The 277,575-nt window shown below is 40.1% G+C and overlaps 4 protein-coding genes across 9 annotated transcripts in view; 1 reads left to right on the forward strand and 3 right to left on the reverse strand.

Annotated features, from left to right (window-relative positions):
- Window positions 1–88,198: 88,198 nt before the first annotated feature.
- On the reverse strand, window positions 88,199–215,844 carry RPS6KC1 (ribosomal protein S6 kinase C1). Of its 4 annotated transcripts, none has more exons than XM_070734431.1 (16): window positions 215,496–215,844; window positions 202,035–202,070; window positions 192,368–192,488; window positions 183,245–183,360; window positions 179,806–179,899; window positions 178,820–178,870; window positions 174,637–174,999; window positions 159,695–159,816; window positions 152,372–152,464; window positions 135,253–135,300; window positions 131,981–132,113; window positions 122,262–123,812; window positions 121,901–121,990; window positions 99,835–99,917; window positions 97,773–97,868; window positions 88,199–90,190 (listed from the first exon to the last, which is right to left on the reverse strand). In XM_070734431.1, exons 1-16 carry the CDS (start codon window positions 215,577–215,579, stop codon window positions 90,080–90,082), a joined length of 3,192 nt encoding a protein of 1,063 aa, XP_070590532.1. In that variant the 5' UTR covers window positions 215,580–215,844; the 3' UTR covers window positions 88,199–90,079. The 4 variants fall into 4 exon arrangements, with proteins under 4 accessions (XP_070590532.1, XP_070590531.1, XP_070590533.1 ...); XM_070734430.1 differs by having other exon boundaries at window positions 215,475–215,844; XM_070734432.1 differs by lacking the exon at window positions 121,901–121,990 and having other exon boundaries at window positions 215,475–215,844.
- A 4,217-nt stretch (window positions 215,845–220,061) lies between these two features.
- On the reverse strand, window positions 220,062–221,615 carry KTI12 (KTI12 chromatin associated homolog). The gene has a single exon (XM_070741212.1). The coding sequence runs from the start codon at window positions 221,511–221,513 to the stop codon at window positions 220,746–220,748; it is 768 nt and encodes a 255-aa protein (XP_070597313.1). The 5' UTR covers window positions 221,514–221,615; the 3' UTR covers window positions 220,062–220,745.
- Window positions 221,616–222,035: 420 nt separating this feature from the next.
- Window positions 222,036–240,955, forward strand: ANGEL2 (angel homolog 2). The gene is made up of 9 exons (XM_070734436.1): window positions 222,036–222,511; window positions 226,583–226,989; window positions 228,744–229,000; window positions 229,904–229,973; window positions 233,610–234,031; window positions 235,882–236,008; window positions 237,726–237,789; window positions 239,023–239,186; window positions 240,548–240,955. Exons 2-9 carry the CDS (start codon window positions 226,590–226,592, stop codon window positions 240,697–240,699), a joined length of 1,656 nt encoding a protein of 551 aa, XP_070590537.1. The 5' UTR covers window positions 222,036–222,511; window positions 226,583–226,589; the 3' UTR covers window positions 240,700–240,955.
- An 11,880-nt stretch (window positions 240,956–252,835) lies between these two features.
- VASH2 (vasohibin 2) overlaps window positions 252,836–277,575 on the reverse strand; it is a 37,320-nt gene continuing 12,580 nt past the window's right edge. The window contains exons 4-8 of one of the 3 annotated variants that reach the window (XM_070734437.1): window positions 272,627–272,701; window positions 269,519–269,900; window positions 264,806–264,921; window positions 262,571–262,609; window positions 252,836–255,975 (exon numbers count right to left, since the gene is read on the reverse strand). In XM_070734437.1, coding sequence (XP_070590538.1) covers window positions 255,903–255,975; window positions 262,571–262,609; window positions 264,806–264,921; window positions 269,519–269,900; window positions 272,627–272,701 — 685 coding nt within the window. In that variant the 3' untranslated portion in view covers window positions 252,836–255,902. Of the gene's footprint in view, window positions 255,976–262,570; window positions 262,610–264,805; window positions 264,922–269,518; window positions 269,901–272,626; window positions 272,702–273,968; window positions 273,977–277,575 lie in introns of those variants that run through there. The other 2 variants (XM_070734439.1, XM_070734438.1) reach the window with 2 other exon arrangements.

Below are 277,575 nucleotides of genomic sequence, written 5' to 3' on the forward strand. Positions count from 1 at the left end.
ATGAGAATTTTTTGGGGGGGGGGACTTCTTTCTTGCTGAAAGAAAAGTCCCTAGGGGTCTGTTCCCGGGTCACCCTGACCCGGACCGAAAATTCTTCATTTGAAGTGCTTATGGTTTGGTCAATATGGAAACTTTTTTCACTTGGAAAGTAGTCTGAACATTTCTGCACACAATGATATGAAAATTGAACTGAAAAAAATTATGCATAATGGTTTATTTTGATTATAAAAGGCAGACCCCCCCCTTTATTTGTGAATTTTTTTTCAATTTATAGATAGTTTAGCTTGCAAAATGCATTCAATTTTACTAAAGTTTGTGTGGGATTGGTAGTTTGAACATTTCTGAACATAAGAAAAATATAAATGAACTGAAAGAAATGATGTTTATTGCTTTTTTAAAATCAGAAATAAGGCCTGCCCCCCCCCCCCCAGGCTACTTGCAACCATTTTCCTTTTAAAAAAAATTTAAGGCTTCAAATCTGAAATATTTTTAATATCTTAGGCATTCATTTACTCAATTTAACATTGCTGATCATCATAAAAATATTTGTGGTGGGTGGGTGGGGGGGCTAATTTTTTTCTGGGCAAAGAAAAAAATCACGTTGAGTCTGTTTCGGGTCGTATACGACCCGGACCAAAAAGAATTTTTCTAGGTACTTGAATTTGGTATTTTTGAAACCTTTTTTCACTGGGAAACATGTTTGAACATTTCTGAATGTAATGATATGAAAATTGAAATGAAAAAAATGAGGCTTATATTTTTATTTTGATCAAAAAGCCCCCCCCCCCATTTTTTCTGAATTTTGTGTCAATTTATATTTTTTTAGGCTACAAATCTCTAAGGAATTTCCCCCCAAAAGTTTTGATATACTAAATTGAATATTCCTGATCATAGGAAAAATAGAAATGAACTGAAAAAAATGATTCCTATTTGTTTATTTTGGCCACAAAAGGGCCACGACCACCCTCGGCCTTGTTGTGTGCCATTATTTTCACTTTTTATATATATTTGGCTAGAAATATTTGGAATATCCTTTTGAAAAGCAAGCACATGATAGCCAGACAACTACTTTTATGAAAGAAATCCATTTTACTAAAAACAAGTATGTAAGTTTGAAATTAACAGCATAATTTTTATATAAATTGAAATATGTAATATTATTGGAACAGTCAGCCTGATCCAGCCCAGGTCCAGAACAGGACCCGCCAAGCAATACTGTCTAGTTAACGGGACCTGGAAAAGGCTAACTCTGTGGAGCCTAACCAGTCACTGGGACTCATGTGGCAGAAGGTGGTCCCGCATGTAATCTGGTCCAATGCCAGGGCTTTGAATTCAACACTTTGAATTGTGTCAGGAAACCAATTGGCAGCCAATGCAGTCTGCGGAGTCCTGGAGAAACATGGGCATGCCTTGGAAGACATAAACTCAGTGATGGGCTCCTACGGGAACGGTCAGGAATGCAATTCCGGTAGCAAAATTTGGAGCTCCACCCCAGAGCATCCAATTTGCACTGAAAGATGTTGAAACAAAATGCATAAGCCACGCCCACAGTGTTGTAGTACAAATTTTGGTAGCCCATCACTGCATAAACTGCATTTTGCATGATTTGCAATTTCCTAACATTCTTCTTCAAAGATAGCCCCATGAAGAGAGCATTGCAATAGCCAAACCTCGAGGTGCTACGCTACTCCTCTGGAAAGGAATAAATTATCACAGTAAGGGGATAATAGAACAGAGACCTCTACAAAATTCCTTTTTATGATATTTATAGCAAAAACATTTTTAAAAAGAATGAAAGAATTGAACTGAGCTATGGACAACATGACATTTTTAGAAGGACATGAAGACTTGGTTCTCTCCCAAGGCTTACAGGCCAGTCCGTTTGAGTTCCAAAGAAGATGTACAGTACAAGTACTTTGTGTTTTTAAAGAGATGGTCTCAACTTTTTTGTGTTGGTGTGTTTAATATTGTTAGAGTAATATTTCTTCATTGCTTATTTGACCCCTATGACAATCATTATGTGATGTACCTCCTGATTCCTGACAAATCTATATTTTCTTTTATGTATACTGAGAGAATATGCACCAAGACAAATTCCTTGTGTGTCCAATCACACTTGGCCAATAAAGAATTCTATCTATCTTCTTCTATCTTGATGTTTTATATGGACTGTTGGCCAACAAGAGTGTTTTCAGATAAACAGACATCCTTATAAATTTGATTAAGAAAAAAAAAGAAACTATTTATCACTATCTCAGAATCAGCATCTAGGGAAAGGGATTAATATAAAATTACCTTTTGTAACTACTTAACATTTATTTTACTCCTAATTCCTCTAGTCAAGTACAGGAAGTTATTTAAGTGTGAGCCAAACAATACGTCTATGAGTGCCCTTTGCACTCATTGTTAAAATTAAGTTCGTTTTCAATTACTTTTTAAAAATCTATATAGTCATCCTATCTTCATCCAGCTGAAACTGCTAATATAACTTCCCCTTGTCTTACATGACAAATGGTCATCCTTCCAAAGTGGAAGTATGTTAGCCTCTTCTAGTTCTAACTTCCTGCATGAGAAGCCTCCAGTTTCCCATAAACAAGAATTAGTCATTGCTCATACACAGAATAAAGCTGTTTCCTTCTTTCCAACAAAAGCCTACAGTTTTAACAAGTTCTTGTCTTAGAAAAGCATAAGAAGATAGCAAGAAATTAAATATATATGCATATTTTTGCTGAACGGACCAGTTCTTCGCCTTTCTTTAATCACCACCTCTTTCCTAGCAGCTTCATATGCAGATTTTTCTTATCAATGATTTACTATTTACGGGACCGTCTCCTGCCACATACTTCCCAGAGGCCTATTGGATCACACAGAATTGGCCTTCTCTGGGTCCCGTCAACTAAACAATGTAGGTTGGCAGGACCGTGGGGGAAGGCCTTTTCTGTTGCCACCCCAGCTCTATGGAACCAGCTCCCCCCTGATGTTCACACTGCTCCTACTCTATTGGCTTTTTGAAAAGCTGTTAAGACCTAGCTTTGTCGACAGGCCTGGGGGCTGTGAACTCTAACATCAAACATGCCCAAATTATGTTTGGCTGGTATGTATGTATGTTAGATTGGTTTGGGGGTTTTTTATAATGGGTTTGTTAGGGTTATAGTGGGGTTTTAATCTACTGTTGATGTTCAACTTCTTTTTTATTATTGTACTACAGTATTGTATTGTTTTTTATTGTTGTATTCCTCCCTGAATCCTATGGGATGGGGCAGCATAGAAGTCGAATAAACTAATTACATTTTGCCTAGTTCTTTCTGAACATTTGTGAAATGTTCAAGCCATGACACAGTCAGCATTGGTCAAAGGTGTCAAACTTAGGCCCAGGAACCAGATTCAGCCCATGGGGTGCTTTGATCAGGCTCATGGGGCCAATCTGGATATAGCGAAGGTCTTGTCTATGGTGCCTCTGCCAGGGAAAATTGTTAAATGGAGCCCCATTTTTGCTGGCAGAGGGTTTTCTCTGCCGTTTTCTCTGGCAGAGTACTTGGGCTACCTCATGTGCCCCTGACACAAGTAACATCAAGATGACCATGCCTACCCTGGTCCCCTGAAGTCAAATGCAACCCAGATGCGACCTTCAATGAAATCGAGTTTGACACCCCTGATGTCGGTGATTTGATGCATAACAGCGGTTGATATGGAGCTGGTCACAGAATATCCACTAACCAGAAGGCAAATTATTAAGATTCATTTCTGCTATTTATGATTAACTTTGCATAATTTCATCTCCTCATCAATGGGCAGTTCCAGTGAAAGACAATAGAGTTTTAAAAAATATACTATGAAAATTAGAAGTAAGTCACATTTTTTTTAAAAAAAAATTGATGGGGAAATGTATTTATATCAGACATAATTTTGGCATTTAAAAGATATCTGCATTTCAAATGCACATCTTAAACACACGTTTTCATGGAAGCCTCCAATAGCCATCAAAAGTCTACATATTGTTCATGCCACAATTATGATCTCTTAATATTTTCCTGTTTTCTCATGTCCTGGTTCATTTCTATTCTGTTTAAAAAAAATTAAAAAAAAGTTTTCTAACTCACTATTCTTGTGACAAAAATAATGCCCAAACTTGTGGCACTTCAACTGCCCAGGATCAGATTGTTTTAAAGACTGCTTTCTAAAATGAAGTATGTTTAAGTTTTTATATTTTGTCAAGTGATTTTATTGTTCGTTGCTTTTATAATTCTTCAATGCATAGTTCTAAAGTTCTGGAGGCTAAAACATATAAAGAATGGTTGTAGTAACTGGGTATGTCTCGTTTAGTGAAAAGAAGCACTAGAGGTGACATAATGTTCCAATATATAAGAGGCTACCATAAAGAGGGAGTTTAATCTATTCTCCAAAGCACCTGAAGGCAAGACAAAAAGCAAAGGATGGAAACTTTTGTGAGTGGTCCACATCCGGCTCAGCTGGTCACACAGGACCAGGAGACGGAGGAATACTGGCATCGCAGGCCAGTGTTCTTGCCATCTGAGTCTGAGAGTGAGAGTGAAGGGGAATTGGAGACTGGGGAACCACCAGAGACTGTAGAACACCCAGTTAGGGTATTGTCTTTGAGGATCGTCTCTTAAATGCAAAGGTCAGAAGAATGAGAGCCAGACACGAATATCTCTCTAGAAGGGGGTCTAGGCATTGAATATCTCTATGGGACATTTGTTCACACCCTGGCAGTATATAAGACAGGCTGATGGGAATAGGGGGTGTGGAAAGACAATGTTCGGCATGGATGCCATTGTCTTGGAACTGAGAGCCATGTCTGTTTCTTTAGATTTTCCTTCCTGTGCTTTGCTGATGCCTTGAAAATTCCTTGGGATTATGTGTGAGTACTTTGTCAAAGCAGAAGAGACAATTAATGGGAGATTTATGACTCTATTCTGGCCAGCTTCCCAGACGGGGCCATCTTTATCTCCGGCTAATGAAGGAGATGCAGCCAAGATCATATTCCATTGATTTAACTCTTTTATTTCAGAACTTTGTTTGAAAAATTAGAGACTTTGCTTTTGAATCACAACACGAATGGGTCATTATTCCTAGTAATTAATTAGGCCAGACCAACAGAAACTAATCAAGGAGAGAACCATCCTAGCAATAAGGAGAAATTTCCTGAAAGTTAGAACAATGAGTCAGTGGAACTGATTGCCTCCAGAAGTTGTGGATGCTGGAAGTTTTTAAGAAGAGATTGGACAGCCATTTGTCTGCAACATTATAAGTGTCAGGCCAAAGCCATTTTATTGGGGAATTTAGGCCTGCCACACTTTATACTATTTCACTATGCATTTTCTATTGTGGAAAATGGAAAGGGAGATTGCATGAAACTGTTAGTTTGTAGCTAAATTCAGTCAAGGGTCCAGGTAGCATCAAAACTAAATCAGAGTCCAAGTCAAAGTATTATTCAAAGTTCCAATTTATTGCCGGAGTCATACTGGCACCTACCCTGGGAAACCGAAATCTGAGCTTCCCAGCCAGTTGAAAGTTCACATGCTTTGCCACCCACCCCTCCAAATTTGTCACATTGCCCACTGAGGTTGTGCCAGCATGGCAACTTCTCCTTTTGCTTCTGCCAAGGTGGTGGACATAGGATGGCCTTGAACCTCTCAAAAAAATGCTTTGTGGCTGCATCTGTTCCCCCATGAAAATCACCCCTGCCAAGTTCCCATAAACATCAGGCCTTCTACAGTAGTGTGGCAAGCCATTGATTTATCACTAACTTCTGCACTGGCTTGACAAATTATTTCTAGAAAGTGAAGGTCATCCTTTGCCTCTTCATTCTGCACCTGCACGAAAGGAGATGGGTGGACTCCGCCAGCATGGCAATAGAAGATTGGACAACATGATGGATTTATGGGTGTGGGGGCAAGGACTGTACTGGGTGGTTAAACCCAGAGGACTTCAGATTCGTGTTTCATCCAGATGTGCCAACATGACTCATTGGAACTTTGAGGAATCTTTTGCCTTGGACTCTGATCTAATTTTAGATGCTATTTGGAACCCTGACAATAGGGTTACCTGTCTGAACAGGGGGTTGGACTAGACAATCTCCAAGTTCCCTTCCAACATTCTGTATTCTTCAAGGAAACAGAACAACCTAATAATAAAGTGGTCGCATATTAAAAGACAATCTCAGTAAAAAAATAAATTAAATTTTATTTGACTGGGTACTTTGGGCATAATCAAAGGGGCTTATTGCAAACCTCTGTGGACCCATATTGTTAGTTGAGGGGGAACAGAATGTCATTGTTATAAGACCACAAATTTGGCAAGAGGACTCAGACAACTATAGAAACTATGTAGTCCTGATGGGGACCAAGCTTTCTGAGACAACCCAAGAAAGGGATCTTGGGGTTTTGGTGGACAGCTCAATGAAGATGTCAACCCAGTGAGCAGCAGCAGTTAAAAAAAAAGGAAATTCCATGTTCGGCATGATTAGAAAGGGGATTGAAAATAGGTTGGCAAGTGTTGTATTGCCTCTGTACAAATCAATGGTGAGACTACACTTGGAGTACTGTGTACAGTTCTGGTCACCGCACCCCAAGAAGGATATAATGGAACTGGAAAAAGGGCAAAAAAGGGCAACAAGAATGATCAAGGAAATGGAGCACCTCCCTTATGAAACCAGGTTGCAATGTCTTGGTCTCTTCAGCCTTGAAAGACAGCGTTTAAAAGGTGACTTGATTGAAGTGTATAAAATCATGCATGGGTTAGAAAAGGTGGATAGAGAAAAATTATTTTCTCTATCGCACAATACGAGGATGAGGGGGCACTCACTAAAACTCATAGGTAAGAAAGTTAGAACAAATCAAGGGAAATATTTCAAAAGGGTCATTGGTTTATGGAATTCACTTCCAGAAGAGGTCGTGACAGCTGTCAGCCTGGATAGCTTCAAGGCAGGATTAGACCAATTCATGGATGCTAAGTGTATCGGGGGTTATTGAAAGGGATGTCCAAGTGCCGCCTCTATGTTGCTTGAAGCAGGCAGGATTCCCTTGGGATCCCCATTTGTTGGGGGTCAAGGGAAAGGGAGGGTTTTGCCTTCTCTTTCTGCTCATGATCCCCATGTACAATTGGTGGGCCACTGTGTGACAAGAAATGCTGGACTCGATGGGCTTTGGACCCATTCAGCATGGCTTTTCTTATGTTCTTATGTTCTTAGTCCTACCATTAGTTGGGTTCTTCCAAGGATAGGTTCTAACCAGCAGTGGGCTACAAGCCGGAACGCTAAATTGTGCTCACCACTATGGCTCGTAAGTTCTTGCGGGATCAGCCCTATTTTGCTGCTGCACCTGTGGAGGTAGCAAAATCGTGCACGGAGCTGCAGGTAAAACCTCACTGAAACACGGGTGAAATTTTGCTACCTCCACAGGGGCAGCAGCAAAATTGCGCTGGTCCCGCAAGAACTTACAAGCCACCACAGCGAGCACAATTTAGCATTCTGGCTTGTAGCCCACCACTGGTTCTAACTTACCTTTCCTCTGATTCGCTTCCTCCCACGCCACAGTGGCTGCATGTGCATATCACATGTGCGCTCATGCGCAGGGCCATTTTTAAAAAAAAGCCAAAAACAAGATGACAGTACATGCGCAGTGCTGGGAACTTGGCTTTTGCACATGTGCAGAAGAAAAAATCACCAAAAAAATCCCCCCAATTTTTTTCACACACACACACCCCAAAAAAATTATGGCAGCATCAATGGACCAGCACCGACAGAACCGGCTACGTGACATCACCAGCGGTTTGCTCTCAGGTCTATAGAACCAGTACGAACCGTGAGGAACCCACCTCTGATTCTTCTATACCAGTTCCAGTGGCATTCACAAGGAAAGGTTGCAACAGGTAAAAGAGTGCAATCCAAATGTACTCCTTTGTACAAATAGTTCTTGGTTTATGACACCTTATTTTTTTTAAATGGTTTGGAATTATCACAACAGTGAACAAAAGTGATTTGTGACTCACCCTCAAAAGTACAACTGTTACACCATCTCTATGGTCATGTAATCATGATTTGGATGCTTGGCAACCAGCTTGCATTTATAATGGTCGCAGCACCCTGTGTCCACGTGATCACAATTTGCAACCTTCCCATCCAGTTTCCAACAAGTAAACCCAGTGGGAAGAACTAAATTCACTTAATTACCACATGATTTGTTCAACAATCATTCTGATTTGCTTAACAATCAATTGTAAAATCAGGTCCTGTGATAAATTGCTTAACAACTGCATTGCTTAACCAGGGCCGCCGATAGATGGGTATTACTGGGAGGGGAAATTGAATAATGGGGGGGGCGGCGCTTCTCCTGCTGAGCCCAGCTGCTGCGGCTGGAGGCGCGCCCGCTCTAGCGTTCCTTTCGGCTGGCCGCCGCCTGTGCAAAGTTTGGCTGTGAACTCGGAAGCGCCATCCCGCCGGCTGGCTGGCTAGCTGCTGCCTGGCCCCCTCCCTCCCGGAGGAGGGTCTCCCTCCGCACCACCAGCGGCGCTCCCCCCGCCAGCCAGCCAGCCAAGCCCCGCGCCCGCCGGAGCCGGCTCTGTTTGCAGGAGGTGGGGAGGGTCGGGCAGCCCGCCAAGGCCAGGAGGGGCGCCGCTGCCCCCCCCCTTCCCTCTCTCTGCCCGCCGCTGCGCCTCCTTGATGCCGAGAGGAAATTCCCCGGGCGGGGGAGGCCGGGGGGGCTCGGACCCGCCACGGAGCCAGGCCCCCTCTGCCCGAAAAGCCGCCGCGGAAGACCACGGAGAAGGCAAGCTAACTGAGGAGGGGGCTGGGGTGAGGGCGCCTCAGTGCAGCAACCTGAGCAGGCAAGAGGGAGCGGAAAGTAGGGCCTGGGCGGGGGTCTGACCCGTGGGCGCTGGGGGGGGGACATGGTCACCCCACCTGGATGTTTTAGGCCTGAAAACTAGAGAGTCTCTTTCGTCCCCGGGACCTTTGGGCAGGGCGGGGGGTTCCTACAGACACGGCTGAGGCCTTTGGGCTGGAAGGCCCCCCCCCCCGCAGCCCATGCCCTCCCCCCAGGTTTCCACGACCTGGTCAGGCGAAACTCTAAATTTTGCTGCCCAAACAGAAATTCGCTCGCCTGCACGGAGAGAGTGGGGAACTGTTCGGAAAGAGGCCCTTAAAGTGGGACAGAAGCGAGGCCCCCCTTTCTTGCCCTTCGAAGCCCTCGGTGGGACACTTCGGGTGGCCTGAGCCCCCCTGGCCGGTTTTGAAGCCCCCTCGGCCCCGCGCGGCGCCTGTCAGAGGAAGCTGCCCTGTCCCGGCCAGGATCCGGGGGCGGCGGAGGGCCCCGGGGGCGAGGTCGTCAGGGTTTGAGGGGCCCTAAAGCGCCTGGCAGATTGCCCAGCGGGTCTCGGACGCCACTCGGGAGCCACGGAGGCCCCTTTCTGCTCAAGGTCTGGGCCGCACGCTCTCCGCCCACAGCAGAAAAACAGAAAAAATAAGGGAGAGAGAAAGGAAGAGGAGAGATAGAAAGGGGGAGAGAGAAAAAGGGAGAGATAGAGAAGGAGAGAGAGAAAGAGAGAGATACAAAGAGAGTGAGTGAGAGAAGGAGAGATAAGAGAGAGAAATAAAGAGGGACAGAGAGAAATAAAGAGAGGGACAGAGAAAGAAAGAGATGGACAGAGAGAAAGAAAGAGAGGGACAGAGAGAAAGAAAGAGGGACAGAGAGAAAGAAAGAGAGGGACAGAGAGAAAGAAAGAGAGGGACAGAGAGAAAGAAAGAGAGGGACAGAGAGAAAGAAAGAGAGGGACAGAGAGAAAGAAAGAGGGACAGAGAGAAAGAAAGAGAAGAACAAAGAGAAAGAAAGAGAGGGACAGAGAAAGGGAGAGAGAAAGAGGGAGAGATAGAGAGTGAGTGAGAGAAAGAGAAGAGAGAGAGAAAGAAAGAGAGATGGGGGAGAGAAAGAGGGAAAGATAGAGAGGGAGAGAGAAAGGAAGAAGAGAGATAGAAAGGGAGAGAGAGAAAGGAGGAGACAGAGAGGGAGAGAGAAAGAGGGAGAGATAGAAAGAGAGTGAGTGAGAGAAAGAAGAGAGAGAAAGAGAGGACAGAGAGAAAGAGAGAGAGAGAATTAGAAAGACAGAAGGACAGAGAGAAAGGGAGAGAGAGAGAAAGAGAAGAATAAATATTAAATATTTTATTTGTTCCCATTTTGTTTTTTACTTTAAATAAGGTATGTGCAGTGTGCATAGGGATTTGTTCACACGTTTTTTTAATAGTCCGGCCCTCCAACAGTCTGAGGGACAGTGAACTGGCCCCCTGTGTAAAAAGTTTGGGGACCCCTGATCTACACTGTTCAAAAAAATAAAGGAAACACTTAAACAACACAATATAACTCCAAGTAAATCAAACTTCTGTGAAATCAAACTGTCCACTTAGGAAGCAACGCTGATTGACAACTTGGAGTTTATATTGTGTTGTTTAAGTGTTCCCTTCACTTTTTTTGAGCAGTGTACTTTGAAATTAACTTGGATACCACGGGCTCGTTCAGACCTGCGTTCACCGATGGGCGTAAAAACTAGATCGAAAAGGATATTGAGATGTGAAGCAATATGAAATTGTATTTGGGGGTTTTTTAACAGCTCCTATTTTAATACCACTGATAACTACACAACCCCCTGGATAATTAGAATAGAATAACAGTGGGAAGGCACCTTGGAGGTCTTCTAGTCCAACCCTCTGCTTAGACAGGAATCCTACACTACTTCAGACAGATGATTTTTTTTAAAAAAGTAGTTATTATGTAAACATTAAAAAAATAAGATAGTACATAATCTATCATTTTACAATATACTTATTTGTTTGTTTAAATTTTGTATTTGCATTTTATAAAACAAGCAACAAAACAACACAACATAACAAACACCACCCCCGTCCCTTTTGAACTGTTATCCTCACAGTTCCTTCTTTATATAGTTATACGGCCTGTAACATCAGCGGTTATTATGATTATTCTATAGTTCCAGTAAAACTAAGGTCAAGTTGTTGCTATCATAATCTTATGAATAAAGTTAATTCTGGGAACATCGGGTTTTATTTACAGCTATTTTCAGATGATTATCTAACATCTTCTTAAAAACTTTTAAAAAGTAGTTTTAAAATGGCGGGGGGGGCAGACACTTAGGCTGTATGGGGCCCCAAAATTCCTGATGGCGGCCCTGTGCTTAACAATCAAAATTTCAGTCTCAGTTGTGGTTCTAAGGTGAGGACTAGCTACATACATGTGGAGGGTTTACATACATATTGGAGAAGTGGGGCTTATATTGCAATATCGTGTCCACCATCTTGTCTGTAGATGCCACTGACTACTTTCTCCTTTATATGAAACCTGTGTGATAAATAGGACAAATTGCTTTCCACTATGGAACAACAAAATATTAAATTACTGTAACTGCCTTCTCCTGTGCTCTATCACTTCCTTCTTAAAAGTAAAACCAGCAAAATATAACCAAAAAATCCCTCAAAATGTGTTTAGATTTCCTCCAAAAAAAAACCCCTGACTAAAGAGTGAGAAGCATTCTGCTGAGGTACAATCTCGTCACTTTGCAAAATTTATCTAATGTAAGTTAATCAAGAGATACCAATGTACCTTTGAGAAGAAAAGGCAGTTTTGCAAAAGACTCTTCTTAGATAGAAGGTGTCAAAACAAAATTGAAAGTCATCCAAACGAACAGAATAAACACATTTTTTGCTTGAACTGGACCTGAACCAAAATCATTAGCTGTTAACCTGAGCTGATTACCTGTTCAGGATAAGTGTTAAACCACAAAACATGATTGATTAATCAGGAGTAGAATTAAAGCACATATACTATAATCAATAACTGGAAAGATGCATACATTTTGTTTCTGTTCTATATTTTGATAATGTTGGTCCAGTTAACACCAGTATTGGAATAGAAGTAAGATTCTCTTGTAAAACAAAACTTAGTTAGTTCATAAACATACAGCAGGTTTGTATAAAAGTTCTTTACTTTCTTTCCTTGCTTCTCCACCAGTTGCATCAGTCTGTTTTTTTACAATTAAATTAAACCTGACAAATAAAACAAGCATTTGTTTGTTAAGTATGTAGAAATTATATTTTCCTTTCAATTATTTGCAATAATAATTACTGACAATTGCAAGTTGTAAACGTGCTAGTTCACTCCCCTCCTTTCTTTGTTGAAATGATCATTAAAAATAGCAGTTTACCCACTATCACCCCTTACAAATATACAATGCCATACATTTAATGAACAATGAATAAGCCTCCTATAAAGTATTCAAGGTACAATCATGAAGGTAGCTATACAGCAATGAAATAAAAATATGAAATATAGATAATCCCCCCCAAAAAAAAAGATCTTTCCTTCCTGATAGGGAAAATTAAGAAACATAATTAAGAAAAGTTGGAACATTACAATATAAAAAGAAATGTAGTAATCATCCTATTCTCCCCTGGAAAAAGCCGCAGCCTGAATTTGGAAGTGCCAAAAGCTTTATTGTGTGCATTTCTTTTAAAACTGTCAGAGAATATGCATAATTCTTGGTTGAATTCTACCTGGCAAAGCCCCCGGGCCATTCCATACAATCACTGTCCAAGAAATCTGTCTGTAGACCTTTGAATGCATCACCAGCCAAAAAACGACCACAAAAACAGTATTAGAGATAATTCCTTTTCACACTGCATCTTTTTCCTTGGCAGGTAATTTAGGACAAGCCATTCTTTTCATACTTTCTTGGCATTCATCTTTGATATGAAGACATACTGTACTGTACAGTTAACGTTTTAGAGAGATACAATCAACTGGAATTTGTTCAGGTAGCAGGAAGTGAGAAAAATCAAACCTGCTTCATAGAAATTAAGGAAAGCTATAGATTACATTCCCCCCCCCCTCGGTGTTTGTAATACATTGCTACCTACACTATAACTGGATCTGAAAAATATATTATGGAACAGTCACAAACTGTGTTGGATTTTCAGATGTATCAAAGCTTAGAATTTACATCATTAAAGATTTCACAGCTCTGAAGGAAAAAAATCAGTACATCTATTCATATTCATGAAAACCAGGACAGTGTTTCTGTAAAACACAGAATGCTTATTTTCCTCTGAATGTTGTTTACAAGTTTTATTTATTTATTACTTTGAGCCTCTCATCAGCCCTGGTCTTGAAGCAGATGCAGAGCCCATAAACTGGCTGGACTGATTTCTGCGAGAATATTGTTGATGTCCTTGCCCAGTTAGGTCTCAGTAATAGTTGCCAGAACCTCCTGTTCATCCATCATCAGGTTATGAATAGATGAGATCTTGTTACAGAGAACTGTAACAAGTTGGTTAAGGCATCAGGGTAAAAAAAATCCGGAGATTGTAAGTTCTTGTCCCACCTTACACATGGAAACAGCTGGGATATCTTGGGTCAGGAAGGAGCCCTCCTTCAGAGTTATCTCCTCATTCTTCTGCATAAACAAATCTGGTGTTTAACATTAGCCCTTAAAGCCAGGTGAATCAACATCCAATCACAAGGTCCCCACAATAGAGCTGCTAAATCAGAAGAGGAGATTACAACTAGGTTGGAGATCCCCTTCCACACACTCACACATACACATACATACACACTCATGATCTGGATCCCCTTCTACACACTCACACATACACATACATACACACTCAACAAGTTGGCCCCAATATCTTCCAAGTTCTATGCTCCTCCAACCTGAATGTTAATCCAATGACACAACCTACATATTCACTACAAGCACCCTATGGTCCCAAGGTCAGTAATCTAAGACCAGCCTCACATATACACAAATAAAATATTGGTATAATTGATCTAAAATTATATGAGGGTCTGTCGAGAGAAGGAATATATTATAAACTGCCTTTCAAATTAGGAATGGCTCATTCATAACATTTCACATTTATTCCATCAGTTACACAAATATTCATTCTGAGCTTTTGTTTAATATCCACACTTTTGCGTTTTGTATATTAAAAATTCGTTTGATTGACGTATATCCCATCTTTATTTTGTACAATAAAGTCCTTCAGGATTGGGTGGCATGGAAGTCAAATAAATAAATAAATGAAGGAAGGAAGGAAGGAAGGAAGGAAGGAAGGAAGGAAGGAAGGAAGGAAGGGTGTATGATAATCACAATATAAAACAACAATAGAAACATAGAAACATAGAAGACTGATGGCAGAAAAAGATCTCATGGTCCATCTAGTCTGCCCTTATACTATTTCCTGTATTTTATCTTAGGATGGATATATGTTTATCCCAGGCATGTTTAAATTCAGTTACTGTGGATTTACCAACCACGTCTGCTGGAAGTTTGTTACAAGCATCTACTACTCTTTCAGTGAAATAATGTTTTCTCATGTTGCTTTTGATCTTTCCCCCAACTAACTGCAGATTGTGTCCCCTTGTTCTTGTGTTCACTTCCCTATTAAAAACACTTCCCTCCTGAACCTTATTTAACCCTTTAACATATTTAAATGTTTCGATCATGTCCCCCCTTTTCCTTCTGTCCTCCAGACTATACAGATTGAGTCCATGAAGTCTTTCCTGATACGTTTTATGCTTAAGACCTTCCACCATTCTTGTAGGCCATCTTTGGACCCGTTCAATTTTGTCAATATCTTTTTGTAGGTGAGGTCTCCAGAACTGAACACAGTATTCAAAATGTGGTCTCACCAGCGCTCTATATAAGGGGATCACAATCTCCCTCTTCCTGCTTGTTATGCCTCTAGCTATGCAGCCAAGCATCCTACTTGCTTTTCCTTCTGCCCGACCACACTGCTCACCCATTTTGAGACGGTCAGAAATCACTACCCCTAAATCCTTCTCTTCTGAAGTTTTTGCTAACACAGAATTGCCAATGCAATACTCAGATAGAAACATAGAAGTCTGACGGCAGAAAAAGACCCCATGGTCCATCTAGTCTGCCCTTATACTATTTTCTGTATTTTATCTTAGGATGGATATATGTTTATCCCAGGCATGTTTAAATTCAGTTACTGTGGATTTATCTACCACGTCTGCTGGAAGTTTGTTCCAAGGATCTACTACTCTTTCAGTAAAATAATATTTTCTCATGTTGCTTTTGATCTTTCCCCCAACTAACCTCAGATTGTGTCCCCTTGTTCTTGTGTTCACTTTCCTATTAAAAACACTTCCCTCCTGGACCTTATTTAACCCTTTAATATATTTAAATGTTTCGATCATGTCCCCCCTTTTCCTTCTGTCCTCCAGACTATACAGATTGAGTTCATTAAGTCTTTCCTGATACGTTTTATACTTAAGACCTTCCACCATTCTTGTAGCCCGTCTTTGGACCCGTTCAATTTTGTCAATATCTTTTTGTAGGTGAGGTCTCCAGAACTGAACACAGTATTCCAAATGTGGTCTCACCAGCATTCTATATAGCGTGATCATAATCTCCCTCTTCCTGCTTGTTATACCTCTAGCTATGCAGCCAAGCATCCTACTTGCTTTCCCTACTGCCTGACTGCACTGTTCACCCATTTTGAGACTGTCAGAAATCACTACGCCTAAATCCTTTTCTTTTGAAGTATTTGCTAACACAGAACTGCTAATACAATAGTCAGATTGAGGATTCCTTTTCCCCAAGTGCATTATTTTACATTTGGAAACATTAAACTGCAGTTTCCATTGCTTTGACCATTTATCTAGTAAAGCTAAATCATTTACCATATTGCCGACGCCTCCAGGAATATCAACCCTATTGCACACTTTAGAGTCATCGGCAAATAGGCAAACCTTCCCTACCAGACCTTCCCCTATGTCACTCACAAACATATTAAAAAGAATAGGACCCAGAACAGACCCTTGTGGCACACCGCTTGTAACCTGACTCTGCTCAGAATACTCGCCATTCACAACAACCCTCTGGTGTCTATGCTTCAGCCAGCTGCAAATCCATTGAACTATCCAGGGATTAAGTCCAATCTTCACTAATTTATCTATCAGCTCTTTATGTGGAACCGTATCAAAGGCTTTGCTGAAGTCCAGATAGGCAATATCCACAGCACCACCTTCATCCAACACCTTTGTGACATAGTCAAAGAAATCAATGAGATTAGTCTGACATGATTTGCCTTCAGTAAAGCCATGCTGATTTGGGTCCAATAATTTATTGTTTTTTAGGTGCTGATTTATCCTCTTTTTCAGTAGAGTCTCCATCATTTTAACGACAACTGACGTCAAGCTAACTGGCCTGTAGTTACCAGCTTCTTCTCTACTGCCCTTCTTGTGGATAGGCACAACACTTGCCATTCTCCAATCCTCAGGAACATCTCCTGTTAACAAGGATTGGTTAAACAAATCAGTCAGGGGGGTAGCAATGACAGATCTGAGTTCTTTAAGAACTCTGGGGTGGATGCCATCTGGACCCATTGCCTTATTTATCTTTAATCGTTCAAGTTCTTCTAAGACATCGGCTTCTAAGATCACTGGAGCTGAATCCGTACAGTTGGAGGCAATGCTATATCCCTCTATAGTATTATTTTGTAAGGTGTCTTTTGAGAAAACTGAACAGAAGTAGCTATTGAAATGGTCAGCGATCTCCTTATTCCCATTAATGCATGTATTTTTCCCGGTACTAAGCTTCGTGATGCCGCAGTTTTTCTTCTTCTTATCACTAATATATCTGAAGAAGGTTTTATCCCCCTTCTTTAGAGATTTGGCAATTTCTTCCTCTTTTGAGGCTTTAGCAGCATATATTATCTGTTTCGCCTCCTTCTGTCTCATTTTATACACCTCCCTATCAGCTATACTTCCAGACTCTTTATACCTCCTATAGGCAGCCTTTTTTTCATTGACTATAGTCCTTACATCATTGCTAAACCATAGCGGTTTCTTCTTCCTTTTACCTTTAGTTATTTGTCTTACATACAGTCCAGTGGCTTTTAAGATGGCCTTTTTAAATACAGTCCACTGGGTGCTCGCTCCTGCCATTTTATCCCTCCCCTTTAATTCATTATCTAAATATTCCCCCATTGCATTAAAATTTGTTTTTCTGAAATCCAATACTTTGGTTGCATTATAGGATTGCTCACAATGAGTTTTTACATCAAACCACAAACATAGATGGTCACTGCAACCTAAATTTTCTCCCACCTTGACATCTGAAACCCAATTCCCATTCGTAAAAACTAAATCTAGAATATTCTCCCCTCTAGTTGGTGTCTTAACTAGCTGTGCCAGAGCTGCTCCTGTAAAGGCCTCTACTATATTCTTACTTTTGCATGTAAGGGCACTGGGGATATTCCAGTCAACATCAGGCATGTTGAAATCACCCATAACCACAATATCTCCCTTTACTGCCATTTGGGTAATTTCATCCACCATCTTGTTGTCATATTCCTCAGATTGCCCTGGAGGCCTATAGATCACCCCAATTCTAATGACAGAACCGTCTTTATTTTGCATGCAAATCCAGAGGGTCTCTAGATCTTGACATGTATTTTGAATTAGTGTTGTTTTTAGAGTTTCTTTAACATAAATGGCTACTCCACCTCCCCTTCTCTCTATTCTATCCTTCCTATACAGTGTATATCCTGGTATGGATATTTCCCATTCATTAGAATCCTTAAACCATGTCTCAGTTATGGCAACCAGGTCCAAATTATCTCTAGATATTATGGCCATTAATTCACAGAGCTTGTTGCTCAAGCTTCGAGCATTCGTGCACATTACACGAAGAACATTATTTTCATTATTAGATTGAGGATTCCTTTTCCCCAAGTGCATTGTTTTACATTTGGAAACATTAAACTGCAGTTTCCAATCCTCCCCAAACAGCAATCTTGGGTGCTGAGAAAGGGCCACTGGCCCAATGTCAACCAGCCAGCTTCTATTCCTATAAGTGGACTACAATTCAGGTCTCTCGGTATCTACCCTAGCTCCTAAAATTTTAGAGGGACCAAGGAAATTGCACACTCCAAAAAAATCAGCATCATTTTCAATTCAATTGAAAATTCACACTGAATTAAGCCGCTATAGTGAAAATGTGAAAAAAGTGAAATTCTCTTCTGATTCTGCTCAAAATCAGTATTTTTTTTAAGTGATATACAAAAATATATTTTCCAATATAAAAATCATAAAGTGAAAGCTCAACAAAAAAATTACATCAATTCATTTGTTTTCAATCAGCTACTTTATTAGAGTGGTCAGTGGAAAAACAACAAACATCTATCTTGTTTCAATTAAATGACACCAAGCTGGCAGGAGTGGCCAACACCCCAGAGGATAGACACAGAATTCAAAAAGATCTAGACAGACTTGTACAGTGGGCCGAAATGAACAAAATGAAGTTCAATGTAGAGAAGAGTAAAATCCTGCACCTAGGCAAGAAAAACCCAAAACATGCAAACAAATTAGGTGAAACCACACTCACCATGAGTGACTGTGAAAGAGATCTTGGAGTCTTAGTGGATAACCAGCTAAACATGGGCCAGCAATGTGCAGCACCGTCTTAAAAAGCCAACACAATCCTAAGCTGCATGAACAGGGGGATACACTCCAAGACCAGAGAGGTAATAATACCACTCTATAAGGCCCTGGTCAGACCGCACCTGGAGTATTGCATCCAGTTCTGGTCACCACACTTCAAAAAAGATATAGAGACTCTAGAGAGGGTGCAGAAAAGAGCAACTAAAATGATAAAGGGACTAGAGACCAGGTCATATGAGGAAAGGTTGCTGGAACTGGGCACGGATAGTCTAGTAAAAAGAAGGGCTAGGGGGGACATGATAGCTGTATACAGGTACTTGAGGGGTTGCCACAGAGAGGAGGGGGACACACTGTTTTCCAGGGCACCAGAGGGCCGGACGAGGAACAACGGTTGGAAACTGACCAAGGAAAGATTCAACCTGGAGATAAGAAAGAATTTCCTGACAGTGAGAGCGATCAACCAGTGGAACGGCCTGCCAGCGGAGGTTGTGGATTCCCCAACTTTGGACACTTTCAAGAGGAGATTGGACTGCCATTTGGCTGGGGTGATGTAGGATTTCCTGCTCAGGCAGGGGGTTGAACTTGATTACCTGTAAGGTCCCTTTCAACTCTAATAATAAATAAAAGTCACTGTAACAAAGATAGTTTAAGAGTCTGCTTTAAAAGATATAAGAATAGTTCAAATTATATCTTCCGAAGAGGATTTCCACTATGGGTTCCACTATGCCACCAAAACGTTCCTGTCTTTCATCTCTGCCAGTTACCAATAGGCACATTAGCAGGCCTCCAGTCTTTATCTCTCACAAATTCATATACGCCAAGACTATGTTTCATCAGCTTGGTCCCATACCATATTTCACTTGAAGGATCATGAGGTGTGATAAATGTTAAATGGCTTAAACATTTAATTATTGCTAAGAAATTAACATTGCTTTCAAAAGCAACTCCTAATCTGGCTGAAAATAAGAGTAAACTATGTGTTGTCTTAATTCAGACACATTTGTAAATTAATAAAAGATACCTGAGGATCCATGTCTTTGCTTATGCTGGCAGGATCTTCCAAATTATAAGTTCAGTTTGCAGCTAGAGTACAAATATTCAGGGTTTGTGTATCAAAATCAGGCACCTTAAATTGTTTGCCACAGATACACAGACAGGCCATGAAAATGCTAAAACATTCCTGAAATCAGCCACTAATCAATATAATCTGTTTTATCTGAGACAAAATACAAAATTTGAAGAAACAACCCAGCATCAGAGCATTAAGTAAATATTTTCTAATATACTATGTGCTTATGATATGAGAATATGTTCATTTCAGACAAGCAATTGGTAAAGCCATGGACTGAATCCAACACACAGCTCTTCCATTCCCAGAATGGCCCTTGTCTGAGTTCCAGGAAAGATTGTACAAAATCTTTGTACTCTTGGATAGTCTAGAACAGGGGTAGGCAAAGTTGGCTCTTCTATGGCATGTGGGCTTCAACTCCCAGAATTCCTGAGCTAGCATGACTGGCTTGGGAATTCTGGGTGTTGAAGTCCACAGGTCATAGAAGAGCCAACTTTGCCTACCCCTGTTCTAGAACATATTGGACGCCCCTTAAAAACTGCAATTAAAAAAATACTAACAAGAATGATACACTTTAGAAACCTAAATTCACAATTTATGTTCTATAATCTAAATAACAAATAAACAAGATACCACTATGTGCGGAGTTCAAGGATGTTAATATTTCAGGTGGCAACTCAATCCCCCATCTCCTTCCTACATAGCTTTAGGGCAATTGTTCCATCAAATTATAAAAGGCCCAAGTTAGTCTTCTTTCAACTTGCTGGCTAAACCTGATTTACTGTATTGTAAAAGCTACCACAGAACATACAAGCACTACTGAATAATTTTATTGGCTGTCTATGTGCCTTTGCTCTTCTGCTTTCTTTATAACAAACCTGAACACGGTTAAGTATTGCCCATATATCACCATGAAGGGCACAACTATAATTTTTAAACACACCCAACCTAGTTAAATCAAAAACAACTTCCATTGAACTTAATGGAATTAAATCAATGTAAAATAGACACAAGCACCTTGTGTCCTAGAAGCCCCAGCAAATTGGTGTGCACTGGATAAATAAGCTGATATAGTGGAGTCTTTCTAACTGAGGTCGTCATTTTTTTTCTTTTTAAAAAAAAAGTTCTTCCAATTTTATGCCTCTGTTCTATCTGGTCTTCAGTCCTCATATGTCCCAAGTATACCTAACTGAGGAATATTCTCTAGGACCGTTAGAAGGACCATCATTTTCTTTTAAGTAAGTCAAAATACAAATATTTATTGATAGAATTGGGGCTTCAGGAATTCAAATTTCTGCAATATTGATCTGGTCTTCTTTGCTTTGGGATTAGGTCACATATCAATAGTTACTCATTATAATCATTAACAGTTATTCATTATAATCATCTTATGCAATTTTCAAGATATGAGATATTGTGTCTTGGAATGTCAACTGCTGGAGAACAAAATAAGATGATGTTATTGTACTCAGAGACCTTTGCTGTGCTTCCTAGAATTGGTTGACCACTAGGAAAGCAAGAGGTTAGATCAGACTAGCTCAAAACAAGATGAAAGCTTTTAGGATTAGTTATTATTAATTTTACTGCTTTTATTTTAACTTCTCTGTGAAGCCAGTCTACCCTTTCTTCAGATAAATATATTTATTCCAAGCAGTAAGGTGTTCACACTACAGGTGTTTTTGAGTATCTTGGGGTGGGGGGAATAATAATAAAGTTCATTGTTACCCTAACAATTTGCAAGAATATTTGAAGCAGACATTGAAGTTTTAGTCATATGCGTGGCAAGGGGGAGACGGGGAAAGAGGAAGTATTGTTAGGTTTTGTAATGTAAAAACATAAGTATGCTGTTATTTATGTAATTAGTTATTGCTTTCATTATGGGTACAGTCTTAATGGTTATAGTATTTATGTATAATTACCTTAATATTCACTGAAATTTCCAAGTAGCTCCCTAATTAACTGTCTCAAATATATAATTACATTGCATCTTTACGCAAGACTTGCCTAATTAATGTCGTTACACCACTTCTTTTGTGAATGTGCATTATTAAATTCTCTTTGCATCATTCTTTTGACTTCTTGTAATTCATGCTTTATAAAAAATCAAGGCCCTGAATTAGAAACCTTCCTGAGTAACCATCTCCAACCACAAGCACTGGATGACATCTTGCTTTGAACAAAGCAACAAACTTGGTGGGCCTCATTATCACTCTTGGGCTCAAAATGTTTTCTCAGGGAAATAACAGGCACCCCAGGTGGCATTATCATTCAACAAAAGCTGGAAAATGCAGGTATAGAGTGGGAAAGAGCTAGCTGATAGCAGTGACACCAAACTTTCTCAGACTAGAACTCATCTACAAAAACAAACTCACTTAGGGAATAATAAAATAGCTCCATTCTAGCAACAGGTTGAGTTGACTAGGCAACTACCCAGAAAAATGATACATAGATAAGAATATTTGAAAAGTCTTCACATATGCCTGGTTCAAGCATCTGCATGCTAAATGCAGTATTTTCCTATCTATTATGGCATCTCCAGTTTACTACAGTTAAATAACCTGGCTTAGCACAATGTGTTTATTCAGCCATTGAGTTACTATCTGATCAAGCCCAATATAATCAACAATAACTAGCAACAGTTCTGGATTATACTTAACATAGCAATAGCAATAGCATATAGACATCTATAGCTTCATGGTGCTTTTACAGCCCTCTCTAAGAGATTTACAGAATCAGCATATTGCCCCCAACAATCTGGGTCCCCATTTTACCCACCTTGGAAGGATGGAAGGCTGAGTCAATCTTGAGCCACTGTTGAGATTTGAACTGCTGAACTACAGCTAGCAATTAGCTAAAGTAGCCTGCAGTACTGCACTCTAACCACTGCACCACCCCAGCTCAATATTAGCATTCAGATCCTATGAGGCACAGAATCAGGGTGTATCTTCTTATTTGTTTACTTGTTAGTTTTATGATATATACACAGGGATTGGCAGAAGGCAGGATGGGGTGGAATGCAGTTCCACTGGCGGAAATGAAGATGTGTGCGTAGCTCCAGATGATCAGCGGCTGTCACTTCTTGGATTACTGGTCTCGGCCCGGCTCTCCTTTTTTTCCCTGCTGCTGCTGCTGTGTCTGGGCTCCTTGTTTTTTTCCTCTTTCCCCCTTCCTGGCCTCGGACGAGCTTCCCTCTCTCCTGCCCAGCTTCCCTCCAGCCTCACGCGGCCACCTCCCGCCTGAGGTGCAAGCAGAAGGCATGGGTGGAAGTGGTGCCAGCAGCATTTATGCTTCTGGCAGAACCCATTCACCTAGCTACCCAGCCTGAGGCGGGGAGGGCAACCCAGGAAGGAGAGCGCAGGAACACGAAGCAAATTGTCAAACCAGCGAGCAACACTGATAAGGTTGTAAGTCAATGACTTAACAGTTCACTTGAACATTGATGATCGTTCAAGCCACTCCCACCTGATCACATGGCCAGCAAACCACTCCTACCCAGTCACATGAACATTAAACCACACCCACAAAATAAGCCACACCCACAGTGTGGCAGTAAAAATTTTGGCTGCCCATTACTGTATATACATGCCACGCAGCAGAACTCTAGGTGGTTAACAATAGTCACAGCAAATAAGGACAATATAAAATATTACAGCGATAAAAATAGCAAATGATACAGAATACATAAAAACCCCAAATACATTCAGTATACATTCAGTCATTCCTAATCTTCCAGTCTAATTGCTCCTTTCTTCCCCACTATCATAAAATGGGGATAAGAAAACTACTATCCATTTATTTATTTACATATTTACTTGTTTATAAGGTGTGACTGCCCTTTCAAAATTATTTTGTGTGGTCTCCAGCTGACAATCAATTGTTTTGCAATAAGAATAGTTATGGATGTTGCTGGACTGAGAACTGAGAAAAAAGAGGCAATGGATGAGTGTAGAAGCAAATGATGTGCTTTCTGAGTTTAAATGACGTCTGCCATGGAACATGATGACAGCAAGATTTCCTTTTTGAAAAAAATTGTTTAAGGCTTCAATCTTATATTCTAACTCTGGATGTAGCTCTGAAAACCCTGACTGCTAATATTTCTAATCTACATGCTCTCCCCAAACTCTTGTACAGCTGCACAGACTATGGGACAACACATCCACAAAATATTCTTTCTTTTCTAAGTTTCCCCCCTGCCCAGTGATGGGCTACCAAAATTTTACTACCACACTGTGGGCGTGGCTTATGCATTTTGTTTCAACATCTTTCAGTGCAAATTGGGTGATCTAGGGTAGAGCTCCAAATTTTACTACTGGAACTGGGCTCCTGACCGTTCCCGTAGGAGCCCATCACTGCCCCCGCCCCATAATTCTAGGAAAAGAATGGAGAACAAAACAAAAAGTGAGATTAGAAATATTTAAAAATAAGATAAGCTACATATTTTGGGAAAACATTTTTGCTCCTATATTCTTTCTTAGTCTGTAAAGTTGTCGTCCTATCACCTGATTCTTCCTCTTTCCAGTTTTTTTATTTCCCCTCAGCACTTCAAAGCATCATTACATGTAAATAAATGTACATCGCATCACTATAATATTCTGGGGATGATATAATCTTTTATTGGATGTATATTTCAGGTGGAAATAGTAGCAGTAACTTGGAAGGGAGGGCAAGACTGGAAAACCATTAACCCAAGAAAAACAAAACCATGAGACATAGGGGTTTTTTTTAGAAAGTATTTGTTGTGGTTAGCTCTGGCCCAGCTCCTGCCCCAAGGACTGTGGATGTGGGGGAGACATCCACATGCTGCAGGCCTGTTTTGCCCCCGGTGGAATCTGCTGATGAAGGCTCCTCTGACCAAGAAGACATGAGTGACAGGGAGGAGGAGAGTGTGGCAGACAGCTCAGAAGATCAATTATCTAGCTCCTCCTTGGATTCAGAACAAGAGGTAATGATATAGCCACGCATAGGCAACAACAACTGAGAGATTATTATCAAAGAAAATGAGGCCACCTGTGGTTGGGTGGGGCTGTGGTAATTAGTGAGGCTGCTATAAATAGCAGCCTGTGGGTTTGGCCATTGTGGAGGATTATCTGATCATTGTGTTTCGTGACTGCTTTACTGACTTTGACTTTTTGTGTGCTGATTTTCCCCCGCTTTGAAACTAAACCAGAGCAAAGTGTGTTTCACTTTGTGAAAGAAGAAGGACTGTGAATTACCTCCCAGCTGCAAGCTAAGTATCACAGAACTGATAAGGGAGTTGTACAAATTACCAGTTTGTTTGGAGACGAGTGCTCTTGGCTATACCAAAAGAGGGCTTGGTTTAAGTGAATTTTCATTATAAAGAACATTGTTTTGAATTTTCAAACGTGTGTGTGTCTGAAATTTGTACCGTTGAATTTCGGGGGGGATTCTACCAGAGAGCCCAACAGAACAGTATTCACACAGTATTATGACAAATGGCTACACCAGCACCATTTAGCATCATTTGTAACTTTTTTAAAAATGGACTATACCACGCAGTGCCAAAAATATTCTCAAGAATCCCAAACAATTCAATTCTCACATGTATGTGTAGGCAATTAGATAGGTCTCTCTCAAAAAATAAAATTGGGGGTATCTGTTCCCTAAGTACAAATGTTATAGCACTTAAAACGAAACAATGTATTGAGTCAAGTGCTATTATCATGACTCTTTATAAAATTTCTAGCATGAATGCACCTGGGTCTAACAGTAACAATAGCAACAACAATTTCAAGAGCTGGTTCACAATGCCTGGATAGAGGTTTCTGTTCAGCTGGTAGGTTGCAAGTTGTATAGGTTTGGCCTAGAATAATAATGTCTATGATATTTTTAAGCACTTGTTTCATAAAATAACAACGCACTGCCACCACTTTGACTAGATTGTATTTACAATCGGAGAAGTGGTGGAAACATCCATTTTATCATCATGATACTATCAGCAGCAACAGTTATTAATATAGGGAGGTTTCCTAGAATTTGATAGGTGTGTCATGGAATGTTTCATCACAGGACTCCAAAACTCTATTTTTATGATCGGATAAGCAATGCAACAAAATACAGCCTTTGGGCCTTCCCATGTTATTACACTGGAAATCAATTGTTGATGAGTTCTGGTAGAGGGTTAGATAAATGATGGTGGGCGATGAAATTCAGTAAAAGGTAACGTTTTGTAATGATACCAAAGATCAGTTGAAATGTAATTTTCAAAGTTCTTTTCATAATGAGAATTCTAACATGATAACCTGCCAAAAATTGCTGGAATGAAAACAGTCAGACTACCAAGGGTCCTAGAAACAAAATTATTAGTGGGGTGATTCTTCCTGCATAGATTGTTTTATACAGTAATGGGCAGCCAAAAGTTTAAACTGCCACACTGTGGGTGTGGCTTATTTTGTGGGTGTGGCTTAATGGTCATGCGGCTAGGTAGAAGTGGCTTGCTGGCCATGTGACCAGGTGGGAGTGGCTTGAACTATTATCATCGTTCAAGTGAACTGTTATGTCCTCGACTTACAACCTTACAAGTGTCGCTCGCTGGGGTGACAATTTGCTTCGTGTTCCCTGTGCTCTCTTTCCTGGGTCACCTCCCCACCTCAGGCTGGGTAGCTAGGCGAATGGTTGCTGCCAGAAGCCTAAATGCTGCCAGCACTGCTTCCACCCACACCTTCTGCTTGCATCTCAGGTGGGAGGTTGCCGAGTGATGCTGGAGGGGAGCCAGACAGCAGAGAGGGAAGCTCATCCGAGGCCAGGAAGGAGGAAAGAGGGAAAAAGTAAGGAGCGCAGACACAGTAGCAGCAGCAGAGGAAAAAAGGAGAGCCAAGCCAAGACCAGTAATCCAGGAAGTGACAGCCGCCAATCAGCTGGAGCTGTGCACGAATCTTCATTTCTGCCAATCGAACTGTGTTCCATCCCGTCCTGCCTGCTGCCCACCTCTGGTTTTATATCAAGAGAACCCCTGCTCCTTATTTTAATATTCCTGCTCCTTTATTTTAACAAACAAATATACATCATGAAAACTCCATGGGTACTTAATATCTCACTACAAGTGATGTCATGATAAAGATTAGCTCCCGCTTTCATTCTGTTGTGAAGGAAGCACCATTGAATTTAATGGATCTCCTTCCTTAGTAAAAAGTGAAGGAATAAAACGGGGAAAAATGACAGTACTATTTCAAAATAAGGCTCTACTCATTTCTGGAATAGGGAGAAATCATATACCTACCTTTAAACTCTTGGATTCACCAAACAAGCTGTATTCAAAGATACTATATCATTAATCAGCCTAGTTGATGCATTGATTCATTCAATAAACAGCAATATACAGTATTTCATAATAATTGAGATAAAATGAGCTGTGGAAGAAATATTCTTTGGCTGCATGTACACTAAGAGTTACCAAAATAGTCAACCACTGGACATCTGGAAGATAAAACTTAGGCAGGAAAATGCAGCCAAAAAGAAGATTCATGATAACAGGAAGCATTAACTATGTCAAAACAAAAGAGGTAATAGAACCAGCCACAGTGAATAAGTTCACCCATCAACATAAGTTCCTGAGGAATCTTCTGAGACTAGTGAGACAATGTCTACTGTCCACAACTAGCAGCATCCATATATAGGTTTTTAAAAAAATACTTTTTAACCCTTTTCTTGTTATCTCATCATCACAATGTTTCTCATAGTACAACTCTTCACACATTTAACAGTGCGAAGAGAATTCTGGAACTCATTTTATGCTGGTAGGTTTGAAACCAGTTTGAAAATATGTCGTCCAATTTTAAAGAACTACACAATTGAGTCATAATGTGTATAATTTAAGAAGAGATGTGCATGCGCGTGTGTACATAAAGATACAGTTTATATAGTAGATAATGTATATTTTTGTGTGCCTGTGTTTAATATGTATATAAACATATGGCATATATACATAGAACTAAATAGTATGTTTTGAATGTTCAGTAATAATAAATAGATAGGGAAATTGATAGGAAAATCTTTGTAGTGAGAAGAAGCCAGGCAACCTAACCCTAACCCTTGAGGTGAATGACGTCAAGTTGGCCACCTTTAAGCCAGTCGCACGACCTTTAAGCCACCCCCAGTCACATGGTCATCAAGCCACTCCCACCTGCTCACATGCCTGGCAAATCACACCCACAAAATAAGCCACACTCACAGTGTCTTGGTAAAAAAAATTGCAGCCCTTCACTGATTAAACTGGTTCAAATTTGTTTGGTTTCTGAATATTCAAGCATAAATCTTCACATATTTTATTTATTTATTTATTTATTTATTAGATTTGTATGCCGCCCCTCTCCGTAGACTCAGGGCAGCTCACAACACAATAAAAACAGTTCATGACAAATCTAATAATTTACAATTTAAAATATTTTAAAAACCCCATGATTAAGCATACATACATACAAACATACCATACATAAATTGTATAGGCCCGGGGGAGATATCTCAGTTCCCCCATGCCTGACGACAAAGGTGGGTTTTGAGGAGTTTACGAAAGGCAAGGATGGTAGGGGCAGTTCTAATCTCTGGGGGGAGGCTCTTCCCCTGGGGCCTGCCAACTGACATTGTTTAGTTGACGGGACCCGGAGAAGGCCCACTCTGTGGGACCTAATCGGTCGCTGGGATTCATGCGGCAGAAGGCGGTCTCAGAGATATTCTGGTCCGATGCCATGAAGGGCTTTATAAGTCATAACAAACACTTTGAATTGTGACCGGAAATTGATCGGCTATTATTCATATGGCAACTTATTATTCCTTATATTAACTCATTTACTATGTATCGGAATATCTTATACTATCTCATCTATTCCAGTTTGGTCTACACTGACTAGCAGTTGGCTTCCAGGCAGTGAAGAGCTACCAAAATTTTTACTACCACACTGTGGGCGTGGCTTATACAAAACGCCCTGCATTTTCTTTCAACATCTTTCAGTGCAAATTGGATGCTCTGTGGTGGAGCTCCATTTTCACTACCCCAATGCACCCCCCCCCAAATCTGGGCAGTAGCCCACCCCTGCTTCCAGAGATCTTTCTTATCACATGTTTGACAATCTTTGAATAAGTGACGCTAACAACAAGTACTGTATGATCGTCAGCATGCAAAGTATTGTACCTCCTGTATGACTGAGCTAGCATCCTTCTATCTGTTTTCATTCCTATCTGTCACACAGTAGTTAAGGACTTGGAATATTACCACTGAAGTCATATCTGGTTATACCAACTTCTTAATAAATGTGAAGACCCTCAACACTTAATGAAGACGGGAGTCAGAGCCACATAACACTTTCAGCATAATGATAAAAGTAAAACTGCCTTGTGTTAAAGCCCACCTGCTATTCTTCAGCCTGGCAATCCCATCTGTGCCATTATACAAGTGTGAAAGGAGGGGAGCATGGATATTTTCTTCTTGCAATGCAGTCACGCTCTTTGGTAGGAAAAACCCCAGGGACCAATCAACAGCCACTCAAACTTTGAAAGTACGTTTCCCTGCCTGGATCCCTTGAAGATCATACAAAGAGACTCCTATATGACTCCAGGAAACACTGATAAAAACATTTAACCAATTAATACATTTAGAGTCAGCTGTAAGATTTATTTATTTATTGACTGGAATAGAAAACTTTTTATTAAAAATATATAAATATATTTGGGCCTTAAGGCTAATCAATAGATTCCTGAGGGGTTGAATCGGTCCAGGATATTTCCTCAAAACTTAAGCATGTTCCTAAAAGTTAAAACAGAATATATACATATTCCAGCTTTGAAAAAACCTCTGAAAGTAAGACTTTTTTTGAAATGGTGGGGTGGCAAATGTACTATTAAATGGTTATTGTTGTTGTTGTTGTTGTTATTATTATTATTATTAATTAGATTTGTATGCCGCCACTCTCTGAAGACTCGGGGTGGCTCACAACAGCAAAACCGTACAAATCCAATAGTTAAAAACAATTTAGCTGCATAGCTAGAGGTATAACAAGCAGGAAGAGGGAGATTGTGATCCCCTTATATAGAGCGCTGGTGAGACCACATTTGGAATACTGTGTTCAGTTCTGGAGACCTCACCTACAAAAAGATATTGACAAAATTGAACGGCTCCAAAGACGGGCTACAAGAATGGTGGAAGGTCTTAAGCATAAAACTTATCAGGAAAGACTTAATGAACTCAATCTGTATAGTCTGGAGAACAGAAGGAAAAGGGGGGACATGATCGAAACATTTAAATATGTTAAAGGGTTAAATAAGGTTCAGGAGGGAAGTGCTTTTAATAGGAAAGTGAACACAAGAACAAGGGGACACAATCTGAAGTTAGTTGGGGGAAAGATCAAAAGCAACGTGAGAAAATATTATTTCACTGAAAGAGTAGTAGATCCTTGGAACAAACTTCCAGCAGATGTGGTTGGTAAATCCACGGTAACTGAATTTAAACATGCCTGGGATAAACATATATCCATCCTAAGATAAAACACAGAAAATAGTATAAGGGCAGACTAGATGGACCATAAGGTCTTTTTCTGCCGTCAGTCTTCTATGTTTCTATGTTTCTATGTTTAAAACTCTTAATATAAAAAACAATCATACATCTCAGACTCAGGTTGTGATCCTTCTAAGCTACAAGATGATATATATAGCCCGAGAATCAGTAGTTTGTTTGTTTATTTTAATCAGAACATCAAGCATTAACGTCCTGAGGAACCCTGGGATATGAAGTTTATACTTTCATAATAGAGAACATATTCCAGTACTGGATTAGAGCAGACTGTTTTTCTGATTGTAAGGAGAGAGCCAGAAGTTGGCATCACTGAGTACCAGCTGAGACCCATACTTCAGCAGGCTCCTCTGATGACTACCAGAAGGACTTAGCCATGTGGCTGCTTCTCTTGCCATTTTGCCATTTTTACCTTCTCATCTCTTCTGTCCCTCTATCCCAGTTGGGAAAAGAGCAGACAGGCATTTGTTTTGATTTTATCTTTAGCAATCAATGGAGATCTGTCCTGTATGACAAGCAGGGGGGAAATTGGGGTTGATTAATGAAAGGACCCATGGAGGACACCTTGTTCTAGAGCTCCCCAAAAGAAAAAAGAACCTTCTATAGCTACAAATATGTAGCTATCTTTCCCAATTTAAGGGTTTTTTCTTATTATTTTAAATTTAATTGCATCAGTAAAGAGAGGGGAAACTGCAATTTCTCCTGCCATCAGATCCTAACCTCAATCATGTATCTACTGTACATTCTACAATAATAATCAAAAGCAAACCCTAAATATTCTTTTCAGGTTTGTAGCAAAAAGTCAATTTTTTGTCCTTAAGAAATGTAGGTTTCCTGTTTTGTCTGTGATAATTGAGAAAGTGAGGATTTCTGCTATTACCCTTAATGTTAGAAACATAGAAACATAGAAGACTGACGGCAGAAAAAGACCTCATGGTCCATCTAGTCTGCCCTTATACTATTTCCTGTGTTTTATCTTAGGATGGATATATGTTTATCCCAGGCATGTTTAAATTCAGTTACTGTGGATTTACCAACCACGTCTGCTGGAAGTTTGTTCCAAGGATCTACTACTCTTTCAGTTAAATAATATTTTCTCACGTTGCTTTTGATCTTTCCCCCAACTAACTTCAGATTGTGTCCCCTTGTTCTTGTGTTCACTTTCCTATTGAAAACACTTCCCCTCCTGAACCTTATTTAACCCTTTAATATATTTAAATGTTTCTATCATGTCCCCCCTTTTCCTTCTGTCCTCCAGACTATACAGATTGAGATCATTAAGACTTTCCTGATACGTTTTATGCTTAAGACCTTCCACCATTGTTGTAGCCCGTCTTTGGACCCGTTCAATTTTGTCAATATCTTTTTGTAGGTGAGGTCTCCAGAACTGAACATAGTATTCCAAATGTGGTCTCACCAGCGCTCTATATAAGGGGTTCACAATCTCCCTCTTCCTGCTTGTTATACCTCTAGCTATGTTGGATATCTTTTTTCTAATGAAGTTCTAGAAAATCTTTTTTTTTAAATTAAGGGTGCTAAGAAATTGTATTTATAAATGAACTATAAAACTTGATTATTTCTAGTGATAATTTCACAGAGCAATATGCATTTGGACATACATATGTGTTAAAAAGAACTCAATGCCACCCCCAGGTATCTCACATGGCCTTGAAGAGCCTGGAATATCAGAGCAACCTGAGAAGGAAAAAACAATTCTCAGAGGTGGATACAATTATACAATTCTTTACAGGAGTCCTTGGAACATTTGTTGAATTTGTTTGGAGGAAGAGGAAAAAGAACGAGGAAAGATGAAGAAGTGCACAAAAGCATATGGGAAATTGTCTGCGTGCATGGGCTGTGATAGTCACATTTTCCATCATTTTCTTTCTACTGCCATTCAGGAAGAAGACAACAAGGGCTTTGTTCAACTTGATCATCTCATCAAAAAACAAAAAGAGAGACAGATAAAGAATGAAAGTTGGGAGGCAGGAGTAAACGGGTATGATCTGAATGCATATTTGTGTTACATCTAATACAACCAGCTTCATAGACGAGCAAGATCAAATAAATGGTAAAACCTGACAAAGGGAAGAATAGATGGTATGTGGAGCCATCTGTTTTGGAGGACACCCAAGTCTGTCTGAATCTGCCGGGCCAAACTACCAGCTATTCTAAGATCCTCCATTCCAAGAGTAGTCTCATACACATCCACACAATCGGCTTCTCTCACCAACACTTTGGCTGCAACTTTTTTGTGCAATTAAGTAATTTATTCCTTTCTTCTTCCTCCTGATTCTAATGAATCCAAGCCACAAACAAGCCCCAGTTGCTCCTATTCAAGGAGCCTGATTGCATCTGGCAGTAATTGCTGAAAATCCTGAAGAGGAAACAGGGAAGGAAAGCATATTGTTTGTGGGGGTAATAGGTGAAGACCTGCCTCTCTTGACCTATAATACATTAGTGTCAGTGAACATTTGGCAGCCTTCAGATGATTAGCAATGAAGATGAATCAAGCAAAAAAAAAAAAAAGGAGGTAAAAATCTGCCTCATCTGAATCACCAGAACTGTATACATTTGCATGTTGATGAGCCGTTCCTTTGTCTGTGCTTCTAATTATTATGACACGTTATGTCTTCATCACACAAGATTCTGATCTGTCTTGTTCAAAATGCATGTTTAAAAAAACCTGTTTATTGATTCAACATGTAACTTTAATTTTTATGTTTGCTTTAATTAAATACATATTTGCTTGCCTTTGACTTGTGTCTCTGAAGGGTTTTTTCCCCCCTTCTTGTACCATTCTTTATTTCATCCTGTTGACAAACAAACAGGTAACCTTTATTATGTTCCACTCGCTTACTAAGGAAAGTCTGTTTCCTTCCCTGTAGTATTAGAATACAATTAGTCAAATAGAGATAAAATGCAGATGCTTCCTACAATAACTGAAATATTAACAGAACTCAAGCACTTCTCATGACGTAAAATTGATCTCTCTTTTAGGTTATATCAGGGGCTCAAAAGTCTCCTAATCACAATGTCGGGGATTTTAAAGCTAATTTCATGAATATCAGTCATCTAGATAACTTAATTTTATAAATAAGGTATAGAGGCCAGCTGTGACACCTACTATATGGGGCTGCTTTTGAAGATGGCTCAGCAGCTTCAATTGGTCCAGATATATTGAGCTGTGGTGGTGTAGTTGTTAGAGTGTAATACCGCATGCTACATAGAAACATAGAAACATAGAAGACTGACGGCAGAAAAAGACCTCATGGTCCATCTAGTCTGCCCATATACTATTTCCTGTATTTTATCTTACAATGGATATATCTTTATCCCAGGCATGTTTAAATTCAGTTACTGTGGATTTACCAACCATGTCTGCTGGAAGTTTGTTCCAAGGATCTACTACTCTTTCAGTGAAATAATATTTTCTCACGTTGCTTTTTATCTTTCCCCCAACTAACTTCAGATTGTGTTCCCTTGTTCTTGTGTTCACTTTCCTATTAAAAACACTTCCCTCCTGAACCTTATTTAACCCTTTAACATATTTAAATGTTTCGATCATGTCCCCCTACTTTTGCTGACTGCTGGCTACCTGCAATTTAGCAGTTCAATTCTCAGTAGGATCAAGGTTAACTTAACCTTCCATCCTTCCGAGGTGGGTAAAATGAGCACCCAAATTGTTGGGGGCAAAGTGCTGACTCTGTAAACCACTTAGAGGAGGCTATAAAGCACTACAAAGCGATATATAAGTCTAAGTGCTATTGCTATGCAACTAACTGGGAGTAACCTATTTAGTAGGGCCTGTACTTCTGCTACAATCACTATATTACCTAATAGTTTGTATCCAATTCAAAGTGCTGTTTATTACTTTAAAATTATGTTTAGCTTTCCACCTAGGAACCTCTGGGACCCTTTTTCCCACCTAGATCTCTGTGAGAAGGTTTGCTGAAATACCCACCTTTTGGAAATGAGCTGGCTGACCAATCAACAATATGGCCTCTTGGTGACTATTGTTGTTATTTGGAATACCTGCTTCCTAACTTTAGCCTGTTTGGAAACAAGTTGTTCAATCTGAGCAGTCATTTTAACTTCCAATACTATTTCCAATAGGTTACCTGAAGAGAGTACAATTTTCTTTAGGACAAGCTGTCTACCCAGTTCTCAGATCTGTGAAAAACTAAGCCACAGAAATCTTCACCTTCATTTTACTGACATTACCCAAATAGCAGTTCAACAAATGTAATACGACAAGGAAGTAATAAAGCTGAATATTATCAACTCCAAATTCCTTAAGTATCTCATGCAGTGGCTTTGTAGAAATAAATAGGGACAGACTGAAACCCCACAGAAGTCCATAACTCAATAAATGAAGAGTAAAACAGAAAAATTTCATGGAGTCCTTGAATGACAATTCTGGAACTACTGTAACATCATGATTCCAACTCTAATTCAGAGAAGCTAGTCCAATAAGATATCATACAATATTTAATGGTATCAAACAAATTGTCTGGATATTTTTATACAGGAATTCTGTCCAGAAAAAACTGCTTGGCTGCCTCTTTCCTGATATCAATCACTGTTGCTTGACATAAAGAAGTATTTGCCACTCTTATAATCTTAACAATTATGTCTGCTTGTCTACTTCCCACTAAAAACACTTAGCATGTTTTTGCTGGGTTAATAATAATGAACATCTGTCTTCATGGTACACACATATATTATCACACACATATTATTAGTAATTGTTGTGTTTTACATGCCAAGTTGCAGAAGGACATATGACATCTGATACACGTGAATTTTGATTCAAATGAGTGTGGTGGGTGCAGGAAATGAAGTTAATACTGTAGTGTGCCCTCCCCTAAACAGTGTTCTGTTGTTGTCTAGGTAGTCCATGCTTAAGTACCATGTAAAATATCACAAAAAAACCCATAGCACATAATTGTTGTTTTGTTAAAAGTTTACAATCGTGGGGCCACATTACTAGCTGTCCAAGGCCATATGCAGGTTGGGTTGGACATACCTTTTGTAGACTATGATACCAGAAGGTAGAAGACCTGTAGGCCTTTATCAGAGAAGTATTTAAGTGAGTGAAGGAAGAAATCATCCTAGCCAACACTGAAATCAGCTCTAAAATTAATGCTAGCAGAATCTCATGACACAAAATCATTCTTTGTGCTGGGGTGACATCAAATTTTCCCTCTACCAGTTCTGTTGGCATAGTTTGGTGGGGGTTATGTGATTGAATGGGCAGAGTCAACGTGATGCCACTCATAGCAAGGTGGGCAGCACCTCCCCACCAAGCCATGCTCACAGAACTGACAGAAAAGTTGGGCTAAGTCGTCCAGCATTCAACCTAGCTACTTCTCACCTCCTTTCTGTGTGTATAAGCCTGAGAAGGAGGAGAGAAGCAGTGAATGGGAGGGGAGAGGCAGGGCTAGTCAAGGGTGTGCTTTACTGGTTCTCCAAACTGCGCATAATCATCGTTATTGGTTCTATAGAACTTTTATAACCTTTTTTGCACCTTATTCAACACTGCTTGTGTAGAGATGTCATTTCTACCTTCTTTTATACACAGTCACTAATTAATGTTTTTTTCTTTGTTATCTTAAGTGAAAAGTATGGGCCCTGTAATATCCAATAAAAGCACTGTGAGGAGAAATTAATTTGGTTCACATTATATGTCATACATCCTGTAATTTTCAGTTCCAAGCCAAACCATGGTTTGGACACATCTATTTCTCCAATGCTACGCAGCATTAAAAGAAATGCTATTAAAATATACTGTATGTACTAATTTATTTCAAGTTATTAAACCTAATATATAGAATAGAATAGAATAGAATAGAATAGAATATTGGCCGTGTGATTGGTCTTGGTGCAGATGCTCTCAGTGTACATAAAAGAAAAAGATACATTTGTCAAGAATCATGTGGTACAGCACTTAATGATTGTCATAGGGGTCAAATAAGCAATGAAGAAACAATCAATATTAATAAAAAATTTAGAATACAAGCAACAAGTTACAATCATACAGTCCTAAGTGGGAGGAAAAGGATAGGAATGATGAGAAAAACTAGTAGAATAGAAGTGCAGATTTAGTAAAAAGTCTGACAGTGTTGAGGGAATTATTTGTTTAGTAGAGTGATGGCATTCGGGGAAAAACTGTTCTTGTGTCTAGTTGTCTTGGTGTGCAGTGCTCTGTAGCAACGTTTTGAGGGTAGGAGTTGAAACAGTTTATGTCCAGGATGCGAGGGGTCAGTAAATATTTTCCCCGCCCTCATTATACAATAATCTGAGTAGTGCCACTGGAAAGTGCCAGATTGGAGAAAACTGCAAATATGTTCCTGTAGCACTTTTGAGATCAGTTTACAAGATGAATATGAGATTGAATTCCTCAACAGCCAGAGTTTTTCTGCCTTGCTTTCATTTTTGGACGTGGAGCAAAGTTGTTAGCCATGCAGGACAATATTTTTCGATAAAGATTAATCCAAAGTTTTCCAGATTATGCTCTTGTCAACTGAGAATTCTGGAAATTATAGTCAAGTATATCAGAGGTGTGTTCCTACTGGTTCTATCTGGTTCTATAGAACCAGTAGTAAACCGGTGGTGATGTCACAGAACCAGTTCTGTCATTGCCAGTCCATGGCCACCGCCATGGTTTTTTGGCTAATTTTTTAGCTATTTTTTTACTGATTTTTGCTTCTGTGCATATGAGGAAGCCAGGTTTTCAGCACTTCCTGGTCACTATCTTTTGGGGGGGGGGGCAGATTTTGTTGTTATTTTTTGCTGGATTTTGCTTCATCAAAAAGCTAGGTTTTTGGCACTGCGCAAGCATGCACGAACCTGCAGCGAGGTAAATTAGAACCCATCATTGAAGTATATCTAGAAACCCAAGATCCATGTGACAGAGTGAGTTCCCAACCTGGTCCAGACAATGCTGGTTTCCCCAGTTAGAAATCGGAGATGAACCCCGACCCCTAGAATCATGAAACTGGACATGAGAAACCTTTATTTTTATATATATCTAGAGGACACCAGATTGCAGGCAGCTGGGTAAATTAATTGCTGCCTGTAAATTAATCACCCTATGTTGTGGTTCATCCTGAGGCTGCTCAGGGACCATCTGTGTCTCTGCTGGCTCCATGCCCGGAGGAGGATGACAGCGAAGAGGAGGGGGCTGAGCAGTCGGACGTGGGAAAGGAAAGTCAGGAATGGGACGAAGGAGAACAGCAGGAGAGCCCCGGGGGGGTGCTCTCCCCAGCCAGTAGCTTGGAGTCATTAGGTGATGAAGCACAAGCCGTCATTGACATGCGACAGAGACGTTCAGATCAAAGAAAGGAGCAATTAAAGAAGTATTATCAGCACAGAATTAGGAACAGCTGGGCTTGGGTGTGGTCCTCCTTAGCAGGGTTTAAAAGGCAGGCAAGCCCTTGAAGCCATGTGGAGTGTTATCAGTTGGAGTTACGGTGACCTGCTTTGTTCCTGGCTTGTGGCCCAGCAGTTTGGAAGACCCGTGGGAGGTGTAGGTCTGCTATCTACAGCCTCGTCTTGGCAGCAAGAATCCTGTATTGCTGCATGGACTTTTGCCTTCGTGGATATATTTGAAGTTCCAGCGTTTACCTGTTTGTAAGGACATTTTCTGTTACCTGTGTTTTTCTTGAATTTTATAAACTGCATTTGCCTTTTACCGGTGTGTCTGGCTTCTCTTTTTGGGTTGGTCTTGGCTTCCGGAGTGACCCAGACAGAACACCCTATTTCTATCTTCCCCAGAGTAGGGACTCTCAAGATTGTTGGTTGTGGAAGTCTAGTCCTTACAATATGTTTACTTCTGCCCTGCAAAGAGAGCATCAGTTATTTGCAGAATAGTTGCATTTTATTTCTTTTCCACTGGACCTCTTAAAGGTCTTACATAATGTTTTTCATGTCTGCAGAGCAGCATAATAACTCTGGCCTTTAGTGATTCTCTTATTTTTCCCCTTCCTGAGATTTATTCAAATGTTCTTTCAAAATCTTGTGATAATATAATAACAAGTTGCTGCCACCAGACATACTATACCACATGCAATTCCTGGATGCTATATCGGCACATATTGGGGAGTAACGGAGGTCACCCAAAAGAGGCTAGAAAATAATTACATTTTACCAGAATTATCCAACAGTCTTCCCTGCTACCCACGTGATGCATTTATTTACACTGCAATTGACTGTCCTGCACTGACTTTTGAAGTAGCTAATCATAATAGCTGCCTTTTTAAAAAACACACTCAAGAATGCATAATGGAATGTTTAAACTTACAACAAACCTAATGCTGCTTAAGATAGAAGCAATAGATCTGTAATTCAAACACATCAAGCAATTTATGGATATGTAATTCCTTATTTCTCTCCAGCTTGCCACTTTCTGGTGTTTTCAGCACTCTTATGGGATTCTCAAAAAAACACAAGGTTCCTCTGGACAACAAAGATTTTACTTCCTCAACACTTTTGTATCTTTGGCTTTGGCTGCAAGACACAAAAATAATCTATACGTTTATCACACACCATTTTATAGAACTCTTCTGTTCTTACACAATGGTGAAGTACATCTTTCAGTACCTGTTGGCGATGCTTCAGACATGAAAGAAACATGAAACACATGGGATTGTTGTTGAAGGACATTCAGCATACCAAGTACCAAGATCTAAAAGTAATGGTTCTGCTACTTAGAATGCAGCCTGGATATACCAAGTACTGTTATTACATATGAAAATGGGACAGGCATGTGAGACAGTCACATTAATTAAAAAAGAAATGGCTACTCCAAAAGACAGAAAAACCCAGCCTATGAACCCCTTGTTAGCCAAACAAAAATATTTTTGCCTCCACATCAGATTTTAAAAATTGTGAAAGTTATGAACAAGGAAAGTGAAGTTTCTGTTATTTGAGAGAGGTTTCCAAGAATAACTGCTACCAAGATTGAGGAGCACATTTTTGATGGCCCACAGATCAGATAGTTCATCCATGACAAATGATTTGAAGATCTGTTAATAAGGCCAGAGGAAATAGACCGGAAAGCATTCAAGGATGTTGTTGAGAAACAGACTCTTCCAATCTCTTGATTCTAGGATACCTTGAGGCATAGTGGTCCCACCTAATTTCATTCCACAATGACAATCCTATGAAGTGGTAGATTAGGTTGAGAGAGAGTGATTGGGCCAAAGTCATCCAGCCAACTTTCATGCCTAAATGGATGCCTCAAACTTACTCCTGATCTTCAAGTCTGTTTTCAATACCTTGAATAGCTGCATACCATGTAGATATTCAACACACAACTATTCCTCTCTCCTGGTACTTTTCTTCCACCAAAAAGTTTTTACCTGTTAGATTGCAACCAGGGGATCTCTGCCAGCCAAAAGAGGCAATCCCACATTTAACTCCTCGTCCAATCCCTTTTCTTTTCAGCTGTAATCTCTGCAGTTATTTTGGCTGGTAAACAAACAGAGGGAAAGATGTGGTGAAGTGTAAGGAGAGATTTGCACAGGGCAGACAAGTGAACATTTAATTTATTTACCGCTCCTAACAGATACCTGGGGTGACATTTATTAATAAACGACATTATCAGATGTCTGATATGTCGCTCACAGAAATTAATTACCCAGCTCGTGGTAAAACCATAACAAGCCTGCAGTGCTATAACATTTATGCTAATTGAAAATGAGATAAGTGCTGTGGGTGCAATTTGCATTCAATGCAGTGTATTAATTATCTTCCGTTCTCTTCATGATAAATACACCTGACTGAATCACTCTGCTAATTTGCCAGGTAATAGAGTTATAAGTGGATTCCCTCAGGTGAAAAGCATCAGCCCTATTGCAACATCAAGGCATCAGTTTCAGCAAGGGATTCAGTGGGTTAGCAAAAACAAAAGAAAAAACACTCAACCTTTCTCGCTTTTTCCATGTGTATTGAGTTCAAAAGCACAGCAGCAAAACCTTTTCATTGCCCCTTTTTTGTTGAATTTCTGAAATACAGTTTAAGCACTTTTAAATAAGAGAGGGGGGAATCATTTCATTTAATGGATTGGGCACTGGGTTCGTACCTCAGAAATCTGAGTTTGATGTTCTTGAAATCAGCATGCCCTTTCTCTTAATTTACAATATTGCATTTGAATAAACCCCCTCCTGTGGTGAGATCTAGTATTTAGCCATGATGAACTTTTGCTTTTGGTGAATTTCCCTTCTAAAAAAAAAGATATCATAGGAAAATGCACATGGCAGAAAGACGTACCTACCCAGTCTTTCTGTATCATTAGATTCTCGGTATCTGGGACCAAAGCACATATTCAGCCTTGTTTTATGTTAATATTTATACCATCCATGATGGTGTGTATTATTTCTGCCATCCTCATTTCACCATAAAAGTAATGTTCTAAGTCAAATAAGACTTCGGAGTAGGATGTTTTATTCAAGCTTGGCAACTTTAAGATATATGGACTTCTAGAAATCCCCAGCCAGAATGGACTTCAACTCTCAGAATTCAGAAGTTGAAGTCCAGCTATCTTAAGGTTGCCAAGTTTGAAAAATGCTGCTTTAAAGTTTTAAAAAAGCTGGAAGTTTCCTGTCTTAATACTGCATATTAAGTAACAGATACAGTTTTAATACCATCTACTTTTACAACATTTTTGGCTGTGGTATTTCATTCTTAAACATGAACCTTTTAAAGTTCAACCCAATGTAGTGCAATTTGTCGTTTATTTTTGTCTGTTTAAAAAATTCATTTGTCTTTGAGGCAGGATAGACCATAATGATTCCATACATTTTTACAATAACCACTTTATTTGCAACCTAGCAAAAAAAATGTATCTAAGGATAAATGAATAATATAAAATATGAACCAGGAATAATAGATACTGTGAGTATCCAACCTTCAAGTATTAATTCTAATTTTAAAAATGGAAAAAAATAATAGTCATTTGGATGAGCAATTTTAAAGCACTTTTCCCAGAATAAAAATATATAGAAAAAGAAGGAAATGCTTATTGCTACCTGCAAATTTCCCTTTTCATAATAAAATTGTAAAGCATATGTTTATGTATGGTTGCCATTCTCACATCAGAAACATCTTCTGTTGTGATAAATGTGGGTTTAATTTTTTAAAAGTGATCATTAAAATTCAGGAATACAGAAATATTGACTAGGCACAATTTTTGCCCTCTTCACAAAAACATTGGTTTAGAAAGCAAAATCCAGCATGAATCAGAGTTAAGTACTAAATAACAAACAATTGATGGTGATACTTCCACTCAGATCCATAGCAAAGTACATTCTGGTATTTATTAAGCTCAACTAAACACTGCAGTTTACCAACATATGTATACTTTAGTCTGCCATATATTACTGCTTTTATCAAGCAATTCAAACAGTCAAAGGAATTTAATAGGTTTTTTTAGTTTCATAACATATGAGTAAAGTAAGCCAATGGTATTATTCTTTTTATTAAACATATAGCTATAGCACTTAGACTTATATACCACTTCACAGTGCCTTACAGCCCTCTCTAAGCACCAATCTGGTTCTGTGACATCATTGTAATATCACCAGCAGGTTGCTACCATTTAGGGTGAACTGGTCCAAACAAGGAGAGTCCCACCTCTGCTTCCGGGGTCATTAAAATGAGTCAGAGTCAGCATGTTGCCCCCAATAACCTGGGTCCTCATTTTACTGACCCCGGAAGCAGAGGTGGGACTCTCCTAGTTTGGACCAGTTCACCCTAACTGGTAGCAACCTGCTGGTGATATTACAATGATGTCACAGAACCAGATTGGTCAGTGCCAGTCTGTGGAAAACACCATCATTTTTTTTAATTATTATTATTATCGGAAATTTTTTTGACTGAGTTTCTGGCACTATTCATGCGTCGCCATGTTGTTTTTTCTCTCTTTTTGGGATTTTTTTCTGACTTTTTTGCTACTTCACAAGTATGTGCATATGAAGCCCCCATGCCCACAAGGTGCTGCCACGTGGAACGAAAGGAAGCGAACTGGCAGCGAGGTAAGTTGGAAGGATGGAAAACTGAATCAACCTCGAGCTGGTGAGATTCGAGTTGCTTAACTGCTAGCAGCCTGCAGTCAGCAGTAATAGCCTGCAATACTGCATCCTAACCACTGCACCGCTATGGTGTCAAACTCGTAGCCCGTGGGCCGGATGCATCATATGCTTGTCCCACTCCCACCCAGTTTAGCGAATGGAGGAAAGTCCTGATATGTCACGGGATATGAGTTTGACACCCCTGTGCTAGGCTAGGCTAGGCTACTGCAATGCTCTCTACATGGGGCTACCTTTGAAGAGTGTTCGGAAACTTCAAATCATGTAAAATGCAGCCGTGCGAGCGGTCATGGGCCTTCCCAGACATGGCCATGTTTCTCCAGCACTCTGCAGACTGCATTGGTTGCCAATTGGTTTCCAGACACAATTCAAAGTGTTAGTAATGACCTATAAAGCCCTATATGGCATTAGGTTAGATTACTTGCAGGACCGCCTTCTGCCATATGAATCTCAGTGACCGGTTAGGTCCCACAGAATCGGCCTTCTCTGGGTCCCGTCAACCAGACAATGTCACTTCTCTTGCAAAATGGCGTTACAGTTGAATCAGCTGGAGGCAACAATGGGCTATTTAAAACAAGGAGACCGTTAAAAGGGACTTTCCTTTGCAAAGATGCTTAAAGAGTTCCTTGGGGGATTGCTAGGCATTTTGAACTATTATTTGTGCTCTAATTGAAGATCCGTAGCAGTTTGTTGTTTTCGATCTCACCTCTTTCACTTGGCTGGGTAGGTAACATTTCAGCAATTCGGGAGGTTTAGTGCATTGTGCAAGTTCGTTCGTGTTTACCAGGTTAAGGGTAAAACACAATTATAAAGGCTGTTCCCCACGAGGAACACCCGCCATCGAGCAGGTGAGGCAGGGCACACAGCGGCAGCTCCAGAGGTGTGCTCTGCTCTGAACACCCGGCACCCGGCCCATCCCCGGGGCTGAGTTGCCAGCCTCCAGCCGAGGGCTGCCGGGCAGCCTTGGGGACAGCTGTTGCCGAAGCAAAGGAAGGCTGCCGCTGCCGTTGCTGTTGCTGTCCCCCCAACTTCCCCCCCATACCGCATTTGGTGTATAAGATGCACTCAGTTTTAGATGCACTTTTTTGAGGTAAAAAGGTGCACCTTATATACCGAAAAATACAGCAGTAATATACATAGATATAACATTGTTTATATACATAAGATGGGTGCTGATAAGAGGGAACAATTGGACAGGGACAGTAGCATGCTGGTGTACTTATGCACGCCCCTTACTGACCTTTTAAGAATTGGGTGAGGTCAACAGTGGACAGTCTAAGGGTAAAGTTTTGGGGGTTTGGAGACAAAACCACAGAGTCAGGTAGTGAGTTCCAGGCATTAACCACTGCGTTGCTAAAGTTGTATTTTGGGGCATTGAATTTGTATCTGTTGTTGTAGTTGAAGCTGAAGTAGTCATTGACAGGTAGGACGTTGTAGCAGATAATTTTATGAGCTATGCTTAGGTCAGTGATGGCGAACCTATGACATGCGTGTCAGCACTGACACGCGTAGCCATTTTTGGTGACACGCGGCTGCTCCCGAATCTCCCCTCCACTCTGCTGCTGAGCGTCTGGCGGTGGCAAGGAAGAAAGCCAGGGGGCGGGGAGGAAAGCACCCTATGGCAGAGCAGCAGCAGTTCCTCTCCCTGAAGGCAAGAAATTGGCCAATTGCAGGCCCGCTTTCTTCCCCGCCCCCTGGCTTTCCTCCTCCTCTTCCTCCAGACGCTCAGCTGCAGACCGTCTTGGTCCCTGGGGCGGAGTAGGCAGCGGCTGCTTCAGGCCCGCCCCCGAGCTGAGCTTCCTTTGGCTTCCTTCGAGGTAAAACTGCAAAGCTCACCTGCTGCCTCGAAGGAAGCCAAAGGAAACTCAGCTCAATGAGGATCGGCTGTTGGTCTCTTCAAGCTGCTGCCGCCCACTGCAGAGATCCCTTCGCCCGAACAGAGGCGGCGGCGGCGGGTTCAAGGGACCAACAGCCGGTCCTTTTTGGGGCTGCGTTGTTGCAGCGTCTGAGGCCGCCACTGCCTCCGCCTCCAGGCGAAGGGATCTCCCCAGTGGGCGACAGCGGCAGGTTTAAGGGACCAACAGCCGGTCCTTTTCGGGGCTGCGTTGTTGCAGCCTCCGAGGCCGCCCACCGAGGAGATCCCTTCGCCTGGAGGCGGAGGCAGCGGCAGCCTCAGACGCTGCAACAACGCAGCCTCGAAAAGGACCGGCTGTTGGTCCCTTGAACACCCACCCCCCCCGCCGCCTCTGTTCGGGCGCCCCCCCCCCCCCCGCCCAGGAAAGAGTTGCACATTTGAAAAGCGCGCTGCTTTCCCGTAAAGCCGGCTTTCCTGGCTGGCACAGGGCTTTCCCGGGCAGCTGGCTTGAGCCTTGTGCCGGTTAGCAAAGCCGTCTGCCCGCCGGAGACGTGGAGAGAAAGAAGGGAAAAAGAGGGAGGGAAAGAGGAAAGAAGGAGGGAAGGGAGAGAAAAGTGAATGAGAGGGAGAGAGAAAGGGAGGAAGAGGGGAAGGAAGGAAGAGATAAAGGAGAAGAGGAAGAGGAAAAATGAGAGGAGGAGTAAGAGGAGGAAAAGGAGAGGAAGAGGAGGAGGAAAAGGAGAGGAGGAGAAAGTGGAAGAGGAGAAGGAGAAGGAAGAGCAGGAGAAGGAGAACCAGAAGGAAATGGAGGAGATGAAGAGGAGGAGAAAAAGGAGAGGAGGAGGAAGAGGAGGAAAAGGAGAGGAAGAGGAGGAGAAAAAGGAGAGGAGGAAGAGGAGGAAAAGGAGAGGAAGAGGAGGAGAAAAAGGAGAGGAGGAGGAGGAGAAAAAGGAGAGGAGGAGGAAAAGGAGAGGAGGAGGAAGAGAAGGAGGAGGAGAAAGAAAAGGAGAAGAGGAAGAGGAAAAATGAAAGGAGGAGGAAGAGGAGGAAAAGGAGAGAAGGAGGAGGAGAAAGAAAAGCAGGAGAGGAAGAGTAGGAGAAAAAGGAGAGGAGGAGGAAGAGGAGGAGAAAAAGGAGAGGAGGAGGAAGAGAAGGAGGAGGAGAAAGAAAAGGAGAAGAGGAAGAGGAAAAATGAGAGGAGGAGGAAGAGGAGGAAAAGGAGAGGAGGAGGAAGAGAAGGAGGAGGAGAAAGAAAAGCAGGAGAGGAAGAGTAGGAGAAGAGTAGGAGAGAGGGAGAGGGAGAGGGAGGGGAAGAGGGGAAGGAAGGAAGAGAGAAAGAGAAAAAAGTGGAAGGAAGAGAGAAGGAAAGAAAGGAAGAGAGAGAGGGAGAGAGAGAGCAAGAAAGAAAGAGTGAGAGATGAGAGAGGAAGGAAGAGAGTGAGAGAGAGTGAGAGTGTTTTTTTCTCAAGGTGACACACCACCTGAGTTACGCTCGGTTTTTTGGCGAATTTTGACACACCAAGCTCAAAAGGTTGCCCATCACTGGCTTAGGTCATGCTGAAGGCAACGTAGTTCTAAGCTTTCTAAGCCCAGGATTTCAAGTCTGGGTGTAAGGTATTCTATTGCAAATAGAGGAGTGGAGGACTCTTCCAGTAAAGTATCTCTGGACACTTTCTAATGTATTTATGTGCAATATGTGGTGTGGGTTCCAGACAGATGAGCTGTATTCAAAGATTAGTTTGGTGAAAGTTTTGTATGCTCTGGTTAGTAATGTGATATTTCTGGAGAAGTTAAGTAAGATTAGGTTAACAACTCTTGAAGCCTTTTTGGCGATGTTGTTGCAGTGAGCTTTGGCACTTAAGTCATTTGATATGAGTATTCCAAGGTCTTTTACAGAGTGAGGGTTGCCTGCAAAGTCTTGTCTATTCAGCTTGTATTTGGTGTTCTGATTCTTTTTGCCATGTGGAGGACAGAGCATTTGTTGGTTGAGATTTGGAGTTGCCAGATGTTTGACCATTCTGTCACAAAGTCAAGGTCTTTTTGGAGGGTAGCAGTGTTGTAGGTAATGTTGAAGTGTTTTGCATCATCCACAAAGAGAGCGCAGCCACTTGTAATGTGATCACAAAGGTCATTAAATGAATGATTTATCCAAAATAATTACATGTGTTAATAGAGGATAAGTTTAAGAAAAACTGCACATCCTACAAACTATAAGGAAACTCAGTTGTGGGATATAGTACCTGCTAGAGACTGATTAAAGGATTATCACTTATATTGCCAAAGAATATCAAATGCACTATCAAAAGAGAGGATAAAGAGGCACATGAAAATTGTATACAAAATAACACACATTTAAGAATATAATAATAGTTACTGTAACTTAAATTAAAAATACAATACTGCTCAAATTAAAAAGTCTTTGATGAAGTAACCTGTGTGCCTGTTTATGCTGACACTAAATGTAAGAAATGTCAAGGGCCCATAGCTCTTTCTTCTTATACTTTGCCATTGCTTAATCAGATGGAGTTGGACAGCTTTCAAATAGAAAATGCCTTCAAATGGACCATTTGCCCTTTGGATGGATAACTGTAAAGCAGAATTAATGGCCAGTCTGTCTTTTGCTTCTGTTGTAGATCTTCCAAGAAGCACCTGCGAAGGACAGCAGACTATAGTATATAGATTTGGGGACTAGTCGAGCAATAGTCATATTTTTATGGCCATATCATTAGTGAGGATAAGTTAAATTCAGTGTCTAGCAGGAGATGCCTCATTTCTTAGTGCAGTTTGTGGTCCCATGCAAAGTAAGCCAGTTTTGCCAATCAGGGTGAAACTCACACGAACATCTGTCCAACATGTCAGTTCGTTTTAAATAAAATATCTTTTCTCCTGCTTAATAGTGCAGTTTCAAATAAAAAATGAAATGCCCTCTGGGTGGGCATCCAATTTTGTCCAACAAGAAACAAATAGAAAAAAACCCCTCGCATATCTCAGTCTGTAAACTTTGCTTTTTGGGGTGGAGGGAAAACTCCGTAGCTGTTGTAAAACAACATGGTGAGGTGACAGGGCAGGGGCAGAGAGTTGTTAACAAAATTCTTAACTTTGACTCTTAAACGCATTTGTTCAATAGGCATCCTAATGACATTATTGCAGCTAAAAACAGAGAGACTTGAAAATGCTGTATACATTATGACTCTCATTATCCACCAACTGCAAGAATGCCACACTAAAACTAACTCAAAACACCTCAGGGAAGGTAATTGCTACTAATGGATCTGAAGTGTGTAAAATTGGGCATTATTACCCAGTCATCATATCCTTGAATCGCCAGAGCTGTGGGATATTGTAGTTACTAGGCTTGTCATCTCTCAATCACAGGAGAAATTTGAGAAAAGTGGCCAACTCTCCTTCATTTTGCATTAGAAGGAAAATTCAACAACAGCTAAATATTGCGACAGCCTGTTTGTGTCTAAGAGGGTATCAAAGGGTCAGTGTTTTGCTTTTCTAAACCACTATTTCCCTGTTTTGAGAAACGCCTGCAGATGCTGCCCCAGTCTAGAATAGTTCTCCAGTGGAATATCTTATTCCGAATGCCTACACATAATGTTTTGCACATTCACCTGCAGCAGTTTTTTCAACCTCGACTTTCCACCCAGGATATGTAGAACTGTAACTGTCATAGCTTTTAGTAGGTGGAGTGCCTGAAAAAGAAATGTATTTATTTCCCACACTATTAGTTTTTGTTCTACAATTTTTTCCGAGGTCTGGATATGGTCTGTCTGACTGTCATCATGTAGCAACAGTGCAGTCAGGCGGTAGGGAAAGCAAGTAGGATGCTTGGCTGCATAGCTAGAGGTATAACAAGCAGGAAGAGGGAGATTATGATCCCGCTATATAGAATGCTGGTGAGACCACATTTGGAATACTGTGTTCAGTTCTGGAGACCTCACCTACAAAAAGATATTGACAAAATTGAAGGGGTCCAAAGACGGGCTACAAGAATGGTGGAAGGTCTTAAGCATAAAACGTATCAGGAAAGACTTCATGAACTCAATCTGTATAGTCTGGAGGACAGAAGGAAAAGGGGGGACATGATCGAAACATTTAAATATATTAAAGAGTTAAATAAGGTCCAGGAGGGAAGTGTTTTTAATAGGAAAGTGAACACAAGGACAAGGGGACACAATCTGAAGTTAGTTGGGGGAAAGATCAAAAGCAACATGAGAAAATATTATTTTACTGAAAGAGTAGTAGATCCTTGGAACAAACTTCCAGCAGACGTGGTAGATAAATCCACAGTAACTGAATTTAAACATGCCTGGGATAAACATATATCCATCCTAAGATAAAATACAGAAAATAGTATAAGTGCAGACTAGATGGACCAGGAGGTCTTTTTCTGCCGTCAGACTTCTATGTTTCTATGTTTCTATCATGATTGTACCATATTTCACTGACAATAACACATGGTGAATACAGAGAAATCAATCTTTTGTGCTTCTTAAGTGTACTATTTTCTTCAAGTAAAGCAAGTGTTATAATTGCTTTGGGGCAGTGAAGGGCTACCAAAATTTTTACTACCACACTGTGGGCATGGCTTATGAATGAAGCCATGCATTTTCTTTCAACGTCTTTCAGTGCAAATTGAGTGCTCTGGGGTGGAGCTCCATTTTCGCTACCCCACTGCGTTCTCCCCCATCCTGGCAGTAGCCCACCCCTGCTTTGGTGGATATAAGTATGGAAACATCCACTGGTTCTTTGGTGTGATATAATTACAGAACAGCAGCATTGGTCCATTCAAAAACCACCCTGGGCCAATATAAAGCAAATTTAAGGAAGATGAGGATATGGTTGCAAAGAGTCCTCAACAAAAAGAGAAGAATGAGACAGACTGAAATAGAATAATTTCAAATTTAAGAAGAGTAGAAAATATGAATGGATGAGGGGCAGAATAAAAATGCCAAATATTTTGTCAGTGTGGCCATTTGGGTTATCAAGGAACGCTGCAATAGGTCTGGCACTTCTTGACCTTGAGGACATAAATTTGAATAAAAAATTAAAAATGAGCACAAGCTAGATCAATGCTATCCTTCTTTATATCTCAGAAGTATTTTTAGAGAATTTCTAAAAACAAAAACTATACATGGAATCACATGCACTAACATGGGTGAATTCTTGTAAGAGGTATACCAGCATATCTCTCTATTGCATATATTACAATGGACTTTTCTTGGTGTGGTTTGTGAAATCAGATGTTGATGGCATACATTCAAACCTAATCTGTACAGAGAATAAAATAACAGGCTGAGCTGTAAGCAAATTCTGCATCCAGATTCTTGCTATATTTGCAGTATGCTGAGGGTCAAAGGGCTCTAATCCAAGGTTCTGGGTCAAAAGGGCTTCCTGTGACATTAACATTACCTTGCTCACAGAAAATGTTCATGCACACCTTCAGTCCTTGTCCTGTATGATGTCAGTCTAGGATAATGACAAGATGTAAACCAGGAAAAGACAAACAAGGTAGTCCCAGGCAGGCCAAGGTGACCGTTGACTTAACATATTCCATTATTAATGCAGACTTCAGTCGTATGTAATAGACACTGACATATTTTGGTGAACAAGAGCAGTTGTGAATCAAGGTATGGATATTGATTTATACATGGTTACTTCTCTTAGCCAAGCACTTTGCAGAATTGCACAATGAATGCACAGATTTATGTCCATCAGAATAGAAAAAGCAAATTCCTCCATATAGGCTGGCGGTGAGATATAGTGATGAGTCTAACATTGACGGAAACCCAATCCAACCTTCTAGGAAGCAATTGTGATAGGAAACGAAAGAGAAATAAATAAATAAATGGAATACTGATTGTAGAGGTCATAGTGTCAACTGATAAACTAAAGACCACAGAAAGCTAAGGACCACTTCCTGCATGCTCCTCTTATATGAAGGCATCCTTCAAAAGAAGATCAGAGGAGGATCCATATTAATATCAGATTTGATGGTAGAGAAAAATGAACCACAAAGTCACATGGGCAAAATATTCAAGGAGCTACATTCAAAGAGACCTGTGGCGCAATAATCTACAGTATTCTGCCTAGTAAGGCTAATATTGTTTTCTTTACATAAAATCAAGTGTACCAATCCAAGATGTTTTAAAAAGTCCAGGATGTAGATGATGGAGCTATTTATTCTTGCGTACCTTGATATTACCTAGTCTATATCTCTCAGAGCGAAAGAAAGTGTGAAATATATCTAACATGTAATATATCTAATAGACGGAGTAGCTGTGGGTTTTGCCTCCCGAGGACAATTCCATCTGTCCATCCATAACCCTGGGGGGGGGAATTACTAACCCCCTCCGAGAGGGTCCGCAACTTGGGCGTCCTCCTCGATCCACAGCTCACATTAGAGAAATATCTTTCAGCTGTGGCGAGGGCGGTGTTTGCTCAGGTTCGCCTGGTGCACCAGTTGCGGCCCTATCTGGATTGGGAGTCACTGCTCACAGTCACCTCGAGGCTTGACTACTGTAATGCTCTCTACATGGGGGCTACCTTTGAAAAGTGTTCGGAAACTTCAGATTGTGCAGAATGCAGCTGCGAGAGCAATCATGGGCTTCCCTAAATATGTTACACCAACACTCCGCAGACTGCATTGGTTGCCGATCAGTTTCCGGTCACAATTCAAAGTGTTGGTTATGACCTATAAAGCCCTTCATGGCACCGGGCCAGATTATCTCCGGGACCGCCTTCTGCCGCACGAATCCCAGCGACCAGTTAGGTCCCACAGAGTGGGCCTTCTCTGGGTCCCGTCAACTAAACAATGTCATTTGGCGGAACCCAGGGGAAGAGCCTTCTCTGTGGCGGCCCCAGCCTTCTGGAACCAACTCCCCCCCAGAAATTAGAATAGCCCCACCCTCCTTGCCTTTCGTAAGCTTCTTAAAACCAACCTCTGTTGTCAGGCATGGGGGAACTGAGATATTCTTTCCCCCTAGGCTTCTACAATTTATGTATGGTATGTTTGTATGTATGATTGGTTTTAAAATAAGGGTTTTTAGCTGTTTTAGTATTGGATTGTCGCATGTTGTTTTTGCCACTGTTGCTAGCTGCCCTGAGCATACAAATCCAATAAATAAATAAATAAATAACCATTTCCTGAAGTTGTAATATAATTCCCAGCTTTAAAAATAAATAAATCAGGATGTATTTTAAACATTGTGTTTCAAAATGTGTCTTTTATATCTTTATATAAAACATAAAGGACTAAACTAAAATAGTACCATAGAGAAAGAAAAATAAAAGTCAGCAAATGAGGCCAGCATGGTTGCACAAAGAGCAATCTGACAAACTGAGGGACAAGAAGGAATGGTATAAAAATAGAAACATACCTATATAAGTACCAGCAAATAGCCCGAGTCTGCAGGGATGGAGTCAGGATGGCTAAACCTAAGAATGAAGTAATATTTGCAACAAATACCAAATATGATAATTTAAAAAAATTCAATATGTAAGGAACAAGAAAAAAGTCAAGGAAAAGAACAAAGAACCTGAGCTGTAACAAAGTCTAACATAGCCTTTTGCAAACCAGTTATGGTACCTTCTAGGTAGAATGTTCTCATTCTAATCATTTTACATAAATTCAGTTTGGGGTAATCCAGCAGAAATCAGATACCCGGCTGAACAGATACAGTGTTACCCGATCTCTCTCCCTTACTACAAAATACTTTCAAATAAAGAAGATGATTTGGTAAGATAAGATGTTGAACTAGAAGTGGGAAGAATCAATTGAAGTCCTTCATCGGTTCTTCCTGGATAACCGTTGATCATTTTAGGTCAGCCGCCCCCTCACAACCAAGCTTTCCTTATATGCTATTTTACTCTTGGAAGAAAGGAAACTTATAATGCTAAAGGTTTTATTAATATTATACATACACATCTGAAAAGAAACAATCATGAATTTAGAACCCAATCTCTCAAAAGATCAAAAAAGGTGACAGGAAGAGAAAACAAGAGAGAGAGAGAGACTCAATTTAAAAATTAGAAAAAAAATAATGAAAATTGTTCAAAGTCATCCACATTTATCTGTAGGCATTTGCACCTCAACAGTGTCTTTTCTTGCCATCCAACTGAGTAAATGCAGAAATGAATGAGCATCTGAACACATGACAATACAAGTGAAATAACTAATTAGCTTAATGAAATCTCTGTCTAGCCCAGTGGCTCCCAATGTGGGGCTCATGCCCCACGGGGGGGGGGGGGATTTGATTTTTAATGGGGAAAATTGGAACATTGTTTAAGACACGTTAATGGTCTTTTAGGCTTCTTCCATGTGAGTATGAGTTCACTTTTTGAATAGTAAGAATTATATGTATGGGGAGGGGATCAGGATTTTGGAGAAGCTTGGGGTGGGGCATGGCCAAATAAAGGTTGGGGATCACTGGTCTAGCCCAACAACACATGAATCTAAGTTTTTGAATATAAGCTTACTGAGCAATTAACATGGATCACAATAAAATTCCTACTGAATATTAGCCACCCTGAGTCCTTCGAGAGGGGTGAGATAAAAATCCAATAAATAGATAGATAGATAGATAGATAGATAGATAGATAGATAGATAGATAGATAGATAGATAGATAGATAGATGATAGATAGATAGAGATAAATATATATATAGAGAGAGAGAGATGAATGAATGAATGAATGAATGAATGAATGAATGAATGAAGCCCAATAGATTATCATACCTGCCACTAAGGATTTTAATGTAAACATAATGTTCACTTGTTTATTTAGTCAATTTATATCTTTTTTTCTCTTATATTGTAGAGCTCGAGGCTATTTACAATAGGCTAGACCTTTTTAATGTCAACAAATTTTATCACATCTTGTGCCCTCAGTTCAGTGATGGGCAAGAATTTGGCATAGTGGGCACATATGGAACTATAAGGAATCCTGATTCCACAAGGAGAAGGGCGTCTTATAGATCTAATAAATTAAATTAAATTGATTATTGGAGGAATCCAATTGGGACAAGTTAAGGAAACCAGTCTCCCCCAAAGAGATTTCCTATCTCACTATATGTTACCAATTGGAAAGACACACACTCTTTGGTCTTCTGGAGTCCACTGGCACTGGAGGTGGTAGATAGTTAGACTGATGGAGTTTAGTCTTCTGTGAAACACAGTATCTAAATAGCTGATCTGTGAAATGAATTAAGTTTGTTGGGAAAGCAGGAGACCTCTTGACCATTTTGAAGATTCTCCTGCCAATCCACCTAACAGAAATCCATGGAGCGGGGGCAGAAGAAGTGGAAACTTAACCAATGACAGGTTCTATGAGGGTGGCATGGTGAAGAACATGAAAGATCCAGCTCCCAGGTCTGATCAGGTATTTTCAAGCATTTTCTAAATACAGATGTACTGTTATTTCTGAAGAGCATTAAAAAGTGTTTTTAATTGGAAAGTGAACACAAGAACAAGGGGACACAATCTGAAGTTAGTTGGGGGAAAGATCAAAAGCAACATGAGAAAATATTATTTTACTGAAAGGGTAGTAGATCCTTGGAACAAACTTCCAGCAGACGTGGTAGCTAAATCCACAGTAACTGAATTTAAACATGCCTGGGATAAACATATATCCATCCTAAGATAAAATACAGAAAATAGTATAAGGGCAGACTAGATGGACCATGAGGTCTTTTTCTGCCGTCAGACTTCTATGTTTCTATGTTTCTATATCTAAAATAATTCTACAAGCATTTTTAATTTTAATTTTTAAAAAGAGGGCTGTGAAAATATTTACATACTAGTGGACACAAACTGCTTCAACTCCTACCCTCAAAACGATGCTATAGAGCACTGCACAGCAAAACAACTAGACAAAAGAATAGTTTTTTTCCTGAATGCCATCACTCTGCTCAGGGGTGGGCTGCTAGCCGTAATGCTAAATTGGGTTCACCACCGCAGCTCATGAGGAACCAGCACAATTTTGCTTCTGCACCTGTGTAGGTAGCAAAATCGCACATGGAGCCACAGGTACGCCCGTATTTTAGCAAGGTGTTTTTGCTTCTGTACATGCTGACATAAATAACAGAGCGAAAACATGGAAATGAGTTATAATGGGAGAGCTCCTTCCTTCTTCATCTCAGTACTGATGTCAGATGGAAAGTCCACCTGTCAGCTCTTTTTAGAGTATTTTTTTCATACATGGGTTTATCATACTTTAAAAAAACAGTAAACTGTGTTTAAAAGTAGCTTGGTAAAGGTCTTGAAAGATATGGATTGTGCTGGGTTGTGAAATGGGAAATATCACTACCTCTCCCTCCCATCACACAAACACACCTACTCCATACACACAGGATCTGTCTGACAGGTGAATAACCAATTCTTTACCCAAGGCTCCAACTGCATGATTTAGCCCATGGCATCAGAGAGCTTACATGTTAACTATTGACTCCTCCTGCTCCCACGTTTTCTTATTATGGCTCCTTATAATCAGGTCCCCTATTCCATAGAATAGTTCTGGTGATCACAGTCCTTGATCTGGGAATCATTAGCTATGCCTACCTCCACCCACCCCCCACCCCCCCCGACATCTGTTGCCATGACTTCAAATCTTGATCTGCTGCCACATCTGGGAGAGATGGCAGGTATTACAAAAAGAGTTGGCATTTTACTTTATTTATTTTATTTAATTTATTTATTTTGTCAAACAATTATAGGGTGGTAATTTGTACAAATAAAGCATTAGATAAGTAAAGATAAAAAGTAACAAAAGAAGACAATAGGACAGGGACGGTAGGCACAGTGGTGCGCTTATGCACGGCCCTTACAGACCTCTTAGAAAGGGGGAGAGGTCAATTGTAGATAGTCTAAGGCTAAAGGTTTTGGGGTTAGGAGTAGAAACCACAGAATCAGGTAGTGCATTCCAAGCATTGATTACTCTGTTGCTGAAGTCGTATTTTTTGCAGTCAAGTTTAGTTTAAATTGATTTCGTGCTTGTGTGTTGTTGTGGTTGAAGGTGAAGTAGTCGTTAACAGGTAGCACATTTTGGTATATGATTTTATGAACTATAATTAAGTCGGAACAGAGACGACGGAGTTGTAAGTTGTCTAAACCAACAATTTCAAGTCCGGCGGAGTAAGATATTTTGTTTTGAGAAGAGGAGTGAAGGACTCTTCTTGTGAAATATTTCTGGACTCTCTCAATTGTGTTGATGTCAGATATGCAATGTGGGTTCCATACAGGCGAGCTGTATTCTAGGATTGGTCTGACAAATGTTTTGTAAGCTCTTGTTAGCAGTTCAAAATTACCAGAGAAGAAGCTGCAAAGGATTAGGTTAGCAACTCTTAAAGCCTTTTTGGCAATGTTGTTGCAGTGGGCTCTAGAACTTAGGTCATTGGATATGAGTACTCCAAGGTCTTTGACAGATTGAGGGTTATCAATAAGTTCAATTCCTCCAAGTTTATATTTACTATTCTGATTCTTTTTACCAATGTGTAACACAGAGCATTTAGTGGTGGAGATTTGGAGTTGCCAGGTTTTAGACCATTCTGCTAGGTGGTCAAGGTAGCAGCATTGTCGGTGGTGTCCTTTTTCCAGCACCATGGCGTTGCTCTGACCAACTGGGGACCTGTCAGATATGGGAGAGACTATAGATTGAAAGAATTCAACTTTCCTATTACTAAAAAGAAGAATGGGCATAGAAGGCAATACAGTAAGACCTCGCCTATCGCTGGTGTTACGTTCCAGACCCGGCCGCGATAGGTGAAATCCGCGATGGGGAATTTATCGACTGATAGTACTTATTTAAGTATTTATATTGTAATTGTTTGGTAAGTTTTCATTGTTTTAAGTGTTTATAAACCCTTCCCACACAGTATTTATTTTTGATACAGTATTTAAATACAGTATTTACAATTTTAGATATATTTTTTTTGAAAAACCTGTTTAAATCTGCTGATCGACTTCCTCAGAAACCCGCGAACCAGCGAAGATCCGCGAATGATTTTTCTCATTAATATTTCTTGAAAACCCGCGATGAAGTGAAGCCGCAGTAGGTGAAGCGTGATATAGCAAGGGACTACTGTAAAGGAGTTGGAAATGAGAGGGCATGTCTGTAGTAACCTAAAATGGCCAGTGGGAGCTAGTCAGCTCCTAATTCATACCACCTAAAAGGCCATGTCATTGATGATTGGTCCTACAAGTATCCATACAAATCTCCCAATTTGTATGGAAATAACAGCAACAACCTTACTTTTAAATTGGAACATTAAAGACAAATACAAATATACGTTGCTCCTCACTTGTCTATGGATAGGATGAATGGCATGACATGCTAAAAGCAATGAGCAGATCATCTTTATGAAGTGGTTACAGGAGATGCAGAAGACTGTTAAATCAAGTCTTGCGCTGCCTTCTCAGTCACAATTAGCAATAGCAATAATACTTAGGTTTATACTTATAGTTACTTATATTTATAGTTCTCTCTAAGCTGTTTTCAGAGTAAGCATATTGCCCCCAACAATCTGGGTCCTCATTTTACCAACCACGGAAGGCTGGAAGACTGAGTCAACCTTGAGCTGGTATGAATCAAACTGCTGGCAGTCAGCAGAATTAGCCTGCAATACTGCACTCTAACCACTATGCCACCATGGCTTTCATTTCATTTCATTTATTCGATTTGTATGCCGCCCCTCTCCGGAGACTCGGAGCGGCAAGCATCAATATCAGAAACGAAAAGGGGTTTAAGCCAATTAGATTCAATTTCAGAATTCAGATATTACTGCACATCTGCTAAGGCTTGCATCTAAGTAAAAGTTGACCCCCAAATTACTATGGACCGGGATATATCACTCTCTTGAAAAAGATCTCATAGCAAAGTCCAACACTCAACTTACACTAAACTAGTCCGCCACTCCTGTCCTTTTGCCAGTGTTGAAACAATATTGAACTACTGATCCAGCTTTGTTTTAGATAAGAAATGGAGAATTCAGAGCTCTAGGAAACCTTGCCCATTGTTCTCATGAGCCACCACTGCCATTAGAAACCAGCTTTTTGGTCCAGACAGACAATGATCAAGTTAATATTACTGATTTTATTGTCTTGCAAGTAATGTACCCTTGTACAAGAGTAGCTCTGATCTCCAGATTGGCAACTTCTCAACCCAAGAGGTGCAAATAGTGCATACTCAGAGGACACATATGGAAAACCAAAACAAAAAAAATCATTTAAATTGACATACATTTAATAGAAAGAGCATCAGAATCCCCAGCTTGTGCAGATGATGTAGCTACATGATTTAGTTAACAGCCTCAGAGCAAAGCTGTTCTATGCTTGCACAACCAGGAAAAGCATACGAAGTAGCCAGGGCAAGTTCATGCTCATATTCTTTACAAAGTACAACCTGACACCCTTTGCATTTTATTGCTTTTATTAAAGTTAAATCACATATTTATTTAAAGGCAGGGTTCAAATATTATATTAAGCTGCGTCTTATTTGTTTTTGGGTTAAGCATTGTGTGAATCCAGCTATTGGACTAGTTAATTGTGGTTTATGGCTTAATTCTGAGAGGTGTAGCTCAGTGTTTCTGAACCTTGGCAACTTGAAGATATCTGGACTTCAGCTCCCAGAAGTCCCCAGCCAGCATTCGCTGGCTGGGGAATTCTGGGAGTTGAAGTCCAAATATCTTCAAGTTGCCAAGGTTGGGAAACACTGGTGTAGCTTACTCCACAAATGATGGTTAAAGTAACTATGACTTACTGACACAAATAAAGTCATGTCCTGTGAGTGAAAAACTTTCCCCATCTATCAAATTAAGCATTATCCTTTGTCAGCAATGTCTTGACAGGGGCTCATCAAAGCTCAGATTCACGTTCTGGGGAGCCATTTCATCTTCACCTCAATTTCTGTTTCCCCGAGTTGCCTAGGAACTCTTTACATCAGTGACTTAACTTTGTTTGATAGCTTCTGAGTCCTGGTGCCGTAATTCAAAACATGCAGCCATTTGAAATTTGGAGGTCTTCTTTCCAAAGCATGATGTGGCGGGTGTCACCGATACAGAGGTCATGTGTGATCCAGTAATGTTTCGCATAGCAAAATGCTGCATGCTGCATCTCCCAAATGGCATTTTTGATCGGAACCGAGTCTGGGTGCTTTTTCTGCTCCTGCAGTTTTTCTTGAAGTGGCCCAATCCGGGAAAAGAGGGGAAGCGTTTTTCAATGTTTGTCATTATTATAGGTTATATATACAGAAAGAAAAGTTAATTAAGCTTTAAAAAAATCCATCACACATCAATGGCTGCATTTTAATGAGTACAAAAAGTTGAGGTGTTTACTGCCAATTAAAGTGGCTTTTTAAAATAAGCATTAATTAACACTGAAATTCAGAAGAAAGTTATGCCTTGTCAAAGAAAGGCCAGTGCTGGCAGTGCCCACTCCTGCACCCATTCATATTCAGATAGTAATTACTGCCAACCCTATATTTTCCATAATAATGAGGATAGGCTGTCATGTCTGTCAAACAGGGGGGGGAAAGTGCTGGGTTCAAAACACCTCAACCTGAAGCAAACTTGAAAAAAAGAAAGAAAGAAAGAAATCTCAGGGGAGGGAACCTCTCTCACCTAACTGGAACTTAGGAAGCAGATTGCAAGGCACTGATGAAACTGCAATTGCTTCCCCTGCTTGATCTTGGCTACTCAAACTCGGGGTCAGGTGAGGGTTTCTTCCACAGGTGCCATTTCTATCGATCCGACTTCCAAACTTCTTAAAGTGGAGTTTCCAGGGGATGAAACAACCATGTTTCACATTGCCAAACCACAGTTATGTTTGTTTGTTTGTGTTTGTTTGTTTGTTTGTTTGAGAACTAATCTAAAACCCAAGTAGTTTAGTTTAGTTTAGTTTTATTAGATTTCTATGCCGCCCCTCTCCGTAGACTTGGAGCGGCTAACAACAATAATAAAACAGCGTATAACAAATCTAATATTTAAAATATTTGAAATAGATAAAAAACCCTTATTAAAAGCCAAACATACACACAAACATACCATGCATAAATTGTATAGGCCTAGGGGGAAAGAATATCTCAGTTCCCCCATGCCTGACGACAGAGGTGGGTTTTAAGGAGCTTACGAAAGGCAAGGAGGGTGAGGGCAATTCTGATCTCTGGGGGGAGCTGGTTCCAGAGGGTCGGGGCCACCACAGAGAAGGCTCTTCCCCTGGGTCCTGCCAGATGACATTATTTAGTCGACAGGATCCGGAGAAGGCCAATTCTGTGGAACCTAACTGGTCGCTGGGATTCGTGCGGCAGAAGGCGGTCCTGGAGATATTCTGGTCTGATGCCATGAAGGGCTTTATAGGTCATAACCAACACTTTGAATTGTGACCAGAAACTGATCAGCAACCAATGCAGACTGCGGAGTGTTGGTGTAACATGGGCATACCTAGGGAAGCCCATGATTGCTCTCACAGCTGCATTCTGCACGATCTGAAGTTTCCAAACACTCTTCAAAGGTAGCCCCATGTAGAGAGCATTACAGTAGTCGAACTTTGAGGTGATGAGGGCATCAGTGACTGTGAGCAGTGACCCCCGCCCAGGTAGGGCCGCAACTGGTGCACCAGGCGAACCTGAGCAAACGCCCCCCTCACCACAGCTGAAAGATGGTTCTCTAATGTAAGCTGTGAATCGAGGAGGACGCCCAAGTTGCTGAAAAATCAATCGTTCCAATTCAAACAAACAAAGATACATTTCATTCTTCGGCCAGTGGGCTGGAATCTAATGGCCCCAAGCCTGGCGACACAGATGAGTCTTCAAACTCATGCGAAAGGCGAGGAGGGTGGGGGCAGTGTGACTCTAAGGGGAGCTGATTCCAAAGGGCCAGAGCCCTCGCAGAGAAGGCTCTTCCCCTAGATCCTGCCAAGTGACATTGTCTAGTAGTTGACGGGACCTGGAGAAAGCCAACTCTGTGGGACCTGACCAGTCGCTGGGGCTCATGCGGCAGGAGGCGGTCTCATACGCAAACCGGTCCTAAGCCATATAGGGCTTTATAGGTCATAACCAACACTTTGAATTATGTCCAGAAACCAGTTGGCAGCCAGTGCAGGCTGTGGAGTGCTGGAGAGACATGTGCATACCATATTCCTTAGACTAGTATGGAATAAAGATAAAATCAATAATGACAGTCCACTTACACCCTAATTCTTTTTGCAGCTTGATTCTTGCAACACAGTCTATATGGGGTTGTCCCTGAAGATCCTCCAAAAGCTTCAACTGATTAAAAATGCAGGCAAGTTTTGGAGTGCCCATGGGGTTCCCCAGCCGTGTGAGTTGTACCTGTTGCCAGTCTGCTTCCAGGTAAGATTCAAGGTGCTGGTTCTGACCTATTAAACTCTACCTGGCCTAGGACCTGGTTACTTGAGGGACTGTCTCTCTCCTTCCCTCTTTACATCCGCCCAGACAATTAGATCTGGCAGAGTTGGCAGGCTCCAGAATCCTTCAGTGAAATACTGCCATCTGCTTCAGTGAAATACTGCCATCTATGGAGTGGTGCTTTTTCTCATCACTTGCCCTCTGAAATGAGGTTTCGCCCATGATGTGGGTGATTCTCACTCTGCTGGTTATTTTAGAAGGTTTTGCAGGCTTGGGGTTTTTTTCCCCAATCAGACCTTTGGCAAGGGCAACTGAACCCCCTCTCCTTTCTGGATAGTGTGGGCCCGCTTCTCATTATTGATGGTTTCTGACATCTTTTTTCCCTTGTGTTTACTATTGCATTATTTTGCTTTTTCCCACGCTGTGGGGCTTGTTTTGCTTATAAACTGCCCAGGGCCTCTGAGAATTAGGCAGTGCACACATTGTAACTAAATAAATAAATGCTGTTGCCCCCACTATGATACAAGGTGTAAGAAATGACCTCTGGGCCGCAGACAGGTCCGAAGCCCCAGAAAAGGCCACCATTATTCCTAGGGGTGGTGATGGGGAAGATAGTTGTGTATTTTTTCCACTGGTCAGCTAATCAGCATGATCTGCTGGCCGTCTGGAAATAGAGTCTTGGTTGTTATCATTGCAACTGGGAGGTCATGAGCTCGTCATATTGGTCAGCTGAGCAGGTTGAGCAATTAATAGGTGGGGAAAACACCCTGACATTTTTCTTGACTGGATCACTAACATTCTCATCAATGATAATTCACCTGTCTATTCTGGATTATTGGGAGAATGGTAGACATTTCATTGTTGTTGTTGTTGTTGTTGTTGTTTTCTGCAGTTGCTTGAGGTTATAGAAACATAGAAACATAGAAGTCTGACGGCAGAAAAAGACCTCATGGTCCATCTAGTCTGCCCTTATACTATTTTCTGTATTTTATCTTAGGATGGATATATGTTTATCCCAGGCATGTTTAAATTCAGTTACTGTGGATTTATCTACCACGTCTGCTGGAAGTTTGTTCCAAGGATCTACTACCCTTTCAGTAAAATAATATTTTCTCATGTTGCTTTTGATCTTTCCCCCAACTAACCTCAGATTGTGTCCCCTTGTTCTTGTGTTCACTTTCCTATTGAAAACACTTCCCTCCTGAACCTTATTTAACCCTTTAATATATTTAAATGTTTCAATCATGTCCCCCCTTTTCCTTCTGTCCTCCAGACTATACAGATTGAGTTCATTAAGTCTTTCCTGATACATTTTATGCTTAAGACCTTCCACCATTCTTGTAGCCCGTCTTCAATTTTGTCAATATCTTTTTGTAGGTGAGGTCTCCAGAACTGAACACAGTATTCTAAATGTGGTCTCACCAGCATTCTATATAGCGGGATCATAATCTCCCTCTTCCTGCTTGTTATACCTCTAGCTATGCAGCCAAGCATCCTACTTGCTTTCCCTACCGCCTGACTGCACTGTTCACCCATTTTGAGACTGTCAGAAATCACTACCCCTAAATCCTTTTCTTCTGAAGTATTTGCTAACACAGAACCGCCAATACAATACTCAGATTGAGGATCCCTTTTTCCCAAGTGCATTATTTTACATTTGGAAACATTAAACTGCAGTTTCCATTGCTTTGACCATTTATCTAGTAAAGCTAAATTGACTCCTTCATAACAGAAAACCTATAAACTTTAAAGACATCAAAAGTATTTTGATAGCAAAAGTATTTATTACACAGTAGGGTAATAAATTTATTACCCAGTAGCAAAAGTATTTATTACCCGGCAGGAAGAAAAGGGGGAGAGTGGGAGAGAGGTACCCAATTTAACATTCAGCCTGAGTGCCCAGAGAATTCATGGTAACTGGGCCCTTTTAATTTTAGAAAATAAAGAAGATGGCACCAGCAGACCAGCCATGCCTGGGATTTAATTCACCTGCCTAAAGGGGCAAAGGACATTGAAACTCTAGAGAAGGTACAGAAAAGAGCAACTAAAATGATAAGGGGACTGGAAACCAAGACCAAGAGAGGTTGCTGGAACTGGGCATGGATAGTTTAGCAAAAAGGAGGGCCAGATGGGACATGATAGCAGTATACAGATATTTGAGGGGTTGCCACAGAGAGGAGGAGGTCACACTGTTTTCCAGGGCACCAGAGGGCCAGACCAGGAGCAACAGATGAAAACTGACCAAGGAGAGATTTAACTTGGAAATAAGGGAGACCTTTCTGACGATGAGAGCGATCAACCAGTGGAACAGCCTGCCAGCAGAAGTTGTGAACGCCCCATTACTTGACACATTCAAAAGAAAATTGGACTGCCATCTGGTTTGGGTGGTGTAGGGTTTCCTGCTTGAGCAGGGGGTTGGACCTGCAAGGTCCCTTTCAACTCTAATAATAAATAAATATATAAATAAATAAAGATAACCAAGGATAAGATGGAACATCCTCCAGAAGAAGGAGAGGCTCATATTTAATTTTATAGAAGAGTTCAATTTATAGAACAGAACACAACAGAGCAGAATAGAATAGAATTCTTTATTGGCCAAGTGTGATTGGACACACAACAAATTTGTCATTGGTGCATATACTCTCACAACTTTAAAGATAGGAAGCAAAACATTCTATTAGAAAGTATAAGCTGGATCTGAAACAATTACTTTATATTAATTATTTTGTAATGATTATTTTAAGAATTTATCTTGACAATTCACAAATCTGGCAATATCATTCACTGACGCAAGATTTGACTGCTCAATATGGACTATGTGCTTTAACTGCCTCAAAGAAAACTGAGATGCTTTTTCTTCTGATGGTGCATATTTCTGAAACCAAAACAATTTATATCAAATATTTTAAAACATTAAAGTTACAATTACTTATTTTTATGATAAATGGATTGAAGAACTGGAATGCCTAACAGTGAGGTGACAATGGTTGCAAGGCTTAAAATGTTAAATTGATCTTATCAGACTTATGATGGAAACCGATTCATCAAAAGATTCTATTTCAAGTTAATCTAAACAATGAAAATTGAAAGTTGGATATCAGATTTTCTCTGTTAGCAATGTAACAAAATGTAAGGGCTCATTGACTGATATGACTTGATTTTGTGAGCGATTGGCATACTTTTGGAACTTTTTTATGTATATAAAGGGGGGAAATTATTGTTAAATATTATGCTGAATTATATTCTAAAAATTCAGAATTTGATTGTTCTTGAGGAACTTTAGATGCATTGGGTGTGGACAATTTTTAAGAATTATTTTGGGCACAAGTAGTCAATTGTTAAGTGGAACCTGGTTCTCTTAACTTTGCTTGTCTCAAGGTAACAAAATGTGACACTGCAGCCATCATAAATATGAGTCAGTTGCCAAGCATCTAAAATTTGATGATGGGGATGATCCAGGGGTGGGTTCCAGATTCTGCTACTGCTGTTTGCTCAGGGATATGCCAAACAGGCAGCCCATACATGCACATTAGTAAAAAGAACCCAAGATGGCGGCACCTGTGGTGCCACTGAGAGAACTAGCTCAAGGGTGTGGCAAGCCAGCGACCCAGACTGCCAAGGTACTAACATTTGGATAGAACTGATAGGAACACACATCTGGGATTATCGCAAGTATGAAAAACGGTCAGAAATCTCTTTTTTCAGTGCCATTCTAAATTTCAGTGGTCAGTAAATGAACTGTTGTAAGCTGAGGATTAATTGTAATTGGAAAAATATTATTCTAGCTTTTAAGGATTGAATTCAAGTCACATGTTTATCCATTTATGAAAAGGTAATCTTTATTTGCTAATCTAATCTTAATCCTATTAAAATTAATCTAATTTACTAATCATAAAATGATGCTGCACATTTTTGCACAGATATCATGATATTTTATAATAGCTTTTCAAAAATCTTTTTGACCAGAGGCAATTGCAGAATAAGCACAATGCTTATTTATTTATTTTATTGATTGATTGATTGATTTTGTCCAATACACAATGAGGGTTTTAGTGAGTATACACATAGTAAAATACATGATGACGGTTATAAAGGAGATACTCATAATAAAATATATCTAAGAAAGAAGAGAAGAGAAGATATAGGAATAGAACATATCAATGAAAGAATAGAAGAAGAGATATAGGAATAGAAGAAAGGTATAGGAGATATAGGAGAGTAATAGGACAGGGGACGGAAGGCACTCTAGTGCACTTGTACTCGCCCCTTACTGACCTCTTAGGAATCTGGATAGGTCAACCATGGATAATCTAAGGGTAAAGTGCTGGGGGTTTGGGGAGGACACTATGGAGTCCGGTAATGAGTTCCATGCTTCGACAACTCGGTTACTGAGGTCATTCCTATCACCCTTTTCCACTTATGACCAGCCAGGAAGGCTGATGCTGAAGCCTGATTGACTAAGCACAAGAGGCCTTTCGAGTGGGAAGTTAAAGCATTGTGATTGGTTGACAGCCACTCTCTAAAAGGAGCTTTCAGATGTCTGTTCTGTTCTATTTAAGCTGAGTTGGAGTGGTGCTGAAAATGCCAGAATAAAAGTTGTTCTGTCGGGCTCTCTGGTAGAATCCTCCCGAAAATTCACAGGTACAAATTTCAGACACACATACGTTTGAAAATTCAAAGCAATGTTCTTTATAACGTAAATTCACTTAAACTAAGCCCTCTTTTTGTATAGCAATTTGTACAAGTCCCTTATCAGTTCTGAGATACTTAGCTTGCAGCTGTGAGGCAATTCACAGTCCTTCTTCTTTCACAAAGTGAAACACCCTTTGTTCTGCTTTAATTTTCAAAGTGGGGGAAAAGCAACACACCAAGGTCGAAGTCAGCAAGGCAGGCACGAAACACAACGATCAGATAATCCTTCACAATGGCCAAACCCACATGCTGCTCTTTATAGCAGCCTCACTAATTACCACAGCCCCACCCAACCACAGGTGGCCTCATTTTCTTTGATAATAATCTCTCAGTTGTTGCTGCCTATGCATCGCTCTCCACATGCGTGGCTGTATCATTAACTCTTGTTCCGAATCCAAGGAGGAGCTAGATAATTGATCTCCTTCTGAGCTGTCTGCCACACTCTCCTCCTCCCTGTCACTCATGTCTTCTTGGTCAGAGGAGCCTTCATCAGCAGATTCCACCGGGAGCAAAACAGGCCTGCGGCATGTGGATGTCTCCCACACATCCACAGTCCTTGGGGCAGGAGCTGGGCCAGAGCTAACCACAACAAAAAGTTCCCTGTTTAAAAAGTCACGCCTCTGCTAAATTCTGTCAGTGCAAAGATTCACCTATCTTAACACCACCTACCCACCTTGTTGGCTCAATCACTTATCTTCCCACAACATTCCTTCTCCCTTTCCCCAACCTCAACTTCAAATATGAAGTACGCATTTATCTCTTTTTGGAGGGAATGGACATGTCTATTATTTCAGGATGCCATCTAAATGTAAATGTTTTCATTATATCTGAAGGCCATTACTCTGAGATCCACTGAGGCAAGAATTTACCATAACTTGATCTAGATCAGAGGTCCCCAACCGCCGGTCCGCGGACCAGGACCGGGCCGTTGGGGGTTTTCAGCCGGTCCGCCGCGCCGCTGCCCTCCCGGCAGAGAACATTATGCAGGACGGGGTGGGGCGTCGGGCAGTGACGCAGCCCTCCACACTTCTCCACAGGGCGGGGAGAATCAGGAGGCTCCTTTGGCGGCTGTGGGCTGCTTGGCTTTGTGATTTTGGCTGGGGAGGGAGTTAGGAAGGTCCTACTTCTCCCCCCCCCAGCCAAAAATTCAAAGCCTATCTGCTGGATACGGGCGATGAGTGGGACAGAGCGGCGCGGAAGCCTCTTGCAGCAGCTGCCACAGCCACCGGCTTCGGCGCCGCTCGTCCCGCCCATCGCCCGTATCCAGCAGAAGCTGCTGCCCGAGTGCTCTTGGCCGGCGGGATTCAAAGTGCTGGGGTGGGGGGTGTCCTGACAGCCCCCCCACCCCAGTGCTTCGCCTCCCGCTGGGACACCCCCCACCCCAGCACTTTAAATCCCGCCGGCCAAGAGCACTCGGGCAGCAGCTTCTGCCAGACACGGGCAATGAGCGGGACGAGCGGCGCCGAAGCCGGTGGCTGTGGCAGCTGCTGCAAGAGGCTTCTGCGCCGCTCTGTCCCACTCATCGCCCGTATCTAGCAGATAGGCTTTGAATTTTTGGCTGGGGGGGGAGAAGTAGGACCTTCCTAACTCCCCCCCCAGCCAAAATCACAAAGCCAGGCAGCCCCCAGCCGCCAAAGGAGCCTCCTGATTCTCCCCGCCCTGTGGAGAAGTGTGGAGGGCTGCGTCACTAAGCTCCACCCCTCCATAACCCCACCCCCATATGACCAAAGCCCCCCCCCCCACCGGGCCGTGGAAAACTCGTCTAACTTAAAGCCAGTCCCTGGTGCTAAAAAGGTTGGGGACCTCTGATCTAGATCACCCACAGTAACTGCCTTGAAGGCAACAGACAGATAGAAAGTTGCATTGTCCTTGCTTTTTAAAATAAAAATAAAAATCAAATTCTAACACAAAATGTTATGGACTTTGTTTCCAGTACAGATGCTGCACATTGTCCTTATTTTGGAAATGTTGACATGGCACTTGTAACTATAATATCCAAACTCTATCCACTGCTGCTCGGTTCCTGGAAAGTTACAGTATTCCTCAGTAACTGGAATCTAGCCATCAGAAGTGAATGAAAGGCAGGAATTTCCTGCTTCATCGTGCCTGAGATCCACCCTTGGCACCTTCATCTTACTCGAGCAATGATAACAATAAATTCTAAATTAAATGTGTAGTAAATGTTTATGTTGTTCCCCAGAAGAGCCTTTCACTACTCCACTCAAAATAGAATACCCTATGAGACTAGACTTTCAATCCTGGGCCTAGAAAGTTTAGAACTAAGACGCCTTAAACAAGATCTAAGTATTGCCCACAAGATCATATGCTGCAACATCCTGCCTGTCGGCGACTACTTCAGCTTCAACCACAACAACACAAGAGCACACAACAGATTTAAACTTAATATTAACCGCTCCAAACTTGACTGTAAAAAATATGACTCCAGTAACTGAGTTGTCGAAGCGTGGAACTCATTACAAGACTCCATAATGTCATTCCCAAACCCCCAACACTTTACCCTTAGATTATCTATGGTTGACCTATCCAGATTCCTAAGAGGTCAGTAAGGGGCGAGTACAAGTGCACTAGAGTGCCTTCCGTCCCCTGTCCTATTGCTCTCCTATATCTCCTATTCCTTTCTTCTATTCCTATATCTCCTCTTCTATTCTTTCATTGATGTGTTCTATTACTATATCTTCCTTTCTATTATTTCATAGATATATTTTACTATGAGTATCTTCTCTATAACCTTCATCATGTATTTTACTATGTGTATATAGATATATACCCACTAAAACCCTCATTGTGTATTGGACAAATAAATAAATAAAAAATAATAAATAAAATAATAACCATAAGCTTATGACCATAAGTTTCCCTTTTGTGTCTGGTTGACATAAATAAGTTTGTGCTTCTAAAACAGAAAAAAAATAATGAGCAAACCAAAAAAGAGTGGATAAAATGTAACATAATTTTGGATTTGGGAGAATGAGACCCATGAAAAGCTGGTGTCCACTTCAGCAATATGTCTTGTAGAATATTAGGGTCATTTTTCCATTATCTCTCTCATGGCAATCAGATCGTTAGATAACAAGACTGCCATATTTGAACAGCAAAAATACATTAGAAGGCAGTATGTAGCATAGATGACTCTAACTCTACTTCTATTTAGAATTTTTTTTTTTTTGTATTTAGAATTTTTGCAATGTTCTCTGTTAACCTAGCCTTGATATTTAACATTTTAAAATTGAACGTATAAGATTAATATTCTGCCTTTCCACTATTCCACAATTAGGATAGTAATCTGCCTTTCCACTAGTAATCAAGCCAATTTACATACCATTTTTTAAAAAGAAACAGATGTTTCTCTCTTAATGAAGAAACATTAAGAGAGAAAACATTTTCTTCTAATGTTTCTCTCTTACTAATATCATTCATATAAACATTGTTATATTTTTGTATATTACCAATATGTACCTGGCAAAATAAATAAAATTTAAAAAATAAAATAAAAAATGATGGTTAACTCTACTAGAATCATTGAAATGAATAGTTCTTCCAGCAAGGGAAGCAAGAAAGTTTCAATTTTCCAACACTGCTTCATATCTGTTTTATTCAGCATCTTTGTATCAATTACATCTACGTTGAAAACAAATATTTATTTATTTATTTATTTATACATTCATTCATTCATTCATTCATTCATACATTCATTCCTACATTCATTCCTACATTCATTCATTCATTCATTCATTCATTCTTTTATTTGATTTGTATGCCGCCCCTCTCCGTAGACTCGGGGCGGCTCACAGCAACAATAAAACAATGTACAACAAATCTAATAATTTTTTTAAAACCACTAAAAAAACCCATTATTAAAAGCAAAAAGCAAAATGCATTCATTTGATTGCCACAACACTCAAAAACAGTGTTTCAGAACTAAAAAAAACTGCTAAAGGACAGCTAAAAGGATCGGGACATTGTGAGTAATTTCATGCAAATAAGAACCATTCTTTTTTTAAAAAAAAGAAAAAAGCAAGCAGGACCAGGAAGACAATGGAGGTTTATCATACTGGACAAAGTATGACTTAGACTTAGAATAATGTTATTGTCACCTTAAATGTACGCTAATTGGCATACATTAAAATGAAATTTAGTTGCATACAATTCACAAAGGGTCATCCATCTCCAAAACATGGACAAAATGGGCAGGATAAACATTTTTCTTCTCACTTACAGAAGATCTCTACGTTAGCAATTTAAAGCATCACCTAGATATTACTGAGTTGATATATCACTGATGTAGACATATTTAGGGTATGAATTTTTATGGGGCTACTATATGAACTGATAGACTTTGGGCCTGTCCAGCAAAGCTTTCTTTTCTTTCATTTCTTCTCTCATGCTGAACTATCTCAGAAAACCGCAGTAAGGGTGAAATGGGATTCTTCTGTGTTGCCCTGGACTTGGAAGAAAATCAAGGTTGATAAATTGCTTGTTTCAAGACGTTAGAGCCTTAACTTGCATTCTGAAAAAGACAACCATGTAAGACTACCATGTACTGCCTGCTCCAAATTGTATTTTTCCTAATTGCTCTGGTCTGAGCCAAGTCTTTCCTCACCACCACCCTCTCTTCATTTAAGGGAGAAAGGTCAGTTTGATTTTTCCAAAACGGATACAAATCTTTAATTTTAGATACTACATTTCCAAGGGCTGTGCCAACAATGTGACAGAGGGAGAAAGAGAGTCTGCTTGCATTGCAGCTGATGCTGCTCTGAAATGGTAGAGAAGGTCACCAAGCCAGTCCTGGAATTATGGCCACGAGACAGTCCAGAAATTCCGTGCTTTGTGCCAAAAAAACCTTAAACCAAAACAGACAAAAAGCTCACGTGGACCCCTGCACTGTAGTGGGTGGAGCTCCTGAAAGGGTCATTTGCTACTCCTGCAGGCTTATCTCACATGGACAGCACAGAACCTGCCAAATGTTAAAGTTGATTTGTGTTTTGAAAACTCCAAAGAAAGTTTGCTAATGTTCAATCTCTTTCTCTTTTACACAGACCCCTTACTCACAGAGAAACTCACAAACATAAACAATTAAGTACAGAGATTAAGTGGCATAAGAACTAAGACGCCTTAAACAAGATCTAAGTATTGCCCACAAGATCATATGCTGCAACGTCCTGCCTGGCAGCGACTACTTCAGCTTCAACCACAACAACACAAGAGCACACAACAGATTTAAACTTAATATTAACCGCTCCAAACTTGACTGTAAAAAATATGACTTCAGTAACCGAGTTGTTGAAGGATGGAACTCATTACCGGACTTCATAGTGTCATCCCCAAACCCCCAACACTTTACCCTTAGATTATCTACGGTTGACCTATCCAGATTCCTAAGAGGTCAGTAAGGGGCGAGTACAAGTGCACTAGAGTGCCTTCCGCCCCCTGTCCTATTTATTATTATTTAGATTTGTATGCCGCCCCTCTCCTATATCTCCTATACCTTTCTTCTATTCCTATATCTCTTCTTCTATTCTTTCATTGATATGTGCTATTACTGTATCTTCTTTTCTATTCTTTCATAGATATATTTTACTATGAGTATCTCCTCTATAACCTTCATCATGTATTTTACTATGTGTATATAGATATATACCCACTAAAACCCTCATTGTTTATTGGACAAAATAAATAAATAAATAAAATAAAATAAATAAACTTTGATTGTAGGAGCTAAATAATTAGGTGACTCCTTTCCCACTACTTCCCAATGTCAATGAGCTAAATAATGTTCAGTAGAGGATTGATTCCTCTAGGCCGATGTCTTCTGCAGAATATTTTTCTGCCCTTTCTCCCACAAATCCTTGTAACATAACTTGTATATTAGTACCTCAGATAAATTAACACTTAATTCCCACAACACTGTCTCATTTCTCATCTTTTCTCATTGTCTATGGAGATTCTCATTCACCCAGGTCATGGTTGTCCCAAAGGTATTTTTTCAAGAATCAACTGGATTTTCTGGTTTTTCTTTCAAGATGTTTTGCTTCTCATCCAAGAAGTGAAACGTCTTCAAAGAAAAAACACGAAGTGAATAGAATAGAATTCTTTATTGATTGGACACACAAGGAATTTGTCTTGGTGCATATGCTCTCAGTGTACATAAAAGAAAATATAGATTTGTCAAGAATCATGAGGTATAACACATAATGGTTACCATAAGGGTCAAATGAGCAATGAAGAAACAATCAATATTAATAAAAAATCTTAGAATACAAACAACAAGCTACAGTCATACAGTCATAAGTGGGAGGAAGTGGATGATAGGAATGATGAGAAAAAACTAGTAGTTACAGTAATGCAGACTTGGTAAAAAGTTTGACAGTGTTGAGGGAATTTTTTGTTTAGTAGAGTGATGGCATTCGGGGGGAAACTGTTCTTGTGTCTAGTTGTCTTGGGGCACAGTGGTCTGTAGTGACGTTTGGAGGGTAGGAGTTGAAACAGTTTATGTCCAGGTTGTGAGGGGTCAGTAAATATTTCTGCAGCCCTCTTTTTGACTCATGCAGTATACAGGTCCTCAACGGAAGGCAGGTTGGCAGCAATTGTTTTTTCTGCAGTTCTGATTATCCTCTGAAGTCTGTGTCGGTCATGTTGGGTTGCAAAACCAAACCAGACAATTATAGCGGTGCAGATGACAGACTCAATTATTCTTCTGTAGAACTTAGTATCTCCTTGGGCAGTTTGAGCTTCCTGAGTTGGGGCAGAAAGAACATTCTTTGTTGTACTTTTCTGATGTTTTTGATGTTATGTGACCATTTTAGGTCTTGAGATAAGATAGAACCTAGAAATATGAAGGTCCCTACTGTTGATATTGTGTTGTCTAGTATTGTGAGAGGTTGAAGAATGGAAGAGTTTCTCCCAAAGTCTATCACCATTTCTACGGTTTTGAGTGTTTTCAGTTCTAGATTGTTTCAGTCACACCACAAGGATAGTTGTTCAACCTCCATGGATCCGTGATGGTTTTCAAGTGGGACATCACTAGTCTTTCAAAGGTTTTCAAAGTCCAGTTGCCTGTTATTGTTGTTTGTAACTTATGATTAATTATTGTAACTATAATTATGTCCTATGACCTATTACTTATTGTTTATATGCACACTGTGAGCTTATGCACCGGAGACAAATTCCTTGTGTGTCTGATCACACTTGGCCAATAAAGAATACCTATATTCTATTCTATTCTATTTAATACCATACATAAATAAATACATAAAAAACATTGTCCAATGATTTATTTAGAGATTAGTTTATGCCAACAAATATCCGTATCTTCTCGGAACAGTTAAATTTGATGTATTTTGTATATCATAGACAGAAGGTACACCTCAAAAATTTGTGCTCGTTGCTTTTTTTTATTTTATAAAGTTTAAATCCAATTTCCTTGCATTCTCACTCCTAACTTTGAAAGCCATTAGCCAGAGATCCTAATCCAACTTTCCTAACTTTATACTCTGCAGATATGTCGACACCACTACAGCTCTTAGCGGGGTTGGTTGTGAATTCCGCACCATATTAAAACAGGAAGAAGTGATTGATATGACAGACAAGAATATTATTTCAACATAAAAGAACAGATTCAGAAAATCTTTAATATTTTTTGAACTGAAATTAAGCCAGGTGCCCTCTTGTGATTGCCTTTATAATGACATTATCCACTCAGTAATCTGATGTTGTGGAGCACCCTAACCAGGCAACCCCTATTCTACTTCTGAAGAATATATATTTTTCTGGGGATTAATGATGGAAGAATAAATATATATCTGGAAAAAGTGCAGTTATTTTTGAATTTATTTAATGAGACTGCACTACTGAATGTAATCTGGAGTAGAATTAATATAATCTGCAGGAATAAAGAGTAAAAATGTTTTTATTCTGTGAACCCTAATATCCAAGGCTTGGTAATAATAAGAGTAAGATCTCCCTCTCCCTCTCAAAAATCTGTTAAATAAATTCATTTTTTCTATGTCGCTAGCTTCCTGCAAATAACCTTAAAAGTGTCCCTCAGTAGTCCTTGCTATGTTATTGTTCAGAGCATCTCTTTAAGCAGCCAAGACTTGAACAAAGCAAAGGAAAAGTAACCCCCCCAATTTCCATCAGAAAACCCCTAAAGCTATGGCATTTCTGATTTGTGCCATAAAACCCCGTCCCCAATTTTCATAAGTACCTTCTTTGGATCCAGCTGGGTCATAGAAATTTAAATGCCACTGTTTCAAGGGAAAAGTGTATGTCATCCAACAAAAGATTTATCTCTGTTACTACAGTCTCATCCCTCTCTGAATATATGAACAAGCTGCTTTTAAGTCTGTATCATCATCATCAACGTTATTATCATCATCATCTTGTTGTTGCTGCTGCTGTTGTTCTTCAGTGGATTTTTCTCATTCCTAAAAGCAAGTTGGTAGAAACCACACACACACACACACCCTAAGGAAAGAATTCTATTCCTGACTTTTTAAACATCTTTATTTTTTCTTTCAAGGAGTTCCATCCCTTAAGGCTCCTGAAAACTGTAACTGCACAATAAGAGAAGGTTGCAAAAGAAACATCAGGATGAAACATCCAGAAGAGCAAATACAGGTAAGGCATTCAACAACAATCACCTGAGCTTGTAACTTGCATCTTTAATACATTCCACCCCCCTGCGTCTCCTTCCTTTCTTTGTTTCCTCAGTCAGGGACCACAAGAATCAGTGTGCCTAACAGCAAAAAAAAAAAAAAAGCCACATGACAGGCTCAAAAGCAGCCAGCACAACTGTCTGTGATGCCTGCCAATGAACCAGATGCCGCCACATATTGGCATCTGGGATCTGGAATATCAAGCCTGCTCTCCCTGGTTTGGCCAGGAATTCTGATCCAGACTGCTGAAGGAGACAAAAGACAAAGAAAGAAAATAGAAAGGGTGAGAAGGAGAAATCGCCTAAAGATAGCCCTCCCCACCACCACCCACTGACTTATATGTGCTCCTGTTTCTTCTTTGCCCATATACAACATTTAACATTGTTCATGAAAAACAAAGAGAGGGCCAAATTGGCAACTCTTCAGAAACCAGAAGCATTCATTTACCACAGTTGATCTTCATAAACTACGTGTCTTCAAAGTTAAGGCCGTGTTTATTCACTTCTAGAACTGATCTGTCAAGAAGAGAGGACCAGATATCAGGGTCTGTTATGTGAACTTCAGGATGAAATCCTAAATATACATAGAAACATAGAAGATTGACGGCAGAAAAAGACCTCATGGTCCATCTAGTCTGCCCTTATACTATTTCTTGTATTTTATCTTAGGATGGATATATGTTTACCCCAGGCATGTTTAAATTCAGTTACTGTGGATTTTCCGACCACGTCTGCTGGAAGTTTGTTCCAAGCATCTACTACTCTTTCAGTAAAATAACATTTTCTCACATTACTTCTAATCTTTCCCCCAACTAACCTCAGATTGTGCCCCCTTGTTCCTGTGTTCACTTTCCTATTGAAAACACCTCCCTCCTGGACCTTATTTAACCCTTTAATATATTTAAATGTTTCGATCATGTCCCCCCCTTTCCCTTCTGTCTTCCAGACTATACAGATTGAGTCCATGAAGTCTTTCCTGATAGGTTTTATGCTTAAGATCTTCCACCATTTTTGTAGCCCGTCTTTGGACCTGTTCAATTTTATCAATATTTTTTTGTAGATGAGGTCTCTACCATGAAGGATGTAAACTCGGTGGAGTTCGATGAATATATAACACATCCAAAAAAATATACCAGCCTGTTTCAAGGGAAAAAGTATTCCTTTCTAATCTATCACACTTGTACTTCCTGGCAATGGATAACAATTCCCTTAATGTTGGCTTCTAAGGTAAAGTTGATTATGTGGCTTTTCTCTGTTATTTTTAATCAGCCTAGATATGGTGACCTCAGCCCAGGGTTTGTTGAATAATATGGCTAAAATAGGAAAATACAAGTGCTCCAGGTAGAGTCTTTTCTACAATCTTCCACACTTATGTATACAATGCCTTCTATGCTCATCAGGAACCATCAATGCAGCTTTAAATAATAATAATAATACAAGCTTTATTTATTTATCCAAGTGTGTGGTTTTTTTAACGAACTCAGATGACCGTAGGCCAATTACCTTTTAGCCTCAATTCTCTCACTAGGCCACTTTGAGGATATAATAGAAAGGGAGATAATTGTCTTCACAAATTAAAACAGGCCTCTGCTGATTAAAAATCTGAAATGAATAACTTAGTTCTTCAGTTTAGCCCATGGAGAGCCACTTTTTGAAAGTATTCAGAAATCTCCTTGGTGTCTTATTTCACTATTTCAGAGATTGCATGGAATATAAACTGACTTCTGAACAGTCAGAAGTTCTAGTGGTGAAGCATTTCCTTGTATTTGGCCAATAATGGAAACATTTGCATTTATAGATAGGTTAAGCATAAGTCAATTGTCCCACAGCTGACTCCTAGGGAAGTGGCCAAACACTTATGATCCTAGGGCAGTGATGGCGAACCTATGGCGCAGGTGCCACAGGTGGCATGCGGAGCCATATCTGCTGGCACGTGAGCCATTGCCCTAGCTCAGCTCCAACGTGCATGTGTGTGCCTGCTGGTTAATTTGTTTGTTCTCACAGATGCTCTGGGAGGGTGTTTTTGGCTTCCAGAGAACCTCCTGGAGGATGGGGGAGGACATTTCTACCCTCTCCTGGCTCCAGGGAAGCCTTTGGAGCCTGGGGGTGGTGAAACACAAGCCTACTGGGCCCACCAGAGGTTGGCGAACAGGCCATTTCCAGCCTCCAAAGGGCCTCAGGGGGGAGCTCTTTTCACCTTCCCCAGGCATTGAATTATAGGTGTGGGCACTCGTGCATGCATAATAGTGTGTGTGCACACTCTTTCGGCACCTAAGGAAAAAAGCTTTGCCATCACTGTCCTAGGGAATCAATTTCTGCATAGGTTCCTGCTTGCCCCAATGCTTTAAACCTCAAGCATTCTGATATATCCATGTGCAGAAGTAGAAAAATGAAAAATACATCTATCTTCCAAGTGATGTTTGGGGGGGTTGTAATTTTACATGAGCGTCAAACCAATTGTTGTGGCTTGTTCCACCACCAAGGTTAAGCTAACCATGGTAATACAGCATAAAATTCAATCTGTTAGTATTATGGCTTCATTCTGGGCTGGAATAAAAGGAGAACTGATCCAATGTCACATCTTATAAAGAGAACACCTGGCAATCAAAACTCCGAGGAAATAGGCAAATAAATCTCACTCTTCTTATCATTGGCTATAATTTGGGTGCTCTTCAGAAAGTTTCATGGTGATGTCTTTTCCTCCCAAGAGAGACAGCAATATTTGTTACAGATCCTATTTGAAGACGTAATATGGTCAGGAATGTTTATACTGGTAAGAAGTAGAAAGTGATGGATAAAATAATTCACAAGGTGTAATATAAATGAGAAACAGAACTAGCTGATGTTCAGGAGGGCAGCTTTTGCCCTTACTCTGTGAAACCTTGCTGGACAAAATGATGAGCTAAACAGTTTCCTGCATATTAGTGCTTATAATTCAATTAATTTGCCTTTCCATCATATTTGGGGAAGAAAATTACTCAGAATTTTGCATAGTGCCAAGGCAAGACTATTCAGAAATACGCCGCTTATTAACCCCCAGTCAAATTAGAAAGAGGTTTTGCATTGCCGGTTTTTTGAAAGAGCCTCTGACCATCACGACATCTGTTGTTTTCTTGGCCAGCCCTCCCCTAATTCAGTTTTCAGCTTCCCTAGCCAGATCATTTGCCAGCTGGCCAATGTGGTTTATTTTCCCCAGAAGGGCTTTTCCCAGATCAGCCAAACCCAGGATCTGGGGTTTACAGCTGCAAAAGAATCAGGGTGAGTGTCCCTCCTCTTCATCTTTCAATGGATGCCCAGTATAAAGCTATATCATCTCACAAGCAGAAACGCTTTAATTCTCACTGGGCACGATGCTTGCCAAGAAGACAGAGGTACAGCTGTCATTGGAGAATTTTTGCCTGTGGTCTCCCAGCAGCTGGAGCACTGCCTTAAGTGTCACCCGATAGCAGAACCTGGTCCTCTAAAACAAGTTTCTGTCTCCTCCGTTTTGCATCAGCACTTGCTTGTCCAGCAGCAAGGACACCGGGGCACAATTCGTCTTGCACTGCACAAAATAATGCAATGCTTCTCGACCTCCCTTTAACCTCCTGTCTTCGGAGAAGCAGTCTCTGGTTCTATTCTGTCTTGTTTCAAAACTCATTCCTGTTTTGTGAGTCCTCACACACAGCTGCCTTGATAGTTATGGTTGCAGGTGCTTATCTTTTTACCAAAATGTTTGCTTTGGCCTCTTTCCCAATTCCAGCATTTCTAGATATGTTGGGGTACAAAAAGAAGGGCTCCCTCAAAATGAGTTCAGCTACTAGTGGACATGTGAATGGCTTGTCCATAACAACAGTGCAGAAGTGATCCGCCCCCTCTCCTCCTCTTCCGCCGAAAGAAACGTGCGGAAGCTGCCTGCTTGAGCCTTGCGTTGCTCCACCCCGCTTCGCCTGTCATCCTGGACCTCCGTTGTGTTTTCGGGGGAGAGCGGCAGGAAAGCCCTGTGCCGGCCAGGAAAGCCGGGTTTGCTTTCCGTGAAAGCAGCGTGCCTTTTAAACACACTGCTTTCCTGCACCTCTTTCCTAGGTGGGGTGGGGGAGTGGCCTGGTGGCGGCAGACCTCCGTTGTGTTTTTGGCTGGGGGGGGCAGGAAGACCTTCCTGGCTTTCCCAGGCAGCTGGCTTGAGCCTTGTGCCGGTCAGCAAAGCCGGAGACGTGGAGAGAAAGGAAAGAGAGGGAGGGAAAGAGGAGAGGAAAGAAGGAGGGAGGGAGGGAGGGAAGGGAGAGAAAAGTGAATGAGAGGGAGAGAGAAAGGGAGGAAGAGAGGAAGGAAGGAAGAGATAAATATAAAGGGAGAGAGGGAGAAAGAGAGGGAGGGGAAGAGGGGAAGGAAGGAAAAGAGAGAGAAAGAGAAAAAAGTGGAAGGAAGAGAGAAGGAAAGAAAGAGAGAGAGAGAGAGAGAGAAGATAGGAAGGAAGAGAGAGTGAGAAAGAGCAAGAAAGAAAGAGTGAGAGAAGAGAGAGGAAGGAAGAGTAAGAGAAAGTGTGAGAGAGGAAGAAAGCAAGAGAGAGAGGAGTGGAAGGAAGAGAGAGGGAGAGAGAAATGATAGAAAAAAGGGGGGAAAGAGAAATGAGAAAATGATTGAGGTAGAGAATAACAGGAAAGAGAGAGAAACAGAGAGAGAAGTGACTCTTGATTTAAAGCATATGGTAAAAGCACTTAAATAATAACAGAGAGAAAAAAACCCAGCCCTCACCAGTTTTTATTAATAGTTGTTTTTGGATTTGCTGGTTGTTTTAGTTTTAATAGTAATAGAGTTTTGTTTTGTTTTATTATTAATTTCTTTTAATAAAAAAGTAGGGATTTATTTGTTTGTTTGTTTGTTTGTTTGTTTGTTTGTTTGTACTTCTATGCCGCCCAGTCCCAAGGGGACTGCCGCTCAGACACTATACTTTTCCGCCCACCCAGGAAAAAAATTAGAGGGAACATTGGTCCTAAGCCATGTGGGGCTTTGTAGGTCATTACCAGCACTTTGAATTGGGCCCGGAGACCAGTGGGCAACCAGTGCAGCTCTCAAAGTGATGTTGAAATGTGGGTGGATCTTGGAAGCCCCACTATAGCTTACACGGCTGCATTTTGTACAATTTGCAGTCTACCAACACTCTTCAAAGGCAGCCCCTAGTAGTCTGCCATTCACATGTTAACCAGAAATTAGCCAAGGTTAACTAGGGACTGTCCATGCAGCGCTAACTGTTCCCGTAATTCCCAAGCAGTGTGGCCATTGCCTGGCATGGACACTATGGGGAAAGATATCATTCTGTTTTTCTCTGCAAATCTGCAAATCAGAGGTGGGTTCCTACCAATTCGGACCGGTTCTATAGGACCGTTCTATAGGCTAGGGGGAACTGAGACATCCCCCACTTGCCTATGTAATTTTGTGCATGATATGACTGTGTGTATGTATTTTATCTATTGGGTTTTTTTTTCTTTTTAGACTTTTAATGTAAAACTGTTATTCTAGATTTTAATTATTAGATTTGTTATCACTGTTGTGAGCCGCCCCGAGTATACGGAGAGGGCTGGCATACAAATCTAATTAATAATAATAATAATAATAACAACAACAACAGATGATCCACTGGAACTTGTGCCGGAACTACCATTTACCAATGGCAAAGAACTGGTGGGATCATAAGCCCGAAAAAGTGGTCAAAAATGAGCAAGCAAAACTACTGTGGGACTTCCGACTTCAGACTGACCGAATTCTGAAGCATAACACACCAGACATTGTGATCGTGGAGAAAAAGAAAGCATGGCTCATCGACATCACAATCCCAGGGGACAGCAGAATTGAGGAGAAGCAGCTAGAGAAATTAGTGAAATACGAAGATCTAAAAATTGAGCTACAATGACTCTGGCATAAGCCAGTGAAAGTGGTCCCAGTGGTACTTGGCATGCTGGGCGCAGTACCAAAGGATCTCAGCGGACATTTGAAAACCATCGGAATTGACAAAATCTCCATCTGTCAATTGCAAAAGGCCGCTTTACTGGGATCGGCAAACATAATTCGCCGCTACATCACGCAGTCCTAGGTGCTTGGGAAGCGCCCGACTGGTGATGAAATACGAAATCCAGCATAGTGATCTCATTTGCTGTGTTGTACAGACATAATAATAATAATAATAATAATAATAATAATAATAATAATAATAATGTTAGCAAGTTGGGGGGCTGGGTTGGTGAAACCGGCAGTAACCCCAGACCTGCCACACCCGAGCTGGTTCTCTTGCTGTTCTTGCTTCCGCACAGCTTTTTTTATTTTAGTACTGTGTTTGCGCCCGCTGCACGCAATGCCCACCCGCAAGGTGCATCCCTGAGCGAATTGGCAATAGCTGAATCCAGGACCCAACCCTGCTGCAAATGTACACCTACTCAACACTGAGGCTTGGCTAAGCTTTTAGCATAGTTACATTTGCTTTTAGTGCCTCCAGTTGAGCCTCTGTGCCCGGTTGATATAAAGTGTCATCAAGAAACATTTCACTCTTTTGAACTTCTCCCACGGTTTCCATCTGTTGCCAAGCAGCAGAGATGGTGATCATCTTGGGCACTTCTAGGAAGTGGAAGAAAAGCTGCTTTTGTGGGAAGCGGAGTTTTGTTTTTGTTTTACAACCCCCATCCCCAACCATTGTATGTGAAACGATTTAGGGTGTTAAGTATTAGTGTACTCTGAGACTGATAGGTTGTGTTGGATTTTGCTGCCTGCTTTCTCCTCTTGGAAACGGACCTACTTCAGAATTATGAGAAAATGAGCCTAAAATGTTTCTCACTTAGATTACAAGCATTTCCTGATTAAATATTCTCCACCGCCTCCATCTAAACAGCAGGATTCAACTGACATTTGAACTTCTTCTCACAAGGCACTGAGGGCTTCGAAAGCAAATAAGTGCTCATTTTATTACTTAAATCACTATCATAAATCTTATCAAAGAGGAAGTTGCTGTTTCTTCAGCTTCCCCTTCAGTGTCCTTGAGAAAACAAATGACACGACAATTACAAGAAATTGCAATGGGTAATACTTCCCATGCCTTTGGCTCCTGTTTAGTCTACATCACTTTTTTGCACACGAATTTGATGGTCAGGTCCACTGTGTTACAGCAATTGCCCTCCAGATTTTCTTTGCCCGGGACTCTTAAATGCTTTATCATGTGTTCGGAGAGTTATTTGCAAATATGCCTTGCAGTTCTATTCACTCCTAGGCAGAGGATCCTGGTGCACACATAGCCTTTAGGGAAATCACATAGTCAAACGAGGGCCTTCCAGCAGAGTTTTCCAGACTGATTCAAGGGTTGGGACTCCAGAAGCTCAGTTGTGAGCACAGACTCACAATATTTTACCTTTCTATAATTGAAAATATTGCTTTCTTAGGATAAAATCAGCCACAGATTACATAGAAACATAGAAACATAGAAGACTGACAGCAGAAAAAGACCTCATGGTCCATCTAGTCTGCCCTTACACTATTTCCTGTATTTTATCTTACAATGGATATATGTTTATCCCAGGCATGTTTAAATTCGGTTACTGTGGATCTACCAACCACGTCTGCTGGAAGTTTGTTCCAAGGATCTACTACTCTTTCAGTAAAATAATATTTTCTCATGTTGCCTTTGATCTTTCCCCCAACTAACTTCAGATTGTGTCCCCTTGTTCTTGTGTTCACTTTCCTATTAAAAACACTTCCCTCCTGAACCCTATTTAACCCTTTAACATATTTAAATGTTTCGATCATGTCCCCCCTTTTCCTTCTGTCTTCCAGACTATACAGATTGAGTTCATTAAGTCTTTCCTGATACGTTTTATACTTAAGACCTTCCACCATTCTTGTAGCCCGTCTTTGGACCCATTCAATTTTGTCAATATCTTTTTGTAGGTGAGGTCTCCAGAACTGAACACAGTACTCCAAATGTGGTCTCACCAGCGCTCTATATAAGGGGATCACAATCTCCCTCTTCCTGCTTGTTATACCTCTAGCTATGCAGCCAAGCATCCTACTTGCCTTTCCTACCGCCCGACCACACTGCTCACCCATTTTGAGACTGTCAGAAATCACTACCCCTAAATCCTTCTCTTCTGAAGTTTTTGCTAACACAGAACTGCCAATGCAATACTCAGATTGAGGATTCCTTTTCCCCAAGTGCATTATTTTACATTTGGAAACATTAAACTGCAGTTTCCAATGCTTTGACCATTTATCTAGTAACGCTAAATCATTTACCATATTACAGACCCCTCCAGGAATATCAACCCTATTGCACACTTTAGAGTCATCGGCAAATAGGCAAACCTTCCCTACCAAACCTTCCCCTATGTCACTCACAAACATATTAAAAAGAATAGGACCCGGAACAGACCCTTGTGGCACACCGCTTGTAACCTGTCTCTGCTCAGAATACTCGCCATTAACAATAACTCTCTGATGTCTATGCTTCAGCCAGCTTGAAATCCACTGAACTATCCAGGGATTAAGTCCAATCTTCACTAATTTATCTATCAGCTCTTTATGTGGAACCGTATCAAAGGCTTTGCTGAAGTCCAGATAGGCAATATCCATGGCACCACCTTGATCCAACACCTTTGTGACATAGTCAAAGAACTCAATGAGATTAGTCTGACACGATTTGCCTTCAGTAAAGCCATGCTGATTTGGGTCCAATAAGTTATTGTTTTTTAGATGCTGATTTATCCTCTTTTTGAGTAGAGTCTCCATCATTTTAACTACAACTGATGTCAAGCTAACTGGCCTGTAGTTACCAGCTTCTTCTCTACTGCCCTTCTTGTGGATAGGCACAACACTGGCCATTCTCCAATCCTCAGGAACATCTCCTGTTAACAGGAATTGGTTACACAAATCAGTCAGGGGGGTAGCAATGACAGATCTGAGTTCTTTAAGAACTCTGGGGTGGATGCCATCTGGACCCATTGCCTTATTTATCTTTAATCTTTCAAGTTCTTCTAAGACATCGGCTTCTAAGATCACTGGAGCTGAATCCGTACAGCTGGAAGCAATGCTATATCCCTCTATAGTATTATTTTGTAAGGTGTCTTTTGAGAAAACTGAACAGAAGTAGCTATTGAAATGGTCAGCGATCTCCTTATTCCCATCAATGCATGTATTATTCCCGGTACTAAGCTTTGTGATGCTGCAGTTTTTCTTCTTCCTATCACTAATATATCTGAAGAAGGTTTTATCCCCCTTCTTTACAGATTTTGCTATTTCTTCCTCTTTTGAGGCTTTTTACATATGATTTAAATTCAAAGTGGAGTCTTGGGAAAGAAGGAATTGCCTCACTTTAGAATTGCCTCACTTTAGAATTGCCAGGTGGGAAATATCTATAGATTGTCTACAGCAGTCTAGAGATTGGCTGCTATTATGCTCTATTTGTATGATGTGCTGTATCAAAAACCCCTCTTTAATAGGCGTGTGAGGGGATTTTAATCCAGCATAAAATACAAATAGAAACGTTTAGAATCCCCTTCCAGAAAATAAGTAACTATACAGTGGTACCTGTGCTTAAGAACTTAATTCGTTCCAGACCAGATTCTTAAGTAGAAAAGTTTGTAAGTAGAAACAATTTTTCCTATAGGAATCAACATAAAAGCAAATAATGTGTGCAAACCCATTAGGAAAGAAATAAAAGCTCAGAATTTGGGTGGGAGGAGGAGGAGGAGGAAGAGGACAGTCGCTGCTGAAGGAAGAATGAGCCGGGGTGGCACAGCAGGTAGAGTGCTGTTCTGCAGGCCATTGAAGCTGACTTGTAGATCTGAAGGTCAGTGGTTCAAATCTCATCACCGGCTCAAGGTTGACTCAGCCTTCCATCCTTCCGAGGTGGGTAATATGAGGACCCGGATTGTGGGGGCAATAGCCTAGCTCTGTTAAAAAATGCTATTGCTAACATGTTGTAAGCCACTCTGAGTCTAAGGAGAAGGGCGGCATAAAAATTGAAGAAAGAAAGAAAGAAAGAAAGAAAGAAAGAAAGAAAGAAAGAAAGAAAGAAAGAAAGAAAGAAAGAAAGAAAGAAAGAAAGAAAGAAAGAAAGAAAGAAAGAAAGAAGGTGAGGTGAGGTGAATCAAAAAAATTCCAAACTCTCCAAATGCCCAGAGAAAGAAAAATGCTTTGTTCGTTCTGGACTGCCAAAGCCTTCTTAAGCGCCACCGAAAGGCTCCTCTGGCAGCCCAGAAAATCCCGAGATGGCCGGGATTAAAGGGGGAATGGCAGGAAACTGGCTGGGCCTTCGTGCCACTCTCAAATTACCTGGGAAATTTTTCCATGCTCAGGTTCTTAAGTAGAGGCAAAAATATATTGAACACCCGGTTCTTATCTAGAAAAGTTCTTAAATAGAGGCATTCTTAGGTAGAGATACCACTGTACCTACAATAATATGGCTAGCTGGCTTCCTTCTTTCCTTCTTTATTTCGACAGTGGGAGGGAATAAATTTTATTTGCTGACCAGGGCCACCGAGAGTGCTGGAACAAGACTAATATGGACCTCCCCCACTGATTTTTTCCTCCTCCCCCTCAGCTTTGTCGACGTTGACTTTTCCATCCAGTTGGGGCTCTGGTTGGGCCCCCCGTCCCTCAGGTGATTGCCAGGGGCCGTTCAGCCTCCTGGTTGATGTTGCTGCTTCTCCCTCCTCCAGAACTTTGTGCATTGGCTGAAAGTGCATTGGAAGGGGAACCCACCACTGCCAAGCTCTCCTCAGTTTCCTGCATGGGAAACCTGGGGTGGTGGCTTCACGGCCTTCTACTCACCTGATACATGCCGCCCGAAGAGGCCTCAGCAAAAAAGAAAGGGAGGGCACATATTCAGGAGACAAACTTCTGTCTTCCTCCCACCATGCATTTTTCCATTCCCTCCTTCCAAATACTAATGGCGGTATCAGCCTCCACACTGCCTTCTTGCTTTGGTTGCCATAGAAACAGGGAGTGGAGGGATGGTTAGATAGTTGCGAGTGTTGGGGAAGCTGTGCTGGGGATTAGGGCCCATCGCATACTGCCAGGCTACATGAACATATTTATAGCCTGCTCAAAGTCAACTTCTGAAGACAAGGAATGTTGAGGAGACTAGGAGAGGAGGGTGTTGGTCTTCTAAAATGCCCTCCTTTGCTCTACACTCTATAGCTGCATAGACTCCCAAGGCCTACATTTCCCCATCTTTGTAAGCCACTTTAGCAAATTGCTTCTGACAAAAGATTTTTAAGATTCAATTACAAACCAAATTTAAACTACCAATTCCAGATGATTGTGGAATAAACTTTATTGCATGCATTTCACATTAACACTTCCTCAGATTATCCCACTAAAGTTATCACTCTACAAATCCTTTACATCATAATTTTAATAATTTGGCTGGGGCAAAAAGGCAGTCCCGGAACCAGCGAAATCCGGGGGTGGCAGGCAGGGGACAGAATAGATCTGCCCTCAGTGTGGAAGGGATTGCCACTCTCAGATTGGCCTTTTAATCACACTAGATGCTGTTCTAGGAACTATTTCCAGAGTATACAGTCACTCATGCCCTCATCACCTCGAGGCTCGACTACTGTAATGCTCTCTACATGGGGCTACCTTTGAAAAGTGTTCGGAAACTTCAGATCGTGCAGAATGCAGCTGCGAGAGCTATCATGGGCTTTCCTAAATATGCCCATGTCACACCAACACTCCGCAGTCTGCATCGGTTGCCGATCAGTTTCCGACCACAATTCAAAGCCCTTCATGGCACCCGACCAGAATATCTCCGGGACTGCCTCCTGCCGCACGAATCCCAGCGACCAGTTAGGTCCCACAGAGTTGGCCTTCTCCGGGTCCCGTCAACTAAACAATGTTTGGCGGGACCCAGGGGAAGAGCCTTCTCTGTGGCGGCCCCGACTCTTTGGAACCAACTCCCCCCAGATATCAGAGTTGCCCCCACCCTCCTAGCCTTTCGTAAGCTCCTTAAAACCCACCTCTGTCGTCAGGCATGGGGGAATTGACACTTTCCCTCCCCCTAGGCTTATAAAATTTATGCATGGTATGCTAGTATGTATGATTGGTTTCTAAATTGGGGTTTTAAAATTAACTTAAATATTAGATTTGTTTACATTGTATTATTATTGCTGTGAGGCGCCCCGAGTCTGTGAAGAGGGGCGGCATACAAATCTGATTAATAAATAAATAAATAAATAAACTATAGTCTTCCAAGACTGAAGGTTGCCAGTGATGAATTAAAATTTACCAATAAGTTATACACAGTACCTTCTCCATAAACTTTTCCCAACAAATTGTTCTCTTTATTTTTAATTTCTAGAAATCTGTTGGCTAGCAGAGTGGCATTTTTAATATCTCAAGTCCTACCAAAGCAGAGAAACCTTATTTTTCCCTTGGAAGACAAGTATATGTTTACAGGCACTTTGTAAGGTGCAGTAAGCTTTGACGATGTAGTGAGATCACTTGTAAATCCCACTGGTGAGTTACCAACTGAGACCACTATGAAGGCAGACGTAGGGTAATATCTGAGGCTAAGAAATGGCCCTCTGCCTATGCAATGAAGCTTCTGTCCTTTCCCACCCTGCTATAGTCCTCTCCCTTTATTCCAGGAGTATCCCATATTCCAGAGCAGGTTTCAGGAGTCAGCAAAGAGGCATCAATTTCCCCAGCACATGGCACATCTTTGGATATGGTGCTATTCTCCATTCTGCTGTCTTGGTCATTTGTTTTCATTCATTCTTTTTTTTTTTACAAAGAGAGGAAAAGATGGTTAATTATCTGCTTCAGAACTGACACGTACAGTAAACTTGCACTGGCTGCCGATCAGTTTCCGGTCACAATTCAAAGTATTGGTAATGACCTATAAAGCCCTACATGGCATCGGACCAGAATACCTACGAGACCGCCTGCTGCCAAACAAATCCCAGTGGTCGATTAGGTCCCACAGAGTTGGCCTTCCCCGGGCCCCGTTGACTAAACAATGCCGTCTGGCAGGACCCAGGGGAAGAGCCTTCTCTGTGGGAGCCCCGGCCCTCTGGAATCAACTCCTCCCAGAGATTCGAACTGCCCCTACCCTCCTCGCCTTCCACAAAATGCTAAAGACCCATCTCTGCTGCCAGGTGTGGGGGGATTAACCTCCCTCCCCCTTTTCTCTGACCTCTATATTGATCAGCTGGACCGAGTGTGTATGACTGTGTAGTTAATGGGGTTTTTTATACATGTATTTTAATTTAGTTTAAATTTTAACGTTAGATTTGTATTGTATTGTTTTAATGTCTTGTTGTGAGCCGCCCCGAGTCTTCGGAGAGGGGCGGCATACAAATCTAATAAATTCCCAACATCCTGCTGGAGAGAAGACTGTCCTAGAAAGACTCAAAACTCCAATAATAAAGAATGCTAAAGGTTCGTGGTCACAACTGGAAGCTTTCTTCTCTTCCAAAACCATCACACAGCCACTGCTGGAAGGAAGCTCTGCATTTCTCTCTGCTTCAGAAATTTCCTCACCTCTCAGCACAGGAAGTTGTTGTTGCAGCTCACCTGAGGGAGTTCCTGTTATGTAGCAGTGGAAGAGTTTTGTTCAAATGAAGGTTTGGAGAATGATGTAATATCGGACAGCCCTCCATAATAGTAATTCTTTTGGTGACCTGGTTACAGCCTAGAAATGTTATTACAGTCCCGTGGTTTGTGTTTTTAATCACAAGGGGTGGAGGTGGGAGAAAACAGGAGCAGGGTAATTTCAAAAGGAACATAACAGAGCTTCCAGATTTCCTTTGGATCAATGAAGTCTTTTCCTTTTTCCACTTTATAGTAGCACCAGTTCTAGCTTCCAACAGATGTAGCCTGTCAGATGCACAGGGAATGGCCTGTAAAAATCTTAGCTTCCAGCATGAACTAGGAAGAATAGCAGGAATTACTAAAAAAAAAAAAAAAAAACAACTAAATATTTCTTTACCAAAGAAATTTACCCTTTGGTCTCCAGATAAAACTAAGCGAAACAAACAGGCCAGAGACTGTACTATACAATAGTGTATAGGCACGTTATAACTGACCAGATTGTGTACATTTACACAGATAAAAGAATACTAATGTTTATAATTTTTAGATCATCTGATTCTTTTTGCTTTATGTCCCACTAGGGGATTGCCAACTTAATCAATATTTCAGGAAATGGTTTAACTCTTCTTAAACTTTGGAGACTTTGCCTTCATTTTAAGCAAAAAGTTCTTCGTTTCTACAATTGAAAATAAAATTTTTACTCCTTTTCTTATAATTCTGAAACAACAGTCCTCTACATTTCTTGGGAGATAACCCATATTAAGCTCTCTGGGAAGTATGGAGACTGTTCACAAGCAATAGCATGTGGGAAAGGCGTAGTGTCAGGTGCAGATAGAGGGAAGGGTTGCCAGTGTTATGATGAATTTAAGAAAGTAACAAGGGACATGTTTGTATGGTATTTTAATATATGCGTTTAGAGCATAATATCTTAATGAGGCATCCTAAAGTAGTTATTACAGAAGATTTTTATATGTACTAGCACAATGACCTTTTAAAAGAGCGAGCCTTTATTTTAAGTACATATTAACTTTAGGTTGTCTTATTCTCAATTTTTGGAGTCTGTATTTTCATTTGACAAAATTATCAACAGATTAAGGACCAACAGCCAAATCACCATTATTCCAATTGTATCAGAAGTCAGCAATCTTCTGAAACAGCTTCTTGGCAAATATATTAAGAAAACAATATTCATGAAAAGCACAAGCAATCCCTTGTAGACATCTCATCCATCCCTTTTCAGTTTGGCCCAGTGGTGAAATCCATTTTTTTTATTACCAGTTATGTGGGCATGGCTTGGTGGACATGGCAGGGGAAAGGATATTGCGAAATCTCCATTCCCACCCCACTCTGGGTCCAGCCAGTGGTGGTATTTGCCGGTTCTCCAAACTACTCAAAATTTCTGCTACCAGTTCTGCAGAACCTGTCAGAACCTGCTGGATTTCACCACTTGTTGGGCCTGCTCATGGCACATACAATGGAATTTCAATGGTGAAGCACCAGTGCTTGGGAAAAGTTTCCAAATATTCTTTCTGATAGAGCACTTTAATATAAAACTCCCAAATTTTCTCAACAGTTTTCTGAAGACTCTCCTCCTTAGGAGGGATTCACAATGATAAAACACATAAAATAATGTTTCTAAACAAAGAAACAGTTGTAACAAAATTGAGAAGCTAAAACATTTTCAGAATTCACATGGGCAAATAAAAACACATGTACATGTAAGTGAAATTCTGCAAACTTGAAAAATTTCTATGTAAGCAAAAAAAACCCACCCCTGCCTACCATAGAAATATTAGAGTTATATGAAAGCATGATTTTGCATATAATAAATGCTAGCCTTCCGTGTATCCATATACCCATACATCCATACATTTTTCTATATTCCATTTTCTTAATCCATCTAAATTACTAAAGAAATAATTATCTAGCTGAGGGATTTTGATCTTGTAGTGATTTAAAACTTGAAGTTAAAAATTAGTCCTTTAAAACAAATATTGCATTGCAACCAATAAGCGAAAAATAGCAATAGCTAGATTACATTTTTCCATCCTTTAAGAGATTACACTTAACCATTTCGGAATTACATTGCATGATACTAGCTTTCATTCTCCTGCCATCCCCCTCTCCAAATTAGACACATTAAATGTCAAGTTTTGCAGAAGCACCATAATATTTCATTTAGCATATGTTATTGATAAGTTATTTTTCTCCCCGTTCTCCAGTCTACTTAAACTCAACTGTGCCAAGGCTACCCAAGTATTTAAAAACCAGCTCTATTCAACTGGCATGGACAATAGACATTGGAATGTACAATACAAATTCCACAACTCATCGTATAAAACAAAACAAAATACAAGGAGTCCATTCTCATTTGCATAATTCCCCACCAACACCAGAGCTAGATGTGACTTCAGTCACAGAGCTACTGCCAAAAATGGTGCCAAATCTTTTCCATCAAGATTCCCATCATTTAAAATGGGGGCAAGGAAATATATGACATGCAATGGCAACCGCTTGTAGTGCTCTGCAATTAGCGTTGCACGTGATTCCAACACAAAAGAACTGAAGTCAATCCCTAGCAGTGTGAAGAACCACACCTTTCTTTTGTCCAATCAAGCTTAAGCACTTCATATGGTGTTTGGATTCCAATTTCCAATTTATTCGTCCTGGTCTGGAAACATCTAAAATCTTCATAATGGCAGCAAGCCAAGAGTATTGTCTGTTGGAAGTCTGCAGCCCAAGCATAGACAACTTGTACAGTTTTTTTCACTTAGCTAATTCGGTCCAATCAATGGTGGCAAAAAAAGGGTGTGCTTTGATGTCTTCTACTCCAGCGATTCCAGCGCCAAGACGTTCCACAGAATTGAATTGCAAAAGCTGAAAAGAAAAGAACACAACAATGAACCCAAGCGTTTCTATAGCTCATTGGCATCCAAGTCTACGGAGAGGGGCGTCATACAAATCTAATAAATTAAATAAAATAAAATAAATTACATCCTCTGTAGTTAGAGCCCACATTTCAATAATATTTGTAATAAACTTCACTTTTTCCCATATGACTATTAAAAAACACTAAAACATTTTAAAAAATGGGAAAAGATCATAGTTACAGCCCTACTTTTATCTTATCTTATCATCTTATCATTTTGTTTGTTTGTTTGTTTGTTTGTTTGGATTTGTAATCTTGGAGTTAATTACATCACCTGACATTATGTGGAGAACATGCAGACAGAACACAGCAGCATGGGATCGACCATATGGAAATGGTTTCCATGCTGCTGATCAACTTAAATATCTGTGTTAAATATCTGAGACTGAAAGACAAAAACAAAAACACTTATACTGTTAACTTCTATTTCTTCAAAACTGGTTCTCTTTAAGCGCTTTCATAAATAAGTGCCAAATATAGACTAATATTATGGTTGGTTTCCCTTGCTTACATGAAGGTAAGCAATGCCAGTGCTATAGAAGAGTGTAAATTATCGGAATTGCACAACAAATATGAGTCTTTGAAACATCTGGCAGAGGTCAAGACAGTAAACTGAAGCAACTGAGTCTATTATTTAAATGTAATTGGATTTATTTATTTCACTCTCAGAGCAATCTTCTCCTAAAGAACTCAACAAAGCTTAGGTATTGCTACAAATGCCCTCACCTAGGAAACATATATAGTTTAAGGCAATTAGCTCCCTGAAAGCCACTATATATAGGAAGTAATGGGGATATCTGCATAAATTTTATAGGAAGGTAAATGCTCTTTCCTATAGAGAAATCCACACAAATTCTGTTCTCTTCTTCTATCACAGATATTATTACATTATTCCTTTTATATTTTTTTAACATCTATAAAATGTTTTAAAATATCAGCATCCAATCACCAATTTTCTTTTGTCAATATCATATTCATACAAAACACTATTAGTTCCTCTATTCTGTCAAGGTTACTCTTTACTGAACCTTTTCCTAGCCTGTCAGGATGAATATGTTGATGTAAGAAGCATGTCTTCTGAAGAATCACCTACCCTAAATATAATCTGATCAGTTTGAATCTTCAGATTCATGAAGTGAAAACTTTGCAGTCTAAGCCTCAGCCTGCAAAAAGAGTTAGCCCTAAACTCATTAAGAATGTAGTCAAAAGTCCCAAATCCAGCAATATGTTGCAAATTAAGAGACAGCGGAGGAAGTCAAGTGTTCTGCTTGAAAGAAAGAAACATTGATTATTAGTCAAAGTAAGAGATAAGTTTCTAGAGATGGCTCTTTGAGGAAAACTTATCTCCTATCTTTGATTCTGAGTATATGTTGTTGTTAATTGTTAATTGTTATTTTAGATCAGAACTTGAGATATCTCTGGACTCCTTTTTTAATTGCATTTTTAATTTATTTATTCATTTTCCAATATACAAATCAATAAACTTTTTAAACATAGTACTGTCTCATTCGTGTGTGTGTGTGTGTGTGTGTGTGTGTGTGTTTTCGTAGATTTTCACGGGTATATGTATGTAGATTGTTCTGAGTTCAGGTTTTGCCCCGTGTAATATTTTGAGTGTCTATGCGACGTTTCGGTGAAATCACATTCACCATCATCAGGCTGAAGTTTTAAGCTTCGTGTTGCTGTAAATATGAAAATTTCATATTTACAGCAACACGAAGCTTAAAACTTCAGCCTGATGATGGTGAATGTGATTTCACCGAAACGTCGCATAGACACTCAAAATATTACACGGGGCAAAACCTGAACTCAGCGGACAGTTTGATTTCACAGAAGTTTGATTTACTTGGAGTTATTTTGTGTTGTTTAAGTGTTCCTTTTATTTTATTTTATTTTTTAGTATATACACACACACACACACACACACACACACACACACACACATATATATATATGTTTTCGTAAATTTTCACGGGTATATGTATGTAGATTGTTCTGAGTTCGGGTTTTGCCCTGTGTAATGTTTTGCATGTCTATGCGACGTTTCGGTGAAATCACATTCACCATCTTCAGGCTGGAGTTCCAATCTCCAGAATGGTCCTATACATCTCTGTACATTCAAGTAATTTTATGTATAATATTTTCATCACTTGGTAGATTTTCAAGATTTTCTCCAGACTCTTTTGTAAGCTCTTGTGAATATTTTCTACAAAGAAAACTTTGAGTTTACAATATGCTTCATGTTATTTTGGTGAAAGATTTACAATTGCATTTATCTTGAATTTGTTATCAGAAGCTGTGTGTATATTTAACTGGCAATAAAGAATATTTCCTAGACTTCTCTAAACAGTGTAACAAATCTGCAAGGTGATTTGACAAGGAAGGATTGGCCATATCCTTGCAATTTCTCACGTTCTCTTAAGCAACTGCGTAGGTCGCAAATTGTGACCAATTGCCAAACACACAAAATGTGATGACTACGGGGCTGGTGAAATTGCCATAACCTGGAATATAGGTCAAAAGTTCTTTTCTCCAAGGCCATCATAACTTTGTCATTAAAGCAATGGTTGTAAATTAAGGATTACCTATACTGACTGCCATTAATTTTACAATATCTATATGTCATCCAATCTATAAACATAATCAAAAGTGGTCACCTATGATAAGTATATAAGGAGACCAGTAACTTTATTGTGGCTTTCTTGTTGTATTTAGATTTGTTTTCACTAAACCTGATTACTTATGAAACTTAACCTGTACTAGATCTTTGCACTTTGCTTGCAAGGCCTGGACTATTGAAGCATAATGGAGAATAGTTTTTAAATAGTTTCTAATTAAAAATGAGTTTTTAATTAGAACACTAGAAATTTATCTGAGTAAACATGTAATAAAAATGAAATATAAAAACTTTACTTGTCACTGTTCATTAAAGCTGGCTGAATCAAAGTATTTCAGATAAAATATTGGCTGTTATGTAAATATAGTGAGGAAGGTAGAGCTTGGCTTCTGGAATTCTTTTCTTTACCAAATATAGATATAGGAGGCATCTCCGATGGAGGAGGTATTTAATTTTATAAGTAACATGTTGCATCTATTTAAATGCATATCCTCTTCTTCACATTGCATCTCTGTGTATACGGCACCAGGAAGCACAGAGTAAACTGCATAGGTTCTGCTCTGAATCAAGTGATGAAGGAGGAGGAAAATGGAGTGAGAAAAGCAGGATTTCAAGCTGTTGTCCATGACCTCTCCCATATGGATATATATCTAAGAGTTCCTTCTGCTATTTTTCCTCTAGTGCTTCTCGGCTGAATCTAGCCTGTTTCAAACTTTTGCCAGCTTCTCCCATAATACTAAATTTAATCCTATTCTGTTCTGTTTCCAGAAGACTATCTTGCTGATAGAGGAACACTTTTCATAATTGTCCAATATTTTGGGAGGAAGGGGCTAGGAAGACAAAACCAGTTGTTGTTGTTGTTGTTGTTGTTGTTGTTATTATTATTATTATTATTATTATTATTATTATTATTTATTAGATTTGTATGCCGCCCCTCTTCGCAGACTCGGGGCGGCTCACAACAGTGATAAAGGACAATATGTATTGACAAATCTAATAATTTAAAATCTAAAATAGCAATTGTACATTTAAAAAATCTAAAAACAAGGAACCCCAATATAAAAAAACATACATACAGTCATATCATGCACTAAAACTACATAGGCAGGGGGAGATGTCTCAGTTCCCCCACGCTTGACGACAGAGGTGGGTTTTTGAGTATATATGTATTTTTATCTAAAGAACCTATTACATTATATGTGAGACTTATTATAACTCCCGGTAATTTTGTTTCAAGCTATCAAATATAGCCTAGCTTAAGCCTTAGTAGTTTCTGAAATAATCCTGAATATTCCACTTATTGGTTCATAAATAGAGATTATATCAGCAAATACTTGTTGTATTAAAAACCCTGTTGCCATTTTTATGTTATCTTTTATACTGCCTCTTTTATTTATCAGCCCACAAGAAATAAAAGGAAAAAAAGTCTCCATTTAAGTTTCGATGAAAACTAAATTTCCTTTAACTGATTTCAATGACGGTGTATGAGACAGCCAGTGTTTAAGACATTAGGCTAGAAACCAGGACTCTGTAAGTTTTAGGCTCAAAGCCATCTGGGACTCCTTGAGCTTCTTTCTCAGCCCTAGGAAATGGCAAAATCTGAAATCTTGCCAAGAAAACTGAGGAACAAACTCTAGGCAATTGCTAGGAGTCTGGAAGATACACGGATGCACCGAATGTATCCCTACTTGCACTACATGCAAAAAGTATTTGTTTAAATCATACGGAAAAAGATAAAAAATACTGCTTGATAGATAGCCCCAGCACGGTGGTTCAGTGGAAACCAATGTGATCAGATCAGACAGAGGAAAAAACTAAGAGGAACTGATGCTTTTCAGACAATTAAAATATTTATCTAAAAAAGTCTTCAAAGAGGCCCAAGGAGCTTTGGCAGCTGAAGACTCACAAATGAAATGTAAAGAAATAGTACGATTGATTGCTAGTAGTAATAATACTAAGTAGGTGTTTTTGTTTTGTTTTGTTTTAAAAATCCACAATAAAGTCAAAAGGGAGATGAATATATACATAGAAAGTGAAGTGAACTCTTCTTATCTGCAACTTCTGATGGAAAATGTTTGAAAGGAAGTAACCAGCATAGAATAAAAATATTTACAAAGGATAAAGGAACTGAAGTTTACATTTCTTCCTTCTTATGAGTCTGTCACATTTTAAATAAGCAGTTCAAAAGAATAATTTCATTTCTAAGTTTCCTTTAAAGAGAACTATAGCATAATGCAGTTGTCTTTGGTATTATTCGGGGCGCATGCCTTCATATGCATACATCTAATAATCAAAGTGAGAAATTTCCCCATAAAATGTATTCATTTGCACATCTTAAGTTGGCTCTGCCACTTAAAACTGCTCTAACCTCACTTAGTAAAATAACTCAAATAACTAAACAAGCCGTCTTTGTGAATATACATGAGTTAGTAGATAAGCAGTCAGAAAACAGCCACTCGGCCGTCTTCTGGAAAATTTAACAGCTGATACCAGGAGGAAAAGTTAAGTACAAAGACATTTATGTTATGAAGGCTTTCCCTGTTACAAGGGGGTGGGGAGGAACTTTTAATAGGAGAAAGGTAATGCAAAATAAACTGCATTAAAGCTGCATCATTCAAAAAAAGACTGGTTATTATGCTACCCAGGACAGCTTTCGAGAAATTCGATGTCAATGAAGAGTGCCTTAAGAATTTCATCTGTATCTTCAGGTAATCAAAGTAATAAATAATGCCTCTGAAGTGCGTAGCTTCTAGCTGGCTAGATCGGGGTGGGGTGTTATTTTTTTCATTGAGGTCACGGATTTTGAAATCCATGTCATGGGACACATTTGGCATGTATCTGCACACTGTTCCTCTCCTAGACATTCTGTGATGGGCTGACCCAAGCAATCTGTGAAGGGGGGGGGGGTGTTGGAAGAGGGAAATCATTATGACAAATGACTAGCTATGCCAAGAGTCCCGTTTTCCTTTTCCTGACAAAGCTTCCTCAAAAATGAATGGTAGTTTCCTTAGAAAGACACACAAAAGAAAGTTGATTTACTAGCCAATGGAGCAGGCTCTTCAACTCTAAAGTCAGCCACATGCATCCCAGAGATGAAACACTTCCTTTTGGACATGGGAAACCTTGAACCTGGGGGCGGGGAGGAGGGAAAATAACAAACGATCTGGCATAAAGTGCTAAATGTTGCTATGTATTGCTTTAATAAAACTCCCAAAGATGCCAGTGGTAAAATTCCATTCCTTTTCAGACTCCTTTCTGAGGTGTAGTATAAAGTATCTTCTATTCTACAAGTCTAAAACTACACGAAGTCATTGATCATAATAGCACATGTAGACTTTTATTCTCATTTACTTATTTTAGAAGACTTTTCTACTGTTCCCACTGAATACTGACTATAAATGTTTATAATCCTTTCTACATGAGTAAATTACAATAATAAAAATAACCACAATTTAAACAATTTTAAAAAACTAGATCTGATCGAAACGTAAGACCTATAACATTCTGTTCTGTCTGGGTCCCCCCAGACGCCAACACCAACCAAAAAGAGTAGCCAGACACACTGGTAAAAAGCAAAGGCAGTTTATATACTGGAAAGCAAACACAGGTAACAAAAACTGTTCTTACAGACAGGAACACGATGAAGCTTCACAGAGGTTTCACGAAGGCCAGGCAATAAAACAGGATTCTTGCTGGCAAAAACAACACTGGAGATAATAAAACCCATGCCTCCCCCAAGTCTTTCAGCCTTCTAGGCCACAAGCCAAGATCAGAGATGCCAAGAATCGAAGCAAGGTCACAGGACTCCCAGTTGATAACTCTCCACAAGACTGTAAGGGCGGGCCTGCCTTTTCAACCCTGCCGAGGAGAACCACACCCAAACCCAGCTGTTGCCAATTCAGGGATGGAAATACCTTTCTAATTGGCCCCTTCTTTGAGCTGCCCGTCTCTGCCTCATGTCTATTATAGCCTGTGCGTCTTCATCCAATGAATCCAGGCTACTAACTGGGGAGAGGCCCCCCCCAGGGGTCTCAGGCTGCTCTCCCTCCTCCTCTTCCTGACGTTCCTCTCCCCCGTCTGCCTAGTCCTTCCCTTCCTGGTCACTGTCCTCCTCCTCTGGGCAGAGCTCCGGCAGAGCTCCAGCCGGTCCCTGAGGAGCCTCAGGCTGAATCACAACAACATTCATACAATAGAACAGATCTAAATCAGTTTGGCTCCATCATCAAAGTTTATTAAAATAACCAGGCTTTATCGTGTTTCTAAATCCTAATAGATTATGCTTACTTTATTAAAAGTATACTTTTATTCCCAAATCATCTATGTCAAGAGAAATAATTAAAGATAAATCAATAGATTTCTGCAGCAACATTATGCCCTAGCTGTATTTTGGTGACAACAGGTAAATAGGCCTTTTATACTTCTTTATTATTCCTTTCCTCCTTTTCCAAAATAAAATTATTAAGACCAATGTTCATTCAATTTTTTCTGACAAAAATGGCTCCTATTTTTTTATAATGGTATAACTGTAGGACTTTTCTACCCTACACACTAATAGTTTAGTTTCTTTATATTACACAGAATTTTACTGCTAAAAAGACGTAGCTACTGGGGACACAATAAACCACAATCCTATTAGTACATTTTCAAACGCTGAACTTAAACATTATTCCCAAAGCTTTTACAAAAGCTTGTAAAGATAAATAGGAAATATGAAAAGAACAAAGCTTATTAACACTGTTAGGTGATAAGAGGCTGTCATTTCCACTGAGTGGAAAAAAAATCCATTTGTTACATTTTTGTAATATGATAAACTGAACATTTTTTATATGTTCAGTAAAATATATGGCATACATTAGTCTGATTTTAACTGTAACAAGGAATACAAAATTTATTCACGTTCATCAAGAATTTACCTGTTGAAGGAATGATCTGGCTTCTTCTGAAATGTGATCTGGCAAGTTTAAACAGGTATGAGTATTTATTCCTGCTGGGTGGCACTCCAAGAGAGTCTATGGCAAGCCAACAAGAAATGTACCATATTAATAATAATAATAATAATAATAATAATAATAATAATAATAATAATTTATTGCATTTGTATGCCGCGTCTCTCCGCAGACTCGGGGCGGCTAACAACAATAATAAACACAATATGTACAATCCAATAATAAAAAAAACTAAAAACCCCTATTATAAAACCAAACATACACACAAACATACCATGCATAACTTGTAATGGCCTAGGGAAAGAACTATCTCAACTCCCCCATGCCTGGCGGTATAAATGAGTGTTGAGTAGTTTACGAAAGACAGGGAGGGTGGGGGCAGTTCTAATCTCCGGCGGAAGTTGGTTCCAGAGGGCCAGGGCCACCACAGAGAAGGCTCTTCCCCTGGGGCCCACCAAACGACATTGTTTAGTCGACGGGACCCGGAGAAGGCCAACTCTGTGGGACCTTATCAGTCGCTGGGATTCGTGCGGTAGCAGGCGGTTCCAGAGGTAATCTGGTCCATTGCCATGTAGGGCTTTAAAGGTCATAACCAACACTTTGAATTGTGACCGGAAACTGATCGGCAGCCAATGCAAGCCACGGAGTGTTGAAGAAACGTGGGTGAATCTTGGAAGCCCCACGATGGCTCTCGCGGCTGCATTCTGCACGATCTGAAGTTTCTGAACACTTTTCAGAGGTAGCCCCATGTAGAGAGTGTTGCAGTAATCAAACCTCGAGGTGATTAGGGCATGAGTGACTGTGAGCAATGACTCCCTGTCCAAATAGGGCCGTTATGATAAAGAATGGCAATGCATGTTACTATATACTAAAAACTTAAAGTACTCCTCCTCAATTTATTCCAATATTTCCATAACTCTTAATCAGAAAGTGATTGATATTCTGTTTGGAAAGTTGTAGTTCAATTAGTTGAGCTAGTTAATCAGGTGTAATAGAACTGATTATCAGCAGAGGAGAACAGTGAAGGGTGCCATTGTTTTGGGAGCTTCGCGTTATGAATATTCATTATACATATCTAAAATCTCATTCCTGTTGTGAGATGGAAAAAAATGGGAGGTACAACCTAAGGTATATGGATTCAAACAGGTAATGATGACCCCTGTGAAAATCCCTACCAATAATGGAACAAAAAAAATCTCATTAAAACACAGAGCAATTATAGTAGATATCTCCTCACCAAAAATTATAAGTAGACTTATTTTGCATTGTGCATATACATACTATCTATTTCCACTGCAAACAAATCTGGAACACAAGCTGATAGGTTGTTCCTAAAGGTGTTTTGAAAATGTGGATGGGGGCAAAAGGATCAAGGAGGTACAAACCTCCGCTCCATTTCTCAGGCAGGTTATCCAGCCTAATTATGTTATTTTATATGCACATAACCCAACCTAATTCTCATCAACTTCAGGGATAATGGAAATTGTACTTCAACATACACCAAGGCTAGCAAGAGGAAATAATTCAGAAACACGTTAGGACAGGGGTGTCCAACCTTGGCACCTTTAAGAGTTATGGAAGTCCACAACTCACATGGCTGGCTGGGGAATTCTGGGAGTTGAAGTCCACAAGTCTTAAAGTTACCAAGGTTAGACACCCCTGCTTTAGGGCAGATATCCCAAACCTTTGCAACTGGTAGTTGGGGGAGAGGGGTTGGTTCTGCACAAGCAACTTACAAAATGAAAGTTTCTATCATATATATCCTTTTGAGGTCAGTAAAATGAGGACCCAGATAATTGGGGGCAACATCCTGACTCTAAACCACTTAGACAGGGCTGTACAAGCAGTATATAAGTCTCAGTCCTATTGCTATTCTATAGTATATTACTAAGCTCTCTAGGCTGCAAAAATCCTGATGTCCACTAGGTGGGAGCAAAACATTCATTTTTCTGTATCTCTTAGCTGAATCTGCATATTCACAGCCTAGAACTAATTTCCTAATTTTCTGTAGGATAAAGGTAAACCCTACCGTTCCAGTAAGGAGTTCAAAGACAAGGGCACCCAAACTCCACCAGTCGCAGGCCTCAGTTTCTTCAAAAACAACACCGACTTCTGAATGAAATATAAGCACAGTTAAAATTCAAACTTCAAATACCCGTTCAAACTTACATTTGCAAGAAGACTTGGACCATAGCAGAACATCTTTCCCCAATTATCTAGACAGCACTAGGCATACCAGTTTGATACAGCAATCGGGATTGTCAAATGTTTATTCTCTATCTAAACCCAATGCAACTGCTGAGTTCACCCATCATGCTAAACCATAAAGAATCTGAGCTTAACATTTTGCATGGACCAGCAACCCGTAGTCAACGACTATGGCTTTTTCAACAAATTGTTGTTACAACAAGCCAGAGCTAAGTGTGATGCTTCCAGTCACTATCACCGCCTCCACTTGGCTGGAAGAGCAATCTAATTGGGTGAATTAAAACAATTCCTAGTAATCCCAAAGTAAAATAAAACACACCAATAACAACATACAAAATGAAAAAACTTAAAAAACTTAAAACTTAAAGCAGCAATAGAGACACCTTAACAGGCACAGCAATTTCAGTCAAACCTACACAGGTTGGTATTTCTCATTCACTTTGGTGTATTCAGAGAAGGAATTCCAGAGTCAGGACCCACCATTTCCATTCTGAAAGGAGATAACGTCTCCTCTTCATGTAGGAAACAGGAATCTGCTTCTAGAGCAGTTGTCCCCACCCTGGTGCCCTCCAGAGCAAGGAATTGTGCAAGCTTTTTTTCTGGGCATTTACATCTGGAGGTCTCGAGGTCAAAAAAGGCAGCCTTACCTCCTATTTTCGTGAAAGGACAGGATTATAGAATTCACTGAGTAGCCTTGAGAAAGCAATTATCTCTCAGCAATGTAGCATGTAGTGGATTTAGCACTATAATGAGAGCCTTTTATCTTTAAGTGCTGTTGTTTTTAGGGCGGGGTAGTCTATGAATTTTTTAAAAAAAACCAGGGCTGTAATGGATTTCTGGCAAATTTTGTCTGAAATAATTAATAACAGTTTGCTTTTTTTTAAAAAAGATCTTCTAAACAGCCATTCGGAGAGGGGCGGCATACAAATCTAAATAATAAATAAATAAATTTTGGTGTAGTGGTTAAAGCTGCTGCGCTAGAAGCCAGGAGACCATGAATTTAATATTGTTTTATTGCTAAACTCGGCTGAATATTTTGCAGCAGTTACTCTCTCTCACTTTTAGGAAAGATGCAAGGCAAACCACTTCTGAAATCTTTTCAAGAAAACTGGAAGGACTTCTCCAGATATCTCCAGGGGTCAACAGTGGCTTGAAGGCACTTTCCCGCGTAAGGTATCCTAGAATTCTGTTTTATAAAAATTCCTAACTATAAACACTGCTCAAAAAAATAAAGGGAACACTGAAAGAACACATCCTAGATCTGAATGAATGAAATATTCTCATTGAATATTTTGTTCTGTACACAGTGTCTTTATGCTACTTGAAAAGAACTTGTTGCTTTTCCTTTTATATCTGATTGTTTTTACAATAAGGAAACATATCTTCTTTAATCAAGAATAGTTGCTGGATTTAATACGAAGGTCCTTTTTCCAAAAGTGGTATCAATTTCTCTGAGACATAATTGCCCCATTGCCCAGCTTTGGAATGGCAAGTCATAAAGAGAAATAGCACTTTATAAGGTAGGAATTCAGAAAGACACAATTACTCCCCCTAAACTGCAAATATTGATGCCATCCATCATTGTCTCTCATTTTTTTAATCAGTGCTGGATGGATTATTTCCACCGTATAAAAAGGACCTTAATGAAATGTCCAGCACACCAATGTCCTATGCTAGTAGAGCCAGGTCATTCTAAAATGGGATATACAAAAGTTGGTTATGGGGGGTGGGATCCTGTTGGAGGGTTAATTTTTACTGTGAACTATTTCTACAGACCACTTATGTGAACATTACCACCATCACCTCCAACCAAAGGATACTTTGGTAGAGCTATATTGCCTTACAAAGTGTGGGTCAACTGTAGAATCACCAAGGCAAGCTTTGCATTTGGCAGACTAATGACCATCATGTGGAACTGATGTAGAATAAGCCTTGCTACAAAGCTCAAAGTCTACCGAGCAGTAGTGCTAATTATCCTGTTGTATGCCAGTGAGACTTGGACTGTATACAGGACACATGCTAGACAACTGAACCACTTCCACATGACCTGCCTCCGTAGAATTCTAAAGATCCAGTGGCAGGATAAGGTGCCTGACACTGAGGTCCTCTCCAGAGCAGGCCTGCCATCAATTGCCACCTTGCTGATGAAAGGCCATGTTGCTAGGATGCCAGACCATTGCATCCCTAAACAGCTCCTCTATGGTGAGCTGTCTAAAGGAAAATGATACAAAAACATGTTGAAAGCATCCTTCAAGTCCCTCAATATCGACACCACCTCCTGGAAACCCTGGCACAAGATCGACCAACATGGCACATGCTGATCCACCAAGGCTGCCAGTCATCTAGGCCAGAAGAACATTAATAGCAGAAGAGAAGCGGGCACTCCGCAAAGCCAGAACTGCAAATGCTGTGACAATGGTGCCCACACGTCTGCCCAACATGTGGCAGAACATTTCGTGCCTATATAGGCTTCACCAGCCACCTGCGGGCACATCACGTACAGTTCACAACTAGATGCCAAGGTCCTCTTCAAACATGATGGACAAACATCATCAGGATATAACTAGGGAGAGTCTGAAGGCAGGGTCAAATGCATCATTAGTTTAGAATCTTTATGCTAAGAGTCCAGTAAACTTGTTATTTTGTCTCTTATCTAGCACCAATTTGACTTGACAGTAGATCAGATTCTTGGGAATAGGTAGCATATGTTTTTTATAAATTTTTAAAATTTATAGTTTATGTAATTTTTAGTTTATTGTTTATGCTCCAGTTCTCCACTGCTCAAAATTGTCTTCTGGTGGTTGTGGCAGCTGGCAAACCCATAGCTGAGAATGGACACTATTCATACTCAGCCCTTTGTGAGATATCACTTTGCCTACTCTGCATTTGGGGATTTTCATTTTGTACCTTTGGATGTTTGTTTGGGTATTGCCTGATCCTGCGTCTACTATGGGTTCCAAAGCTAATGTTACCATGGCATCCATTAAGTCAACTGTGAACAGGTCTAGGAATTCCTGAGAAAAAGTACAGTATTCCCTTGATTTTCGCGGGGGATGCGTTTCGAGACCGCCACGAATTTCTGCAAAGTAGAGATGCGGAAGTAAATACACCATTTTTGGCTATGAAAAGTATCACAAGCCATCCCTTAACACTTTAAACCCCTAAATTACCATTTCCCATTCCTTTAACAATCATTTGCTCACCATTATTACTGGTACTCACCATTGAATAAGACACTTAGTGATCCTGATATTTATAAACATAATTATTTATTAACAATAATTATTTTTTTCTTATTTATTTGCAAAAATTATTAGTTTGGTGATGACGTATGACATCATCGGGCGGGGAAAACCATGGTATAGAAAAAAAACCGCAAAGTATTTTTTAATTAATATTTTTTGAAAAACCGTGGTATAGGCTATTTGCGAAATTAAAACCCGCGAAAATCGAGGGAACACTGTAAGCGGTAAGCCCACCAGTTTGCCTCCAGTCACCCTGGGGGCCCTCATGTTGCCTCCAGGTCTCTTTAGATACAGGTTTTTAACAGTGTCACTGCCATCAGAGAATCAACCGCTCTGGGTAATTCTGGACCTATGGGGGTATGGTTGACTTTCCTGAATAATTGTGGAAATTACGTCTGCCCAACATGTGACAGAATAACGGTCTGGTGGATTTGGAGTTTGGATGCTGTTCCTCTCCCTCACCCAGGAACTATTTTTCCTCTTCCCTTTTTGACTAGTCTGAAATAAGGCATCTTAGTCCAATGTGCACAAAGTTAGCTTGCTGGCCATTGGTTCTGGTGAGATGAATGGCTGAGAAAAACTGAGAAAAAACAAACAGCAATCATAATCTTTTTAGCCAGTGAGTGGGATGGAGATACCCACTTCAGAATACCATGGCGCCACTTATTGGAAAAAGCTTCAGATAATTTTTTTCTCTGCACTCTCCTTTGCTTGCATTTTCCCTGCAACGTATTGATATAATAACCTTTGTATATCACATCAATAAAGCAACCTTTACTCTTGGTAATACATCATAGAGAGGAAAATAAGAAAACGATAGATTGCAAAATACATTTAAAGTCCAACAAGCTAATGTAATTCTGCATAGCGAAAACGCTCTCCCCATTCCAACCATCAAAAAGTTTTAATATTGCAATAAATCTTACCCAAATGCCAGTTCATAATAAGGAAGCCATTTCACTTATATCAGCTAAGAAATTTATATAATAAGTGGTAGCCTATAAACCTAAACATGTGTGTATGTGTGTGTATATAGATGTAGATATAGATATGTTTATATGTATGTAGGTTGGTATTTTTGCTGATAATGAAAATGAAGAACAGAAATATACATATACATACACACATATAAACAAAACAACACATATAGATAGAATTGTCGGCTATCAATAAAATTAACTGCCTTGGAAATGGCCCTAGGTTGGGCCGAGAGGCAAAAAAGGACTGTGATGTTCCTTCAATACACCAGGGTGATTCGACACAAAAATATGTAACCCTTCCCTGGTGCAGAGCTGAAGGGATTGGATACTGTAGCCTAGAGGTTAATTCTCTGCCTTACAAGGCAAAGGTTGCAGGTTCAAGTCCCAGTGAGGGTATGGCTAGCTGATGAGGCCAAAATAAGGCCAAAATAGATCTATCCTAGTCTCCCTTAATTTTCAAATTCAGCAAAAAACAAAACAACATGTATACACACACACACACACACACATATACACACTGCTCAAAAAAATAAAAGGAACACTTAAACAACACAATATAACTCCAAGTAAATCAAATTTCTGTGAAATCAAACTGTCCACTTAGGAAGCAACACTGACTGACAATCAATTTTACATGCTGTTGTGCACATTCAACTTTGTACAGAACAAAGTATTCAATTATTTACACACACACACACACACGTGTGTGTGTGTGTGTATACTGCTCAAAAAAAAGGGCACACTCATATAACACATCCTAAATCTGAATGAATGAAATATTCTCATTGAATACTTTGTTCTGTACAAAGTTGAATGAGCCCAACAGCATGTAAAATTGATTGTCAGTCGGTGTTGCTTCCTAAGTGGACAGTTTGATTTCACAGAAGTTTGATTTATTTGGGGTTATATTGTGTTGTTTAAGCATTCCCTTTATTTTTTTGAGCAGTATACACACACACACACATATACATACATACTCCTAAATCTTTTAATATGACAACACTGAAGAAATGACATTTGGATGCAACGTACAGTAGTGATATACAGCTTGTATATATAACAGTGTAAATGTGCTGTCCCCTCAAAATAACACAAGACACAGCCACTAATGTCTAAACTGCTGGCAACAAAAGTGAGCACACACATACATACACACATACACACATATATATATATATATATATATATATATATATGTATGTATGTATGTGTATGTATGTATGTATGTATGTATGTGTATATATATATATATATATATATATATATATATATATATATATATATATATATATATATATATATATATATGTAGATTGTTCTGAGTTCGGGTTTTGCCCTGTGTAATGTTTTGCATGTCTATGCGACGTTTCGGCGAAATCACATTCACCATCATCAGGCTGGAGTTCCAATCTTTGTGTTTTTGCAAATGAATATTAGCAACTGACATTTCTTCTTAGCATGTAGTGTGGGGGTGGAGATTTGCTTTGAATGTAGCAAATAGATTGGGTGACTATGCTTCCGTGATCTGATTGGTTGGTGTAATCATGGTTATAGAAGGAATGGCATGAAGATTATGAAGTGTTTTGTTTAAGTCTGATTTCCAAATATAAAATTCTAAAATCATAATAATTAAAGGATTGACATATTGATTATAATGAAGTGTTTATTTTGTTTAAGGCTGGTTTCCAAATCTCTGGCAGGCGCGAGGTATCATCCCTTTTATTTAAACAAAAGGACCTCTTTTCAATTTCGATAGCTTCTAGAGAGATTCTTTTATATAAATTCTCTGTTTTGTGGAGTAATTTAGTTTTTTCAAAGTCAATTTCGTGCCCTGTTCTTTTAATGTGCTGGACAAGGGAGGAGGTCTTCTCCTGTTTCTTGACTGCATTCATATGTTCTGCCATGCGCTGGCTCACTCTTCGGTTAGTTTGTCCAATGTATGTGGCTGCACATGTTTTGCAAGGGATTTCATAGATTCCTTGGTATTCTAATTGGATTTTATCTTTGGGGCTCCTTAGGATATTAGATATTTTTTGGTTAGTGCAAAATGAGGTTTTGATGTTATGTTTTTGTAGAATTTTACTAATTTTATCCGTGGTGCCTTTGATGTAAGGAAGGATGGTGGTGCCATTGTCCTGTTCTTGATCTTGTTTTTTGGGGGGTGTCTCTTTATTGATTAGGTTTGTTATTGTTTTCTCTTTGAATCCATTAGAAATTAGTACATCTTTGAGTTTGTTCAATTCAGTTTTTAAGTGCTCATGGTCAGCTAAGCGTTTGGTTCTGGTGATGAGAGTTTTGGCCACTGAGGTGATTTGTGCGGGGTGGTGGTGTGAGTGTGCATTTAGATAACGGTTGGTATGGGTTTTCTTTTGGTAGATAGTATGTCCTAGGCTGCCATTGGGTTTTTTATAGACCAGTACATCTAGAAAGGGAAGTTGATCATTGATTTCTGTTTCCATAGTAAACTGTATTTTGGGGTGTAGGCTGTTGAGATGAGTGAGGAAATTGTCTAGTTTTTCTTTACCATGTGGCCAAATTACAAAGGTATCATCAACATATCTCAGCCAAAGTTTGGGTTTGTATTTGGCTTGCTCTAAAGCATTATTTTCGAAATATTCCATATAGAGGTTGGCTATGACAGGTGATAGAGGTGATCCCATGGGGGCTCCCTCTATTTGTTTATATCTTTGTTCATTATAGATGAAGTATGTATTGGTCAGGCAGTGGTTGGTAAGGTCTAGGATATATTTGGGGGGTTTGTGTTTGTCTTGGATAGCTGTCAAGGCTTCTGTAATAGGTATTTGTGTGAACAGGGACACGACATCGAAACTTACAAGTAGGTCATCGGGTTGTAGGTTTTGTTTTTTAATTATTTGTATAAAGTGGGATGAATTTTGAACATATGAGGTAATAGTTTCTGTATATGGTTGAAGGTATTTGGCTAAAAATTTGGCAAGGTTTTGTAGAGGGGAGCCTATAGAACTGACTATTGGCCTGAGAGGTATTCCTTCTTTGTGTATTTTCCAAAAATACACAAAGAAGGAATACCTCTCAGGCCAATAGTCAGTTCTATAGGCTCCCCTCTACAAAACCTTGCCAAATTTTTAGCCAAATACCTTCAACCATATACAGAAACTATTACCTCATATGTTCAAAATTCATCCCACTTTATACAAATAATTAAAAAACAAAACCTACAACCCGATGACCTACTTGTAAGTTTCGATGTCGTGTCCCTGTTCACACAAATACCTATTACAGAAGCCTTGACAGCTATCCAAGACAAACACAAACCCCCCAAATATATCCTAGACCTTACCAACCACTGCCTGACCAATACATACTTCATCTATAATGAACAAAGATATAAACAAATAGAGGGAGCCCCCATGGGATCACCTCTATCACCTGTCATAGCCAACCTCTATATGGAATATTTCGAAAATAATGCTTTAGAGCAAGCCAAATACAAACCCAAACTTTGGCTGAGATATGTTGATGATACCTTTGTAATTTGGCCACATGGTAAAGAAAAACTAGACAATTTCCTCACTCATCTCAACAGCCTACACCCCAAAATACAGTTTACTATGGAAACAGAAATCAATGATCAACTTCCCTTTCTAGATGTACTGGTCTATAAAAAACCCAATGGCAGCCTAGGACATACTATCTACCAAAAGAAAACCCATACCAACCGTTATCTAAATGCACACTCACACCACCACCCCGCACAAATCACCTCAGTGGCCAAAACTCTCATCACCAGAACCAAACGCTTAGCTGACCATGAGCACTTAAAAACTGAATTGAACAAACTCAAAGATGTACTAATTTCTAATGGATTCAAAGAGAAAACAATAACAAACCTAATCAATAAAGAGACACCCCCCAAAAAACAAGATCAAGAACAGGACAATGGCACCACCATCCTTCCTTACATCAAAGGCACCACGGATAAAATTAGTAAAATTCTACAAAAACATAACATCAAAACCTCATTTTGCACTAACCAAAAAATATCTAATATCCTAAGGAGCCCCAAAGATAAAATCCAATTAGAATACCAAGGAATCTATGAAATCCCTTGCAAAACATGTGCAGCCACATACATTGGACAAACTAACCGAAGAGTGAGCCAGCGCATGGCAGAACATATGAATGCAGTCAAGAAACAGGAGAAGACCTCCTCCCTTGTCCAGCACATTAAAAGAACAGGGCACGAAATTGACTTTGAAAAAACTAAATTACTCCACAAAACAGAGAATTTATATAAAAGAATCTCTCTAGAAGCTATCGAAATTGAAAAGAGGTCCTTTTGTTTAAATAAAAGGGATGATACCTCGCGCCTGCCAGAGATTTGGAAACCAGCCTTAAACAAAATAAACACTTCATTATAATCAATATGTCAATCCTTTAATTATTATGATTTTAGAATTTTATATTTGGAAATCAGACTTAAACAAAACACTTCATAATCTTCATGCCATTCCTTCTATAACCATGATTACACCAACCAATCAGATCACGGAAGCATAGTCACCCAATCTATTTGCTACATTCAAAGCAAATCTCCACCCCCACAATACATGCTAAGAAGAAATGTCAGTTGCTAATATTCATTTGCAAAAACACAAAGATTGGAACTCCAGCCTGATGATGGTGAATGTGATTTCGCCGAAACGTCGCATAGACATGCAAAACATTACACAGGGCAAAACCCGAACTCAGAACAATCTACATACATATACCCGTGAAAATTTACGAAAACATATATATATATATATATATATATATATATATATATATATATATATATATATATATATATATATATATCGAGAGAGAGAGAGGTTTGTGTAGTAGTTAAACTGCTGGTCCCGAACCCAAGAGACTGAGAGTTCTAGTCCCATTTTAAATATGAAAGCTTGCTGGGTGACTTTGGGCCAGCCATTCTCTTTTAGTCCAACACATTTCACCGGGTTGTTGTTATGAGAAAAATAGGAAGAAGTACTAGTATTATTATATGCTCATCGTCTTGAGTTACATGTAATGGTGGAATGAAGATCTAATAAAGAAATAAAATATCAAGACCAAAGAATAGACTGTACTGCTCACTATTGCCCACTGAACTGACAGCACAACTTAAGTATTCCAAAACAGGTATTTTCCCCAGCCATTATAGAAATATCAGAAGCACAACTCACAGAATATGCATTTTTTGCACTGAGCAATAATTGTTTAACTAATTCTCAATATTCTCCTTATGAAAGAATCCTATTTAAACAATATATCAGTTCATATACTCTGATGGTGTATCAACGGCATAATCAATTCACCCTTTACAAGTTTCACTGAGAAAAGGCTACATGCAAATGTAGCCTACACTAATCTAGATACAAAATATGTACCAACTCAAACAAATGTTTCATCACATCTAGAATAATCTCCCTGTTAATTCAGTTCCAGAATTTACATCTTCCTTAACTTTTTTTCTGTAAGAAAATATGGCTACTTAAGCAATAATATAAATGTTAAAACTAAGGGAAGGCATTCTTCTTCAGAATCCCTGCTAACAAAAAATGGTTTCTGCTTATCAATCTAACCTCTTTATTAAAATGATATTTTTATTATAACATTTTTATGGACAATCATGTATATGGGCAAGAATCCTAATTCAAACAACACCTAAGTTCGTGCACTTCCAACTTTCTCCTTTTTTCTTCAAAACCAAAGTTATAATAACAAAGACAACACTTTTCATGCTATTGTGAAATTGTCGTTGTCACAAAACTATCTGCTGTTTGAGATATCAGAAAATTGTTCTGGCTCTAAAAAAAAGCCACTGAGTAATGTTTTTATTTTGATAATATGAGCTTTAAAAAATGGAAAGGTTTTTTTTTCTTGTTAGCTACTGTACCTCCAAAACAAAGTTTAATCTTAAACTAATAAAGAATAGACAACTCTTTTTTAGTACTTTCAACTATGGTAAACAATTTCTCCTAGTCTCACTTCTTTCCCAATTATATGGACAAGGAACTAATTTTCTCCCATACACACCCAATATGTACACAGAATGATGTTTAGGTCTCATGGTCTAATGGAAACGATTCCTTTGAGAATTATGGGTGTCACTGACAAGTATAAACTGAACTTTACTCGTTATCTTGGAGATAACCATTGAGAACATAAGGTAGATTAGAACTCTGCATTCACAACTGATCTTTGGGGACTCCAAGTATCACAGAAAGCTTCAGTGCTTCACCAAGCTTCCATATTCGTTATCATTATTTTTTTCCTCCAATGCCTTTTTCTCAGAAATATTCAAATGCAGAAGCTGAAATAACGTCTGATAATGAGACAGGCAAGGCTGTTGCTCAACAGCAACAAGTCCTAAATATTTTTATCAAAATGTTCTTCAAGAGCTTTCAGGCAGCCAGAAACTGATATTGGCAAGATGGATGGGTTTATAAACATAAGGGGTGAAAAATCATCTGATCTGAAAAAACTATTTCACCATTCTGCATTTGTGGAAGCAAGCTGCAGATATTCAAATTTTCTTCAGTCAAATGGCAGAGGAAGGGGAAATCAGCTAGAACCGGAGATATTTGATACTGATATTGGAAGACTCTCTGTTAATTTGTGCATTTCTTTTTGCAGTCAGATCTCAGGTATCATGCAATCTGAAATGATTACATTGGAGATCTAAAAGGATTAGCTGGCAGATGCAGAAGGCTTTAAACCCTGGACTGTTCTGCTAACCAAAATAAACCAGAGTTGCATAACTGGTATCTTCTAGATTTAGCTTCCATGATCAATAGCACAGTACGGTGGAAGTTTTATTTTAAAACATTTATAGAGCACCATATAACCTAATCTTTGAACAGACAACATGGAATTAAATGGGTCAGACTGTTGTGTCCTATACATTATTGATGGTAAACTCTACATTGAATGAAAATCTTTTATTAATCAATTCATATATTCCTTTTGTGATTCCTATCTTGTGCAGTTTAAAAAGACTAATGGCTAATTTTTACACATTCTCTTTAATACCTACTTTTCAGATTGTTTGTGAACTACCATGTATTACTTACACTTTCCTCATTTCAGCGGCAGTTATTCTTTAAAATCTAAGATCATAAATTTGGCAAGAGAAAAAAAAATGTCCATAACAGAAGGTGATCATTTGAATTTCAAACTGAATCTTTCTTGCTTTCTCCTCAATTAGACCAAAACATGTTGATTTAAAAGGTTTGTGTCTGTATGTTTCTTTTTTCAAACTTATTTTTAGACAGAATAATGGCCCCCCTGCTAGCTTGGCATTTGCTCAAAATTTTTGTCCCTGCAAATCAAATCTGTTGCTGGAATTTTTCCCTCTGCTTTCCCTGCTCCCCCTCCTCCCCCTTTCAAAATACCAAGGCACATTAACCAAAAGATAAAAAGGTTGGTTGCTGATATTACAAAGCGCAGGGCAGGTGGTTAATGTTTTTTTATCACAAATATCTGATAACATTCCCCAGGGATGCTAGAAGCAAGAGAATATTTCAACAGAAGTGAAACATTTGCATCATAAGTTGGGAATAGCCTTATTTTTAATCTTTACCCTAAGATTTGTCTAGTAATTAAAAAAAGAAAATATTTTTAATGAAATGAACAGACATTGAGAAATCTGGACATCTAATGGGCTTTGAAATATTGTGAACTGGTAAGAAATTTGCTATTTAGGAAGTGCATCTATCCATCTATAATACTGACTCTAACTTTCAGATAGCAGTATCTTTCCTAGCTCTATTTGAAGTAATTGGGAATTAAAATGTCCATGTGCAAAAGATGTGCTTCCCAATTTTATGTTCCTGATAGTGGCTATTCTTCTACAGTCTACAACCTGCAGAGGCATCCATCTCTTTGATTATTTGGGCCTAACTAGAGTTTCTGCCTCCTTTCCTTTCTTTGTGCATTTGATTATTAATGGGAGAAAATGGCAGCCCCAATTGCATTTCATCCTTCCTGCTTTCTACTCCATATTTTCACCACTATTGCAAAGAATAAGAAAATTCTCAGCACCAAGAGCAGCATGAGACTCCATGTTTTAACAATTGCCTTAACAGATTCACCCAACTGTATTATACATTTCTCCTTAGACATTCTGCTTCATTGGAACAGGTGTGTTTTGTAGCGATGGCGCAATGGTTAGAGTGCAGTGCTGCAGGCTACTTCTGCTGATCACCAGCTGCCAGCAGTTTGGCAGATCGAATCTCACCAGACTCAAGATTGACTCAGCCTTCCATCCTTCCGAAGTCAGTAAAACAAGGACCCAAATTGTTGGGGGCAATACGCTGACTCTGTAAAACACTTAGAGAGGGCTGTAAAAGCAGTGTGAAGTGATATACAAGTCTAAATGGTATTGCTGTTATACAGACTTTTTAAATTTATTATTAGGGATTTTTTTTATTATTATTATTGTTGTTGTTGTTATTATTATTATTATTGACTAAACAATGACATTTGGCGGGACCCAGGGGAAGAGCCTTCTCTGTGGCGGCCCCAACCCTCTGGAACCAGCTCCCACCGGAGATTAGAACTGCCCCCACCCTCCTTGCCTTTTGTAAACTCCTTAAAACCCACCTCTGCCGTCAAGGCATGGGGGAATTGAGACATCTCCCCCAGACCTATACAGTTTATGCATGGTATGTTTGTGTGTATGTTTGCTTTTCATAAGGGGTTTTTAGTGATTTTTAAATTATTAGATTTGTTGTACATTGTTTTATTGTTGTTGTGAGCCGCCCCGAGTCTGCGGAGAGGGGCAGTATACAAATCTAATAAATAATCATCATCATCATCATCATCATCATCATCATTATCTAAATCCATGAATTCTGACCTTTCAGTGAGTAAGAGCATTATGTTTTAGAAATAGCACGACAGCCATTTATATTTTCAAACCATGTGTCATAGAACCTTTGGATTCTCCAAGAATTTGATTGGATTCTTTGACAGCCTAAGGATCTTTTTTCCTTTACATTTCATTCAAAGACAGACAGTTTTCCATCACAAGAACATTGTCTCTTCATCAGCAGTTCTGGGAACTTTAAGTTCTGAAGCTTGGAAAAACCCTATTTGATTCACCTTAGTTTATGAAGTCACCTTCATTAGGAATCAAGGGAATAGCCTGATAAATGGTAATTCAAAAATACTCAGCAACTTGCACTTCTGAAAAAGAAGTTGAGTATAATTATAATTAATTATAACCCAGCTTCTTTCTTTCTCATAAGAAACTGCTAGCTGAGTCTAATTGTAGACAACAGTTAATGGTAGGTTGCCACCTACTGGCCAACTTTGAGAAATCACCCTTGGCAAAAAGTTCCTTCAAAAACCAAAGTTGGCCAAATGGTGGTTGTGACTGAGGTTTTCTAACCCAAGCACTAGCTTTCAACTTCAGGCACCCTGTTCCATTTTCAATTGCTCCTGCTATTATCACCAGGCAGAATTTCAGGAATATAGGTCTCAATATCCAATGGAGGTGGCAACTTACAAGTGGAGCTTACTTGCAAATAGCAGGGTCAAAAAAGGTTAAACATGGTGCTCTTCAGATTCAAATTCATCTTAAGAAGATTCTGAGCAGCACATGGCACTATTTTGACAATGTGAAGGATTTGTCCTATTTGCCAGAAAGTATGTGTTTTAGGACATAGATTTAAAATGAATTAGACTACAAGATCTACGTTAATTTTTCCCCTGCAACTAGAAAAACAGGGTACTTTCTTCATATTTAAAAAATAGCATTAGGGATATGATTAAGACAGAGCATCTAAGCATTATACTCCAACACATAGATTTTTTACGAGGGGGTAGGAAAGCCCTCTACCCACTAAGGGAAAAAATGCTTTGCTTAGGTATTTGCCTGTCTTTTAAGAGTTTTGCTGTATTAAAGCAAGATCTCATTCCTTTTTTTTTTCTTTCTGTCTCCAATTAATCTTTAGCCAGGTGTTTTGAATGTTCTTAAGATGACCATGAAGGCAATGACCTTCCCAAATATGTCCACATCTGATATTGGAAGATATATCTTTGCTTGATGCAGAATGTCGATTTTAACTACATTTTACTTATCATTACCCATAAAATCATCTGCTACAACGTCCTTCCTGTCAACGACTACTTCAACTTTAAACACAACAAAACTCCAGCACACAACAGATGCAAACTGAAAATAAACCGCTCTAAACTCGACTGCAGGAAACATGACTTTAGTAACCAAGTAGTTGATGCATGGAACTCACTACCAGACTCTGTAAGAACATAAGAACATAAGAAGAGCCATGCTGAATCAGGCCAAAGTCCATTGAGTCCAGCATTCTGTGTCACACAGTGGCCCACCAATTGTCCTTGGGGATCTTGATCAGAAAGGGAAGGCAAGACCCTCCATTTCCCGACCCCCAACAAATGGTACTCAAGGGAATCCTGCCTGCCTCAACCAACATAGAGGCGGCACATGGACATCCGTTTCAATAACCACAGATACACTTAGCATCCATGAATCTGTCTAATCCTGCTTTGAAGCTATCCAGGCTGACAGTTGTCACGACCTCTTCTGGAAGTGAATTCCATAAACCAACAACCCTCTAGGTAAAGAAATATTTCCCTTGATTTCTCCTCACTTTCTTACCTATGAGCTTTAGGGAGTGCCCCCTTGTCCTAGTATTGTGTGATAGAGAAAAGAATTTTTCTCTATCCACCTTTTCTATCCCATGCATGATTTTATACACTTCGATCAAGTCACTCCTTAAATGCCGTCTTTCAAGGCTGAAGAGACCAAGGCGTTGCAACCTGGTATCATAAGGGAGGTGCTCCATTTCCTTTATCATTCTTGTTGCCCTTTTTTGCACCTTTTCCAGTTCCATCATATCATCACCTAACCCCCAAAACTTTACGCTTAGACTATCCATGGTTGACCTCTCCCGATTCCTAAGAGGTCAGTAAAGGGCATGCATTAAGTGCACCAGAGTGCCTTCCGTCCCCTGTCCTAATGTTTCTCTTTTACTAGTATCATGTATATAAATATTATTGTATCTTTGTATTCCACCAATACGTACAACAAAACAAACAAACAAATAAATAAATAAATAAATTTAGTGACCATTCCAAGTTACAACAGTACTGAAAAAAGTGACTTCCGACCGTTTTCACACTTATGACCTTTTGCAACATCCCCATGGTCACATGATCAAAATTTGGGTCCTTGGCAACTGGGTTCATATTAATGACAGCTGCAGCGTCCCGGGGTCATGTGATCCTCTGTTTCTGATCTTCTGACAATCAGTCAATTAGGAAGCCAGATTCACTTAACAACTGTGGCAAGAAAAGTGGGGCAAAACCTACTTAACAACTGTCTCATTTAGCAACATAAATTTGGGACTTAATTGTGGTTGTAAGTTGAGGACTGCCTATACTGTATCTAAAAAGAACAAATCAAGTTGTGAGTCCATTTAAAAAAAAAGATTTAAGAGATCTTTTCAATTGAAAGGTTCATTTAAAATCCTGAAAAATCACTGGTACTTTTCTGTCTCATCCTTCATCAAAAACAAAAGCAGAAGCAGTTGTTGCGAAGAGGGTTAAAACTGGGTTGGTATATTTTGTGTTAATGTAACTGGGGGCAAGGTCTTTCCTAACAACCTTTCTGTTCTGTATAGTCTTGACAGCGATAAGGGAGGCGTATAGATCTGGCCTCTTTTCGTACATTCTAATCGATGTATCATGGAAAATTGTGTCTCTCTGCAAAACAATACTTGGTTCCAACAGAAAAGTTCCTGGCTTGTTACAAATGAGAAAATAACAGAAGCATCGCTCTGCTTTGGTGACCTTACTGGCTTCATGTTCTTTTCTCTTTTTTTAACTTGAATTTATCTGTTAGAACCTGGATTCCCGCAAACACCACGGGAAGATGCAGCATGACGGAGATCCTGATAGAATCCAATCTTCCTCTAACTCAGTGCTGTTCAAAGAGTGGGGTGGGGGCCCCTGGGGGGGCATGGAACGATGCCAGGGGGGCATATGACCCCCCAAAGAATGTGCCTTTTTTGCCGCTAAGCGACATTGTCTAGTTGAAGGGACCTGGAGAATGCCAAGAGAATGCCTAGAGCCGGGGTGGCGCAGCAGGTAGAGTGCTGTACTGCAGGTCACTGAAGCTGACTGTAGATCTGAAGGTCAGCAGTTCAAATCTCATCACCGGCTCAAGGTTGACTCAGCCTTCCATCCTTCCGAGGTGGGTAAAATGAGGAGCCGAATTGTGGGGGCAATATGCTGGCTCTGTTAAAAAGTGCTATTTGCTAACATATTGTAAGCCGCCCTGAGTCTAAGGAGAAGGGTGGCATAAAATTGAATGAATGAATGAATGAATGAATATAATAAGTAAGTAAGTAAGTAAGTAAGTAAGTAAGTAAGTAAGTAAGTAAATAAATAAATAACCGGTCACTGGGACTCATGCAGCAGAAGGAGGTCCCGCAAGTAATCTGGTCCGATGCCATGTCCAATCTGACATGCAGGGACATGTAGGCATGTCCTACCTGACACTTTTACCAGTATTTCCATCGCATTTCTCAGCATTGTGTTCAGGGCAGCCTGTTCTAAAAGAAAACGTCTTGCAAGTTCAATCCAACTTCTCAAACTTGCGAAATGTTTTCTTTTAGAATGGGCTGTCCTGGACACAGTATCGAGAAATGCGACAGAGGTACCAATACAAGTGTCAGGTAGGATGCGCATCTTGCGGTGGGGCACAATTTGGGAGTGGCAGGTCAGGCGGGGTGGGCCGTGAGACACGCATCGGCAGAGAGTTAGGGGCACGAGAAATGTTTACTTCTTCCTAGGGGGGTCGTAACAGAAAATAGTTGAGAAGCACTGCATCTAATTGCTGGCCTTCAGGTATGCTGAGGAATATCAGATTTGGGAAAGTTGGACCAGAATCACTCCCCAATTTCATAGCATAATACAGTATTTGGATGCATGACTGCAATTAATTTCAGAAACTAAAATATACCTCTTTTTTTTAGTAAAACTTACGGTGTGGGTTCTGCCTCCCAAGGACAATTCCACCTGTCCGTCCATAACCCTGGGGGGGGGGGGAATTATTGACCCCCTCAGAGAGGGTCTGCAACTTGGGTGTCCTCTTCGATCCACAGCTCACATTAGAGAACCATCTTTCAGCTGTGGCGAGGGGGATGTTGCCCAGGTTCGCCTGGTGCACTAGTTGCGGCCCTATCTGGACCGGGACTCACTGCTCACAGTCACTCATGCCCTCATCACCTCGAGATTCAACTACTGTAATGCTCTCTACATGGGGCTACCTTTTAAAAGTGTTCGGAAACTTCAGGTCATGCAGAATGCAGCTGCGAGAGCAATCATGGGCTTCCCTAGATATGCCCATGTTACACCAACACTCCACAGTCTGCATTGGTTGCCGATCAATTTCCGGTCACAATTCAAAGTGTTGGTTATGACCTATAAAGCCCTCCATGGCATCGGACCAGAATATCTCCGGGACCGCCTTCTGCCGCACGAATCCCAGCGACCGATTAGGTCCCACAGAGTTGGCCTTCTCCGGGTCCCGTCGACCAAACAATGTCGTTTGGCGAGTCCCAGGGGAAGAGCCTTCTCTGTGGTGGCCCCAACCCTCTGGAACCAGCTCCCCCCTGAGATTAGAACTGCCCCCACCCTCCTTGCCTTTCGTAAACTCCTTAAAACCCACCTCTGCCGTCAGGCATGGGGGAATTGTGACATCTCCCCCAGGCCTATACAATTCATGTATTATTTATTTATATTATTTATTTTATTAGATTTGTATGCCGCCCCTCTCCGTAGACTATGGTATGGTATGTTTGTGTGTATGTCTGCTTTAATAATGTTTTTTTTTAATGTTTTTAAATTATTAGATTTGTCTTGAATTGTTTTATTGTTGTTGTGAGCCGTCCGAGTCTACGGAGAGGAGTGGCATACAAATCTAATAAATAAAATAAAATGAAGATAGATGGTTCAACATACTGCTGGTCACATGTATTTTTCATATGTTCAGGCATACTTTGAGTTACTGTATCTGTATTTTTTTAAGTGGCTAATGAGCTATAATTACATTTCATAGATTTCTAAATAAAGTACTGCATTGCAAATTTATAAAATTTAAAAATTTGAATAACTGAAATATTCCAAGCTGCAAATTGAGAAGTGTATATCGACTCAGTTTAGAGAAAAATTCAAACACTTTGATAATAATAAAAGCAACTGAATCTTACTTATTCATTGAATTACTTTATCAAATTTAACCAAAATTTTGTTAAGTCAATTAAGCTTCCCAGGGAAACCAAAGCCAACATCCTGATCTAGAACGCCCAAAAAGTGATGAGCTCTGAACAAAAAAAAATATCCTTCAGTCTATCTAGACTCAGGACACTTAAGATTTCAAAATTATTTTGTCTAGATCTTGGAAGTGAATAAGGAGCCAATATAGAGTATGATTCCAGCAAAATTATTTAGCAAGGGTATGTCAATAGAGGATTTGGGGACAACAGTCTCAAGATGGTCTTTAAAAATGTTCCTGCTTGAAGTAATTGTAAAACAATATAAATAAGAATTCATAGATCTTACTCATACATGTTCTTAGAAACAAGTATTTAAACATTATGATTCAGCAAATAAACACCCCACTTAAGTTATTATCAGCCAAGAAGCTTTGGAGGGTATGTTTGCCTTCAGGCAGAATATAGACTATTCTACAACTGGACACTTGTACCTCTCCCAGGAAAAAAGGTTTATTCTTAGTAAAATCAGGGCTTTGATGATACCTTATGAATAAAAATTTTCTCTGCATAAAGAAAAATAGCCTTTCAGGTAATAGCTTTTCTATAAAAAGACAGCTTTTTGTACTGAGGTACAGTTAACTGTGTGAGATTCTTCCAGCCGTCTAAAACAGTACAATGCAAGAGACAGATTAACAATCTTAATCAAATCTAGAACTTCTATACCACAGAGTATCATCCTCCTTAATATCATCATAAATAAAAAATACTTTATGAAACAGCACTAGTCCTTTGGAGCCTAAATGATTTATAGTTGTTTTCTCTTTATCCTGGGTTTGGTTTAAGCTAAATTTTTTTACCTCATTTCTTCTGAAATCTTTATAAGTGAAATCACTATACAGTGTTCCCTCGCTTTTCGCGGGGGATGCGTTCCGAGACCGCCCGCGAAAGTTGAATTTCCGCGAAGTAGAGATGCGGAAGTAAATACACTATTTTTGGCTATGAACATTATCACAAGCTTTCCCTTGACACTTTAAACCCCTAAATTGCAATTTTCCATACCCTTAGCAACCATTCAGATTATTATTCACCATGTTTATTTATTAAAGTTTATTTTTAAAAAAATTATTAAAGGCAGACGAAAGTTTGGCGATGACATATGATGTCATCGGGTGGGAAAAACCGTGGTATAGGGAAAAAACCCGCAAAGTATTTTTTAATTAATATTTTTGAAAAACCGTGGTATAGATTTTCCGCGAAGTTCGAACCCGTGAAAATCGAGGGAACACTGTATGTGATTTCATGCTGTTCAGTCATACCAAGTGACAGCATCTCAGTAGCATCTCAGGAACGCCAAGAAAAAAAACCCCCTCCAGCGAGTCCCTTAGACTGCAAGACGATCAAACTGTTCAGTCCTAGAGGAGATCAACCCTGACTGCTCTTTGGACCAGGATTAAAAATTGGTTGGAAAAAATATTAAATTATCAATTAGAAACAAAACCAGAAATGTATCTGTTGGGAATAATCGGAGGATAACATAGCAAAGAAGATTACTATTTAATAACTCACACACTAACGTCAGCAAGATTGGTGTTCGCACAAACTTGGAAACAAGAAAAGATACCAAATGAAGAGATGGTGATTAGGAAAATGCTAGACTGTGCTAAATTAAGTAAATTAACATATGAATTACAGAATAAACAAAATAAGGACTACTATAGAGTTTGGGGAAAATATATAATTGGATAGAAGAAGAAAGAAGAAGAAATTGAACTAATATTTAAGGGAAAGAAATGAATTAACAAAAACAGAATTGTAAAGTATTGACCATTTAGTAAATTCAAATGAATTTGTATATATATATAGGTATGTTTATATGTCTTGTTTTGTTTGTTTGTTTGTTTGTATTACAATAAAAAAAAACTGACTGCTCTTTGGAAGGCCAAATCCTGAAGATGAAATTTAAATACTTTGGCCACCTAATGAGAAGGAAGGGCTTACTGGAGAAGAGCCTAATGCTGGGAAAGATTGAGGGCACAAGAAGAAGGGGACGACAGAGAAAGAGGTGGCTGAAGCAGTCGACATGAGCTTAAATGGACTCCGTAAGATGGCAGAGGACAGGAAGTCCTGGAGGAATATTATCCATGGTTGTGATGCGTTGGACATGACTTCACAGCTAACAACAACAAAAAACTCAAAACCAAGAGAATTGGATCTAAATCATATTTGGACTGGGTGACCACAAAGGAATTATAGGGCTATAGATTAAACAAGAAAGCTTTTTTTAAAAAATGATGACCCACTTTGGCCTTGTTACCAAGAAACATAAATATGTCTATATAGTTTCCAGGAATCACATTCAATCTGAAAGATATCTTATCTACTTTTTCTTGTAGTCAGTTTTGGTCAGACACTTTTACTTAATATAATCTTAATTCTTGTTACTAACATTAAAGCTAATTACTTATGCATCGCTTGCTGGGACGCCCATTTTATTTGTCCATATTGAGTATTTATAACCATAGAAGATTTATAGCCACAGTTAGATTAAAATTTACTGAAATAATTTCCTAGGGAAGATACCATAATATGTACATGCAAAGGAGAACCTGTTCAAAATGGGATACATTTAACCCCTCTTCATTTCCACAATAAAATGTTTTAAGAACTTTTTTATATTTAAGCAGATTTCATAAATCTTTAGGCATATTTGTTACATCTAACTTCATTCATTCATTCATTCATTCATTCAAGCAATCAATTTTCAAATTTAAACTTAGACAGTGAATTATTTTAAACCAGTGTTTCTCAACCTTAGCAACTTTAAGAAGTCAATATTGCAACTCTCAGAATTATCCAACTAACATGGCTGGCTGGAGAATTCAGAATAACAGAGTTGGGAAGGGATCTTAGAGATCCTCTAGTCCAATCCCCTGCTCAAGCAGGAAACCCTACACAATTTCTGATAGTTATCCAATGTTTTCTTTAAAATCATCAGTGTTGGAGCACCCACAATTTCTGGAGGGAACTTATTTCACTGATTAATAGTTCTAACTGTCAGGAAATTTCTCCTTAGTTCTAGGTTGGTTCTTTCTTTATTAGTTTCCATCCATTGCTTTAGGTGCTTTGCAAAGTAGATTGACCGCCCCTTCATGTCACTCCTAGTCCTTTTTTTGCATTAAACTAGACATACCCAATTCCTGTAACTGTTTTTCATATGTTTAGAATATCATATTGCAAAATAAAAGTGTTAGCAGCTACTGAACAGTTTGTATTCCCAAGAACAGAGAAAGAGTGAAATGGGATGAAAGTTCTGTGAGAAAATGAAAGCTGCTAATCTGTTTTCCAAGTGAAACATTTAAGGTGATTGCTCTAACCTGGGGCACAGTACATTCTCTCTATGGCATCGTTGTCACAGGAATCTTCAACCTCACTCCACCTGCTAAAATACGTTAGCTGAATGTGTCCTAAAAACAAAACGACAGGAGAAATCAAAACATTTTTCCCTTCCATTTTATGCAGAAGTGAACTGTAATTACTCCTTTTGTAGCTAAAAACAGTATCATTAAGAATAATGGCATCATTAAGTACTAGAAGCTATTACTGGGGGTGAATTTGCTGCACTGATAATGAAGCTCTAGACAGGAAATGAAGATACTAATTACAAGATAAAACGCCTTCTCAGTTAATTGGGAGCAACAGCGAATAAAAAGAAATGCATTTGCAAAAGTTCCTGACCTCGATCATTCAATAAGATGTTGTTTGGGTTCAAATCACGGCACACAATTCCTTCTCCATGCAAGGCATCAAGGGCTACCACCATTTCAGCTGCCCATCTTTGAACACAGCCCTCAGGGAGGTAAAATCTGGAGGTTAGTGCTAATCTCTCATCCAAGTCCTGAAAAAAATGGTGTATTTCATTCTCTCCTCTGCTTCTTGCATCCAACTCTTTGCCTCCTGCGTGGTGTGACAAAGAGGGGGCTGTTCCCTCTTTACAGTTTGCTTCAGTTTGATCGGAAAACAGCAACACAGCTTCACTGTCCATATCTAAGCTGTCTTCTGGAACAACTACTGGTGCGCTGGCCACCATGACACTGTCTTTTATGCTGAAAATATCTAATGATGAAGATGATGATGGTGCTTCTCCGAGTCCTTGAAAGGCCATCCTGTCCCCAAAACCAACTGAGTCACTAGCAGCTGTATGGAATGTCCTAGCTGTTTTATGATTGTCTTTGCATAGCCCTTGTGATTTTTCTTCCTTCGGATGCTCTACATCTTGCTCAAGCACTCTAATTTGTTCTGCGCTGTTATTCAATTGCAAAACGTCGGGGGTTTCCAAAAATTTGCTTTCCAAAATGTCTCCATTCTGTTCTACCAGTTTTGTTGGTCTATCCACTGGGGCTTCTTTCATTTGCTCCATAATGCCTGGCAAGTTGACCAAAAGGTCAGGTCTTCCTTCATCAATACTACCAACCCCATCAAAGGCTACATCCTTAAATGATATCACAGGGACAGAGTCATTAGAACCCCTGCTGATTGTATCCTGAGATGCAAAGCCTAATTTGTTTTCAATGACTTCAAGGCTCTGGTCCTGATCCAATGTAGGGAAAAATGGCTTGAATGATTCTGATTTTAAGTTATGGAGTTTATCTCCGAAATCAAGACCCAGAAGTTCACTGGAGCTATCTTTACTATCAATTCTGAAAAATTCCATGGGGCAGTTCTTGGATTTATTTAATGATTCTGATATCATAGTAGCGTTGGCAGTCTCTGGATCCACATCGTCAGCAAATTCTTTTATTTCCTGACATGTGAATGCAGATTCCAATTTTCCAGTGGAAACTTCACCTTGAGCTGGGAGGCCTCTTTCCTCTTTGATAATGAGAACATTATCATCTGGTTTCATGACAGGTTCCTCGTTTAATGAACCAGGATCAATTTTTTCTTGACTATATTCATTGCACAATGTTAAATAACTTGTGGTACATTCCTCTTCTGAACTAGAACCAGAGTCAATCCACTTAGGAGAACTTTCCTGGTCTTCTTCTTGGTTACTGCTACCACCATCTTGAGAATTTGGAGTGAGACTGGTCTGCAGTGGTAAAACCTTTAATACATTGTCCCCATTACTTCTTCTGGAGCCAAGGCTACTGCTGAGATCCTGAGGACTAGGACTTGCCTGATGCAAATGTATTTTGGTACAGCTGGATTTTCTGGAGTTAGGGGCTTCAAAGCTTTCTTCGGGACTCCTATTCAAGAATTTACTAATGTAAGACCAAAGTTTGCCTCCTGCAAGAAAAAAAAACAAACCAATGTTAATTGTATTTCATTAATGCCTAACTATGGCAGATGGTGAAATTATATGTAAATATTAACATTAGTAGAAGATACTATCCACTCTTACCCTCTAAAAGAATACATATAGGTACTAGCATTACAATAGCATTGGTGGGATATTTCTGCATTTTTAGACCATCCATCATCTGCAACAGCAGAGTGATATTTAAACATTCTAAATAGCTTGCAATGAAACTATCAGGGGGCAAAAAGTCAGGAAATAACACAAAGTATACATTTCATATCTACCAAGTTGGAAAGTGTTCATGATGCCCAAATTGAGTTCTGAAAATCAAAGTTGAAAGATTATGGCATAATCTAGTCATGGTGGTTCCAGGGGTCATCATTTTGCCATACCAAAAAGACTTGAACAGCACTTAGAAAATCTGCCCATTGACAAAATGTCCATCCAATATATATTATGCTGATCAGTTACAACCTCCTAAATTCTTAGGAAGAACTCTGCACATATAAAGGCCAACATCTGCTAAAGAATAGGCAGCTCTTATTTCACATTCTTATTTATATAGTATTAGTACAGTAATAGAAAATAAAGAAGGTAAAATGATCTGAGATTCTGGAATTTTAAAAAACCAAAGCATTTCCAGCTACACCCCAAACTTAACAACTGTTGATACGACAAAAGGATCTGGATAGCAGACATGGCAGTACCTGGAGGCAACACAGTAAAAAAAAGGGGGGGGGGATGAAGAAAAACACAAAATATAAACCTTGCAAGTAGACATGGAATGACCATGGCAAAAAAAAAGTAAAGTGCCAATGGTAATAGATGCCATGTATGCAATCTCAAAACAACTGGAATATCACTTGAACATCATCAGCATTGACAAAATCAGTCAATTGCAAACAGCAGCTTTACTTGGAACAGCTTACATTCTGCAGGAATACCTTTAACACCTTCAGACAACATCTGCCTATCCTAAGATTCTTGGAAATGACTGGATAGGTGGATAAAATGCCAAATCCAGTCTGAACATCTGACTGACTGTGCAATGAACCATAATAAATTTGTGGGGATCTTGCTGTTTTTCTCTTTCTAGCTCTCCCCCAATTATAAAAAGAAAAGTACAGTGGTACCTCAAGATACGAACCCCTCGTCTTACGAACAACTCGTGATACGAACCCGGGGTTCAGAAAAATTTTGCCTCTTCTTACGAACTTTTTTTGAGTTACGAACCAGCGTTCGGAGACAGCTGGGAAGCCGCGCGGCTGTTTTAAAAGGTGACAGCCGGGCGGCGGGGCTTCCCAGCAGCCTCCCGAACGCCGGTTCGTAACTCGAAAAAAGTTCGTAAGAAGAGACAAAATTTTTCTGAACCCCGGGTTCGGTTCGGGAGGTTTCTGGGAAGCCCCCCAGCCCGGCTGTGACCTTTTAAAACAGCCGCGCGGCTTCCCAGCTCTCTCCAAACACCGAACGCGGAAGTTCGGCTTTGGCGTTCGAATTCGGGAGACAGCTGGGAAGCCGTGCGGCTGTTTTAAAAGGTCACAGCCGTGCTGGGGGGCTTCCCACCACCACCCCGAACCCCGAACCCCAAACCCGGAAGTTCGGCAAAAGTTTGGGGTTCGGGGGGCTGGGAAGCCCCCCAGCGCGGCTGTGACCTTTTAAAACAGCCGCGCGGCTTCCCAGCTGTCTCCCGAAGCTGAACGCCAAAGCCGAACTTCCATGTTCGGCGTTTGGAGACAGCTGGGAAGCCGCGCAGCTGTTTTAAAAGGTCACAGCCGTGCTGGGGGGCTTCCCAGCACCCCCCCCCAACCCCGAACCCGGAAGTTCGGCAAAAGTTCGGGGTTCGGGGGGGTGCTGGGAAGCCCCCCAGCACGGCTGTGACCTTTTAAAACAGCCGCGCGGCTTCCCAGCTATCTCCCAAAGCCGAACGCCAAAGCCGAACTTCCGCGTTCAGCGTTCGGAGACAGCTGGGAAGCCGCGCGGCTGTTTTAAAAGATCACAGCCGGGCGGTAGCGGTTTTTTTGCGGGTTTTTGTTTGGTTGCACGGATTAATTGACTTTACATTGTTTCCTATGGGAAACAATGTTTCGTCTTACAAACCTTTCGTGTTACGAACCTCCCCCTGGAACCAATTAGGTTCATATCTTGAGATTCCACTGTAATCCTCCAATGAAAAGTAATCCTCCAGTTTCAATCCCCTCATCTCTGTATCACATTCAGATGATTATTATTATTATTATTATTATTATTATTATTAATAATAATAATAATAATAATTAGATTTGTTTGCCGCCCCTCTCCGAAGACTGGGGCGGCTCCATGGAAGGAAGGACATCCATAGTCAACGAAGATCACTAAATGTAGTTTATCAATCACGTTTCTACAAACACCTGTCAATATCCTGAGGCCATAGGTCAGCTGACTATTAGCTAAATTTAAATCTACCATATATTTTAAGTAAACTATGAGCTTGAGGTGCAACTCAAAATGAGAGTCAATGGGAGCCATATTTATTGATAATAAATTACTGAAATCAAAAAAGTGAGATTTATTTAGAAATGGCTAAAAGTGTAAAATTAGACATGAGCTTAATTTCATCTAAACTTCTCTCAGCTCACAGATGCAGACACACATATTTATCAAATATATTCTAAGCAGCTAAACCGTAAGAAGAGCTGACTGGTTAAGACTTAAGGTCCATAAAATCTAGCACTGTGCTTTTACATACAGAATGAGCCTAAAATGGTGGTGGTTGCATTTAAAACCCAGCTCTTCTGGAATTCTTATGGTACAATAATAAAAGAGCCTTAAAATCACCATAATTGTCATGTAGCTCAGTGTTATCTATTACAGCTGGCTTGGCTCGCTAGCTTTTCAAAACAGATTTTTCTTATTATCTAATAGTTTTTACTGGAAATGTTAAAGCTTTTCATTGGAAATGTTAGGGCTTAAAGCTGGGCCATCAGAATGTAAAATGTGTTTACAACTGAGCTATGAGACTTACACCAATAGATAACAAAGTTCTACCTGCAGTTACATCTGTTTTTATCCATCTGTTATTTATTCTGGCCTTTTCTTTCCATACTCCCCTTTTTTTAAATAGCAATATTTTTTTATTGTCCCACCCAACCTAAAATTAGGTTTTAAGTTCCTGGAGTAACTATATTTGTGCTTGATAAATTATTACCATTGTAAATGTACTTCTACTGGGAATCACTTTGGTATGGTTAAAGTAACAGGGTAGAAACCACAATGTCATGAATTCTAATCCCACCTTAGACATGAAGTCATCTGGGTGATCTTGGGCCAATCACTCACCCATTCTTAGCTCTAGAAAGGAGGCAATAGCAAACCACTTTTTAAAATGCTGCCACGAAAACTGCAAGGACTAGACCAGGCAGCTGCCAGGAGTCAACACTAACTAGAAAGCACAAATATGTATGTGTATGTATATAAAGAAACAGACCATCTTCTATTTCTATTTCTAAGCTCCAAGTTTGAGATTCTTTCTGAACCCTGCCATTGTTTTATCAGCATATCTCCAAAGTTTGAGAAGGTACTCATATAACTATTTGTAAAGATTAAAGTTGTAACTCAGGTCTGTCAAACTGGTGGCCGACAGGCCCAACCTGTCACACACAGGCAACGTACATACCAGCTCCGCAAAGGCAAAAAACATTGCAATATATTATAATTGGCCTGTGATGCGATCGAGTTTGACACCCGTGTTTAACTAAAAGGAATATTTACTGGTATATAGTACATAGCTTGATGTAGACCAGGGGTCCTCCATTCCCAGTCTGCAGCCTATTGCTGGTCCACAGTTTGCTGGGAACCAGGCCATACAAGCGATAGGCAAGTGCATAAGATCACAAAGTTGCTTTTTGTATAAGCAAGCACACACGCAAAACAATTCCCACTCCCCCGCACTACCGCCACCACCAGTCCAGAGCTGGAAAGGTTGGGGACCGCTGATGTAAACCACGAATAATCATTTGTTGTTATAATCAAAAATTCAAGTATTCTTTCATGGATCTATGCACAGAATAGCAATAAAATGCAAATATGCAAAGAAATGTTTTTTTTAATCCTTATACATATTGAGAGGGGGAATCAACAATGCTATTTTTCCCCAAATGTCCAATTTAGGTCACAGAGGGGCAATATTTCCATCTGGGTATATCATTAGGTCTTTATAAATGACACACTAATAATCTTTTTCATCTTATACTGTTGCAGCTAAGACTGAGTAAATGCATTAGCCAATGTATTTGATTATTGGCCATCCATTACCATGTAAAATTACCCATATTTAGAGAGGGGGAAATCAATTGATTCAAAGAAGTTTCCATAAGTCTTACCTTTCAAATATTTGTATTCTTTTACAATAACATTTCTAACAAGAATCAGTTTGAGGCATGTTTCTTTCCACATGGTTCTTAGCTTCCTTTATTTAATTTCAATTTCTATTTACAAATGAAAAACTGAGGCTGACACATCTTGGCATCCTCCAAACCCTAGCTCTTAATCTAGTATTGTATGGTGACATACATGAGGTCCCAGGTATGCAAAGCATTGGATACTCCAACCCATGAGTAAAATGGGCAGGTGGTTGGCAACTACTGTAATTATTAGGGTTGAGCATCAGTCAAACTGCCAATGTGATGGGCAGGACCAAAGGATAGGAGTGAGACATTCTGGAAAACAGCAGCAGTTATCAGAGGATTTCCAGCTGATGGCCCTTTGCATCCACAGAGATGGGGCAGGATCTGGCTCTTTACGAAAAGTTTGCCAACACCTGATCTAAATACAGTAGTACCTCTAGATACGAGTTTAATTCGTTCCAGAATGGAGCTCGTATGTCGATCAGCTCGTATCTGGAACAAATGGCTTTAGACTTTGTTTTTCCCTGTGGACATAACTAGAAGCAAGGATTCTTCCGCCACCTAGTGGAAGCTCGGCTCGTATCCCGAATTTGAGCTCGGGTCTGGAACAGAAATTTCGCTCCCATGGTGGCTCGTATCTTGGAATACTCGCATGTGGAGCAGCTCGTATCTAGAGGTACTACTGTATTAGATAGTAGACTATATCAGCTGTTGTGTCATTTTCAACTTTCTAAGCATCCCAACTCTTTCATCCAAATTATTGATAAAAACATGGAATGGCCCAGGACCCAAGCCAGTGCCATATGTGCAACATCAAACATAAAAATAAGTTTTACTGGCACACAGAGCATGTGATAGAACGCTTGGCACACCAAAACAAAAGTTGGCCAAATTCGGATGGAGGTAAACCATGGCTTCCACAATTCTGGGGTTGGGAAAGTAGTCCAACTTTTTTGGGCACTGTAGATTATAAGAATAGGGGAATGACAAAGCACTTTTTAATGACTGCAAGGAAATTTGAGGTTAGCATTATTGGTGGCAGCTTTTTGACAGAACAGCTGTGGGAAGCCTATATGGAGGTTTAACATACTTACCGTACTGTTGATGTTTAAATGACCTTGCTGCCAAGTTTTAGTGGCATAGTCTGGCATGGCTTCTGGGAACCACAGAAAAGAAGTTGGGCTACTTTTCCTGATTGAGAACTTGACTCAGAATTTAAATACTAAAGAATTATAGCACTGACAAAATTAGAATAGGGAATAGTTCTGTTTCCTGCTCTTAGAGCAACATATGATCATTAAGGCTCAGGGAGGAGGGCTTCTAAACATTGCCTGGTGTAGAATTAGTGTTCATTAACAGGAAGCATCATCATTTTGAAGTTTCTTGTGTGCTTTCCAGTTGAATATGAATTCCAACATATTTATGCTAAAAAAGATTTGACACTTCCCAGCAGCCACTCAAGTTTAAGTTTGATCTCCATCAAAATCTTCCCTCAATGTCCCTCAAGACTCTCTTTGAAGCATCTGTTTTTACCATTTCTGGCACTGATGCCACTAAGTAGTAGTGAAGCTTCAACATGTCTTGCCAAGTGCTTTGTGACAAAACTAACAGATGCTTTATGAATGTTCTCACCTTTAACAAACCATTTACTACATTGTAATGCGGAGGAGGCTTGCATTGAATTCAGCGCTAATGCTTGGAAAAAGGAGGAAAACTTTTCATTACCTATCCTTATTTTCAATTGAGGTGTTAACCTTTTAGATCCTATAAATACCACTTCATTTAATATTTAGACTGAATAGATACTTTCTGCAATTGCGGAAAGACCAAGGGATGGATGAAAGCAGAAGGAATTAATCTACAGTTGTTTGACATGTAATTGGAGCTTCTCCATCTCCCACCCATATACATTTTTTCCAGATGGTAATTCTGTAAATAAGTGTAGAGGTAAAGCTCACCATTTTTAAAGTGGCACTTTAAAAAATTAAATATTGGCTTTAGTTGCAGTGGCATAAGTAACATCACTTTACTGGCATGCTAGTGCCAAGGAACAGGCATGTTCCAATGCCCATCTTAATTGGGCCACTATGAATTTTAAACAAATGCATTTTTTTAAATAAAAAGCAGCAGGAAGCAACAGACTCTTCAAAAACAATTAAAAATCTGCCACCAATTCACCACTGTGTTTACATTAGGTGGATACTAGGTAAGTCAACTGTGTCATGTAGACATAGTACCCAAAATTAGAAATAGCACTGGAGATTACTCCAAAAGCTATTACTAGCCAAAACTAGGTTTAATTCCATTCATGAAGATTTTTTTAAAACATGTGACTGTACACATGGAGTATTTTGCCTATAGGTAAATCATGTTTATATGACCCAGGCCAGGGAATTTGTTTCAATATTCCCAATGAGCCAAAATAAGCAAATTACAGTGGTACTTCGTGATATGAACCCCTCGTTATACGAACCCGGGGGTCGGAAATTTTTTGCCTCTTCTTACGAACTTTTTCCGGTTTACGAACCCACCGCAGATCGCAAAATGGCGCTCCCCTGGGCACCGCCACCCGGCTGTCACCTTTTAAAGCAGCCGGGGGGCTTCTCGGCATTCTCCCAAACCCAAACCCGAAGTTTTCGGGTTCAGGAGGCTGCTGAGAAGTGCCGCCGCCCGACTGTCACCTTCTGAAACAGCTGGGGGGTTTCTCGGTGTTCTCCCAAATGCCAAACCCGAAAGTTCGGGTTCGGGTTCCAGAGGCCGCTGAGAAGCGCCTGGCTGTTTCAGAAGGTTACAGCCAGGCGGCGGCACCCAGTGGAGCGCCATTTTTGCAATCAGCGGCGGCGTTTTCGGCCGATCTGGAGGCTGGAAAGGAGGTGAGGAATCCCAATAGGGAATTCCATAGGCGGAGCTTTGACGTCACGAAGATGTCCTTCCTGGAGGCCACGTACGTATTTTCGCCTTACGAACCAATTCCGGAACCAATAAGTTTGCAAGATGAGGTATTACTGTATTCTTACAAAATAACTTGTTATGTTAAAAAAAAAAGGAAACCTAGCAGCATCCACAGGGAGGCATCAAAAAGAAATTGGTGACAATGAATATGTTTCTGTCTTCAATTTATATTGTTTACATCAGTGCAAGGAAGGCACTTTTGGAACGTTTCTCGCCTTTTCTTTAGAAATAAATTATGGTTAACTAAAACCTGATTTGGTTAGTCTGAAATTCCACAATTGAAGTTTCACCTCTTTGAACAAGCTTACCATGTAGATGTGTTATCCATAGGTCTCATTGAAGAAAACAGTACCTTAGTGCAGTGTTTCCCAACCTTGGCAACTTGAAGATATTTGGACTTCAACTCCCAGAATTCCCCAGCCAGCATTCGCCCACCCCCCCAAAAAATTAGAGGGAACACTGGTGTACGGGATAAATATTTACCTGGCTGTTTTACTCAAAAAGCACCTTAAGGAAGCGTTTGGCCTGTGTAACCTAAAGCTTTAAATCCAAAGGGGAAGGCAGCTGCTTTGCTGAACAGGGGAGCTACAAGAACAGGATGCAAACTGTAAAAAGCAATAACGCAGCATAACACAAAACACGTATGACTCAACAACCTTTTGACACAGTGTTCAAGACAATCCCCAAAGTTTTGACTCAGAGGATAAACTTCTAAACACCTGGATGGTGTCACCTGAAGAAGCGGAGTCTTTCTTTCTGCCCCTCCCATCTCCCCTGCCTCCCCTCCCCTTCCCACAGCTCCTCCGAATCCACAGACCCACCTTCTGCGTGATGCAGCACAAGGAAGACTGATTCCTCCGAGACGATGTACTTGTGCAAAGCCACCATGTTGGGCACACTGCGGGGGATGATGGTCTTTCTCTTCCTGCTGCATTCGCTACTTTTTCTTAGACCCTGACAGAGAACAGAAAGGTCAGTTGTACCCTCAGTTGCCTTTGGAGCATGCTGTGCTCTGTGCTTATCAACCAAACTAATCTATCCAAGTTACTCCAGGCTTCAGAGAAACCACTCATCTGCTGTTCTATGCCCCTCGGTCCCCCGAGGCCCTGCTGATGGCATCTGGCGCACATCCAGGGAACAGAAGATGGTACAAAGCTGCCATTAAAATCAATTACATGGGTCAATGTTTTCATTAGAATCTCTCGCAAACCAAGTCATCAGAATGACACTCAGTTATTTCTCTGTGACCTTTCCCCCCCAGATATCTCTTGGTGAGGAGGGGCAGGGAGGGCAGGGGCCGTGTTTGCAAACTGCTAAATCCATTCCCATTCCAAAGTCTTGCCCCACCTTCAATTTGATGGACTCTGAGTATGCATACATTTCCATTGGGTCGAAGGGAAGATAGGCTGGGTAATGTGTTGTTTCCTGAAGGTGTTATAGATTTTTAAAGATGGCCCATGTTTTGTTTTTTTAATAAAAAAACTTCTGAAAAAAAGCACTGCGGATAAATAAAGTGGGGCTGAATTACTGAAGATCACAATTAGTTTTCACATGACCTCCAGCTATTGCTGGGTGGGGGGAAAACAACAGCCCTGATTCTCTTCATCTCTTGGCAATGTCAAGAGGAGTAAGGTAATAAAACAATGCAATAAAACAAAACAAAAAATGCATTACTACTATGCAAATGTTCCAGCTAACCCTCCGCTTTGTTTAGTGACCTAACCAGACTCATTCAGCTTTATTAGATGATATTACGAAATGGAGAAAGAAAATGCAGGATTGTCATTCTCTCATCTCATACGTTGTTTGTGGCTGGCCTTGTCATCTTCATGCCGCTTCCGAATTTGCAAATTAAACAAAGGCTTCTTCAAGTGGAAAAATATTAGATGAATAGGAATAGAAAACTCTTAAAGCAGTGGAGACCCCAACGTATTGGCAAAAGCATCAGGAAGGGGGAAAGCTTTCTGATTTACAGGGTGCGTTCCAAAAGTAATGCAATTGAATTTCCTGTGCCGCTCCTATTGGTCGGAGTGGGACCGAAGCTCTTGGAGTAGGTGGGGTGGACGCTAAGCTTTGCCGCGAAACCGGTCTGAGTGCTCTCCAAGCTGTAGAAGTGGCAGGACGTCAGTTATTATAAACCTCTGCGGGCCGACCATGTCACAAAAAAAATGGAATCGACGATCGAGAAATGTTATATGATTAAGTTTTGTGCTAAATTGAAAAAATATCTTGAGGAGACTAACAAAATGATTTGTGAGGCTTACGGGGACTCTGCTCTATCCTACTCACAGGTTTCGAGGTGGTTAAAGGCATTTAAGGAGGGTCGGGAAGGGGTTCATGATGAACAACGCTCTGGGCGGCCGTCAACCAGCAAAACCGAAAACAATGTGGCTTGTGTTTGACAATTGTTATCAAGATGGTTGCCAATGAACTGAACTTGTCTACTGTTGTGTTTTGCATTGTTACTGAAGATTTAGCGATGAGGAAAGTGTGCGCCAAGCTCGTGCCCAAGGTGTGTCAGATGACCAAAAGACCAACCAAGCGGAAATTTCAAGTCAACTTTTGCAACATATAGAAATTGAACCTGATTATTTGGACAACGTCATCACTTGTGATGAAACCTGGGTTTTTGAATATGACCCAGAAACAAAACGCCAAAGCTCTGAATGGCACACCGCCCAATCCCCCAAGCCCAGAAAGGCAAGAATGAGCAAATCAAAAGAGAAAAAAATGCTCATTGTCTTTTTCAACAGTAAAGGAGTGGTCCATAAGGAGTTTGTTCCTCAAGGACGGACAGTTAATGCTGCCTACTACGTGGATGTGCTGGAAAGACTCCGAAAAAGGGTCATCGGGAGGAGAAAAGATATCTCCGTTACCTGGCAACTCCATCATGACAACGCACTTTGCCACAACGTGCTACGAGTCCGTGAGTTCCTGGCCAAACACCAGGTGCCAATGCTGCCCCCACCCCCCTATAGTCCTGACATCGCCCCAGCAGACTTCTTTTTGTTCCCTCGGATTAAGGCAGCCCTGAAAGGAACCTGCTTTTCGTCTGTAGAAGACATCCAATTAGCCATGACAAAGACCTTACTTCCCCGACGCCTTCCAGGGAGCGTACCGGTCATGGCAGGGTCGCTGGAAAAAAACGTGTAGAGGCCCAAGGACAGTACTTTGAAGAATTTTAAGTGTTTGTGCAAATCTGTTCAATAAATTACTTTTTAAAAAAAAAAAATGCATTACTTTTGGAACACACCCTGTGTATAGATGGAGAGTTATCTCCTAGCTCTGGCAGTGCCACAACGAGCCGGGGTGGCGCAGCAGGTAGAGTGCTGTACTGCAGGCCACTGAAGCTGACTTGTAGATCTGAAGGTCAGCGGTTCAAATCTCATCACCAGCTCAAGGTTGACTCAGCCTTCCATCCTTACGAGGTGGGTAAAATGAGGACCCGGATTGTGGGGGCAATAGCCTAGCTCTGTTAAAAAAAGTGCTATTGCTAACATGTTGTAAGCCGCCCTGAGTCTAAGGAGAAAGGCGGCATAAAAATTGAATAAATAAATAAATAAATAAACTTGTAGCAATCTCAGCCAACGTGGCCAACAGTGAGGAATACTAAGAAAGCAAAATAAGGTGGGCTGGGGAAACAAAGGAAAACAACCACTATGTATGAAAGCCCATTAACGAGTACAGTAATGGCCCCTGAATTATCCTCTCCCATTCATTGTAAACATGAATAATGGCAAACTAAGCACTACAAGTGCTGGGAGTAAGTGAAGAATTATTTTAATGTCAATATTTACTACTTGCACTATTGAACTGACCTAGATATTTCAGTGAAGAAAATGTAAACTATGCCATGGGACACTGACTGTAACAACTGCCTTTCCTTTGATGGTCAAAGCAGAAATAAGTGTTGCCAATAGCAGAAACCATTTATTAGTTCTGTAGCCTGCCACTGAAGATTAATAAATAACACAAACTCCATAAACCTGACTGATGACATTCTGCATTCTGGATTTTGTGGGCTGAACCGTAAGCAGTGGGAAACTAGTTCGCCATTGGCAAAGTGAATGATTTAGGAAAAATAATGACTTACCTTCAATATATATGTCTGTTGTGTCCTAGTATCCATTACAAGCAAAACCTAAATGGAAGAAGTAATTGAAATGAATCTAATCTGTCAGAATTTTAAATTATCAGTATTAATATTTCCTAATGATTAGAAATATAAGTCTCTAAAATGAACTTGACAGGAGGAATATAGATAACAATTAATTTTCTTTTTATAAGATATGATAGCTGCAATACTTAATCGATGAATGGATTAGACTGATTATTTAAAAGTAAACCACTAATACTGTCAATTAAAACTCTATCTCAAATTAGTAGGCACATATTTTAAGCAGTTCATTATTTTTAATGAAATACTTATAGGTATTAAAAATGGCAGGCAGAAAAGGCATGGCTACATTATTTTAAAACAATAGGATAACATGAAAATGAGAGAGTTTTTTTATCTTCAAAAATTATTTTCACCTGCAAACCTATGCAGTTCCAAGAACAGCTCATTGACAAATGTCATAAGCTTAGTCAATTTAGAACAAATGCATGAAAGCCCTCAAAGTTTGCTATCTATTCCTATTCTTGGGACCCCGCTTACATACGCACCAGAATTAAAGTATGTACCATTCTATAAGGCACAGCAAGCAGTCCTAAAGTTTCTTATACTGATCCACCTCATGTAGAACTTTTAAATGAAACAAGATGCAGTGAGAACTGTCAACTTACTTGTCTCTAGAACAGCTTGGATTAATGCATAGTCAAGAGCTAACCATGCTTGCTAGTCAAAATCCTGTCCCAGTGCCTGGAGTCTAATAGAGTCTGGCTGAGGTGGAATAGGCTTAGATTCATTTTTAGAAAGACAATGAGCAAGTGGCAGCCTCCGAGGTTCTTTGCATGATCTGGTACATTTATGCTCTTTTATCGGTTAATAGTCAATACTTTAGATACCTCTAATTTGAGCTATTACCTGCAATATGCTCTACATGGGGCTTCCCTTTAAAACCAATTGGGAGCTTTAATTCATGAGTGTCCAAGCCTTTAGCTTGCCCGGGCTGAATTGAGTGAAGAGGAATTATTTTGGGCTGTATAAAAAACATATACTCTATAATATACAGTAGCTTATGCACTGTATATAAATCACACAATAGTGTTAAAATTTTACAATCTTGTGTGGCCGCTTTACTTTACAAGGGCCATGGGTTGCCCATGTCTAGTTTAAACAGTCCTAATGCAATAGGCAATGTTGTACATACTCCTGATCAGTTGGAGGATAATGAAGATATTGAGGACTCGGATTCAGATAGTGTTTATGAAGTAGTGGGGGGCCCGGGGTTACAGGTAGTAGAACAGGTGGGAGGCCAGCCACAGGATGGGCCTATGAGTTCAGGATCTAGTAAGGGAGAATCAGACGCTTGCTGGGTTAACCCTAAATTCAGAAGGATTCAGAAACGTAGAGAGCAAAGGTCTGGAAGAAGATATTAAGGAGAGGAATGGGTTAAATATTGTAGTGAGGTATTTGGCACGTCAGGGGGCTAGTGGAGAAGAAGGGTGGAGTTTCAACGTTGCTGAAAAGAAATAATGGATGTGTTTTCGCCACGCTAAGGTAAGCTAAAGTATTTTGTATTGTATTTAGTCAGTGCTGCTATTTCTTAAAGCTATGTAGTTAGGAAAATAAATCTTGTCTAAGTGAAGCAGGAAAAGGAATGTGAGAAATGTGGCTAAGAGAGAGATAACGGACCGAGTGATGTCTGGAATGTGTTGAAGTACAGGAGAGCAGAGAAATAAACGGAGTTGCTTTACTCATGAAATGATGCATTTAATGAGAGTTATTTGTAATTACTAAACTTCTACCAGAAACCAGAACAGGCAAGTACTTACATAAGTACAGTGTTCCCTCAATTTTCGCGAGGGATGCGTTCCGAGACCGCCCACGAAAGTCGAATTTCCGCGAAGTAGAGATGCGGAAGTAAATGCACTATTTTTGGCTATGAACAGTAACACAAGCCTTCCCTTAACACTTTAAACTCCTAAACTGCAATTTCTCATTCCCTTAGCAACCATTTAGATTATTACTCACCATGTTTATTTATTAAAAACAGCAAAGTATTTTTTAATTAATATTTTTGAAAAACCGTGGTATAGCCGTTTCGCAAAGTTCGAACCCGCGAAAATCGAGTGAACACTGTATATCACATTTCATCCACCTGATACTTTAAGTGCATGAGTTGTACTAGTTATTAGTTGGGTTTCATATGTACTGTATTTTTTGCAGTATAAGATGCACCTGACCATAAGATGCACTCCCGTTTTTTGGCCTTGGCATGTCCCATTTTCGGCCTCTGCGTGCCAGTTTTTGGCCTCCATGCACCCCATTTTCAGCCTCCACACATCCCATTTTTACCCTCCGCATATCCCAGTTTTGGCCTCCACGCATCCTATTTTCGGCAACTACATGCCCCATTTTCGACTTCCACATGGCCCATGTTTGGCCTCAGCACAACCCATTTTCGGCTTCCATGCATCCTGCTTTCCGCCTCTGCATAGAGACCAAAAGCAGAATGCACGGAGGCTGAAAACGGAAATGCAGAGGCCAAACCCAGCCAATGTGGGGGCCGGTGAGTGGGCGTGGTTTGGGCAATACTCACTTCATAAGATGCACAGATATTTCCATCCACTTTTGGGAGACAAAAAGGTGTCTTATCTAGCGAAAAATATGGAAATTCAATGTTGTTGTCTAGAGCCTAGGTCCCCAACCGCCGGTCCGCGGACCGGGAGCGGGCCGTTGGGGCTTTTCAGCCGGTCCGCGGCGCAAGGGCCCCCTCGGCCTTTCCGCACCACCAGCAGCGCTCCCCCCGCCAGCCAGCCAAGCCCCGCGCCCGCCGGAACCGGCTCCTCGCTCTCCCCCCGCCGCCCGCCGCGTTTGCAGGAGGTGGGGAGGGTTGGGCGGCCCGCCAAGGCCAGGAGGGACGCCGCTGCCCCCCCCTTCCCTCTCTCCGCCCGCCGCTGCGCCTCCTTGACGCCGAGAGGAAATGCCGGCAAAGGCTTTCCTCAGCGGAGGCCGGCGAAGGTGATATTGAATGTCGGGGGAGAACGAGCGGTTGCACGCGCTGCCTATCTCCCTGCTAGCCCACTCGGAATATTCAAAATAAGAAAAGCCTTTGCCGGCGAAGGCTTTTCTTATTTTGAATATTCCGAGTGGGCTAGCAGGGGGATAGGCAGCGCGTGCAACCGCTCGTTCTCCCCCGACATTCAATATCACTTTCGCCGGCCCCGCCTCTCCTGCAAACCCCCTTGCTGAGAGCCCGGGGCGAAAGTGCTCTCGCAAAGGTGAGGCGGGCAGGGCGTGCGCGCGTCATCGCTGAGAAGAACGGAGAACGAGAGTGAGTGATAGCAACAGACAGCAAGATAGAGAGAAAGTGAGAAAGAGAGAGTGAGAAAGGGGGGGAGAGAAAGAGATAGCAAGAGAGAGAACAAGAGAGAGAAAGAGCGTGAGAAAGAAAACAAGAAAGAGTGTGAGAGAGAGAAAGCAAAAGAGACAGAAAGAAAACAAGAGAGAGAAAGTGAGAAGAAGAGAGAGAAAGAGGGGGAGAGAGAGAGAAAGAGAGAGGGGGGAGAGAGAGAAAGAGAGGGAGAGGGAGAAAGAGAGAGGGAGAGGGGGGAGAGATAGCAAGAAAGGGAGAGAGGAAAAGGGGGAGAGAGGGGGGAGAGAAAGAGAGAGGGAGAGAGAGAGGAGATAAAGGAAGAGGAGAGAGAGAAAGGAAGAGAAAGAAAGAAAGAGGGATAGAAAGAGAGAGAGAGTGAGAGATGCTCAGTGAGCCTTTCTTTGAAGTTGCCTTTCTTTCTTTCTCTTTCTTTCTTTGTTTCTTGCTCTTTTTCTTTCTCTCTTTTACCTTCCCTTCCTCTATTTCTTCTTTTCTTTCTCCTTCCTACCTTCTTCCCTTACTCTCCCCTTTCATAAGTTTCCTTGCTTCCTTCCTCTGTTCCTGTCCCTTCCCCCTTTCTTTCTTTCCTTCCTTTCCTCCCTCCATTTCTTGCTTTCCTTTTCCTTCCTCCCTTCTTTCCTCCCTCATTCCCTTCTTTCACTCCTTCCTCTCTTACTCTCCCCTTTCACACCTTTCCTTGCTTCCTTTGCACCCTTCTTTTGTTCCTGTCCCTTCCCTCTTTCCTTCCTTCCTTCCCACCCTCCGTCCATTCATTCACCCATTCCTCTCTTGATCGCCCCTTTTACGGCGCCGCTGACAGCTAGCTCCCCCCCCCCCCACCGGGCCATGGAAAACTGGTCTAGCTTAAAGCCGGTCCCTGGTGCAAAAAAGGTTGGGGACCTCTGGTCTAGAGCAGTGTTTTTCAACCTTGGCAACTGTCAGATGGGTCCAAAATTGCTGACGGGGGATTCTGCGAGTTGGAATCCATATATCTGAAAGTTGCTAAGATTGAGAAACACTATCCTAAAGAACTCTTCCCATCTTCGGGCCTAGACACTAGCAGGACTATGATTGCTTCTGCCTGTCCACTGAGATCTGACAGGGTCAGCACGCTCCAGTCACCATGAGCAAAGCAATGCCATCTTGAAGGACTTTGAAAATGGGCTTTCCCTGAGGCTTTCTCTGTTGTCCCTCTACTTACGAACTTAATTCGTTCCGTGACCAGATTCTTAAGTATAAAAGTTTATAAGAAAAAGCAATTTTTCCCATAGGAATCAATGTAAAAGCAAATAATGCATGCGATTGAGGAAACCACAGGGAGGGTGGAGGCCCTGTTTCCTCCCAGGAGATTCCTAGAGAGACCCCACAGAGGCTTCTCCCCACCTTTTCCGGCCTTGTTTCCTCCCAGGAGATTTCTAGAGAGGCCCCACGGAGGCTCCCCCCACCTTTTCCGGTTACAGTTTCGGAGGCTTGGGTTTGTAAGTGGAAAATGGTTTTTGAGAAGAGGCAAAAAAATCTTGAACACCCGGTTCTTACCTAGAAAAGTTCATAAGTAGAGGCGTTCTTAGGTAGGGGTACCACTGTACAGTAAATAGTGGATTGAAATTTTGCAGCCTAGATCTTGTATGTCTAATTTCTTTCAAAACACTGGCTAGAATAATCAAGCTGCTCCTAGTGCTGCCTGTGTGTGAGCAATAGGAAAAGGCCTACCCTACTGCTCCAGGGAACACAGTACTCCTAACATGAGCCGGGGTGGCGCAGCAGATAGAGTGCTGGATTGCAGGCTACTGAAGCTGACTGTAGATCTGTAGGTCAGCGGTTCAAATCTCATCACCGGCTCAAGATTGATTCAGCCTTCCATCCTTTCATGGTGGGTAAAATGAGGATCCGGATTGTGGGGGCAATAGGCTGGCTCTGTTAAGAAGTGCTATCGCTAATATGTTGTAAGCCGCCCTGAGTCTAAGGAAAAGGGCAGCATAAAAATTGAATGAATGAATGAATGAATGAATGAATGAATGAATGAATGAATGAATGAACAAACAAACAGTGATTTCTGATCTGATTACAATGTGTTGGTAGAACATTGCTAAGGATATCGGATCAGATCAAAGGTGAATCATACTGTGGAATAGGACCAAAGAGTGATAAAATCTCAACTAAGGAGTTTCTTAATTCGCTTATTTATTTATGAAATTTGTAAACTGCCTGCTCGCTTACAGAGCAGGTATTGTGTGTTCACACTTAGCAGGATGACAAAGGCTTATTCTGATCTTCATACCAATATATGTATATTGCACACATGTGTGGCTATGCATATAGGTAGAATTAGGAAATACATTTCTGTAATAGTGCTTCCTATTATAAATATGATATTACTATTACTATTATTGTATTTATATGCCGTTCACTCCAAAAAGGACTCAGAGCAGCTAATGGTAATCAAAATTACAACAGCAATAAAAATATAATAATAAAATCAACAATGCAATAAAAAAACAATAATATCATAAAAAAACATACATACTTGGAGTCAATCCTAATTCTAGGCCTGCCGAAAAGCCAGGTCTTAATGATTTTCCAGGAAACCAGTAGAGTGGAGACAGTGTGAATCTCTGGGGGCAGTTGATTCCAAAGGTTGGCGCCACCACAGAGAAGGCTTTTCTCTGAGGCCCCGCCAACCGACATTGTTTGGTGGATGGGACCTGGAGAAGGTCGACTCTGTGGGCCCTTACTGGCAGCAGCGAAGTATGAGAGGGGTTGGAGGTCCCACAAATAGTCTGGCCCTGATTTAATCATGCCCAAGGGGAAAAATGCTTTAAACATGTGTTTATGTCATAAGTTGAGAACTTTTCATTAAGACAGTAAATAAAGGCAATTTAAAAATGGACTAGGCACTGATGGGATATATCAGAGGTCTTCAAACTTGGCAACTTTAAGACTTGTGAACGTTGGCTTCCTTTGGTGACGTCACTGTGTTGAGAAGCTAAGGAACAGGGCTCTGCTCCCAAAGCTTGTATTTCCTCATCGGAGGGAGGATTGATACGGCACATTCGGACTTTGGGGGACCGACCACAGGAGAGGGGAAGATCTGGTGACCTTGAGGCAACTTGCAATTGCCTTGAAGGGACAGAAGAAACCCCTCAACAAGGACAAGCGGCCATTCTGGCTGGCCTTAGCAGTGAAAGACATTTAGTAAGAATATGAACTAAGCATGGTGAAGAAAAAGCTACCCGGGAAAGATATAAATAAGTCTGAAGGAACAACAGGGTTAAAGATCAGAACTGACAAAAGTGGCAACCCAGAAGGAGGAGTTGAAACTAATGGCAAAGTGGTCATCAATAAAAGAAGATAATTATAACAGAATATTAGTACAAATTTTAAAAGACCTAGCAAATTGGAAAAACCCTCAACTATAATTGATTGGAAGAATATCCTCAATTAAAATGAATATCTTACCAAGGTTGTTATTTTTATTTCAAGAAATTCCGATAAATCCTAAGAAACCTTTGAAGATTTAAGAAAAACGACCTCAAATACATTTGGCAAGGGAAAAAAACCCAGAATAAGATGGAATTTATTACAGGATATTAAAGAAAGAGGTGGACTTGGGCTTCCAAACTGGCAATTATATTATCAATTAGCAGCATTCATATGGATTAAGGAATGGATAGAGGTAAAAAATAAGAGAATATTGACAATAGAGGGGCAAGATCTTCAATTAGATGGCATGTGTTCATATGGGATGAGAAATATAAAGCTCATGCATATTTTAAGAGACATTTGCTTAGGAATGCATTATTGCAAATTTGGCTGAATATCAAAAAACAGCACTATTCAAAGATTCCACATTGGATTTCTACAATTGAAGCCATAAAACACCCAGGTCCCAAGACATTTGATAAAATTATACAATATAAAGATTTACCCTGTTTCCCTGAAAATAAGACATACCCCGAAAGTAAGGCATGTCAGAGGTTTTGCAGAATTTGCTAATATAAGGCACCCCCCGAAAATAAGGCATAGTCAAGTTTACATATGGTACAGCGGAAAAACATACGATACCATTCAAAGCTGTTCATAGAGGTACCGTAATAATGTAGCATCCCGCTTGCCGCTTCCATCGCTTTGTACCGTCCAGTACAGCAGACACAGTCTGCTGCTGTCTCACCGCCATTATAGTCTCCACTACAGTGCGTAGACTGTAGTTCCTCTGGTGGCCGGAAGCTGCAACAGCGGGAGTATACTGTTGTACCGTATAAGTGCCGTCGTTTGTGTGTGTGGGTGCCTTACTGACAGGTACCATACCATAATCAGTGTGCCGTACGGTACACTTTCTTTGGGGGTGTCAGCTTTTCTGCCGGTGAATTTGTCTTATTTGAGAAATATAAGGCACCCCCGAAAATAAGACGTAGCACAACTTTTGGAACAAAAATTAATATAAGGCAGTGTCTTATTTTCGGGGAAACATGGTACTAGATGAATATGAAAATTTGATGCCTAGAGAAGGTCTGACTGAACAGGAGATAAGCTTAGATTGGTGGACTTATACAAGTCCAAGCTAAATATCCTAAAGATATAAAATTTATATTTATGAATTCCAGAAAAAAAACCCTAATGACCTTGATAACATATTACTTGGTACTGATAAAATATTAATCGATAAAATTTATACATTTCTAATAAAATAGAAGAGGAGATAGTTAAGGACACAATGATTACTTGGGAGAAAAACTTTGGTCACAATATTGATTTGGAGAAATGGGAAAAAATCTGGACAATTAATGGAAATTAACAATGTCAGTGGCATATAAAGAAAACCAGTACAGGATATTCTACAGGTGGCATCTACCACCTGTAAGATTGCTAAGATGTTCCCAAATTCATCCCCAATATGATAGCAAAGTAAGATGGAAAATGGAACTTATTACCACCTATGGTGGACTTGTTTAAAGGCAAAAAAGTATTGGAATAAAATCAGATTATGGTTCAAAGAGATAATATAAGAAGATATAGATAGGAAACCCGGATTATTTTTACTGGGCATAATTGATAAAAAATATAAAAATGAACTATAAGGAAAATGAACTGGTTTTCCTTATATGCCACTATTTGATTGTACACATCATTACAGCGGCAAGAATAACATATGCGCAATTCTGGGAAAAGGAGAAAATGCCAAATGATGAGGACATAATTAGAATAATATTGGACTGTACTGAAATGGACAAATTAAGGAAGAAAATAAAAGAAAAAGAAGAAACCAAATACTACTTAGTATGGAATAAATTATATGAATCGCTGAAGAGAGAAAGAATAAGTAAAAGATTAATTAGAACTGTCAATATTTGAATGGGTAACATGAACTCTTTATAGAAGAAATTAAAGATTATTGTACATAACCATGTAAAAGAAAAAGAAAGAACAAGTAATTCATAAAATGTAAATATATACATATAAGGTTAGTCTATACGTCAATATAAACTGAAGTAAGTTTATTGTATATATGGAGAAATTGTAACCCTACCTATTTGTTTGTTTTGTATACATGTGTTCTGTGTGTATTCAACAAAAAAAATTAAAAAGACTTGTGGACTTCAACTCCCAGAATTCTCCAGCCAGCATAGTAGGCTGGGGAATTCTGGGAGTTGAAGTCCACAAGTCTTGAAGTTGCGAAATTTGGGGACCCCTGGGATAAATCATAGTAAGAAAATTGAGTTGTAGTTTCCCTTTTTAGTCACAAGATGTGGGGTGGAAGAAATGCCAAATTAAAATAGATTAAAATGGTTGAAAATGATGTGTCAATTTTCTTAGGGACTTTGTCTTTTCAAGCAAGTTTATTTGCAGCTAGCTAACGTTCACATTGAGATGGTAAATACAAGAACATATGTGATTTTTTTTTAATGTGCCCTTTGACTGTCAATTTTTCCCAAACAGGTGTTGGTTAAATGATTATAAATTGGCCCCTGGATACACCTCTTCAACTGAGCCGTACAGGACTGGAGATAATATAATTAGAGTAAAAACATCAGGCTGGTGAATGCTTTCCATCTGTTTGGCAATAATATTTAGTTAACAATAGTCTTTAAAAAGAAGCACCTTCAACTTCCCTTCTTAAAGTTATTTATAGAGCCATTCTTAACACCCCAGCACTCTTGCTAACAAGAGCTTTAGCCACTTGGAAATTATTAGCCATACGGCTAATAGCATGAAGAAACGTCTGCACACAGCATCTGCAGCTCTCCAAATTTACACGAAGCAACCTCATTTTAGAGTCATTTCTTAATGAATGGGCTTACGACTCTGCATTAATATTATCGTTGCATACACAAAAGATCATAAGGAGCCAAGCATTTAAACAAAACAAAAAAAAAAGCCTCAACACTAGGCTAATCGGTAGTGAAGCCATCAGCATAAAGGACAGAATAATCACTTCTTTAACCCTCAAGGGGGCTGGATCATTTATAGGGTAGAACACACAATTTAATAACACTACTCATGGCTTTGCTCACCTTTCTAAAGACAAAAATCTAATTTGAACTCATTTGAAATGACCGTCTTCCCAATCAAAAGCACCCAACACAGAATTCATTTTACGATAAAACAACTGCTATAGCCAAGCCGTCGTGAAATAATTACCTTTGATAAGCATATCGTTATTGGGATGGTTACAATTAAAAGAAAGCTTCTTTTAATTCCATGTATTTGTTTATCTACATTTACCTACTTCGCAGCTAAACTTTAATTGAATATGTTGTCTAAGCAGGAATCACAAACAGATCATAAACTATATCAGGGTAATTTTTCTTAGCTGCTTCAGAATCCCGGTGAATAACCTTGAGTGTGGCTCACACATCCTATTCTTGTCAAATGTGGAGTTACCATTTATGGTAGGTTTGCCGTCCTATGCCATCCTACAATTTCTCTGTGATGGCGAATGCCATAGTGTTATAAAAAAAAAAACAGGATGCCAACAGGATGCCCTTGCCAGAGACAGCAAATGAGAAAGAGCGGACTGAGTAGATTCCTCATCTTTTCACTTCATTTTTTAATGAATGAAAACACTAGTTACCAAAGAAGTGGGGAAACATATTGTTACATGCATTATTAGGTGTATTCACATATCCTGGTGTAGTGAAGACCTTGTAGCCCTTCTCCCCTCCCCCCAAAAAAGAAATTTGCAGTCTGAATCCCATCCACCTAAAGAGCACAACCAAAGTAACTGTGGACTTACAACATAGAAACATAGAAGACTGACGGCAGAAAAAGACCTCATGGTCCATCTAGTCTGCCCTTATACTATTTCCTGTATTTTATCTTACAATGGATATATGTTTATCCCAGGCATGTTTAAATTCAGTTACTGTGGATTTACCAACCACGTCTGCTGGAAGTTTGTTCCAAGGATCTACTACTCTTTCAGTAAAATAATATTTTCTCATGTTGCTTTTGATCTTTCCCCCAACTAACTTCAGATTGTGTCCCCTTGTTCTTGTGTTCACTTTCCTATTAAACACACTTCCCTCCTGGACCTTATTTAACCCTTTAACATATTTAAATGTTTCGATCATGTCCCCCCTTTTCCTTCTGTCCTCCAGACTATACAGATTGAGTTCATTAAGTCTTTCCTGATACGTTTTATGCTTAAGACCTTCCACCATTCTTGTAGCCCGTCTTTGGACACGTTCAATTTTGTCAATATCTTTTTGTAGGTGAGGTCTCCAGAACTGAACACAGTATTCCAAATGTGGTCTCACCAGTGCTCTATATAAGGGGATCACGATCTTCCTCTTCCGGTTTGTTATACCTCTACCACACTGCTCACCCACTACCCCTAAATCCTTCTCTTCTGAAGTTTTTGCTAACACAGAACTGCCAATACAATACTCAGATTGAGGATTCCTTTTCCCCAAGTGCATTATTTTACATTTGGAAACATTAAACTGCAGTTTCCATTGCTTTGACCATTTATCTAGTATGACACAGATTCTTTATCGATTGTAGTGATACATGTATCAAAACAATGACATAGGAAGTTTCCTTACATCAGGGAGAACAATTTGTCCATCTGTTCTATTGATGTCTTGTAGGAAGTTAGTACTCAACCCTCTCCTAGAAAAAATGAAATATCCTAGGAAATATTAAAAAGGCAGAATATTATATAGAATATCCCTGGAAACATGTTTTTAGGCAGAAAAAAGACTCACTCTTAGTAGCGCCGACCTTTATCAATGTGCCATCAAGGAATGGTCCTGCTCATTCATCCCCCCCACACACACCTGTTAATAGCCTGGACAAGTCTATTCTACATAACAAAGATTTATCTCCTTCAGATAGTCATATTAGGAATTGTCCAAAGCGCTTTCATTACTCAGCAAGGTCTCAGCCATACTTGAACTCAAAAACTCAGCCTACAGAATTGCTCCTGCATGGCCCCATGGGAGTTTGACAGCCAATCAGAGTGCATTTCTTGCATAATAGCAGGAGGCCTCGGGGGGGGGGGCAACAGAGGACATAAAACGAGGGACTCTCAGCATCGCTTTTTCTCTTCACCCAACATCTGGAAGCATATAATCTACCTTTTCTGTTCAGGAGCTCATGCCATGTGCTCCTGTCCTCCAATAAATCCTCTTTCCATGCAACTTCCATGAATCCAGTCTCTTTTTCCCACTTGGAACTGAACCCAGAAGAATATTCCTTACAACAGCCTACTCCTACTATCAGCAACTCTCCAGGGTCTTGGGCAAACATCTTGCACATCATAAAACAACTGATTCTTTTAAGTGAAGATGCTTCAACTTATCTAAGATTTTTTTAAATGCAAAGCAGATAACATACAATTCACCTCTAGTCCCTTTCCGTAATTATCTCCCGTTGTAACACATATTTCTGAAGAAACTTCCATAACCATTACTAGTCCTTATCCTAAACCCCGTAACAATTTACTGGAAGGGTTGGGGGGAGGGGGAACCAACACAATGACATGCTCTTGCATTGTTTTATTGGTATTATTGCTCAACCTGCTTAAAGTCAGTCAATGTTTTCCTGAGTTGACCAAGGAGATAAGACAAGACTAACACTTCAGATTACCGGGTTACTTCCTTAAGTAATAATAAAGGATCAGGCAGTGCTCCTTAGGAGCCAAACCCAGACCAAGTGGCTCCAGTTTCCCCTAGCTTATTTTAAGTATTATAGCCAAAGTAGTGCCTGTCTACTATTTTTCAAAATAATGATGGCAAATGCCCTAGAAATGCATTAAAGACAAATATGCAGATCATGTTTTTTTTAAACAACAACTAGAAAAACCACATCAGCCCCTTCAAAGGAGTCTTTGTGCTTTGACAGTACTTTCAGAGCGGTATTAAAGGTACAAAAATGTATGTAAATTAGGACAAATTGCTATATATGGAACAGAATATATGATAGCAATGAGTAAGTTTAGAAGAAGGGAGGACTCCAAAAGATTAAGAGTTCTTTAGTTTCCGAATTTCAAAAATTAAACATACTGTGATTCTAGTCCTATTGAGCAAAGATGTATGCTGATAGAAAACACAAATACATAGTAGTTTATGCCAGTCATTTCCACTGAATTTAATGGAATTGTTGTCAGTTAAATATTACACAGATTGCAACCTTGTTTCCCTACAAAGGTCTTATGTGGGGAGAGGTGAAGTCAACGTTACTTTTATCCCACTTCACAAAAGGACACATAAAATTCTGAGTGTTTTGATTGGGATCCAGCCGTTCAGTCTGCTATAAAGAAAAAAAAAAGGTTACAAATAAATGCACTGGGGAAAAAAGAAGAAGAAAAAATAGAAGCTGGTAAACAATCACTCTTTAGCCTAAAGAAAATAGTTGATTTTAGATGCCTTTAAACACATAGACATTAGCAACTGTTTCAGTATGCTAATTTTTTAATTAAAAGATACTTCTGCAGCAAGAGCTCTTTCATATGCACTGCTGACTCTTCATCAAAAGCAAAGTTTCCAACTTAACACCCGCGTAGCTGGTGGCAGCCTGAAGGGTTACCATCTGCTGCCACCCCAAGTCATGGTGGCCACCTTCAGAACATATGCATCAAAGTGCCAAGATTAGAGGCCGAAGGAATACAGAAGTTGGCAGAAGGGAGCCGTAGGCCCAGAGGCAGACAACAGGCAAGCCACCAGAAGCAAAGAATATGGCGAGCCATTAGTCACCTTATTCAACTCCTTGCCAAGGTCACAAGGACATAACTGGATGAATTAAGAGTCTAGAATAAAACCTTCCATCTCTACAGGTTGTTAAAGTAAATTGAGCTGGCCTATCAATCGAGACAACTGCTTTGCCACCCCACTATACTACCTATGTTGTTTCCTTGGGGGGGAGGTTTCCCCCAGAAGATAACTTTTTCCGGTTCCTCTTTCAAATTATGGAAAGGTTCTTTTTAGTTTTAAATAATCAGTTTTGCATTGAAGCAGGGAGAAGAGGGTCCTGCCTAGGAAAGAAAAGTTGCTGCTTAAAAAACTTTTTTTGGGGGGGGGGGGGTGTGCCACAACATTAGTGGCTTCTCTTTCTTTCTACAGGATTTGAGGAATTTGAAGAGTTTTGGACTTGCATGGAAAAAAAGGACAAACTGAAGATGGCCCCAATGATTACGACAGAATGAAAAGCCAACAAATACTCTCTCTGTAAAGCCTCTTTGGAGAAGGAGAGAACTTGAGATCACCCACAAGTGCCCCATGTACTTAACTGTTGTGAGTAGACCGTAATAAAGTGGTGTCTGGTAGGTTTAGCACTCTGGGAGATGAGAGAATAAGATTCTTGCTCAAACCACAGTTTGAGGACATTGAGCTCGCATACTTCCTTTTCTAATATATTTGGAAGGTGCTTGTTAATTTATTTATTTATTTATTTATTTATTGGATTTGTATGCCGCCCCTCTCCATGGACTCGGGGCGGCTAACAATAGTGACAAAAAACAGAATGTAAAAATTGCTTTTCAGCTATTGCATTGACAAACTTTTGGGTGAGTTTTCTCCAATTCTTAGTGAAATAAATTTTAAAAACAATTTGAAGCACTTGTTGCTAAGTCATGGAACCTTATTATGATTTTTAAAAAATAAACATAATTCTATTCTTACGTTTCAATTTAAAGGATGTCTTAATTGTTTACAACTGCTTCAGATATTTAAATTGTACAGGTTAGATCTCGCAGTACTAAACCACCTGCAACGAAGGTGAAGATCTGGTGCAGTTTCCAATCCAGACCAGCATTTCTCAACCTTGGCAGCTTGAAGATGTGTGGCCTTCAACTCCCAGAATTCCCTAGGCAGTTTTCAAATTGCTAAGTTTCACACATCTTCTACCAACTTGTAATATGAATGTAACAGCAGAAAGAGGAAATTGCTATATTTGTAACAAGTAGATCATACTGAATATACTGTATTTCATATACAATATTTAAATTAAATTTCTCCAGCTTCCACCAACCCTCGCGATGCTAGTTTTGGGCTATATCCCTTGCATGCTATTCAGTGGTCAAATACAGCCCAAGGCCCCCCAAAAGGTTACTACTGGCCTATAGACAATGATTGATTAATATGATAATTAATCACAAGGATAACAGTGCAGGGATATAATATAAAACAATAGCAGAGGTATGTATCCATTTATTCTGAGGGACATCTTATTCCCCCAGACACTTGGCTAGATATAAATTGGTGCCACACAAATCATTCTTTTCATGGACATTATGGCCACTGTCATAAATCTAAAGCCAGTTTTAACATAAAAGGCAGTCTTACTCTCTCAGATGCACATACATACCCAAATTGGAATCCCCTTCCCATTTGCTACATATAGATAATAATATAATAAGTTTGCTAGGGTTTAGATTAAACTGGTTCACCTTCAGCAAGCAAATGGCCATTCCTATAGCCCATCTGCTACAAGGACTACCTTGAGTCAGCCAAAATCTCACAGGCTGGGTGCATTTTTATTTTTTCATTTTATTAACGAGAAAAAAACCCCAAATATACTATAAAATGGTTGGATAGAATGATAGAATCAGCTCCCTTCTTACTTCTAGCAAATGTGTACCAAGTTCAGCTTCCACTAGAATTCAGTCTCTGATACTAGTTCACATACCATCAGGCATTGTATAATATTTTTAAGAAGACTAAGAACATTTAGTATCCAACTGAATTGGATACTCTTTTTTTACACTTTTTCTACAATTATCTTGAAAGGGCATTTTAACTCAAGGAACTCACAGAAGATCACAGCAACACATTTAAAATTGTATATTTATTCCTTGGCTTTCTATATATTAATATTTCTATAGTTTCTTTAATATTTGTCCTAGGGATTTTGTAAATCTATTTCAAAAAATTTAAACAATCCTAAATTCTATCAATGACAAATCAAAGTTATGAAAGAATTGGCACTGGAACCAAGGATTTTCAACATTCAGCTCAAAAAGCTGGCTAAGGCGCACCAACTAATTGCCATCTTTCTTTATAACCTTTTATTAACCCAGCTTTGTTTGATAGCATCGCTAAACATCAACAACCAATTTTAGACTTTTATATCCTGGCTTTATTATTTTGTATTAAAAATAGATGAAGACTGTGGTGGTTGTTTCATGGGTTGAAAGAAAATGACTGGGCTAAAGTTGCCCAACTGGCTTTCATGCCAAAGGCAAGTCTAGAACTCAGTCCCCTGGTTTCTAGCCTTGTACCTTAACCACTAGACCAGTGATGGTGAGCCTATGGCAGGGGGGCCACAGGTGGCATGCGGAGCCATATCTGCTGGCAAGCGAGCCATTGCCCTAGTTCAGCTCCAAGATGCATGTGTGTGCCGGCCAGCTGATTTTTGGCACGCACAGAGGCTCTGGGAGGGTGTTTATGGCTTCCAGAGAGCCTCCAGGGGTATGGGGGAAGGCATTTTTACCCTCCCCTGGCTTCCAGGGAAGCCTTTGGAGCCTGGGGAGGGCAAAACGTGAGCCTACTGGGCCCACCAGAAGTTGGGAAAACAGCCTGTTCCTGACCTCCAGAGGGCCTCCGGGGAGTGGGGGAAGCTGTTTTCACCCTCCCCAGGCATTAAATTATGGGTATGGGCACTCATGCATGCACGATAGCGCCCACCCATGCTCTTTCAGCACCCGAGGAAAAAAAGGTTCGCCGTCACTGCAATAGACCAAACACACAGCATCTTTATTTTAGGTATTTCAATTACCCAAATCTCAATCATTATTTGCATCAGCTGGAGACTTGAGGAAAGAACACCCAGCAGACCTAAAAAAAAGATTAAATAATTGGCTCTACCAAAAATGTAGTAAACAATACTGAAGAAATTCTCTGGTGGTATTTGACTTTAGTTTTTGAGTTAGAGCTGCCAGCTTTTCAGTGGCTGTCGAATTTTGCAACTTGCCTTCTTTCAAAGTTGTTTGTCCCCTGGTACCATCTTGGCAACTTTCTGAAAGTGCGCAGAGCAATTCTTTTTAAAAATCAAGGCCCTTCTCACAGAATGAAACCAAACATAATTCTTTTACTCAAATATATTTTGCATGACCTTACATGAATTGCTTAGATAAAAGCCTTTCTTTTCCTTCTACTTTTGTTATTTTAAAGTGCAGATGCATTTGAGTCATTTTCCTCCTTTGTTTCATATCCTTAAGAACCGCAGCTTCAAAGACAGAATGTCAGCATGCAGTCGATTTATGACTGAACTCTTGAAGAGACACTGAAGAATTACCTTGTCAATCACCCCAAGGACTCGAAAGGCCTTCAGTTCCTCGGCAGGGCTCCTTAGGTTCCAAGAGGGCCTTGAACTTAGTGATCCTGGAGGCTAATGGAAGATATCAAAGATTACAACATCAATCAGGGTGGTACTTGAAGGAAGGTTGCCTGCTGAAGCAAATGCCAGGCTGAAGGAAACTAAATTTATCATAAATCAGAGGGAAGGCAGATGAAAGAAATTTTCTGTTTGTCCTTAATGCAAAAAAAAGGGGAGGGGGGGATAAGTTGATAGTAAATAATTTGCAAGAGATGAAAATGGATATAGGGCAAAAAAGGAATATGAATATTTTTAAAATATTCACAATTCATATAGTTCCTAGTTCTTTGTGCAAGCAGAAAAACTTGGTACAATGCTGGAGAGGTTATTCATACGCACTATTACTCAAATTCTATAGGAACAGAAAAGGGGTCGTAAAAGAAAGTATATCCATAAATAATAGTGTGCAACACCTTAACTTGGAAGAAAGTTTGAGAGGTGTTTGTTACTAAATGAATAAATTTATTTTTAAGTTTTCAACCTTGATGAGATCTACTACAGAATTCCAAGGAATGTATTACACTAAGAACACTATAAATGACCCATAAGTAAAGCACATAAGTGAATATTAATCTTCATTACAGACTGTCATTTTCCTCATCTAAACGGAAGCATTCTTTCTTCTTGTCATCTTCAGTTGCCTATCATCTTTGTAATCACCAACCTGATGGCAATATATGCCACTCAGAACTGTAGTCTAAAATGGAACACAGTGTTCCCTCAATTTCCGCAGGGGATGCGTTCCAAGACTGCCCGCGAAAGTTGAATTTCCGCGAAGTAGAGATGCGGAAGTAAATACACTATTTTTTGCAATGAACAGTATCACAAGCCTTCCCTTAAGACTTTAAGCCCTTAAATTGCAATTTCCCATTCCCTTAGCAACCATTTCGATTATTACTCACCATGTTTATTTATTAAAGTTTATTTAAAAAAATATTTATTAAAGGCAGACTAAAGTTTGACAATGACATATGACATCATCGGGCAGGAAAAACCGTGGTATAGGGAGAAAACCCGCAAAGTATTTTTTAATTAATATATTTGGAAAACCATGGTATAGACTTTTCGTGAAGTTCGAACCCGCGAAAATCGAGGGAACACTGTAGGCCGATTTACATTTCTGGGCATGACCACTTCAGTCCTCTACATAAGTTGTCCAGTTTCCCAAACTAAAGGCTAATTTCTGTAGGCAATAATTTGCAGATTCTCATTAAGTCATAAGAGTTTACTATGCGTCCTAAATCTAGGTACAGTATTGAGGGAACGTCTCCAGTTAAATCACAGAAAGACTTGCCTAATTTTATTTTATTTTGTACAGCAGAATTATTATTATTTGGTATTAATTTGCAAAAGACAGACCACAAGTACACTCCGCACTACTAATGCAAATTAGTCAATTCCAGATGACTAACCTCATGAACAATTTTCTTTCCTGGGTTTCCTTACAAAAGTGCCCCTATGGTGTAAACATCATTTAGTAATATTCAAGATCATTCAAAATACAGAGGAGAAAATTGAAAACTCACACACTCATATTGATGCCCAAATATAGTTCATTAGGTAATACAGAACTGTTTACAATTCTTAAAATTATATTTAAGGCAGATAATATGCTTTACAAGTATTTTCTAACTCATATTCAGGGCCATTATCAGAGAAAACCGAGATTTGATATTTCTCACTTATTTAAATTACTCTATTTTTGTCATACTATCACAAGCCACTCTGTACATAACATTTCGTGAGAAAGTGAGGTAAAATCCGCATGAAGACATTAAGGCTGTCTGTAAATATGAAATTAATTACAGTAGCAACATTCCTTCTGATATGGCAGCTTAAAAGCGAAGTCTGGATTCTTCTTATATGGAGAAGAGTCTAAAGCAGGGGTCCCCAAACTTGGCAATTTTAAGACTTGTGGACCTCAACTCCCAGAATTCTCTAGCCAACAAGTCTTAAAATTGCCGAGTTTGAAAACCTCTGGTCTAAAGGCTGAAATAGATTAGTCTGTGAATTAAAAGAAGAAGAAATAGCTTGATAAAGTCTAACATTTTCACAAATCTTCAGGAACAACTTCGAGGTCAGCCAGTTCCAGACCATGATGAGGTCCCACTGAAAAAAGGCCCTCCAGTTCCTTGCCAACAGCAGTGCTTCCCTCCAACCTTGACCCAAAGCATTGCTACAAGAGGCCGAAGCAGACCCCAAGTCAGAGTTTCTGTCCCCCTCTGAGTTACACAAAAAGACCCCGAAGGGGGAGACTCTCTGCAGAAACACAAGCGTTCATTGCATGTATCTATCCCAGAGGATGTAGTTCAATGTTCCCTCTAATTTTTTTTCGGTGTGGGCGGAAAAGTATAGTGTCTGAGCGACAGTCCCTTTGGGACTGGGCGGCATAGAATAAATAGATAGATAAATAGATAGATAGATAGATAGATAGATAGATAGATAGATAGATAGATAGATAGATAGATAGATAGATAAATAAATAAATAAGAAAAAAAGTTCCCTTTTTTTAAATTAAAAGAAATTAATAATGAAACAAAACCAAAATCTATTACTATTATTACTATCTTCTCCTCTTTTTCCATCCGTCTCCTCCCCCCTTGTGTGTGTGTTTGTGTGTGTGTGTGTGAACTCTTGAACCATTTCCAATAACAGGTGAGCTATTGGAAATGGTTCAAGAGTTCACACACATACACACTCACACACACACAAATGGCTGGGGGTTTTTTTCTCTGTTATTATTTGGGTGCTTTTTACCATATGCTTTAAATCAAGAGTCATTTCTCTCTCTTTCTCTCCCCCCCTCTTGCTCTCTCTCTCTCTTTCTCACTTTCTCTCTCCCTCTCTTTCTATCTCTCTCCCCTTCTTGCTCTCTCTCTTTCTCTCTCTCTCGTTTTCTTTCTCTCTTTCTATTGCTTTCTTTCTCTCTCACTCTTTCTTTTTATCTCTCATTTCTTTCTCTCTCTCTTTCTCACTTACTTTCTCTCTCCCTCTCTCTCTGTCAGTGAGGGGGCTGCAAGAGCGCTTTCTCCAAGTGCTTCGGGAACACCTGCCCTGCCTCTACTGCAGCCCCCAGCAAAGGGGCTGCGAGAGGGGCGGGGCGGACATTCCCGAAGCACACGGAGAAAGCCCTCTCTCGCAGCCCCCTGGCTGGGACTGCTTACGTCCCAAGGAGAAGCCGCAGCCGCCACCGCTGCAGGAGAAGTTGCACCCCAAGGTAGGAGGCAGCGGAGGAGAGGGGGCGGATCGGGTGGGCGGGGGGCAGGGCCGAGAGGCCAGGGGCGCAAGGGGGTTGGAGGCACCATGGGGAGGCAGGGGCGGCCGCGGCTCTATTTCCTCCTACTGCCGGCACCCCCCCGCACCCCCCCATGGGCCAGCAGGGGGATGGGGAGCGCGCGCCCGTGGAAAAGGGTGCGTGGGGGGGTATTTTGGGGCACGCGCCTGCACACGCGCAGAGCTTACGGGGAACGCTGATGTAGTTTGAGAACCCCTGATTTAGTGCAATATAAAAAATGAACAATAATTTTTCTGTGGACCACCAAAATTTTCTCAAGGACTACCAGTAATCCACAGACCACCAGTTGGTAACAACTGTTTGAAAAGACAGACAACATGCTAACATTTTCTTCTTTTTTTATAACTTTTCACTTGATAAACACTGACAGGCACTGTAAGAAGCTTATTCCGCTCTGGCTGAGTTGCCAAAATCTTTTGGAAATAAGAGTGCCCCAAATTTGCTGTGGGTTGCTTTTGGTAAATTTCAAACACATAGATTTTCTATTTTATTCCAGCTTGCACTTAGTTAAATTTATCCCAGAGAATGTAAAAGGGAATATTGGGAAAACTGGATTTTGAAAATGCAAGGCTAAGACTACACCAAAACTATTATTTGAGCCTGGGCCTCTCATATTTATTCTTTTACATCCTGGATTGTTTTGCTACACAATTCAGCACAAATAGGTGGAATCTCCTTCAAGTTACGCTTACTAGTGAAAAAAATAGACAGATTATCTCTTGTAGTAATTATGCAAATTTGCACATAGAATTCACTGTCATGTAAGGAAATTTGTCTTTCATTAAGCCGATCAGTATTATAAGGCTGGAAAGAACCCTAAGGGAATTTCAACTTCAGTCTCTCCAATGGCTGTGTCCCCCTACACATATATGCATGTCTACAAATTAAGTTAAAATTAAGCAGTCCACAGGAGCCAGAGAAACTGAGGAATCCTTCAAAGACTTCTATTGCAGAAGATATTTTATTTCTCTCTATGAAAACAGGCTTAAAAAGCAGATTAATGGCTGTTCAGTTCAATAGATTATTCCTCTGTATGCTCACACTGTAACATCCCCCTAACTCCACTGAAGAGCTCCAAATATTATCAGGATTGTTTAAACCCAAAGACTCTATGGTTATTTTGTGATCCAAATGGGAACCTGAAATTTTAACATTTCCATATCAGTGTAATCATTTCTACATCAGTGCAATTATCAACAAAAGATCCCAAGAGTAAGAACAAAAAGGTCCCAGTGAGATTCATTTTATTATTTTATTAGATTATTGCTGTTACTGAGATAAAGTAAAGCCAAGATTTGTCAAAAGCTCTTGGGAGCTTGGGAGTTCAACAAAAAACTACAGCTATTTCAATACTACAAATGCCATACTAGTTCTATCTTGTTTGTTTGTTTGTTTGTTTGTTTGTTTGTTTGTTTGTTTTTTAAAAATCCCTGTAAAAATTGCAGCATCAGAAAGTTTCGGTATTTAGAGAGGACCATCAAGACATTCTTTATCACATCTCTACAGGATGCTGTCTCTTCTTCAATGTTCCCAATCTACTTTCTCCAAATCTGATCTCGTTATCATTTCACTTTATCTCAAATTATGTGTTTCTGCACAGCTTGCTTTCTGAGGACAGTATTTTTTGTTTTGACACACTGACAACATGGAAAGCTCTATCTGATCAAGACCAACGCTTTATTCTGACCCGTTCTCTCCTTCTCCTCCCTGGAGAGGAGTTTAATAAGTCCCCAGTGGAATCAGTGAATCAGAGCACACAGAAGAGCTATAGAGATGATTAGGGGACTGGAGGCTAAAACATCCGAAGAATAGTTGCTGGAACTGGGTAAGTTTACTTTAATGAACAGAAGGACTAGGGGTGATGTGATAGCAGTGTTCCAATATCTAAGGCAGGGGTCTCCAACCTTGGCAATTTTAAGACTTGTGGATTTCAATTCCCAAAATTCCTCATACACTCTTTGTGCATACTTAGGCTCTTTCGGCACCCAAGGAAAAAAAGGTTTGCCATCACTGGTATAGGGTTTACTGCCTGAGCAGAGGGCTGGACTAGGAGATCTCTAAATTCCCTTCCAATTTGGTTATCCTGTTAATCTTTTGCTTAGCAATTATTAATTTCAGGAACAGAGAACACATTTCAGATTGGATTGCCGCAAAGGAAGAATTAACACTGCATGCTTATCACACCAGGATCCCAATCTGAGACAATCCCCTGTCCCTAATTATTTCTCTAATACACACACAATCTGTACTCAAGATAACAGATTGCCTGAGCCTCACAAATAAGATCTAGGGATTACATCCATCTTCTCTAAATTCAGGGTTACAGAAATCTCTCTAGCAATTTACTTGTTCTTATCTCACTAAAAAGAAGAAATTAAAAAAATGTTTTCATGTATAACGATGCTTATGCTGATCTTGGCTGTGGTATTCTTTCTTAACTAATAATGGATACATGTGTAACATTTCTGAAGAATCAGCTAGGACAGTGATGGGCAACCTTTTGAGTTTGGTGTGTCAAAATTCGCCAAAAAACCGAGCATAATTCGGGTGGTGTGTCACCTTGACAAAAAAACACTCTCACTCTCTTCCTTCCTCTCTCCTCTCTCACTCTTTCTTGCTCTCTCTCACTCTCTCTCTTCCTTCCTATCTTCTCTCTCTCTCTCTTTCTCTATCTTGCTTTCTTCCTCTCTCACTCCCTTCCTCTCTCATCTCTTTCTCCCTCTCTCTTTCTCTATCTTGCTTTCTTCCTCTCACTCTCTTCCTTCCTCTCTCATCTCTCTTTCTTTCTTTCTCTATCTTTCCCCGTCTTGCTCTCCCTCTCTTTTTCTCACTTTCCCTCTCTTGTTTTCTTTCTCTCTTGCTTTCTCTCTCACACTCTCTTGTTTTCTTTCTCTCACCCTTTCTCTCGTTCTCTCTCTCTTGCTATCTCTTTCTCCCCCTCTCTCTTTCTCACTTTCTCTCTATCTTGCTCTGTCGCTCTCACTCTCTTTCGTTCTCCGGAGACTGGCGAAGGTGATTTTCAGTGTCGGGCGCGCGGCCCAGCGCGCGCTCTCCCCATCGCCCTGCCAGCCCGCCCAGAACATTCAAAGTAAGAGCGAAGGTTTTTCTTACTTTGAATGTTCCTGGCGGGCTGGCAGGGCGATGGGGAGAGCGCGCGCCGGGCCACGCGCCCGACACTAAAAATCACCTTCGCCAGCCCCCGCTGTGAGAATGCCTGCCGCGCCTCTCTTGCAGCGGCGGAGAAAGAGAGGCGAAGCGGGCGGGCAGGGGGCAGTGGCAAGTAGCCAGGGGTGCGAGGGGCCTAAAGGCGCGGGGGGGCAGGGTTGGTTCGTGTGCGCCCTTGGAAAAGGGTGCGTGAGGCGGGCGGCGTTTTGGGGTGCGCTGGCGCAGGCATGCGCAGGCTACAGGAAACGGTGCGGCACAATGACTGCTGCGGGCGCCACGGGGCCGGCACACGGTGGCGGGCCAAAACCGGGGCGCGCGGGCCCCCCCCCCCAATTTTCAGTTTGCCCGGGCCCCTGACGCCAGTCCCAGTAGTACCGGCCTATCAGCGGCCCTGCTGTACCTGCTTGCAGTCGGTGGGAAATTGGAAAGCGGGGAGATTTGCATCTTGGCCACTCCCTAAAGCTCCCCTTTTCTCGGCGGCCGCGCGTCACCGAAAATGGCTACGCGTGTCAGTGCTGACACGCGTGTCATAGGTTCGCCATCACTGAGCTAGGACCAGCAGACTGTGGGATATTTCCCTTTACTATTTTTTAAACCCTTTTTTCCATAGATGTAAAGCATTTATTTATCTAGCATAAACCATATTTATTTATCACATTTATATATTTGATACTGCTAAGCATACAGAAATTCAATCAGTTGTAAAGGAGACACAACATATGTTCATAAATGTACACCAACACAAGAAAATTAAATTATTTTAGAAATAAAAAAGAACCTACAACAAATATCGAGCCATCTTCTGATGAGGGTCTACAGTAAAGGCTGGAAATTTTTTCTGCTCTCATCAGATATTCTGAAGTCTTCCTCTTCACTGCTTCACGACGAGTTGGACTTGATTCTCCTGTGTACCATAAAAGAATATATGTATAAGCCTGTAACAATTTCTTTTTCAGTTATGGTCTGAGAAAATTGGTCACCATAGAAGTTTTGATGCCTTGTTGCTCTTTTCACAAAATGTCTACCATAGGATGTTCATAAAAAAATTGGCTACTGTAGTATAAGGTATTATATTACATCACTAGATAAACGTCTGCAACAACGTTTGAACACCAAAATCACAAAATAATGTTATTGAATCCATTGTCTTCTGCAGCAGTCCCCAAACTACGGCCCGCGGGCCACATGCGGCCCACTGACGCCATTTATCCGGCCCGCCAGTGAGTGACAAGAGCACAGGGGAAAGAGAGAGAGAAAGAAAGAAAAAGGAAAGAGAGGGAGGGAAGGAGAAGTGGAGAGGAATGAAGGAGGGAAGGAAGGAAGGAGAAATGGAGGGAACAAGGAAGGAAGGAAGGAAGGAAGGAAGGAAGGAAGGAAGGAAGGAAGGAAGGAAGGAAGGAAGGAAGGAAGGAAGGAAGGAAGGAAGAATGAAATGAATGGAGGGACAGAGGAAGGAAGGACTGTTTGGGGGGGGGGTAATTTTTTTTAATTTTTCTCTCAACATACATTCAAACAACACAGTGTACCATCTAATTTTTAGCCGCCCCGAGTTTTCGGAGAGGGGCGGCATACAAATCCAAATAATAAATAAATAAATAAATAATTTTCCATGAATAAAATGCAGTATTTTGTTAGTAACTAATATCAATCATCAAAAAAGTTGCAAAAGTTTTTTTTCTAATTTTGACATCCAGTTACATTCATTTTCTTTTAATTAAATTTCCTCCTTAATGTTCCTTCAAAAAGTGCAGCACCAATTATATTTCTAACTTATTAACCATTATGCCAAAGTGCTTCCTTCTTTCTTTATACGTTTTTCATAAGCCAAGAAAACCTTGTATAGCCAATCAGATGTCAACAAAAGAAAATTAAAAACAAAACATAAACATAAACATATATGAATTTCAGACCTTCTCCCCCTTCTAAATAGTACATTTCCATTTTGTTTTTTACTTTAAAACAAGGTATGTGCAGTGTGCATAGGAATTTGTTCATAGTTTTTTTGGTCTGAAGTCGAGGACAACCTGTATTTCAATAAAAGGAGGCCGTTAAAACAAGGATAGAATAATCAAAGTTAAAAGGGCAGGGGGAGGGCTCTCAAAGCGTTAACCAATCCCAAGGTTCCATATTTCTCTGAGATCCCCATAATAACTCAGAGCGGCTTTTCCAAAAGGAGAGTGGAATCTGGCCTTCCAATAGAAAAACTGTGATTGTAATTTATTTTCCTCTCCATTCCAATGTTAGTACAAATCCATCCCCACGATATAAATGAGAAATGTTTCCCAAGGTTTCCATAAAATCTTGTCTGTAATATATAAAATCAATCAATCCTTATACTCACATTCCTAAAAACAAAGTTTCACAAAATTAGGCTGCCTAGCATGGAGCGGGGACTGGGGGAGGAGCATATACAGTATATAGCCAATAAAAAGTATATTTTCATTTTTAAAGAAAGATTTTATGATGTTCTCATGAGTGTCTTAAATCTTCAGATTCCTATGGCACTTTCCCCCCCCCAAATGCCATCACTCTGCTAAACAAATAATTCCCTCAACACTGTCAAACTATTTACTAAGTCTGTACTACTGTTACTACTAGTTTTTTCTCATCATTCCTGTCACCCATTTCATCCCACGTATGACTGTATGACTGTAACTTGTTGTTTATATCCTTAAGATTTTTATTAATATCGATTATTTCCTCATTGCTTATTTGACTCGTATGACAATTATTAACTGTTGTACCTCATGATTCTTGACAAATGTGTATTTTCCTTTATGTACACTGAGAGCATATGCACCAAAGACAAATTCCTTGTGTGTCCAATCACACTTGGCCAATAAAGAATTCTATTCTATTCTATTCTATTTAAATCTTAAAACTACTAGACACTCATAAACCCAGAAAGAAACAAAGACAATACAAAATCTAGAGATTAATTACATAATGTTTAGTATGATATGAAAGCACCAAATTCAATTTCTAATCTCTTTTGTTCCTCCTTTATACTTTTCTCCAATACTTAGTTACTGGATTTAGAATTGTCTTAATTTTCAAAATTTACCAAATTTTAGATTTTCATTTTACTATTTATTATACATGTTAAGTGTTATCTACAATTAATCGCCTCGCAATGTAAATATTTTTAATGTGCTATTTTCAGTTATTTGTTGTTTCTCCTTCAATTGAAATAACTACAATACCAATTATTTATAAAAATTAATTTTTGGCCCTGTAATAATAATTCCTGCTTTAAAAAAAAACATCTTGTATTGCTACAGACATTTAAAGCCAATCGCAATTAATGATTTTCAAATATTCAAGTTCACATTGCCTTCGTGTGTCCCGAGATTCTCAACAGAATATGAAGTCACGTTACTTCTGAATAATCCTTGAGATTTTTTATGCTTTTGAGATTTTTTTTTTGAAAAAATAAAACATTAAAAAACACATCACTAATATGTGTTAGGTATATTAAAGCTTTTAATTAGTCTTTATAGAGCAATCAAGCAAGGTCATCTTCCTTCAAACGAAATATTCACTTCCTATTTAGGTGTCTTCCTTGATACCAGCAGATATTTGTGTTTCATTTGATGAGGATCAGAGGGTTTTTACCTGAATCAGACTTTTATAAATAAGGCAATGTTGGTTTATTTTTTGGAAAAAAAAGATTGTCCTCTGAAGGAGAATATAAAAAGTGTGATAATGCTGATGACAGACCTTCAAATGAAAACCCTTCGAGATTCCTCCGTTTCTCTCTCGCCTCTCTCTCTCTCTCTCCCATTTGCTGTACTGCAGCTGTGCCTCGCACAAATTCACATGAATGAAAATATTTAAGCGAGAAACCACCCCCTTAGCTTGTTTTCCATATGACTTTCCTGTAATTATTTTGTAATCTGTTCGCACAACAATATATAAAAACATCTGCAAAAACAGGTAATTAATGTGTCAAGCTAAACTAATGCATTTTTATGGTGGCCATGCTTCGTCAACTGTAATTATAACTCTTTTTAAGCAAATGATGATGTGTTTGTTGCAATGTGAAAGTGGTTATTTTAGATGCTCTGTTCGCCATTCCTGCAAACAGAATATTAAAAAAGAAAAGATGAAAAATAACTCTACTGCTACCAAGCAACACATATAGGCTTCTAGCCATTTTTAGTTATTTGCTGCTTCCGTTGCAAATCATCCTATATGGGATTTTTTTTTCTTTTTTAAAAAAGAATTTTCTTTTATTTGCATCAGCAGCTGAGTGGGTTTATATTTGCTGCAACTATGCTAGCATAACACTTGAATTCTCCCAGCGTGGAAAGGATAAATATAGGCTCCTAGCCTGGCACCTGAGCCAACTTCAAGTATGAAAAGGCCACACAATCTTCTCAGTGAGTATTGGTGAATATATGTGATGTTGATGAAAAAGTACTCTGAACATCTGGGACTAATTGCCATTTCTAAAAATATAAGGAGGGACGTATGAATTAAGCCAAAGTCATGTCTAGTCCAGAATGGACCCAACTAGGAGTATCTAAGAAATTTATAAAGAAATACAGAAAAGTTGTAATCCTCTTCCGTGTTTTTTTCCCCAGCAGCTGGTTTTCCAGGCTTTCTGCCTAGGATTCTAAAATCATAGTCATTAAGCCTAGTAGCCACTGTTAATCGGATCCTCCACGAATCTGTCCAATTCTCCTTTAAAACTGTGTAAATAAGTAACCATCACTTAGCATTAGCATTTAGGTTTATATACCACTTCACAGTGCTTTACAGCCCTCCCTAAGCGATTTACAGAGAGTAAACATATTGCCCCCAACAATCTGGGTCCTCATTTTACCCACCTTGGAAGGATAGAAGGCTGTGTCAACCTTGAGCCTACTGAGATTCGATCTGCCAAACTACTAGCAGCCAGTGATCAGCCAAAGTAGCTTGCAATACTGCACTCTAACCACTGCGCCACCAAGGCTCTGTCATCATGCCTGAAGTTAGCAAATACCAGCCTAACGGTTTCATGAAAAACAAAAAATTGAATTCATATCAGTTTTGAACCTCCCTCTGTCTTCTTTTACTTTGCGAATGTACTTCTCTTGTGGCTCAGAAGGGATTAATGAAGTTTGCTGTTTTTAAAAAATTATCTCTAGTTTAGCTTGTTGTCCAAACTGCAAACTATGTTCGACTGTAATTATGGTTAATCAAAATAAAACAAAGTCATAAACTCTTAAATGAAGTTGGCGTCTTTCCATTTATCCAAGTTAAGAGTTATATTGTTCCTCCAAGGTCAGACAACACAGCAAGCTGCAGTTAATCTGAAATGTAAAACAAAGGTTATGGATTTGTTTGGTTAGTTGCTGTGTTGAAGAAGGTAGGGAGACCACGCAAGGATAAAGCTTCTCTAGATTTGTTCTAGTGACTTTTACTACCGTGTTTCCCCTGTCTTATTTTTTTTTAACCCTGAAATAAGTGCCCTCGCCTTATTGTCATGCACTCAAAAGTCCAATTGGGCTTATTTGGGCTTATTATAAATGGATGTCTCATTTGGGTGGGAAACAAGGTATGGAGTAAACATTATTATCATTAAATAAATTATGAATAGTAACAAAATAATACCATTAATAAAAACGTTGTCTGTACCATCCACCAATGAAAAAGAAGGGGAACATTAAAATAAGACATACATCAAGTCTTAAAATCCCATTGTTTGTCTATAAAATACATTGCTTTTTAATCAAACAACTCAGCATACAAGAAGCATTACTGAAAATTAGTAGCAATGTGTAAAATTAGTTTCACTGTTTAACTATTTAGAGCAACTAAATAAAAACATAGAATAAAAAATTATGTCACTAAACCCCAAAATGATGGTACCATGTAACTGAATTTGTAAAGTGGAGCCAGCAAACTTTCTGAGGTCATGCTTATTAAAATCAGGCCTAAATTTGCCATTGGCAACAAAGGCAAGAGTGCATTGGTCTCACTGGGTGAGGGATTAAAATAATTTCTGGAGGAAACAAGGAATTAATTCACCTATTTGCATTTTATTTTAGCAAAACGTTGGGGGGGGGGATGTACCACCAAACATGCGCATTTTTGCTCCTAAAATTCAGCCACCCAAATGGAGAATATTTTGAAGGTTGCAAGATGGGGTTAAGTGGGGTTCTTGCAGGTGCAGATTGCCCACCCTGATATAGTGTGATACTCCTACAACTCAGAAAAATGATAACCTAGCACATGGACCTGCTCCTCATGTAACGAAGCTCAACAAATTTAGAGCAGTTCCACTTTTAGAGAAGCTAATGAATATCCATTATGATGACATTTTATCTGGCAATATAGCTTTAAGTTGTCAGACAGTATATGTCAACAATGCATTCTTGTCACATTCATACACTTGGTCCATAATATATTATTTATAGAGCCGCTTAAAAAATTTAAGAGATGTGTAAACCTAAATATGAAATGCTCACTTATTTAGAATTGTTAATATATATTTTACAACCACTGTCAATTTAATGCTTTGCACCTTCATTCTACCAATGGAACTTAAGAGATATTAATTTTTAAAATTATTATACAGCCAGCAAAAAAGTGACAAGACAATTGAAACCTAAATGAGGTTTTTTGTTTTTTTTGGTGTGTCTATGTCAAACGACTTTCCTCAGTAGGCTTCAAAGCCAATGGAAAATCGGAAAAACTGTTTGTTTTATCAGTGAAGGTCTCTGCTTGTTAATTTCACAGCAGAAGCTTCAGGGCTCAACAATGGCAAGTGGGACCAGGAGTCCTCAGTGCAGAAGTTCATTAACTCAGGAGGGACCAAAGTTAATTTGATCATCCATGTGTCAATGACATAATAAAGTGTTGGGGGTTGTTTTGTTCTCATCTGCAGATGACACAAAATATTTAACTTGCTTTTTTTATTTTATTGTGTTTTTACCTTACCTTTATACCACTCTAATCTAAAAGCCTTTGGGCCATGGACAAGATTATAATTTATGATATGATTTGTCAATAACAACATCATAATATAACATTATAAATTAAAAACTGGAAACAAATATTAGACAAACACCCACAATTCTTCACCAATGGCCAAATATCACTGAAATAAACATCTTTGTGCTTTTTGAAATGTCAAGACAATAACAGCAAAATATATCCCCATAAGGTAGAGACCACTACTGAAGAGACCGTTCCTCTGGTCAACATCATTGCTATGGGGACGGGACTTTGAGCAGGTCTTTTCTGTTTGGTAGGAATGGAAGGGCAGAATCATATTTAGCAAATTAATCCTTGATACAACCTGGCATCATGCCATATACTGTAGCAAATCCAGACAGCATATTAAAAAGCAGAGACACGATCTTGCCAACAAAAGGTCTGTATAGTTTTTCCAGTAATAATGTATGGCTCTGAGAGTTGGACCATAAGTAAGTCTGAGGGCCAAAGAATGGATGCTTTTGAATTGTGGTGCTGGAGAAGACTTTTGAGGGTCTCTTAGACTGCAAGAAGATCAAATGAGTCAATCCTAAAGAAAATCAATCATGACTGGGTTTTTTTAGGACAGCTACTGAAGCTGAAGCTCAAATACTGGCCATCTATTGAGAAGAAAATACTACAAAGAGAAGAGAAGAGTACAGAACAGAAAGAACAGAATAGAAGTTTATTGACTGGACACATAAGGAAAGATTGAAGGAGAAGGGGAAGGCAGAGGATAAGATGTTAGATAGTGTCATCAATATAATGTACATGAATTTGGGCAAAGTCCAGGAGAAAAGTGGACAGCAAGGGAGAGTGGCATGCTATGGTCCAAGGGATTGCGAAGAGTCAGACACGAATTAGCAATTGAACAACAACCGTGCTATATATAGCTTTATAGAAGATAACCAGAATGTTGAACAGGGCTCAGAAGTCAAGTAGAAACCAATGGTAGCTTTGACTTCTTTGACATTCTCTTTTAGAGACACATTCACTGTGACCAGTAATGTTTTGCTGCTACTATATTTTCCTCTCCCAAAACTAAGGTGTGTCTTATATTCCGGTGCGTCTTAGAACTAAGGAGGAATTTCCTGACAGTTAGAACAATTGATCCAAGGAACAGCTTGCCTCCAGAAGTTGTGAACGTTTTTGGTTGTTGGATAACCATTTGTCTGAAGTAGTGTAGGGGGTTGGACTAAAAGAACTCCAAAGACCCTTCCAACTCTGTTGTTGTTGTTGTTGTTGTTGTTGTTGTTATTGTTATGAATGAAAAAGGATTCCCGTTGCCCTTTGCATTCTGTTCTAGAAGCCCTTTCAACCCAGCTCAGACAAAATGGCCAAGAAACAGACTAGTGTAAGTGGAACTTGTTAAGACAACAAAGAGGAACCCAGCAGATGCCTGATCCTGGGAAACCAGCTTGAACAGGGAATGCACATTCAATACAAGGGACTACAGGAAAAATATCTGCATTGCACATTTCCTGGAAGATATTGCAATGCCTGATTTATTTATTTATTTTCATATCTGCAAAGCCTGTAGCTATTGATTTTTTAAAAATCAAAATGTATTTTAAAAAATAAAAATAAACCAATAACACCCATACAGAAAGTAATAGCAAGAAAATATCAACAGTGAAAATTATTCCATTGGAAAGAATTTTCAAAGTCTGCTTCTCGTCTCCTTTCCGACCCATCTATAAAAGTAGAGAAGGGATTGATGTGATGCGCAGTTCATTTGAGGACTCACTAGAAAGAATCAATTAACAAAAAGGGTATTCACTAAATCAGAAGGCAATAAATGGGCCTGGAGGGGTGAACCAACCTTAGGCTGCTCTTCATATTAATAAACTCCAGCATCAGTTTTACAGATGGTCTAGATCATGTCCTTCTCTACAACTGGTGTAGCAAATTTCAGCCAGTATCCATTAGGTTTTATAGCAATCTTCCCTATTCTGATGCCCTCTGGATGTCCTGAGATTTTAATCCCCAAAATTCTTAGACAGTGTGGCAAGCATTAAGGGGCAGATGACATCCAAATACATAGAAGGCATCAAATTGGTGACAGCTGATACAGGGCATCAGTTTGAAGGTGGTGTCCATGCATCTAGAAAAACATTCCATAAAAACACAGAGGCCTGAATCAGATTTGACGCCAAAAAATATTTTAGTTAATAACTTTGCGTACTGTACACCAGAATTTCATCTACCTGCTAGTCTAGTAGGGGGAATTTTGGAGGAGCAGGCATCACATTTCCCTCTTAATACCATGCTAAGGACTGTACTCCTGGTGAAATATTGAATTTAAGCTTAATTAAAATTAAATTATTTAAATACACATAATTACTCTCCACTTGGTTCTGGAAACAAAAAAAACAAACCCCAAAACACAACACTGCTGAAAATTTTGTCATTTTGCTGCCAAATCTGAGTGGAGCCAGGAAAGATACATGTGGCACGTACATGTAGCACATAGACTCTCCCACTCCTATTACAGAATTTTTAAAATAGAGGGCGATAAGTAGGCTAATGGAAGCAGCATAGATTCTGGGAACAAAAAAAACCTAGATTCTTTCATTAGCCTGAAGGATTACTGGGTGTCCTTGATTAAACCTTAACCTTGCTGTCAGCAAAAATCAAAAGTCCAGATGAACAGCTAGGCCTTTCCAAACCAACACTTTGATTTCTGAGCAGGGAGAACATCTCATAATTGGGGTGCTTTAGCCAAGAAATCCTGCTGTGTCTCCATATAATGCACTATTCCCAATGGGAGGGTGTAGATAGAGAATAATTCTTAACATTCTGACTTCTAAAGAAAAGGGTGTTTTGATATTGACATTTTAAGCAGCAAAAGTATTTTGAAAATAATCATCAAATTCTATTGCTAGAGGTACTGTATATACAAAAAATTCCCATCCATGTATCTTAATTAGATATTTTTTTCTTTGATTCCTTAAGGATAACTTCACGAATCTCCTAGGACTGTTCCTCTCTTTAAGGGTATTTATTTGTAAAATTTATTAATATCAATTTTGTGAAGGTTGAAGCATTTTTGGCAACCTTGGGAGCATTCTAAAGACATCTATATACTCAAGGTAGAAAACAAAACAAAGTTAGTTTGGAAATTATTTTTATCCATTATCCATTATAGCATGCGTAACTTTCTACTAAAATACAGAATAATAGATTTGGAAGGGATCTTGGAGATCTCCTAGTAATGCAAACCCTGCTCAGATAGGAAGCCCGATTCTATTTCAGATAAATGGCTGCCCAATCTCTTCTTAAATTCCTCCAATGGTGGAATACACACAACTTCTGGAGGCAAGCCATTGTACTGATTGATTGATCTCACTGAGAGGAAATTTCTTCTTAGTTCTAGGTTGGATTTCTCTTATTTATTTGTTAAATTTATTTGCTGTCTATCTCGCTGTGAGGCTATTATAGACAACTTTCTCTCTCTCTCTCTCTCTCCCTCTCACTCCCTCTCTCTCACTCCCTCTCTCTCTCTCTCTCTCTCACTCTCACTCTCACTCCCTCTCTCTCACTCCCTCTCTCTCTCTCTCTCTCTCACTCCCTCTCTCTCACTCCCTCTCTCTCTCTCTCTCACTCCCTCTCTCACTCCCTCTCTCTCTCTCTCCCTCTCCCTCTCACTCCCTCCCTCTCACTCCCTCTCTCTCACTCCCTCTCTCTCACTCCCTCTCTCTCACTCCCTCTCTCTCACTCCCTCTCTCACTCCCTCTCTCTCTCTCTCTCTCACTCTCTCTGTTAATCATCTATTTGTTACTTCTTGAGTTGCCTTCAGATGCTTTGGAAAATACATATTTAATATATTAAAAGAACATAATTAGTGAACAGAAATTAACAGAATTAACAGAAATTAATCAACCAATCCTACTTCTAACTTATTTTACTGACACAAATAGGCTCCTTTTTTCTAGAGTATCCCTAATGAGAAGAATTTGAGCGAAGAGGTTAGGACTCAGAAGCAGCTTCTCCGTCTCCAACCAAAGCTATGTACATATGAATTTATTTATTTATTTATTTATTTATTTATTTATTTATTTATTTATTAAATTTGTATGCCGCCCCTCTCCGTAGACTTGGGGCGGCTCACAGCAGTGATAGAAACAATGTACAATACAAATCTAATAATACGAAGTTAAAAACCCATAATTTAAAAAACACGCACACAACACACCATACATAAATTATATAAGCCTGGGGAAGATATTTCAATTCCCCCATGCCTGACAGCAGAGGTGGGTTTTGAGAAGTTTACGAAAGGCAAGGAAGTTTTTCATCCTGAAGTGACAGGCTGATCACTTTTCTTGGAGATGCTTTTGAGTGAAAAGGTGACAAGGGAGAGTAAGCAACATCTACAAAACACAGTTATGGTTTCCAAATAACTCAAAGTAAATTTCTGGAGTTCTAAGAGCCAGTTCTGGCAATATTCAGTTAGCTAACTTCATGACCAACATGCCCTCGTCGAAAGATTACAATTCAAGGAAATACCATATTTCTTTGCTTTTCTGTTTCTCTTGTTGGACTAGGTGCACATTTTGGTTGAAAAAAAATGTTATATACAGAGAGAGGAAAATAAAAAACACAGGACTCTATCAACGGGCAGCATTGTTATGTGATGAAGAAATTCTGATCACAGCTGGCCTCCTTTAATAAATGTGCATGCAACACATTTACTTTTGCCACAGATGTGCATTGTTTTGTTTCATCAAATCATTCCCCTTCATGAAAGTATTACTGTATCCATTCTTGTTTTTTCTTTTTTCTAATAAAATTTTATAACAAAATAAAATAAATAACCGAGTGATTTTACCTCATAACATTCCCAAATAAATTTGACATTTTTTACCAGAAACTCTATAAAGAACAGTCTTTAAAGAAAGGGCTGTTGAGGACATATTTATCGCCTGAATTTTTGGCTGCCACAAATATCCAATACATTCCTTACAAAAAAGCTATGGCTTTTGCAGGATGCTCTGCATTTTCTTTCAACATCTTTCAGTGCAAATTGTGTACTCTGGGGTGGAACTCCATTTCGCTACCCACTGCGTTCCCCCGCATCCGGGCAGCAGCCCACCCCTTGATACCACCATCACCAAAGACACGATCCAATTTTTAGCTAGTGTAGACCAAGAGTCACCAACCTTGGCAACTTTAAGCCTGGTGGACTTCAACTCCCAGATTTCCCCAGCCAACAAAGCTGAGTGGGGAATTCTGGAAGTTGAAGTCCCCCAGGCTTAAAGATGCCAAGGCTGATGTAGACGATACCAAGAAAAGTGAAACAACAACATTTGCGTTAAAATACCACAAATTGTAAAATAAAACAAGAAGAGAGAGGAGGGATTATCTATGTTCAGACAGAGATACCAGATAAAGTTTGAGATATACCTATTCTACATGCTTGATGCCACTATGTGGCAATAGCTTGTATTTGGGTCTTTAACACAAAATGAAAACCTATTTCTTTTTTAAAGACATGAGCACAGAATCCCATGTAAGGTTTGTGATTCCCAAATTAGGTTCAGCTGTAAAACAGAATCTTGGTTAGAAGTTAAAGGGAGAGACTGGAGAGAAGGCTTTAAAAAAGATCAAGGACAGAGGTTCCGGAAGATAGTTTTCTCACACGAAAAATCAACAAGAATGGAGAAAGTCATTTGAAGTCTCAGCCTTAACTTCCAGTTTTTAACACAATTTTGGGGGAAAGCTGAAATAAGAGAGTTACTGACTCAAAGTCACGGAGTGAGATTTCTCAGCTGACAGTGAACTTCCACCAAGGAATCTCCAAACCAAATACACACTATAACGAACATAGGATGTTAGCTCTCATTATTACTATTAAGGCAGTGTTATTAATTGTAATTATATTGCTACATAATGTTACAGAAAGCTAGAATGGCTTTGGTGCTAGAGTAGGACTGGAAAGGTTCTAGTACACCCTTAGGCATGGGAGCAAGCTGTGAAACCAAGTGGACCTTGGTCCAGCCATTTCCTCTTAGTTTAAACCAAAGCCAAGCTCTGATAAGCAACTGATAAACAAACCCTCCTCCACTGTTACATGGATTAATAGTTTCACTGCTAAACTAGATGAGTAGTGTCTTTATAAAGCAGGCCCTGAAATCATGCAGGACAAGCAAGTAAGAACATGATTATTAGTATAGAATAGTATTTCCTTAGGTATGAGGGTCGCCCAGAAAGTAATGCACCACATTTTTTTTCTTCAATAATTATTTATTGAACACAATGAAACTTACACACAAGAAAGAATTATGTTTCTTCTACACTGCCTATTTTTCCATGTAATCTCTGTCCCCTTCTATGGCCTTTCTCCAGCGAGACACAAGGGCGTGTATGCCCTGTCGGTACCACTCCTTGTTCTGGTCACAAAGCCATTTTATTAATTGGATTTCTATGCCGCCCCTCTCCGAAGACTCGGGGCGGCTATTTCTGCATTGTGCACTGTCTTCTAGTGGCCTCACCCTCTGTGCCCAGCGACTAACCATACTTCTGTCGACTGCAGATTCTCCTTGAACTGTACACAAATATTTGTAAATGTTCCCAACAGTTTCTTTCTCTGCAGTGAGAAATTCAATGACGACACGCTGATTGTAACATACATCACTTACAGATACTATTTTGAAACACTGCTGCAGCTACGCTGTCTGTCTGAAGAAACGCAAAATTTACACATGCACTCCTGACAATTCAAATAATTTATATCGAAAGTTTCGCATTTGTACCATTACTGTAGGCTGAGAAAAAAAATGTGGTGCATTACGTTCTGGGCGACCCTCGTAGTATCAACAAATCACTATACCATTACTGTACCCTTCCAGAATATGAAAAAATATTGGCTGTAAATCTCTCCTCTGAAATAATATTCCCTCAGATATTTCTATGATGTCTACCTTAACAGCCTTTAAAGAAATCATTAAAGCATCTTCTATAACTGTTATTACATTGGTTCATAACTTAGTTATGTAGTTGGATAGATCTTCCTTTCTCTTTCTGCTGGTGAAGGAGAGAGTTTGGTTACTTCTCTGATGCCATCTATTGGGTTTTATTGTTTGTAGCATTATTTTGAATATGTTAAGCTGGCCAGAAAATAAAGTAGGGTAGGGAAAGATGGTTGGTGAAATTAGGTAGGTAGGGAGGGAGGGAGGGAGGGAGGGAGATAGGCAGGCAGGCAGGCAGGCAGGCAGGCAGGCAGGCAGGCAGGCAGACAGACAGACAGACAGACAGACAGACAGACAGACAGACAGACAGATAGATAGATAAGGTAGGTAGGTAGGTAGGTAGATGGATAGACAGACAGACAGACAGACAGACAGACAGACAGACAGACAGACAGATATCCAGATTTGATAGTACATAAGTCTCAAATTTTATTTGTGAAAGTATATTAATTCAGCATTAGTTAGTGTAAAAGTCTAGTGCAGAAGATGAGAACTATTTTGGCACAATAATTTTGTTAAGAAACTTGGGACATCCAAAAACATTACCTTCTAGTTATCAATTCATATTCAGTGGAAAGGATTTTCTTATCCCCTAGAGAAAAATAGAAGACTTTGCCTTGAGCACCCCCCTGTGGGCTCAGATTAGAACTTCAAGGAAAGGTTCTTTACATTGTGTCATCATAAATCTTACTTTATATACTGGGAACAATGTAGCATCCCTATAGAACAGTGGTTCTGAACCTGAGGGCCGGGACTCCTTTGGGGGTCGAATGTCCATTTCACAGGGGTCACCTAAGATCATGGGAAAATACAAATTTCCCATGCTGTTAGGAACTAAAGCTTCTATTCTGGTGCCTTAGAAAATATTTTTACAATCCGACCAATCGGTGGGGGGGGAGGGTGTTGTCCCTCACTGCGAATCAGCTTAAAGCTATGTTGGGAGAATTGGTACTAGACTTATGGTTGGGGGTCACCACAACACGAGGAACTGTATTAAGGGGTCACGGCATTAGAAAGGTTGAGAATCACTGCACAAGAGGTTGTGTACTTCTCATTTTAAGCTTTATTATTTATTTATTTATTTATTTATTTATTCATTCATTCATTCATTCATTCAATTTTTACTTCTATTTCTGATCATTTGTACTGGAGATTTGTTCTTGATCATGTGAAATAATCATATGGGTTGCTCCCGGTTCGGCCCAATTCAGCAAACCAGTAGCAGTGGCAGAAGGCTCCATCCACCTATCTGGGATGTTTCTGCAGAGGGAAAGAAGCATTGCACGCAAGCGCACTCGCAAACCGGTGACAATCGGATTAAGAACCTACTTCTGTGGGCACACCCACACCCAGTTTAGCGAAGGGAAGGAAAGCCCATCACATGACACCACCATGACAATGTGAGTTTGAAAATGCCCGATGCCTTGTTCTATTGCATCCTGATCTTCAACCTGCTAAATATTATAAATAAGAAACCTCCTTTTAATGCATTAGATGGTTTGCTTACTTGCTTTCTTTTTTATTTCTGCATGATGACTTTTAGCTTGCAAGCCTGTAAGTAATTTATCATTTCTGTTCTTTATAAGCTTTTCTATTGAAAGAAAGAAAGAAAGAAAGAAAGAAAGAGAGGGACGGAGGGAGGGAGGGAGGGAGGGAGGAAGGAAAAGTGATCCAGAATGGCTTTTCTTTTTCCTTCAATAGCCAATTATTTAACTACAGTACAAACTTGCTGCATAGAGGATAAAGGTTTAACTCGATTAAAATAAGTGTTAAAACAAATGAGGCCATACCTTGAACTCCTTCTAAAAGCAGATCAACTCCTTTGCTATAAAAGCCAAATGCAGCTTCATAATCTTCCTCTTCCTCCTTCTTCAAGGCCAGCTTTATCAGTTCTCTAGCTTTGTCCACGTAATCTCTTCTGCCAAGCTTGGCCTTCAAGGCCCCAGTGAATAAACCCCGGCTCTCCCTTTCAATTTCAGATTTGCTCCATTCATGATCTAAAATGGCTGATGCCAATACTGGAGGTTCAGCAGCGCAGCCGGGACCAAGTGATGCACTGGGGGAGCCTTGGTTAGATGCCATTCCATCATCTAACTCAACAAGAGAATCTGCATCAATGGTCAAGGAAATCAAATCACTGTCAGTGGATAAACCTGTAGTGCAAGGAAAGAAAGGAATTAATCATTAGGTGGGTGGAGTCTCCCTTTGTCCTCTAAAGAAGCTTTACTAGCAAATCTTGATTTAGAAGGTGACTACAAGAAATATCCATGAAAGATATTAACTATGTTAGCCTCAGGTCACTGCCTCTAAAAAAGCTAGTGGTTTTTCTTTTACATGGTGATTAGGATAATAGATATGATATACTTTGAGCACTCAGTAAAGTATATCATAAACTCTAATGAAGAGTTTTGATGAAAATCATACAATTTATAACTTATTTTTGTTCAACCTAAATTATATAACCAATTACACTGGTGAGTAAAAACACAAGTACTCTGCCAGGTTAAACTAGTTGAGTATTTAATTCATACTATGGCTCAAGAAAAGCCCACTGGAGACCATCACTCAAATTGTCCAGCAATTAATTTTGAGAAACATATGACTAGTATGAGGTAGAGTGTACTATCATATACAGTGGTACCTCTACCTAAGAACGCTTCTACTTAAGAACCTTTCTAGATGAAAACTGGGTATTCAAGATTTTTTTGCCTCTTCTTAAGAACCATTTTCTACTTAAGAACCTGAGCCCGGAAAAATTTCCAAGGAAATTTGAGAGCGAAACGAAGGCCCAGCCAGTTTCCTGCCATTCCCCCTGGGTTTCTCTCTCTGGTGCAGTGTATGGGAGGCAGCCTCGCACCGGGCATATGGGAGGCGCGTGCTCCTCCTGGCTGCCTCAGAGTCCCTCTTTTTTTTTTTTAAGTCTTAAAGTTTTGGATTTTTTTGATTCCCCTCACCTTCTTCCTTCGGTAGAGACTGTCCTCCTCCTTTTCTTCTTCCTCCTCCTCCCACCCAAATTCCAAGCTTTTATTTCTTTCCTAATGGGTTTGCACACATTATTTGCTTTTACATTGATTCCTATGGGAAAAATTGATTCTACTTAAAAACTTTTCAACTTAAGAACCTGGTCACAGAAGGAATTAAGTTCTTAAGTAGAGGTACCACTGTATAGGCAACATGTCTTGCAATCAGTGACAATTTTCCTTGTCTGAATTTATTTAATTTTCTTCCAAATCATTCTAGGTCGGTGATTATTAAACATAGAAACAAAGAAGATTGACGGCAGAAAAAGACTCATCGTCCATCAAATTTGCCCGTATACTATTTCCTATATTTTATCTTATGGTGGATATATGTTTATCCCAAGCATGTTTAAATTCAGTTACTGAATAAAATCAGGGTTTTTTTTAAATTAAAATCAGTTTATTAATATAAAAAAAACCTTGGCATGCCACTTCTATAGGTCCATATGAGGAAATGTTGTTTTTTTCTGCCCCAAACCTTCTAACATTGGATTTATTTGGATGAATCCAAGTTCCAATTCAATGGGAAAGGAATAGATTCTTCTTTGTCCATTTCCATTATTGTTTATATTATGCAGAGTATACACTTGCTGATGAATCCTTTCTTTTTATGTTTCAGTGTAAATATCTATGAAGTTTCTCAATCATCCAGGTCATGGTTGTCCCAAAGGTGGTTTTCAAAAGGCAAATGGCCTTTTGGGGTGTTTTTTTCCCCCTTGAAAGCATTCCGGTTCTGATCCAAGAAGCTTCTTCAGTTCTTCAGAAGAACAGTTGCCTTTTGAACAGCACCTTTGGGACAAGTCTCAGTGCAATATTATCTCATAAAGGAATGATAGATTTGTTTTATTATTTCTGTCTGAACAATTAAAGCACAGTTGGTAGAAATATACTTTATATTAGCTGTCCAGGTTGTTTTGATGGTATTTCAGAGCGCTGAACCTACCATACCTCATATGTCTTCTTTAGTGTTTCCCCAAGAGATTTGGCTCCTAGGTTATTGAATAACACAATTTTCTCAAAATACATAGTGACATTTAATAGTCACCCATCTTTTATTTATTATTTATTTATTTTATTTATTAATCAGATTTGTATGCCGCCCCTCTCCGTAGACTCGGGGCGGCTAACAACAATAATAATACAATGTAAACAAATCTAATAATTAAGTTAATTTTAAAAACCCCAATTTAAGAAAACCAATCATACATACTGACATACCGGTCACAATTCAAAGTGTTGGTTATGACCTTTAAAGCCTTTCATGGCATTGGACCAGAATACCTCCGAGACCGCCTCCTGCCGCATGAATCCCAGCGACCGATTAGGTCCCACAGAGTGGGCCTTCTCCGGGTCCCGTCAACTAAACAATGTCGGTTGGCGGGCCCCAGGGGAAGAGCCTTCTCTGTGGCGGCCCCGACTCTCTGGAACCAACTCCCCCTGGAGATTAGAACTGCCCCTACTCTCCCTGCCTTCCGTAAAATTCTTAAAACCCACCTCTGTCGTCAGGCATGGGGGAACTGAAACATCTCCCCCGGGCATGTACAATTTATGTATGGTATATTTGTGTGTGTGCTTGTTAGTATATTGGGGTTCTTTTTAAACTTTTTAAAATATTTAAATTTATTTGGATTTGTTACGATTTGTTTATGCCTTGTTGTGAGCCGCCCCGAGTCCGCGGAGAGGGGCGGCATACAAATCTAAATAATAAATAAATAAATAAATAAATAAATAAATAAATAAATAAGTAAATAAATAAATAAATAAATAAATACCATGCATAAATTTTATAAGCCTAGGGGGAAGGGAAAGTCTCAATTCCCCCATGCCTGACGACAGAGGTGGGTTTTAAGGAGCTTACGAAAGGCAAGGAGGGTGGGGGCAACTCTGATATCTGGGGGGAGTTGGTTCCAAAGGGTCGGGGCCGCCACAGAGAAGGCTCTTCCCCTGGGCCCCGCCAAACAACATTGTTTAGTTGACGGGACCCGGAGGAGGCCAACTCTGTGAGACCTAACTGGTCGCTGGGATTCGTGCGGCAGAAGGCGGTCCCGGAGATATTCTGGTCCAGTGCCATGAAGGGCTTTATAGGTCAAGTAAACAAAATGCAATAAGGAGATGAATAACATTAAAATAGCCCCCATTTCTTGGAGATTTATAATCTTTATTCCTACATCTATTTGGAACACTTCGGCAAATATATCGATAGAATTCAGTCAAAAAGTCACTGAGGATTTGAATAAGATTCTGATTTATACACCAATTCAGATTCAATGGACAACTTATTTTATCACTGTAGACTAGAACTGATGTAAAATTGTAGTATTTCAAAAGTTCTCATACTGAAAAGTGTAAACCAGATGAGCATTATACAAAACTCAGATTGAAAGAACCAGTGAAGTGGCACAGCTTGAGGTTAAAGTCAAAATCTGGTAACCTTCTAGTTCATCTTACTTCTGCCAAAAAAATGAATTTGGTGATCCTAAGCTAGAGATGAGCAATAGTTTAACAGACAGGCCAATGTTTTGCACATAGAAAGGTTCAGATTATAGCAGCTTTCTCCCTCTCTCTCTTTCTGACATTAGAACAAATCAGGATGCATTATTTATGGCCTTTCATTGTCTGGTACCTCTCATCTATATTGCTACAGTTTGCTTTACATGGGCCTGCCCTTGAGGGCTATTCAGAAATTATTAGCCTGCGTGTTAATAAGTTCTGCCTTGTGTTCCCCATGTGATACCTTAATCCTGGAGTTGCCTTGATTGCCAATACGATCCAAATGCAATCCACTGTGTTGACGTTCCTTTAAAAACCCTATTTAGCTTAGAATCTGGTAATGTTAAAAAGTGTATGCTGTAAGCCCATTTTAAAGTAGCCAGTGCATAATGGGTAACCTCTTTTTTTCTAATTAAATAATGAATTAACCTAGCGCTGCTCAATTTTCTCCATTCTTTCTTACCTCCATATTCTGACTGGCTAAGTGTCACTTCATCCAGGACATCTCTCCGAGCTGTAGAAACAAAAAAATAAAATTAATTACGCATAGGTTTGAAATAGAACAGGCTCACTGCAGCCAGTAAATCCTAAAACATAATGAGAGGAGGGGCAACAGTTTGTTCGGTAACTTGACCAGCAGCTCATATTGAAAATGTACCACAAATCCCTAAGTGTTCAGATGCCTGACCTGTATTTTCCCTTGGTGTTCTTGTTTTCATCTGGTCTCTAGAAATTTTCCAATTTTACATTTATGTTCTAACGCATTTGTGAATTTTATACCTGAAAAATCTCATTTGGTGAATCCCACCTAAAGAGCACTTGGATGCTCTAGAAGTGCATCAAAAAGCCAATCATAAGGAGGATTTCATAGTTTACAATCAGAACATTATGCTTAAAATTATATATGGACGGTTATTTCTACAATAGGTGTTATTCCATCATGGTTTCTGCATAACAGAGAAAACCAAACCAGGAAAAATTTACCACTTGCACAATCAAGAAAATTAAAACTGAAATATAATGCTGCCATCTAGAGGAGATAAAGATTAAGAGACCATAAATTACCAAATCTAATTTAAATGTGACAGAAATGTTAAAGCATGACTGAAAAGTATTGACATATTTCACTCTTTTCTTCTTACAGAGTCTTTCTTTCTGCCCGCTGGTCACTTGGGGAAACAAATAAGAAACAATATATCAAAATAGTTAAAATTCCAATTTAGATTTAATCCTATTTTGGAGAAATAGGTGTCCATCCAGCATGCAACTCAAAAGCCAAGGAAATAATTGCACAATATTAGGATTGCTTCAGGATTGTTTCAATCTCAGCACACCATGCAGATCAAGTGAGCCAAACGTGCTATATAAAATTACTCAACTGCCTTTCCTAAAAGAAATTAGAGTTTTTAAAAATCTGGAACTAGATTACAAAAAGAAGAGAGAACCAACCTTCAGAACTGCAGGTAGATAAACTGTCTGTAAGAGAGTCCACCAGTGGTTCTGCAGGACCAATCAATTCAGATCCATCATGCACCTCTCCATCCTTAAAACAGACAGGTAGGTAGGTAAGTAAGTAGATAGATGATAGACAGACAGACAGACATAGACAGATGATAGATGAAGGATGGAGAGAGGGAGTGAAAGAGAGGAAGAGAAGGAGAGGGATTGAGAGAGAGAGATTGAAAGAAAGAGAGAGAGAGAGAGATTTCACTACGGATTAATGCAACTTTCACCAAGGGGAGAAAAGTTACAAGAAAAATAGCAATATGATATAAAACAGGGCTTTATGATCAAACTCGCAGCCTGTGGGCCAGATGCATCACATGCTGGCCCCGCCCAGTTTAGCAAAGAGGAAAAAATTCCTGATACGTCATGTGACGACACCATGACGACGTGAGTTTGACTCCCCTGATCTATAAGATTGTTCCCCAACTAGCCAGCGCACACACTACTGAGTATTCCAGAAGTTGAAATCCAGATTCCAAGTTGGTAAAGATTAGTTTTATATTCTTTCCAGATTCAATCTAAATATACAGTGGTACCTCTACTTAAGAACTTAATTTGTTCTGTGACCAGGTTTTTAAGTAGAAAAATTTGTAAGTAGAAGCATTTTCCCATAGGAATCAATGTAAAAACAAATAATGCATGCAAAACCATTAGGAAAGAAATAAAAGCAGACAGACTCTGAGGCGGCAAGGAGGAGCACGCGCCTCCCATACACCCGCCATGATGCTGCCTCCCATACACTGCGTCAGAGAGAGAAACCCAGGGAGGTGAGAGGGGAGAACCCCCCGCTCCTTTGACCGAAGGACGGCTGCTGCTGCTGCTATCTGCTTCCTCTTCCTTCCCATGCTGAAGGGCTCCCCTCTCCTCTCGCTTGCTTCCTTTGTAGCCAGCGCCTTTCCTTCCCTGTGGTGACTCCTCGGTTTGGCTGAAGCCGGGTTGATCCCGGGCCGGGGGGGAAGTGCCCCCTTTTGCCTTTCCGCGCCCAGGCACTCCGGGAGGCAACCTCATGCCGGGTGTAGGGAGTCACCACAGCGAAGTGGTTTATTCCCTCTCCAAAGAAAGGAAAACGCTCTGTTCGCTCTGGACTGCCAAAGCCTCCTTAAGCGCCACCAAAAGTCTCCTCTGGCAGCCCAGAAAAGCCCAAGATAGCCGGGATTAAAGGGGGAATGGCAGGAAACTGGCCGGGCCTTCGTGCCGCTCTCAAATTTCCTCGGAATTTTTTCTGGGCTCGGGTTCTTAAATAGAAAATGGTTCTTAAGAAGAGACAAAACAAAATTGAACACCCGGTTCTTATCTAGAAAAGTTCTTAACTAGAGGCATTCTTATGTAGAGGTACCACTGTACATTGAAAGAAAGAACAGTCAATAAATATCAAAAGTATTCCCAAATCAAATTAACTGATTTGCAACATCTTCCAGCTAACACATATTCCCATCCTAGAAAAATGATACTGAAGAGTACCATCTGTTTTGAACAAGGTATGAGTTTAAAACAGCAATATTAGCTTTTAAGATAAAATAGTTTTTTAAACCCGAGAGGCATTCTGGCTATACACAAAATTCCTCAAAGAGGCTTAGAACTTCCTCATTAAACAATCTGCATGGATACATCAAACAGTTCATAACTCACCAGATCCCCTTCCCCATCTGCTAGGAAAGAAAGAAAGCAGTCCTATCTTAAATTAACTTTCAACCGAGTGGGTTTTCTGAACTTCCGGAGGGTTTTTGGCACTCCAGGGCTTCATGAAGCTTCCCTGAACCCTCCTGAGTGCAAAAAACAGCACAATGGGCAAACCCGAAGTCCGTTTTTCCAAACTTCCGCTTTGTCTGTTTGGCCGTTTTTTCACATTTCAGGCTTCAGTGAGGCCTGTGTCCATGTACGGGGATGGGGGGGGGGATTGTGTGCATATGTGGGGGCAGTATGGGGGGATTGCACATGCATGGAGGGAGGAAGAGATGTGGGCATGGACAGGCATGCTAGCATACCCACACATCCTGTTTTGGTATGCAAACCAAAAAAAGTTTGCCATCACTGGTATGGAGAATGATTTGTAATAGTAACTTATCAGTTCAGCCTACTTTCATCATCCAGTAATAGTAGCTATCAATTTGCCCTAGTTACATCACTCTATTTATAAACAAGCATAATTTCTTTAGTAAGTGATTGCCTACGGGAGTATGAGAGAATGGAGATTTTACACATACAGTAGAACATCTACCTATGAACGCCTCTAGTTACGAACCTTTCTAAATAAGAACCGGGTGTTCAAGATTTTTTTTGCCTCTTCTCAACAACCATTTTCCACTTACAAACCTGAGCCTCCGAAACTGTAACCGGAAAAGGCGGGGAGAAGCCTCTGTGGAGCCTCTCTAGGAATCTACTGGGAGAAAACAGGGCCAGAAAAGGCGGGGAGAAGCTTCCATGGGGCCTCTCTAGGAATCTCCTGGGAGGAAGCAGGGCCGGAAAAGGCGGGGAGAAGCTTCCATGGGGCCTCTCTAGGAATCTCCTGGGAGGAAGCAGGGCTGGAGAAGGCGGGGAGAAGCCTCCATGGGGCCTCTCTAGGAATCTCCTGGGAGGAAGCAGGGCCCTCCACCCTCCCTGTGGTTTCCCCAATCGCACACATTATTTGCTTTTACATTCTATGGGAAAAAATGCTGCTTCTTACAAACTTTTCTACTTAAGGATCTGGTCATGGAACTAATTAAGTTTGTAAGTAAAGGTACCACTGTATTTTTTTCTTGTTTGTTTGTTTGTCTGTCTATCTGTTTGTTGGTATACTATAGAGCAGGTGTGTCAAACTCAAGGCCCAGGGATGAGAGCCAGCCCCCAGGGCACTTAGATCTGGCCCCCACAGCCACCCTGGTAACAGCGAAGAATCGGCCCATGGTGCTTCTGCCTGCAAAAATGGGCTCCCAAGCTCCATTTTTGACTGCCACAGCCTCCAGCAACCGTCTGCCAGTGAAAACAGAGCTTGGGAAGGCCATGTGAATTGGCAGAGCACTTGGGCCAGCACAACTGCCCCCAACAGGAATGACATTGAGATGGCCACGCCCATATTGGTTACACCACCCTGCCCCCTGAGTTCAAACACAACCCTTATATGGCCCTTAATGAAATCGAATTTGGCACCCCTCCTATAGAGAATCTGATTCAATCATAGACCAATCCTGAGAACCTATCATTTACAATGCTGTAGATGGGAAATTGAGATTTTGGGTAGCTGCCTTTTAGCAAATACATAGCGATTGCTTATGTTCTCCTGAGATTTATAGTAAGCTGCATTTGCACTAATTTGCACAGAGCAATAGCAATACGGACAAGTACTCCATTCTCACAATGAAATGAAATAATCTATTAGATTGGCTAGCCGTAAAAGATTAACCTTAAAGAAATCTTCAAGCTGCTTGCTATTGTAGAGCAAAGGGATGTTGGCCGAAAACTGAAGCAAATCTTCTGCACACTGTCTTCTCTCTTCAATCACACCTTCTTCAAATCGCCCTGAAACATGAACAAAATCAACATTCTGAGAAAGAAGTCATTTTGTTTCCTGACAAAAATCCTTTATGAGGGAAGCATCTACAACTGCTTCAGGAGACAGAACCAAATATCTGGGCTCAAATGTCCGAGGATGTTTTACCATCTATTGAAGATACATATAATTTGGCAGCCCTAATGGAATGTAAAACTCTATCTTTTATGAGAATATGTTGATTGGCCAATAAAATATTAAATATATCCCCCCAATGACAAATAAATGAGAGAGTTAGCTACATTATAGATATCTACTCTGTACTGTGCCCACTTTAGTCCTGATCCCTTATGGTTTCAGACTTCAGCTATTTGGTTTATGCTAAAAACAAAGATTTGGATTCTGAATTTCTCTTCACGTACAAAACAGTCTTGCTACTGGAAGAAAGGAAGGTACCGGTAAGTTTTTTTTTCCCTCCCTCCCAAAAGTGTTTTCTATTTAGGTTCAGTGGGAAGGGATAGTGAAGGAGGATTACAACTTTAATGAAAAAAGACTATTCCAAAAAAAGACTGTATTATCAGTGGGAAGGGCCTTCTACTCCTCAAAAGGACTCTTGGGATCCTGGAAGCTACAGTAAGATAAAACATGACGATACAGACTGGGTCCGGATTGGCAAAGGAGTGCAACAAAGCTGCATACTCTCACCTTATTTATTCAACCTATCTGCAGATTAATGGAAAATAATTGCTTTTATTACATTAATATGTAGAACTATTAGCTGGATAACCACGCTTCACTACAAAACTATGTGATTGGGCTTGATAAATTGACTGTTAAAGCTTGAAAATTAATGAGTAGTTATGATTAGGCTTGATATACTGACACTTAAAGCTTAAACATTTATGTAGAATGTGTAACTCCTTAGCGTCAAAGTGTATATAAGGCAACTGGCAGTTGGAACAGAGTTCTTTTCAGGTGGGGAGGGGGAGTAGAACGTCTATCTCCAGAGCTTGGTAATATAATACTGTATACGAAATACTAATGATCTGGTAGTCATTTCAAAAAATTCTTTCTTAGCGAGCACCTAGAAGCCAAGGGGAACATACATGCCAAGTTTCAAGTTTGTAGGCTTTACAGTTCTATAGATTTAGTGATGAGTAATTAGTATTTGGCTTTGTATATATCTATAGATTAAGGGAAGATGTATTGGAAGAAGATGGAAAATTTTAAAATTGGAGGAAGTAGCATCAATAATCTCTATTATGCTGATGACAATACCTTGTTATCAGATATCTTCAGTACTAAAAGAGTATGTGAAGCTATGATTCATATTTCTCTGTCTTTACATGCTTGCATGCCATATCTTTATTAGAAAAGCGGCCAAGTTGTGAGCTTTGTAAAAGGGCTTTTATCATAGAGAGAGGGGCATGGACTGTACTACATTACAAATGACTTAGGGCAGGGGTCCCCTATCCCAGGGTTGCAACCCACTACTGGGGACAGCCTGTTTGAAACCGGGCCACACAGGTGGCAGGCGAGCATCTGCATGCACCCGAAGCTGACCTTGCATAAGCAGGGCTGCGTGTGCTTGTGCTTACACCACCTGCCACTCAAGGAACTATCTCCTCTCCCCACTCCCACTGGGCTACCAAGCCTGAAAGGTTGTAGATCACTCACTTCGGGGCTTTAAAGTGTTACTTAGTGCTTAAATATTGGCTTAGGTGCTTACAATCAGGATGCAGTCTTTTTTTTTTAGATGCTGTTATTTCTAAGCACTTAAGGGGGATTTATTATGAAGTGTTAAAAAGATGAAATAGCACTATTAATGTTTATCTAGGAATACTTTATCTTGAACTCCTAGTGGACAACCATTTAAATATGAGCCAGCAGTGTGCAGCCGCTGCCAAAAAAGCCAACAAATTTCTAGGCTGCATTAACAGAGGGATAGAATCAAGATCACATGAAGTTTTAATACCACTATATAATGCCTCAGTAAAGGCCACACTTGGAATACTGCATTCAGTTTTGGTCGCCACGATACAAAAAGGATGTTGAGGCTCAAGAAAGAGTGCAGAGAAGAACAACAAAGATGATTAGGGGACGGGAGGCTAAAATACTGGGTATGTCTAGTTTAATGAAAAGAAGGACTAGGTGGAGACATGATACTATTGTTTCAATATCTCAGAGTTGCCACAAAGAAGAGGGAGTCAAACTATTCTCCAATGCACCCGAGGGTGGGACAAGAAGCAAAAGGTGAAAACTAAATAAGGAGAGAAGCAACTTATAACTAAAGAGTAATTTCCTGACTGAACAATTAATCAATGGAACAGATTGCCTCCATAAGTTGTGAATATTGCAACACTGGAAGTTTTTAAGAAGATGTTGGATAACCATTTATCTGAAGTAGTGTAGGGTTCCTGCCTAAGCAGGTTTTTGGGGTAGAAGACCTCCAAGGTCCCTTCCAACTGTTGTTGTGGTTGTTGTGGTTGTTGTTATTATTATATACTTCCATTAAACCTTTATGCTTACTTTTAAGTAATAAGAGCAAGGCTAGAAACTTAACAGCCTCCATGGTCAAGTCTGATATTTCTATTTGAGAGAGAGAGGATGCCATTTCAGCTGGGTATTGATAAATGCCAATTCATCCAACTGCTTTATCCAATGAGTGAAGCAAAAGGGAAAAGCAGGCTGCCCTTCAGCAGTCTACTGGCAGCTGATTTGTTTCTCTCCTATAACGACCTAAAACAAGGAAGACCAGCTAGCCTGGCAAATGCAATGTTCATTTAAAAGGAGGCAGGAAGCAAGAGTCCAGTTACATTGTTGTAGCTATCCCTTGGTTGTTCCTTTTTTTTATTCTATCTTTGTAAATGCTGACTCTAAAACACCATCCAGAGGAAGTTGTCTCTTGTCCTTCTCATTCTGCTGATTGTTGAAATCCGTTTTCACAGGAAGGCTTTGAGACTAAAAAAATCATTTTAGTCAAATCTGGTACATAGATCAAGTTAAGGTACATAAGCCACAATTGGTTGTGTTCACACATCTTATGAAACTCAGACCAACTACGTTATAGATTAGCATATTTCATCACATTGTTGTTTTAAAGACTTACTATACTTATTTCTCCTGTGTATTGCTACTTTAAGTGTTTTACTACTATTTTATCAATTGTTCTAATTTACCTTTGTTGACTACCTTGAACAAAACTGAGGAAAAACAGGGTATGCACATTTTAAATAAACAACCTTGAGTACAGTGTTCCCTCAATTTTCGTGGGGGATGCGTTCCAAGACCACCCGCGAAAGTCGAATTTCCGCGAAGTAGAGATGCGGAAGTAAATACACCATTTTTGGCTATGGCCAGTATCACAAGCCTTCCCTTAACACTTTAAACCCCTAAATTACCATTTCCCATTCCCTTAACAACCATTTACTCATCATTATTACTGGTACTCACCGTTGAATAAGATCATGATATTTATAAACATAATTATTTATTAACAATAATAATTATTTTTTTGTTATTTATTTGCAAAAATTATTAGTTTGGCGATGACGTATGATGTCATTGGGGAGGAAAAACCATGGTATAGAAAAAAACCTGCGAAGTATTTTTTAATTAATATTTTTTGAAAAACCGTGGTATAGGCCAGGGGTCTCCAACCGCCGGTCCGCGGACCAGCACCGGTCCGCGGGGCATGTTGCACTGGTCCGCGGAGTCAGCAGCTCCTGGCCCTCCTGCCGCCGCCCCCTCCCTCCAGTGCTTCGCCTCCCACTGGGCAAGAGGGCTCGGGAGGCAGCTTCTGCCGGCCACAGGGCGATGGGCGGGACAGTGGGGTGGGGAGGACCTGCACCCCCATGCCTAATCCCGCCCCCAAGCACACCCCTTTCTGTCCCCACCGGGCCATAGAAAAATTATCTTGCTGAAACTGGCCCTTGATGGAAAAAAGGTTGGGGACCACTGGTATAGGCTATTCGCGAAGTTCGAACCCGTGAAAATCGAGGGAACATTGTATATCTATTTTTATTATGTCCAACATTAGATTACCAGTTCAGTTTGGGCATTGATAACTATGGTTTGTACCAATTGTAAAATGGGAAAACACAAAAAAATGTTACAGGAAAACCAGGTTTTAAAACTGTTTGATGACATTATTATTTATTAGAGTTGTATGCCGCCCCTCTCCGTAGACTCGGGGCGGCTCACAACAGTGGTAAAAACAATACATGGTAACAAATCTAATAATTAAAATCTAAAATAAGAGTTTTACATCCATATCCATTTACTCAATACTCAGCTTCCTTAAATGTTTAATTTAACCACTGCATCCATAATACGATGGCTTCTTGAAGTAGATAAATTATGCTGAATGTCTGCCTGTGAACCTAAGAACAATGCCTCAAGAAAAGGCATCTTTACTAGATTGTAGTTGATCACAGAAACTAAGCAGAATCAGCCTTGGTCAGGTAAAACAGTGTTTCCCAACCTTGGCTACTTGAAGATATTTGGACTTCATCTCCCAGAATTCCCCAGACAGCGAATGCAGTTGAAGTTCAGATATCTTCAAGTGGCCAATATTGGAAACACTGAGGTAAATGAATGTTGTCTGAGAATTCCAGTGAGCAGTTGAGACACAGAAGTTGAAGTTGAAAAACATCCCAGAAAAATGTTTTCCATAATATCTGCAATCTATTCCAAAATACTGCCCAGAAATCTACAGGAAGGCGAAGAAATCAAGGGAAAACATTTTTTTAAATTTTATCCAAAAATAAGGAATAAAACAGAGCACCACTGCCAGCACCACAATACAAAGCTATCAAATCTTATACAGGAAAAAAGATACAATTTTTATTTTTTGCTTTTTATGAGTATATATATTTTTAAAAGGGAGAGATATGGATAATCTATCAAGAACAAGAATGAAGACTATCACCACCACATTATAAAATGAAGAAATATTTGTTCTTTCAGGAAGATTACGCATTTCAATGATTGAATCATGGTGCCAATCTGAGCGTATCAGCATTGGATGACAGTAAAATGACAGACATATCTGATTGCACCGTTCCCCGTAAGCTGCGCCCGTGAACAGGCGCGCACCCCCAAATACCCCCGCCCGCGCTCCCCATCCCCCTGCCAGCCCGCGGGGGGGGTGAGGTGCGGCAGTAGGAGGAAAGGGAGCCGCATCCGCCCCTGCCTCCCCACGGTGCCTCCGGCCAAATGCGCCCCTGGCTTCTCGGCCCTGCCCCCCGCCCGCCCGATCCGCCCCCTCTCCTCCTCCACCGCCTCCTGCCTTGGGGGCGCGACTTCTCTCTCTTTCTCTCTCCCCCTCTTGCGGCGGTGGCGGCTGCGGCTTCTCCTTGGGATGAAAGCGCTGCCAGCCAGGGGGCTGCGAGAGAGGGCTTTCTCCACGGGCTTCGGGAATGCCCGCCCCACCCCTCTCACAGCCCCTTCGCTGGGAGCGCTTTCGTCCCGGACTTCCAGCAAGGGGGCTGCAGTAGAGGCAGGGCAGGCGTTCCTGAAGCGCTCGGAGAAAGCGCTCTTGCAGCCCCCTCGCAGTTGGTGCCTCCGTTCCGGAGCTCCGCCTCACAGCTGATCACTCTGTCGCCGCCCACGGCTACTGCCCAATGCCGCTGCTGAGAGAGAAAGAGAAGGGGGGGAGATAGCAAGAGAGAGAAGAGGAAGAAAGCAATAGAGAGAGAGATAGAAAACAAGAGAGAAAGAGAGAGAGAGATGAAAGGGGGAGAGAGCTAGCAAGAGAGAGAAGAGGAAGAAAGCAATAGAGAGAGAAAGAAAACAAGAGAGAAAGAGAGAGAGAGAGGAAAGGGGGAGAGAGCTAGCAAGAGAGAGAAGAGGAAGAAAGCAATAGAGAGAAAGAAAACAAGAGAGAAAGAGAGAGAGAGATGAAAGGGGGCGAGAGAGATAGCAAGAGAGAGAAGAGGAAGAAAGCAATATAGAAAGAAAGAAAGAGTGAGAGAGAAAGAAAGCAAGAGAGAGAGAGAGAGAAAGAGGGGGAGAGAGAAATGACTCTTGATTTAAAGCATATGGTAAAAAGCACCCAAATAATAACAGAGAAAAAAAAACCCAGCCGTGTGTGTGTGTGTGTGTGTGTGTGTGTGTGTGATTGAACTCTTGAACTATTTCCAATAGCTCACCTCTAATTAGAAATGGTTCAAGAGTTCACACACACACACACGGGGGGGGAGGAGACAGGGATGGAAAAAGAGAAGATAATAATAGTAATAGATTTTGGTTTTGTTTTATTATTAATTTCTTTTAATAAAAAAAGAAAGGAATTTTTTTCTTATTTATTTATTTATTTATTTTTCTATGCCGCCCAGTCCCAAAGGGACTGTTGCTCAGACACTATACTTTTCCGCCCACACCGAAAAAACATTTATTTATTTATTTATTTATTTATTATTTAGATTTGTATGCCGCCCCTCTCCGCAGACTCAGGGTGGCTCACAACAAATTAGAGGGAACATTGTCTGATTGTCCTCCTTTTATTACCCAATCTTTATCGTTTACATCTCTTTTTCGAAGGAGCTCAGAGTAGGGTATGCAAAAAATATATTTTGAAACACATGCAAAATATTCACACATTTTACCTCACAACAGTCCCAAGAGGCAAGTTAACCTGAAACACAATGGCAGGCAAAACCTCAACTAGTCAGCTTCTTGATCAAACTGAGATTTTATTCAAAGGCTCCCTAATCCCAGTTAAATGTTCTCAGCACTGTACTGTAATAGTTTACAATTTGTATTCTCCTCAATTTTTCCAATACCAGAAAAAAATAATAGCACTTGAGCATCTCAGAAGAAGACAATTTGTCCAAAGTTAACATGCCTATAAATTCAAAAAAATAAAGAGCAAAAAAGTTTCTATCCAAATAATAAAAAATATGTGATTGGGACATTCAATAGTTTACTTGTGGGACTGCCTCTCTTAAATGTCCCCTCCCTTAAATGTTGCCATCTGATGGGATGTCAGAGGATGTCTTATTGGTGGTCACCACAACTGTGTTGTGGTTGGCTCTGGCCCAGCTCCTGCCCCAGGGAATGTGGAGGTGGATGCAGGGGAAAATTCAACATGTCACAGGCCTGTGTTATTGCCGACAGAATCAGTTCAGAGTTTAGTTTCCTCGGACGAAGAAGAAGGTGGGAGTGACTCAGCAGAGGAGGGCTTGGCACACAGCCCAGGCAGTCAATCTCCCTTATCTTCCCTTGATTCAGATGAAGACGTTTTGGACCCACGCAAGCGCAGAATTATGCATAGAAGAGACCAAGTAAGGACATATTACAGGAGATAAGCGCGGCCACCTGTGTTTGGGTGGGGCTCCAGTAATTAGGGCTGCTTCTATAAATAGCAGCATGTGGGTTTGGCCGTTGTAGAAGAATATCTGATCGGAGTTCGTCAGGAATCCTGTGTTTTCTGGACTTTGTTGCTTTTTCGCGCCTTGGAAAACAAAGCAGAGCAACATGTGTGCGTGTGTGTCTCACTTCGTTGGAAGAAGGGGTGTGAAGTTTCTTCACAGCTGCTAGCTAAGTACATAATGACTGCTTAAGGGAAATTGTACAGACTACCCGGTTGTTTTGGGAAGAGTGCTCTTTGCGATACAAAAAGAGTGCTTAGTTTATTTTGAATTTTGGGATAAAAAACATTGTTTTGAATTTTCAAACGTGTGTGTGTCTGAAATTTGTACCCTTGAATTTTCAGGAGGCTCCTATCAGAGAGCCCAGCAGAACAGACTGGAAATCAGAGGAACCCCTAATCATTTGGCAAATTTGAGCACTTTGCAACTAGTGAGCATTTATGATAATTGTAGCATCCCATGATCACCATTTGTGCACTTCACATCCCATTTCCAACAGAGTCAATAGAGAAGCCAGCAGTAAAACCATAAATTGTGGTCACATGATGGCTATCTGCAATCATTGCAGTGATTCATTTAATGACCACTGGGAAATTAAAGAATTGCCAGTCCCAAATGTGAATATTACCTGTATATTTCACAATTTCACTGATCAAAGTCCTTTTAAAATAAATTTTAATCAGAAAAGCATAATAGGACCTTACAGAGATCTCTAAAGAATTACAAGAAATTATACAGAAGGAATTTAACACAAATATTAGAAACCATGTTTTCTTCTATCATTCAGCTATAAGAAAATATTTGAAAAGAACACTATATTTAAGTATATTTATTTAAGCAAGTGAATAAAATATTCTACATTTTCCTAGGGTGATTAATGTCCAACAAGTAACCACTCTTTCTCACACAGAACCACTCTTATAACAAAACACATTTTACAGGCACACAAACAGCAAAAAAAGAAGAAAAAACAGTGAAGATACAGCAAGATGAAAAGGTGGCTGCAGCAGGAAGAGACTGAAGACAAAGGGGAAATTTGATGGAGAAGCTATGAAAACAAAAATTAGCTAGCGGGAGAACAAAACAAAACAATACAATACAACTTCTGCTTAGGCATTACAGTTTAACAAGTCAATTTAACTAGCCAAGGAGTCCTCAGGCTTATCTTCAGAGGCAGTCAGGTTTTTCAGCTAAATAAAGTGATAAACTGCAGCAATCTCACTCTGACCCAACTGTTTGTTTCCAACAGTTCCTTCTATTTATGTCAGGAATGCAAGACAACTTATGAGTTGGAACTGATCGTGGCTAACAAAATGGTTTATGTGTAAATTAACACTGGCCCACAATTAGTTCCGGAATCAGAAATGGAATATGCACAAGTGAGGTTTACACAATAACCAATTATATCTTGATATTCTAATTGTAATTAGAATCTATAGTGAGATATACAATGGATATGTAATACATACAGGATATATTATGATTTTGTGCCCAAGTCAGTCTAACTCTTGGTCCTTGATAATAAGGTGCACAAGTCCCTGCAATTTTCTTGGGAATTTTTTTTTCAGAGTGGTTTGCCATTACTTGGCAATCCAGTTATTCTATTTCACGATGTACAGAAATATATTCCCAAATTATTTAACAATTTGAAAAAGATGCTTACCAAATACTTTGGCTTTAGCAAAAGGAGGAAACAATTCTGTATGCCTGAATAAGTGCTTATGAATCTGCCAGAGTTCTTTGTGCAATTTCTTAAAGTCACTGTATCTCTTCCAAACGACTATCTGAAGCAAAACAAAATAAAACAAAAACAGAAAAGAAACATACCCATCAGGCAATTAGTCCTTCTAATAAAGCATTTATAAAAATCAAAAAATAGCAGAAACCAACACGGTCACCCAAAATATTAGCCAGCAGTATGAAATCTAGATTTTGCTGTGAAATCCTTTAGCCTTCCTTCCTTTTTTCTACCTGAAGAACAAATTTATTTATTTATTTATTTATTTATTACTTAGATTTGTATGCCGCCCCTCTCCGAAGACTCGGGCCGCCCCTCTCCGAAGACTCGGGGCGGCTCACTACGATGCATCAAATAAGAATTTTAATCCAGGAAATCACTTAATACTTAGTTTTGCTCATAAACCAATAGAGAGAATTCTGATTGAATTCTTTCCTAATAATGTATTTAAATTAAGTTTAGTCATATAAAATATATTGCTAAAATATTGTTTCAGCTCATTTTAAATCTGTAAATAACTGCACAAAAATAAGTTTTTTTAAAAAAATTAAAAGAAGGTAAAAGTTCCTCCTGTCCAGTTATCTGACTAAAAGGGGCAATGCTCAGCACTGTTTTTCTAGCTGAGGGAGCCAGCAAAGTCTAAAGACACTTCTATGGTCATCTGGCCAGCATGACTACCGTCCCAGGGAAGTGGTACCTATTTATCTACTTTCATTAGCATGCTTTTAAACTTTTAGGTTGGAAGAAGCTGGGCAGGAATGGGAGCTCGCCCATCACACAGTAAGCATAAATTCATATTTGCAAAAACATATTGTGTAACTTTCTACCTTGAGGTTGGGTAGCTTTTGTTTACTTAAACATTCATTTAAACATACCAAGGATGCCTAAACGTTTGCATGCAACTGTAAGCCTACACTGCTACATAACTGAGGACTATAGCTTCTTCAATCAATTATAATTTAAGCTTTTCGTTGTTAGGGGCACCAAGATCCCATATACCCATAGTTTATACATACATTTAATAATAATAACAACAGAGTTGGAAGGGACTTTGGAGGTCTTCTAGTCCAACCCCCTGCTTAGCCATGAAATCCTACATTACTTCAGACAAATGATTATCCAACATCTTCTTTAAAACTTCTAGTGTTGGAGTATTCACAACTTCTGGAGGAAGCTGTTCCACTGATAAATTGTTCTGTCAGGAAATTTCTCCTTAGTTCTAAGTCGCTTCTCTCCCTGTTTAGTTTCTACCCATTGCTTCTTGTTCTACCCTCAGGTCCTTTGGAGAATAGGTTGACTCCGTCTTCTTTGTGCCAACCCCTGAGATATTGCAACACTGCTATCATGTCTCCTTTGGTCTTTCTTTTCATTAAACTAGACATGCCCAGTTCCTGCAATTGTTCTTCATGTGTTTTAGCCTCCAGTCCCCTAATCATTTTGTTGTTCTTCTCTGCACCCATTCTAGAGTCCCAACATCCTTTATGCATCATGCCGACCAAAACTGAATGCAGTATTCCAAGTGTGGCCTTACCAAGGCATTATAAAGTGGTATTAACATTGTGCATGATCTTGATTCTATCTCTTTGTTAATGCAGCCTAGAACTGTGTTGGCTTTTTTGGCAGCGGCTGCACACTGCTGGCTCATATTTAAATGTTTTTCCACTACGACTCCAAGATCCCTCTCACAGTTACTACTGTTGAGCAAATTTGCACAAACAGAAGTTAGTAAAAAGACAACATTATTCAGAATGTATAAATTCACAGCCATTCCACCATTCCCTTTAGGAATAAGTAACACAGAATGCCGAAAAGAAGAAATAGGACACCAGAGAAATTAGAGTTTTGAAATAAGAAAAGGAAAGGTATCATAGTTAAAATCAGTATACAACAACAACATTCTCTCATTATACTTCTGCATATCTTTCTAGCCTTGCAAATCATCCTTGTTTCCACCACCACTGCACAAACTACATTTTCTCCCTTAAATTTCTCATTCCCCTATTCTTGGACATTTAATCAAATCCATTCAACCCTTACTTTCTCAGTTTTTCCCTTCTTCTTACACAACTCACTCTTCTTTTACATTTGTCTTGTAATTCAACCCCTTTCCATTTTTTCCCAATACATATAGTCCCAGTTCTCACTTATTGTGGCCATAAATGTAACATTATAACCAATCCCCCAATTTACACCATTGCATGTCAGTAAAGCAAAGGAAAACTGAAATAAAATCACAAGCACAGTCACAGTTTCACTTATTGACTATTTAGCTTAATGACTAAGTTCCAATTGTGGCCATTAAATGAGGACTACCTGTATATCACCAAATCAACTCTGTGTACAGTGGTACCTATACTTACGAACTTAATTCGTTCTGTGACCAGGTTCTTAAGTAGAAAAGTTTGTAAGAAGAAGCAATTTTTCCCATAGGAATAATGTAAAAGCAAATAATATCTCCGAGACCTCCTTCTGCCGCACGAATCCCAGCGGCCAGTTAGGTCCCACAGAGTGGGTCTTCTCCGGGTCCTGTCAACAAAACAATGTCACTTGGCGGGACCCAGGAGAAGAGCCTTCTCTGTGGCGGCCCCGGCCCTCTGGAACCAACTCCCCCCAGAGATTAGAACTGCCCCTACCCTCCTTGCCTTTCGTAAGCTACTCAAAACCCACCTCTGCCGCCAGGCATGGGGGAATTAAGACTTCTTCTCCCCCTAGGCTGATACAACTGTATGTATGGTATGTTTGTACGTATGTTGGTTTTATACATTAAGGGGTTTTAAGTTAGTTTTTAGTATTGGATTTTTACTGTATATTGTTCATGTATATTGTTCATGACTGTTGTTAGCCGCCCCGAGTTTTCGGAGAGGGGCGGCATATAAATCCAATAAATTGAATTGAATTGAATTGAATTGAAATAATGTGGGAAGGGTGGAGGCCATTTCCTCCCAAGAGATTCCTAGAGAGGCCCCATGGAGGCTTCTGCCCGCCTTTTCTGGCCCTGCTTCCTCCTAGGAGATTCCTAGAGAGGCCTCACGGAGGCTTTTTCCCTGCCTTTTCCAGCTCTGTTTCCCCCCAGGAGTTTCCTAGAGAAGCCCCAGAGGCTTCTCCCTGCCTTTTCCGGTTACAGTTTCAGAGGCTTGGGGTTGTAAGTGGGAAATGGTTCTTGAGAAGAGGCAAAAAAATCTTGAACACCAGGTTCTTATCTAGAAAAGTTCCTAAGTAGAGGCATTCTTAGGTAGAGGTACCACTGTATTTCTTTTATTCTGCTCAATCACTTTTGCATTCAATCTACATTCATTCAGCACTCATGTTATTATTTACATGTTCTGTTGTTAAGCCCCCAATTCCAACTGCTTTCAATCTACTTTTTGCCCTGATGTACTTAAACCTCTCTTCCCAACAGGAGAGTGGAGAAAAATGCCCTCTTCGCCCTTTTAATTTCTTTCGACAAACATTTATTCCTAATAAATGTTTTATGTACAAGTATTATGTATATTTTAATGTCTTTCTATCTTAACCTAGTGCCCTTGTTCACCACTTGATATTGAACTATTTTTAGCATTTCCATAGCATGTGTAAGAATTAAACATTATTCCAGATACTGGTGTTCAAGGATTTTATTCAGTACAGATTTAGAAGTGACAGTTCTAATTTGCATTTTCCAGATAAAAATTCAGATAAGAAAGAACAAGAATTTCTCTTGGCAAGTCTGCCTTTCTTCTATTTCTCTGATGCTGTTCCCAACTCCAAGAAATGTTACAACGCTAAAAGAGCACGATTGTATATCATGTATTTTACTACTGTATAAAATATTTTCCTAGCCTTACAACTTTTTATATATAGTTATATATAACATTCAGATAGGAGAAAAGCCTGCCAAGCTAATAGAAACATCTATGCATATTTTCTCAAAAGAATGACAAAAAAGGTAAACAAATTGTTCAGAGATATATATGTATTTTATTCAGCTAAAATCAGAACAGATAATTTTTTGGCTAGGCTAGACTTTTTTTATAAGAACAAAGTGCTGCTTACAGTTGTAAACATTAAATTTGTTTTTAAAAAGTTAAAATAAATAAGTAGCCAGAAGACATATTTCTCCAGGTTTTTTCCTTACATAAGAGTCTGCAAGTTATCTGTTTGCCAGTATCAAATGATATTAACCAATTGTCATATTTGGCAAGATAAATGAAATGTCTACATTAATAACAAGCCAGTAAGTTATTTTAAGTGTTTCTGAATACTGTATATATTTTTTAAAAACACTACGAAATTCAACATGACTATATGGGCCAACGAGATCTAACAAGGCAAATCATTCTAAAAAAGTATATGAAGTAGCATTATATGAAGTAGATAAATACATTACATTAAGTTACATGAATTTAAGAGGATAGAGTTTGTGACATCAATATATTTTTCCTATTATATTATAATGTATTATATTGCTTATTATATTGTTAGAGTTGGAAGGACCGAATCCATAAGAAGCACCTTAAATAAGTAAATAAGTAAGCAAGAAGGGAGATAGTTGAGGGAATATGTTGTAAGGGCCCTGTAATCCTTGCAATGGTCCATGGTTAATTTCTCCTCTCCAGCTTTCTTCAAGATGGGGTGAGTATATGGCTTTCCTTATTCACCATTCCATTCTTTCACTTAGGAGGTGGATCATAGCCTCTTCAATATTCCTCCCTTCTTCCACCTAACCACCATCTGCTCATATCCCCCCTTCCATTACCTATCCAATCAGACCCATGCAATTTTCCTATATACTCCAAGCAATCTTTCCTGCTCCTCTTTTTCCACCCCAACTCCAATCTATATTATATTATTATTATTTATTAGATTTGTATGCCGCCCCTCTCCGCATTAAAAGTCACTACAAAATCCGTTATTAAAAAACAAAACATACACACAAACATACCATGCATAACTTATATAGGCCTGGGGGGAAAGGAATATCTCAATTCCCCCATGCCTGACAACAGAGGTGGGTTTTAAGGAGCTTGCGAAAGGCAGGGAGAGTGATGTCTGAGGGGAGCTGGTTCCAGAGAGTCGGGGCCGCCAGAGAAGACTTCCCCTGGGTCCCACCAGCAATGTACCGTCTAATTTTTTTTCGGTGTGGGCGGAAAAGTATAGTGTCTGAGCGACAGTCCCTTTGGGACTGGGCGGAATGAATGAATGAATGAATGAATGAATGAATGAATGAATGAATGAATAAATAAATAAATAAATAAATAAATAAATAAATAAATAAAAATCCCTTTTATTAAAAGAAATTAATAATTTTAAAAAACCAAAATCCATTACTACCGTGTTTCCCCGATAGTAAGACCCCCCCGATTGTAAGACATATGGGGGGTTTCAGGGGGGTCGGCTAATATAAGCCATACCCCGAAAGTAAGACATATGTCTTACTTTCGGGGAAACACGGTACTAAAAGCGAGGGAGGCGTTGGAGCAGTTCGCGGCGCCCTGGCGGCGGTTCCCTCCGCTTTGACGGCGCTGGTCCGCTCGCTCGTCCCCGCAACCCGAGCGAAGGAAGGATAAATGCCTCCCGGGCGCTCCGCATCCACTTGCGCTTCTCCTTCTTCCCTCTCGCCTCGCCGAGTCAGGCACAGAAGGCTTAGCGGGGACCAGCGCTCGCAGGAAAAACAATCCAGGCTCGCCAACCCGGAAATGCGAGGCGAAGGACGGCGCTGGTCCGAAGTTGTAGAAGCGAGCCGAGCGGGCGGGCGGAGTTGCGCCCTCCTTCGCCCGCCTCCTTTCCGGCAGGCAGGGCTGCCCAACTGCGCAGAGCGGCTCCTCCCCTCCAGATGCATGTCGGGGAAGCGGGTCGGTTGCGGGGACGAGCGAGCAGACCAGTGCCGTCAAAGCGGAGGGAACCGCCGCCAGGGCTGCTGCCGCACTGCCGAGCAGATCAGCTGCTGGGCGGCCGAAGAAACCTTCCCTGGGTCTTCCCAACTTCACCCTGTCAATTTGGTGAGTGGAGGCGGGAAACGGCGGGGGGGGGGTATGTAAGACATACCCCGAAAGTAAGACCTAGTGGGGCTTTTGGGGGTAAAAAGAAAGTAAGATACTGTCTTACTATCGGGGAAACACGGTATTAAAACTAAATCAACCAGCAAAACCAAAAACATAACTATTAATAAAAACAGGTGAGGGCTGGGTTTTTTTTCTCTGTTATTATTTATGTGCTTTTACCATATGCTTTAAATCAAGTCACTTCTCTCTCTGTTTCTCTCTCCTGTCATTCTCTGCCTCAATCATTTTCTCATTTCTCTTTTCTCCCCTTTTTTCTATCATTTCTCTCTATCTCTTCCTTCCACTCTTCTCTCTCTCTCTCTTGCTTTCTCTGTCTCTGTCTCTCACTCTCTTCCTTCCTCTCTCATCTCTCTCTTTCTTTCTTTCTTTCTTTCTTTCTTTCTTTCTTTCTTTCTTTCTTTCTCTTTCTCTCTCTTTCCCCCTCTTGGTCTCTTTCTTTTTCTCACTTTCTCCCTCTCTTGCTTTCTCTCTCTCTCTCACTCTTTCTTGTTTTCTTTCTCACACTTTCTCTCTCTTGTTCTCTCTCTTGCTATCTTTTTCTCTCCCCCCTTTCTCTCTCTCTCTCTTTCTCACTTTCTCTCTATCTTGCCGTCTGTTGCTCTCACTCACTCTCGTTCTCTCTCCGTTCTTCTCAGCGGAGGCTGGTGATATTCAATGTCGGGGGGGCGCGCGCGGTTGCGCGCGCTCCCTACCTCCATACCAGGCCACTCGGAACATTCAAAATAAGAAAAGCCTTTGCCGGCAGGCGTTCTCTCAGCAGAGGCCGGCGAAGGTGATATTCAATGTCGGGGCGCGCGCGCAGTTGCGCACGCTCCCTATCTCCATACCAGGCCACTCGGAACATTCAAAATAAGAAAAGCCTTCGCTGGCCAAAGTTTTTCTTATTTTGAATGTTCCGAGTGGCCTGGTATGGAGATAGGGAGCGTGCGCAACCTGCCCCGCCTCTCCTGCAACCCCCTTGCTGAGAGCCCAGGATGAAAGTGCTCTCAGCAAAGGGACTGAGACGGGCAGGGTGTGCGTTCCGGGTGCGGAGGAGCCGCGCCCAAAGGTAGGAGGCGGCAGAGGAGCAGAGGGGGCGGATCGGGCGGGGGGCAGTGACGAAAGGCCGAGGGGGCTGGAGGCAACATGGGGAGGCAGGGGCGACTGCGGCTCCCTTCCCTGCTGCTGCCGGCGCCTCCCCGCCCCCCCCCCCCCCGCGGGACTGCGCGCCCATGGAAAATGGGGACTGCGCGCCCATGGAAAAGGGCGCGCGGGGCGGTATTTTGGGGTGCGCGCGCACTCACGTGCGCAGCCTACAGGGAACGGTGCCCGCCAGACAACATTGTTATAACACTCTTTCCATCTTCATCTTCCCCATTCTTGTCTCCAATAGTCTTTAGTCTAAGTGTGGAGACTGAAAAAAACAGTCTCCTTTATACATACATATAGTGTATATGAAGTTTACTTGACAGTAATATGGACATAGCATGTATTGTTGCTTTTAGGATGATTTTTCAAATTCTCATTTTAGACTACAGCCTTGGTATTCCTTGTCCAACCCAGCTTAGTTTCTAATCTCAGAGAAGGTCAGTCTGTTAAAACAGAATGCAGTAGACCAGTGTTTCCCAACCTTGGCAACTTGAAGATATTTGGAATGAACTTCTGGTAGGCCCCTTGGACTGTCTTTTGCCCTCCCCAGGCTTCAGGAAAATCTCTGAAGCCTGTGGATGGCCAAACAAAAATGGCCCAACAGGCCTACCGGATGTTTGGAAAAATGCACCCTGTAGCTGACATAGAGCAACGCCTCACGTGCCCTTAGATATGGCTCCACATGTCCTCTGTAGCACATGTGCCATAGGTTCGCCATCACTGCTTTATAACATTCCATACAAATGGCTACCCAGCGTCTTCTTAAAAATATCCAGTGATGAAACTATTACAATTTCTGGAGGCAAGCCATTCCATTGAATAACAGTTTTCACTGTCAGAAAATTTCTCCTTGGGTCTATTTTTGTTCTCTCATTAATATGTTTGTAACTTTTACTTCTTGTCTTGCCCTCAATTGCTTTGGAGAATAGGTTGACCCCCTTTTTTGTGACATCTGCTAAAACTTGATTGATTGATTAATTGATATTTTGATTTGATTTGATTTGATTTATATGCCGCCCCTGTCTAAGGACTCAAATGGCATTCTTTATATACAAAGAATGTGTCCAAACAGTTCAGAAAACCTGTCTGCTGAACACATTATTCACATAACAGGATAAAAGTCTCTCCTCCATCCGTATAGAACTGCAAAAGGAATATTTTTCATTTTGTTCATGAGCCAAAGCTTAGAAGAACTTTCTGAACTTGTTCAGTGTTTTACAAATCGATCTCTCTGTCAAAATACATTCACTATAATGTGCTGGTCTTTGACCATAAAAATAATTAATTTGACCATTCATTAGAATGCTCACCAGGAATAACAAACTGTATACCTGATTAATGGTTGGGCTTTCAGGGAATCTGAGATATGATTAGCATTCTAGCTCTCTATTCCCTCCCCGCAGGCTCACCACTATTGAAAGCACTATTGAAATACATATCACCAATTTCACCAACCTTCAGCTGTGGAACCAAAGAGGCTGCTCTGGGCTAGTCTTACGCTGTTCTTTTTATGCATATTTTCAGAATTATCATAATTGCCTTAAGCCCTCTGCTTTGTTTGCTATCAACCCCATTTTAATTTCTCCTTAGGAACAGATACTGGTTCAGAAATAAGCACACTGCATTAGTCACTGAATACATATTTGTATTAAAAGTGGCCAAAATCAATGCCTTCTACATCAGGAAACGGGATAAGAATGACCTCAATGTGAGGGTCTGAAATCAGGGAAGACAAATACTAAACTGAATGATCTGAGGGTCTGGTTTATAATAAGGAACTTTCTTAAATTTTCTCCATTCTTTATTAAATCTGTTTTGCATTCCTTTCCTCTCACATTGTAACTTGCTGAATCACATTTAAAATCTGTGTAATTCCTTAGAGTTTAATAGTTTAGAAATGTTTATAGTAAACTTAGATATGCTATTCACTATATTATTATTTTTTTAAAGAAGTAACTTACAGACAAAGTAATTAAATTAACATATAGAGTCAAATTTAATAAATGCTTAATATAAATGTATGCTATTTTTCTATTGATCTGATTAAAGTTAGGTTTTTATTTTTTGTAGTAGTTAGACTTCTAAGATAAGCGGAGCAATGGCAGCTCCTTGAATGTTCAATGTTGTATGTCTTTGTTTGTCTTTTTAAGAAATATTCAATAAAAATATTTTTAAAAAATAAAATAAAATCTGTGTAATTCCTGACACTCTGCAGTCTTTCAAACCATATTTCTGTATTTATTTTTATATATCTCAACTTCATAGGAGTTTGTTGTGACTTGCAAGTACTACTGAGACTTTCTAATGGGGTGGGGTGATGGCATTGTCATGCAAATGCTGAAACTTGTATATCTCCTGAAAAGAGTCAATGTTGCTTTTAAAAGGACAAAGAACACAAATGTAAACAAAAGAGCCTTCATTACCTCTTGGACATCTTCTGGATTTTTTCTTGAAACAATCTGAAAAACAAAAGGAAGGTCTTTTTAGTGGTCAAGGCTTTCAAAAGGATACAAAATAACAAATGAAATCATACAAGTAACACAGACTGAACTAGGAAATCTGTTTTATTATGGAATCCTGGTGCTCTGTGAGTTTAATTGTGTGTTTGCAGATGTTTCATTAACCAATTAGATAACAAGTGGGAGAGAATGCGGGTGTTACATAAACTCCCAGATCCAATTTATGGTCACTCCCACTCGCATACATTCCCAGCCCTGGTGGTCAAAAACCAGGAAATAATTAAACAAATGCCTCAGATCCCTTTCAAGGAAACACTGAGGCATGATACGTTCTTTAGAATTCATAAGTGATCCAGTGAATCTAAAATAACAGCAAAACTTTACTGGCAAATATACATTTGCTCTTTCTCCCTATGCACACATCCTCCAGATCCTTCTCAAACTAGACACTTCATAAAGAGATGGAAGACACCAAGTCTGGATCAAAAGCAACTCAAAGAATTTAGGGCACACTTTAGAATCCCTTTAATCCCTCAAAGTTCCTGCTTTACTGATTCAAAAGGCTTGCAACTACTCTGTCCTTGTTTATTTTTAAGGAGGAGGAGGAGGAGGAATGGTTTACATCAACTTTGTGTGGCTCCTTCCACTGTTATCACAGGGTTACCAAACCTATTTCTCCCTCAAGATTATCTAGCACAGCGGTTCTCAACCTTTCTAATGTCGTGATCTCTTAATACAATTCCTCATGTTGTGGTAACCCCCAATTCTAGCGCCAATTCTCCCAACAGAGCTTTAAGCTTATTGGCAGGAAGGTCAAAAGGACACACCCCACTGTAAATTCCTGATTGGTTGGGTTGAAAAAATATGTTCCAAGGTGCCAGAATAGAAACTTTATTCCTAACACCATGGGAAAATTGTATTTTCCCTTGGTCTTAGGCAAACCCTGTGAAATGGTCATTCGACCCCCAAAGGGGTCCCGACCCCAGATTGAGAACCACTGATCTAGCAGAACGAGCCCAGGCAATAACAAAGAAATCCACTTGTTGGTCATCTCCAGACTTCCTCAAGGGATAACTAATCACTTGAATAAAACATTCAGAGAGTCAAATTCATGCATCCCACGTCACTGCCAATAAAAATGTTACCTGCTCCCAGGTTCAGCTTATGGTCACAAACTCAAAGCCCATCCAGGAAACAATTAGGGACATGCTCAAAACACTTTCAACCAAGCACTGAGGCCCAACAGGTTCTTTGGAATACACAAGAGACTCAGTGAATTTAGATTAGATTAGATTAGATTTATTGGATTTATATGCAAGACTCGTGGCGGCTCACAACAATGGCAAAAACAGTACATAGTGACAAATCCAATACCCACCAATCCAATTACAGTTGTAAGTTAAGAAATTCATAAAAAACAACCCCAATATATATAAAAAAACAAACACACAATCAATCAAACACCAAAACAACATGGGCAAGGGGAGATGTTTCAATTCCCCCATGCCTGACAGCAGAGGTGTGTTTTAAGGAGTTTATGAAAGAAAAGGAGGGTGGGGGCAATCCTAATCTCAGGGGGGAGCTGGTTCCAGAGGGTCGGAGCCCCCACAGAGAAGGCTCTTCCCTGGGTCCCACCAGACGACATTGTTTAGTCGACGGGACCCGAAGAAGGCCAACTCTGTGGGACCTAACCAGTCGCTTGGATTCGTGCGGCAGAAGGCGGTCCCGAAGATATTCTGGTCCGGTGCCATGAAGGGCTTTATAGGTCATAAGCAACACTTTGAATTGTGACCGGAAACTGATCAAATTTAAACTAACAGCAAAACTTTACTGATTTCAATGTACATTTGCCCTTTCTCAGACACACAGGCACGCACCCGCATGTGTACACACACACACTTTCATATACATTTATCCACACTGTTTTCACTTAGGGAAACCATCAGGTCTGGAACCAAAGACTGGGCAAACTTTTTCTTCTTTGTTTTCTTAATGACTTGGTTCCTTCTTAAATACCTCTCAAAGGGATCTTTTGGCTTTCGTCCACTTGCTTTGGTTCCTGCTTCATCATTAAATCTAGGCTAGTTTTACATGAGTTTGTTCTTTGTTTAAATACAGTAGTTGTTCCTGTCAGTGTCTGGGAGCGGGTTATGTAGTTTCCTCCTTGATAGTTCCTTGATTAGGGCATTGATTTCTGCTTGATGGCTTATTAGGATGTTGGCTGGTAGACAGGATGTACTCTGGTTGTTTTGTTCCCTTCTTAGTTTTTTTGTTGTCTCATTTTAATGATGTGTAAATATGATTTATTTCTATGTGTCCATTGTTGGTTAATACATCTGAGTATCAAGCTTCCAGGACTTCCATAGTATTTTTGGATTTAGCCAAATTAACTCTGAGCATTGAGATCATATATTAGCAAAGGCAGGACCACAGACAAGGAAGAAGTGTCATATGGTTTCTCACATAATAACACTATGTATAATTTATATATGAATCTGTATATTTGATTGGGAGTTGCCCAGGGTTAGCTATAAGATGGGCAGCTCTATAAATGTTTTGAATAAATAAACAAACTTTTCTGACTACACTGAAAATAGCAGTTTAAATTTAACTTCTGATTTCTAAATAAACAGAGAATGATGACTTTTCAAAGACAACTTCTGTTGAAAGAAGCTATTTTTTAGAAAATCATATTGATGATACCTGGCTGTTGAATGAAGGCAACCAAAGAATTGCTAATAGAAAAGAAGATGAACTACGCTACTCCTATTTGTCCAAGAAGATGATATGTTTTCCACCAGACAGTTTATGAATAGCAGACAGAAGGAGCAATATGTCAGGTTGAATTTCTATCAAACACAATCAAGGATTATCTTCTGACCTTGAATGAGTTAGATCTCCATGGCCAGAGACAGTGCACTGATGATATGACTGAATTTCTATTCAAAAACTAGACAAAGTTTTAAAGAATCTCAATGTTGACTATATTTTAAAAGAAGAATTTGGGCAATCTGGTGTTGATATCCAGGAAAATTCTACAGCAGCATGTAAAATCAATATTTAAATATGTTAAAAACACAGAGGTGATACAGGGTTTTTAGCTTAGCAGTAGTACATGTAAAACAATTTTCGAATTGCAATAGATCAGAATCTGAATGCCAATCAGAAGTGGGAGTTGGCTGCCAATAAAGCAAATGTATTGATAATACTGAATTTCAAATAAGTGGATTATTTCAACCAGCAATTCCATGCAGATATTAAGTAGGACACAAAAGACAGACAAGCCTCATAGCACCCCAGAGAGGTGGTCTCAGGGTATGACCTCTCCCCTCCTACCAGAACCACCTTAAGGATGGAATAGAACCACCGTAAAAAGATGCCTCTAATTTTCAACCCCTGGAACCAGTGCATCACATCTATTCAAGCTATACCACAGGTCATCTACATATGTAACCAAGACCCAAAGTTCCCAAAGTTAAATCCCAGCCTGATACTCCATTGAAACAAGTCTAGATAATCAATTTCCTGGAGGATTTATGCAGCTGCATAACCAATATGCATAAACCAATCCCTTTCTAAATAACCTTCCCCCAAAAGGAAAGGAAAGGATTACTGCAACGCTCTCTACATGGGGCTACCTTTGAAAAGTGTTCGGAAACTTCAGATCGTGAAGAATGCGGCCGCGGGAGCTATCGTGGGGTTACCTAGATTCGCCCACGTTTCTACAACACTCCGTGGCCTGCACTGGCTGCCGATTAGTTTCCGGTCACAATTAAAAGTGTTGGTAATGACCTTTTAAGCCCTACATGGCAGTGGACCAGAATACCTCCGGAACCGCCTTCTACTGCACGAATTCCAGTGGCCGATTAGGTCCCACAGAGTTGGCCTTCTCCGGGTCCCGTCGACAAAACAATGTTGTTTGGCGGGCCCCAGGGGAAGAGCCTTCTCTGTGGCGGCCCCAGCCCTCTGGAATCAACTCCCCCCGGAGATTAGAACGGCCCCCACCCTCCTTGTCTTTCGCAAATTACTCAAGACCCACCTATATTGCCAGGCATGGGGGAACTGAGACACCTCCCCCAGGCTTTTATATTTTATGTTTAGTATGCATGTGTTGTATGGTTTTAATTGTTGGGGTTTTATACAGTGTTCCCTCGCTTTTCGCGGGAGATGCGTTCCGAGACCGCCCGCGAAAGTCGAATTTCGGTGAAGTAGAGATACGGAAGTAAATACACTATTTTTGGCTATGAACAGTATCACAAGCCATCCCTTAACACTTTAAACCCCTAAATTGCAATTTCCCATTCCCTTAGCAATCATTCAGATTATTACTCACCTTGTTTATTTATTAAAATTTATTTTAAAAAAATATTTATTAAAGGCAGACAAAAGTTTGCCGATGACATATGACATCATCAGGTGGGAAAAACCGTGGCATAGGGAAAAAACCCACGAAGTATTTTTTAATTAATATTTTTGAAAAACCGTGCTATAGACTTTTTGCGAAGTTCGAACCCGCGAAAATCGAGGGAACACTGTATATACTTTTTTAATATTAGATTTGTATTACTGTACTATTATATTGTTTTTGTTATTGTTGTGAGCCGCCCTTCATCTTCGAAGAGGGGCAGCATACAAATCTAATAAATAATAATAATTATTATTATTATTATTATTATTATCATCATCATCATCATCATCATCATTATGACAAGGATATGAGTTATCCAAAGCATCTGATCCAAGGACAGCTTTTTGAAGATGAAACATGTTACTGCCTGTTTTAAGGCAGGAGGCATCGCCCCCTCTTTCAAAGAACTGAACATCAAAGCATGGACCCAACTACATATCCCCTTCATGATCTAGAGATCCAGCATACAGGTGGCTGGGCTAACAGCACCGATGATCCTGACCACTTTCTCAGCAATCACCAATTGAAAATCGTCCCAAATCATACAAAACCAAGCCACCAACAACTCTGATTCCAGTCAGAGTCCAACTTTTTAAAAAGAGATCCAGTTAGTTTAATTTTTTTACTGAGTAAATTGAAAGTAAGCATTGCTGACAATCACATTAGGAAGAACATAAGAAGCTACATGTTCTAAAAAAATACCAGATAGCCTATGAAGATTAAATCCTACTTCATTATCCTTTTAAAGTCACTAGGTCTCTGGGCAGGGATAATCAACACAAGTGTTTTTAATAGGAAAGTGAACACAAGAACAAGGAGGCCCAATCTGACGTTAGTTGGGGGAAAGATCAGAAGCAATGTGAGAAAATAATATTTTACTGAAAGAGTAGTAGATGCTTGGAACAAACTTCCAGCAGACATGGTTGGTAAATCCACAGTAACTGAATTTAAACATGCTTGGGATAAACATATATCCAACCTAAGATAAAATACAGGAAATAGCATAAGGGCAGGCTAGATGGGCCATGAGATCTTTTTCTGCTGTCAATCTTCTATGTTTCTATGGATTTTCAAAAGATTCCTGGCCAAATATCTTTTCAAAACCAACATAATATTCATGAAGCACTATCTTCTTGCGGAGCAGTAACTGGTTAAAAAGAGAAAGCGAAGAATAAAAATGGGTAGTTCTTGCAATGGATGGATCTAAAGGGTGAGGACCCAGGATTCTGTACTGGAACTAGTACATGTTCATTAAAAATTGAGCAAAAAAAGTCAGGGGTGACCAAGGAGCTATCAATTTTTGTAACAACATCAAATGGTTTTACATAGTTAAAGTAAAAATTTAAAGATGTCCAAAAGGAGTCCATAAACGTGCAGAATGAGCATTAAAATGTCAAATGTTGCTCGAAAATAATAGGGAGAAAGTGTGTCATGTAGCCTTTCTGTCACAGAGGGCTCAAAACCTAAATGTAATACCATTGACTCTGGAATTAAAAATATTAGTTGGTTTCTTTCCTTAATCAAATCCTTTATGATCTGAACACTCACCAAACTCTCATATCTGAGATAATGGAATTTCATGGAATATGAGGAAGTTGTAAAACAGGATACCCATTTTTAAAAACATTTAAACAAGACAGGGAATAGTTTTTTACTATCTATTGGTTGTCAAGTCTTGTTTTCCCCGGGACTAAATGTATATTGTTGTGGTTGGCTCTGGCCCAGCTCCTGTCCCAAGGAGTGTGGAGGTGGATGTGGGGGAGACATCCACATGCCGCAGGCCTGTTTTGCTCCCAGTAGAATCTGACGACAAAGTCTCCTCTGACCAAGGAAGCATGAGTGACAGGGAAGAGGGGAGTTTGGCAGACAGCCCAGGAGGAGATCAGTCATCTGTATCATCCCTGGATTCTGAACAAGAATTAATGACACATCCACGCATGCGTAGAGTGATGCATAGGAGACAACAACTGAAGGATTATTACAAGAGAAAATGAGGCCACCTGTGGTTGGGAGGGGCTGCTGTAATTAGTGCTACAGATAAAAGTGCAGCCTGGTGCTTTAGCCTCATGGCAGTTTATCTAATTCATTGTTTCGTCAAGATCGTGGTTTTTGCTGTTCAGGATTATGTGTGTGGACTCTCTGGACTTTAGAATTGGACTCAATTTCCCAGTTATTGGGTGAGCAATTGGACTGCATTTAACCTGTGCCTTGTGTGTACCAGAAAATCCCTTTGGCATTTAAAAAGGGAGCTGTTTCTGTTTTTCTGTTTATAAAAACTTTTGGGTTTTCCTTTTATCGTGTGGTGTGTGTCTTCCTGGACTAATTACCCTGTAATTACGGGCGGTTGAGACACGCCAGCAGAACAGTATATTTATAAATTTGTCACTATGACAGATTGAAATCATCCTAGGGCTTGGTCTCAGAGCTTCCCTCAGACCCACTCTTCCACCTATAACCTTCTCTTTCTCTCTCTACTCATTTCTCATTCCCTCCTGAATATATATTTGCAGAAGGTACCGTACATTAACATTCTTTGCATGGCAGTTCTCATATCTAATCATCACAATGAGATGCATAGAATGGGGAACCTTGGCTTCACACAGCCGCTTAAAAGATCTCAGTTAGCAGTGACCAAAACCAAAAATAGATCTTATGTTTGTGATGGATTAGCAATATGAGAACTCAAAAGGCTACACTGAAAAAGATCAAATTTCACATTGCAGATGACTAGGGAGGAAATCAGAAATAAAATTGAAATTGATGTTCTTAAGCTTATGGGACAACCACACTTGCATTTTATGTGCAGGAAACCACATACATACACACATTAATAGTATTAGTAGTAAAAAAAAAGGTAGTAGTAGTAATAATGATGATAATGATAATGATAATGATAATATAAGCAAGTTAATATTTTTATAATAAATAACAATTATTATAAAATAATTATAAAATGAATTATAAAATTTATAACTTATTTATCTACTTATTACTGATTGATTGATTGATTTGATTTATATTATTAGAATGACTCTGCCAATAATGATTCCCATTAACTGCTGAAAATAACAACTAACAGTGTGCAAACATCTTATGGAAACTGAATTTCCTTCTTGGAAATCCGTTACTAAATGTTCACATGCATGCTAAATTGATGGTTATAAATCCACAAGGTTGAGCATCAAGTGCACTTACATTTGCTCTGCTCTGAAGAGTGAGAAGTGTGTATGTAGATAATAATGTTAAATCTTGTAACACCTCTTTTCCCTAAGGTATTGCAAGCTTGAGGTGTTAATTACATAGGAGCTATGTAATGCCCAGAGAGCATGATGCAATGTGCATTGGATGTGCATTAGATTCTGCAAGTCAGCAGGAAAAAATCCAACCCTTGTTTCAGTTTTCTGTTTAAGCACTTTAAGGTAAGGGTATGTGCACATTCTATATATATTTATTTATTTATCTATTTATCTATTTGTTTATCTATTTATCTATCTATTTATCTATCTATCTATCTATCTATCTATCTATCTATCTATCTATCTATTTATTTATTTATTTATTGGATTTGTATGCCGCCCCTCTCCGTAGACTCGGGGCGGCTAACAACAGTAATAAAAAACAGCATGTAAATCCAATACTAAAACAACTAAAAAACCCTTATTGTAAAACTAAACATACATACAAACAAACATACCATGCATAAATTGTAAAGGCCTAGGGGGAAAGAAGATCTCAGTTCCCCCATGCCTGACTGCAGAGGTGGGTTTTAAGAAGCTTACGAAAGTCGAGGAGGGTGGGGGCAATTCTAATCTCCGGGGGGAGTTGGTTTCAGAGGGCCGGGGCCACCACAGAGAAGGCTCTTTCCCTGGGCCCTGCCAAACGACATTGTTTAGTTGACAGGACCCGGAGAAGGCCCACTCTGTGGGACCTAACTGGTCGCTGGGATTCGTGCAGCAGAAGGCGGTCCCTGAGATAATCTGGTCCGGTGCTATGAAGGGCTTTATAGGTCATAACCAACACTTTGAATTGTGACCGGAAACTGATCGGCAACCAATACATACAAACATACCATGCATAAATTGTAAAAGCCTAGGGGGAAAGAAGATCTCAGTTCCCCCATGCCTGACTGCAGAGGTGGGTTTTAAGAAGCTTACGAAAGTCGAGGAGGGTGGGGGCAATTCTAATCTCCGGGGGGAGTTGGTTTCAGAGGGCCGGGGCCACCACAGAGAAGGCTCTTTCCCTGGGCCCTGCCAAACGACATTGTTTAGTTGACAGGACCCGGAGAAGGCCCACTCCGTGGGACCTAACTGGTCGCTGGGATTCGTGCAGCAGAAGGCGGTCCCTGAGATAATCTGGTCCGGTGCTATGAAGGGCTTTATAGGTCATAACCAACACTTTGAATTGTGACCGGAAACTGATCGGCAACCAATGCAGAGTGTTGTTGTATGCCTTTTACCATACTCATAAGAATTTAACTTCCGACTACAAAATAGTTTCACTTCACTGTTTTATGACACAATTTGCACTATCTCTATGTCAATATATATCTACTCCATTTTCCTGTTTTCTCCCTTTCTATGCCTTACTTTGTAACGTTCAAAGAGCTCATGAGAAAAATTACACCAAATTAAGCCAACTTTGTAATTCTTGGAGATAAAACGATTGCAATTTGTTCTTTTCCATACTGAAATTATCTGACTGGAATGGAGAACAATTCTCAACCTTGAAGACATATATTATTAGTTATTTAGACATACTATTGTGACACACATCTTTTCATGCAGATTATCAACAGAACTGTGCAATCTTGGTCACAATCACTGGGAGGGAGAAGTTCCCCTTGCTTTCTTTTTCCTCCCAGTTATTTTAGGATAGATTTCTTGCTTGCCACCTAACAGCAGTCTTCAACGATGCATCTTTCCTACATGCATCTTTCCTTCACTCACGCTCACGGCAATATAGATTTTCAATTAGCATTACTAGAGCAGGAATGCAAACAAGAACAGGGTTTTTCAAAGCAGTTCCACAGAACCCGAAATTCTATGAGTACTTGATGAGATTCCACAAGAGATTAAGCCCCAAAATATTAAATAACTGTAATATATTAGTGTGTGTATTATAAATAAAGTATTATATCTTTTCAGTTTTCTATCCCTAAAATTTTGCTTCTTGATATATATTTTTTTAACTAACAGGTTTCTCAAACTGGGGGGAAAAAATTTAAAACCTGCCTGAGAAAATGTGGACTTTATTTCTCATTGTGCTCAGCCAGCATGATTACATTTGAAGAGTCTTTTAAAGAATGCGAACCTTTCTGGATATTCTATGGTGCAATGCTACATCAATGCTATTGTTACTGTTATTGTTATTACAACTAACATCTATCTTCAAATGATAGATAGATTTAGAGATTTACTGCATAGATAAATTTGTATAGAAAAAATTTAGAGCAATTCAGACAGAGAAATGCTGTCAATTAAAATCAGAGAAGGCTGCCTGTACCTTTCACCCAAGGAAAGACAAAGTTTTTAAAAGATTCTTCTCCCCAAAAGTCTCAGGTAAATGAAAACAATTCACAATCTCAAATGAATACTAAGTAGTGGGAGCATTCACCAATTTAGCATCAACAGACACTAATCCAGTATAATCTTGTGTGCATCAAGTATTTTGGGGCTGTTATTATGTTGCACTGTCATTACTATTGTTGAATGTCCACACTTTTTCTAAAAAGGGAAGGAGAAATGAATTGGCTCTCCAAAATAAATATATATTAAGGATCTTTAATTACAGAACTTTCCTCCAGCAGTAAGGTTATTCTGAGGGTCCAAAATACTTAATAGGTGCAGTATTTAGGTAATGTCTCTTGATTATGGGATCCCCTTGTAATGTTCAATGCATTTCTACCAATGTTCAAAATAACCATGTAGAGATTAACATAGCTGTTTGGGGGGGGGGGGGGGGTTCTTTTTTATCCAGACTAGGAATGAGCTTTCAAACAAATACCTGCTATTTGAAGTATGAATGGGACTGGTTTGATTTGTGCACAGAACAAAACCTTCCTCCCCCTAGATTATTTTTCATATGATTCTTACACTGAACTCCAGGGAGCATGAACCTTGCAATTTAATCACCTTTTGCCCTTCACGGTAGGCACCCAGAACAATCGATAAACTTCTGCTGCCCTTCGCAAACATAAATCAAGTATACACTGGCTGTTGCTCCGGTTCTTTCATTTTATCTGGACATATGATAACAGCTGCTCCTTCCAACTGGTCTTGCACAGTGCAAATTTTTGACTGCTCTTCTGCCAACACATTTTTACCAGGGAACACCTGCCATTCACAATTCTTTGTGCCTTTACTCCAAAGTAAAGCCTCTTACTTTGGTTTATCTGAGACAAGCAATATCATTCCTGCACTTATTCTTTCCCTCTCCACTCCCCACTCCATAAAGGAAGAAAGGGTGGATGGATGTGGGCCCGAGTTACGCTTCTTCCATTTTCTGCCATAGGCATATAGGAGATGGAGGGGCATCGCAGTCTCTCATAATCAAGGAAGCTTTTAAAATGCAAGCAATAAATATGTTTTATTTACGTGATGGGAAACGTTTATAGAAAGAGATGGAGATTCTCTGCTGTTTCCATGTTTAGGCTGTATAAAAGACTTCGGTAAGGGATGCTACAAATCTGCTGAAGGGAGGAAGGGAAACAACTCAGTAGTAAAAAAGCATATTCCCCTAGATCAGTGTTTTTCAACCAGTGTGCCGTGGCACACTAGTGTGCCGTGAGACATAGTCAGGTGTGCCGTGGGGAAATTAAACATGGGTCCCCAAACTATGGCCTGCGGAGGCCATTTATCTGACCTGCCGCCAGCTGCCTCCATCTGAACATAAACATTCCCCTCACAATCCCTCCTGCTATCAGCGACAGGAAGAGTGGAGGCACAGGGAATGTTCCCTGACCAATCACCTTCTAGGATTCATCCCAACCACTAATGATGGACCAATAGCAGGCCTCCTCTCATCCATCCCCTGGAAGGTCCCCACTCGGGTTGCCGCGCACTTGTCAATGTGTAGCCGCAGTGAATAGTTGAAGCTGTGACTCCTCCCCATGGTCCCGATTTCTAATCCTGGTCAGGACTGGAGGTAAATGTTGCCACCACTAGATGAAGCCTCAGCCTCAGCTGGTTATGTCTATCCGGATGGTGTATATAAATATTTGATCTTTTTCTTTTTATAAGAGGCCCCCGCAGAGGATGATATACAATGCATCATTTTGTGTCATTTTGGTTGGTGGTGTACCCCAGGATTTTGTAAACTAAAAAATGTGCCGTGTCTCAAAAAAGGTTGAAAATCACTGCTCTAGATGATAAAATAAGGAAGACTATACGAGAAGCATGATGATAGTTTAAGAAAATTATACGAATGAGTAGGGTTTCGTATGGGACATTTGGTTATGATAAAACAGGAGAGAGAAAAAGAAAGATAAATAAGATTTATTCTTCCTGTCAATGACTACTTCAGCTTCAACTACAACAACACAGGACCACAAAACAGATACAAACCAGTCTAAACTCAACTGCAGGAAATACGACTTTAGTAACCGAGTAGTTGATGCATGGAACTCACTACCAGACTCTGTAGTATCATCACCTAACCCCCAAAACTTTACCTTTAGACTATCCACTGTTGACCTCACCCGATTCCTAAGAGGTCAGTAAGGGGCGTGCATAAGTGCACCATCCCCTGTCCTAATATTTCTCTCTTACTAGTATCATGTATATAAACACTGTTATATCTTTGTATTACACCAATACATACTTGACAAAACAAATGAATAAATAAAAAACAAATATGCATAATCATTAAATGGCAAGAGAAAGAATAACAATTTTGGTATGTATGTATGTATGTATGTATGTATGTATGTATGTATACACACACACACACACACACACATACACTGCTCAAAAAATAAAGGGAACACTCAAATAACACATCCTAGATCTGAATGAATGAAATATTCTCATTGAATACTTTGTTCTGTACAAAGTTGAATGTGCACAACAGCATGTGAAATTGATTGTCAATCAGTGTTGCTTCCTAGGTGGACGGTTTGATTTCACAGAAGTTTGATTTATATTGTGTTGTTTAAGTATTCCCTTTATTTTTTTGAGCAGTGTATATATATCTCCGAGGACTCGGGGCGGCTCACAACATAATAAAAACAGTATACAATATCAAATCTAAAATCCAATCAATATAGTTAATTACTCTAAAAACACTGGAACATTAAACTCATTCATTCCCTTTCAACAACAGACATACTTCACACTCGCAAATTAAGCTAATAGTGGTTAATTTGGAGGGGAAAAGTTTTTGGAATTAATCTCGGAGGACAAAATTAGATTTTTCTTCTTTTTTTCTTTTTTTTTTAGAAGCACTATAATTACTGAAAAATATACCTGGAATAAATGGTTTTATATATAAAGAATATGATTGATCAAAATGTACAATTATGTTTCTATGGTAACACTGCCAACATTTGAAGGTATAGGGATTTATGTATTTATGGAAAGTTGGATAAGAAATTTTTTTTAAAAAAACTTCTTTGAAAAAGCAAAAGCATGTTCTGCAAAGAGCCTCAGGCCAAAACCCTGCTGCCTTCTTCATCTTTCAAAGACTGCGGACAACAGAACCAGGGACAGATGCCAGGGGAGGGACCGGGCTTGATAACACGCGTCAGATGCCTCGGGCGAAAGGAGCAGCCTGGCGTTCCCTGGGATGTGCCGCACGGGACTCCGAGACGCCTAGTGCAGACAGCTGCCGGGGATCTAACCCGCAGATTCACGGAAACGCAGAACAAGATTCGGGAATCTTGGGGTGGGGGGAGGAATCGATCCCTACGATCGACTCTGCGACACCACCACCCCGATCCTTGAAAATTATTGGAGGGGCGAGAGATTCCCGTCTCCTGATCTCCCCCGAAAGCAACTCACCCTCGCGGTGACCTTATATACCGTGTATCCCCGAGGGTGACGCTTGGGCTCGGTGACCGTGTAGAATCGGGCCACCTCCCCGCCTCGATTCCGCGAGGGGATCATCCTTGCCACCGTGGCTGGCGGTGCAAGCGGCCCTGTCCGGAGGTGCCCCAGGCTGTGCTGCTGCTGCTTTTCCCCGGCGCCGGGTGGGCGCCGCCTCTCAAAGAGCTGTCACTCAAAGCGTTCCACTCCCGGGTCAGGTCTGGAGTAGCCGCGGAAGTACTGTGGCGGTGCTGTTTCCTTCGTAGTTCTTGAGCCAGCGACGAAGAGCGGGAGCTTTCCCCGCTAGCTGGTCGATCCATATCCCCACCCACCATTCCAGTATTTCTCAACCTTAGCCGTTTGAAGATGTACGGATTTCAACTCCCAGAATTCCCCAGCCAGCAACGCTGGCTGGGGAATTCTGGGAGTTGAAGTCCGTACATCTTCAAACGGCCAAGGTTGGGAACATGAGGACCCGAAGGATCCTCGCAACGATGTTTAAAATAGAACAGTTGAATGTCGGGGCATAAATAACTGTGGCGCTTTTTTGGGTATTGGGGGGGAGGGAATTGGAAAAGCGCGCGGTGTTTCCCTGGCGTTCTCCTTCTTTTGGGGAATTCAAGGTTTGAATTCAGTGGGGTTTTCATCGGAAAGATTGAGACAGACTGAATAATAAATAAAATTGGAATGTAATTTAGGTTAAGGTATTATTGCTTTTTAAAAGGTAATACAGTGTTCCCTCGATTTCCGCTGAGGATGCGTTCCGAGACCGTAGAGTAGAGATGCGGAAATAAATACACCATTTTTGGCTATGGACAGTATCACAAGCCTTCCCTTAACACTTTAAACCCCTAAATTACCATTTCCCATTCCCTTAACAACCATTTACTCACCATTATTACTGGTACTCACCATTGAATAAGACACTTAGTGATCCTGATATTTATAAACATAATTATTTATTAACAATAATTATTTTTTATTGATTTGCAAAAATTATTAGTTTGGCGATGACGTATGACATCATCGGGCAGGAAAAACCGTGGTATAGAAAAAAAACCTGTGAAGTATTTTTTAATTAATACTTTTTGAAAAACCGTGGTGTAGGCTATTCGCGAAGTTCGCATCCGCAAAAATCGAGGGAACACTGTATATGCATATTGATTTGTATTGAAGGTAATGTGATGTTATGTATATTTTTAATGTAGAGAAAAAATACATTAAAAAAAGATTTGTTTTCATCAGTCATTGGTGTGCATTCGCATATCTGTGGAATTTTTTTTGTAATGTTGCTGTTTGATATTCTAAATGGGAAGAGTATAAGACAGAATTAAGAGGTTTTTTTTCGTTAATCCATTTAGTAATTTCCTGACAGATGCTACCTTACTTCAAATATTGAACAAAAAAAAATAGTCTACGGAGAGGGGCGGAATACAAATCTAATTAATAATAATAATAATAATAATAATAATAGTATTGCAGTTTAACTGATTATGCAAAATTGGGTACTTGTTTCGGTGACATGTAAGGGGGCTTTGCGATTATACAAAACAGTTGAAGGTAATATAAAAATAAGAAATGAGCCCTTATTTAGGAAACTTTAGGGAACAGTGGACTATTGTAGAAATAATGGCAGAATGTCAGTTTAACCAACTATATTCACCAGAGCACAATGACCTGCTGTTGACTCACCAACAGTGCCATTCACTTTAATGAGATGGCTGGTGATGCGGCTGTGACACAATAAGGTGAGGAACATGGCAGGCGGCAGGTAAATGGATGCCCTCTAACAAGCACTGGATCTGAAATGACAGGTGTTCTTTAAATGTAAGGACTCATTTTTGCTGGAAGCTACTCTATTATTTGCAAATGAAACGAAGGTTTTCTATTTAGAGTGCATATTATCTAAACTTGCAGAGCTTGGATTCATTAAATGAATTTACCAAAAATGTACAGCCTCATGCTACATACCTAAGCTCTATTTCATGGTGAATAAACTAAATTATTAATGTATCTTAAATAGAAAACTATCTTTAGATAGATTTTTGCTCCAAAAATATTTTATTAAAATAAATACAATAAAAATCAAAACAATCCGATTTAAAATTTAAAAAATCTGATCTTTTTTAAATTGATTTTAAAAATTAATAGTATTAGGGCAGACTAGATGGACCATGAGGTCTTTTTCTGCTGTCAATCTTTTATGTTTCTATGATTTTTACCCACCCTGGTGCCAAATATTATATAGCACACGCAGTTGGAAAAACTTTAGTGCCTTTACTCTCACATTCCTTTAATTTTCAAAGTATATTTTTAAAGCAAATTAAAATGTTTTTACTAATAATAGCAGAAAAAACAATAAAACCTGGTCACAATTTTAATATAAATATTCCTCCTGGATCCTGATTCAAGTGTTTTGCTTTGTATCAATTTCACAACGAGGATCAATAATCAAGATGTTTTGTATGTGGATTTTCTACAACATGCTGCAGAATCTTACATAATATGCAAGTAAACCATAAAATTAGTGCAGTTGAGATAGCCTCTGTAATTTACTGACAGTCAAATCTCTGAAAATTGTTACATTATAATGGCAAAATAAATTTTAAAAAATAGAAATGTAGGACTGTAAAAGCTAACAAGTTTGTTACATTAGCTTCTCTGAGTCTTGCTTATTCATCTAGGGCCAAATACGAAACAAAACCTTTCTTCGTTAATGTGTTGTCATGCTCTAACCTTCAATTAAAATTTATGAATTTGGGCAGGCTATATACCATACAACTTATAAACAGATTTTTTAAAAAAATAAACTACTACTACAGATGTATTTTTATAAGAAAATGGGCAAGATCTTGTTTGAAAATGTTGCCACAATGTTGTATTGCTGCCAAATGAGCTAGCAGTGTGCAGCAGCTGCCAAAAAAGCCAACACAGTTCTAGGCTTCATTAACAGAGGGATAGAATCAAGATCACATGAAGTGTTAATACCACTTTATAATGCCTTAGTAAGGCCACACTTAGAATACTGCATTCAGTTTTGGTTGCTACGATGGAAAAAGGATGTTGAGTACAGGGAAGAGCAATAAAGATGATTAGAAGATTAGAAGCAAAAACTCATGAAGAACAGTTGCAGACACTGGAAAAGGAAATGATAACAGTGTTCCAACATCTCAGGGGTTGCCACAAAGAAGAGGGAGTCAAACTATTCTCCAAAGTACCTCAGGGTAGAACAAGAAACAATGAATGGAAACTAATCAAGGAAGAAAGCAAGTTAGAACTAAGGAGAAATTTCCTGACAGTTAAACAATTAATCCGTGGAACAGATTGCTTTTTTGTTGAAGCATTTGTGAATGCTCCAACACTGGAAGTTTTTAAGACATTGTTGGATAACCATTTGTCTGAAGTGGTGTAGGGTTTCCTGCCTAAGCAGGGGGTTGGATTAAAAGACCTCCAAGGTCCCTTCCAATTCTGTTATTCTATTTGGTTCAGTTCTGTTCTATTCTATTCCAAATATAATACAGAATATATAACTGTTGATTTTCTCCGAAGGCTGCTCGTGCATAACACTTGGGATTTTTCTACTACATTCAACTGCACAACTTGAGATTCTCCTCATTTTAGATTGTGAGATCATGACAACACTTCTAAGTTCTAGGTATTGCAGCATTTCCATGACAACTTCACTAAAGTACCCTATAGATTTTCATAAGCATTCTTAATGTATTTGGTTCTAAAATTATTTTGATTGTTCAGTGACTTCTGCTTCATTCAGATAAAACTAGATGAAGAATAGCATCATGACAATAAGGTTTGTAATACATGAACTTGTTGGATATTTAACACTCATTTAATTACCATGTACCAAACTATCCATTCTCTTTACTGGGAACATTAAAATAGTTGTTTTGCTTAATCACACCCAGCTAAACACATTTAACAAAATAGCTTGAATAAGATATTGCTAAAATTTAGAACTAAATCCCAAGTTAGTATGGGTATTGAAGCTATGTAGCACTATATGCACACAGATATAATTTTGTAAAGTTTTTAAAAGGAAGATAAAAATACAAATAAATTTAAAATAAATAAATACAAATCAAGGAAAGAAGCAACTTATAACTAAGGAGAAATTTCCTGACAGAACAAATAATCAGTGGAATAATTTGCCTCCAGAAGTTGTAAACTCTCCAACACTAGGTTTTTAAGATGTTCGATAACTATTTTTTAAAGTGCTGTAAGGTTTCCTGCCTAAGTAGGGGGTCGAACTAGAAGACCTCCAAGGTCCCTTCCAACTGTTATGATAAATAAAAAAAGAAATCAGAAAGAAAACTAAAATATTAAGAAAAGGAAAAATGGGGAAAAAAGAAAAAATACAAAGAAATCTTTTTGTAATTATCAAATCATCAAAACATAATATAATCAACAGTAAACAACTGGAAGGAATAGCCAACCATTTAGAAATAAAAGCCAGAAGGATCTTGACAGCTTTGTGCGTGCCTTCTCAGTCAAGATCAATAATTTAATGAACTCTTTAATAAGTTAAATCACACAGACAGACAAATATTAAAATCACAACATAATGTTCTTTATGTAAACTTTTTTTTAGTCATATTAAGTCCAAATGTATTTTATAAACACACTTTTCAGGATTGCACCTAATCCTTGATTAGAAAGCTGAATTTGTGAAACTTTATATTCAGTCACTATTGCTGCCAATTCACCTCATGGGAATCGCTACGAATGTCGAAATCTGCCAAGAAACATCTTTAAACAAGACACAGTATAAAAAAATAATGACAATTGCAATTCAAATATAAATAAGACTTATATTGAAAAACATTATTTTAAACACGTCTTCATCCAATCCTTTCAAAAGCAGTCTATATAAATTCAGAAAGTTGTAGAATTCCTGTCCAAAATTAAATAGCAAAAAGTATGGAACTCACAATCAGGAAGTTGTGAGTTTGATCCTAGGTAGAGGCAGATGTAGAATAGAATAGAATTCTTTATTGGCCAAGTGTGATTGGACACACAAGGAATTTGTCTTGGTGCATATGCTCTCAGTGTACATAAAAGAAAATATAGATTATAAACAGGATCTCCTGTTTGGGCAAGGGGTTGAACTAGATGACCTGCAAGGTCCCTTCCAATTCTGTTAAATCTAAATGAAGCATCCTGCCTAAGTCCATCCACCCTACACAGAGTAGGGCCAGCAACTGCTACTCAGAGGAAGAACCTGCTGAGAGCTCACTGCAGGTTTTGACTCAGGTACTGAAGAAACATGCCGCCCAGCTGAGGCAGATTCTGCTCGCCTTCTCCCGGGTGCATCTTGGCATAACTGAGGAACTGCCTCCGCAGGCGGCTCAGCTCAGCCAGGCTGACCGGCCTGTTCAGACGCAAGCCCGGAGGCTCTCGGCCACCTCCTGTTAGCCCATCCACCGCCACCGGGATGAACTGTCCGGCTTGGGCGCCGTCCCTCTGAGCAGCCACGACGGCGGCGAGCACCTCTTGGGTCAGGCGGTCGAGTTGGTGAAGAAAGCCGGCGGCTTGGAGCGGCTGGGAGCGCGTGGACTGGTTGGGAGGAGGCGGACGGCGCTCCAAGAGGGCGGCGCGGATGTCGGGCAGCGGCAGGGGCTCGGCGGGGTCCTCGGGCGCCACGAAGAGCGGCCAGTCCCAGCGGTTCTGCGAGTCCGGCGGTTCCAAAGGCGGTCGGTCGGGGAGTGCGCCGCCTCCCGGGCAGAGCACCAGGCAGTGCGGGGTCCCCGCGTGCTTGCTGAGGCAGTAGAGCTCGTAACGAAAGCTCTTTAGCTCGCTGCCCGCATCGACGATTACGACGTCCCGCTGGTTCAGCAGCCGCTCGGCCGCCGCCCGCAAGGCAGCCCGGCCTCCGGCCACGTCCGCCTCGGACACCACGAAGGCGCGCCGTTCGCCTTCCGAGGCCAAAGCGGCGCGCAGTTCTTCGGCCCGCCGGCTCTTGCCGCTGCCCGGCAGCCCGCAGAGCAACACCAACGGCATCCTCGCCTCAATATCCCGTGGAAACCACTCTATCCGCCAACATTTCTACTTCCGCCCAACGCTGAGATGGCGGCAGTGACGTTTCCGTTCGTTAACCAAAAGGGTGTTTCTTTCCCCGACGCCCTTTTCCTCTTCCGGTTCCCTTCCCCTCTCAATCACTTCTTCGAGATTTGGACATCGGCAAGACCAAAGAGAGAAAATAAAGGAAGAGCAGTTTCCAGTTCGAACTTCCGGGCTCGCAGCAAATCCTTAGATCGGGGTAGGCAAAGTTGGCTCTTCTGTGACATGTGGACTTCAAGCCTCAGAATTCCTGAGCTAGCATGATTGGCTCAGGAATTCTAGGAGTTGAAGTCATAGAAAAGCCAACTTTGCCCACCCCTGCGGATGAATATAATCCGCCCGCCACGAAATGACTGTTTAAAACAGGCGTCCCTAGCCGTGGCACTATAAGACTTATGGACTTCAACTCCCAGAATTCCTCAGCCGGCAAAAAAGCATCGGCTTTCCTGGATGAGGAATACTGGGAATTGAAGTCCACAAGTCTTAAAGTCGCCACGGTTGAAGAGCCCTGGCCTATAAAAGAACTCGAGAGTTAACCTCTAGCCACCTCTTTGATCCTTCAGCGCAAACTGGGATTCCCGAGCTGTTCCTAAAACGGGGGAAACGGGAGCGGTTTAAAAGGACCCAAAGGGGGTTTCTCAGCGGCTCCGTTTTTCGTGAGTCTACGGAAACGTGAACGAAAGTCACGCCCGTGGGAAAAATAGAAACTACAAGTCCCATGCGCCGAAGCGAAAGCGGAGGCGATGGGAGAAAGAGGGTCGGAGGAACAGGTGGGCCTTGTTCTGCGGGAGGAGCGGCTGGTTTGAAGCACCCGCGGGGCCGAGTCCTGAACGCGCGCGGTGAATGAAAGAGGCGGCGGCGGCCTGAGATGACCCGTCGGGCGAGTGACGGGGGAGAGCAGCGGTCTGGCCGGGAGAGCGGAAGCGGCCCGCTCGGAGGTAAGGATACCGACCTCCCGCGTGGCCCTAGGGCAGACTCCCCAAATCCTAGCGCCGTCGGATAGGTTGGACTACAACTCCCATCATTCCCTTGATATATGTGGTCGCTGTAGTCGAGCAACCTCGTGGAACGATGGCCAGAAGGATAAGAACTGTCCCGTCTGATTGAACCTGCTCGTAGTGGGATTTGATTGATTGATTGATTGATTGATTGATTGATTGATTGATTTGATTTGTATGCGATGTGGAGGATGCTGCTTTATTTTGTTTGTTTGTCAAGCACGGACAAGGTAGTTGGTATTGGTATAAACATAAACATTAGCAAAGTAGGCACAGGTAAAGTAGGACGGTAGGCACAATGGTGCGCTTATGCACGCCCCTTACCGACCTCTTAGGAATGGGTGAGGTCGACTGTAGACAGTCTAAGACAGGGGTAGGCAAAGTTGCCTCTTCTATGACTTGTGAACTTCAACTCCCAGAATTCCTGAGCTAGCATGATTGGCTCAGGAATTCTGGGAGCTGAAGTCCACAAGTCATACTAGAGCCAACTTTGCCTACCCCTGGTCTAAGACAGTGGTTCCCAACCTTTTTTGGGCCATGCCCCACCTAAGCATCTCTAGAATCCTGATGCCCTCGCACCCTGTGACATTATTATTATGTCAATACAACACAGCAAATGAGATCCCTATGCTGGATTTCATATTTCATCACCAGTCGGGCGCTTCCCAAGCACCTAGGACTGCGTGATTTAGCGGCAAATTATGTGTGCCGATCCCAGTAAAGCAGCCTTTTGCAATTGACAAATGGAGATTTTGTCAATTCCAATGGTTTTCAAATGTCTGCTGAGATCCTTTGGCACTGCGCCCAACGTGCCAAGGACCACTGGGACCACTTTCTCTGGCTTATGCCAGAGTCGTTGCAGCTCGATTTTTAGATCTTCGTATTTAACTAATTTCTCTAGCTGCTTCTCCTCAATTCTGCTGTCTCCTGGGATTGCGTTGTTGATTATCCATACTTTCTTTTTCTCCACAATCAGGATGTCTGGTGTGTTATGCTTCAGAATTCAGTCAGTCGGAAGTCCCATAGTAGTTTTGCTTGCTCATTTTCGACCACATTTTCAGGCTTATGATCCCACCAGTTCTTTGCCACTGGTAGATGGTAGTTCTGACACAAGTTCCAGTGGATCATCTGTGCCACAGCTCTGTATTTCTTCTAATTTGACTTCACTGAACATTTGGTTCCTGGTTATGAGTCGTCGCTGATCGGCCAGTCGAAGTTCCATTATTTTTGAGTCTGCATGTTCTTGTTTCCCTAATTGGTACATCCATCTTTGATATCCATGTTTTTCAGGCTCTGAGTTGTAATAACACTTCATGATTGTGCGATTCTCTGACATTGAGAATTTCTGCCGCTTTTTTATTTGTTTTGTTCCTGTAGCTCATTTGTCAATGGCTGCCCAGTTTCCACAGCAGCCACCGCGGTCTTTTTATCCTGGGCGACAACCAAGCCAGTATGGACGTCTTTTTGTTTGTCGCTCCATTAGTTTAAATGTCTGGCTCCTCTGCTTTGACCACTCAGGCAAGGTTAGACCTACCAGTAGTTTACACTACCGCCGGCACAGCTCTCAGCTTCATTGAAGCACACAAGCCCCACTACCACAACAAGGCGTACCCATCAGCACAGTATTATTATTATTATTATTATTATTATTATTATTATTATTATTATATTAGACTTGTATGCCGCCCTTCTCTGAAGACTCGGGGCAGCTCACAGAATACAATACAAACAACAATATGTATACAAATCTAATTAGTTAAAACTATAAGCTAAGAGTCTTACTATTCAAAAAGTGAGCTACTCATGTGGAGGAAGCCTAAAAAGGCCATTAATTTGGTTTAAACAAGGTTCCAATTGCCCCTTTTAAAAATCAAATTGCTTCCCTGTTCGGCATGGGCCCCACATTGGGAACCAGCATCTAAGGTTAAAGTTTTTAGGGTTTGGGGAAGAAACCAGAGAGTCAGATAGCCCATTCCAGGCATTGATCATTCTGTTGCTGAAGTTTTTCTGCAGTCGAGTTTGGAGCAGTTTACATTGAGTTTGAGTCTATTGGGTACTCATGTATTGTTGCGGTTGAAGCTGAAGAAATCATTGACAGATAGGACATTGTGGTAGATGATTTTGTGAACTACCTTAAGGTCAGATCGAAGGTGACAAAGTTCTAGGCCAGTGATGGCGAATCTTTCTCCCCTCGGGTGCCGAAAGAGCGGGTGTGCGTGCTATCGCGCATGTGCGAGTGTCCACATCCATAATTCAATGCCTGGGGAGGATGAAAACAGCTTCCCCCACCCCTTGGAGAGCCTCTGGAGGCCAGATACGGCCTGTTTCCCAATTTCTGGGGGGCACGTAGGCTCGTGTTTCACCCTCCCCAGGCTCCAAAGGCTTCCCTGGAGCCGGAGGAGGCTAAAAACAGCCCCCCTTCCCCCTGGAGGCTCTCTGGAAGCCAAAAATGCCATCCCAAAGCCTCTGTGCAAGGCAAAAATCAGTAAGCCACCACACACATGCATGTTGGAGCTTGTTCTGTTGGGCTCTGTCCCAAAAATTCAAGGGTACAAATTTCAGACACACACAGGTTTGAAAAGTCAAAACAATGTTCTTTATCACAAAATTCAAAATAAGCTAAGCACTCTTTTTGTGTTGCAAAGAGCACTCATCCCAAAACAACTGGGTAGTCTGTACAATTTCCCTTAAGCAGTCATTAAGTACTTAGCAAGCAGCTGAGAAGCAACTTCACACCCCTTCTTCTTCCAACCAAGTGAGACACACACACACACACACACACAGGTTGCTCTGCTTTGGTTTCAAAGGCGTGAAAAATCAACAAAGTCCAGAAAACAGCAACATACAATTCCTGAAGAACTGCGATCAGATATTCTATCCTGCATGATGGAGTCATTCTGAAATTATATTTGTATTGTTTGAAGGGTCTACCATAATCAAAATGTTTCAAAAAGAAGCTCTTGAAAAACTTTTGTTGTCCAATGTTGTGTGATTCTAAGGATATATGCCACTTGCCAAATGCCTGGATTTTTATTGCATGACTAAAGACCCTGCAATGGTTGTAAGTGTGAGAATGGGTAATAAGGCAGTTTTTTCAGTGCTGTTGTAATTTTGAACAATTCCTAAACAAATGATTGTAAATCAAGTACCTGTACCACAAAAAGCACGTGAAAGCAGAAATATCCTCCCACTCATAACCCAGCAACTGTGATCAGGTCCCACAGAATTGGCCTTCTCCAGGTAGACAATGTCACCTGGCAGGACCTAGGGGAAGAGCCTTCTCTGTGACGGCCCCAGACCTCTCCAGAGATTTGCACTACCCTCACCCTCCTCCTCTTCCGCAAGAGTCTAAAGATCTATCTTTGCCGATGGGCTTGGGACTGCTAAGACCAACATCTAGCCTTGGCCAAAGTATGAATTTGTGTCTGATTACTTGTGATTGGTTTTTTTAAGAAATTGGTTGGAGGTTTGGTATATTTTTAAATTTAGATTTCTACATGTTATGTATCACTTTGTTGTGAGCCTCCCTGAGTCCGAGGAATAGGGTGGCAAAGAAATCTAATAAATAAATACATAAATAAATAGACTGGCTTCTACCTACACTTTAGGCATGGGGGGAATTGACATGTTCCCTCCCCCTAGGCTTATAAAATTTATGCATGGTATGCCAGTGTGTATGATTGGTTTTAATTTGTGGTGTTTTTTAAATTAACTTAAATATTAGATTTGTTTTACATTGTATTGTTATTGCTGTGAGCCGCTCCGAGTCTGCGGAGAGGGGCGGCATACAAATCTGATTAAACTTAAACTTAAACTCCTGATACTGAAATATTGATGCCAGTAAGTGATGCTTATGCACTTTTATAGATAGCTGCCTTAAACGATATGCAAATGTCATCAATCTAAATTTTTTGATAATTGTAATATTTTCCCTCTTTTCCTTCTCCATTTATTCTTCCTCCTTTCCAACTTAAATTTTATATTACAGAAATCTCATGCATTTTTTTCTAGATATCCTATGCTGTCCCGCCACCTTCATCGGCTGGTTAGAGATTGGGGATTTTACCGGAATCATCTTCAAAGATACCTTCAGAATGATCAAGCTATTCAGTGCCTGAAGTGTGTAGAGTACTATTCTTGGGCTTGCTACCCACATTTGAACCTTCAGAATTTGGGGGAGAATTGGAGACTTCCCCTGTTCTGGAACTTGCAACTTTCTTCCAACCTCTGGCAAAACTCTTCCCTTCATTTTTGTACTGCGAAAATGAAATCCGAGGACTGTGAACCAGTTTTTAAAAAAAGAAGAGATGGCGAAGTGGAGGACATCGATTGCAATGTCGAACAAAAGATAAATTTATCTCCTTTAAATGAAAAACTATCATCTCCGCTTAAAGAAGAAAACGCTCCAAGACTAAAAAGTAACATGTCATTTTATTATGTTGATCATTGGTCTTCATTGGAAATGGATAATTAGCTGGAGTGTAGAGAGAGATTTTGGATAATTGTCTAATTATTGCTCAGCTTTGGATGGCAAACGGAATAAAAACATAATCAACCAAGACATATACACACACACACCGTAAAAGAAACCCCCTCCAAACCAGGAAAAGAACCGCCATGAAAATTATTATTATTATTATTATTATTATTATTATTTATTAGATTTGTATGCCGCCCCTCTCCGTAGACTTGGGGCGGCTCACAACAATAACAAGAACAATGTAAGAACAAATCTAATAATTAAAAAAACCGCTAAAAACCCCATTATTAAAAGCAAACATACAAACAAACATACCATGTACAAACTGTATAGGCCCAGGGGAGATGTCTCAGTTTCCCCATGCCTGATGGCAGAGATGGGTCTTAAGAACTTTACGAAAGGCAAGGAGGGTGGGGGCAGTTCTAATCTCCGGGGGGAGCTGGTTCCAGAGGGTCGGGACTGCCACAGAGAAGGCTCTTCTCCTGGGTCCTGCCAAACGACATTGTTTAGTCGACGGGACCCGGAGAAGGCCAACTCTGTGGGACCTAATCGGTCGCTGGGATTCGTGCAGCAGAAGGCGGTCCCGGAGGTATTCTGGTCCGATGCCATGAAGGGCTTTATAGGTCATAACCAACACTTTGAATTGTGACCGGAAATTGATCGGCAACCAATGCAGACTGCGGAGTGTTGGTGTGACATGGGCATACCTTGGGAAGCCCATGATTGCTCTCGCAGCTGCACGATCTGAAGTTTCCGAACACTTTTCAAAGGTAGTCCCATGTAGAGAGCATTACAGTAGTCGAACCTCGAGGTGATGAGGGCATGAGTGACTGTGAGCAGTGACTCCCGGTCCAGATAGGGCCGCAACTGGTGCACCAGGCGAATCTCAGATCATACACAATGCATATACACATATACCAGAGCCCCCACAACTAACATTCCTGAGCAAATAACCAAGTCTTCACAGTCTTCCTACAGGCCAATTGGTTTGGATCATCTGCATTTCGGAGTGACAGTTTGCTTCATAGAGCAGATGCAGGTGCCTATGAGAGGAAAGGTATATTTCCTGAGATCCATCATCAGGTGACATTGCTTCATTAGAAGATCCAGAACATTCCCATTACCAGATCGAATGGGATGGGCAGAGATTAGTGGATCGGCAGTCCCATAAGTAACCTAAGTAAACAGATCCCTAATCCAACACATTGAGCAAGACTTTGAAAAACATAAGTTGATGTCCAATGCCCACTGTAAAGTTGTAACTAAGAACTTACAGTAAACAACAGGAGATCATTCCTCTTATCAAGTACACTGACTGGCATTTATTCAGATACTTAGAACTATTCATAATTACCTCATTAATATGTATATTTTTATTACCTCTCCTTCAAAAATTCCTAATTACTAGAATCATGTAGATATCCCAGAGTACATTTTTGGGGATCTAAATATATGAAGTTATTTCTTTTTAAAGATACCCTGAAGAATCTTTTATGTAATCTTGCTATGCTATGAATAAACATTTCTGACAATAACAATGCCCCCAACTTTTTAAATCGGAGTCTGTTAATGGAAAATAGTAATATTATACAATAAGAAAAAAATAACTCGGCATCTTTTAGATTTCTTCTTGATTATTGTTTATGCACTGTTCCTGCTCTGCATTTCAATCCATTTATTGTGTTTTGCCAGGGTTTATCAAGAGACATTGGGAATACTTTTGCCATCAAAGTAAAAAAACAACAATTATTGGAGACAAGATGCAGATCAACCAAGATGATAAAGATCCACAGGCAACATTTGATTTTACTGTAATGTCATACAACATTCTTTCGCAAGATTTATTAGAATACAATCCTCACCTCTACAAACACTGCCATCAGCAAATACTAGCTTGGAATTATCGTTTTCCCAACATTCTTGCCGATATCAAACAACTTGATGCAGATGTAAGTAGAAAGCTGCCAGTAAGAAAATTGATCATCGATACATGGTATTGTTTTTGTTGATAATAAACGTACACTGGTGCATTTCACATATTACAAGTTTAAATAAAATTTAAATATATGTCATATAATTTATTTACTATTTTTATTCATTTAATTAGATTTATACGTCCCCTATCTTGCCCTAGTGACTCTTGGTGGCTATCAAAATGTAAAAACACCCTATAAAACAACAACAATATATAAAATGTACAATAACTACTAGAATAAAAAATAAATGCAATAAATAAAAATACTGGGCGTCCTCCAACTAATCTCCCAACTCTCATATCTAGCAACAAATCCAGGCCTTCAAGGTTTTTCAAAAAGCCAACAGGGTCAAGTCCAATCTAATCTCAGGAGGTACTGTGTTTCAAAATACAATTATCTGTGAGAAATCTGATATCAAAACAAAGGTTTTCTCTGAATCTTGATTTATTTTCTTGCAGCACAATGTTACTTATGTTTACTTAGAAGTGGATGGCTTTCAAGTGGAAGAACATTGGAAAAGCCAATACTTTTGCAGAAAATGTATTTCTTTTAGCATTGTATGCTACCCTGAGCCTAGTAGTAGTATTTACATTAATGTGCACAGCATTGTCTCTAAATGTCCCATTGCTTTCGCTGGAAAAACTGTGTGTATATTAACTCTGTGTATCTGAAATTGGTAAAACTTGGAAATTCTTAACTGTGCTTGGACTGTATCCAGTCCTTTCCATCAATCTTTTTATTTTGTGTTAAATTATCTGCATTAATTTTTATTATCGTATTAGTTAGAATTCAAATCACTTCTAAAATTGTCGTAATAATAATGTTAGGTGATGACATGGATCTTTCACTGTTGATCACCTCTTTCCCCACCCACAGGTACTTTGTTTGCAGGAAGTCCAAGAAGATCAATATGGAGTAGAGATCAAGCCAAGCTTGGAAGCCTTAGGTACTACATTTCCATTATATGTAACCCCAAAATCCTGCATAGTAAAACAGTTAACTTATTTACTTAATTATAAAATTATATGAAGTATTCTTCCTTAGTTTACACCCCTGCACAGGGATGAAATGCTCCTCCTTCGCTCATGCCTGTTGATCGTCAGAGAGCCGAGCACGAAGGGAGCGCGAGGCTTTGCCCAGACACCGCCATTTGGGTACTTTTGCCCTCGGCGCATGCACAGAACATTTTGTGTATGCACAGAGGGTAAAAGAACCCAAATGGCGGTATCCGGCAGGTGGGCGGGGCCTTGCACTCCCTTCCGACTGGCTCTCCAACGACCGACAGGCACAAACAAACTGGGAGCATTCCGCCCCTGCATTCTACTTACCGGTTTCAGTATTGAAAAGTAAGCAATTTGTAAGAAAGCAGCAGTACCTAGTGGGTTTGCTCTCTTTCCTAACCCACTCTAATATAAACATAATAATAGAAACATAGAAACATAGAAGACTGACGGCAGAAAAAGACCCCATGGTCCATCTAGTCTGCCCTTTTACTATTTCCTGTATTTTATCTTACAATGGATATATGTTTATCCCAGGCATGTTTAAATTCGGTTACTGTGGATTTACCAACCACGTCTGCTGGAAGTTTGTTCCAAGGATCTACTACTCTTTCAGTTAAATAATACTTTCTCATGTTGCCTTTGCTCTTTCCTCCAACTAACTTCAGATTGTGTCCCCTTGTTCTTGTGTTCACTTTCCTGTTAAAAACACTTCCCTCCTGAACCCTATTTAACCCTTTAACATATTTAAATGTTTCGATCATGTCCCCCCTTTTCCTTCTGTCTTCCAGACTATACAGATTGAGTTAATTAAGTCTTTCCTGATACGTTTTATACTTCAGACCTTCCACCATTCTTGTAGCCCGTCTTTGGACCCGTTCAATTTTGTCAATATCTTTTTGTAGGTGAGGTCTCCAGAACTGAACACAGTACTCCAAATGTGGTCTCACCAGCGCTCTATATAAGGGGATCACAATCTCCCTCTTCCTGCTTGTTATACCTCTAGCTATGCAGCCAAGCATCCTACTTGCCTTTCCTACCGCCCGACCACACTGCTCACCCATTTTGAGACTGTCAGAAATCACTACCCCTAAATCCTTCTCTTCTGAAGTTTTTGCTAACACAGAACTGCCAATGCAATACTCAGATTTAGGATTCCTTTTCCCCAAGTGCATTATTTTACATTTGGAAACATTAAACTGCAGTTTCCATTGCTTTGACCATTTATCTAGTAACGCTAAATCATTTACCATATTACAGACCCCTCCAGGAATATCAACCCTATTGCACACTTTAGAGTCATCGGCAAATAGGCAAACCTTCCCTACCAAACCTTCCCCTATGTCACTCACAAACATTAAAAAGAATAGGACCCAGAACAGACCCTTGTGGCACACCGCTTGTAACCTGTCTCTGCTCAGAATACTCGCCATTAACAATAACTCTCTGATGTCTATGCTTCAGCCAGCTTGAAATCCACTGAACTATCCAGGGATTAAGTCCAATCTTCACTAATTTATCTATCAGCTCTTTATGTGGAACCGTATCAAAGGCTTTGCTGAAGTCCAGATAGGCAATATCCACGGCACCACCTTGATCCAACACCTTTGTGACATAGTCAAAGAACTCAATGAGATTAGTCTGACACGATTTGCCTTCAGTAAAGCCATGCTGATTTGGGTCCAATAAGTTATTGTTTTTTAGATGCTGATTTATCCTCTTTTTGAGTAGAGTCTCCATCATTTTAACTACAACTGATGTCAAGCTAACTGGCCTGTAGTTTCCAGCTTCTTCTCTACTGCCCTTGTGGATAGGCACAACACTGGCCATTCTCCAATCCTCAGGAACATCTCCTGTTAACAGGGATTGGTTAAACAAATCAGTCAGGGGGGTAGCAATGACAGATCTGAGTTCTTTAAGAACTCTGGGATGGATGCCATCTGGACCCATTGCCTTATTTATCTTTAATCTTTCAAGTTCTTCTAAGACATCGGCTTCTAAGATCACTGGAGCTGAATCCGTACAGCTGGAAGCAATGCTATATCCCTCTATAGTATTATTTTGTAAGGTGTCCTTTGAGAAAACTGAACAGAAGTAGCTATTGAAATGGTCAGCGATCTCCTTATTCCCATTAATGCATGTATTATTCCCGGTACTAAGCTTTGTGATGCTGCAGTTTTTCTTCTTCCTATCACTAATATATCTGAAGAAGGTTTTATCCCCCTTCTTTACAAATTTTGCTATTTCTTCCTCTTTTGAGGCTTTAGCAGCATATATTATCTGTTTCGCCTCCTTCTGTCTCATAATCCCATTAGCAAACCAACAAATGCTTTTAAATATGTGTACATATAGGTTCTTTTATGTGCCATTCTTCAGAATTTGCTCATTGTGAAACATGTATTCTGGCCAATCATTCCTGCCTAACAACGATGCTAAATTGTTTTGCTTAACTATTTTTATTAAATCATAAATGCTGAATTGTCACATTGTGCTAACCCCGGGTTTCTATATCCATACTTTGTTAAATCTACTGTAATGAACAGACTCACCTGGTAACCTAAATCAAAAGTAAACTGCATTACAGCTTAGCGTGAGGCAATAAGGATATGCAATAAGCATATTATTATTATTATTATTATTATTATTATTGTTTGTTTGTTTGTTTGTTTGTTTGTTTGTTTATTAGATTTGTATGCCGCCCCTCTCCATAGACTCGGGTCTGCTCACAGCAATAATAAACAATATATTACAAATCTAATAATTTAAAAGAAACACTAAAAGCCCCATTATTAAAAGCAAACATACACACAAGCATACCATACATAAACTGTATAGGCCCGGGGGAGATGTTTCAATTCCCCCATGCCTGACAGCAAAGGTGGGTTTTAAGGAGTTTACGAAAGGCGAGGAGGGTGGGCGCAGTTCTAATCTCTGGGGGGAGCTGGTTCCAGAGGGTCGGGGCCACCACAGAGAAGGCTCTTCCCCTGGGTCCCGCCAAATGGCATTGTTTAGTTGACGGGACCCGGAGAAGGCCAACTCTGTGGAACCTAACTGGTCCCTGGGATTCATGTGGCAGAAGGTGGTCCCGGAGATATTCTGGTCCGATGCCATGAAGGGCTTTATAGGTCATAATCAACACTTTGAATTGTGACCGGAAACTGATCGGCAACCAATGCGGACTGCGGAGTGTTGGTGTAACATGGGCATACCTAGGGAAGCCCATGATTGCTCTCGCAGCTGCATTCTGCATGATCTGAAGTTTCCGAACACTTTTCAAAGGTAGCCCCACGTAGAGAGCATTACAGTAGTCAAACCTCGAGGTGATGAGGGCATGAGTGACTGTGAGCAGTGAGTCCCGGTCCAGATGTGTATGCCGCCCTTCTCCGAAGACTTGGGGCACCAAAGTCAAATTCCTGGTGTGTCCAATCACACTTGGCTAATTAAAAATTCTATTCTATTCTATAATATAATATGGTATAATATAGTATGACATAACATAATATAATATATAATTCTTGCTCATATTCTATGCTCTAGTTCTTGGACATCATGAAACTTGTCCTTTTCTGGTTTTTTCCTAGGCTATCACTGTGAATATAAAATGAGGACAGGAAGGAAGCCTGATGGCTGTGCTATATGCTTCAAGACCTCTAAATTCAGTCTTCTTTCCTCCAACCCTGTGGAATTCTTCCGTCACAATATCCCACTTCTGGATAGAGATAATGTGGGGATGGTTCTGCTCCTGCAGCCTCGGTTTTCCTACAGAGCCCCCACTGCCATCTGTGTGGCCAACACACATCTCCTGTATAATCCAAGGCGGGGAGACATTAAACTCACCCAGCTAGCCATGCTCCTGGCAGAAATTACCAGTGTTGCCATTCGTGAAGACGGGCGTTTTTGTCCCCTTGTCATCTGCGGTGATTTCAATTCTGTCCCTCATTCTCCTCTGTACAATTTCTTGACAAAAGGAAAGCTGAATTACGAAGGTCTGGCAATAGGAAAAGTAAGTATCTTTCTGTGAAGCTGCTGTGAAAACAAAGGTAGACAAACAAGCATCCCTGAAAATTAGCCAACAATAAAGTATTGATTTCTTGCAATAAGCAACTGTAAGAGTAAAGATTGCACTAAGGCCTATATTTTGATTGATTGATTGATTGATTGATTGGACTTCTGTGCCGCCCCTCTTTGAGGACTCAGGGCGGCTCACAACATACAGTGACACAATACATACCATTTTGGGTCCAATTAATGAAATATACAGTGTTCCCTTGATTTTCGCGGGACCGCCCGCGAAAGTCAAATTTCCGCGAAGTAGAGATGCGGAAGTAAATACACTATTTTTGGCTATGAACAGTATCCCAAGCCTTCCCTTAACACTGTAAACCCCTAAATTTAGAAATTCCCATTCCCTTAGCAACCATTTAGATTATTACTCACCATGTTTATTTATTAAAGTTTATTTTAAAAAAGTTTTTTAAAGGTGAAAGTTTGGCAATGACATATGACATCATCGGGCAGGAAAAACTGTGGTATAGGGCGAAAAAACCGTAAAGTATTTTTTAATTAATATTTTTGAAAACCGTGGTATAGACTTTTCACGAAGTTCGAACCCGTGAAAATCGAGGGACCACTGTATAATCTAAAACTAAAAACTCTAAAAAACCAGTCATTCTCATTCAATCAGTTTCTCTCAGTCCATGCATCGGCCAGGGGCAAGAATCTAATGGCCCCAGATGTAAATGGGCCTTGAGACACTTGCGGAAGGCAAGGAGGGTGGGGGCAGAGCGTATCTACAGGGGGAAGTTGATTCCAGAGGGCTGGGGCCCCCACAGAGAAGGCTCTTCCCCCTAGACCCCGCCAACCGGCATTGTCTAGTTGACGGAACCTGAAGAAGGCCAACTCTGTGGAACCGAACCAGTCACTGGGATTCATGCGACATGAATTGAATGGCTTGAGATGAGGAAATGGAAAAATTCAGGGGGGCGGGGGAATGGAGAATCTTTCCTTTCCTTACCCACCCTCACACACAGAGATTAGAACTGCCCCCACCCTCCCTGTCTTTTGTAAACTACTCAAGACTCACTTATACCGCCAGGCATGGGGGAGCTGAGACACCTTTCCCCCAGGCTTTTTTTTATACTTTGTTGTATGTTTGGTATGAATGTGCTGGTTGGTTTTTTAAATAATGATAGGGTTTTATATGTTTTTTAATATTAGATTTGTTCCACTGCTATATTGTTTTTATTACTGTTGTGAGCCGCCCCGAGTCTTCAGAGAGGGGCGGCATACAAATCTAATAAATAAATAAATAAATGTGATTAAAAATCCCTGGAATTAGCTTCTTCCAATGTTTCTGGACTTTTCACCCCCTTCTCCCCTAGCTCTCCCTCTCTCTAATGGAGAATAAGAAGGCATACACTTTGAAGTTTGTACACTACCTTGGCTCACCCTGATCTGTGATATCAGGATTGCCACAGTAAAGAGGGTGATATCTACAAAGGATCATTTGAAAGCAGAAATGAGAATGACAGTGCATTAAAAGGGTTGGTCCAGTAACACTTGCATACAGATCTTAGTCATATGGGTGCTATTATGAGTTATTGGAGGAAAGCTGTGTTACAAAAGGTTAAGACTATGTACGTTATACTTTGAAACAGACAAAGCATTTTTACATTCTAAATTAATTCTTGAAATAATAGTCAGGAATTTATATTAAAACAGCTAAGTTTATATGTGACACTAATTATTCTGGTGGGTGGAACAAAACGCTATGGAGAATTGTTTTGAGAGAGCAGACTGACATTGCAATGTCTAAGAATATATCTACATCTTGTTTTGTGCTTTATTTTTAAGGTATCTGGCCAGGAACAGTCTCCAAGGGGCAATAGGATACTAACAATTCCCATTTGGCCTCAAAGCCTTGGCATTTCTCAGGACTGTATTTACGAGGAACATCAGAAACGCCTAGTAAAAGAAAGAGGTAGATTTTTTATTTTATTTTTTTGAGACTAGGGAGTGGTCTTGTGAACATTTTTTCTCTCTCAAAGATGATTGTTAAGTGTTAAGGCACTGGATGCTTGTATAGGAGCTTAGAAAGCAAATTCAATAGAATCAGGATTGTTGTTTTTGATAGTTATTCCAAGCAATCAACTGTAGGTATGGGCAACTTTTGGACAGAGTGGAAGGGAAGGAACCATTATATTGTATGAGTCTATCTGAACGTGTACACAATATTTGTAGCTTCATGATAGAATGTCTGTTTATTTACCGAAGGCCGTTATATGAATTATTTATTTATTATTTTTTAATATCAGAATCAGATGAAATTATTGGGGGGGGATCTACCTGAGATTTTGGAGAGCCACTGCCACAGAAGCAAAATATTGAATTGATCAAAGTTGGATAGAGCTTGAGGGACCGGACTTAATATTTTGAAGGTGGTCTGAGGGCAACAGAGTGGGTGGGCAAGATTGGATTTTTGTGACTAATTGAGGATTTTTTAAAACTAATAATGCTTGGCAGAACATTTACTGGAAGATATTTTTTTTTTTTTAATAGTCTCACTCATATGCTTTCCTGTAGTATTGTAATGCAGTTTACATCTATTTCTACCTTAAAATTCCATCTATGTTTCATCTCGTTGATTATACGGTATTTATAAGGCCAGTGGCATGCAAATTTTAAACAATTATGAATTAAAAAGAAAAACAACAGGCATCCAGAATAAAATTTCCAGACAGACCGCTATATAGAGTGCTGGTGAGACCACATTTGGAATACTGTATTCAGTTCTGGAGACCTCACCTACAAAATGATATTGACAAAATTGAACGGGTCCAAAGACGGGCTACAAGAATGGTGGAAGGTCTTAAACATAAAACGTATCAGGAAAGACTTAATGAACTCAATCTGTATAGTCTGGAGGACAGAAGGAAAAGGGGGGGACATGATCAAAACATTTAAACATGTTAAAGGGTTAAATAAGGTCCAGGAGGGAAGTGTTTTTAATAGGAAAATGAACACAAGAACTAGGGGACACAATCTGAAGTTAGTTGGGGAAAAGATCAAAAACAACATGAGAAAATATTATTTTACTGAAAGAGTGGTAGATCCTTGGAACAAACTTCCAGCAGACGTGGTTGATAAATCCACAGTAACTGAATTTAAACATGCCTGGGATAAACATATATCCATCCTAAGATAAAATACAGAAAATAGTATAAGGGCAGACTAGATGGACCATGAGGTCTTTTTCTGCCGTCAGTCTTCTGTTTCTATGTTTCTAAGAGCCATAGAAAACAAAAGGGGCCTGACACCCAGTCCAGCCCAAGGCCAGGGAGAAGAGCCAGACTTCAAAGGATCTTTTAAACAATGTGAAGGATGGGAGCAGAGGGAAAACAAATATCTGAGTTGATTTTGTCCCAGAGAGCAGAGAAGAAACTTCAGGAAACTTCACTTTTATTGCTAAAGAATCACGGTTAGAAGTGGCTTCTGGTCCAATGGGGCCACAGATGATTTGCCCTTGGGGAAGATAGTTTTGTAGAAACTGACCTTTCCAATTAAAATAAGTAAGTTTTGGGGGGGAAATCTACCTTAGGGTCTGAAAAAGTGAATGCTCAACCAAATAGATACATTAAACTATCTGGTTCTAATGTCAGATATATATTCCTATCATCAGCATCTCTTTTTTTTTCTAGAGAGAAAAGAGACTAAAGATGCAAGTTTAGAACAGTCAGAAGAGATCCTACTAGTAGAAAAAAGGTAATTATTGTCAATTTTTATTAATTTGCTTTTCAGTTGTCAATACTTGAAGCACCCAGTTTTAGCTGGGGTTTTTTATATATATAAACGCAAGCGTAAACTAAAGCAAAAACAACTAGAGGAATTATTGAACGCCAACAAAGATTTGTGGGAAGGGAAAGTAGCGTATTCATTCACCTTAAGCATCAAGAGCAATTTAAGACCTTGTGTAATTGGGGTCAATATTATCACACTAAAACTGCAATGAAGAAAAGAATACAAAGATAGGCTTTCTGTGTTTCAAGTTTACTAAATCATGATTAAACAGTATGGGGAAGGTTCTCACTTAAAAGTATTTAAGGTTTGTATTCAGGGATATACAAAATCTTCTAGATCTTATAAAACTTAGGTTAGCTTATTCTGTGGCAGGTTGATGATCCTTTAAATGCTGGAGTAGATAGTCATGTTCCTGACTGTCTGCATAGGCAGCTTTATGTTCTGCCAGCGTGTCTCAACCGCCCTTAATTACAGGGTAATTAGTCCAGGAAGACACACACTACACGATAAAAGGAAAACCCAAAGGTTTTTATAAACAGAAAAACAGAAACAGCTCCCTTTTTAAATGTCAAAGGGATTTTCTGGTACACACAAGGCACAGGTTAAATGCAGTCCAATTGCTCACCCAATAACTGGGAAATTGAGTCCAATTCTAAAGTCCAGAGAGTCCACACACACAATCCTGAACAGCAAAAACCACAATCTTGACGAAACAATGAATCAGATAAACTGCCATGAGGCTAAAGCACCAGGCTGCACTTTTATCTGTAGCACTAATTACAGCAGCCCCACCCAACCACAGGTGGCCTCATTTTCTCTTGTAATAATCCTTCAGTTGTTGTCTCCTATGCATCACTCTACGCATGCGTGGATGTGTCATTAATTCTTGTTCAGAATCCAGGGATGATACAGATGACTGATCTCCTCCTGGGCTGTCTGCCAAACTCCCCTCTTCCCTGTCACTCACGCTTCCTTGATCAGAGGAGACTTCGTGGGCAGATTCTACTGGGAGCAAAACAGGCCTGCGGCATGTGGATGTCTCCCCCACATCCACCTCCACATTCCTTGGAGCAGGAGCTGGGCCAGAGCTAACCACAACAGCTTTATATGTTGATAACTTAGATTCAGAAAGGTAGTTTGTTTTAGTTGTGTGCTACAGGGAATATTCAGATTTTTTTTTATCCTCTCCCATTTTAGATTACCCACAGATTTACATCACAGCTTTCAATTGTCTTCAGTCTATTCTCATTATCTGCCTGACAGTGGAGTTCCAGAAGTAACAACCTGTCACTCCAGAACTGCAGTGACTGTAGATTACATCTTCTATTCTGCAGCAAGGGACAATGTTACTCAGGAACCAGGTAACCAAATTCTGTACCAAACTTGTGGCCAATCAGGTGTAAACACATAAAAGTATTATGGCTTGAAAAAAATTGCACCCGTGTTCTATTTTAATCCTGATAGTGTTTTTGTCTGGAAATGATTGAAACATTTAAATATGTTAAAGGGTTAAATAAGGTTCAGGAGGGAAGTGTTTTTAATAAGAAAGTGAACACAAGAACAAGGGGGCACAATCTGAGGTTAGTTCGGGGAAAGATCAGAAGCAATGTGAGAAAAAACCGCCTGCTACCATACGAATCCCAGCGACCGATAAGGTCCCACAGAATTGGCCTTCTCCGGGTCCCGTCAACTAAACAATGTCGTTTGGCGGGCCCCAGGGGAAGAGCCTTCTCTGTGGCGGCCCCGGCCCCCTGGAATCGACTCCCACCGGAGATTAGAACTGCCCCCACCCTCCCTGTCTTTCGTAAACTACTCAAGACTCACTTATGCGGCCAGGCATGGGGGAGTTAAGATATTCCCATGGCCATTACAAGTTATGCATGGTATGTTTGTGTGTGTGTTTGGTTTTATAATAAGAGTTTTTAGTTGTTTTATTAATTGGATTGTTACATGCTGTTTTTATCATTGTTGTTAGCTGCCCCGAGTCTACGGAGAGGGGCGGCATAGAAATCCAATAAATAAATAAATAAATAAAAATAAATAAATAAACAAATAAATAAAATATTGTTTTACTGAAAGAGTAGTAGATGCTTGGAACAAACTTCCAGCAGACGTAGTTGGTAAATCCACAGTAACTGAATTTAAACATGCCTGGGATAAACATATATCCATCCTAAGATAAAATATAGGAAATAGTATAAAGGCAGATTAGATGGACTATGAGGTCTTTTTCTGCCGTCAATCTTCTATGTTTCTATGAAATCATGTTATGACTCCTGCATGCTCTTGCAAGGTCATATCTTTTAACAAATAATATATCCCATAAAATAATGGTCGGGTTTTGCTACTTCAGAAAGTTTTTATATTGTAATCCAGCAATAAAAAGTCTGACAGTGATTCACTAGATGGTGCTAAAATGTTACCAGTCATTTGACCATGTTTTGGCAAGTAAGCATGCTAAAACTCTTGGCTGTTTGTGTGTATTCCAACTGGTGCATCACACCTTCATTGGAAAGTCTTTTCCCATGTTTTCCCATGAGGTCCACATCATCTGGATGCCCACATTGGAGAAAAGTACCCAGGATAGTAAATGCAATATCGGAGTCAGTGATATATTCAGATTTGGCTAGCGGTGTGGCAGAAATGGAATTGCCTGTCAAGCAGTATCTTAGTGTTCACACTATCTATATCTTTTTTTAAAACTCTTTTTTTCTTCTGACAGGAGCTGAACTTCTTTTCAGTGGAGAACTGAGTCTTCTGGGTAGACTGTCATTGGTAACAGAACAAGATTTGTGGGGAGTCAATGGACTTCCTAACGAAATCAATTCCTCTGACCATCTTCCTCTTCTGGCTAAATTCAGACTGGAAGAATAACTTCTCGATCAAAATAATTGATGTCCTTCTATTCGTCTTAATTTTTATTAAATCCAGCAAAAAATGACTGAAGATATTTTTTACAAGATCTGTTGTAAATTATTGATAGCGCTCACATTAAAAAAGAAAAGCAAGCTACTTTTACATAGGGATTTCTTTTTTAATAAATGAAAATATCTGTGCTGTATTTAAAAATGTATATGTAAATGTATATGTTTTCACAGAAGTGTAATAAATTACTTTTTAAAATAAAAAATATTGTTGCTACGCTTGGGTTTTATTAGCATAATTTTCAAATTGAATAATATAAGAATATATATCCTTATATTCTATTATGGAAATAGATCTCAAGGCATTTTTAATTTGGCATATGGGGCAGATATAGATCATGCAGGTTGAAACAAAAATGTTACCGCTTTCCTTGGCAAGAAAAGGCAGTAAACAGCAACACAATTTGTGTGTATAGTTAGCATTACAGATAAGTGTGGGACTACAGTGATACCTCATCTTACAAACGCCTCGTCATACAAACTTTTCGAGATACAAACCAGGGGTTTAAGATTTTTTTGCCACTTCTTACAAACTATTTTCACCTTACAAACCCACCGCCGCCACTGGGATGCCCCGCCTCCGGACTTCTGTTGCCAGCCAAGCACCCATTTTTGCACTGCTGGGATTCCCCTGAGGCTCCCCTCCATGGAAAACCCCACCTCTGGACTTCCGTGTTTTTGTGATGCTGCAGGGGAATCCCAGTAACGCGAAAATGGATGCTTCGCTGGCAAGGGAAGTCCAGAGGTGGGGTTTCCCAGTGAGGGGAGCCTTAATGAAATTGCAGCATTGTAAAAACACAGAGGTCCAGAGGTGGGGTTTCGAGGACTTTGGCGTTTTTGTGATGCTGTGATTTCACTGATGCTCCCTTCACTGGGAAACCCCACCTCCAGACTTCCGTTGCCAGCGAAGCGCTCGTTTTTGCGATGCTGGGATTCCCCTGCTGGGATTCTCCTGCAGCATCGCAAAAACACAGAAGTCCAGAGGTGGGGTTTCCCATGGAGGGGAGCCTCAGGGGAATCCCAGCAGCGCAAAAACGGGCGCTTCGGCTGGCAAAAGGGGTGAATTTTGGGCTTGCACGCATTAATCACTTTTCCATTGATTCCTATGGGAAACATTGTTTCGTCTTACAAACATTTCACCTTAAGAACCTCGTCCTGGAACCAATTAAGTTTGTAAGACAAGGTATCACTGTACTTTTACTGCCAACCCACCACTACTATAGCGTCTCATCCCAGCCTTGTTTCATAGCTTCAATTGCTGATCACGTCACTTGAGGGATGGTTTACAAACCTGGCACGTGAGACAGCTGTTGAACACATACCACCTGTCTTAGAAAGCAGAAAGGCAACTTTGGATGCTCTGTTCATTTAAAAGACATAATTACTACAGTATATACAAATAAAATATTGCTAAGTACTGGAGGTCTTCGAGAAAATCTTTTCATATTCTTTGATAAAGTGGGCTCTTGGATGTAAAGCTCAGTATTTCTGCTCAACAAGAATGCAACAGATTATGATGATATACACATATTTTCTTTTATAAGAGCAGAGCTAACTAACTGCATTTGAATACATACAGCAATGAGGAGGATGTAGGTGATGTCTTTGTTATGAAGATTGCTATATTAAAAATAAAATCCAGACTCGGTTCTTCCCTACAGAGAATTGGTTGAGCAGATGGAAATGCAATTCATTAGTTTAATCATCCAAACATAATTATCGTTCTGCATTCTGAATGCACCTTGGGGGAAGATACTTGCTCGTGGCTTAATATGACACATGTAACATATGCAAATTGCGCTTTGGATTGTGTAACTCACTGACAAAATGCAACATGTTTTCAGTAGAACCTTTTTGTACTGAATGTACTCTCGTGCTGTTTCTGTTTTGGGTTGCAACCTAAAGTTTACTCCCTACCCTTATGGTAGAATATTTGACTTACTGCTTTGATTGCTGAAGCAATCCTATGACCATGTTGGTGTGGAATAGCAATAGTGCAGCAGTTAAGCATATGCTTAGCAAACCTAATTTCATTTTATTAGCATCCCTGAGAGATACCAATTGGAACTACTGCTTGTCGGTCTAAACATCGCTGATTTAGATTTGTATTTACCAGTGCAAATCATATATTCTAAACACTCATGAAAGACACACACATGGACAGGCAATATTTTGCTAAAATGTTTTTTTGTAAAATAGTAAATCTTAAAATGAGAGCTTTTGATATAGTGGGTAAGGCATTAGATTAGAAACTTAAGAGTCTGCAAATTCCATCCTCACCTTTAGGCAAAAAACTAACACAGTGATTTGGGACTGTATAGCTTCCTATATGTCAAGGAGAACCAATATTATTCTATCACGGGCTAAACTTTTCAATATGCTTACCGTTTCTCCCAAAATAAGACATCCCCCGATAATAAGCCCAATCAGGCTTTCGAGTGCATGGCAATAAGGCCAAGCACTTATTTCAGAGTTCAAAAAAATATAAGGCCGTCTTATTTTCAAGGAAAATAAAGAGGCTCCAATATGTAGTCTCGTTTTGAAGGAAGTTTAAAAATTGTAGTACATGGAATTGGTGTTTTAGGACATTTTTTTTTTTGGTGTGTGCCATCAGCTCAGTTTTGAATGTCTGATGATTCCCTGAATTGGTTCTTGCAGTTTTCTTAGCAAGATTTTTTCTGCTGTTGCCTTTTCCTTAGGGCTGAGAAAGAGTAACTGGCCCAGGGGTGAATTGCTCACTGTTCACTCGTGCCTGTCAGTCAAAGAGCTGATCGTGAAGGGAGCATGATGATCCACCTATATGCCCAGATGCTGCTATTTCGGTTCTTTTTACCCTTTGTGCATGCACAGAGGGTAAAACCCAGATGCCGCTATTTCGGTTCTTTTTACCCTTTGTGCATGCACAGTCTTCGGAGAGGGGCGGCATACAAATCTAATAAATTGAATTGAATTGAATTGAATCCCATACTTATAAGCCCAATTGGCGGCATCTGGGTGGGTGGGCGGAGCCTCGCTCCCCCTTCCTGACTGGCTCTCTGATGACTAATAGGAACAAGAGAACCGGAAGCATTTCACCTCTGAACTTGCCCCAAGTTAGCTTTTTGCGTAAGGTGAGGCTAGAATTCAGACTCCTAATTTCTAATTCAGTGCCTTAACCACTATATCAAACTGGCTCTTATTTTAAGATTTACTATTTTACAAAAAAAAAAGATCTGCCCTTGGAAATACAATACAGTGGCACCTCTACTTAAGAACGCCTCTACTTAAGAACTTTTCTAGATAAGAACCGGGTGTTCAAGATTTTTTTGCCTCTTCTTAAGAACCATTTTCTACTTAAAAACCCGAGCCTTGAAAACTTTCCACGAAATTTGAGAGCGGTACGAAGGCCTGGACAGTTTCCTGCCATTCGCCCTTTAATCCCGGCCATCTCGGGCTTTTCTGGGCTGCCAGAGGAGCCTTTCCGTGGTGCTTAAGGAGGATTTGGCAGTCCAGAGCAAACAAAGCATTTTCCTTTCTCTGGAATAAACCTCTGCCAGTACCCAGAGAAAGGAAACTCTCCCTTCACTCTGGGCAGCCAAGGAGTCACCACGGCAAAGGAAAGGCGCCAGCTACAAAGCGAAGGAGAGGAGAGCCCTTCAGTAGGAAAGGAAGAGGCAGCAGGTAGCAGCAGCAGCAGCCAGTGTATGGAAGGCAGCCTCGTGCTGGGTGTATTGGAGGTGCATGCTCCTCGCTGCCTCAGTCCCCCCCCTTTTTTTAAGCCTTAAAGTTTTGGATATTTTTTTATTCCTTTCACCTCACCTTCTTCCTTCGGCAGTGACTCTCCTCCTCCTCTTCTTCCTCCTTCTCTTCCCACCCAAATTCCGAGCTTTTATTTCTTTCCTAATGGGTCTGCACACATTATTTACTTTTACATTGATTTCTATGGGAAAAATTGCTTCTTCTTAAGAACTTTTCTATTTAAAAACCCTGTCACGGAATGAATTAAGTTCTTAAGTAGAGGTACCACTAAATTTAAAAATAGAAGTACAGTGATACCTTGCCTTACAAACTTAATTGGTTCCAGGGCGAGGTTCTTAAGGTGAAAAGTTTGTAAGATGAAACAATGTTTCCCATAGGAATCAATGGAAAAGCGATTAATGTGTGCAAGCCCAAAATTCACCCCTTTTGCCAGCCGAAGCGGCCATTTTTGCACTGCTGGGATTTCCCTGAGGCTCCCTTCCATGGGAAACCCCACCTCCGGACTTCCATTGCCAGCAAAGCACCTGTTTTTTGCGCTGCTGGGATTCCCCTGCAGCATCACAAAAACACGGAAGTCCGGAGGTGGTGTTTCCCATGGAGGGGAGCCTCAGGGGAATCCCAGCAGTGCAAAAACGGGTGCTTCTCAGTGGTGGTGGTGGGTTTGTAAGGTGAAAATAGTTTGTAAGAAGAGTCAAAAAAATCTTAAACTCCGGGTTTGTATCTCGAAAAGTTTGTATGATGAGGCGTTTGTAAGACAAGGTATCACTGTACCACTAAATTTAAAAAATTCTCAGCTATTTTACAAAAGATGTTTCGATTACTGAAACATGATGGATGATAGATGAGCAGAGAGTTATGTGATAACATACTTGGGTTCTTCTGAATGTGCTTAGTGAACCTGCAAAAAAAAAAAATGTGCTGAGCACAACAACCTTTGTTTAGCAGGTATAGTATACGATAATTGTCCTTGCTTCTTTACATTTTGCTGTGGCTAGCAGAAAGAAAATTAATCATGCAAAGTAAGCATATTTGCACGATACATTCAGATTGCATAAATTGTGATTTTACTGGCACATAAGATCTTGCCTGGAAATATTTGTACTAGATTTTTGGGTGAGACAATGGCAAGCTAAGATGTTTCCATAGGAACGGAGACCACAATATGGCCAGAACTACTTGCTGGAAACAAGATCAGGAGTTACATCTTTAAATGTCCGTTTTTTCTACTTTTTCTTTTTTCCTGAACTTTGTGTTTCTTTAAAATTCACTTTTTTCTTGCTGGTTCCAATTTGTAATATCTTTTAGTATTTTAGTATTGTTAAATTCTTTAATAAAAGTATTTTTTTTAAAACACTCTTTGTACTGCCTTGCTCAGCATAGCAATACTGTAAGAGTTTATTGCTCTTTACAGCTTTTCATATTTAAGAATCCCAGTCACTGATACTTTATGCTGAATCATATTCCTACTTTCCTGGGAGAAAGTGCTACTAAATTATTGATCCTTTGTATATAATATCCACCCCGAGTCATTGGAGAGGAACAGCATATAAATCCAATGAATGAATGAATGAATGAATGAATGAATGAATGAATGAATGAATGAATGAATGAATTGATGGATGGACAGACGGACAGACACAAATAGCATCAATGTTACTTTGCTAACTCTTGTTCATTTATTTCCTATTTCATGAATATTCACTTTTTGTTGTGATTCAGTCTGAGGCTCCTCAGGGAACGGCTGGAACTCTGCCGGCTCCATGCTCAGAGGGGGAGGACGAGGAACAGGAGGAGGAGGAGGACCAGGCAGACGGGGAAGAGGAATGTCAGGACAAGGAGGAGGGAGAACAGCCTGAGACCCCCGGGGGGGAGCTCTCCCCAGCGAGTAGCCTGGAGTCATTAGATGAGAACGCACAAGCCATCATAGATATGAGGCAGAGAAGGGCAGCACAAAGAAGGGGACAATTAGCCAGGTATTTCCATCCCTAATAGGCAACAGCTGGGTTTGGGTGTGGTTCTCCTCAGAAAGGTTGAAAAGGCAGGCCCGCTCTTCCTGTATTGTGGAGAGTTATCTTTTGGGAGTCCTGTGACCTTGCTTCAATCCTTGGCGTCTCTGATTCTGGCTTGTGGCCTCGAAGGCTGAAAACTTGGGGGAGGCATGGGTTTTATTATCTACAGTGGGGTGTGTGCCAGCAAGAAGCCTGTTGTATTGTCTGGCCGTCGTGACTCTTCTGTGAAGCTTCATAGCATTCCAGTTTGTAAGAACAGTTTTTGTTATCTGTGTTTGTTTTCAAATATATAAAATGACTTTGCTTTTTACCAGCGTGTCTGACTACTCTTTTTAGTTGGTGTTGACGTCTGGGGGAACCCAGACAGAACACTTTTAAGATTTTGTTTTTACATGACTTTCCAGCTCAATTCATGATAGTGCAATGGATCTTATTAATATATATTTAAAACCAATTATCACTAAGGTTTGGGCTTGGATAATTTCTTCAATAAGTCAACTCCTCCACTATGTGACTTGTAAATGTGAAACAGTAATTTCACCTAGGTTTTTTTTAAATTAACTAAAATGATTACTAGGGATAGTTGTTTAAACCAACACAATCATAGATTATTTGAGCCAGCCGTGTTTTAGCTACCCACAAAGTTTGGCACCTCTCATATTGAGGTTTCCTAAAGAGATACTAGAGTAATGTCATGTTCCATTGAAGTTTATGAAGAAAAATCATTGATACTCTCAGTCTTGGGGAAAAAATGTGAATAATAATAATTAATAATAATTTATTAGATTTGTATGCCGCCCCTCTCCGAAGACTCGGGGCGGCTCACAACAGACGATAAAACAATATATATAGGCACAAATCTAATATTAAAAAAAACTAAAAACCCTATCATAATTTAAAAAACCAAAGAGCACATACATACCAAACATAAATTATAATAAGCCTGGGGGAAAGGTGTCTCAAATCCCCCATGCCTGGCGGTATAAGTGGGTCTTAAGTAGTTTACGAAAGACAAGGAGGGTGGGAGCAGTTCTAATCTCCGGGGGGGAGTTGATTCCAGAGGGCCGGGGCCGCCACAGAGAAGGCTCTTCCCCTGGGGCCCGCCAGACGACATTGTTTAGTCGACGGGACCCGGAGAAGGCCAACTCTGTGGGACCTTATCGGCCGCTGAAGTCATTTCTAATGCTTTGGGGATCTTGCAATGGAGGTTTGTGACTTCTGGGGAAGATATTAAAATTGAAGATGGCCCTGTGAAAGCTAGTAGCTGTAGCAAAGACCACGGTGATGGAACTAATGAAAACGAGTTATCTGGTTCCTTAGAATCTCCCCAGAAAGAACAAGGGAGATCACTCACGTGTCCTGGATGACTACTCAAGAGGAGACTGCATTGACTTTGCTTGTCAGAAGGGGGCAAAAGGTGATCACATGACTTGTGACACTACAAGCATCATAAATAAGAGCCAGTTACCAAGTGTCCAAATTTTGATCAATGTTCATGGGGATGCTACAATGGTCATAAGTGTGAAAAACTATCATGAGTCTCTTTTTTCAGTGTCATAACTTCAAACAGTCATTAAATCATTGTAAGTGGAGGGCTTCCTGTATTTTAAATATATAGAAGCAGAGAAGATTTGGGGAAATGGTGGATCTTCCCAAGAGTTGTTATTCTGCGAAAAATCACTCTAAAAAATCACAATGTAAAATCAACCAGGATGTCTCAAAGAACCTTAGAACATCCATAGTGCCTTTGGCTAAAATCAATGCTTATGACTCCATTATCAAAAACTACTAGGTGAAAATGAGATTTGAAGAAGTGTTAACAAACTAAGTTCCACACTAAGGAGGATATTGATGCTCAAGTTTGTAAAAAAATGACCCAGTTTAACAGGGTCTTTCTTTTGCCCAGAATGTATACAAATACATGATGTATAAAGCATTTCCAAACAAAGTAGAGAGGATTGTATATTATGACTTGTAAATGGAAGCAACACAAAATGTAATAAGAGTAGGGATCACTCTAAAATCTTTGTAGGTAACATAATTCAGAACTGAGAAGTACAAAATTTGGACCCTTTTATGGACAATTCTGATTTTCAATTTTTTTGCTTAAGATCTCAGTGGAATTCAGCTTTAAGCCTCATCTTCTCTAAATATTCTATCATATTTGAAAAAAGTCATTTATGTCTAATTCAACTCAGTGCAATTAAGGGGCAATATGTCTACCATACTTCTTTGGAGAATTCTTGAATTGAGATGACAAGTGTAGGTTTCAAATAAAGAACTTTTGCTGGACACTTTCCAAATAGCTTTGAATATTATTTTTATTTGAGCAGAACAAAATGGAATAACAAAGATAAGGCAATGCTCTTGCGAGAATTAGGGGGCTGTCCCCTACACAGATCTGCAACATCCCCGCCCCTAATTCTGAATAATCCCCAGTTTCCAGGAGCAAATGAGGGTGTCAGGTTTCCAAATAGCATCCAAAACTAAATCAGAGTCCAAGGCAAAACATTTTTCAAAGTTCAAATTTATTAGCAGAGCCATGTTGGCACATCTGCGAAAATGAAGGATAACTTTGACTATCTAAAAAGAATTTGTTATGGCTTCATAAGACAGCCCTCATGCAATTCCGCCTTCCAAATTACCACAGTAAAAAATACATATTAAAATAGTATATGTTGTGATTCAGCCTGAGGCTCCTCAGGGACCGGCTGCGTCTCTGCTGGATCCATGCCCGGAGGAGGAGGACAGTGAACAGGAGGGGGAGGAACAGGCAGACGGGGGAGAGGAAAGTCAGGAAGAGGATGAGGGAGAGCAGCCTTAGAGCCCCGGGGGGGGGCTCTCCCCAGCCAGTAGCCTGGACTCATTGGATGAGGAAGCACAGGCTATAATTGACATGAGACAGCGACGTGCAGCTCAGAGACGGGACCAATTAGAAAGGTATTGGCATCACTGAATTGGCAACAGCTGGGTTTGGGTGTGGTTCTCCTCAGCAGGGTTTAAAAGGCAGGCCAGCCCTTGGAGCCATGTGGAGCGTTATCAACTGGAAGTTCTGTGACCCTGCTTTGTTTCTCGGCGTCTCTGATCTTGGCTTGTGGCCTAGAAGTCTGGAAGACTTGGGGGAGGCATATGTTTGTTATCTCCAGTGTTGTTTTTGCCAGCAAGAATCCTGTTTTACTTCATGGCCTTCGTGAAACATCTTTGAAGTTCCAGCGTGTTCCTGTTTGTAAGGACATTTTCTGTTACCTGTGTTTGCTTTGAATTATATAAACTGCCTTTGCTTTTTACCAGTGTGTTTGGATTCTCTTTTTGGGTTTGTGTTTGCTTCTGGAGGGACCCAGACAGAACAGTATAAAGTGTGGCAAGCCAAAGGCCCCAACTAAAATGGCTTTAGCCTGACAGACGGCCTCCACTCAGAAAGAAAACCTTCTGAAGTATTGCACCCAGCGTACTTGTTTTGGTGAGCTTGCTGGGGGTTTTCAAAGCTTCAAGGTTCTTATGATCTGTCCAGACCTCAAACAGCACCTTGCTCCTCTCTAAGAATTTATTTATTTATTTTATTTCCTTATGCTGCCCTTCTCCTTAGACTCAGGGCAGCTTACAACATGTTAGCAATAGCACTTTTTAACAGAGCCAGCCTATTACCCCCACAATCCGGGTCCTCCTTTTACCCACTTCAGAAGGACGGAAGGCTGAGTCAATTTTGAACCAGTGGTAAGATTTAAACCACTGAGCTGCAGATCTAACAGTTAGATTTAGTGGCTTGCAGTACCGTACTCTACCCACTGCGCCACCTTGGCTCAATTGTCTCCAAGTGAGCAGTGCCCACCAAACTACATAGGCTTCTTTCTCCCAAAATGGCCCATCTCCTCTCACTGACCATGAGCTTCTTCGAAATGTAAGGGCATGGCAGAAGTTGGCCTTTTTCATCCCTCTGCAACAGCAGCACCGCTACCACCACATCACTGGTGTCAAGACTAAATTATGAACTCCCGTTCTGGGTCACGGTGTTGCAGGATCAGTTAATAATAATAATAATAATAATAATTTATTGGATTTGTATGCCGCCCCTCTCTGTAGACTCCTGGGCAAAGAGTCACTTCAGCCTTTCGAACGCTTTTTGGCATTGGCTAAGGCCCTAGTGCAAAATCCCAGTTTCTCTACCAGAGATTTGTAATTAAGCACAGTGAGCTGCCGATGTCTATGATCACCTCTAACTCTCCTTCCTCTCCCATCTCTGGCACTGTAATTTTTGTTTTGATGACAAAACAGCAGTCATCTTCAATCACCATTGGGTTCGCCATTGCTTTCTCCATTGGAGCATGGAGGGTTTTCCTCTTCTAAGGACACCTCAGCTTCATCGGATGGGAGACGGGATTGTTCTGCTTGTTGGGCCAGGCAATTTCTCTCCAGTGGTTTTGGGGGTTTCTTCCGGGTTCCAGCGGCTGGCTGGGTCCTGTATTGTCCGGATGGGACCGGTGCCAAGCACTCCGAAGCTCAATGATGGCTGATTTGGCATTTTACTGCTCCTGTTGCTTCAGGGGACAAGGTTGTGGCTTGGGATTGGTGATCCAAAGGCCTCCTGGTTGGTCTTTCAGCCAGGGGATTATTTGGGGCCCGGGTCACATGATCCAGGACGATGGCCATATTATATCAGTCCTGGATCCCGTCCAGGACCCCCAGATGGTATAGGACCTCCTCAGTTCTGAGTTTAGGGCATCTTTAAACATATGCACCAAGAGCCATTTGGGCCAGTCCTGTAACTTCCCAGCCGCCCTTCCCACATCAACTCTTGGGCAGGGCGACCTGACTGCTTCGGCCTGTTAATTTACTCCTCAGCTTCCACTTGCTGGGCCGTGTTGTTAAACTGGACCTGCATCAGCCCGACAAACTTGTCAGCATCATCGAATCCTGGGCCCGCTTCATTGTGAAGTTCTGTCACCCACTCTGCTGCTTCCCCCTCGTTCATCCTCCTGGTTATCGCATTATCAGTCTGACTGGAATTGGTTTCCAAATTGATCAATATATACCCAGACCCAATGTAAGAAGTAGGCCAACTTTCTGGGATCCCCCTTGAATATGGCACGGAACTGAGGGGGCTGAGCTGGGGCTGGTTGGGCAGCGGCTTGCACTTGTGCGGCCAGCCGGACAATCGCTTGTGGTTAGAGGGGCCAGTTCTACCCCACCAGTTGCAGTGGCTGGACTAGCCAACTTATACTTAGTCATCCAAATTTTGGGGGAATTCCATCGGCGATTGGCTGCTCAACAGTGGCTTGGATCCCTCACCTTCGGAATGTCCGGTCAGCATAAGTTTTGGCTGTCTCCACTTGTGGGCTGAGGCTGATTCCGTGCCCAGGGGTGACTCCTTCAGCCTCTCTGTGGGAGAACTCAACACTCCAGCCTTGAGAGGTCTGCTCTTGTTGAGATAGGCACTCAGAGGTCGGCTGTTTGCACCGAGCTCCCAACTGGTGTTCCCACTCCGTTGCCTCTTCAGCTTCCACCATGGCTTTGGAAGGAACGTAGAGGTCTCGATGTACACAATCCATGCTCTACTTGCTCCCCTGTGGCACGCTTCTCTTCCTCCATCTTCCCTGAGTCTTTACACCACCCATTGCCAGCTCGGCGTTGGGGCTCAGGACCCCAAAGAGCACCCAGAGGATTTGGTAACTGGGTGAGTTTTAAGGGAGATTCGGGTTAGTGTCAGGGTTCCAAATAGCATCCAAAACTAAATCAGAGTCCAAGGCAAAACATTCCTCAAAGTTCCAATTTATTAGCAGTGCCATGTTAGCATATCTGGGACAAACCCAAATGTGAAGTCCCAGGGTTTCTCCACCCAGTTGAATGTCCAAGCCCATGCCCCCACACCCCCAATTTCAACTGCCAACCTAGCAGAATCCACCCATCTCCTTCCATGCAGGTGCAGGAATGCAAAGACAAAGGATGACCTTGACTATCTAAAAAGGATTTGTTATGGTTACATACAGACAGCCCTTATGCAATCCCTCCTCCCAAATTTCCACAGTAAAGAATACATATTAAAATAGTACAAAGTGTGGCAGGCCAAAGATCCCAACTAAAAGGACGTTGGCTTGACAGAGGGGCACAGAGAATTTGTTGGGGATGATGGGAAAGGCTTATTCTCTGATTCGTAAGTGAAGAAACATTAGATTGTAAGTTTTGCCTTCTAGTCTGTTGTTCTGTACCCTCTAGTAAGCTACTCCTTTTATATGGAATTCCTCACATGAAGCTCTAGTTTACACACACACTCATGCTGTTTTGAATCATAAACAGGTTATATAAACTTTATAGTTACATTTACCTTAAAACATTTGCAAAGACTTTTTTTAAAAAAAGACATTTTATTAAAGTTTCATGCTGCACAAAACGTACATGTGATAAGAAAAAATCATGCATGCTTCGCATTTGAAACAGAATCCCATTTGACAAAGTAATGACAATACAAGCTTAGTCACCAAACTCACACTTTCAAGATTTTTTTAAAAAAAGATAGGTAAATGTTGCTTTAGAATGTATGTGTACAGAAGGAAAACCATGGTTTGGATACAAAGGATGAAAGGGGTTTGGAAAGATAGCTAAAGTCTGGTCTTCTTTTTCCTGCATCATTCCTATTAATCTTGAGAGAACTGGTGCAAAACTAATTCCATAAAGGATTATGTGTCAAACACTTCAAATATATAAGAAACATCAATTTAAAAATCACCTTTAGGGATTTCATAATAGATAGGCATTGATTACAAAAATTCTTTTAAAAATTAGCATTTTTTCTTCAATTGATTCCAAATATTTACTTTAAAAATTGCTTCAGGTTATCAGTAAATTAAGATATTTACCAGGAACCCAATCTCAAAGCTAAAATATCAGATCCAGCACTTATACTACATGAAAATTATTCTTTTGCTCCATTCACTTTTAGCAGGGTAGTTATGTGCTGGATATGGCTTTGTCTATGAACATAAAACCCCTCCATTCTCACCCAGTCCCAACTATTTTCATGCTAGGTGCTCTTAGTTTTGTCTTCAGAGCAACCATTACAGAAGTAATAGAAAGCCTTGTCCTTATTGCTGTTAATATAGCACAAGGGGTAGCCAATTTTAGAAGACACTACGAGTTGATAGTAGAGAAATGCACTCACATACCATTCTGATCTCTTAACTTGTACACAAGAAACTTGTACTATGGTTAGGAGTAGATAGGAAGTTGTACATTTTTAGGGAACCTGGTTGCATTAAATTAAAATTGCTTTAAGATATATGTGACAAAACTAGTGGGTTATGTTGAGCTACTATGCTCCTGCCTACTTGCCTCTTTATTTATTTACCCAGAGTACAATAATTGAAGAGGATAGCATTATTACATCCTACAGAAATCTAGATGACCATTAGATGTCATGAAAGAACTTCAGTTTGAAGCCATCTACGGGTCTTCCAGATTTTGCAATCCAGATATGGAAACTAGTTTTAGATCTGCATCAATTCAGTTATCCAGCAGTTTCCCACCATTCCCAATGAACAAGCTAGTGTTATTTATCTTTTAACCAAAATAACATATCCTTGCTGCATTGTGAAGATACTTCCCTTTGGGCATGGATTTATTTATTCATTTTGATTTGAATTCAATGCCTATACAGTAGTACCCCTAGATACGAGCATAATTCGTTCCATAAGGGAGCTTGTATCTCGAGAAAACTCGTATCTGGAACAAGTTGTTTTTCCCCTCCGAGATAACCAAAAGCAAGGATTCTTGCGCCACCTAGTGGACGCTCGGCTCGTATCCTGAATTTCAGCTCGGAACTAGAACAGAAATGTCTCTCCCCTCCTGGCTCGTATCTTGAAATGCTCGCATGTAGAGCAGCTCGTATCTAGAGGTACTACTGTAGTTGGTTGTTTTCGCCAAGCACACTGACTGTAAATTCAAGTGGAATGTTTGATGATGATAAAAGATGTCAAGACATCTGCACAACATAAAGAATAGTGCATTCTTAAGGTTCTGGTATTGTTTTAAAGGATTAAACCCACAAATTGACTCTTACGACATCTGTACAAAACAATGAAAACTAATCTTCAGTATGATCCAAAGGTTTCCTTCTTTTCTACTCTGGAGAACGCTCTCAAAGCAGAATGGAAAATGCCTATTATACATGTAAAGCACCGGTAACATACAGAGAACAGAATTAGTACTGGCAGATTCCAGGCTTGTTTTTTTTATAAACAAGCCCACATAGATTCACACCAGAACCATTTGTGCTTTGATTGCGGAGGTTAAGACTATGTGACAAAATACTGCAAAAGATTAGCTATTTGCTTCTGTTGAAATCGTTATTGAATCTGGTTTTTTTTTTTAAGGTAGACAATTTAAATTCAATCCTTAACACAGTGTTTCCCAACCTTGGCAACTTGAAGATATCTGGACTTCAACTCCCAGAATTCCCCACCCAGCATTCGCTGGCTGGGGAATTCTGGGAGTTGAAGTCCAGATATCTTCAAGTTGCCAAGGTTGGGAAACACTGCCTTAACAGAAGGCTTCAGTGCTTTTAAAGAGACACCTCATTATCATAATACTTGAAATTCCTTCACTGTACACATGCACATAAGGCAGAAGGGGTGGGCTCTGCTACCAGGAAAACTGGGAACACAGTACAAATCCATTACAAAATCAACATACTGTTAGTTTTGCATATTTGTAGTAAAGATTCTTGAGGTAATGTTGATATTTTGAAGAAGGGGGGGGGAAAGAAACCCCAATCACATAAACTCTTGCTATTTTATTGCTGTCACATTAAATGAGATCCGGCAGCAATTTGTTATGTCAAGCTCCACTGAAAGGGATCATAGAGTTGCAAACTTCATTCTTTTCAATGGGACTCGGACAAGAGCAAAGTTGATGCCAGGCCTTGCCTTCTTCTGACTGCAGCTTGCCACCCCTCCCGTCCAGCATTTTTAAATACCATGGAGAAAAATACTTCCAGCATTGTCTTTCCTAATTCCTACAACACCGCACGATGCTCCAAGCCAACAGAAAAGAGAGCCACCACAGAAACAGTAATTCCCATCCAAAAGAAAACCAAGCCACACTAGTGTCACCCCCCCCAGACACACATTTTTCAACTTGATGGAGAGTAACAGTATGATCACAGCTGAAGACAGTTTCTAATTTCTCTTTTCCTTGATTCCACTTTCCTGAATTGAAAAATAAAAAACAAAACCAAAAACCAAAAATACCACCATAGTCACTTCTAGGAGTCCTTCTTTCCCGGTGAAATCATAAATAAAAGCCTTACGTGTTTATAATAAATAGTCATAGCTCCCCACCCCCACCCCCCACGTGTCACAGGGTAAAGTGCGGCAAGAAACTCTCCAGGAGCCACGTGGTTTGGCCTCTGGTTTTCTCAGATGCGTAGCTGGTAACCGACTTCATTCAACGTAGAAAGGTCACTCCCGTTTTTATCCAAAACAGCTGGCCTAAAATCAAGAGAGAGAAATCAAAGTTAAGGCTTAGAACTAAACATGAAACCCCAGAACAGGATCACGGCCAACAATTGCATCTGTATTAGTGATTGGCCTGTAATCAGTGAAGGGCTGGAAAAAAATTTACTGCCACACTGTGGGTGACGCTTATTTTGTGGGTGTGGCTTGCCAGTCATGTGACTAGGTGGGAGTAGCTTGACGATCGTGTGACTGGGGGTGGCTTAAAGGTCACGTGACAGGCTTAAAGGTGGCCATTTTGACATCCCTCATGTCAAGGATTTGGTTTAGGGTGCCTGGCTTCTCTTCATCTCAAAGAGATACAATTTCCCTATCTATTTACTATTACATAACATCCAAAATATACTATTTAATATTATATATATAATATAGTTGTCGGCTATAAATAAATTAACTGCCTTGAAATGGTCCTGGGTTGGGCCTAGATTGCCCGCGTCATAGGGCCACACCCTTCCCTCCCCTCTGCGGCAAGCCTAATTGTGGGCTTGCTCATGCTGGCTAAAGGGGGATCTACCGCTTTTACTCGTGTCTGTTGCCTCTTTCCCTCCCCAAGGGAGGAGGTGGAGTTACGAGACACGAGTAAAAGCGGTAGATCCCCCTTTAGCCAGCATGAGCAAGCCCACAATTAGGCCTCGTAACTCCACCTCCTCCCTTGGGGAGGGAAAGAGGCAACAGACACGAGTAAAAGCGGTAGATCCCCCTTTAGCCAGCATGAGCAAGCCCACAATTAGGCTTGCCGCAGAGGGGAGGGAAGGGTGTGGCCCTATGACGCGGGCAATGAGCAGACTGAATAATGCTTTATAAAGGTGATTGTCCCCCATGGCATTTTTAATATACATTATCTACTATATAAACTGTATATGTATGTACACACACACACACACACACACACATACACACACACTGCTTTTCTAAAATTATACACATTCAACCTCATTTACTGCGATAGGAAAAACATACCCAGAGCCCAGAAGGGGAAAAAAGAAAAGAAAATTTCTACCGGTTCTGCATACCTGACCACACCTGTAGGAGCACATCACTGCCTGTAATGCAGCCTTCATGTTAATGCTTGAAAAGCCATGCAGTCTTTTTCAAACTTGACAACTTTAAGACGTGTGGAGTTCAATTCTCAGAATTTTCCAGCCAGAAATAGCATCTTAAAGTTGCCAAGATTTAAGCATTGGACTAACGTGAATCACTTTCAGGGGCATCCATGTAGGAGTGAAAAAGTCAAGATAATGGCCTCAATAAATGGAGGCCCTAGCCTTTGTTTATTATTTGCCATATGAAGGGGCAAGGCTTTGATTGGACAGTCTCGCTTCCCTGTTGACTCCCACTGTGGATGTCCTGTTTTTTGCATAAAAACTGTTCAAAAACCTCTCTAAGAAAATTAAGAAATACATGTACTCTAAAATTAAGTATCAAAGTAGATATCCTTACAGCCTGTGATTATCCATCATGATCTGGATTTTTAAACACAAGATACTCTGCATGACGAGATAATTTCACCATGACTGGTTTAACCTGTCCCTCCCTCACGCAATACATAGCAATTAATTCCCACTGATCTATGCGACTATTGACTTCAGGGAGGTGGGGGAGCTCAGCAGCTTTACAAAATGAAGATGAACTGTTCCCACTATTACCACATTTCACCATTTCAGGGCTATGTAGTAGTCCTCGATTCATTTTGTGACCATCTAAATTTACAACAGCACTAAAAAAAGCGACGTATAACCATTTTTCACACTTACAACCAGTATTATGTTGCCATTTTTCACACTTACGACCAGTATTATGTTACTACAAGATTACTAATTTACCAGCTGCAGTGATTCACTTAACAACTGTGGCAAGAAAAAACTCACTTAACAAATGTCTCACTTAACAACAAAAGTACACAAATCGACCTGTAAACAAGTACACAAATAGATATTAAATAAGCATTAAATGCTGCCATTAACAGTGTTATTTTGCTTATTTTAGATTTTGGTTTGTTGGGTCGTGTCACCAGATTTCAGTGTTTGGTTACCAAATTTGGCAAATAATTTTTTTATTTTTTCCTCTCCAATCACAGTGCAATAAAAATTATAACAACAACATCAAATTGTTTTACAATAAATCAATTTCAGGAAGTTATAGAATACAATGCTACCACCTTCACTTTTGACATCTGAATAAAAATAGCTGCCCAATTTTTTAATGCTATAGAAATATACTATTGGCTAAGACCCCATTTAAGCTATTCCAAATTCTAGTATCTCACATTGAATAGGCTGAAATGTTTCAAGTCTCTCCTAATCGCTTCCATATCAATTTTCATATACAATCAATACCCTTTACAAATAGTTAACGCCTATTAATAAAATACCCTTAAAAAAACATTTGAAAAATTCTTACAGTAGCGTAGTCAAAGGGGAAAAAATAAACCCAATAATATCACCAAATATTGCCTAATTAATCCAATTACCAACCTAATTACTAATTGCTTTATATAAAAAATTAAAAAGGAAAAGGATAGAATCAAAATTAAATTAAATCTATAAAAAATAAAATGAAATTAAATCTCTAAAGAAATTAAGAAATAAAAAAAACGTAAGATAGAGAATAGAAAATTACACCAAATAAATAAGATAAATACTGTATAGGTGTAAAGACACAGCAGAATAAAAAAAGAAAGCTGGGGGGAAAGGAGGGGGGAAAAGCACAAAATTTGGCTACCAAATTTGAATGGCAACTTTGAATGAGGTGGGGATCACATGACACTTTCCGGATGAGGTCTGATCTTCCCTTCTTCACTGGCAAAAAAACCCCAACCAAGGGTGAGGTGCCAAATAGCCCGAGCTTGTTACACGTGCATATACACCCACAGTCCTGTTCATTTTGAAAATAGCTTGTAATGCTGTATTTGGTAAAAGGAAATCCAATGTGAACTTTGGGGGTCTTACTGAATCTCATGGCTAGTTGACACAAAATTGATCATAGTTTGTGATGGAGAAAATGAAGTTTCCTCCCGCCGTGTATGCCAAGTTTAGGCTTAATCAGACCTTGCCAGACCAATATTGCAGCCCAGGGGAAGGCTAAGTGAGAGCCTGTTTCATACCCCGCCACTTTAGCAGTTACTTTTACCATGCTCAAAGAAAAAATGCACAAAGGACAAGTCGGAGCACCCTTGGTGGAAGTTACTGCAGCAAGCAGAGGAGGGGTTTGGAGGAATTGCTCAGGAACATAAGTTGCAACTCTCTATTTACTCTACTAAAATAATCCTTTTGCACGTAAGGTGTTTATTCTGAATTACAGTGTGAAAATTTATAATCACTAGTCTTTCAGTGGCTTTAGGTGACCTTGTCTCCTAAAAACTGTTTGAAAATTGCTGGGTTCAGAAGATTACTTAAGACACTTGTGCTACAAATCAAAGCATGCACATAACTAATGCATTAAGAACATTTTTTTCTTCAACACCAGCACATTAATTAAAACTAGCACTGTATTTTGAGAATCATGATGCGTAAGCTTAAGTAGTCATTTATTTAAAGAAACATGATTTAAGGATGGGGAAGCTACAGCTTTCAACTATCAATGACCTGGATCACTCTATCTATCCTGAGATGAAAATCCAGGGTCCTACGGATCATCCATATGTTTTGCATAACTACTAATAAAATTATAGCAATACTGTTGTGTTCGTTTAAATAATTGAAGAAATTCACTGATTGGTTAAGACACGGCTAAATGTAAGTTGCCGCCAAAGTTAAACGGTTGTCAGTTAGAAAGCCTGCGCTTAAGAAAAGGTATAAATAGAGCAACGGGTTAGCCGTTGCCCTTGTTGGGAGTTGCCTTTCAGGAGAACGCTTGCTCGTTGTGTTTTACTGAATAAACGTGTTATGGATCAACAGAAGTCTCCGGTGCAGTGATTTAACAAATACCATATTATCAAAATCACATACTTTGTAATAGTGTGTGGGAAAGACCTCTGGAGACAGGGCAAAGAAATGTTATTAGGGGAACAGTCAGATAAGAGACAGCATAGCCCACACATGGATAGCGTGCAGAGCAAAAGGCTCTGAATAAACTCTCCCCAGTTTCTTGGGCTGTAAAGGAAAAAAGGGGAAGAATTGTATTTTCAGACGTGCATGGTTTGGCCAACATATCTTTACAATAAGGTAAAATTAGCTCAACTGGTTGTGATTTCTATCTGGTTAGATTAGATTAGATTTATTGGATTTATATGCCGCCCCTCTCCGCAGACTAGGTTAATCTCAATGAGGTCAATATCAAGGAGGCCACATAGCATAGTTCCCTCTAAGCTGAGCAGTGAGCAATCACTCACTTAAAAATCATCATCAACTCAGAGTTTTCCAAACCTGCCCAGAAGCCGAGAGGGAAAGAGTGAGAGGGAAGGAGAGAGAGAGGAAGAGAGGAAGAGAGAGAAACAGATAGAAAAAAGAGAGGAAGGAAAAGAGAAAGAAAAAGAATGGGAGTAAGGAAGAGAGAAAGAAAATCAAAATCTAGTTTGAAACTAGCTCAACTATTTAAGTGGCATTTTGATATTTATAGAGTTGCCCTATTATGAGCTCACTGTTATAGACACACAGTACAGTATTTTATTTTGATATTCTCTGAGGCAAAACAGGGTGGGGTTTTTGTTTGTTTATTTGTTTGTTTGTTTGTTTGTTTATTATTTCTGTGCCACCCAGTCCCGAAGGGACTGCCGCTCAGACACTATACTTTTCCGCCCCCCCCAAAAAAAATTAGAGGGAACACTGCCACATAGAACAGTGTTTTTCAACCAGTGTGCCATGGCACACTAGTGTGCCGTGAGACATGGTCAGATGTGCTGTGGGGAAATTAAACATGGGTCCCCAAACTACCATTCCTGCCAGGATATCCCTTTTGTGTTCATCGAAACAGGCTCAGGTTTCACACTGAGTATAAATACATTTAGAAACTATATTATTAACTATATGTATAATATGTATTGTGTTAGAGTGTCATTTTGTGTCATTTTGGTTGGTGGTATGCCCTAGGATTTTGTAAATGTAAAAAAATGTGCCGTGGCTCAAAAAAGGTTGAAAATCACTGACATAGAATAACCAATTATTAATCTGTGGGCTGCACTGTCTCTTCTCTAATCTTTCCCTTGGTAGTGTCTCTTTGCCAAATCCCTCAAGGTCTTTCCCAACAGACCATTGCACACTTTAAGCTAATGCCTTGTGGGCATTCAGTCAGGGCAGAGAAACTCAAGTGTCTTCCCTGCAAATAATGTGCGAAAAAAATTAAAGGATCATATCTGCAGAACCTTGCTGGGTTCGTAAGAGATTCAAGACACCAAACTCTCGGCAGCCTTGACAATTCCAAACAACAGGGAAGCCACAGTTAGCGTTCTGAGAGGTTAGCATTCTTGTTCATCTGACATCTTAGTCAAAGACACGCCGCCCCCCCTTACACACACACCAGGCATATGTGTCATCCTAGCACCTGTGAAACAGCCCCAGATCCATGAGGCTGAAAATATCCCCTAAAAAGGCAGGAAGGAGATTGAACAGAGATTTGTAACCTCTGATAACTATAATTATCCGACACTAAACATGGAGAATTCCAACCAAGAGGCTCCCAAGAATGTTACACTATGAATCCATGTGTAAAATAGCAACCTGCAGTTAACTGAGCAGCTGCTATGAATGCCAAATTATATTTAGAGAGGGAGCTTACAGAAATGTTTGGCTGTTTAAGGAACAAATAAAAAGCCTTCACAGTAGTTCAGCTACCATTAAGTTACATAGAGGTCTAGTGGATGTTGTCACTAACGTCACTTTCACTACTGTTTCACAAACACCAAACATGTTTTATTTGGACATTGGCCGCTCCATTTGATTTGGTGGACAGATTTGGAATTCAGGAATGTCTTCTGGATATTCATACAAAATGTCTTCTGGATATTCATACCATACAAGGGCTTGTCAATTGAAAACATGGCTGCCAATGGTGAATGATGTCTCTGCTCTGCTCTCAGTTACACTAATTTTTCTTTTTTCCTGGACAAATGGGTCTATTTCTAAAGGGACCAATTCACCATAAATATTTTTAAAAGAATGCCTTGCGATTCTAAGCATTCCTATAATAGTAGGGAATGGCATTCTGCTTTTATTTTATTTGAAAAAGGTTTTACTTGAAAAAGTTTGGCAGCAGAAATATTGGCAGGCCTAAGGCCTGTAAGTATGGACAATTTACTTTTACCTGCTCCAGCTGCAATTTAAGAATTTTGACGCAACCTTCATCCATTCAATGATATCTATATAGTTACTTTTGTATACTACAGTGACGATGCTTCAAGAAATATTTGATAGATGTATCTAGCCAAACATCAATTTCCCATAATGTCAAGGAGGAGTTCATAGGAGAAAAAAAATCCTTAAAGGAAATTATTGTGATAAATTCTATGCAATCCAGCACTGCAATTTCCAGACACGTCTAGCCCTTTTCATTTAGAAATAAAGTTTGGTCAATTAATTTATAATTTATTTTCCAAACTTCAGAATACTATCACTATGAAAGAATATTCAATTGATACCTGAAGACTCCTGATAGCCGAATAGGACTCAGTTTCTGCCTAAAAAGATTGAGAAAGCAAAATCGGCTAAGATATATACTTTAAAATATTGACTACATTTCAACAAGTCTCTTTTTCAGTTTTCCTTCTTTTGCATATTCCATTAAAGTTACTTAGCATTATAGCACTAATGTCAACTTATTTAGACAATTTAACTACATTTTCCATTTACAGATACTGTATATTAAACAATAAGCATATGTCTACATATTTCTACATTTATATCTTCAAGGACCAATTTCATCTGTTTACTGATGAACCAAAGGTGGGCTTCTCCGGTCAGGGAAAAAATGCTATCTGAGGATAATGGGAATTTTACCTAGAATGTACCTGATTGCAAGTAGCTTTCATAAATAATTTGTCCTGAAATCACTGACTCTAGACTAGTTTTCTCTCAACCTCATCAACTTTAAGATGCGTGGACATCAACTCCCAGAATTCTCTAGCTAGCATGGGGAATTCTGGGAAGTCTTCGGAGAGGGGCGGCATACAAATCCAAATAATAAATAAATAAAATAAATAAATTGAAGCTACATATCTTACAGTAGAAGAGGTTGAAAAATGCAGCTCTGGCAAATCTGACCAAGATCCAGAGCATTCATTTCATTTCCATTGGAACTTGCTTGGTCTCTCAGATTTTTAACTATACATCTTAGAGCAAGTATGGCCAGATTTCTGTTTGTAGATTTTACTGTTTTACTGGAAGTCTGAGACCCAACAATAAGTGGTTGTTATAAGTAGCAGCTCTTCGAAGTTGCAGGAGCATGCTCTTAAAATTAGAGAAGCAGATTTCTTGAGCTCAGGAGTGGCTTGTTTTCAGCACCAGAACCAAATGCAAAACTATTTCATGCAAAAGTCCATCCCAGTCTTGGCCAGCCTTTCCTAATTCCAGCAGCCTGTTTTATAGAGTGGGAAAACACTCGTGGTCAGTGTTCTAGACCAGGGGTTTTCACCCTTGGCAACTTTAAGCCTGGCAGACTTCAACTCCCATAATTCCCCAGCCAACTAACCTGGAAGTTAAAGTCTTAACTTTAAAGTTGACAAGGTTGGAGACTCCTGTTCTAGACAGACAGCCTGTACTCTTCTGGATACTACACTCCATTCTTTATTCCCAACAGTCTCCAATCAAGCTGATTATTCTGTTCATTTTCCCAACTTTCTTAATAACATCTGCTTTAAGATTTGTCAACATATAGCTCCATTTTATTGCCATCAGAGAATAATAAGTTTCATATTACATGATGGAGATCTGGATTTTCGGGGTCCTATTCCATTCCATACCTCCTCAGTGACATTTTCTGTTTGCTCTCCAATCATTTGTCAGAATTCCATGGCCACTGACACCCTTAGTTTTCACTGGGCAACTTAAACAATTCTTTTTCACAAAGATGCTTTTCTACATAAACTAGCAAACTTTGAAATAACCCCCAGCCTGTTTACACAACCTTCTTTTAAGTACTGTACATGGAGCCATTTTACTGATTCAGTTTCAACACTGAAAGCAGTAGGAAATTATGTCTGAGAGCTAGAAACCCCTCCTGGTTTACAAAAAACTTACAAATATCAGCTAGGAAGTGCTACCTCCCACCCAGTTTTCTACTCTCACAGTTGTAGATTATAGAGATTTGGTTTCCGAAAGCTTGATTAAAAATGCACACTATAATAAATTACTTAAATTGTTTCATACAAAACATCTGGAAATATCTCTTCTATTTTTATCATCTCTATGAAATACATATGCAAATAAGCATACATGCACACACATAATATTTGAAATATATATATTGGGAAATATATAAAATATTTGGGAAATTTATGTGTGCTATCATGAATTCCATCATGGCAGATAACAAAAAATAAAAGCAAGATATAAAATTAATTATGGTAAACGTATTGTTTTCCAAGGAAGGTAGTTACAATGTTGCTGATCTTGGTTATTTTTAAAAAGTGCAAATTTCCAAAGAACTCGGATATTTCCTAGTGTAAACACAAACTCTGAAGTCCTAGAATAGAGGTCTTCAAACTTGGCAACTTTAAGATTTGTGGACTTCAACTCCCAGGATTCTCCAGTCAGCTCTGCTAGCTGAAGAATTCTGGAAGTTGAAGTCCACAAGTCTTAAAGTTGCCAAGTTTGGGGACCTCTGTCCTAGAGCATACTACCCATGTTATAGAATTACTCAAAATAGCAAAACTCACGATTTGTCTCTTCGACAGGTCCGCCTCTGAGGGCTGGCTTGTCTTCGTCGAGGGGACAAGGACTTTCCTCGCGATCTCTGCTTGACTGGAGAGTGAGCACTTGCAGGCTTCAAAATCTTGAAAGAGAAAAATGATATTATTAGTATTAGTATTATTTATTAGATTTGTATGCCGCCCCTCTCCGAAGACTCTTATTTACGAATAGCTGACTTTCACAATGTTTTTATGTTTTAATAAAAGGTATATAATTATTTCTCTGTTAGAAATTTGTAGAATTTGTATTATGCTTTTAATTTTTTTATTATAGGTAAATGGAGAAGTATTTTAGACCAGGATTTCTCAACCATAGTAGCTTTAAGACATGTGGACTCTGTCAGATTATTCATGAATTGGGAGAGCCAATGGTAAGAAGATCAGCCAATGAATAAGCATAGCAACTAAGTCAGCCAATGGGAGCTAAACACATCTGAGTCTGTGCAGAGAATCGAAACTGAAGCTAGAAGGCTGGGAATGGCTCAACCCACTCTGTACTCTCAGTCCACTCTGAACTCTGAAAATGAAACCAACTGTTCTCTCCTGCCTGTGTGTTTGCCTGTAACTGCTGCTATTTTAAAGAAGAAATCCACTATTGGTATTGTAAATACTCATCTATTATTCTTGTGTATACAGAAATTTCTTAGTAAATCAATCCTGATGCATCAGTCTGCCTGTGTGTGCTCTCTGGATTTAATTTTCTGCAATGAACTTTGATAGACTCCCAGAATTCCTGGTAAGCATGCTGGGAAATTTTTGAGATAGAGGTCACACACCTTAAAGTAGTCAAGGTTGAAAAAGACTGCCTTTGGTCATGTCCAATGGTTGATCCAGCTGGTTCAGAATGTTGGATATAAAGCTCCGCTTCAAGTCTTTTTTATTTCTCTATTTCTTTGCCTTTTTGAATTACACATTCTCACACATTCTCATGCTGAGGAACATTTTGGCTCCAGATTGACCCAAATTGATGGATATAGCATTTGAGGATACCAAATTGCCAATCTTTGGCCCACATTGACTTGTTACAGTTTTCTAGGGCTTCTCCGCCTGGTGTTTTCCTATCTAGCCTGAATTATCAGAGGACTATTTCTTTCTTGAGATTTTCTTCTTCAAAGCATCAATTGAAAAGCAAATAGAAAAGGAATACAAGCTCAATATCTGTGAACTACCTGAAATTTCTTTTTATTATCTCTGAATATATTAGGAAATGATGCCAGTAATATATACAGTGGAACCCCGACATAAGAGCTGCTCTACTTAAGAGCAACTCGAGATAAGAGCTGGGAGGGGAGAGATATTTTTGTTCTACTTACAAGCCCAAATTCGAGATACAAGCACCAAGGAGCTGTCTCCTGAAGCCAAACGCTAACTTCCGCGTTCGGCTTCAGGAGACAGCTGCGAAGCGGCGCGCGTGTTTTAAAAGGTTGCAGCCGGCCTAGGGGGCTCGGGGGGGTGCTTGCAGCTTTCTTTCTTGCTCTTTTTCTTTCTCTCTTTTACCTTCCCTTCCTCTATTTCTTCTTTTCTTTCTCCTTCCCACCTTCTTCCCTCCCTCCCTCCCTTCACTCATTCCTCTCTTACTCTCCCCTTTCATAAGTTTCCTTGCTTCCTTCCTCTGTTCCTGTCCCTTCCCTCTTTCCTTCCTTCCTTCCCACCCTCCGTCCATTCATTCACCCATTCCTCTCTTGATCGCTTAAAGCCGGTCCCTGGTGCAAAAAGGGTTGGGGACCTCTGTCCTACAGGATTGGGTGGCAGAGAAGTTGAACATATGTAAATTTAAAAGTTTAAGAAAGTTTACAAGTTAAGTGAAAGAAACTTCATTATTCATTTATATGTACATGTACATTTCTTCATTAAAAACATGTCTTTCTGCATAATTTAGACTAACTTTGTGAGTTTTTTGAGGGCTGGAACCAATTAAAATTATTTACATTAATTCCTATGGGGAAAAGTCGTTCGAGATAAGAGCTGCTCGACTTAAGAGCCCAGGTCCGGAACGAATTAAACTCGTATCTCGAGGTACCACTGTATTTTCCCCTGGAAACTGTTCCTAAAATAATCCATCATTACTGGGGGGGGATATCATTTTTTCACATATTTTTCATTCCAAATTATTACATAAGTAGCCCATGACTTATGACTACAACCACAACCAGAACTTCTGTTGTTAAGAATGGTGACTTTTAAGTGAGATGTGTCCAATTTTATGGCTTATTATGTCATGGTTGTTAAGCAAATCACTGCAGATGTTAAATTAATCAGATGATCGTTTAAGCAAATTCAGCTTCCCCACTGACTGCTTGCCAGAACACAGCTTGGAAAGCTGCAAATGGCAAATGTTGTTAGCCCCGAGTCTTCGGAGAGGGCCGGCATTCAAATCAAATCAAATCAAATCAAATCAAAATCAAATCAAAAAATGTCGCAGAGCCATTGTCCCAGAGATAACAGCAAAAGTTCTGTAAAGTTTGAAAGCCAAAAATTCAAGTTTGCATTGATTCTATTAGCTGATTGTGAGACGGAAGTATTTATGGCACCATGTGCTAAATCAGTGTAGAATTACTAAGGAATTATTTGTTTAGGCATTAAACAAATAGTCTTAAAGAGAATATACATACAATCGACACACACCTACACATCCCACAACCCACTGGATTTGCATGTTGCCTATAAAGAGAGGGAATGTGCTCTGCTGAGTCATTTTCAATTGCTATTTCTTGCTTCTATGGGCTGGAAGACAGGGCCGTGGTAAGAAATTAGACCCTCAACAGAAATGAAGGGTGGAGACATGCAAAGAAGTTCATAGTTTTTCTAAGCATAAACATGTAAATGAGAAGAAACCTCATTACCGCAAAGGGTAATAATACAGCTAAGAAATAATACCACTACTTTGCTGTCAAAGATGTAAAATATTTGGGGAAATCAACCTGCACAGAAAAATCCTCTCCATCAATAGATTTAGATACATGCCTATACACAAGCATGGCTACAAATGAAATTATTCTCTGAAGCACCATCAATACAACAAAGCAAAACATTAGAGTACTCTAAGATTGCAGAAATCAAGCACCAATAAAAAGAAAAGGTGAAAATAGCTCGTGAAAATGCCCGAATTCATGTTTGTTTGGTATGTATGTTGTCAGATTGATTTGGGGGTTTTAATGGGTTGTCAGGGTTGTGGGGTTTTAATTATCATTGTTGTTGACTACTTCTTATTGTATTTTTTTAAATTGTTGTAAGCCGCCCAGAGTCCTAGGAGATTGGGCGGCATAGAAGTCAATTAAATTAAATTAAATTAATTAAATTAAATGTTGCAAGAATCGCACATGCAAACTTCCATTGGAAATAATAGTTATAAGGTCAAAATATCTAGCATTATTTCTTCCAGGAAAACTGGTGCTTTTAAACTGATAGGGCCATGCTTGGCTTAATGCATGCAATTGAAAGTGTTGCCCAAAGGTAACCCTGGTTTCAAAATCCGGCAGTGCAGCAATTATTTATCTACTGGCTATATCCTAATCTTATAAATCTGGACAACTTTTGAGGAGGCAACCAACAGATTTTTTTTAAAAGCCCTTTGATGCTAAGGTTAGCCAATTAATAGTTTGTAGTGCTAAAAAAAAGAAGAATCATTGGAAGTGAAGAAAATAGTGTAGGGCAATGATGCCGAACATGTGGCACGCGGAGCCATATCTGCTGGCACGCGAGCTGTTGCCCTAGCTCCCCACCGACATGCATGTATGTGCCTACCAGTTAATTTTTGGTTCTCACAGAGGCTCTGGGAGGGTGTTTTTGGCTTCCAGAGAGCCCACAGGGGGATGTGGAGGGCATTCTACCCTCCCCCAGCTCCAGGGAAGCCTTTGGAGTTTGGGGAGGGCAAACCATGAGCCTACTGGGCCCAGCAGAAGTTGGGAAACAGGCCGTTTCCAGCCTCCAGAGGGACTCCCGGGGGGCAGGGGGAAGCTGTTTTTGCTCTCCCCAGGCATTGAATTATGGATGTGGGCACTCACGCATGCGCGAAAGCGTGCACCCACGCTCTTTTGGCACCCAGGGAAAAGAAGGTTCGCCATCACTGGTGTAGGGCATGGAATAAACAGAGGGTGTTATGCCAGTTGGAGGGTTTCCCCGCCCCCAGATATTGGATGACAATCGTCAAGGCTGGAATTTTAGCAAAGAAAAATGCCTAACCTTCTTTGAACATTGTGCATGAGTGCTGAATGGAAAGCAGAACAGCATAGATCTATTCGAGTCTGCGGAGAGGGGCGGCATACAAATCCAATAAATTATTATTATTATTATTATTATTATTATTATTATTATTATTATTATTATTCCAGGCATACAATAAGATTATGCTAGCTCCTGGGGTGAGATAGGAGTATGGCAAAGTAACCAAATAGATCAGGTCATATTCATTGATCTTTGAAGAAATCAGCCGAATGACACAGGAACTTGCATTCCTGTACACCAGAGGTCTCCAACTTTGGCAACTTTAAGCCTGGTGGGCTTCAACTCCCAGAATATTGAGAGTTGAAGTCACCCAGGCTTAAAGTTGCCAAGGTTGGAGACCCCTGTATATATACAACCATCCCAAGCAAGACAGTTTCCTATGCTCACGCTTACTGAGAACCATTTATGAGAACTAAGCTTCTGCCACTTTCCAAATGTCACAGAAACTGTACGTACCTTCATCCTCATGTCCCTGGCATATTTCTCCAACTCCTTCCTTATCTCTGTCCGCATCGTCTTTGACATATTAAGCACCAACTGCTTCCATTCGATGGGCTGAAAACTGTGAGGCTCATGAGGGACATACAATCCAATCTTCACTTTTTTAACCGAGTGTAAGTACTTTTTATAGGATTCTTCAAATTCAAAGATGAGGTCACTCAGAGTTCGGTAGATTAAGGGCTTGTCCATCAACTCTGACCTTCGGCTCATGCCCAGTGATCCATACCGGCCATTGAAATAAATTCCAAGTACCACATGATGAAAATTGTTCCCTGAGAAGTGGGATTTAAAGCTGATTGGGAATCGTTCCACAGAAGACTGTCCGTTGGTTAAGTATCTGATATGGGCCACGTCAAGGCAACAGCAAAGCAAAGACTCCAAATAATAGAAAATGTTTTCTAGATCATTACCTCTGATTTGATAGTTCCACCATCTACCCCTCTGTTTGTTGTCCAACCGAGACAGATAAAAGGTCTTTCTAGTGTTCAACTCATTGAAGATATATTTCGTGTGAAATCAATCCAAGTCCAGTTCAAAAATAAAGAATGAATATCGGGGTCTTCAGGCTGCTGAAGGCCTGATATTTAAGCCAAGCAGTGTCTGTGGACTTTGTGTGTCTCTAAATCAGCAGGATGACAAAGAGAGTACAGTAGTACCTCTAGATATGAGCTGCTCCACATGCGAGTATTCCAAGATACGAGCCAAGAGGGGAGAGAAATTTCTTTTCCAGACTCGAGCTCAAATTCGGGATACGAGCCGAGCGTCTACTAGGTGGCGCAAGAATCCTTGCTTCTGGTTATCTTGGCAGGGAAAAACAAAGGCTAAAGGCATTTGTTCCAGATACGAGTTGTTCAACATACAAGCTCCCTTCTGGAACGAATTAAACTCGTATCTAGAGGTACTACTGTACTGCGATGCTAGCCTTATTCCTTTTGTTCATATTATTTATTTGTTTGTTTGTTTATTTATTTATTTGTCCAATACATAATACACATTGAAGAGAAAGAAATGTAATAATATAAGTAAAGAAAAGAATAGAAGAAAAGATATAAAAGTATAGGTGAACATGTTTGAAAGGAAGAAAAGATAATGAGATAAGGAGAGACAATTGGACAGGGGACGGAAGGCACACTGGTGCACTTATGCACGCCCCTTACTGACCTCTAAGGAACCTGGAGAGGTCAATCGTGGATAGTCTAAGGGAAAAATGTTTGGGGTTAGGGGTTGACACTACCGAGTCAGGTAATGAGTTCCACGCTTCGACAACTTGGTTGCTGAAGTCATATTTTTTACAGTCAAGTTTGGAGCAGTTAAGTTTGAATCTGTTGCGTGCTCTTGTGTTGTTGCGATTGAAGCTGAAATAGTCATTGACAGGTAGAACGTTGCAGCATATGTTATGATCACATCCATCTTCAAAAAGGACATTCGAATCACAATGCTCCATCTGACACAGCAATGGGTTGCTCCCTGTTCGGATGGGTTCTTAGAACCGGTAGCACCAGCAGCGGGAGACTCTGCCCATCCATCTGGCACACTTTTGCACATGTGTGGAAGCATCACAAGCATGTGCCAGTACCGCACATGAACCGGTAGCAAAATTATTTGCAAACCACTACTGATCTGACAGATTTAGGCACACACATAGCCCACAGTCATCACTGTGTATGACCTTTTATGAGACATTCCAAACTTGCAAACTTTCCAATCAAATAGTTCTCTCAATTTCACTAGACAATATAAATTCCCTTAGTGTAAAAGGAAATTATATCCAGCCTCTGTTTAACAATTTTCCTCCTCCTAAGATGCAAACAATGGTAAAACCTGAAAGCTTCATTGTTGTTTCATTCATTGTCAAAGCAAGAGGATAAAGCCACCGTTCTGATAGATCAGGCCCTTATTTCTGCTTTGAAGAACACTCCTGACTTAATTCTCCTAATTTCCACATTTCAGTCTCAAGATTCCTCTCCTCCTCCCAAAATAATTGGTCTTATGTAATTGAAAGATTAAGAAATACATCTCAAAATATTTCTTTCCACTCCATTTTTTTAAAGCCAAGCAATTCTTCTTTCCACTCCATTTTTTTAAAGCCAAGCAATTCTTCTTTCTATACTCTTCGAATGCCCAATGCTGCTTAGGAAAGGTATTGTTTGATATTTGCATGACACAAGAAGGCATAAAATGCTATTTTATGATAAGTTGTTGAGAGGTTCTATAGATTTGCAGTTATTTCCTTACTTTTCCTACATCATTCTACTCATAAAAATCTAAGAGCCATTTCAAACCAACAAGACAAGCCGTTTTCACAAAAATGGGGGCATTTTTGCCATGCCCCAGCACCCAGGAGCTCTCTGCAGGCCTCCCAAACCCTTTGCCCACCTCTTTTTTGCACACAAAAAAAAAAAAGTGAAAAATGGCCCATTTTTAGCAAAAACGGGATTGATTTTGCCTTCTAATTACTCCATCTAGCTTGACTGGAGGAGGAATTCTGGGAGTTGAAGTCCACAAATCTTAAAGCTGTCAAGTTTGAAGTTTGTAAAAAGTGTACATGATTGTAAAAAGTATTCTGCTACACTGGCATTTTATTAAATAATATGTTACTCCACCATTTGGTTCAGAATACTTTTTTCCTTGTTTTCCTTGTTAAATCTTAAAGCTGTCAAGTTTGAAGTTTGTAGAATGTGTACATGGTTGTAAAAAGTATTCTGCTACACTGGTATTTTATTAAATAATATGTTACTCCACCATTTAGTTCAGAATACAGTACTTTTTTCCTTGTTTTCCTCCTATAAAATCAGGTACATTTTATAATCCGGTACATCTTATACTCCAAAAAATACAATAAGTCCAATATTATTTGTTTGACATCATATCCTGCAAGTAATATCAAATGTCCTACAACTCATGTTTTTATTTTCTTCCCCCACTATCCCTTGACCTTAGTGAAGAAGGAAAAGAGTGACTCACCCAATGTTGATGTTAAGAGACAGCAGCCAAGCAAGTTAATAATTCTATTGCCTCTGTGATTTTAAAAGGTCAAACAACAAACTAAAAACAAAAGGATACATCCCTAGGATAACTGCTTCAAGGCATTTGATTGGCAAAGACTCCCTGGTCATTTCTTTTGCTGATTCCATTAGCCTAAAATGTGACAAAAGGGAGAGAAAACAAGCTAATTTTTTTTGACACAAAATATGGCTTAAACAAACAATTGTCTGAAAAGAATTTCATATTCTGTAGCCTTCTGTACATATAGAAATTGAATCCCACCCTCCCTATTTATTTAGGAAGAAAGCTCCTTTTCCTATGTTCTGCCCTTATTTCAGGAATGGATGGTCTTGGGGTAACATTCCAGGATCCTGTTCATTGGAATGAGTAGAACAGCTTCCAAAGGCAGCAGGGCCAATTTATCACATTTTGCAGGAAATAAAGTTATATATTTTATCATTGAAAATTTATGCAACTTTAAATCCAATCTTGTTGTGGCCACCAGCAGCCGATGGAGCTGGCAGCAGATTTGGACAGTGAGAAGGTTGGAGAGGAACGTGGGCCAGTCCTGGAGTCTGGGGAAGACCCTGATGAGTGCTCTGTGTTGGAGGCAGAGATAGGGCCAGGGCCATCCGACAGTTATCAGCTACCTTCGGAGTCAATGATAAATGGGACTGAAGAACAGGTGGAGCCTGTTCCCAATATTTGCATGCGCAAAGCGGTCAGGAGAAAGGATCAATCAAGGAACATAGGTTGACTCATGAGTAAAGGCACAAGGGGATGCTGAATGGCTCCTTCGACAGGGAATAAATAGGAGTGAAAGGGAAGTGGTGCTTGCAGGAGACAATTAATTCATTGTTAGTGTGAGGATTTGATTATCTGAGTGGTGCCTCACAGAGTCTCCTTGCCAAGTATTTTCTTGTACAGCATTATTACCACTGGAAGATGTCGGCCTGGTAACTCTCCAAGGGCTGATAAGGTCTGTGGTTGCAATTCAGCCTTGAAAGACTGTTTGCCAAGACTTTGCTGATTCTGAATGCTAGGAATTCACATTAGCCAAATCAAAAGGGTTTTGTCTGGACAAGGAGTCTGTTTCGTGATTTTGAGACGCCTAGGTCAGAACAGGTCTAAATTCATTAAGTTACAGTCGAGAGGCCCAGCGCAAAGGAGCCTTTCAGTGGACATGTCTGTTCAGACTATTTCCTCTCTCCATTCTTTATTGTAATTTCCCAAATCCTAGAACAGTGATGGCAAACCTTTTTTCCCTCGGGTACCAAAAGCGCATGTGCGTGTGCTATCGTGCATGCAAGAGTGCCCACACACATAATTCAATGCCTAGGGATGGCAAAAATTGCCTCCCCTGCCCCCTTGGAGGCCTTCTGGAGGCCTAAAACAGCCCATTTCCCAACTTCTGGTGGGCCCAGTAAGCTCGTTTTCCGTCCTCCCCAGCCTCCATAGTCAAAAATGTCCTATCTCCCTGGAGACTCTCTGGAAGCCAAAAATGCCATCCCAGAGCTCCAGGTGAGCCAAAAATTAGCTGGCCGGCACACACATGCACATTGGAGCTGAGCTAGGATATTGGCTCACGTGCCAGCTGATATGGCTCTGCGTGCCACCTGTGGCACCCCGTGCTGTAGGTTCGCCATCACTGTCCTAGAACATTTTTGAAAGCATGGCCAGTACAGTGTATCATACCAAATTTGAATTTCCTCATGCTGAAATAGTATAGTGTTATGCAAATACATCGGCCTTTTGGCTTTTTTTCCCTTGATTGCCCGATTTTGTGCAAATAGGAAATTTTTGCTTACAAAATATATTTGTAAATAAATAAACCTTGCAAAAGGAGCAGCTGCTTTGGAATATGCCCATTTGTTCTGTTAACCACTTGGCCAAAAGTTTAAATCACTATCTAAATTCTGGAAATAGTCACTGTCTTCAGTATTTGGAACTCCCCTACTTTTCTTTTTTTGATTCTTTTTCCTTTTATTAGGAAAAAAATAATTCTACCTGCCTAGCAACAGGAGCCATTTGTCTGAGAATATTCAAGGAACTGAGATCACGAAGGAGACTAAATTAGTTTGGCTGCTGCAGCTTCTTACATGCCCTTCTATTAAAAAAGCTTTCATTATCCATCCCTCTTTTTTTAGAAGCACATGAAAACTCCTGTAGATAAATACTTTTCTCAATTAAAAGGGAAAAGGTAACACTAAAAATAGTGCCAATGTTTTTCTGGGTACCTTGAAGACGTCATATCAAGGAACACCGCAAATAGTCTATATATAGTTAATTTTTTAAAAAATACATAGCGAAATCTAGAGTTCTGGGGGAGTTCCAGAGTAAACTGACATTACTTTGCTTAATTACATATCTTTAGTACAAATTTGAAGTCTACTTGTCATCTACTAACACAATAGCTTCCCTAGTGCTAGTATAATCACAGCTTATTTGCTGTAGGTTAAAAAGGGAACCGCAATTGACTTTGCACACTTACAGATATTGAAAGATTTATTGTGCTCATCCCACCAACTCATCTAAGTGATCACTAAAAAACAATCCAAATAGTTCTTTTAAAAATATTTAGTATTCAGCCTGTATTTATTTACACTGATTGCCAATTACTGCTTATGAAATAACAAAAACCAAGATGAAATCCAAAATGCCAACTGAAACCTTTTAATTGGACTAAAATGTGTTCTTATAGTAGCAATGATTTGAAAGGCTTTGGGTTTGTCCTCTTTTTTAAAAATGTTATAAAAATATGATCCAGTAACATTTTAAAAAACTGGAAAAAGCATTTATTAAAATTGACATTGGTTTTTCTAAACCTTAATGGACTAGAAAGATAGCCATATCTTTGCAATTGTTATTTACATAAATGCTACAGATATATTACTGTATTTTTTCAGAGAGAGATCTCTAGGCTCAAAATAAATGATATAATAACTATGTAGCATGTGCAGACTTTAATTTTTAACCTTCCTTTAAAATTGTTTTAAAATCCTTGTTTTCCTTGAAATTTTTGATTCAAATTGTTTGTATACATAACTCATTGCAGCTAAAGTTCAATATATTAAATGTTATCACGCTGGTTTTCTATTCCATCCTGTCTCCTCTCTCTCTGATGTTATTTATGGGAATACACATTAAATTGTAAGCTTCACCGCCACTCCAATTCCCACTAAAGAAATACAACTGTAAAAACACAGACACACAGGCTGCTGTGCTAAAAATTACTGCCCCAGCCAAACACTGTATATATTAACTTCAAACATCTTTCCATAGTCTGCCTGGAATCACTAAACAAATTGTTCAAGATAAACTATAAGCTGAACTATGGCATCCAAATGATCTGAAACATGTGGAGTAATAAAAGATCCGCTCTGTGTGAGTGCACACACACGCAAACCTCCAAATATGATCACTTTGTGTCTGTCTCCTTACAATGGATGGTTGTTTATATAGATATGTGAATACACATATTTGTATCAGTAGTTCTGTGTCTATATATAAACAGGTATTAGTATCTATATCTCTGTATGCACATCCCCGCCCCCAGAATTCACAGGGGGTTGGACTTAAGTCTTTTGCAGCAACACAATGACTACAAACTGATGACACATTTAATCCCATCTTCCAGTTCATTTTGCTCTACTCTTGTAGCTTCCATAAAACATTTTCACAGCCTCCCTGAGCTGTATCAGGTGAGTATCAAGTAAATCTCTGGAGGAGGAAGGGGTATTCCAAAGGGAAGGAGCTACCACTAAGAATCTCTTAGAGAAAGGGATGTTTAACAATCTTTGTTAGGAGAAATATACTAAATGAGCCATTCTTCCTTGGAGGAGAATGTCTTGATGATATCTGGAATTAAGCCGTGTAGGGTTTTATAAGTTAAACCCAGGACTTTAAATTGAAGATGGAAACTTACCAGAAGTCAATGCCTAAAATCTTATTCCTCTCCCTAATATAAGTACCATATTTTTTGATCCATAAGACACACTTTTTTTGTCCCCAAAAAGTTACTTTTAACACCACCAAACAACATCATCTGCCAATCCCACATCCTTGAGTAAGACACAGTAAATGGATAAAAATGCAAACTCCAGTCTAAACATCTGACTGACTCTGTGAGCAACCATAATAATGACTTGATAGGTAAATAAAAAGGTCAAATCCAGTTTAAACATCTGGCCAACTATGTGACCAATCTTAATAAAAAGCTTTTTGAGCAAGTTAGATGGTTTATACCAGGGCCACTTTCATTGTCAATAGAAAAAAGCAGCATGTAAACTTTAATATGCATCTCATCAAAGATGGGTAAGCAAAGCATTCAGTAACAATGGGAACATTTTTCAGCCAAGACAACTGTGAAGTTCTGTGCAAATGTTGCTTGTACAAAACAATCTTTGTTTTCTTTCCCCCCCCCCCCCTTTGTTTTCAGAATGAATACCACTCACATCTTCTGTGGACAAAGGTCCCTAATCCAGTGTTTCTCAAACCTGGCAACTTTAAGATGCGTGGACTTCAATTCCCAGAATTCCCCAAACAGCCAGGCTGACCAGTTTGAGAAACACTGTCCTAGTCCCATCTTCATAGCTCTAAGTGAAACAAAGTTGTTGGCTACTGCCACAGCCAACAAGGCAAGCCAATAGCAGGTCTCCATATCAATTGGCTGTTTCATGTCTCTAGTATTGATGCTTGTAGCTGGGCCATTGATAAACATGATGGCTGAGTATTATAGCAATTAAAGACTAAACATGAAAAGGTTGAGAAAGACTATCTAGGTTCGTGACTTTTCCTTTAGACCAAAAGTAAGAAAATGTTTTTCAGACATGCTGCAGTTCCCCCCTCGGTCCTGCCTTAGAGACACAGCAGCATGTTCAAATATCACTGTTATATCACCAAAGGATGAGAGGGAATAATATTTTCAGAATCATTTTCCCGATGTTGGGAACTTTGTAGATGTTTTAAGAAGTCCCCAGGTTTAAGGCAGTGATGGTGAATCTTTTTCTCCTTGGGTGCAAAAAAAG

This window comes from Erythrolamprus reginae, chromosome 1, assembly GCF_031021105.1.
Source record: "Erythrolamprus reginae isolate rEryReg1 chromosome 1, rEryReg1.hap1, whole genome shotgun sequence".
NCBI lineage: Eukaryota > Metazoa > Chordata > Lepidosauria > Squamata > Dipsadidae > Erythrolamprus > Erythrolamprus reginae.

What these genes read in the sequence shown, in the direction of transcription:
- RPS6KC1 (XM_070734430.1), bottom strand. Translation starts at nt 215,579, where the DNA reads ATGATCCCCTCGCGGAATCGAGGCGGGGAGGTGGCCCGATTCTACACG. An exon ending in TGCTAAAGCCAAAGTATTTG is followed by an intron (nt 183,361 to 192,367) that starts GTAAGCATCTTT and finishes TTCATGTTTCAG; the next exon opens with GGCGATTTGAAGAAGGTGTG. An exon ending in AGCTTGAAGATTTCTTTAAG is followed by an intron (nt 179,900 to 183,244) that starts GTTAATCTTTTA and finishes GTCTGTTTTAAG; the next exon opens with GATGGAGAGGTGCATGATGG.
- KTI12 (XM_070741212.1), bottom strand. Translation starts at nt 221,513, where the DNA reads ATGCCGTTGGTGTTGCTCTGCGGGCTGCCGGGCAGCGGCAAGAGCCGG.
- ANGEL2 (XM_070734436.1), top strand. Translation starts at nt 226,590, where the DNA reads ATGCTGTCCCGCCACCTTCATCGGCTGGTTAGAGATTGGGGATTTTAC. An exon ending in TCAAACAACTTGATGCAGAT is followed by an intron (nt 229,001 to 229,903) that starts GTAAGTAGAAAG and finishes CCCCACCCACAG; the next exon opens with GTACTTTGTTTGCAGGAAGT. An exon ending in AAGGTCTGGCAATAGGAAAA is followed by an intron (nt 234,032 to 235,881) that starts GTAAGTATCTTT and finishes TTTATTTTTAAG; the next exon opens with GTATCTGGCCAGGAACAGTC.